At 33.2% G+C, this 288,358-nt stretch overlaps 5 protein-coding genes across 5 annotated transcripts in view; 1 reads left to right on the top strand and 4 right to left on the bottom strand.

The window, feature by feature from the left end:
* Positions 1–4,282: 4,282 nt before the first annotated feature.
* Positions 4,283–8,019, bottom strand: LOC128998956 (mucin-3A-like). Its single transcript, XM_054425311.1, has 3 exons — positions 7,931–8,019; positions 6,181–6,884; positions 4,283–5,955 (listed from the first exon to the last, which is right to left on the bottom strand). The coding sequence occupies exons 1-3, from the start codon at positions 8,017–8,019 to the stop codon at positions 4,283–4,285; spliced, it is 2,466 nt and encodes an 821-aa protein (XP_054281286.1).
* Positions 8,020–55,217: 47,198 nt separating this feature from the next.
* On the top strand, positions 55,218–144,089 carry LOC128998955 (acetylcholine receptor subunit alpha-like). The gene is made up of 12 exons (XM_054425310.1): positions 55,218–55,430; positions 58,892–58,936; positions 97,860–97,969; positions 100,956–101,136; positions 117,486–117,601; positions 121,965–122,133; positions 125,920–126,056; positions 129,506–129,652; positions 136,472–136,651; positions 138,489–138,585; positions 140,197–140,352; positions 141,990–144,089. The coding sequence occupies exons 1-12, from the start codon at positions 55,218–55,220 to the stop codon at positions 142,182–142,184; spliced, it is 1,746 nt and encodes a 581-aa protein (XP_054281285.1). The 3' UTR covers positions 142,185–144,089.
* An 8,130-nt stretch (positions 144,090–152,219) lies between these two features.
* On the bottom strand, positions 152,220–190,434 carry LOC128998678 (membrane alanyl aminopeptidase-like). The gene is made up of 16 exons (XM_054424911.1): positions 190,297–190,434; positions 173,502–173,796; positions 172,684–172,842; positions 169,032–169,355; positions 167,842–168,028; positions 166,513–166,672; positions 166,128–166,206; positions 165,338–165,533; positions 162,835–162,979; positions 160,357–160,613; positions 158,789–158,970; positions 157,612–157,779; positions 156,467–156,598; positions 154,474–154,681; positions 153,538–153,655; positions 152,220–153,319 (listed from the first exon to the last, which is right to left on the bottom strand). Exons 1-16 carry the CDS (start codon positions 190,373–190,375, stop codon positions 153,123–153,125), a joined length of 2,886 nt encoding a protein of 961 aa, XP_054280886.1. The 5' UTR covers positions 190,376–190,434; the 3' UTR covers positions 152,220–153,122.
* Positions 190,435–254,563: 64,129 nt separating this feature from the next.
* Positions 254,564–255,259, bottom strand: LOC128998953 (uncharacterized). Its single transcript, XM_054425309.1, has one exon. It carries the CDS (start codon positions 255,257–255,259, stop codon positions 254,564–254,566), a length of 696 nt encoding a protein of 231 aa, XP_054281284.1.
* Positions 255,260–269,842: 14,583 nt separating this feature from the next.
* LOC128998676 (uncharacterized) overlaps positions 269,843–288,358 on the bottom strand; it is a 19,244-nt gene continuing 728 nt past the window's right edge. The window contains exons 2-5 of the mRNA XM_054424909.1: positions 275,049–275,202; positions 274,224–274,341; positions 270,828–271,020; positions 269,843–270,326 (exon numbers count right to left, since the gene is read on the bottom strand). Coding sequence (XP_054280884.1) covers positions 270,215–270,326; positions 270,828–271,020; positions 274,224–274,341; positions 275,049–275,201 — 576 coding nt within the window. The 5' untranslated portion in view covers position 275,202 and the 3' untranslated portion in view covers positions 269,843–270,214. The remainder of the gene's footprint in view (positions 270,327–270,827; positions 271,021–274,223; positions 274,342–275,048; positions 275,203–288,358) is intronic.

Genomic DNA, 288,358 nt, shown 5'->3' with positions numbered 1-288,358 from the left:
TAAATTGTATTTTCTTACAGTGCTGACAAAGTGGGCTTCCTTGCACTGATTACGGTACAGGTAGTTGCTAATAGCTGCATTTACTTACTTTTGTTGCACTCCAGTATTCCAACCAAACAACAGAAAAACTGCGTGAGTTTATTAGGCACGTAATCCGCGTACGCTTGAAAATAAGTTAGCAGAACTAAAGGATACTACAACTACAGTACGATCAGCTGTTGGAGTGTTTCCCATTTCTTTCAACGCTTGGATTCATTGGAAAGTACAGTTTAATATGAACAAGACGTTTAAACCTCCATACACTGTAGTGTAATAGCCTGTTTCCATGTCTCATAAAAGAGGAAATTCAAACTTAAACAGTCATTGACCGGTGCCCTCACCCTAGATAGCACATTCAGGAACAAACTCAAAAAGCTATTAAAATAAGCCTTGCCTTCTACGTACAGTAAGCATTTCATAAGTTTTTATAGCTCTCATAGTATTATTTATTAGCTTTTGTTTTTATAAGTTTAATGGGGGGGGGGGGCTTATTCTGGAAAACAGTCACCGTATTGAACAAATCTAATCAATTAGGAATTATTAGTTTTTCATTATTAATCGAACAATTCTTTTTAGTGGTAAAACATACGTTTTCCATAAACATCGATCGCGGTTTATTTATCTTAATATGATTTAGGAGCGTAGAGGTAGCATGTGCGTATCCGGCATGTACGGATTATCGGATTTATGTCCACTTACTCGTTAAACCGACACTTTGACAACGACACGTCAAATTTTATACTGAAACCAGTCTGCACTTGACACTGTTGAGGGATTTGAAAAACCTACGAACCGTAGGAGAGTTAAGCTAAAAATTTACCCTTTCATAGCTGGTGTCGATGTGTACATGTTTTAGTTTCTAACCTCAATGCCACTGCCAGTGATGCAACGAATCATTGTATCAAAACATAATTGCACCACTCATCAACAATTAAATTGGTCTAAGCAGCTGATAAGTTAACATTCGAAGCGTACATTTTTACTTCTTCTCTCTCAATCCTTGAACCTCATTTGTCTGTTACCCGTGTTGTTGTGAAAGTAAACAATGCTGTTATGAAAGAAACAAAACAACAACACAATGCTGTTATGAGAAACCTTTCAATTCTAAGAACTGAACTGATACGGCTACTCTAAAAATCGGTCGTAGGTAAACTTTATTTCAACACTAAATTTGTATCCAATGAATCATAACGATGGGTTCAAATCAATTATCTTGTGCTGTTATTTGTTTTGTTTGTTTGTTATTGTGATATAACAAACATAGCGCACTATTTTACCTATTGTTTAGAACTTGTAAATTTTTGTTTGGCATCCAAACGTAGCTTATTCATTTACCTTAGCGAATTCCTTATATATAAAATACGCTATCGCCATATTTCTCATGGTAAGACCTTGCCCTGGACGGATAAACGTTTTCGTTTTCATGCCCCTGGAGGCCAAAATAACTACCTTATTACCTCATTCTATGCTTAAGACCAGATTTATACTGGATTAGCTGCGTCATTACAATAAACATATAGGCTATTTACATATATACAAAACTTCCATGAGGGAAAAGTTTACTTGTGTCCCACAAGTGGGTTGGACAATGGTCTTGGGACACAGAAATCGTCCTACAAAAATTCGCCTAGCTTGTAGTAAGGCTTTTCTTTCACGAGGCTCTTCAGGTTCAAGGCAAACTTATTGCCATCGAGAAGTTACTATATGTTCAAATATATTTACATGTGGTCTGTTAGCACGATAACTTGAGTAAAATTCATCAGATCTTTCATCTTTATGAAACTTAGTACAAAGTGTAAACATACAATTGTTCTAACGATTCGCGAATTAGCATAATAGCCTGTTGGAACAGGGTTTCATAAAGGGTTTAATGGGGAAAACAAGTTTTTTTTTAAAGAGGTTGGCGGCCTCTTTTAACCTTGCATTTGCCCGTTCACATAGACTACAGATCTGTCCGTGGAACGTATCCAGCAAAGCAAGGGGTGAGCCGGTACAGTACAAAGGTGAACTGTCCTGATAAAAGTTTGTGGCAGTGATCAGGATCCGAACCCACGACACTACTGCCTTGGGCCCGAAGCCCGCGACGCTACCAACTGAGTCACCGACTCACCAATCCGCCAATTAGATAAGTTTTTCCTATTTACGCCTAATGGTTACGTAGAAAATTCCATAAAACTGTAAATTTTAAATTCCAATGTAAACTAATGATAAGTAAAATATTCTGATAAAAAAATGCAAATTTATTTATTTTATACTAAATTATTATCATGTCACTAAAAACGCACCTTATTACCTTCCCTGTAGGAACAAAAATCAATACTCGTTTAATGTAATGTTATTGAAACCAGGAAAGATTCTAACATTAAAAAAATATGTTAAAATCAGGAAAATGGGAATTCCCTCACTGGAGGTTTGCTGCGGCGGGGGTATTTTTATTGTACTTCCTCTGTTGTTCTGATACATAGTGATATCCTAAGTTTACCCTAATATGCTGCTGTTGGTATCTATTGATTATGTTTTTATTGAACATGTAGTACTCGAATACTGTATTTAGGTACTCAACTTTCAGATATACGTATCCACCGGATGCTAAATGAAGGAAAACCTACGGTAGTTGCATGACAGCTGCCACAGCAAATAAAACGATCCTATAGAACTCTTCCATAGAAATACACGACGTTTGTTGATAATACCTCTCATATTTTGCTGTAGATTCAACGCTACAAGAAAAAATCTCGACATATTTCCGTTTTCCAACGGTTTTTAATAACCATTACATCGATTTTTAATAAATAGTCTAACATTTTCTCACCTTTTCAGCTGTTTCAGGAAAATGACTAATAAATAATTACCAGTGAGTTCAGCACTTAATTTTAAAGATGACTTGATTCCCCGTTTTATAGAAGGTAGAAAACACGCCCATATTAATAATTTTTTCATAAATTTATTGTTAAAATAATATTTCTTAGATTTTAAGTAGCAGTTTTTGTTTCTGGGACGTAACATATATTAGTTTCTAGTTTTAAATAGAAAGTTCCTAATAAGTTTCAAAAAAATAAACTATATTCTGGTAATCTGCGAAGTAACATAAATAATGTTGAGAAAGCTTTTCAAAATAGGAAACATTTGCTTAGGTTATGCAATGCATACATCTGCTTGAATATCTTAATAGCTCGCTTCATTTTTGTGGAGAGTTTTGACTGGGATATTTCAGCTACGGTTGGACTGCGTATTGTAATTGTGGTATTGTCATCAAGTAATTACTGGATCAGATTACATATGTAAAAAAAGTTGTGAAAACAAGGTATTTTACTGGTGTTAATATGAGATACGCATAACAATTTATTAAAGAACTTAAACTCTGCATTGCCTTTTGGATTCCAAACAAAAAGTCTTCCTAGACCATTAATCAAAATTGAATTCTACCAACCAAACTGGGGAAATCGGTTGGCAACAATTTCATCTATATAATCAGTTGGATACATAATATAAAATTTATCGACAAAGCCATACAATTCCACTTTCATCCGTGGGTTCATCTAGTTACCGCCTAAATGCATGTTAAAACTCATACTGTACATCCAAAAGGGGGTTAAATGTTATTGAATGCTAAACATTAATAGTTAACTTAAAAGTTTCTTACTATTTAGGCCTAAATAGTAGGCCAGTCCTTAAGTCAACGAGGTATGCTCTGGTCACATCGCTACAAAACCTGTTTTAAATTAAAGCAGGGAAAATCGCACTAAATTTTCAATTAAATTATTTAACCTAACATACAGTAGGCGTAGTTTCGATTTGCGAGAACTCGAAGTATATATTCAGGACAACTAGTTGGTGCCAGGATGTCAATTTACCTTCTAAAGGAAGAGAAGTTGTTATCAACATGTATTCGTCTATAATGTGTTGGAAGGTTCACCAAACTTTGCATACGGGCACGACTCACAGAATTACTTCGCATACAACTTTGCTAACGATGTCTACTAGCTGGGTGGTGAGTTCTTTGTATATTGAAAAAAATCCCATACAGTAAGTTAGATTAACAGAACCTAACTACTGGTGAACCTAAATATGATTTGTTTGAAATCATAGGTTACTCTACGAACACTAGACAAGTACATAATATCTTACCGAAGGTAGCTAATTTGTGTTTTGCAGGTCAAAGAAATAATTGTATTAAAAATAAAATACGGCGAGTATATGGATCAGTTGGTATCACAACGGTGAGTCGGTGGATCAGCTGGTATCACGACAGTGAGTCGGTACCGTGATGGTGAGTCGGTAACGTGATGGTAAGTCGGTAACGTGATGGTGAGTCGGTAACGTGATGGTGAGTTGGTAGCGTGATGGTGAGTCGGTAACGTGATGGTGAGTCGGTAGCGTGATGGTGAGTCGGTAACATGATGGTAAGTCGGTAGCGTGATGGTGACTCGGTAACGTGATGGTAAGTCGGTAACGTGATGGTGAGTCGGTAACGTGATGGTAAGTCGGTAACGTGATGGTAAGTCGGTAACGTGATGGTGACTCGGTAACGTGATGGTAAGTCGGTAACGTGATGGTAAGTCGGTAACGTGATGGTGAGTCGGTAACGTGATGGTAAGTCGGTAACGTGATGGTGAGTCGGTAACGTGATGGTAAGTCGGTAACGTGATGGTGAGTCGGTAACGTGATGGTGAGTCGGTAACGTGATGGTGACTCGGTAACGTGATGGTAAGTCGGTAGCGTGATGGTGAGTCGGTAGCGTGATGGTAAGTCGGTAACGTGATGGTAAGTCGGTAACGTGATGGTAAGTCGGTAACGTGATGGTGACTCGGTAACGTGATGGTAAGTCGGTAACGTGATGGTAAGTCGGTAACGTGATGGTGACTCGGTAACGTGATGGTAAGTCGGTAACGTGATGGTGACTCGGTAACGTGATGGTGAGTCGGTAACGTGATGGTAAGTCGGTAACGTGATGGTAAGTCGGTAACGTGATGGTAAGTCGGTAACGTGATGGTAAGTCGGTAACGTGATGGTGACTCGGTAACGTGATGGTAAGTCGGTAACGTGATGGTAAGTCGGTAGCGTGATGGTGAGTCGGTAACGTGATGGTAAGTCGGTAGCGTGATGGTGAGTCGGTAACGTGATGGTGAGTCGGTAGCGTGATGGTGAGTCGGTAACGTGATGGTAAGTCGGTAACGTGATGGTAAGTCGGTAACGTGATGGTAAGTCGGTAACGTGATGGTGACTCGGTAACGTGATGGTAAGTCGGTAAGTCGGTAACGTGATGGTGACTCGGTAACGTGATGGTAAGTCGGTAACGTGATGGTAAGTCGGTAACGTGATGGTAAGTCGGTAACGTGATGGTAAGTCGGTAACGTGATGGTGACTCGGTAACGTGATGGTAAGTCGGTAACGTGATGGTAAGTCGGTAACGTGATGGTAAGTCGGTAGCGTGATGGTGACTCGGTAACGTGATGGTAAGTCGGTAACGTGATGGTGAGTCGGTAGCGTGATGGTGAGTCGGTAACGTGATGGTGAGTCGGTAGCGTGATGGTGAGTCGGTAACGTGATGGTAAGTCGGTAGCGTGATGGTGAGTCGGTAACGTGATGGTGAGTCAGTAGCGTGATGGTGAGTCGGTAACGTGATGGTAAGTCGGTAGCGTGATGGTGAGTCGGTAACGTGATGGTGAGTCGGTAACGTGATGGTAAGTCGGTAGCGTGATGGTGACTCGGTAACGTGATGGTAAGTCGGTAACGTGATGGTGAGTCGGTAGCGTGATGGTGAGTCGGTAACGTGATGGTGAGTCGGTAGCGTGATGGTGAGTCGGTAACGTGATGGTAAGTCGGTAGCGTGATGGTGAGTCGGTAACGTGATGGTAAGTCGGTAGCGTGATGGTGAGTCGGTAACGTGATGGTAAGTCAGTAGCGTGATGGTGACTCGGTAACGTGATGGTAAGTCGGTAACGTGATGGTGAGTCGGTAATGTGATGGTGAGTCGGTAGCGTGATGGTGAGTCGGTACCGTGATGGTGAGTTGGTAGCGTGATGGTGAGTCGGTAGTGTGATGGTGCGGTAGCGTGATGGTGAGTCGGTTCAGTGTTGGTGAGTCAGGGGATCAGTTGGTAGTGTGATAGTAAGTGGGTGGATCAGTTGGTAGCGTGACGATAAATCGGAACCGTGATGGCGAGTCGGTGGCGTGATGGTGAGTCGGTAGTGTGATGGTGAGTCGGTAGCGTGATGGTAAGTCGGAACCGTGATGGCGAGTCGGTGGCGTGATGGTGAGTCGGTAGTGTGATGGTGAGTCGGTAGCGTGATGATAAGTCGGAACCGTGATGGTGAGTCGGTAGCGTGATGGTGAGTCGGTAACGTACAGTGAGTTGGTAGCGTGATGGTGAGTCGGTAACGTACAGTGAGTTGGTAGCGTGATGGTGAGTCGGTAGCGTGATGGTAAGTCGGAACCGTGATGGTGAGTCGGTAACGTGATGGTAAGTCGGAACCGTGATGGTGAGTCGGTAGCGTGATGGTAAGTCGGAACCGTGATGGTGAGTCGGTAGCGTGATGATAAGTCGGAACCGTGATGGTGAGTCGGTAACGTGATGGTGAGTCGGTAACGTACAGTGAGTTGGTAGCGTGATGGTGAGTCGGTAACGTACAGTGAGTTGGTAGCGTGATGGTGAGTCGGTAGCGTGATGGTGAGTCGGTAACGTACAGTGAGTTGGTAGCGTGATGGTGAGTCGGTAGCGTATTAGTGAGTCGGTAGTGTGTTGGTGAGTCAGGGGATCAGTTGTAGCGCAACGGAGAGTCGGTGGATCAGTTGGTAGCGCGACGGAGAGTCGCTGGATCAGTTGGTGGCGCGACGGAGAGTCGCTGGATCAGTTGGTAGTGCGACGGAGAGTCGGTGGATCAGTTGGTAGCGCGAAGGAGAGTCGCTGGATCAGTTGGTAGTGCGACGGAGAGTCGCTGGATCAGTTGGCAGAGTGACGTTGAAGCGCTTTATATATTTAATTTAGTTGAAAGCTTTTTTTCGAGATAGGGGGTTCCGAAACACCACCATATGGATTTACTTTACTTTACATGATACTCAAAAACCAAAATTTTGGTTTACTAAATTTGTATACAACCCATGTGGTATACATGCTAATTAAAGACTGTTATTAACATATTTCTAACAATATACTTAAACAATAAAACTATCAAATACTGCAAAATATTTCAACTCCTTTATTCCTATCAAAATTCACTGGCAGTACTCAATAAAACCCAGCCTAAAATAAAACTTCACATTTTCATTGCAGTCACACAAACGCCGTTAACACAAACATGCTTTTATAGTCGTAAGAGACTTTTAGCGGACCATAAAATTGTTATCTCTTCCAGACAAGGTTATCCAAATTGGAAATGTGAGATGAACATTTTTCTACACTTTTCGTACAAACAAACTTCCTTTATTATTGAATTCAATAGTTGTAGTGCTACACATTTTGTTAATTGCGTTAATTTAACTTAAAAATATGTTTTGGGTTAAGTTTCTTGGTTATACATTTCTAGTATTAATTGGATTGTTTTTCGTGCTTAGAAACGTGACTAGCACGGATTCTTTGTCCTAGTCCGCTAGGCTTCAGCTTGTAAGAGCGTTCACATTATTTCAGGCTAGATCTAGGGGTTGCGTCATTATCACTTAAAATACATTTGCGCTTTGGCGGGATTCGAACCCGGGTCCTCAGGTACCGAAGTCCCGAGATATACCACTAGACCAGCTTGATCCCTTAACAAGTAGGATTAACTCCCGCATACTCAAACAATCGTTAACACTTTGGCCCCCAAATATTTAGGTGCAGAACCCATAACTAGCACTTACGGTAGAGCACAATTCTGGACCAATCAATACTCGTAACTTCCGAAGCTAAACTTACAGTCGGATAGAGATAACACTAGTATACATAGCATCATAGCTTGAGCTGTCGATAATGTCTGAAACCTCACAGAACGTGACTTGAGGCATAAGTCTTGGACTCTGAGAGTTGACATTTCATCGTCAAAATCTAAAGTTACATCCTAAATCCTCTACTATGGCCATTGTTCAATGAAAGGGGCAAATAATATTTTAGGCATATCCCAATATACTCTATACTTGTTGTCCCAAAAGTAAACAACGAACAACAAATGTGGTTGAACAAGCCCAAGCTAGTAGCTAGGTTGCACGTCATTTTGCAACTAAAAATCAAAATATTTAAGCTATTCATTTAAGCTATTATTTCATTCGACTGCCTTCAATTAGTGCAGTTTGATAGCAACATTTTAAATGCTATATAGATGAGTTTTGGAATTTATTTATGAAATCTGTAATATTTTTATTTCATTTATTGAAATCAAATGGCCACTAGTTTGGAATTTTGAATTGAACCAAGTCAATTCTTTCATAACATAGGTATCTTTTGCCATAACATACATGCCAAGTTTCATAACGATCTGTTAGAACAATCCAAAGATAAAAATATTTATGTAAAAAATACAAACGTCAGATATCTGGTTAACGAAGCGATTTTGGGAAAACCATAATCCATTTTTTCTTGTTTTTCACTAATAGAACCATTTCCTGGCTGTACTTTTGGGACACTCTGTATATACAGCTATTCCCTACTATTTTAGTCACTCAAAGATTAAAAAATTAATTTCATGATATCCTTTCTGGCATACTTTCCTGAACTTCTTCTAATTTTGATAATACGCTTTTTAAAATCTAGTTTAAACCTTTAGACTAGGGATGGACGAGATTGGATTTTTAGTTCGAGACGAGACGAGACGAGATTTTTTATTTCTCATAAAATTTCGAGACGAGATCGAGACGAGATTTCTCTTCTCATACACAACGGGAAATGCACGTTCAAAATTTTTACCTGATTTTGTAACATTGTTAGATGACTGTTTAAATACTAAAATAATGATAATAGGCAAGAATATTTACAATCTTTCATTAAATAACATCAGCATAACATTTTTTTATTAATCACGCCTAACTTATTAAAAATGCCTACGATTAGGAAACATGGTGATATCAGTTAGGATAGAGTTCAACTTATCCTAAAATAAAATAAATCATAAAATAAAAGCAATATTAATTTTTATAAAATAGTTACTTGTTTTGACTTTTTTTATAGTAATAAAACATTCCTCACACTGCTTACACTTAACAAAACTTCTCAAATGTTATTAAAGTAATATTATTAAAATAATGAAAGTAATATTTACATTAAAAGAGTTAATTAAATAAGAACGCCTTCGAAAAGGAAACGCAACTACAACACGCTCCTGTATTGCGGGTATTGCATTGACTTTCTGCAGGCGTTTTTAATTTTTTTTTTTTTTTTTTTTTTTTTTTTTTTTTTTAATTCTCGTCTCGGTTAAAATCTCGGCCAAAAAGTAATCTCGTCTCGTGTAACGAGATTGAAAATTTCCCGAAAATTTCCCGAAATTTCGAGACTTGACCATCCCTACTTTAGACATTTTTTAAAAGTATGGCGTCACTTTTAAATAAAATAGTAAAGAGCTTTTGGAGGATTCTATTTATTTTACTTCGTGTATTTCACGGCATTAACACTTTGAGCTTTTTTTGTAAGGAAACGGTCTAGATTCTGATCATGTTTTTATCTAAATTGACTTTTTCACTTTTAGGAAAGGCCTGTGGCCACTGTGATGTTCCGTTTCAGCCTTCTTGAAGAAAAAAAAACCCCCTTTGGTTTCAATTGTTGCAGTATATGTTTATCTTATCGATCCTACCATTTAAATGGAAGAGAATGATGATGGGGTTAATTTTTGTTGCTAACATAAAATGCTACCATAAGTAGTTTTTCCACCATTTTATAATTAGCATAAAATCACAAAACATTTGTATAGTATTTTTCTGCCCAAATTGATTTTCCAGGTAGTGCAAGAGCTGAATAAAAAATGCTAAAACATGCTTCCTTAGAACTATTGGAATAAAAACCAACAATAAAGTCACTTAGCAGCTTTCTCTAACATGAAGTAATTTAATAGTTCATATTTTTGTATTTCTACAGAATATTGTGACTATTGATTCAGCATGAATGCATTTGTGAAATATATAAAAGTGATTTAACAATGAAATGTCAAACTATACTTACAACTAGACTAACTTCACCCTGCTTGGAAAAAATAATTTGCCAAATAGTTTATACAAAAAGAAAACTATTTTAGACAGAGGAAGTTGGATATGAACAGCATTGAATATTCTATAAGCAATCATTTTATTACCAAACAAAATACACTATTACACTTTTACCATTTTGTAATATTTCGAAATGCGAGGGTTGGGAGCTGAACTGACAGGTAAAGACATATTGGTTTGAATTATTTATTTGAATTACTTTTTCATGTAGCTGAAAACCCATAGCTTTTGGTTTTTCTGCCTGCCTGATATTGTTGATTTTCTGTGCCACAACTATGGATTACTGACCTAATTTGAAGCTTATCATGTGATAACGAGGACATACGTGGCAACTAGTTTATCTTCTTAAAAGATTTTTACTTCACCAGAATAAAGAAACCTCTATATTCCCACGACACATGCATATCAAGGTTTAGTATTTTATGTTACTTGCAAGTGAACAAGCTTCTTCGTGTATTTCTTTTGACGATTCACTTAAAATAATGTGACGTTTTGATATTTCTCGATTTAGGTGTCTGAATGCGCTGCTTTAATCACGGTTTTCTACATGGGTATTGAAAAAATTGGTAACTTCTTCAAACGATTCTTCATTCATACAGACAAATAAATACATACAGAAAAAATAAAAATTAAACCCAAAATAAATTCTGTTATGATTTTGGGTTTATACATAGCCTGTTCTCTCGGCCGCCTTTACAAGTTTGTGAATGGAAGATTTATTAGGTACATTTAGATAATATAAATTAAGAGTCCAAGGGGAAAACGGGTTAACCCTCAACAAATGCAAAAACTAGTTATGGATGGTTTTGAAATCCATTTACAAAATACATTTTTAAATCTAAACACTTTGCCAAATTGAAAATTGACAAAAACGGGCTCTTTATACGAGTAAATTACTTTTGAAAAAACGCAACCAGGGGAAGAACGGAACAACTCACAATGAGCGGAGGCAAGAACGGGACAACCTCCGTTCAAGTTTTAAACCAATGGGCTGGCAATTAGTTCCTGAAAAACCTTTTTTTGGCTCTCCTGAACAATTTACTTTCGCGGGGTTAGCCCGTTTTTTCTTGGACTCTTCAATCCTTTGGTTTACCAGGTAAAGTCTCGTTAAACGGAACGTAAAAACTGCACTCATTTTACGATAAAAACTCCGTAAATTAACTACCGTTAATGATTCTTCTAAGTCCTATCATAGACGGCCCCAAGACAGATTTTCAAGGGGGGCATTTTCTCTTACTCTATGAGTGATGGGTTCTTGATTAGCCACTGCTTTGAGGTGTTTTTAAAATTTTCCAACGAGATCAGTCGTCCAAGAAGCAACCCATTTAGCCCCAAAAATTTAACACATTTAACCTTAAAAGAGTTTTCTGTTTCGTCCAATCTGAGTGATGGATATTAAACTTATCCTTATATCTAGAATTCATTTATGAAAATGAAATCTGTAGGATGTAATTTTGTATAAATAACCATGGCAAATGTATAGATTACTTTAATGATTTGGATTCGTATAAATATGGTTGAATATGGTGATCTGTTTCGCACGTTCCATATATATATATCCCTTGAAATTAAAGTTTAATTTCTAACGAAACTAACATTATTTACAGCACAAATGTGCTCCCACAGATAAATTTCATTACAAAGATGGGATAAAAAACAAATTAGAGTGTTTTTAAATACTCGAACGAATTTTCTAAGCTTATACATCACAAAAGACGCCTTAAACTCCTTACAAATATTATTTATATGATCATCGCTAACATATCTACAATCAAATGAAATCCAAAGAGCTGTACAGATTTAGAGTCACCTCTGCCTTTATTTACTACTCATTTACTCGTATGTACTTAAGTAGTTATTTAGTACTAGTTTACTACTTTCATCCTATCACTCTGAAAAGATAATGCATTCATAACAATATAAGGATATAACAATATGAAACACAGTATAAAATCGATAAAAAAATTTTTAAGGGGAATATGACTTGCTGTCAAGGTTTACTTATTATGGTGGTTTGCAATAATATGTGATAGAGTAAAATAAATTCCAGCGGATTTGAAAACAACACTTATCTTGTTATTGAGGTAACACTGTATATATTTCAAAGTGATTGAATATAATATAATAAGATATTAGAACAACTACAACTCGACTGTGACCACTATATATTCATTTACATTAATATACACTTATATAACTTGTAAACTAATAAACTAAAATCTCACTAGACAGACATGCTATTCACTGAGATCTTCTGGGAGGTAAAATAAAATATGATCCCCAAACACTACTTGCTCTAAGTGATTACCCCCGAGCCCATGCTGCTGGTTGCTACATCCCTATTCCAGAAATATTCTAGCTGTATTAACACACATTACTTAAGTCTTTGATGGCCTGAGAAAATTTTAACGTATATCGCATGCCCTCTTCAAGTCGCCTTGATAATTCAAGCTTTAAAATCATTCTATATAATTCACCCATCCTACTTAAAAAGATGTTAAAGTTTTTTTGTCATTTAAAAGGGTATCAACGGATTGACGATTTTTAGCATTTTGAATTCTCTGTCAAACGATACCAAGATCAACAAGATCAGACGAAAAATAACTGAAATATAAAGTTTTTGGTGTAAAAATAAGGCAAAGTTAGTCGGATAGTCCGAGTGCACTACATTTGCTTGATCTTACAAATAAACAAACGACTTTATATTTCAGTTATTTGTTGTCCGATCATTGTGATCTGCAATAATTTTATAGTCTTATCGTTGGATAGGAAATTAAAGATTATAAAAATAAATGTACTTGAAATTTTTTTATAAAGTTATCCATTTTTGAGTTATTTAAGTAACAAAAATTAAAACGGCCGCATCTTTGAAATTCCTAATCGGACCAACTTTATTATTTTTTATTTGATAGTTATTTTAAACCTTAATATGCTTACCAAGTTTTATAATCATCGGTTAAAAACTTAACAGATAAAAATATTATTGTTTACAAAACAAAATGGTGGATATCTGGGTATATATGCATTTACGATACCTTCACATATACTTTTTTCTTCCTTTTAGTATGAAGATTCATTTCCCAAGGTCCTTAAACGATTTTGTGGACACCCTGCATATTGTATATTAAAAGTTAACCAATTATTTAATGTCAAGAAAATATTTAAATTAAGTTTCTAGCTGTGATTTTAGTACCTAAAAATAAACTATTCATCAAACTGTTCATGAAAATTATTAGAATCCGGAACTGTAGAAAAAAAACGTAGACCTACAATACATATTCTACATGAGCTTGCGAAAAAAAACCATGTTGAGTCTAATTTACAATAAATTACCAAAAACAACCTCATAGATAGTTATGCAACAATGCACATTAGCTGATCGGCAATGATGTAAAGAAAACAGGGATACCAACATAAAAGCTAGTGTCGAGTTTAAAAGCGTCTCACTGTTGTTGTATTTACTTGGGTTGCATTAAAAAAAAAAAAAAAAAAAAAAAAAAAACACACGCTGTAAAAGGTTAGTATTGCATTGACTTTGTTTTGCCTCGGAACATGTTTTCTACCCTATTAAAATGCATAATTTGCACACGAGTTCCCTAGTTTATCTTTAATAATAATATGCATAGAATAAAGACAACAAGCAATATCCCCCATTAGAGTGGCAAGTCTAAGGTACTAAGTCATTGAGGACTAGCTTCACTAAGAAGAAAATCCTCTAGGGAGCTCCCTCAAATTGCAAACATTGACTATATAATTTATTGCATCAATAATCTAAACGTCGGGGAATTTTCATTGGTTCCATGTTCCAAGCAAATAAAAGTGAGCATGTACACAGTAAAACACGTTTTAAATACAGTCAATATAACTCCTTTTATTAACTCGACCGTTGAGTTTGAAAGAAAAAACAAAAAAACAAAAAAAATTATAAAACTGAAATGTAGCGATGCAATGGAACAAATTGCGATGGAATGTAGCGGAACAAAAATTATTTTAATCTCTTGCTAAATTAATTAACTCTGTTATATACAGCTGATTAGTACCTAATCTAATGACACGTTTAGCATAACCATCAATGTTTTAATTTCACTACCCGTATACGTTTGCGACATGTTTTTAAGTGTGATACAATGCTAGTATTCCCACTCAGTGCGGCAAATTAAACATTTGAGATCAGCAGTACTTAATTGAACTAAACATCGTTGTGTATGAAATTAAATGGAATGAAAAATTTCTTTATTTAAGAGGTGAAGTTAGGACTAGCAAGTCCTCTCCACAACTTAACCTCTAACACATAAATAAAACTATCCACTTTGTAAATAAAATAAAATAATCAAATGTACCATATTATAAACGTGATAAAATTAAATTTACTTATCCTAAAAAGTCCATTCCACAAGCCGCCAGCAACCCCTCACACCAGCGCCAGAGACTCACTCATGCCTGCTGCTCAAAATAATATATTGTATCTCAGCCCCAAACCTCGCACGGTTTCTCAATGGATTTTATTTGGCCAGGAAGAAAATTCCACATTCGAATTGCAGATACTAAGAAAGATTTATTAAAAACTGTTGACCGGTGAATTGGTGTAGATAAAAGAAGAGAGCCTCTACGAGTGGAACGTGTGCTGATGTCAGAAATAAATTGGAAGTTATCTGATAAATACTGAGTAATTTTACTATTGATAATGGCGTTTAGAAGACGGAGGGTGTGAAATTCCCGAAGTTTATTTAGCCTCATTAATGAAAGCAGGTTGAAATAGGGAGTGTCATGGTGATATCGTCTACGGCCAAATATGAATCTGATACAGGAATTCTGCATCCTATACAGGAATTGTGTATCTGAATTGATTAAAAAAGTAAATAAATCAGAAATAATCGAGTTGGTAGATAAATTATTTAAAGTAAAGACACTTCTTACTTTAACTTTGAGAGTAGTACAGCTACTTAGAGTTAGCGTTAGGGGCGGGGAATTTATTGATAAGATTAAAGGAAACAGAAAAGTCCGAACTCTCCAATGGTTAATGGGCAATCATTGTACTAAATGTGGACCATTTTCTATCGTTCCTAAGAGAACTACAGATTTATGTCCGTGACCTAAGTTTTAGATCAAGGGTTCTGGTGATCAATACGATGATCAGATATATTAAAATATTATCAAACATATCGTGATCAAATATACGATGATTTTTCTTCGTGAATATTGGGCGACCTTATTTAATGTACAGACACATGATGTCTACAACTAAACATTGTCCCTTAAGTAAATCGCCAAACCTTAGGAAATGGTTCTATAGGTTGAAATAAAGAGAAAGCCTTGTATGATAAATTCGTCATAAAGACCAAATGGTGAATATACGATTACCAAAGCATTTTTGTAAAGTATTTCATTCTCGATTTTCTATTTATTTTGACTCACAGTACCATTTTCCGGAGTTTTGATGTTTAAGGGTTCTGCATAAACTTTTAGTAAAATACCTTATAAAGTTCGAGATTAACTGCATCTAGAAACTTGGTTAAAAAATTTTTAACGTATAATTGTACTTTGTCGTAACTTTACCTACGTTGAAATATTGCATGAGAAAAACATCAATTTAAAAGTACACGACATCAAAATAACTATTAATGTATTACAAAAAAACATTTGATTAATTTGAAAAATTTTCACCATTGAAATTTTGTTATCAGGTTACTATCCCTTCTATATAAAGCAACTGCAGCGTATTATGATTTCAATCAAAGTTGAAAGAGCTATTCATAGAGAGAGCTACTGCTACAATGATATTTTTCCATTGATTTATATACAATGACAGTTTTTGTGATATAAACAAACATATTATTTGCATTATGAACTAACTGGATACAACTAAAATGGGAATGGAATTCTAGTTATAACATTTAGTTAAGTACAGGGTGTTTTTTAACGCGTAAATTAAAAGTACTGTGAGACAGACATTGACAAAACAACGTTATATGTTGGTATACGTGTTTTCTTTATATAACGCACTTTTATCTCATAAGGAAGAGTTTACGAAAGCCAAGCTGTGAAAACCCCTTTACAACGTACTTGCGTAACATATCTTAAAATAAAATCGATATCAGCAATCTGACACACACTTTCTTCCATTAGCTTGTCAACAACCCTTATCCTGGGTACGTGGTGGGAACTTTATTATTTTGTGGGGGAAATAACACATTTTCAATAACATTTGAACCGTAATTTCTATTGCAATGGGAGTTGTACGATTTTATTTAGAGTTAAAAGGACTATAACATATTAAAACCTAATCAAAATCGTTGTTACGTTTTATTTTTGTTAGATGCTTTAGTTTTTATTGGTTACATGGGGAAATCACCCTTAAATATAAAAATGTTAAAATAAAAATACCTCTGGAGATACTATGTGTTAGTATCCTGGTATCGCTTACAAAACCTTTCTTATGTTCAAGGGGTCCCAAAACGGATATTTCAAACTCGAAAATTTTGACGAAAACAATCTTTCTCCATCTACTAAAAGAATGTAGTCTGTATGTCCATCCTATATATGTATAGGGGAAGAAAGTAAAAAGTGGATTTCAAAAGTCTACCTGATAGAAGTTAATAATTACTATCGCTTTGGCCTTGACACAATTCACTATTCCAGTATTCCAGTCGGTAAATTTCACCCGTAGGAGCTAGCGAACGCTTGACACAAACATTGATTCTGGAATATTTCCAATGAGGTTTCGCCTTTTTATTTGTTTCCCTGTTGGACTGTATCGTATGATATTTAAACTACTGTTAGCTGCAAAACAAGGTTAACACTAGCAAAATATGCTGTGACAAAACTTGTTTGTTTGTTGCTTTTTGGAATCCACATGTTTTTACTTTGACAACGAAGGATGAATAATAATTATATGATTATGATATCCTAAATTAGTAATACCATTAAAATTACAATTATAAATACATGTCAAGATGCTTTTGAGAGAACCTCATTGAAGGGAAAAGTTTAACCTTTTGTTTTTATTATTGCTGTACATCCGAAACGGTTAGGTGTATCAACAAAATGACAAGAGTAAAAATGTCTGTAACACGTTGTTTTTAATTGTAGATAAATCACCATATATTTTTAGCCTCCAGAAACTACAGCTGAGTAGATAATTCCTGGCAGGAATCAGAGGGTAGCCGGTTCGATCCTGAGAACAGCCAGAAGCTTCTTGACTAAAGAATGAGGCCAATAAAAGCTATCATCTCACTCAGAATTAAAAAAAAATTCTATTGTTCATTTTCTTTGCTGATCCCACCACGGTGGTGGTTTGTTTGAAGTAAAAAAGTTAACATGACCAATGCAACAGCTTTATACAGTGAAAGTTGCATATAAATACAAATTATACACTAAAACACATCTATAAAAAGCTTTCCATTAAATCTTTTACTCTTAAAAAACCCGGTAACTGTTACTATAAAATAAACCTTATTTCTTTTATCAAATATCCCTATTATATGAAATTATATATATGGAAGTAGCTATTACCGTAGGTGGCACGGTAAGACCTAGGCACGGGACCGATTTACTTTTGCATTTTGATGTCTCCAGAGGCAAAAATCAACATTCGTTCAAATTTTTATATATGTGTCCACAAACATGATAACTCGAGTAATTTTTGTCCGAGTTTCATGATATTTGGTATGTAGGTCTAGGGCGGAATAAACTTGAATGAGTTCGCAAACCAGCATGATCGGACCATGGGAACGGGGTTTTATGAAGTAAATATTTGGTTTTTCTAATTTTTGACCCTCAAAACATAAAATTTCCCAATTTATCTCTTGACATTCTTAAAGAGTTTAAAAAATAAACAATTCAGTATATCAAAGTGTTTTTGTACGGTTATTGGTTACGGAGAAAACACAAAAAATTTTAAATTTATAATTCCCATGTTATTGTTACGGAGAATATTGTAAAACGCTGCAATTTGCTTCTTTATGGATATAATTTGATCAAACTTGGCAAATTTATTGTTTTATGCTAAGCTATAATTATTTTACTTAAAACACACTTTATTAGTTTCCTTGTAGCAGCAAACCTAGGTACTCATTAAACCTAACGTTATTTAAATAGATTAATTGAAAATAATTTCAGGGAAATGGAAATTTGCTTAGACGGCAGGCTTGCTGCGGCAAGGGTATTTCAATTTTACATAGTTTTAAAGCTCACAAAATTACACACAGTGTGACAACTATAATGAAATACAAATTTTAATACTCACTGATAAGGACTAAAACTGTTTAACTACTAGATCGATTACGCTTCATCACTATCCATTAAAACACATTTTCTATGATGTGCGAAGGTTAAGGACATTATTGCGAATGCTTTTGATCATCATAAGTAAAAGGCTTTGAAATTCATGCAATAATCCCTAGTAGTGGTGACCTGGTGGAAACGCGCGTAACAGCTGTCGGGCAGATGTTAGCAGATGTTACAAAGTTAATTAGTTTAAAGGGTATTCGGAGGAAATTACGTAAGAGCAGGTGGTTTTGATCGTACGTCACTTGTGACGTATGTGGGTACTGTTTTAATTGTTTAATGAGTAAAACACAGTTTATACAATTAAATGATGGATTTAGTTAAATTCATAGTCAACAGTACTGTGTAGTATTCTAGTAAGGTCAGCGGGGCGCGGCGCGGTGTGGCATGGGTGACTCACTGGTCGCCGCGGAATTGGGTTAGTTGGACGGAGGAAAGTTTGGTCAGGGTCGCGGCCATGTCCGACCTTGTTACTCAACCTTCGCGGAGCTGTACCCAGATTTGGATAGTATCCACACAGTTCGCGTTTGGACATAGCGGCGGAGTGTTGTACGGTCCTGGGTCTATCGTTTTGCAGTGATGCCATCGTAATACTACACCTCGATTGACTCAACAACACAAGGTATTGTAAAAACCAATTTTAATTTATATCTTATGTTAGATAGTCGCAGGTTAGCTGTTTGTGGTTAAAAAATGTTTATACAGAAATATGTTCCTAATAGTAGATATATTTTCCCCCTGTTAGAAAATATTTGTTGGTCTTAAAAAAACACATCAGTAGTGTTGTATTAGGGGTACTGGAGACCGTGACGTAAAAAATAAAGTAAAATTAAACATCGTTTATATTTTGTTAAATAGTTTGACAGATTAGACTTTGTGGTTCAAATATGTTTATATAATGGAGTCTTTAGAAAGACTGATTTTTTTAAGTGAATTATACCCAATTCCATGTGTCCTGACTTGTGTGAATCAAATAAATTAGTTTGCCATCTTCAACGTCAGGAGGCTTTGGCACATTTAATCGTGTCGGAAAGCAAACCTCTAAAAACTTGTTGTCATAAAAGAAAATAAATGTTTTACCATTTTCATTTTGTCTTTGTTCTACTAATTGATAATGTTTGTTTTGTAACAGATATTTAAATGTTACTTTTTCTGTTTCTATTGGACTTACTAGTTGAGGAAGCTTCATTTCTTGACATATGGCTTCAGGTGATAATTGATTAGAATAATTTGATCCTGATGCATTCCAATGTAGTGGTAATTTAATTTGCTTCTGAAACTTTAGACGTAGTGACATTGACTTGCGAAAATTGCTAGTTTTAGTAGTAGTAGATTTCTTTAAATCTTCTTTTATTCTCTTTAGTTTATCTTGTGTGATTGTACTTGGCTTATCCATAGTTAACATCAGAACAGAGCTAGCATATGTGAACAGTCTCCGTTGAAGGTTCAACACTGAATGATGTGATGTTGGAGACTTCCTTACTTAGTAGGTAGAATTACCCGACAGTAGGGAAATTTACCCGCGAAGCAGGGTAAACCTCCCAACCGACCCCCTCCCAACTGGCTCGCGGATAAAAGTAGCGGCAGCGAACGGACTGTAGTCAGTCTCACCCAACTGGCACAGCTGACTGGTTGAGTGTAGACTGACTGACTTTTGATTAAAACCTTTCGTTAGATTTGGCCAATCTAACTTAATGTTTTAGTCAATAGCATGTGCTGCATGTTGTTTTTTTAGCTTGTATCTTAGATGGTTTTACTTTATGGAGTGCATCGTGTCTTTAGTACTTGAATTGCGCAGAGTGTTGTATTTTTCTAATCATGTGATATTTCGGCTAACAAAGGATAAAGAAGTCCCCCATTAAAATGAACAATCTTTTGTGACTGTAAATATTCTATATTTAAAATTTAAGTTGACCATATTGTAATTAGTTGAGAGGTCCAACGGCCTGCATACTATTCTGCATTTGGTTAAATTAAATTTTAAACTTTTCGTTGTCATTGGTAGTTTACTTATGTCAGCTAACAATGAACACTTTCTTGTGACTGTAAATATTCTATATTTTAAAATTTAAGTTGACCATTTTGTAATTAGTTGAGAGGTCCAACGGCCTGCATACTATTCTGCATTTGGTTAAATTAAATTTTAAACTTTTCGTTGTCATTGGTAGTTTACTTATGTCAGCTAACAATGAACACTTTCTTGTGACTGTAAATATTCTATATTTTAAAATTTAAGTTGACCATTTTGTAATTAGTTGAGAGGTCCAACGGCCTGCATACTATTCTGCATTTGGTTAAATTAAATTTTAAACCTTTGTTGTCATTGGTAGTTTACTTATGTCAGCTAACAATGGACACTTTCTTGTGACTGTAAATATTCTATATTTTAAAATTTAAGTTGACCATTTTGTAATTAGTTGAGAGGTCCAACGGCCTGCATACTATTCTGCATTTGGTTAAATTAAATTTTAAACTTTTCGTTGTCATTGGTAGTTTACTTATGTCAGCTAACAATGAACACTTTCTTGTGACTGTAAATATTCTATATTTTAAAATTTATGTTGACCATTTTGTAATTAGTTGAGAGGTCCAACGGCCTGCATACTATTCTGCATTTGGTTAAATTAAATTTTAAACTTTTCGTTGTCATTGGTAGTTTACTTATGTCAGCTAACAATGAAAACTTTCTTGTGACAGTAAATATTCTATATTTAAAATTTAAGTTGACCACTTTGTAATTAGTTGAGAGGTCCAACGGCCTGCATACTATTCTGCATTTGGTTAAATTAAATTTTAAACTTTTCGTTGTCATTGGTAGTTTACTTATGTCAGCTAACAATGAAAACTTTCTTGTGACAGTAAATATTCTATATTTAAAATTTAAGTTGACCACTTTGTAATTAGTTGAGAGGTCCAACGGCCTGTATACTATTCTGCATTTGGTTAAATTAAATTTTAAACTTTTCGTTGTCATTGGTAGTTAACTTATGTCAGCTAACAATGAACACTTTCTTGTGACTGTAAATATTCTATATTTTAAAATTTAAGTTGACCATTTTGTAATTAGTTGAGAGGTCCAATGGCCTGCATACTATTCTGCATTTGGTTAAATTAAATTTTAAGCTTTTGTTGTTATACCTAAACACAGACTCTTTCCTCACTACAACAGAAGGAGAGATAGAGCATGTTTGCTCCATCTCTTCTTTTGGTATTATTTTAAATGACCTTGACCTACTTACAGGACTTTGAAAATATCTTGGAAAAAATATAAAAACGGTAGTAATGGATCTTTGAATGAAGCCTTGTATATGTTTGAATCCGACCGGGCACATATTCTAGCTAGGGACCTACTATCGCTAGTTAATTTACATAAGCAGGTGCAGCGTTGTTCTACCCCCACCACTCAACCCGAGCGTATAAAAGGGCTGCGAGCAGACGGATGATTGTCAGTCTTGCACAACCGGTGAAGCTGACCGGATGGGCAAACTGGCTAAAGACGAGACCCTTAGTTTAGAGTTGGTACCACTCTAACCTAAGGTTCTTGTCACTTAGTAGTTATATTAGAAGCATGTTGATTGTAGTATTTGTTGGCTTGTAGTTAGAGGGTGTTTTGCGTATTTGTATCTTTGGTAAGGGTGTTGTATTTCTTAATTATGTGTTGTTCTATTTCAGGTATCAAAATAATAAAGTCCCTATTAGTAATTTTATTTTCAATTTGAGTTGATCATTGTATGTTACAAAGTTCTAAGTGACATTAGTAAGTTGAAAACGTTCACACAAAACAAAAACATGAAACCAATAGTAAATTCATGACATAGAGTTCTCTTTGACATACACACATTTTTATGGGGACAGTTCGTTGACTGCGCTGCTCCGGCTATTGCTAATGAGTCTTTGATCAATACCATGAGGACAGTCCTTTGGCTGCGCTGCCTCTGATCAAAAAGACTGATACATTGGTCTTTAGCCAATTCAGACTTACACACAAACATGAAAATAAAACAAACACTAAGTTCCCCCACTACAACAAAATGAGATAGATGACATTCACACATTTTTATGGGGACAGTTCGTTGACTGCGCTGCTCCGGCTATTGCTAATGAGTCTTTGATCAATACCATGAGGACAGTCCTTTGGCTGCGCTGCCTCTGATCAAAAAGACTGATACATTGGTCTTTAGCCAATTCAGACTTACACACAAACACGAAAATAAAACAAACACTAAGTTCCCCCACTACAACAAAAGGAGAGATGGAGCTTATTTTTGCTCCATCTCTCCTTTTGGCATTATTTTGAAATGACCTTGACCTACTTACAGGACTTAGAAAGCTTCCCTTAAAATACATAACAAACACTAAGTTCCCCTATTACAACAAAAGGAGAGATGGAGCCAATTTTTGCTCCATCTCTCCTTTTGGCAATATTTTTAAATGACCTTGACCTACTTACAGGACTTAGAAAGCTTCCTTACAGTACATTATTGGGAACCGAGAACAGTTCTTTTAAGTTAACACCAACGGACACAACATTTCCCCCTCCACCCACAAGCTTCCCCCCTCCACTTGAGTTTTGCTATAAAAGGAGGTTTGCTTCGCAGGCAATCATCATTCAATGGTCTGAAGTAGTCCTAGCTAGCTGAGTCAGCTCCAGTTACTATTCACTGTTTCATTTGCTATCATGGCTTACCTTAGAATTCCCACTAGACCCTCGAAAGTAGTTTCTTCATCTTCAAAGTCTCTTCCTCGATCTATTTTAATTTCATCACATGCGTCAGATCCAAAATCGGTTCTTCGAGAAATACTGCAGTCAGAAGGTGCAAGTCCTGGAGCAGAAGAACAATACACCTTCCGAGCCATTGGTGATCAATCTCCTCCACTGATTGAAATATTGTCTTCATCTTCATCTTCACAATCAAGTTCGTCTTGTTCATCTTCTTCGGAGTTAACCTCATCTGATTCGTCTACAAGCTCTTCCTCGTCCTCTGACTGCACTGTTGCTGATATTCTATCAACACCTACTGCTACTAGAACTGCATCTCCACCTCCAACTTCTACACCATGTATTTCTCCCTCGACAACTCCACCTTTACAATTCACTATTCCACCACCCATCATATCTCCTCTAAAAGACTCCCTACCAGCCACTTCCAAATCCTTTGACCACCTTCACACTTCTCCTTCAGATAAGTGTAAACAATTAATTGCTGACAGGAGAAGAAAATTTGCACACACCCTCTCTAAGTGTCGATATGTTTTTAAAAAGGGTGCTAGTAAGGGGGAACACTGTGAAAAGGTTTGTGTTTTGAATAGTGATATGTGCTCCATTCATTCAAAACACAATAAAACCACAGAGTCTTCCAATAAAATTAAAGAACTTCCCAAAGCAATCCGGGTAAGAAGGATGAAAAGGTGTACGAAATATTTCTTTGTCAGATGTGTATGGTTTAATAACATCATTATAAAACGTAACGATACAGGAGAGCATTTTTCAATTAGATTACCAAGAGATGTTGTAAACCCTGAACATCCGAAAAGAACTGACTACCTTATCCGGGATGCTAAAGGAAGATTGTCTTGGAAATCTTCAATTTCCAAGATCAAGAAGACACGGTAATTTTTTTTCTTTTAACATTTTACATTACCAAAGATAACACAGTAAATTCAATTTTTCCAAATTCTTAAAAAAAAAATGTGTGAGCAATTTGTTTAATTCTGATACATCATGTGTAAAAACATGCTGAAGAATTAAATGAATTGTTCACACATTTTTTTTATTATCTTGCAATGACCTTGACCCACTTCTTAAACTTAGAAATTTCTGCAAAATTTTAAAATAATGATAATATCAATTTCTACCACTACTAAAATTAAGGTGGTTTGTTTAATTCCACCCCCTTTACCCCCACCAGTACATAAAGGTATAAAAGACGCTTGATATTGCACATGATTCATTCTTAGATTGGAGCTAGCAGAGGCAAGTTTAACTATGAATTCCCCAGCTACAATAATAATTAAAAGAAACTTAAAAAACCTTCAAGAAGCATTTGCATTCAGGGGAAGTTTAGAAAAATATTTAAATCATAGTGTGACATGTCATTTTACTTTGTGGAAGGAAGAGAGAAACATCTGGAACTCAGAAGCAAACGGGTTGAAACTAGAATTAACTGATGTACGATTTAATAAAATAATTCGAAGGCTAGTGGAAATGTTAGAAAAAGGGTATATTGTGACTGCCACATTCTACATAAAACCAGACCGCAATAACTAAAAACAAAATGGAGTAAAGGTTAAGGGTGGGGGTAAAGGTAAATGGTGGGGGTTTGTCTATATAACATGTTTGCTGAGGTACAATCAGTTACTTCAGATTTACCACTCTTGTACATTATGTCTCCTGTGGACAATATTTTCCCGACAACTTCTTTTTTAAAAACCTTATTGGAAAACATTGTTTTTGAAGCTGGTTCAGAGGAAGAAGACATAGACTTGGAGGAAGAATCTTTATCCGAAGAAGAGTTGGAATCGGATGGTGACGAAAATTTGGAAGTATTGACTGATGAAGAGTTAGATGAAGAAGATAGAAGTTTTCTACTTGTTGAAGATTCATCATCTACTGAAGAGATGGTATGCTCGGAGAAACTTGTTGAGCTAAGGGAAACACCTACAACAAGTCATATAATGTTTAGTGCAATGTTTAGAAGTAGAAGACGATTGTTTGACTCTGACTCTGACTCCGATAGTGATTAATGTACAAAAAATAAAATGAGTGGGAAAAATGGGTGGGATGGGGGTTTGTTTTGCAAATCATAAATTTCCACAACAATAACAGTAAATTTTCTATTTCTAAATTTTTAATCTCTGAAATATTTAATTTATTTTAAATCCTGATAATCATAAAATCATAAAATACACAGTAAATCGGCTTTTTCAAAATTTTGAAAAAAATGTCTGAGCAATTTGTTTAATTCTGGTATATCATGTTTAAGAAAACATGTTACTGGGTTAAATAAATTGTTCACACATTTTTTTATTATTTTACAATGACCTTGACCTACTTAAAGGATTTAAATAAATTCCATGGTTCAACAATAAGGAAAAATGTTACCCATTTCCCCTACTACTATAAAGTAAAGTGGGGAGTGGTCTACCCCCACCACTATATGGAGGTATAAAAGAGATTTGACATCCTGCATTAAACATTCTTATTTCTGGAACTCGCAAACGCAAGTTTAGTCAAGATGGATAAAAAAAAGATTAGACATAATGAAAGAGAAAGAAGGAGGGTGATGAAGCTAAATGAAACATTTGAGGTATTGAGAACTATACTCAAAGCTAAAAAAGGAACGTCTAAACTCCAAATTATAAATTTATCAATTGAAAGAATAAGGTTTTTAGAAAAGGAAGTTGAAGAAGCAAGAATGAGGACTGTGGGAGAAATGAAAGAAGCTAGTGCTATAATTGATAACCACGTTGAAAAATTAAAAGAAGATGATGATGAAAAAATGCTGTCGGACATGATACAATTAATGAATGGTGAAATGGAAGAGCGAATTCTGTCGGAAATGATGGATTTATTGGATAGTGAAATTGATGAAGAGTACTAACAAATAAAAAAATGGGACGTGGGTAGGTTGGGTTTGTCTTGGAAATCTTCAATTTCCAAGACTATAACACAGTAAATTGGGGCTTTTCCAAGTTTTGAACAGTAAATAACTTTTTTCCAAATTTTGAATAAAAAAATGTCTGACCAATTTATTTAGTTCTGGTATAACATGTGTAAAAACGTGTTTCAGAACTAAACGAATTGTTCACACATTTTTTTATTATCCTGCAATGACCTTGACCTACTAAACCAGAATAGTTAGTAAAAAATAAAATACCTTGTTTTTCTATAAATATGTTTGAAAGTTGAAGAATAGCCTGTATTTACGTTAGATTATAAAGCAATTGGGAAATGGGGTGATGTCATTAATTTAATAGTAGTAGTAGAGGGGAGAGAGGGGAGGGAATGGTATAAATAGGGGTGGATGTTCACACCTTTCATCAGTATGTTGCTGCTTCTTGAATAGAGAACATCTACAACATGCTACGCTGCGCCATTTGTCAAGCCGAATTCGAGGATGAAATAGATCTTGTACTACATGAAATAGTCGATCATCCTACAAATGCAGAGGAATTGGAAGGATATCAAGACTTGATTCAAGAATTGTATAAAATAGGACAAAAAGAAGAAGAAGAACCCAAACCATCTACTTCAAGAGATCGAGGAGAAGAAGAACCAAAACCATCTACTTCCATGCTACGCTGCGCCATTTGTCAAGCCACATTCGAGGATGAAATAGATCTTCTACTTCATGAAATAGTCGATCATCCTACAAATGAAGAGGAATTGGAAGGATATCAAGACTTGATTGAAGAATTAAATCAAATAGGACAAGGAGAAGAGGAAGAACCCAAACCATCAACTTCAAGACCAAGTGTTATTCATTATGCACCCAAACGCCCAACTTCACCTTCAACTGATGCATCTCCAACAAACGTGGAACTACACGCTCATGCTCTACCGGGTAAAGTGGTAACACATTTTAAAATTGACAATGCTACATTAAAACTGGAAGAATTTATGTTTAGTGCAAAAGGACTAGTAATTGAAACGCTACAAAATGAATTACAAAGATTAAATTTTATAAAGTTTGGACTATTGCTGGACACTATGTTTACCAACATGCAAAATGAAACATCGCCTAGAGGGTTTTTAACAAAAAACAGAACTATCATGTTTGGCTCAGATATTGAATTAATTGTAGATGAATGTTTTGAAGAACTTTTGACAAAATTGCAAGAACATGAAGGCAGGGGATCAGGATGGACTGTATTGAGCATATCAGGTTTGGATATAAGAGTGCATAAACATGGATATGGAATGAGAGGAAGTAGCTATATTCCTCTACCCAAGAAAATTGCTAATACTCTATCTTGCATAAATGTACAAAATGATGATACAGAATGTTTTAAATATTCAATGTTAGTAAAACATATCAAAAACAATCACCCGGAAAAGGTAGGAAGAGAATATAAAGAAGTGCAGCACAATTATAATTTTCAAGGAATGAGCTACCCTGTAAAAATCAAAGACATCACCAAGTTTGAAAAACAGAACCCAACTGCTTCTGTAAATATATATGGTTTAGATTCATCAAACAATGTATATCCTCTACGTATAAGTGCACACGAACTAAATAATCACACTGACTTGTTATTAATTACGAAAGGTGAAATATCGCACTATGTATATATTAAGAACTTTAACAAACTCGTTACTTCCCAGATTTCAAAGCATGGGGGATGTAAAACAATTTGTAAAAGATGTTTCTGTCATGTGAACAAATCTATGAGAAATGGAGGGTCTGAATGGTTGTTAGAACATAAAAGGTTATGCAATGGAAATGAAGAAGTTAAGATTAACCTACCACCAGCTGATAGAGCATTTGTACAGTTTAATAATGTAGTTCATCAATATAGAATTCCTATTGTCGTGTATGCTGATTTTGAATCTACTCTACTACCATTAGAACATCAAGAGGAGGACACATCAAGAAGAAACAAGTACCAACTACATTCACCCAACAGTTTTTGTCTACTCATCAAGTCAACACTTTCCAAAGAATATTTACAAGATTATGGACTGACAGCTGAACCAAAAGTGTATCGTGGTGAAGATGCAGCTAAACACTTTGTCGACGAGCTGTACAATATAGCTGAAAAAGTAGAGGCAATTTATACACAGGTAAAACCTATGACACCTATGTCACCCGATGAAGTTCAAGAATACGATTTATCAACATCATGTTATTTGTGCAAGAAAACATTTACAGAAGATAATCATAAAGTGCATGACCACGACCATCTGACTGGAAGCTACAGAGGTGCTGCGTGTAACGCTTGCAACTTAAACTATAAAATTCCTAACTATATTCCAATTGTAATGCACAACTTAAGCGGCTATGATGGACATTTTATAATACCTGAATTAGGAAGGGACAATGGTAAAATTGATGTATTAGCCGTAACGATGGAAAGGTTTATTAGTTTTTCAAAAAAGGTTGGTAAAATGAAACTCAGATTTCTTGACTCCTACAGATTTATGCCTTCTAGTCTTATGAAACTATCAGAAAATTTGACAAGAGAAAATTTAATAGAAACAAGTAAAATAGTAGACAACAACAAATTGGATTTAGTTCTTCGAAAAGGAGTCTTCCCCTATGATTACATCGATGGATTGCACAGATTTGACGAGACATCACTTCCTCCACCAGAAGCCTTTACCAACAAGCTGAACAATTCAGAAATATCACCAGAAGATTACCAACATGCATGCAGAGTTTGGAACGAACTTGATATGGAAACATTAGGGGATTATTCAGATTTTTATGTTAAACTCGATGTAACTCTGCTTGGTGATGTGATGGAAGAATTCAGAAACACCTGTTTGGGAGCATACGGATTAGACCCTCTTCATTCTTACACCTCTCCAGGATTAGCTTGGCAGGCGATGTTAAAAGAAACCAATTGCAAACTTCAACTTTTAACAGATATTGATATGGTGCTGATGGTTGAGTCCGGTGTCAGAGGAGGATTGACTCAAAGCGTTGTAAGACATGTTAAAGCCAACAATAAAGATCTGCCAAACTACAACCAGCAAGAGCCATCAGTTTATCTTGGGTATTTTGATGCAAACAATTTGTATGGATGGGCAATGTCCAACCCCCTTCCATACGATAACTTTAAATGGATCGACCCAGAGTCAATTGGAGATATAGTTCAAATTCCAAAACATGGTGACACAGGATATATATTAGACTGCGATTTCGAATACCCAGAACATCTACACGACCTTCACTACGATCTTCCTCTTTTACCAAAAACAGAAATTTCACCAACTGGAAAACATCCTAAATTAATGATGAATTTAAATAACAAGCAAAGATATGTAGCGCACTTTTGGACTGTACAACAAGCACTTGAATTAGGACTTCGTCTAACCAAAGTACACAGAGTTTTGGAATTTTCTCAATCTTGCTGGCTGAAACCCTACATCGATTCCAACACTACAAGAAGAGCAGCAGCAACGACAGCCTTCCAGAAGGACTTTTTTAAATTAATGAACAATGCGATATTCGGTAAAACTCTGGAAAATAAAAGGAAACACAAAAATGTAAAACTTGTAACAGATGCTAGGAAATTGGAGAAACTTGTACAGACACCTAACTTTGGATCATCAGTAATCATTAATGAAAACCTTGTTGCCGTATCAATGAAGAAAACCAGTATAAAAATGGATCGACCTTTGTATATAGGAATGTCAATATTAGATATATCGAAAACGCACATGTATGATTTTCACTACAACAAGATGGTTGCACATTATGGAAGAGAGAACATAGTTATAACTTAAATGGATACAGATGCATTTATTTACAAGATAATTACTCAAGATATGTATAAAGATCTTCGCACATTTGTATATAAAGATGAATTTGATTTTTCTGACTATCCTAAAGATCATCCGAACTACGATCAAGACAGAAACAAGAAAGTATTAGGGAAATTTAAAGATGAGGCTAACGGAGTGTTACTTGAAGAAATCGTAGCACTTATATCAAAATTGTATGCTGTGAAACTACATGATGACAACATTATAAAAAAGGCAAAAGGTGTAAAGAATTTGTATTTGAAGAAAAATGTACTTTTTGAAGACTACAAGCAAGTGTTGTATGAAGATAAAGTTATAACTGCACACTTCAACACAATCAGGAGTTATAATCATCAACTGTACAGCGTGACAGAAGTTAAGAAGGCGCTCTCCTGCAACGATGACAAACGACACATCCTACCAGACCGGATCCACACACTTCCATTTGGTCACTATTCCCTTAACCCTATCGACTAATTACCTTTTCATCGTCCTACACCACTTATCCTTTCTCCTTTCCGTAAAATTGGGGGAACACAGCATTGTCCGCTGTGTTCCCCCTTTTTTACACAAGGTTTGAATGACCTTGACCTATATAAGGAGATGCAAGAAAAAATGAAAATCATTACTTTGCCAACATTGACAGTGAAAACAACATAATGGCTTTTAAAGAAAACGTTGTAAATGAGCTACACAAACCTGCAAGAGTAAACTTTCCAAGAAGAAATACAACTGTAAAAGGAATAAATGATTTGTATCAAGCAGATTTGATTGAAATGCGGCCATATAGTAAAATAAATAAAGGACATAATTATATACTTACAGTGATTAACTGTTTTACCAAAGTTGCAGATGCATTACCATTAAAGGATAAAACTGGTAAAAGCGTAACACAAGCCATGGAAATCGCTATAAAGAGAGATAAAAACAAAATGAAACATTTACAAACTGATGATGGCAAAGAATACTTTAATAAAAGTTTTTCAGAGTTAATGGAAAAATACAACATAAACCACTACTCAACCAAATCTGAAAAAAAAGCGGCTATAATTGAAAGATTTAATAGAACGTTAAAAGGAGCGATGTATAAAATGTTTTCAAACAGAGGAACCTACTTATGGATTGATATTTTACCAATGTTAATAAGTGATTACAACAACAGGTTTCACAGAACTATTGGGATGACGCCAAATGAAGTAAACAAGAAAAATGCTAAACTTGTATTAAAAAGAATAAAGCACAATACAAAACCTAAAGTTGAAATAAAGAAGCCTAGAAAATTCAATGTAAATGATAAAGTTCGAATAAGTAAGTATAAAACGATATTTACTAAAAAATATCTACCTAATTGGACAAATGAAGTATTTACCATATACAAAGTGCAACCAACTATACCAGAAACATACATATTAAAGGATAATAAAGGCAATTTGTTACAAGGTGCGTTCTACGGACATGAATTATTGAAATCTACAGTAGGTGATGTATATCTTGTTGAAAAAGTGTTACAAAGGAAAAAAGACCAAGTTAAAGTACGATGGCTAGGTTTTAACAAAACAGAAGATTCTTGGATACCTATAAAAGACCTAATTTAACGGGAACAGCTCATTGTACCATTGGATTTCGAATAAGATGGAGATTGTTCATCATAAAGATCAATTCAACATTAGTAATATTGATGATTACACTGTTGATAACGACACAATCAACACTGGCAAACATGGTAGTTTACTTCCAAACACAGTCAGATGTATTATAAGTGGTCCTTCAAACTGTGGAAAAACTAATGTCGTATTTAATTTGATTACAAATCCTAAAGGATTGAGGTTTAATAACTTATACATATTTTCAAAGTCACTACATCAGCCAAAGTATCAATTGTTGGAGAAAATCATATCGAAGGTGTCAGGTGTTAACTTTTATAAATTTAACGCCAGTGATAAAGTTTTGCAACCAAACCAAGCTAAACCATATTCAGTATTTCTATTTGATGACGTTTCATGTGAAAATCATGATACTATTAGGAACTATTTCGCCATGGGAAGACATAATAATATCGACAGCATATATATAGGACAAACATACAGTAAAATTCCAAAGCAGCTTATCAGAGATAATGCAAATGTTATAATTTTGTTCAAACAAGATGAAACCAACCTGAAACACGTATATAACGATCATGTAAATGCTGATATGTCATTTGATAAGTTTAAACAAATTTGTGGAAAAGCATGGGCAGAAAAGTATGGATTTTTGGTCATTATGAAAGAACAAGCCATAAAAGACGGACGATATAGAATAGGGTTTGATAAATACGTTCTGCTTCACTAAATATCACTATTTCAAATCAACACTTCGTACTGTAAACATGGCAAGTCAAGAAAAGCTCTTAAAAGAAATAAAATCACTTAGTGATTCTATTAGACATAAAAACAGAGCTCTGAAGTTAGGTATAAGCGAAAGAGAAAAGTTTATAGAATCAACGTTTAAACCCGTTACTGATCCTTTAAACAGATTAGTTAAGAATATTGAAAAACCTTTCGAAGGAGATGCTATTCTACCGATTTCTAAGTATGAAAAAGAATCAAGAGATTATGAACAATACAAACAATTTCAATCAACTGAAGAAAGTGGTGAAAGCGAAGAAAGTGAAGAAACAGAAGAAACAGGAGAAACAGAAGAAACTGAAGATTCAAGAGAAAAGGAAGGATTTTCCGCAGGTCAAGAAGAAGGATCTACTAATCCTACAAATTTAAGTACATTAAGCACAAACATAGCATTCAAAGGGAATTTGGGCAGAAAATATTTATTAAACATGTTACATTCAACACAGGCTAATCGAAGATATCACATTTATGGAGCTAGACTAGAAGACAATGGTATTATGATTGGAGACAGTAATTTGGATATTGATGAAAACGATAACATCCTTATTGGTAACCAAAAATATAAAGGTACAACAGGACTGTTTGAACTTATTTTTAAAAACAAACCTGGTAAATATACCAAAAAAGACCTATCAGTGTTTAAAAATATACTAAATGATACAAATGCACATAAAAAGCAGTATTCCAAAGATTTGCCCATTTATCGAAATCGATCAATAAAATACACAAGTGTCATAGCTGATCTTTTTCCAACACAAGTGAAAAAATCTCAACTTAAAAGAAGAGCTATATCTACAGCTGAATTAAATGTGTTACACAAAAGACCAAGAACCAACGAACCTACATCTTCAGGGAAAGGATTATTAAAAAGTCTATACAATACCAACATAATATATTATAATGATGTCAATAAGCTGGTTGATCGAATGAGATTATTACATGAAGCCATGGAAGCCGGTCATACCGGATTGGACAATGAATGGGTAGCTTTAATCGATGAACTACGAAATCGAAGGATTATTGCTTAATCATCGCATATAAAAGGAGGACAAGAATCGAGGGAACTCAGTTGAATCATGAGCGTGGACAAGTTTGGAAGGTATTCCAATTTTGGAGAAAAACCAAAATCCAATGGTAAAAGATATAGTTTACCATTAACAGCTGAAGGAGATTATAACATAAGCAGCAAACGATTGAAGTTTGTAAAAGATCCAGAAGATGATAATGATGCAATAAATTTGAAAACTTTAAAAAGTGAAAAATTGTTGAACCTACAACTTCAAAACGACTCTTATGATGCTAAGTCTCATAGAATAACAAATGTTGGTGAACCAATAGAAAACACCGATTCCGTCACCAAAGATTATTTACTTTCAAAACTGTCAAATACTTTACAAGTTAATAATGAAGTTTACGATGTTAAAAACAGAAGAGTTACAAACTTAGCTGATCCTGTCGATAGTCAAGATTCAGTCAATAAAGGATATTTACATTCTATAATCCCTGAAAGAAAAGAAGATAGATTCTCTTTTTATAACTTTGTTATAAATGATATAGGATACCCTAAAGAAGATTCGGATGCAGTTAACCTCAAATATGTTAAAGATAATTGTATTATTCACGATAATGAACAAATTGATTGCAAAGGTAAAATATTACATAAGGTTAAAGAAGGATTAAAACCAACAGATGCTGCCACTGTAAGTCAAATCATGTTACAAAAGAATGGAAATTGGCATGCTGAGAACAAAAAGATAACTAATGTAAAAGGTGGAGTAAATCCTGAAGATGTGGTAGTTTTTAAACAAGTTCCTGTAATAACCGATGAATATAAACATAATAATATAAAGACTACCACTTTTGATTGTAAAAACTTACCATTAGCAAATGTTCATAATGCAGTTTTACCTCACGAAGCGGTAACTTTGGATCAGATGAAAGATCATATAAAAAGCCAGTGTATAATAAAAGATGAACAAAATGAAGAAATATACACATGTAATAATAAAAGAATTACAAATCTTGAAGATCCGCAACAAATGGATAATGCTGTCAATGTAAACTATCTTGCTAGACTTTTGGGTACTGTAATGTTTGATTTTCACAATATGATACCAGCACATCCAGGACATAACAAAGTGCATCCAGATAATAGAGATCAATGGATTGATAGGGTCATTATGAAGCAATATTTTATGTCTAGCAAAACAAAGATGCTTAGAACTAAACCTGTAGAAAGATTTCACCATTAGAAAAATGTTTACAATGCAGTTTTACCTCACGAAGCGGTGACTTTGGATTAGATGAAAGATAATATAAAAAAGCAAGTGTTAATAAAAGATGAACAAAATGAAGAAGTACACACATGTAATGATACAACATATTCAAAATATAACAAAGAAGATGAAAATACAAAAAATATAATATGGATGGATAAAGGTACATAATAAGAAATCAATTCGTAAATGAAACATTCATTGTCAAACACTTGAGGAGTGAAGCCGATGTGGGTACATTCCCCTATAAATAGAGATGTCAAAGGTTAAGCACATCAGTCGTGATATAGAGAGCTTGAAGAGAGGAAGAGGATTGACATCATCAGCAGTTTCTCTATTATCTAAACCAATTGGAGCAATTGTTAACAAAACAATAGATTTACTACCAGTAGAACTGCATTTGCCTGGAGGATATCAATACTGTGGACCTGGAACAAAATTGAAAAAACGTCTGGAAAGAGGAGATTCTGGAATAAATAAACTAGATCAAGCTTGCAAACAGCACGATATAGCATATTCAAAGTTTGCAGATACAAAAAATAGATCCATAGCGGATAGAGCGCTTGCTGAAAAGGCTTGGCAAAGAGTAAAATCTAGTGACGCAAGTTTTGGTGAAAAAGCAGCAGCTTTGGCAGTAACAGCAGCAATGAAGACAAAAACTACGTTTGGAGGAGGAAAGAGGAGGAAAGGCCGAAAACGAACGGTTAAAAAGCAAGGAGGTAGTATTAAAAAGAAAAGAAGGAATAATCAAAATAAAAAAAACAAGAAACCAACAATATGGTCAATGATAAAAAAAGGAGGAGGATTATACTTAAGACCATACCGTGTGTATTAAACAAGAAAAAACAAATACTAATTCCAAACAAAGAGTTGACAAATAAAGAATTAATTATATACGCTTCTTGTATGAAAATACCATTTTTTAGAGGAGTGTTTATGAAAGATGCATTGCCCGGTAAAATATGGAAAAATGAGACTGGAATAGTTAATTTAGAAAACAGTGAAGGTCCTGGCACTCATTGGATATGTTATAAAAAACTTGATCAAATTATTTATTATTTCGATAGTTACGGTAATATGCCACCACCTAAAGAGCTTCAACGTTACTTTCGCACAGCAAAAGAAGTATTTTACAACTATAACAGAGAACAACCTGACGATACAACAATTTGCGGACACTTATGTTTAGATTTTTTAGCTAGAAGCGTTAGTCAACTTTAAGATGTCTTCCTATACGGTCTCATTGACCGGCACTTCATCAACTCTGCGCAGTATTCTATTTCCAGCTCTACGATTGCAAAAAGGAAGATTATGGGAAGCTGCATTATTGGATTTAACAACATACAATTCTATTCCAAATATTTCTGAAGGAGTCAATAACAAATTACACTATTACAAAAGCAAAAATAATTTGGGAGAATTAACACCAATGAAAGAAATTAGTTTACCGACAGGATCTTACGAAATAGACCATATTAACGAATTTATACAAAAACAAATGAAAAACGAAGAACTTAACGAACTTGTTCAAAAGGAATCAGAAAAAGAATATATAACAATAAGAGGAAATAACAATACCATGAAAGCTGAAATAACTTCTTCCTATTATATTGATTTTACTCAAAAACATTCAATTGGAGGATTATTGGGATTTTCTGAAACAACTCCAATACTAGAACCTAAAAAGACCTATTCTGGTGATAAAACTGTAACAATACTGAAAGTTAATACGATAGACATTACATGTAACATTATACAAGGATCATACAGAGATGGAGAGAATAGTCATATATTGCACACATTCTATCCGACAGTCGCCCCAGGTTTTAAGATTGTGGAAAAGCCACAAAACTTGGTGTACCTTCCCTTAAACACCAGTGTGGTTTCAGACATCGTGTTGAACATACTAGATCAAGACGGAAACCTCATAGACTTCAGAGAAGAACGTATTACGATCAGGATTCACATAAAAGCATCAACCTAAACCATGGGATTGTCATTCAAGAAGAGAGAGTTGTCGGGTAAACACCTAACTAGCTCATCATCTGCAAAAGGATTAACTACTGAAAACATTCGGTTTTTACAGGATATTGGATTAAAACTCATTGAAAATGGAAATACTGGATATAGCACAAGGACCGACATTCGACGAGACTTTATGGGAAAAGGAGTATCACACGCACAACCCCTACGCTTCGTCAAAATTGAATAATAATGATGAAATTAGAATTCCTATACAACAACAGGATATTTACACTCTTCCGTGCGAAAGTTATCTATATATTGAAGGAAGAGTAACAAAAAAAGATGGAACAGCTGGAACCACCGTTCCTTTTATCAATAATCCAATGGCATTTTTATTTGATGAAATTAGATATGAAATATCTGGAGTAACTGTGGATTCTACAAAGAAAGTAGGTTTAACAAGCACATTAAAAGGATTAGCATCTTTGACACAAAACGAGAAGAATTTGTTAAGAATTGGAGGATGGGTTGCACCCGATAACGACACAATCACCCCTGATTCTGCAGGGAACTTTGATTTCTACATACCATTGAAATTATTTCTAGGCTTTGCTGAAGATTACAGAAGAGTAATAATAAATGTGAAACAGGAATTAGTGTTATTAAGATCATCAAATGATAAGGATACTATTTGCGCAGCAACTGGAACCACTGATGCAAATTTAGACTGGAATTTAACTTTGGACAAAATCGTTTGGAGAGTACCACATGTGCGATTAAATGACGAACATAGAATAACACTGTTGAGACAACTGAAATCAGATAGAGATATTGTAATACCATTCAGAAGTTGGGAATTTCATGAATATCCAGTTTTACCTAAAACACAAAGACATACATGGACTGTAAAAACATCTACTCATTTGGAAAAAGCAAGATATGTAATATTTGCACTACAAACAAAAAAAAGGAATAATATACTAGCTAATGCCGGTCATTTCGATCATTGCAAACTAACAAATTGTAAAGTGTTTCTTAATTCACAATTTTTCCCTTACGACAACTTTAATATTTCTTTCACTAAGAAGAGGTACACTGTTTTGTATGATATGTACGCTAGATTCCAAAGTTCATACTACGGGAAAACAAACACCCCGATACTGTCTCCCGAGCAGTACGAATCAAAAGCTCCAATAATTGTAATAGATTGTTCAAAACAAAACGAATCTGTAAAGTCATCAAGTGTGGATATAAAAATAGAAATGGAGTTTGAAGAGAACGTTCCTGATGCAACATCTGCATATTGTTTAATTTTGCATGATAAAATTGTAACGTACACACCATTGACGGGATTAGTCAAAACAGTGTTGTAAATGAGTTTCACCACAACCACCAGTCGGCTATAAAAGGAGGAGCTTCGCACACCACCAATCAGTCTTTGCTCGTTCGTTGAATGGGTAACATCCTACACTACATCATGAGTAAAATGAGTTCTCCATCAGTCGTACAAAAGGATGCAGAGGAAGCAGCATTATTGGATCAAGAAAACCATCAAGAAATCGTCAATGAAATAGAAGAGTTTTTAAAGTTTCGAAAACAAGAAGACAAGGAGGACAAGGAAGAAAAAGAAGAAAAAACTAAAAAAAATGGCACTAAAAGGAAGCGGAAAGATGAAGATACAATCCCAATTAATATTTTGAAAGAAGTTTTCCTACGCATTTACTATCCTATCTCACTATGTTTGGGTAAAAGTGTAACAGCTGGACTAATGAAATCTTCGGAATATACACCTACGGTAATCTTGCAGCATGGTACAAAAATGGTTATATTTTCTGAAACGGCATGGGAATCTTTTCTAAAACATTTAAATCTAATTGAATGTTACTTAAATACTAATGTTTGCGGAAGGAAAACTAATATTCGACTTTTGGATTCTGACAATGAAATTGACATAGTAAAGAATCGTGGAACACTACAAGTACGATTTAGAGATTTAACTCAACATGAAAGTAAAATTTTACTCTCACGTGAAGAATTCTACATTTTAATGCATGCAACGTCTCCTATCTCTAGATATATGAAACAACTTGTATTCTCAAGTTCAATCATCAAAGAGTATTTAATTGATACACTGGAAAAACAACCGGAAAGCACCATATTATACGGACACGTGGATACATCTATTTTTAATAGATTGCCTCATGAAGTTGGTATGTGGAGACAGTTAAGGAACTTCGAATCAATTGATGAAGAAGCGATAGAAGCGATAGAAGCTGTTGAAGAATATGAAACTATAAACCAAGAAGAACCAGCAACCCAAGAAGTGTAATTAAAGAAAAACAGTATAAAAGAGTGACCAAGGCGCGGTGTGAATTCAGTTGAACACTATACGTGGTGGTGTGTAGATAGGGTTAAACATTATGGATATAAAACCCTGTGTAATAGAATTTCAAGCATTTCGTGATAACAAAGATGAATTTGTGATAAAAGAATTAGTGATTTTAGATTTGATTACACATGTCGTATACCCGTTTATATTTGAAGCTCCATTTTCAGTAAACCAATTGAATGACAAAGCAAGAAGAACAAACAAATGGATAACCAAACATTTTCACCATATTCAGTGGAACGAAGGATTGATAAGCTATAAGCACTTGAACAATATCATGTATCATTTTTCTAACAAGTTTTCCCATATTTATACAAGAGGATCGGAAAAAAGACAATGGATACAACAATATACATATCACGATGTTTTCGACATAAGAATGGACAAGGATCATCAAATTAATTATGGACCTATTTGTACTTTAACAGATCACTCTTATCGCACAGTAACACAATGTGCACTACAAAACGCATACCGATTAGCTAATTTTCTAGTTCTTCACTATTGGGACAAAAATAAATTCAAACAGCAACAGTGGAAGTATTACGAAGGAAATAGCAGTGGAGGGGGGGAACGTGTGCTATAAATACAGTGGACAGTCTCAGGATCCTCATCAGTATTACTCCAGACATCGCAGAGGCAACATCTCACAGGGTAGTCCTAATCAAGAAAATGGCTTCACAACAGTTTCTCCAGTCTTTGGTGGATCAGTTCAACACCCAGTCCAAATCCAGCATTCTAAGTACTAAGAAATGTCACGAATTGAAGGAACACAAACACTACATCGTTCACGAGCTGAAGAAGACAGAAACTTCACATGGAGACGCAATTTTAGCATCACTGAGCGAGGCACCGTTTTCACCAGGTGATGAACCGAAATTTCAAGTTTATCTTCCAAGACGATTTGTACAGCAACTACAAAACGAAGACCTGCGAGGTATTCAACCAGGATCCCTCTATTTGGTATCACACGGAGTTTGCGGAAACAATTCCACTGAACTATCTCTACACATCACCCATCAATGTTAGTTTTAAGTTTTTTTCTGTAAATAACCATCTATGTACATATGTTTGTTAAATGTTTTTGTCATTAAAAAAAATAAATAAAAAAATTAAAAGAGGAAACAACATATCAGCATATAATTAATTCTATATGCTGATATGTTGTTTCTTTTTTTAAAATTCAAACAAATGACCTTGAACTTTTTTACTATAAATAACAGGTCTTACACGCAGTTGCTCTCAGTCTTGTTTTAACAATTCACCGAGCATCATGTCACAGCGTAAATACAATTTACCTTTTGTTTACAAATCCAAATACGATTTGGATAACTATTGTTGTAATTTAAAATGTTTTAGAAAGCCTGAAAGTAAAGTTGATGGAAAAGCTTGTAAAAAATGTGAGTCTGTTGGCTATTGCAAATGTAGGTGTAAAACATATCAAGACAAGCATCAAAATTACATACACGATCTAACACAAATGGTTAACCTACTATGGAAAAATGTAGACTAACTTGTGAGAGCTGCTGACTCTTGCACTATAAATAGAAGCTCACAACACATTGCTTCTCATTCTTGTTTTAGAATTCAGTCGAGCAACATGTCACAGTGTAATTCCAATTCATCTTTTGATCACAAATCGGAATACGATTTAAAATACTATTGTTGTAATCTTAAGTGTTTCAAAACACCTGAATGTCAAGTAGATGGAATGGCTTGTAAAAAATGTGAATCTTTCTCCTATTGTCAATGTAATTGTAAAACGTATCAAGAAAAACTGAAACATCACTCACAAGACAAGGGACGTAGAATCAAAATACTTTTAAAACGGATGGAATGATGCCCTCATGTTGCTCTCCCCCACCTCTACTACTTTCCCCCACCCCTACTGCTTTAGCTCCGCCCACTTCGTCAGGGACCTGCACTTCTTTACTCGCAACAGTCACTTCGCATCCAGCTCTTCACCAGTCAACTCAACCTCTCTCGTTTACTTTGCACAAGATGGCCAACCAACAACAACGACAACAACAACAGTGGAAAAGCGATATTGAAGACTCTGACCTACACCAAGCATGCATCGAGGCAGAAGAGCAGGAGCGAAAACGAAAGGAAGAAAAACTACTTCAACTGCTAGAGGAGGAGAAAGAGATTCGACGCAAATTTGATCGTGTTTGGTGCGCTCAGCCTCGAGACGACATCGAATGGGCCGAGCACAATGCAGACATGGCAAGATGGAAAGAGCTCCATAATACAATAGAGGAGTTGAAGAAGTAAACATCCAAATACACAAGCGTCGCCGAGCTACACAAAACGGCCTTTATAAAGGCCACCAATAAACTCATTCGTTTTACACTTTAGCAGACGCTCACTCTAGATACGTACGTTCGCACATGTTTTCCTTATTAATTGTAATAGTATGTAAGTTATTGTCATTCCTCATGTTTTATACAAATAAACAATAAACAAAACAAGGAAGCTATCCTACACTATAAGTGTTGTAGGGTAGCTTCCTTTTTTAAAACACAAACAAATGACCTTGAACATCATATGATCATCCATCGTGACGTCAGCTCAAATCGAACGCCATTTCCGGATTTTTACGTCATTTCCGCCTTATGCCCTTTAAACTAATTAACTTTGTAACATCTGCTAACATCTGCCCGACAGCTGTTACGCGCGTTTCCACCAGGTCACCACTACTATCCCTCAAGAACACACTTACCATCATTACAAAATTAAAGTCCAACAATATTTTCTTATCAACCACATTGTTGTAATAGTCGTAACTGTACTGAGAGAATACATTTATGGAACATACCAAACATTTGCATAGAGCAACATTGATGTGGACCTGAATATCGGAATGTATCTCGGAATCGGGAAACTCCCAACCCATGCTAATATACCCGTGAATGGGTACATTGAGGGAGAGTTGAAATGAGAAAGAGCTCAATATTTAACCGTGCGGAACTTTATGATTTGTGTCCAAGGGTGGGGTAAACTATGATATCATTCAATAACCTACTTTTAGCGAATAGCTATGGCCTATGGTAGCTATTACTGTAGGTGGGCACTGTAAGACCTAGACTCGGGAAGGATGTAATTTTTCATTTGATGTTCCCAGAAGAAAAAATACACTATATGTATATATATATATATGTGTGTCTCCGTGAACGTGATGGCTCAAGCAATCTTGGTGAGATTTTTATGAAATTTTTCATAAACTTGTAGACATGTGATCTATGACCTTAGACCTTAGATGAGTTCGTGAACCAGAAAGATAAGGTCATATGAACGGTCTGCTATAGGGCTTTTCCACAAAAAGATTTCGTATTTTTACCCTTAATACATAAAAATTACCATAAAAATGATCGTGTAGAGCTTTAAAAATAAATAATTTCGTACATTGAAGCGTTGTTGTACGATCGCAGGATATGAAAAAAATCCCAAAAAACTGTACATTTAAAATCCCCATGTAATCATAAAAAAGAGTGGTATTTTGCTTGTTTATGGATACATTTTAATTAAACTTGCCTAATTTTCTGATTTCATACCGTACCATTACAATTTACGTGGGGGAGCGAGCTGGTCTAGTGGCTAGAGCGCGGGACTCCGGGTCCTGGGGCCCCGGGTTCAAATCCTGCCAAACCACCAATGGATTTTATCTAAGTGATAATGCCGTAACCCTCAGATCTAGCCTGAAGTAATGTGAAAAACAATTCCAGGCTTGTGCCTAACGTCCTAGAAAAAAATACAATTTACGTAAAAAAACACGTTTTCCTTTTGCTATAGCAACATAAGTACTCGTTAAATATAATGTTATTCAAATAGGGAAATGGAATACTCTGACAATAAAAAAAATATTCCAGTCAAAATCAACTCAGACAAATGGGAATTCACTAATCCTACAGGCTTGCTGTGACGTATCTGGGACATTTGTAGGATCAATTTAGTATCTATTGTATTAGGAAAAATAGCAAACTTCTGAAAGAAACTAAAAATATTTATTATATAAGGTTAAAGCCTATTCAAGTGGACAAAGGATTTTACAACTCGCTTATCCGGCAAAGAATACTTGTCAGAGATGTACTGGAACAGTTGGATATATTTCTATTCTATGGTGTAATATAAACTCAGTTTGGTCTGCCATACTACTAGACATTCATTACACAACCAAATTATTAGAAAATGTTCTTTGTTACAAAGAGGAATAACATGTAACACACAATAAATCTCACGGAACCATGTACAATGTGTTTCAATAAAATATCATTACTATATTTGTCTCACAAAATTTGTCAGAGGAAGGTTAATAAAATACCACCCCACCCTCATCGGGTGAATTTTGCAGTATTCATGCATCTAAACCAAAAATGTACAGTAGTTTCACAAATTACGAATACAATACGAAACGAATTACAAATTAACAAAGTTTTACACTTTAATGCTTAAGTACATTATAACGTAGTTATAACAGAAATTATAAAACCAAGAAAAGCATTCTTAAGCTGCTTTGTAGGTCAGACTGAATATACAGAAGCGATGTGACTGAATGTAGACTACGGCAGAGGGTGGCCACGTTTACTCACGTTTACAAGTTATTGTCCAACGAACATATTTCCTCCTTTCTCGGTGCAACAGACACGCACCTTCGTATTTTTAGATCTTTTACAGAGATAATTGAAAAAAATACCTGTAATGCTTACTATAATTTGTGTGATATTTGCTACTATACTTCCAGCGCTGTATTGCTATGGAAATAGGTTTAAACTTTATTTGAAATAAAGTTAACATGACTGTGTTATAGTAAAAATATATCACATAATTTTTCCTATTTAAATGCAGGTTATATATTTTGTTAGTGAAAAAGATTAGGTTAAGAGCTCATATCATAGAAATATATTGTTAGATACACGAAATTCTTAAACTGCATAGGGACAGTGTAGTTATCATTTTATCGTTTAAGAATTTGCATTTGTTCTGACAGTTTTATTTGAACCTCCCTGCTGATTGTATGGTTATGATTCCATATACAAAGAGGTCTTCTCATCAATATACAGTTCTATGAATAGATAATTATAGAGTTTCTCCGTGGAATTGTCCCTGATCATGTTTGTAGAAAAAGAATTATCTATATTGACTTGAACAATTATTACAAGATTTCAGATAAAATTCTGCGGGCCTTTTTATTGAGGGGAGAACGGCTTTTTTCATTTTATCTTAAACTCAGGCGTAATCAAGAATTGAGTTTATGTATTTCCAAATTTTTGTATCCTAAATTCTATAAATCTAGTTTATAATATTGTCACATATAAGGTCAATTCCAGGTAATGTAAAAAGTAGTAGAGAATAGTAAAGTATGCATAATTCTGAGGGAATATAGTAGGATTGCAACCTTCGATTTGAGGCGTTTTGATAATAATATAAATTATATTTTACTGAACAATTTGGGTCAAATCACACCTACAGCCATTTGAGTGTTTTAGATGGATTCACGAGTTTTTCACTTTTCTAAATTAATATAAAAGATTCCGACTCACATCACATAATACCCCCCCCCGCAGCAAACCTGCAGACTAAGCTAATTTCAAATTATCTGATTACATTTTTACTAAAATATTTCCATAAATAAGACATATTTATTCCCTATTAAAATAACATTAGATTTAACGAGTGCTTAGGTTTGCTGCTACAGGGGAAGGTAAAACATGTTTTTTGACCATACGTTAATAGTATAGGGTGAAATAAATAAATTTGCCAAATTTTATAAATATATATCCATAAACAAGTAAACTACAAAAAGTTTCATTTTCTCCATAAGAATAACATGGGAATTTTAAATTACACTATTTTTGAACTTTCTCCATGATCGCTAGGCATAAAACAGCGCTTTAATATACTAAATTATTTCTTTTTTTAAACTCTACAAAACGGTTTAAAAAGAAATTGCAAAATGTTTCGTTTTTAGGGTAAAAAATGGGAAAACCCCATTTTTACCCCATAAACCCCCCTAAACCCCCTTCTCCATGGTCCAATTATGCTGGATCGTGAAATTGTTCGAAGAAAAGTAGGTTTACACGTTTGTACCAAATTTCATCAAAATCGGATCATTTTTGCTCGAGTTATCGCGCTAAATATAGCCTATATATATATATATATTATATGTGAATATGAACGGATGGTGTTTTTGGCCTCTAGGGACTTCAAAATGAAAAAGTAAATCGGTCCTGGGTCCAGGTCTTACCATAAGTACTACGGTAATAGCTTATTCCCTATATGGGAAATTCGCTAAAAAGATATTTTCATTATCTAAAAATTGCTTTACAAAATGTTTGTTGGAGTTCCGAATAAAAACCATACAATGACAGTTCATGAATAGACAAATTCCACTAATTATTAAGAGTCATCAAACAATCCAAGAACATATTAATTAAAGGTTATTACGCGCAAAAGATTATTTCAAAGTCTTTAAATTGTAACCAAACGATAGGAACGAGCAAGCAGAGTATTTAATTACATCACAGTATATGTAGTAGGTCTAATTGAAGCGGGTTTACAGTTTTGTAAACCACATTATCCTTTAAATAGAAGTGAAAACATGAGTTACTTAAAAAAAGCTCGGTAGTCTGTGTTTAAATATTTAAAACTATTGATGAAAAATAAAACTAAACGGAATTTTGGTTTACAATTAAAATAATTGAGATTCAATTAGTAAAGCTACTGCTCTCTTTGTAGTAATAAAATAATACTTCCGCTGATTGTCTTTCTCGCTCCTTATCTCCCTATCCCAAACACCTGAAAGCGGCGCACATCAATGCCCAGTCTTTGCGTGCTCACATTGATGAGGTTAGAGAAATATTTTGTCCCGGTAATTTTGATTTAATTTGCATTTCTGAATCCTGGCTGAAGCCGAGTATTCATTCAAATGTGGTGTCCCTCCCTGGATATGTGCTGCAACGTAATGACAGGATTGGTAAACAGGGCGGTGGCGTTGCGGTGTATATCAGGGAGGATTTAAAGTTTAAAACAGTCTTTTCTTCACCATCGGAGTACTCGGCTGGGCCAGAATTCCTATTTATTGAGATCAGTTTGCCTGGAGCAGATGCGCTGTTACTAGGAGTGTGCTACCGCCCACCAAGATCGGGGCATCTGCTTGATTTTGAAAATGCTCTGCTTAACGAGATGTTCAAATACAGTCATGTTTTGATCATGGGTGATTTTAACACTGACTTACTATCGTTGACTCATAACTTTGAACACAGACAGCTGACTACCATGTTTGAATCGTGCAACTTAACTGTACTACCACTCGATCCCACACATCATGTTGCCAATTCTGACACCCTCTTAGATTTAATAGTTGTGTCCAATGACCACGATATCATTCATCATGGGCAGCTTCCAATCCCTGCAATATCTAAACATGACCTCATTTTCTGTGTGTACTCAATCAAATCTCCCAAGCCCAAAGCAAAGTTTATTAAATATCGGGATTTTAAAAATATGAATGTCGCTCAGTTCATGTTAGACGTTCAACAAACTCCGTGGCACTTCATTGAAAATTTAAATTCTGTCGATGAAATGGTTCATGAGCTAAATTCATCCATATTGAATCTCTTTGACAAGCATGCTCCCATCGTTTCAAAACGTGTGACAAAACGAAGACCTGTTCCGTGGATGACCCCTGAAATTAAAAGTCTGATGGCTCAACGTGATAGCTTATTTAGAAAGGCTAGACGCTCCAGCAATTTAGAACTAAAACAACAATATCGGAATCATCGTAATCGAGTTAAACAGCTTCTACGAAATTCAAAACTCAGATACATTCAGAAACTTTTTGAAAATCAAAAGCAACCATCAAATGTTTTATGGCGCAAGGTTAAAAGTCTTGGGCTAGGGAAACAATTTGATTCTCAACCGGTACACATTCCTCTAAATGAATTAAACGTTTACTTTTCTTCTTGCAGTCAAAATACCAACCAGCATCAAGTTGACAGTTACTTAAATGAACTAGTTAACTCTCCAACCCCACACCTGAGATATCCTGAGTTTAATTTTAAACCAGTTATTCAGTCCGATGTTTTGATGGCTATTCGCAGAATCCGAAGCAATGCTGTCGGTTCTGATGGTATCCCTATTCGTTTCATCAAAGACATCCTCTATGCCATCCTTCCAACTATCACGTTCATTTTTAATGCATCTTTAAGACACCATTCTTTCCCTTCTTCTTGGAAGTCTGCCATTATCCGTCCCCTAAAAAAGATCTCAGCCCCAACCTTGGTTGGGGATTTCAGGCCGATAAGTATTTTGCCCGCTCTATCTAAAGGCCTAGAAAGAATCGTTCACTGTCAAATCACTGAATTCATCACAGAAAACAACATTTTATCTGACTATCAATCTGGTTTTAGGACAGCACACAGTACAGAGACAGCACTCCTTCGAGTGACTGAAGACATAAAACTTGCTATGGAGCGTCGACAAGGAACGATTCTAACTCTATTTGATTTTTCTAAAGCATTTGACTGTGTTAATCATGACCTGCTGGTTCAGAAATTACGGGCCATAGGGTTTTCCCAGAATTCTCTTAAATGGCTGAGATCTTATCTGTCAGATAGGCAGCAATGTGTGGAGATTGGTGACACGAGATCAGACTGGGTGACTGTTACATGCGGTGTGCCTCAAGGGTCAATCCTTGGGCCTCTGCTCTTCGTACTGTACGTCAATGACATAAACTCGACCTTGGTCAACTGTAAACACCACATGTACGCTGACGACTTACAAATCTATGACCATTTTACTGCAAACAACGAAAACGACTGTGTCAGAAGGATCAATGAAGATGTCAACCGAATTGTTACTTGGACTGAGAATCATGGACTGAGACTAAATCACGAAAAGACGAAACCGATTGTCATTACCCATTCTCGACTTCGACCTTCAATTGACTTAGACTCCATAAACCCAATCACAGTTAATGGCAAAGCACTTCCATACTACGACAATGTCAAGAATCTTGGTATATCTTTCAACTCTTCACTTACTTGGGACATAGCAGTTACGGACACACGAAAAAAGGTTTTTGCCTCCATACATTCATTGAAAAGATTACAGAATTTTTTACCACAACACACTAAACTACATTTGATCAAATCACTTGTACTACCCCACTTCAGTTACTGCAACTCATTGATCAATGACTTGACTGTGACTCAGGCGGGTATGCTCCAGCGGTCACAGAATTATTGTTTGAGATTTGTCTATGGTCTGCGACGTATGGAGCATATCACGCCATACTACCTTGAGGCACACATCCTGAAATTAAATGATCAAAGATTCATTAAAATTTTGTCATTGGTTTTTTCAATTTTGAAAACAGGCTCCCCAAAATATTTCAAATCCGATTTTAAATTTGTGTCTCAGGGTAGTTCACGAATGTCTCGTTATTCTTCGATTACATTGCGTATACCTCATCATGTGACCACAGCTTATGGCAGGGCTTTTGTTGTTACCGCTTGTCGTCTGTGGAACGGCCTACCCCTACACATTAAGACCCTTGAAAAACGTTCCCAGTTTGTGGCGGCACTGAAAAAGCTCTATTTTGAGAAGATGGTCTCGGCTGGCGTGTCCTAGGGCTACTGTTACCTTGCGCGTTTGCTGATGCGTGTATGCGAGAGTGTGTGAATGTGTTTTTCTATTTGTTAAATTTTTATGTTTTTTTTAGATATGTAGGTACTTGAATTGTTAAATATTTTATGTTTAATTAGATTAAGTTATCCCTATGTTACATTATTTATGTTATATTTTTAATGTCAGGTTAAGTGTAAGAAAGGGCCATGTTGCCCTAACTTTGCCTGAAAAAATAAAGGATTTTTCATTTCATTTCATTTCATTTCATTTCATTTCATTTCATTACTTCGATATAAGTGGAATTCTGAAAATGATTGACTTAAACATTATATTTGAAACTGATCCCTATATATATTTTAAATGTTTTATTTTTATTTTTAGATTTGTAATATTTTGTTTGTGTTTTGTAATTTTGTTTAATTTTTTGGGAAATCTACCCAAATAAAAAAAAAACTTTTATACAAATTGTTATTGAAATGAAACTTTCACCGTGCATTATTTTGTCAAGTTATTTGATGGATGAGCACATTTTAAACTCCGTTCCAACACAAACAAGCATACAGTACTTTAAGGAGTTTCAGGTTTTACTTTCTACTAGCCATATAATCGTAGCTATATACTGCTGATTTAAGTGAAATAACAATATATTTTATATCACTAACTTACTTTGGGTCATCTTTATTTTTACAAAAGACAAACTCTTAGACCAATTGACATTAAATTGAATAACTAATTTTCAAAATAGATAAATCAGGTATTCGCTTGAAGCTTCGAAAGAATTAAAAAAAGTAAAATCAATTTTATAGATAACTCAATTTGCAAAGAGACAAAAGATATGTAATTAAAATAATTTTAATTATTATTATTAAAATGCATGGTTAAAATTCGAACTATGGTTTAAATTATAATCAAGTTTTAATCTAGTTATAGCTGAATAACATGTTACATGATTAAATCTCCGTCCATTAAAAGTTAAATTAATGGTTTTCACTCAGATGAGTAATAAGGTGTCTCATTTGAATATTTCTGATTAGATTCGTTGCTAAGCGACATAACGTTTATCATTAAACTCATGATCACAAACCTGCCATTTGCAGTCACATATAATTTAATTTGCATCCAAACTCATACCCCATAATGGGAGAATTGTACACAAACACTCTAAATATATTTGTGTTTTAAACATACCTGCCTGGTTTAGCAATTTAACTTTATTTATCTGAAAATATAGCAAGAAAAGATAGTTTAGACAATCACAACAACACAAAAATCTCGGTTAGAAATTAATTTTGTGGCCTTGGAGTAAGACCTTAGAGTTTAAAAATTGTATTATTTTCCCTTGAGAGATTTAATTAGTGGCCAGGAATATTTTGTTAAAGTTGACAATGTAAACGTTTTCATTTAACCTCCAACCTATGCCAGGTTTTAGTTTGACAATAAATTGGCCTTTACAATCATTTTCCAATTCAGATAAATCTAATTATTGTGGATCTGTAACAAAATTAACAACAAATAAAAAAACAAAAAAAAAATATTAAAGTGTTCAAAAATACACTTAAACAAGAAAAAAAAATGTTTGGGTGTTTATGCACATTTTAATATTTTTGCAAAGGGTGTAAATATAAAATACTTTCCTACCAAGTTAAAATGCGCGAATCCAGGCAGAAACGATGCGAGATTTACACTTTATTACACCACAGATTACGGAAATAATTTTTTTGTGGAACTGTACTAAAAATAGTAGTTGTAGGTTAAAGACAGTTCAAGATCCAGAAATAGCATGGATTGAAGATACTCCCTAAGTAGATTTGGCATCTTTATGGATCAACTGAAGACAATTTTACTGTCACTTCCGTCCGGTGTAGATAGAATCGTGTTTTCTTTACAATTTGGTTTTTGTTATTTCAGTTATTTAAAACGTCGTTTTATCAAATGAAACGAACAAATAATAAACAAGTTATTGTTTATATTTTTTTTATTATTGATTAGTTATATAACTAATCAGTAAAGCACAAATCATAAAATTAGCCCTAAAATAGTAAAAACAAAATTTTGTTAACAGTAGAGCACATTGCCACCAACATGATCTAATACATGAACAACAAGCTTAAGATTTTACAATGGGATGAGAAATATACTTGTGTTGTTAATCTATGGCACAGCGTAATGGATTTACTTGAATTTAAATCATAAATAGTTTGAGGCAAGATTTGTGTATGAAGTTTGACCATAAAACAATAACAAAAACTTGCTTTATAATTTTAAAGTTCAGAACGATACCAATAAAATATTTCTTTAGAGAAGTGTTAAAGTCAAAGTACTTTAATCAGCCAGATCAACAACCATTTTGCCTTGACCAAGTCTCAACTAATAAAATTACATTTATTTTTCAATTAATTTATATTGGAAGGCGTATGTTATTACATAGTAGACCCTCCATAACAAGTCACCATTTATTAAAAAAATCATTTTTAAATCCCCTTTAGTTAGTTTGACCCCGAATCACATGTTATTGCAAACCTCGACAGGAAGTCAACCTAGATAACAAGTCTTATTAATAATGAACATGAGAGTCTTGTTATCGAGGTTCTTCTGTATTCTTATAGTAGCACAAACTAAGATTAATAGTTAATAGAAGGGGTTATCAAATAAACAGCTCTCATCATAGTAAACATTTAAAATGAAGGAGGTTGAGGATAACCGTATGTACTTTGTAAATCCTTAATAATTCGCCCTCATGGAAGCACAGGAAGGAGGTCCTCACGTATCTGCCTAACTGCCTTCAACACTTTTGTGTTTTATACATGACCTTCTAAGACATTCGCATTTCTTATTACACTTTTTTGTGTGTCGTAAAATTTCAACATTTTATAAGAAAGCATTCTGTGCTAATAATTCAAATACTGAAATAGAATGTTAAATATATTTTACTTTTCTTTGACCATGTTAACAACTGTGGAAATGCTTAACGTTTTTTGTAATTAAACAACACTAATTATAAAAGTGTAAATGTGAATTACAATTTAACAGCTGATTGCTCAGTTGAATATTTGACCAAGGTCTGAATGTAAATTGATACAAAAAATTTCATGAAAATTTATTTTAAATTGGCCATTATTTTTGTAATTGCAGCCTAATTTAAGTAGGTAGACTACTCTTTATGGTGTGGATCTAGAATCAACAAATTTAATGTATTGTAAATTAGTAGTTTTATTCAGCTTATGACTGCCTTTAGTAAACCACATAATCTTAAAAAAGGGGTATTGCATCGTTTTGCGTCAGAAATTAGTTTTGAAAACAATTAAAATGCGCGATTCGCTCACGGATCCCCCTCGTTATTCTAAATTCCCGTGGATAAGACGGATTGAACATTTTTTTGAGTATTATTGTCCTTTGAAAATTGGATTTATGTGTAGGTAGATTGACTTTGCAGCCTCCCACATTATACTCATTATGAACTCAAACCCACTAACCTCTCAGTATTGCCTGATTCTGCAGAAATTCTATTTGTAGGTCGCATCTTTATCCGTTCCAGCGACTCAATTATGCAAAATAAACAAAAAACATAAAGCACATACACTAAATTGGTATTTAAATAGTATTAGTTTAACGATTACTTAGGTTTGCTGCAATGGGGAGGGTAAAAAGGTGTTTTTGTAAAATGTTAATAGTTTAGTATGAAATGAATGCATTTTCGAAATTTGATCAAAATGTGCTCATAATCAAGCAAACTACAACATTTTACAATTTTCTCTATAAGAATAACATAAGAATTTTAAACTAAAAAGTTTTTGGAATTTTTTCCGTAGCCATTAGGCGCATAGGCCTAATAACGCTTCAATATACTAAATTATTTGTTTTTTAAGCTCTACAAAATGGTGTGAAAGAAGTTGCTAAATTTTATGTTTTTAGGGGGGAAAATGGGAAAACAAATGTTTACCGCATAAACCCCTTTTTCCATAGTCCGATCATGTTGGTTCACGAACTCGTTGGAATAAACAATAGTACTACCATGAGTACTACGGTAATAGCTTATTACCTATATGTGAAATTCACTAATACCAAATTTAAATTTGTGGAAAATGATATACAATATTATATTTAATTGCAATCTTCTGATGCCAATGCCTTGTTAAGTTTGTTTAAAATTACTGATGAAATATTTGTTGTACCGTATAGGAAATACGAAAAATCAATGGCCAGCTTAATAACACATAATAGGTAATAGGCAAACGATGCTGAATAACTACAACTACTTTAAACATAATCATCAACATGAAAATGATTCAGTCTTGCCTAGGAAGAAATGCCCCAAGGCTATTGAACTCTTTCTCAATTAAAAAGTTTCAAACAGCTTTAATACAAACAGGTGGCTTTCACAATTTCTTTTTGTTTCCTGGGGCAGTTGGCGGGAATAAAACTCAAATCAAAGAGACTTTTGCGACGATCTACTCAAATACAGAGACGACCTAGATTATTATAGATCAAGTGATATGCTATTATAGGCCTAATGACTATATCGATTTATAGAGAATACGTTCTTGGTGCCGGTTAAAATTAGGAATGACTTACAAGTGAATAAACACATGTCAGCTAAACATGGATTGATGAGTGTCTATAGATATAACATGAGAACTATTAACTTTAGTCCTTACGGGTTTCATAAGTAGGCTATATTTTCGGTAATGTGTATAAGGATGTTATTATTGTGCGTAATATATACGTAATATAAGTAATATATGCATAATACACCCTTCTTGTAACTATTGAGCGATTGAGCTACACAGTTTTAGCAAGTTGCAAATAATGTCGAGAAGAAATTAATGCAAACAAGTATTTGTTGTATTATTCCAAAAATCCTTATTGATAAAAGTTGACATTTATATAATCATGGAACGTCAACAAGATAAATACAAATTTGGAATCCTCTCAAGTTTAAGAAAATGTATTGATTAAAATAAACTAAAAATTTTGCTTGGTAGATCTGAGATAGAAATTACTTTAAAATCTTTAATTTTGATAGTTTTTTTTATATAGCTGAATGTGATAATCAAACTTTTAAAACCTAAAACACAGGAGTTTAGTGTACGACTTACTCAACTTTTCTCTGAATATCTCTATAAAACTGTTTCCACGTATGAAGTCGTTTGATTAAATTAAACATACGGTACCAAAGTAAATGTTTGATTAACAGCGAAATCACACAGGTATGGAAACGCGTAAAGGATTTTCAGAATTAGAACCTACATAAGAACTTTTATACGTCATTTCACTTAACTTGCAGAATGTTTTACAATTCAGCGTCGCATTTACTTTGGTTAAAGCATGTTGATACGTGTTGTATTGGACCGTACTAACGAGAACGTTTGATTCCGACTGACAAAGCGACACAAATATGCGACGTTGCAAATTGCCAATCAAACTGGTTGAAGGGAATACCAAAACAAACACCCAACAAAGCGCACATGTTGACTTTTAGGTGTGGTATGGTATGGTGGTATGTTGGCTGGTTGTTTGTAACATTAAGAAAGACAACAATAGCATCTGCAAAGGAATTTTTACCGTAGACCACTTAACAAGTTGTTGATCAACAGAATAGTGATCAATATTTAAATAAATAAGCTTGGTTTTTCAAATGTCTTTGCATCAGTGCTAATGCCCTTATCTTCTACTTATTTTTAATTCGGGACTGATTAACCCCGACTTTTATGATAAACTTAGGATATAGTATGAGAACATTGACTTTTATTGTTAGAATTTAACGTTTTTTTAATTCTAGCTAGAATAGAATGTTATTTCTGCTAGTTTGTTTTTATATCCATTTGAAGGGAAACACTTATAGAGCATAGAGCTTTATTGGAACCACTTTCCAGCTTCCTAGTTCATCTCGTTTGTCGTAAAACGACACACAGGATCTGTTAGCGTTGTTGGGAGCTCAACGTTCTGGTAGCACGTTATGGGAGCAGTGAGTAATTTTTTTCTTTTATGTTTATCTGTTCTAACCGTAAGTCAAAGGATTACCTACACTGTAGAATACGTGAAAGACAATAGTCTGCGCTACACACTTCAGAGTTATAGCTTGACTTGTGTTGCAGGATGGGTTGTGGGGCCCCATTGCCGGGGAGACACTGCACGCATGGCTGTTGTCTGCCCTGGTCGTACACAGCACAGTTATATATGACTTGACATGTGTTGCAGGATGGGTTGTGGGGGCCCCAGTGCCGGGGAGACACGGCGCGCATGGCTGTTGTCTGCGCTGGTCGTACATGGCACAGTTATATATAGTTAGACATGTGTTGCAGGATGGGTTGTGGGGCCCCAGTGCCGGGGAGACACTGCGCGCATGGCTGTTGTCTGCGCCAGTCTTACATGGCACAGTTATATATAGTTTGACTTGTGTTGCAGGATGGGTTGTGGGGGCCCCAGTGCCGGGGAGACACTGCGCGCATGGCTGTTGTCTGCGCTGGTCGTACATGGCACAGTTATATATAGTTTGACATGTTTTGCAGGATGGGTTGTGGGGGCCCCAGTGCCGGGGAGACACTGCACGCATGGCTGTTGTCTGTGCTGGTCGTACATGGCGCAGTTATATATAGTTTGACATGTGTTACAGGATGGGTTGTGGGGGCCCCAGTGCCGGGGAGACACTGCGCGCATGGCTGTTGTCTGCGCTGGTCGTACATGGCGCAGTTGCAGGCAATCCTGACGCCAAGCGGCTCTATGATGACCTTCTCTCCAACTACAACAAGCTAGTTAGGCCTGTGGTGAACACGACAGACGTCTTGCGCGTCTGCATCAAGCTCAAATTATCTCAGCTCATTGATGTGGTTAGTATTTTATTTTTAAAGCAGTCAGAAACATCATCAACTTTAGATACTTAAGTTTACTGACCAGCTCTAACCAAGTTTATTTTAAAGTAAACATAGTGAAACACTTACACATATACATTGATGGGGTCTATGGGGAACAAGCTATACCCTTGTGTCTCCAAAACATAGGGAAAGGTCATTAAATGGTGTCATTGATCCATCTCGTGTTAATAAGTATTGTAAGATTATGTTCACCCACTAATAAAGAAAGATAATTATACGAATCCATCCATGACCGCAAATATACCAAACCATAATAGAACATAGAGACACTGTAAATACAAGGGATAGGGATGTTCAAGTAATATGTTTAAAAATTAAAATTGAATCGACAACAACATGAACTAGTTTGAATAACTTATTCACAGGCAAAGACTTGATAATGTAGTGTTTCTTCGTTTCTAGTTGTCTGGTTTTAGAAAGGTGTTTCTTGCACAGCATTTTTATTAATTTCCTATACCATGAAAAAAACTATTAGTACCATTTAAAATAAGGGTTTGTTCCAAAGGCTTTTGTGTGATCAAATTGTAATAAAATTTGTTGAAACACACATGAAAAGTTTCAAGATCTAAACTGTCGTTCGTTTGTTGCTCTAAATTCAGAATTTATGAACCTTAAAGATATCATAGATTCATGTCTTTATTCAATTATCTATAATCACGATTTATTACGTATATTAGTTGTTAATCCAGAGCAAGTAATTGGTTGAAGGTAATCAACAAAAACTCATTAACCTCATTTCGTATTTAGGTAATTATACTATTTGTGTTTTGTGTATTTTGCATTTTTTGATTTAATTTTGTTTATTTATGGAACCCCATTACAGGTTATTGTGCACATATACGGTTTTTATAATTATAAAAATAGTAAAAATATTCAAACAGAACTATATAGTGCTAGAAATAAAGTGTATAACATCACATCTTTTACACCCTTTATCAGCTTAGAGCGTAACTTATAACATCAATTTTGTGTAAACTCTACAATATTATACATTTCTATGTATTTTAAGGTTAATTACAAAGTAGTCTTCTATTACTATTCAGTGTTTTAAACCGACAAGGTAGATTTAAACAAAATGGTAAAAATATATAAAATGTGTTTTATTGCGATCATTTTACATTACGACATAGACTAACCGACACAAGTAGACTTGTCATCCCATTGTAAATTTTGGAGCACCTTTTTCGTGTCTAGTTCATGACGGTGACACTGGGCGCTAGTGTTGACGAAATTTTGTTTCCAATATTTTAGGGTTAATTTCTTTATTTGTACTTTACTGTTTGGTTATATAACTAGGGAACAAGTTATTATTGATGATTAGATCGTATTATTTGGTTAAACAAGGTTGACTGTAATAATGGGAAACAAATTGTATACAAAACACGACCTGTACATAAACCGTACAGAACTAACAATAAAATTGTCTTCAGCTGTTCCATAAGGGTGAGAAATCTACTTAGGGAGTATGTTTTATCTATGATTACGATTAGTAAAATGCTAATTTTGTACGACGTTTCGGGATCTGATATCTGATCTCGTCCTCAGGTAATAAGAAGAAAGTCCCTAAAACATAACAAGATTAGTACATTAACCCAGCAAAGTTTGGAAAATGACAAATAAAATCAAATGCGGAACTCTAAAGAAGTAAAATATTTAAATAGACGCAAAAGCCCTTAATATAGAATAAAATCACAGCCTGTGCAGACGATTTTATTGTGTTCTTTCTAGATAATTTAACACAAAGGATTCCGTGTTTGGTAAAAATTTACTAAACAACATAAACCCACCATTGCCAAAAATTAATTTTTAAACAAAGAATAAAAGTTATTATTAATTTTGATCACTGATTTTGAGTCACTTTAGTTATCATCAGGCCAATGGAGCTCCTTAAGAATTTACATAACCGGTGTAAATGTATCGAATACGTATTTCGTTTTATTTGTATGTTAGATCCACCTCGCGCAATGCTAATTCACAAACTGTTCATACATAATTATATTCCTCACTTGTAAGAAACATTCACTGCAAAACCATTTAAAAGTCCATTCGGAAGAAATCGATTAAATTGACCAATAACACAACCAAAATTAAAACATTCTGTGTAGAGTAATTTTATTTAGAGCTAAATTATATTTTTAGCGAATTTCCCATTTGGTAATGAGATATTACCACAGGTCTAAAGTTAAGACATAGACCCGGGACCAATTAAATTTTTTGTTTTGATATTCCCACAGGCAATAAACACCATCCGTTCAAATTCAAATATGTCCGTTAATAGGATAACTTGAGCAAAAATCGTTAGATTTTAATGAAATTCTGAAGTAACATGCATATCCACATTTATTCGAATGAGTTCGTGACTCAGTATGATCAAACTGTGGGAAAAGGGTTTTACGGGGTAAAATTGGTTTTACCATTTTTTACACGTAAAAAAATAGGGCTTATAAAATATTTATGTTAAAGCGTTGTTGTACCGGTAATGGTTAGGGAAAAAGTTTTAATTTCAAATATTTAAATTTCTATCTTATTCTTATGGAGAAAAAATAAATCGTTATCATTTGCTTATTAAGGGAAACATTTTGAACAAATTTGTCAAATAGGACCTATTTAATACTAAGCTATAACATTTGAATAAAGAACACACTTTACAACCTTCCCTGTAGCAGCATACCTAAGTACTTATTTAAATTAATGTTTTTTAAATAGTAAATAAATTTGACAATATTAAGGGAATATTTAAGTAGAAATCCAGCTAGGTAAATGGAAATTTGGTTAGTCTGCAGGTTTGTGATGGAGGTATTAAATTGTTTTGGAATCATTTAAAAAGAACTGTTCTCACTAAGTGAAGGGATAATATTTTATCTTCACGGCTTTTACCAGTGTCTCAGGTAATCGAGAACCACTAAATCAAAGGCATCAAGAATCCATTGCACTGACTGAACCGAGTTTGCCAATCTGTTATTTCATACACTAGCTTTGTTCCTATAAGAGGAATATATTTTGATACAATTAACAGCTTTGCTTGACGTAATACTTATGGAAATGTACACATAGTTAATACCACACGAATACTTACGTTAGGTCAAACGAGTCTATTTAATAAATTGTTAGTGTAATCTGATTTAAAATAATGAATACAGTTTTGTATATTGGACAACTTAACTATTTTCATGGCTTATAATTAGAACCAGTATTAATATTTATGTATGTGTCTATATGTAGCCTCTACTATACTTGGTTGGGATTATCTTTACATCTTTTTAAACGCGTGTACTGGCGTAATCATGATAAAAACACTGTTTAAACATTTTGTATAAGGTTATATAATTAAAACGGTTAATGTTCAATATTGAATAAAAGAATATACATTGTGGTTGAAACCCTGGTAACCAGAAATCTTTTTTTTTCCTTTTCAGAATCTCAAGAACCAAATAATGACCACGAACCTGTGGGTTGAACAGGTAAGTTGAAGGTTTCAAGTCAAATAAGTCTGAATGTTAAATCTTTGTGTTTTACATTCTGAATAATATAGCAAGGTAATATAGCAAATATACGTCACTTTGGGAACTTTTCCCCATAAGAATAACATGGTGAGCTTTTTAGCCACCTTTTTTAAAAGTCCTGCTCACTGCCTATACATTCATATACAAATGTCGAAATGTCCTATACTACTGTCCAGCCCCATAAATATTTACATTCCCCATCCCCCATGTATATTTTCAAAAACCAACCCTTTTATTTACTGACTTGGAAATTGCCCTATGCTGGTATAGGCTATTCGTAAACACCATCTATAATTAGTCCACACTTTAGGGAATAACATAGGCCACTAAAAAAATTACGGTGGGCTTTTTGCCACTTTAAAAAATCCTGCCCTCTGCGTATACATCCCTATACAAATTTCCTATACACTGTCCAGCCCCTTACTATACCCATTTCCAATCCCCATAAATATAAATATTTCCAATCTCCATTCAGCCCCTAAATATTTTTAAAATAATTTTCAAAATCAGGCTAAAAAACCGACTCTTTTATTTACTGCCTAATAATCAGTAAATAAAAGAGTTGTACAGTCAAAAAATTAGTACAGTCAAATAAAAAAGAAATACTTGCTAACTGAGAAAGAGTCCCGACTTTCGAGAATAAAATAGGCCACTAAAAATACCACTCTTGAACATACTTGCACCCTTGCCCTTTCAATATGCACAACTAAAGGGTGAATGTCAAATTAAGAGAGAACCTACTTCGCTACTTCGTTTTGATACTGTAGTATTTAAAATTGTATATTAATACAACATTTATATATATTTCCCACCAGTTACCTGACAAAGCAGGCTTCCTTCCACTAATAATAACATGCAAAGTAGCGAATTACTGCATTTACTTTATTTTACCGAACTCATTTTACTTTGCCGCACTCCAGTATTTCGACCAAACAAAACAAAACAGTGTGCTTTTATAAGGCAGGAAATACGTGTACTCTTAAGATGATTTTGCAACACTTAAAGATACTACAACTACGACCAGCGTTTCACAGCCTTTGAGTATTGATACTATAACTTAACATTTTGTTTCGTGCTAACGTTCTACTTTTTGTTCAACGCTTGGATTCAACCTATCCTAAAACATGACTAATTATCTATACGTTTTTTTTAGTAGCTATAGGAAAAATATAATGTGTAACGCGAGCACAAAGTTCCTTTGCTGCACTCGAAAGACTTTTCACACTCGCCTCCCACAAATAATTATTTCATTTCCAATCCCAGTTTCAAGAACTTGAATAATATTAGATTACCATTGTTGTTGTAGCCTGTAGTTCATGAATAGGTACGATGTGTGTGTCATCCTATGCATTTCACTAGTTTGTGTGGCATCTTCAGAGGTCTTCTTAAATTATCTTCTTACCACTAACACTCTAGTTTAAAATCTGTTTACAAAATTATTCACACACGCGCGGTCACTAGTATCGCGGACGGTACCTGAATATGGCCAAATAGGGTCACACAAAAGTCTTACCTACTTAAGAACTACAAGCTACATCAACAAAGCTAATCTAATAGGCTATGCTATTATTAACGTAAATCTTATTTTAATCGTAACGAAGTCAGTTCGACTTCAACGTATAGTTTTGTGAGCAGTAAAACAATTCCACACTTGTTTATACTTAAAGGCAATTCAAAGTTGATAACTATTTTAACCCGTCCAACATAGCCAAGATGTCAAAGCTCACTAAATGACCTACTTTAATATAAAGGACAAAGCTTTAGACTGGCTCAAACACTATCTAACTGACAGACTTCAATTTGTTGTAGTTGAACAAATGAAGAACAACACAATATTAAAGACCAGTTCTTCCTTAAAACAGTCCACGAAAGGAGTTCCCCAGGGCTCGATACTGGGGCCCCTCGTCTTCCTGCTTTTTATTAACAGTTTCTCAGAACAACTCGCAAATCAACAAAAATGCATACAATTCGCAGAACACACAACAAACTTGATCCCCCCACATACATCCTCTCAACAAGAACACCATAGTAAATTCAACCCTGGAAAACGCAACATCAATCTGTCAATCAATAGACCTCAAGATTTAAAAAAATAAAACAACACACATAAACTTCACTCCGTCTAACAAAATTCGACAGGAAGACGACAATAACTGAAAAGATCTGGAAGTACCCACAACTAACCCCCAAAAATTCTTGGAATAATTTTAGACAAACGCCTGAATTGGCAAGAAAGAACATATTGAACTCCTATGTAAAAAATTAAATTCCGCACTACATGTCTTAAGAGTAAGAACACTGACGGACGAAGAAACGGCATTCATAGCATATTACTCAATCTATGCATCACACATTATATACGGAATAACCACATGGGGAGCAGTAACAGTAAACAACATTAACAAAATTCTCGTCTTACATAAGGAGGCATTAAGATCAATACTGATACTGGAGGACCCCTTGGAACACTGCAAGCCATATTTTCAAAGCACCATATCCTCACCATAGTCTCAACCTATATCCTCGAAACAGTTATCCTAGCAAAAAATTCCTCACCACTTCTCCGCCAAAATCAACATACTCATTTCACCAGACATAGATCCGACACAGACCTACCGCAACACCGTCTTAATAAATCCAGTAACACTCCACTACATACAGGGTCACGTTTCTTTAACCTACTTCCAGACTACCTAAAATCCTTGAACTACAACAGTAAATTTGCCCGTAAATTTAAACAGTACCTACTTGACCGACCATATTACATCATCTCTGAATTCATAGAAGAACACACCTTTCAACATCAAGGAACTTACATAGCCTATGCACAAAACCTACAACAAACAAAACAAAAATCACTCTACAGACAAGAAACTTGAAGAAGAGACGAAGAAGATGACGACTCCCCTTTCCTTGGATAGTGGCGAGGACTTCGGATGGTAAATGGTACATGGCTCTTGTAGCCAAGTCTAGGTATTTTGCCCCTTCCACTACCCTCTGCAAATTTACAGTGCTAAAGCAACAACTCTTTGTCAAGTCAAACTTTGCTGAGCCAATCGTACCTCGACTGAAATCCTCTTCCTCTTCGTTTAAGTGGTACATGATAACAGAACCTATCTCTTAAGTTGCCCTGTAAAGGACAATCTTGATTTTGTTTGGCAACCTATATAGCTTGAGTGAGATAGTCCAACAGCCGAAAGTCGTCTAGCATGGAACAAAAGTATCTTTAGACCGGCCAAGAAAATATATAATACTACACAACTTCTGATTTACATACCTGTTTCCAAGAAAATATTGCAGTAGTTACTATACTCATTTTTTATACCTTCCAATTGGCGTTCCTAAATAAATTACATAAAACATAATCATTTATTAGAATTCATTTCCTACGAACGTCAAATATTAATAAATATTGATGTTTCTTCCGGCGTTCCAGTTCACTGTAGTTTGCAACGTGTTTCGTCAACACAGTGACTTCATCAGGCATCCTCTAAGCTTCGTCCTGAATATTAAAATAAAACATTTATACACAGTAATTTACACAAAAAATACATTTGTCTCAAACTTCAGCGATTTGGAACACCAAAGGCTAAAAAAAATATAAATAACATAAATAATTATTAATAATTTTGTCATGTATGTAGTCAATGTATTATATCAGACAAATGCATGTAGAAACGTCGTTTGGATGGAAAATAAACAGTAAAAGAATAATATAAATCCAATACGAATCCGTTTATAGGCCTAATAAGAATTTGATATTTTTGTAATTTATTTATTATGGAATTCTCAACTACAAGTATTTGAATATATTCATGATTCTTTTGCGTCAGCCTCTTTTGTTACTTCAATTCTGCGTTGGTACTGATTACATTAAAATTTATAAGTCTGCAATCGTCGTCGTTGTATGTATTGACAAGAAGCTACAAAAAATCGTGCTGTATTATATAAAATGTCTAAACTAACGCAATGTAAATTTACACTTGCCAGATCTGATAATTTTGAAATTTGAAATTTGGTAGTGTTAGTTATATAGTGTGCTATATTTTTTTGTCTGAAATCCATGACTTGGGTGGATAAAAAGTCATCTACAGTATCCTTAGTTTCTTTATACGAATATCTTAACAGTTGGAAAGGTAATACCTAGACCCGCGATCGATATAGCTTTTCATTTTTATGTCCCCAGAGGGCAAAAACACGATATACATGTGCCGTGAACGCAATAATGTAAGTCATTTTTGTCCGAAATGTAACTTGAAGGCATTGTAATGAAGGTAGCAACAAACCTATACTAGTTAAAGCTAGTGTTATTTAAACTGGTAATAAATAATACAAATCGTATTTGCTTGGTCTACAGGTGGTATAAACCCGAATGAGTTCGCGAATCAGCAAGATCTGGTCATAGAAACGGGATTTTGAAGTTTTTAAAAATTGTTTTTTCTAATTTTTACCCTTAAACATAGAAATGCCCAAATTTCCTTGCAGCCATCGTGTAGCGCTTAAACAAACCACATATTTTTTTTATAATTAAGTGTTGAATAATTAAAGGCCAGGGAGAGTATTTTCTAAAGTTTTTATTTTATTTCCAATGATATTCTTATGGTGGATAGGAAAACTGACGTATTTTGCTTGTTTTAAAATATATATATTTAAATCAAATTTGGCAAATTTATTTATTTCATCCTATATTAACACTTGGTAAAAAATCTCTTATTACCTTCCCTATGGCAACAAACGTATTCTAATTAAAGCTAATGTTATTAAAACTGGGAATAAATATGTCTTTTTATAGAAATATTTTAGTAGAAAATCCGATCATACAAATTGTATTTGCTTGGTGTACAGGTTTGCTGTGGCGGGGGTAGGCCGGTGCTTTTGCAGAATAATTTTGTCTTTTTTAGATAACATAAATCTCTGGCATTTTTACTGTCCATCATCAGACTTTTGAAACAAATTTGATCGCTCAAGATTTACTACCAACCTTTAGATTTGAATCAGAAACATGTAAAAGCTACCATAATAAAGTTGTCAACACAGTCACATCCAAAATGAAGGCAACACATGACACGTTCAAAACTTACATCATGCATAGCCAATGCAAGCATACATTTGAGTTAAGTTACAAGTCCATAAACCAATCCCTACCGCAGTATCAGTTTGTTGGAAAATGGTCTGATTTCATGATCAAAAATAAAATAACTTCTTGATCAGCATTGTACGTGTCATTAAATTTACGGAAAGTAAATAAAAGAAACGTCTTATAACACTTAAAACATATACAGTATTTACGCTTATACCGTTACTCACAAGTAAATATACATAAAAGATGGTAAGTGGTGATCGATTTCGATTGGACACTCCAATCATCATCACCCAATAATATTTTAATATATTTTATAATATTTTAAAAAGCCGCAATTTCATGCCCGCTTTTAAAATTTGTATTCATATTTTGGACAAACATAGGTAAATCATGTTATAACGTGGTCAATAAAAAACCTTTACATAATTTCAACGCTGTAGCTCAAACAGTTAGAAGTTAAGAATATTTTTGTAAAAATCACATACAGACAGATAGACCGAAATCTGAACGAGATATGACACCATGTTATGCTACATTTTTCTTTCTTTTAACATGCTGAATAACGTGACAAAGTTTGTTCATATGGTTGCAAGACACCCAGTATAATAGTACATTTCGTACCTAGGGCCGAAAATTAGGGTTTGCCGGCTCGAGATAGTTTTTAAGTTCGAAACGAAATCGAGAACTTAAAACCATCGAGAGCTGCAAACCATTTCGGTCCGTGGTACGAACGATATTTTTCATCACGCTATACCCTATTGCCACTATTCACAACAATAATAATGCACACTGATAGTCAACACAGCTACAACTTTAAGGTTATGTGAAGAAATAATTTGAGAAATCAGGAAAAAAATAATAATAGTTGCTAGGCAGCGGAGACAATAATTGCTTTGGATACTGATTGTGTATTTAATATTCATTCATGTTTTAAGAAAGTAAGCGGGCAGCTGATTTTGCGGCCTTAGGGATGTAAAAACCTGCTCGGTCCCCAAATTTACGATGACAGCTGGCATGGCCAGCAAAACGTAACTTTCAGCCACCAGTATATTTACTTATGTAAAACAACTAAAAACATCGTAGTGTGTTGAAAATATAGTTGTGTATTAATGAACATGCTATATAAAAACCAGTTTTAATCAACGGAGCATAAAATATCCTTCTAAAATTAAACTTTTAGAATGTATACTCCGTCAGTGTATTCTTTGATACAGATACTGTGAAATGTACTTAAAGTGACATAATAGGTAATTGTGTGAAAATTGACGCCAAAAGTGAGCAGCGAGAAATGTATTACACACAGCATTCCCATTTCCGCCGCTCAAGTAAAGTGACATTTCAAGAAACTGGCAGCTTTTAAACATCTTGTCAACACTTATACGTCAAAGCAAATTTAAAATACATGTCATGATACAATCACAGATTTTTTTAAATATTTGATTTTGTTTTATTCAAAAGTCTAACAACCATACACCACCATCATGGTAGCCTAGTGGTTGACATATCTCATTTCGGTGCTGGAAGGATGGGTTTGAATCCTGGTACATCCATAAAACTTAAATGGGATTGGACCTATTAAAAGAGGAACAATGTTATAATATTGGTGGGGATTTAGAGGTTTGGGTTAGAGTGAAATAGTGATTTATGAGTCACCAGCTAAATCTAAATTCGTAATAAAGTGGTTAAGGTTTCAAGATTTTACCTTTCTCATAGGTTTTAAGCTTTTCCCTTAAACCAGTGATATTTTTAATTGAGTCAATGTTAGTTTTAGACACTTTTAAGGGAAAGCGGTCCAAACCCCCTTAAGTTTTGTGGGTACGCCGGGAATTGAACTCGACCCTCCAGCACTGATGTCCGAGAAGCTAATCACTACTAGTAGGCTTTATGAGTTCTATGAGTTTGTTTTGAGTTCTTAGGAGAATCAGATGGGAAACTTAGGACTTGGAGGCCTACTAATGGTTGGGTGATTTACGACAGATTCGCTAATAGTAGTTAAAAGAATTGAAGGAGGTTTTGGTTTAAGTCATCAATACAAAAAGAGGCCATACAAATTGGTTCTGGACAACTCATTCCATACACTAATGATGATGCGTACCCGTACCCATAGACATGCAGGTCGTACAGTCGATGTAACAAGTGTCATGGCAGATGTACGATGGCAGATGTCTTAATCCTCACTCTTGTATGTATGCTCTGTGACTTAAGAATGGCATAAACTAACTTACTCCTATATACCAGTATGAGATTCGGGCGGCTTGACGAAATTACTTTATGTTTTTGATCCATACCACTCCTGTCCTAATACCGGTGGTGCAGTATTTTTTTTTCTTTGCATGATACGTTTCTTCTGAGTCCTGAAGAACGGTCAAAATCATGGTACAAGGAGACCTTTGGTTTTAAAAATTAATAAAATGTTGTAACAGGAAGACATCAAGCAGATTTAGCATGGTCATCAAGAAATAACTATTGACATTTTAACCTAACATAATAAAGTTGTGAAAAATCAGAATTAGAAAGTAAACTAACATACTTTCTGGTGGTATCAAATCTCGAAAATGCCTATCTAAAGTAACGGATACATTTAACATGCACAACCAATATTGATTACAAATATTGATTCACACATAAACTATTACTATAAACCCAAACTATGGTTTGTATTGGAAAATTTAGCCGTGCCATACAAATTGATATAACAATTATCAATTCAGGTCACTAACTATCAATAACCATTAAATACGTCACCGAACATGTCATCTAGAAACGGCTGAAATTTATGATAAACATCAAAGGCCCAAAGTGAAGTTTTAGCAAGATAAATAAAAGTCTCCACTTAACTTTGCTTCTGTGCTATGCCTTTGTGTGCACCAGAAGTGCTTCTGAAGGAATCTTTGAACTAAATATTCGAGATACGTTGTGCAAGGTACCTAACGTCTCGTCGAGTTTTAATGTTTACCATACTACACTCAGCCCGCGATCTTGTAGGGTATTTTAAATTTAATTATTTGTTACTCTGCTGCAAAACAGCTGTTTAAATTAAATAAAACAGGGTTGTACAACCAATGCTAATTGTGAGCCCCCACGTGTGTTGTGGGACTAGATATGTAATTTTACTCCTGTTAAAGATCAATTCTACTGTCCATGAAAATACTGTTTAGATGTATTTGAATTTGGACCAGATGGTATTGTTTAAATATGTTTAATAGTGATTGTTCAAATGTTGTAAATATTTGGTTTCAGTCTCCCATTTTGTAAGTAAAATAAAATCAATATCCAAGCCAAGGTTTCCCAGTCCATCCCTTCTTTTGTAGAGTGTAACAACTCCCTATGGAGAAAAAGAATCAGCTCAAGTCAGAATATTAGTCCATTGTCTAACTTTAAATAGGTACGCTGACTTTACAGAAGAAAATAAGTTAGTCCTGACTGATAAAACAATAATTTCATCGTTATCGAAATGTGCTGAGTTCATTGTGCCATTTCGTATGTTACTTTTATCAAACTTAAGACAAATTTAAAGAATTGTATTATTGTCTTTTCGGGGTAATACGTGATACTTCTATGTAATGGTAACAGCTGTTAATTTACAATAGCAAAACATGGCTTAAATAAATTGGGGCTAATTTATAAAAATAATATTCTAAATTATTATTTTGAGATTTAGCTAGCTCAATGGAACAGTTTAACGAAAACACGAGTTTTTTCGACCCTCTCACATGATATAGTCTCCCCTTCACCTCGGCAGTTTAACTTAAGCCCGTGTCAAAAGGAGCCAATTTATGCCACAGAGATGCAATATACTGTTTCATTTTCAAAGCCAATTGCAACGTTGTTATTGGGTCGAATTTAGGTCGTAATATAAGAACAAATGTCATTGAGTTGCCATCAGCATGAACAAGTTGAAACAACACCTCTCTTAGACAAAATAAATAGTAAATTCTAAATAACTCAATTTTCAAAATAAGCCAATAGTAAATTCTACGGTTTTCTCGCAGATAAAAATTACACTTAATTCCTGTCATTTGTAAAAAGTGTGATCCGATTTGTCTGATGTGATGTGATGTGATGTGATGAATGTAATAATATTGCTCTTTGATCTATAAAGAGCTCTGAAGATTATATCATACCGAATATAGATACAAATTATCAGAAATGTCGCTTTATTTTAATTTAAATCTTTTTGCCGACATACAAAATCATTTTTGAATTATGGATATGCGTTAAATTTTAGTTGGATTTACTAGATCCACTGCTATCAACGACCAAATAATAAATAAATCTCTTAACAAGGCTCAATATATTAATTTCCTGAGCGCTAAGCTTATAAAAACTGTCTGTTGTAGTTAAATATAACGGGTTTGAAGTTCAAATTGCAGGCAGCTCGTCAATGCATGCTGTGTACACGAGGCTTCGTCCAATCTCACCCCTAAGTAATCTACATGTGAAGAGCTTTCTAAAATATCCTCTTCCAGAACAATCAGAGGAAGTTCCAAGCCACCCCTCAAAAGCGTACTTTTCTTATCAGTAACATAAATGAACATGTAGTAATTCTTTTCTTAAATTAGTTTGAAATAAAATCATAAAAATGTTAGAATCTGATAAAAATTTTAAATTTTTTAAAGTAAAAAGTCTAAAGAGTAAATTTTAAAATTAATTTAGGAACTATTGTATTGAACGGCTATGTTATTTTGTCTTATTAACTTTTTTTTTTTCAATAGTTTCCATTTTGTCTGTATTATTTTACAAATATAAGCTGAAAAACTGTTTGTTCTAAGTCCACGAATTTATAAATATATAAGATGGTGGTCCCCAATGATCCTTTCCATTTTATTCGAGTTTTACAAGTACATAACTTCAACAAGGGCATTCAAGAGAGTTCGATTGAATACTATCTCTCCATTACTGCTTTTAAATATCTTTTCCACTGGACAGGCTAAATCTTTTTCTTATTTGTATTGTTAATTATTGTTTGCACTAGAAAACTTTGTTAACATTTTTGTATATTAATTTGTTTACAGTTTGTTATTTATTCGTAGGTTTATTAACGGTTTTCATATTTTTTGCTAATTGTATTTTTTTACTCTTTTAGAAACAGTAGTAATTATTTGTACATGTTTGATTACAATTTTTTATTATCTCATTTATTTGGAAAATTATATTTCCATAAAGTGAGAGAAAAACATTCTGTCATCTTAGGTAAAAACAGTTGGAATTTTATTAGAAGTAAAGCAGTCAATGTATGTCACACAATATTTAAAGATATCTACACAAATTCTATAAGGATATTATTTTATTTTTAAAGCTGAAATTAATTAATAAATTAATACATTTTTGTTTTAATTAGCTCAAGTGTCGATGGAAATGAATTTAAATCGTTAAAATGTTAACTTTATGATAAAAAAAATAAGATTAATTACAAGAATTTATGAACAGTATTATAATTCAAGGTACTTGTATTGCCGAGATTCAGCATAACATGTTATAAGGACGAATCTTGAGACTATTCTCATTTCTGTGCTGTGTTAAGGGTGTATAATTACCCTTTCCAGATAACTAGAGCAGTGAAGTTGGTCTTTATGCAGATAATGAATTAGAAATGTATTCTTAATTTATTTAGAAACAAATATTGCTCTGGGATTCAAACACACTAAACACAACTTTCCATATGTTATTTTAAAATATCAATTAGGAGATTATTACTGATCAAGATATACTTAAGTGGTACATTATCTTGTGATTAATAATAATTAAGTTAGTTAAGATGTATTGGAACATTGTTCTGTAGCTGTAACATATTCTTCAAAAAATAAATAAATAAAATCCTCTATGAATCTTAAATATTGCCAATGTAGGCACAAAGATTACCTTTGCAATATACTTTGTTTATTAAATTTATATACGAAAATAAAACTTAACACACCTTTCGTTCCTTTGAGGCACTTTTAAAATGGTTTTGAAAACTCCAAGAGAAATATTATACCTCATCATCGTGTATTTAAATCTATACATTTACCATTAAAGTTTGTACTTAACTTTTGTAAACTTCATTAGCGTCTGTGTAATAACCTGTCTGTGTAATGTTCATTAGGTCTGTTTAATGTATATGTTTAGAAAAAAAAACCTCTGAGTTGGACCTTTTAATGGAGTGAATTCATTCTATGAATGTCGAAATATTGCACTTATTAAATTTTTGTAAACGCAAAGATATAATTCAGGTTTTCGTAATAAGTGTTTGAGAGATCTTTGCACTAGACGGGGAAGCTATCTTTGATCAACAGATGTAATGATCAGCATGATAAAAAAGGTTTGCCCCGAGATTCCCCTAAGGGTAGTTTTACTCCCGCAAAGTCTGTGATAATAATTGTTCAAATATAATAAATAATTGATTTGAGAATACCTAAATGTAATAAGATTATAATATCACACTCTGTTAGACATGAAATTCTGTAGTTTGAACATAGTTATTAAGGCTATAATGTTTTTACCAATTAGAATAGGGTTTTATTGTTTTAACTCAATTTTCCAAAAGCATATTCGTAGATATTTTCTATGTAATAGACAGTCTCAAATTTTGGTTTTAGCAAATTTCCCAATAGGGAAGTAGCTATTACCGTAGGTGACATGGTAAGACATAGACACGGGACCGATATAATTTTTTATTTGGATGTCCATAGACGACAAAAACACAATTCATTCAAATTAGTATATATTTTATAAAAAAATATCTAGGCTATACGTCCGTGAACGCGATAACTTGTGTGACTTTTGTCCGATTTTGAAATTTGGCTTAAAGATGTAGTGTGGGACCAACTTATGAGCTCGCAAACCAGGATGGTTGGACCATAGGAACATGGCTTTACGGTGTAAAGAATTGGTTTTCTCATTTTTGGCCCTCAAAACACAACATTCCTCAATTTCTTTTCAAACTATTTGAAGATATTAAAAACCAAATAATTTAGTATATCGAGTGTTTTAGTACGGTTATTGGTTATGGAGAAAATAAAAAAAATATTTTTAATCGAAAATTCATTTGTTATACTTAATTTTAATAAGTAAACTGTTGTAGTTTGATTTTAATGAATACTTTATATATTGATTATCTTGGCAAATTTATTTATTTTATACTAAGTTTTTTATTTTACTAATATTTACATTTTATTACCCTCCCTGTAGCAGTAAACATGGGTACTTTTAAACCTAATGTTATTTAAATACATTTAATTGAAAATCCAATCAGGCATATGGAAATTTGCTTGGTATATAAGTTTGCTGCTGCATGGTTCAATTTGGATTAGTATCTGAACAGTTTCAAGTAGACGTTTTGCAAGAAGTAATTTATATTATGTACGCTTGTTTATTAACGTGCCTGCTACAAGTAAAATATAAGTAAAGTAACATACTCATTGGTTTCGTTGAATGTATACTACATTTCTGAAAAAAATATAGAATTCTTCCTTAATAGCTTTAGTCTCAACAATCTTACTTTTTCATACAAATAATAAATATTCCTCATGGGAAAATGGTAAAAGATTATTAAATCTTTATAATGACGTTGGAAGAGTTTTAAGTATAAGTTTACATAATATTTCCCTCTAATGTCTGCTTCATCCTAATATTAACTAATTATCATGCAATTGTAGTTTTGTCTATTTATTTTTTTTTTTTGTGAAAGGGGGAACAGATGAATAAATAAAACACCATAATTTATCTCAACACAAAATGTACGATTACTCATAATCACTTATCATAAACGATCTTGAATAATAAAATGAGCTAAAAATGCAGAAGTAATCAAATACACAACTATCAATGATAACTTTACAACCAAAGAGGTATTCCAGTTTTAATAAAACATAAAAACCAATGCGCAAAATGGTCCCGGTTTATGCCAGTAGGTTTATGGTGAAATATGTGTGAATGGGCCACACAATATAACAACCGCTGATCCCACAACACAGGTTTATTGCAAGATACAACCGCAGGGTTGTGCCGAACAGTATATTAGGGTATTGGTTGAGTGCAGTAAAAGAATACTGTTCTTTGAGAGTCACATTTTATTTAACTACAAAAAAAATTTATTTTCCATCTTTTCTATTTACAGTTAATCAATTCCCAATCATAAAAACTTTGATGTTGCACTAAAGCAAGGTTGGAATGTAAATACCAATATCTATTCCAGTATATAAGATTAAGTATAAAAAGTCTTAGTAATAGATTATTCCAGTTTATAAGATTAAGTGTAAAAATAGTGGTTGAATTTTACAGTTGTACTTATTGTTCGAAATAAGCATAATTTTCGGAATTTTGTGTGCAATGAGCTAACCAAACACAATTAAGGCCTAAGGTTCGAAAAAATAAATATATTTGTTTATATTTTGTCTGCTTTCTATTACGATAAACGAACAATCCTATCTATCTACCCAAACTAGTACTTATATACACATATTGGAAACTAATGAAATAAAGTAAAATACAAATATTTCTTCATCAAGGAGGAAATTAATTGTCTAATAAATGTTTTCGTACAGTTTAACCCCTAAACAATACTTTAACATATCTTTAACAAAATTTAAAAAAAAAGTGGACTTCTACTATACTAATTTTTAGGTAATGAATATAAAAATAACATAGCTACTCTTTTCACTGACATTGAGTCTCTAACACAATCTTTTACTGCCTTAACTAGTTTTAACGCACGCCATCTCATTATTGTTAAGGAAATGTTCTTTCAGTGCAACCATTTTATTCCGTCGATGAGACGTCGGATTTAACAAGATAAAGCTCCCCTTATACCACCAATATTGTTGTATAATAATATTTAAAGTGCATGGATTATATTAAATGCGAAAAACTGATTGAGCATTATATGGATTTAATTAAATATATCTAGAAATGTGTTGCACAATTTTCTAAATATTGTTTTAGTTATGGGTAGTGTTGCGCAATATGCTGTCAGTCTTCCAGTTCTCTGGCCATGTGCTTATGAAAGGGGGGTGTTTGATATGTTTGGTGTGTAAACAATTTTTGCTTCTTATATTGTGTTAGAATGTTCGCATTTTACTCTACTGTACTTACGAAAATCTTAAAGACGTTTGAAAAAAAAATCGAAAATCTCAAAGTTATTTGAAGATAATTCAGCAGCCTATCATAAGTAAATCGTGTTTACAATCACACCATTTCTTCATCCTTATCAACTTTCTCTTCTTCGGCTTTGTTAGCACTTGCAACATTAATTTCACCGATCACATGATGATTAGTATTGAAAACACTATATGTCCTATTACTCAAACCATTAGGGTGAAAAAATATTTGTACTTTCACTTAAACCAACGTATGGCCAAGCACCAAGGGATGTGAAAATTTATTGAACTGTGTATGGCCGCTCGTGAAATATCATTATATGGTACTATGATATTGACGTCTATGGAACACTTAAGGTAAGGAGTTCCATATGTGGCATACTGTTCCTAAAATGTATTCGTTATACAAAGCTATCATGTAGAGGAATGGGAAGCATGGACAAACAGAGGTAGTATTCATTGCCCCTCTTTCATGCAAAATTTAAATTGATTCGCATTATAATTTGGAGTTTGAGGATCGATGGCCGACCGAAAGAGAGAAAAAAAGGGAAACTCCAAATCCCTCCAATTTCTAAGCTCATCACATCTTAAAATTCTAATAATTGAATAATTTGCTGTGCGGCATTTTGTTGACCAAGCCACATTTATGTTGTTAGCCAAAGAGCAGAAGTTGAAATGTTGAAACACGAGTGATTGGGTCGGTAAGAGTTTAATGCGATAACTTTTTCTTTCGTTGCATTTTCATCGTGAGAACGGTGGTAAAATATTTGTTCAATGTGGTGTTTGTTGTCGAGCTAAACATTTTAGCTTAGTGTTGATGTTGAAGAAATTTGCACTATCTATATACTGTAGTGACAAATAAAAAAAGGATTAAACAAACGATATGAGTTACTGTTTTAATAAAATAATCATATAATTCACTATAGAAAATAACAAGATTGGTATTTTTGCTAAACTTTTTTTGCATGGAAATATAATTGGTTATTTTTAGTGGTGGCAAGAGATTACAAAAATACTATAAATAAATGTAAATAAAGTACAAAAATACTCAAACTAGACTGAAGTTGTAAACGTATGTCTTTTTGTTCTCAAAAGGGGATTTAAACATAAAAAAAACAACATAAAAACTCTGTGATCTGTCAACTCTAATTTTTTTCATCACGATTTGAACATTTAATTACAAACTATAGATTTGAATTCAATAATATAGTTAGTTTTTTTTTTTTTTTTTTTTTTTTTGAAAAATCATAAGATTTTTTTTAATGAGGTTAATATAATTCTAACTACAATATCTACACCAATATTACAAGTATTTACATGATTTGAACACTTAATTACAAACTATAGATTTGAATTCAATAATATAGTTAGATTTTTTTTTTTAAAGAAAAGTCATAAGATTTTTTGTAATGAGGTTAATATAATTCTAACTACAATATCTACACCAATATTACAAGTATTTACATTCCTCAAACATATTGCCGTGCTGATCTCAACTTAAAAAAAGCATCGTTAGAAGACCTTAAGAGTACAGTAAAAAATTTAAATGATATATTACCTTTGATGCCTAAATGTAATCAAACCATCTTTTAAATTAATTAGCTTTGAAAACTGTTATTGGGAAACTAGACTATAAATACAGTTGTAGTTAACACCATCTGTGAAAGTATAAAAATGCCAGTATTCCTGAATAAACCAGCATATTATATTGGTAAAAAAATATCAGTATACCCAAATAAAAAAACATATAGTGGTCACAAAAATATCAGTAGACCTATACAAAATTAGCCCGGCATAGTCGAGTGAAAAATATCGCTGCACCCAAATATCACTGCATATATAGTTGTCACAAAAAATATCAGTGGGCCTATACCTAAATAGCCTAGCATATTCGACCAGTAAAAAAATATCAGTATACTCAACACAGCATATAGTTACAAAAAATATAGAAATAATCAGTATACCTAAACAGCCATAGTCAGTTGGACATGGGATTTTGATGAGGGGAATGTGTTTCGAGTAGATTGCAACATAAAGAGTGTTTGAGGGTTTTGGGACGGGATAATAGCCCGATATCAGAAACAACAGCAATACAAACATTTTCACAACGAATGAATAGAGCGATTCCGATTAGGCCCGATTATTGAGGTGGTTTTTCTGGACATGTTCAGTTTCATCATAATGGCTGGGGTTGTGTCATCGCATGCGAGTTTCTCTCAACCCCAGTTCATCGCCACGGATTGAATAATGTAATACAGTGGCAATACTTTCGTTTGAACTAAATGATTAAATTTTGTATAACTAGTTTCCTAAAAATAACAGTGAAAAACAAAGATACATTTGAATAGCTAAAATCGGGTTATTTGTTTATTTCTCGGAAACGAGTGCTTAGTAAAATGTACTTTATTTCAAGAATCTTCCTGTAAAGAACTTTATTACCATGTTTAATAAAAAATCACCAGCCTTAGTAACTTTTAGCTTAAGTTATACGAAGACACATTGACATTTATGAGTCCATAATATATTAATGTAATCAAAGATACTGTACTCGTTTTTTAAATATTTTAACAATTGCTCAGGCTTAAACTCTACTAAACATTGTTGTACAAATGGTTGTATCTATTTGCTGTATAAGCTATTTATTATTAAGACTATTGATATTCGTTTTAATGATATATACAGAGTGTTCTGGAACTATCTATACAGTTTTTGTGGATTTGTTTCTCCCATCCAGACAAGATTATGCCAAACTATAAACGTAGGCTGAATGAATCTGCATTGTTATCTGTCTGTATGGGATTTTTACTAAAACGTTAAACCTCCATGAATCTACTGATATCTTAAGATCCATTTTAGCTATAAACTCGAAACCATAGTTACTAGGTATTTTAGGTATATGTACAAAGGAAATTTTCACTTATATCTTTTTATGATTCAAATTGGCTGTTTTATGAAAAATTTTAACTAGAATATTTAGATCTGGGTAAACTGTCCAAATATAATTTCTTAACCTGAAAATCATTAAAAGTGAAACTTGCTACGAAAATTTTCTTTAAAATACTTAGTAACCGTGTCAATTTTCAAGTTTGAAGCTTCAATGAAATTTCAGTTACATAGGATTTATTAAAATCACAATGACACAAACAGAAAAACACTTACAGCTCTTGTTTATGTTGTTGAGTATGTTTGTTTGGATGCAAGGGTCCACAAAAGGGGAATAGGGAGTGTGGGGATTTTGGGAAATTTAGGGAATAGAGTATCGAAATTGTGGCAAATAAGATCTAGTTAAAAATTGTAATTGCTAAATTTATTTCATCATAGCACCTAGTTCTACTACATTGGTTTAGACAAAATTACTTATACTTGTAGATGTCTTTTACAGTAGGTTTCATATTACAACGTATTACGTTTTTTTATATTACAATGTCCCTTGACTCATCCTCTTCTTCTGATTCCTACCTAAGCAAAACATCCAACCCATTCCACTTTGCGCATTTGTTTGGCTGTCTACCTCATAAGAGGCCAAACCCTTGCTCACTTCACCTCCCTTTTAACGTGAAAAGGATTGCCACCTTTCAGTTTTATAGAATCAAGAGGAGCTGAAAAAGCGTTCTCCAGTTTGAGAGCGAATCAATGGGGAAACGTTCAGCAGAAACTGCCAACTAGGGACGCATTGATCCTGTAGCATCCCCCACCCTTCCTTTCGTCGCTCTTTCTCTCTCTTACACAAACCTTCCTAACATAACTCCCCCTCCCTACTGGGAGCGCGAGATTTTCCCCTGGATTAAAATCATCACCTCCTACCATCACCTGTGGCTTACTCTTCTTTGATTTATCAAGGAGTTGCATCACTTCCTGCATACCAAAGGCACCCTAAGGCTTAGAAAACCTTCGCACTTCGAAGTTGGGACATTTTAATACATTTTTAAGATTTAGTAAAGGAAGTATTCGTTTAATATAGTAACAAGACCAGGGTTTGGACCATTTGCTTTCAAAACATAAAAACAATTTCACTGTCGTAGAAAAAAACACAAAATAAAATTAAAATAAAAACACTTATCATGAAAGACGACATACACTGTCTCAGAAGTAAAAAAATTGTCAAAGTAAAATAAATACTCTAAATACCAGTTTGGTGATTAAATGACTTAAAAATCGCAGCTTATTTGCGGCTTATTAGGGATAACAATTTTATTTTACAGCGAAATAGATTCTTGTAAATTAAAATGCTTGGTCACAGATCGACGCCTCATACTTTTTACCTAACCTAATTGTATCGTTATTCTTAGCCAGTCTATATTTATGAGGATTAATATTATAAAAAGTTCTTGATGTATACAAACAGTCAGTATAAGCCTTGAATTGGCTTTGGTGGTGTAAATTAGACATTATTAAAACACACAAAAAATAACCTCAATAACCTCAGACGAGGTATGTGCGATGGTCTTAAGGACAGTGAAGTAGCGATGCGGTTTAAGTCACTTGGACAAACCATTGGGAATGCTATGAAGGGGCGTGTGGTCGTTCTCAGGCTAACAATGTCTAGTTTATAAGTCAAATGTTTATTGTTTTGAAATGCCAAAATTAATGCTGTTAAATTCATATATTTTCCAGATGGGAATCCTTTTAAATGAACACTTTTTTTGCATTGATTTATATGTAGAGTATAAATTTCATGTGAATTGATTGACCTAAATATACGCTCTTCATTAAGAATATCCTAATGATTACATTTTTTAGAGCGAGAACTAGCGGAATGAAACAAAACACAATGTTTTTATAACCTAGAAATTATAATGTCAATAAAACCCTGACTTTTCCATGAATAGCTTGGCTGACGTCGGGAATTCTACTCTATTCAATACTGAAGCACTCAACAATTCTCTTAATGGAAACTTTCAACCTTTAAAACTATATAAGTTATGTCACTTTTGTAACTCAAACTCGTTAAGTTTTGAGTCCCTGAACCTAATTTTTTTAAACTAAATTATCATATAAAGTATTAAAAATATGCATTCACTGAAAGTCTAAAGTTAATTGAAAATTGTACTTCCACTATATGGTTATTAATAAATCATTTATTGTTAGATTTGCATTTTTTTTATTAGTATAGTATTGGGATTGGTGTGTTTATGTGTTTTAATACGGGTTTTTTCATTTTCATCGTATTTATATTTTACTCTGCAATCATGCAAGGCCCCACTAGAAAAACAGGCCATGCTGCAGGATCCATGACGTCACACTAGTGGATAGATTTCATTGGTAAATTCATTGCCATAGCCATTCCCATATGTTTTGGGTAAATAAACAAGCTGGCTGTTTGTAAGATTTTAATGGTAAGAGTTTAGTACAACTATCCACCACTGTGACGTAGTGTTGCGCTGCCCATGCGGCAGCATGGCCTGTTTTTCTAGTGGGGACTGAGTCATGCTTGAAAAAAGGTTAAGATGGATTTAAAGCTAACCGACAGTTCTAAATGTATTTAAATATTTTTTTTTGCTGTGTAAAATTAATTTAAACCTATTCCACATTTGTGAATTATGTAATGTGAATTGAAATAAGTATGGTTCAAATTATGTTGATTACATTTAATTACCGTATGAAAATCTAGAAAAATGTCCTCGTTTTAACAAACCTGCACACCAAGAAAATTTCTCTTGGACTTATTGAGTTTTATTAAAACATTATGCTTTTACCATAGAAACGAGTTCACGATCACTCACATTGAAAAAATCGAAAAAAATGAAAAAGTTATTAAATACGAGTTCGTTTAAGTAGAAATGAGCATTTTGGGTTGCTGCCATGAGAAAAACACAAGTCTATAAATTCTTTTAGTGAAATATGGACTTTTGCTAAACACTACGTAGATATATAGATATGTATGGCAAGTAAAATAATCTAGATATACAAACTATCAATTTTATACGACAATGCCCTACGTGAGCAGTTTTATATTCTCGGTAACCAAGAGGTGTGCAATAAAAACAGCTTTTAATGATAACTAAATAACCAAGACATAAAACACGTTATGCATATCCTTTAAATTTCACACTTTAACGTTGAGGTCTCAAGCAAATTTAAGCTTGAGAACTCAAGCGACAGACAGTTGACCTTGCCTTCGAGAAGACTACGTTGAAGACCTTAAATATAGTTCAAGAGGCAACACCTTTTGACTTTGTCTGAGGACAGTCAGCCACTGAGCCTATGTCATGTCTACGAATGTTAAGTAGAATATCGAATAAGTAACGGTGAACGATAGCTGAGACAAAGACTTCTTTTAAATTATTACAAAGGTGTCTGGGGCCTCTGTTATTCATAAACCTTCTATTTTAGTTTATATAAAGTTGATCAATCTGCAATATAAATGTTTATTTTATTTTAGTCCTAGGACACTAGGCTTTAGCCCAGGATCGGGTTTCACAAGCAGGCTAGGCCTAGGGGTTGTGACATTATCACATGAATAAAAACCATTGGTAATTTGGCAGGATTTGAACCCGAGACCTCAGGTACCGAATTCCCACGCTCTACTACTAGACCAGCTCGCTCCTTTTATCATGTAGGGTGGCAACTAACCCCTTTTCTCTCGTCTATGATTGTAAATTAGAGAGTTTATTTTACTCATATTGGTGGAAAAAAGGACTCTCGTTCTGTTTTCCTACTCCCTTTATCGGTCGTTATAACCTTGGTACTATCTTGTAATACGTTCAACGTCAAGACAAGTCACCGATTAAACAGCAAAATAAATAGTGTTGACTTCACCGACAACAATCGGGCTGTATTAAACTGATTTTGCTCTGACTTTTGATTCGTGTAAATCCTGGATACGGTTGCGGGCCTTTGAGCTAAGACTCAGGCCTTACGACATGTAGCTAACCCAGAATCAAGTTAAGGATTTTATACAGAGCCTTTATTTTATTGCCTATATTCTGACCGGAAATACAAGCTAGTCCCCAAAAAGTACATGAAGTATAGTGAACTTGGATTTAAAAACTGGACAAGCTTTGTGTGGATAGGACCAGCGCTGAAAACGTTTTAGATTTTATATTATTTAGAATGTTTGACACAGGCCCCTCTGATGGATACCATGCGCTGGATAAATAATAAATCAGAACGGTTCACAAACTCATTCAATAGATGTTTGTTTGCACTCCTCATCCAAATTTCATCAACGCGGAGAGTCATAGTTATTCCGAGTATTTACGAGAGTTATAATGCCTATTCGGACATTGCTTAATAGTAGTTTACGCAACAGTCACGAAAATACTATTTAAGAGAGCTGCACACACTACTTTACCTACGACCGTTTTTTAATTACGTACAATCACTACTCATAACTAGAGAGGTTATGTTTTTCGTTTATTAACCTCTCATTGCCACTGAAAGTGTTGCAACGACTCATTAATAATTAAATTACTCTTAACAGCTGATAAGTTGAATTTCGAAGCAATACAATTTTACTTCTTTTCTCTCAATCCTTGTACCTCATTGGTCCATTACTAGTGTTGTAAAGTAAAAAAAAATTCTGTAAAGTAAGTTAATAACGCTGTTAAGTGAATATTTTTTCAATTATAAGAACTGAACTGAAAAGGCATTAGTAGATTAATTTTAGAGTATTACTACAAATAGGTAGCTTTTGATGTAGTGTAAGGACTTAGTCTAGTACCACTTAACCCTAGTGAATGAATCCTCAGAAGCCAAACAACCAATAGTGCAAATTGACAGATATTTAAACAGACCAGTTTACGAAGAATCACGATAACTACATAGTTCTTCTACATATGAGCAATGAGGATGTACATACAAATATAAATCCAGAGAGGCTTTAGTATTGAGTTAGGGATTGAACAAATACTTGGTATATCATGTGTTGGCTTGAATAAAGCTATATTGATAATTTAAGGGCGGTCAATGTGTTTTAAAATAAATTACGTTGAAAAATATTTACATAATACAAATATGTGGCAACAACGTATTTTTTCTATTTTTTCGTTTCACTCTATAATGTTCGAACTCGCCTTATGTAAATAAAAATCTATATTATTAATACGCTACATGAAACTTTGTAAACAATAAGACTTTTTTATTTTAAGATTTAACCCCACATATTATAACCAAAATGTTCTGAAGAACATATTTGTTTTCATTATAATCAGCTGGATAATTTAATTGCTGTTAATATTTTAGTTGGAATTTAAGAAATCGTGTGCTTCAAAAATTTACTGACTTGGTTGGAATGAAATATTTTCTATTTGAATTTGGATTGGCGTAAGTAAATATTACAATGGAAAAAGTGAGAAAGCCTGGATAATTTGATATACTAAAAAAACTGAATTAACACTATGCTGCATTTCTTGAGCAATCATTGAAAGAGCCGATTTGGATTTTTTTTTTTTTTTGCGATTTGCGATTTGCGATTTGCTAACTATGGAAACATAGAAAGAATCATAGAACACCACCAAGTAGAAGAAATAGAAATAATGTTTTTTATATAATGTATCGTTATTATACATCATTAATTATACATCGTAATTTTACAACTTAATGTGGCTATAAGAGGGAAACATTCGTAGAATACACTAAAAAACAAGATCAGCTTTTGAAAAATTATTAGATATTTATAAGAAATGTTGATTATATCTAACTGTTATGTACATCGTGAGTATTTCCATAATCTCTGAGTCGACTCTTTTCAAGTTATCGGAACTGCTATTCGTTTCAAAATAACGCATGTAATAATTCGCAATTGCTCGAATTCGAGCAACAGGTACACTAGTAATTGTAATTTTGAGTACACAACCTTTTAGCATTGTGGGAAAGGTGAGTATTATGAATAATTTTGTTAACATCTGTTATTTTCCTGCCTCTGTATAAAAAGCGTTTAAACATTTCACAGCTTTCCCGTAAATGTTAGGCGAAGGGTTTGCATATTTGATACGCTGGGGTTTGCTTTAAGGCCCCCTCTTGTCATTCGTTTAAGAATAAAATTTATGACTGACTCTGTTATATGTTTGCAGTTAAATCAAGTGTGAATATTATTGTGGCTCATAAAAATATGGAAAGGTGTTTGGTTAAAATAAAACAATGAAATGGTCTTAGAGATTAATCTGATTGTATCTCTTTATTAGTCAACTTTTAACAAAACTTTTTTTAACCACTAGTAAAAAATGGACAATATTTTTAGAAGATGAAAAAAAAAAATACTTTTGTAATTCCTTTATTTACGGGATACACTATTGCGTCACAAATAAGAGGTTAACGTATCAGTTTGGCGGTAGTAAAATTGTTTAAGTACAGTTGCAGTTTATATATGTATCGTTTACATCGTCCACTCGTATATTTAAAAACACCTAAACACAAAAGTCTTCAGTTCAATAAAATACAGAAAAATACCCTCCCATTCCTTAGATACATTAAGGGCATAACATACGTTCAATTTTGTCAGTTTTGAGAGTTTCGGAAAACAAAATTTTTAATTTATTTTACACACACACATAAAAAATACTAAAACTTCTTAATATTTGCTAAAAATACCAAATGCTATTATTTACTAAATTAGTTAGGATTTATCATCTTTTTATATTTATTGTAAATTGGCTCTTGAACTTTGAAAGTAAAATTCTTAAAATATTTATTATTAACTTGTGTATTTTTTTATTATTTCAAACACCGCAATCCTATAAATGTTACAAGCTTTACAAATCTAAATGATTATTATAAACTATTACATAGTCTGTTTTCACAGAACTACTAAAGTTACAATCGCAAATTGTTCGACATTATGCATGGTACTCCCTAGGAGGGTTTGGATGCTGAGGAAAACACTGTCAGAAGAAAATTGAAGGCCTTATTTCACAGTTGAGAGTGAAGACAGTGTTGGTTTTATCCGTCATTTGAGATTGACATGCCACTCCCCATTTCCGACCTTAAGTACTGCTTTAGTCCCCTAGGGGCCTCGACTTAACTTTTTATAAGATAAACTCGCGCCTTACTTTTTCAAATGCTAAGTAATTTTCAAACGTACCATTTCATAATTTTGGTACTGTGATCAGGGCTATTTATTATCTGCTACACTTGATTTGCTGAATGAGATCCTTAATATAAAATAAGAAAAAAATATCAAAGATTTTAAAAAATTTCTATTTAATATCATACAGTTATTCGTTAAATTATTATTAAAGTTTATAAAGACATTTTTCACGCTAAAAATACAACTTTAGTTCAATAAATAGGTAAACTTTGGATATCGCAATTAATTGTAAGCTAAAGAGTCACATGCTTATGAAAATTAAATATTTGACAAGGTGTGTAATTTTTTCTCAATGAGGTTTATTCTAAAAACAGAAGACCTTTTGAATCATATTCGAACCATAACAGTTCAGTATTTAGGATAATAGGCTACTTGTTTACATTGATCATTTTACAGTTTTTAAAAATGTTAAGATTTTTAGAAAGTTTGTAATTTAATTTACGAATGGAATATAAATATTGCTTAAAATAACTTTTACTTTTTTACATTTATAAATTCGCAGATACACAATTGAAAAAATATAGCGGTTTAATTTTATTATTTTACTTTTTACTGATCTACTTTTTTCACACACATACTTGTGTTTTATTATTTTTGGAGTCATACAAGTTTGTTGTTGCATCATAAGTTCTCAAACATAAACCATAATTTTAAAACGTGTTCCTGTAAAGAAAATAATTTTAAATATAATATATTGTAATGCTGTTCTGATACCATGTATAATTCCAAATTATACCATGTATAATTTATATAAGTACCATGTATAATATTCAGATCTTTTAAAAAATTAACGAGTTATAACCTTATGTTATAAATCTTACAACTTCGAACATACCTTTAATCTCCAGGGAGCTTTGTGGGCTGGAGTAGCGGATTTTTATCCCGCTGGGCAAACGTGACGCCACAAACCAGGGGGTAGAATTGCGGCCGCGAACTTTTTAGTTTCGTGACATCAGTTCGATGGATTAAACGCGGACTTAAACTTATATTTTCACGGTTGTGAATTTAATCAGAACACATCAAATTATAAAAACCTAGAGTGTACGGGCCGGAATTTTACCCCCGGACTTTTGCCCACTTCATGAGGTCAGCTCAAAATGTACGGCCCGGTTTTTAACCCCGGAATTTTACCCTTCGGATTTTTATACCCCGGAATTTTACCCCCTGGCCAGATATATAAATTATTGAGAATGGTTAATTCTCCTCATTCCGTTTTAATTTAATAGTAAACATTTTATTAATAACTAGCCTATCTTAATTGTAACATCAACTAATCGAACAGCTTTTTTTTTAATTTTAATTTCGAGATTCAAGTATCAGGATTCAATCATTGTAGCCAACTGTTGGTTAATATGATGAAATTTAAACAGCGAATTCTGTTTACTTAGTTGAGATTACAAAATAAATAAATAAATATTATTAATATTTAATAATATAATATAATATATATAATATAATATATAATATAATAAATATTATTACTAAAAAGTTATTAGTGTAAAAACCTTTGTAAGATTACTTATCATACAGTGTAATATATTATACTTTACATTGATGATAGTGTATTGAAAACTGTGCTATGTATTGTTGTAACTGTAATTTTTCAGAAATAAAAAAAACATTCATTCATTCATTCATTCATTCAAATATAGGCTACTTAACAATACAATGTTTACAATTAAATAAAAATAGAAATACGAAAATCAATCATTCTTAATAATTTTCATATGTGGCCAGGGGGTAAAATTCCGGGGGTTAAAAATTACGGGGGTGAAATTCCGAAGGGTAAAAATCCGGGGTTAAAATTCCGGGGGTAAAAATCCGGCCCGTACATATTCAGTTGTCTAAACGCTAGTTATATGAACAGGGAGTAAAATTCCGGGTTTTATTGCTAATCTTATTAATCACACTCTGTCTATTTTCATTAGACTTCCAAATCCGCGGGGGTAAAATTACGCCCGCGAACAAACTTTTGAGCGCTCAGGTTACTAAGTCATAGTGACGTCAGCTTTGACCAGGGGGTAAAATTCCAGGGGATAAAATTCCGGCGACCCAGCTTATGGTAGAGCATGGCACTTCGGTCCACGAGGTCCTGGGTTCAAATCCTTCCAATCACCAATTGATTTTATTGAAGTGATAATGTCACAACCCCTACGTCTAGCTTACTGTAATGAAACCCCCCTCCCTTTCCTGCAAATCCCTTACCCGTCCCTTACCTAGAGCATGTTAAAAAAATATCCTTAATCTTACGGATTAGAATAAGATACACCGTTTGCTATATTTCCTGTAGATTCTGCTGTTAGGGTGTTAAAAGTAAAGTTCTTCTTTGCTAAAAAGTGTATTTACAGTTTAGTTAAGTTTTAATTGTTAAGTATAATTCCGGTAATGCGCTACTACGTTACACGATCTGGTGATTACATGCTCGTACATCGCGTGGCCGTACAGCGCAGCAGAAAATGGTTGAGTAGTCGCAGTTAGTCTGGGCACGCGGACCCCTGTGTACTAGCCGTGCTGAGAGTAACGGCTCGCTCACCCCCACAGCCCTGCTGAACAACCCCAGAGAGCCGTGTGGGCCAGATGTTTTTGGAAATGAGCAATAAACACTCCCCTATACACCCCCCGCCTCGCGCGCCCAGACTAACTGCGACTGCGAGTGTACAGCGCAGTCTAAAGACCTGCTCTGTACTTCAATTAACTAGCGGTCCTGGATTTGGGCTATCTCATAATTTATGAATGGCCGTATAAGCCCTGATAACCCCAGCACAAAAATCGTAGTTTAAGGATCCAGTTGTATGCTTGATGTTCAAGGCCGCTTGTGAGAGTCAATTATACGTGTCGCATTGCTCAACCATAGACTAACCAACACAAGGGAGTCTGTTTTATCTATGCTTCAACATTTTTCTGCATTTTTCGCTTCGGAGTTGGAGGTGTTAAAACTACCTTTTATGTGGTCTTGTCAAATTCGTGAAGTATGCTGGAGTAGTGGAGACCGCTTGAAATTAATTCACAAACCACAAATGAACAACGAATATATTTTGTACTAACATGGACTTTGAACCTTGTAAAGAAGCTATTAATTCTAAGTGACTGTAAGTGCTCCGACTCCTTTGCCACTCTCCTGCAAGTATTTGGGGTTGGGATATTTGGACTTCAATATATGTACTATAGGACATCAGCACTTCAAAATTACCGCAGGTTATTCTAGGGGCTGCATTTGTACGGGTGAGTGCTGAATCCTTCCTGGAAGTTAGACGGGTGAGTGCTAGGTCCTTCCTGGAAATAGGGACCCCAAGATAACTGCGCTGTACGAGCACAAATCAAAGACTCTCAGCGCTGTGCTTGATTCCGACCATGCCAACACGCTTCTCAGGGACCTTAAGCAATGAATACAGAACCTTATAAAAAGCAAAACGGTTTCGCTTCTTATAAGGTTCTGTATTCACTGCCTTAAGGAAGACTGAGAGTGTTGTGCAGTTTCAGAAGTTTGCTGTCAAATGCTGATGATCATGTCACTTGTTTTATTAGTGTTTACACACTGTCTAGCCTATGTAAACAGTGCTACTCGAAAATACTTTGTGTACACAATATGCAATTTTTTGTTATATAATTTAATTTTGATCTCTTCTTCGCATGATAGAAAAACTGCATATTTTCGAAGTGATTACGTGCTGTAGCCTACGGTGTATAAAATTATATTTTAGAGTCCTTATATCTTTGGTTAGGTTATACATTATACAACCCTGAACGAAAATAAAATCCAAGCAAACTTTTGAGTTGTGTCAATAATTTAACATTTCATTCTGTTATTGAAGAATCACTATCAGAAACAAAAAGTTAACGATTCATTTGTCACAAAAATAGAGTTACTTTATTTAAACTTACATCATATGTTTTACAGGAGGGATAAAAATACGATCAAAATATGATGGAACAAAAGGGAAGAAATAATTGTCGATGTGGGTTTACAGACAGAGGAACGCGACAGCAATGATTAATGTAGAAATACATTCATTGATTTCCCTTCCCTATCCAGCATCCGGTATCCCTCCCCGCCACTATACACTCTACATTACCAAACAATTTTCTATACGCTAACCATTGTGTTGATTGATTGCTCCACATTTTAGCTAAAGTCTCTTAAACACAACTGATAAGAGTAAATTAACATACACTGGGAATATGTTAAATTTAAGTTTCTTTGTATCACAACGTCTTTAATTATGTCATTTTATAAACACGACATTATTGTAATATATGCTGTATTCAGTATACTTTAAATTTTTAAAATTCACTAGACCTAAGATAATTCATAAAGGGATTAAAACTATTATAACTATTTAATTTAGTATATTGAGTATTAAGTACAATGGATTAATCATGAGTGATACTCGTCCACACCAGAGTTTAATGTATGTAAAACCCAATTAAATTTTAATATCGAAATCAAAACGAAGGTTTGACACTAGAAAAGTGTTAGTGTTTTGGATATTTAAGATTGTTTTAGTTTGCCCCACCTTCACTTCCTAGGACGCTAGGTTGTAGCCTGAGTTTGCAGACTACTGTTCTTACACATTAATTCAAGCTATTGTTAAGGATCGCAACGTTATCACATGAATATAATCTATTGGTGTTTGGTGTAGTTTGAACCCGGGACATCAGGCTCCAAAGCCCCGCGCTTTACAATTAACAGACCAGCTCGATCCCCAAACCAATAGTCAAGTTATATGTAAATCGTATATACATTAGATATTTCAATTCGCCAAATTAACATTTCTGATTAATAATTTAATTTTTATTTGTTAGTTATTATTGATTTTCAATTGAAAGTTTATATACAAAAAGGAAAAAAAATATTGAAAAAGTATTGATTGTCATCAGTGTCTGTGAGCATCAGTGTAAATCCGTACCTCTTAAACTACACGACTCAATAAAAAATACGAAGCCTGGACTATTTCATTTGATATTATTCCTGCCAAACACTCTATGTTAGATGTTGCAACATCACTTAAAATGTATATATCTACGCCTCAAAATAATCTTAAATCTATTATAAAAATATCTGTAATCTAAAATAAAAAATTAAAATTAAAAACCTATAGTATATTTTGTCCTAGGAACAACTATTTTGTTCCACTTCTTCATTATACAAACAATGTTAATTTGTTTAAATAAAATTACAATATTATTACTTTCATACAGTTTAAATGTCGATCTAACAGTCAAATTAAATTTTATTTTAAAGATTTAAAATATCATTACTACATAATACAAATACGAAAATGCCAATGATATACTCTTAATACTAAATGATTATAGATAAAGAAAGATAATCCATTATGTAAATGATGAGGAATAAGCTTTGGTGTAGTTTAACAGCGAAGGAAGTGTATTATAGTCCATAATAACGAGATTTCCTCTCGAACATTGTTGTGCAGTTTAACGAGCATTCACCGCTATCGTACCATGAAAGGTACCATTGAGAGGTACAATATACAGTATACAAATAACATTGTTTTAACAACACTTCTAAAAACTCAGAACACTTATAAATATAGTTGAATGGCAATGCCTAACACAAATATGACCTTAAGATGCTCAAAACTGTAGTTGTTGGAATGAAAAAGTGTATTTATAGAAATGTAATGACATTTTACAAGTGTAGTCAATCACAATAATTTGGACTGAATAAATAATATAATATAACACTGTAATAATTAATCTTAAAAGAATTTCATTTGAAGCACAAAGGTATATCTTCATAATGAATTTGTGATATTGGATTGAATAAACTTTAGAATACACGATTCACATAAAAAAATATTGAAAAAATTAAAAATTGTTAAAGTGTTTATTGAAAACAAAACAAATGTAAATATTAGAAAATCTTTGCTAAGCTATAACTTTTTTTAAATATTAAAAATAATGTCGTTGCTTATAAATGTTAAATAAATATTTATTGAAATATATTTTTTCCTAAAAGATAATTTTCCCAAAACTAATTATCCCCAAAAACGTCAATCCATTTAATTGTTTTCTTCTTTTTGGTAATAAAAACCTATTAAATCGTTGATCATATTGGTTTCAATTTTTTGTTTATTGTTATTCAATTTTGTTACTTTGTATTATCTTCATGTTTACTGTTTTATTTTATATAATAAGACAATTTAACTCAGGCAATACACCTATTCTGTATGTACCTGTAAAGAACATTATGTGCATTTTTTTTAATAAACAACACGATGAAAACATAATGTCTGTGCTTTAATATACCCAATATAAATTATAACATCTTGACACTAATAAATAAATGTTTTAAAAAATATTAGAATATATAAATATCTAAATATGGATAGGTCTGGTTAGGAGTTATTATACTAGTGAGTAGGTGGATGAGTTAATAGCGGATTGAAGCAAGGCAGCGATGTCTTGGGTTCGTATCCTGCTATTACTTCTGAAAATTTATCAGTACAGCCCATTCTTATACTGGACGTACGGCCACCCCTAGATCTCGCTGTCACCAATACGATTGTAAATTTAATAAAAATCCAACAACCCCGGTTTAGTATAAAAAAATATGAAAAAGATAGCATTTTTATAAAATGGTAACAAGCCCTTCCTATTCTTTAAAGTTTTAATTACTGCTTTATATATTTATTACACAATTATGCTGCATTGAATTTTTTTATTAGCGTGAACAAAATGCTAGGCCTAAGTAGAGTAAGATATGGATCTAAACCCTACCTTTACAAATAAAACAAGCAACTAAAATTTCGACTCAAACCACAACAACCTTTATAGAGTACTCGCGGGTTTTTGTGGTCTCTGTTTTGTTAAAAGGCCTTGAAGTCTCCGAGGAAGAAACTGTGTTGGAATAATCTCTGGAGTAAACAATGCTGTTAGCTGTGTTAATACCAATATATAAATTTATATGGCCACCCATTTTGAAATTTTAAATTGAACCAGCTTAATTCTCCCCCCCCCCCTCTCTCTAACATTGGTCTCTATATAATATACATACACAGTTTCATAAAGATCGGTTGAAAACTTCAAAGATAAAAATGTTTATGTATAAAAAACAAGATGGTGGATATCTGGGTAAACATGCATTTTGGACATATCTTCACATAAACCCTTTTCTTAATTTTCGTATGCGGAATCATATCCCAAAGTACTTAAACGTTTTTTTATGGACAGCCTGTATATTTACAGGCTGAATATAGTCTAACCACTACGATAGAGGATATCCACAGCATAATGGGTTTTATTTTAAAATGACAAAAACATCTTCAATATTAAATTAGATACAGAAGCTTAATTTCAAATTCTGCTTCAAGCTTGCATTCAAACACTGCACCATGTGTATTTAAAATTACATTGTAAAGCCTTCTAGTACACCAAAACAGTATTTATATGTTTTGGTGGGTTGATCATTGATATATTAATTTTCACTTTCTTCGTTTTCTCACAATCACAATCTTGAAACAATGATCAATACAATTATTTGATGAACTACTTTTGACAAGACCCGTAATACAGTAATGGAAGTACGATGAAGATGTACTTTCGTCACACCCTATATATTAACATTAGTTATGTTGTACAGGGGTCTAGTACAAGACCATTACCGGCCTATTCTCCTTTGGGATCCCTCGATCTGAATAATCCCTTACTTGACATCTCACTCTATCAGTGATTATATTGTAGTACTGCCTGTAGTATTACAATACGAGGGTGATTTAGCAGGGAATAAATTAGTTAAACATCGGGATTAATGTGTTACATATTGAAACATATGTGTTTCCTGTAATAGGCAAAGTAAATACATTACCAGTTAATGAGACTTCTGAATTGTTGACAGCCTTTTGTGTTTTTTATTTTTAACCTCATTGTTTTAATTTAAATTGGTTATAGCTTAACTAAAAATTATTTCTCTAGCTAAATGGATGGTTTGACACGTAATAAATGTACCATTAAATATTAGTATGTAACAGGTCATTTTGAAATGATTCAAAATTATTTAGTCAGTTTTGGCTAAGTGACAAAATCATTATAATCGAGCGAATTTCCCATTTAGGGAATAAGCTATTACCTTAGGTATAATTGTATGACCTGGTCCCGGGATCGATTTACTTGATCGTTATTCGAACGAGTTCACGGACCAAGGGAACGGGTTTTTATCGGGATTTTATTTTTTTATACTTAATAATTTTTTATATTGAAGCGTTTTTGTGCACCTAATAGTTAAGAAGAAAAATTTAAAAAGTGGTAATTTAACATTTTCATGCTTTCTTAAGGAGAATAAATAAACTAAGGAGAATAAAATTGGCTAGTTTTGTCATACAATCCATCGTTTTAGCGAATTTCCCATATAGGGAATAAGCTATTACCGTAGGTCTCATGGTAAGACCTGGACTTGGGACCGATTTACTTTTTCATTTTGATGTCCCCAGAGGCCAAAAACACCATCCGTTCAAATTCATATATATATATGTGTGTGTGCCCGTCAGCATGATAACTCGAACAAAAATTATCCGATTTTGATGAAATTTGGTATAAACGTGTTAACCTACATTTATTTGAACGAGTTCGCGAACCAGCATGATCGGACCATGGGAACAGGGGTTTATGGGGGGTTTTATGGGGTAAAAATGGGTTTTTCCATTTTTGACCCTTAAAACATAAAATTTTGGAATTTTTTTCCCAACCATTTTGTAGAGCTTAAAAAAGTAAATAATTTAGTATATTGAAGCATTGTTGTATGCCTAATGGTTACGGAGAAAACTCAAAGAAGTGCAAATTTAAAATTCCTATGTTATTCTTATGGAGAAAATGAAAACTGTTGTGGTTTACTTGTTTATGGATATATATTGATAAAATTTGGCAAATTTATTTATTTCATCCTATACTATTGACTTATGGTCGAAAAACGCTTTTTACCTTCCCTGTAGCAGCAAACCTAAGCACTCGTTAAATCTAATGTTATTTAAAAATGTAATCAGACAAGTTGAAATTCGCTTAGTCTGCAGGTTTGCTGCGGCGGGGGTATTATCTTATACAACATTTCTAAGCTATCAACATTTCAATAAAAAAAAAAAAAAAAATAAAACACTAAATTACATTCACTGTAGCAGCAAACCTAAGGACTCATTAAAGATTATGCAATTTAAATATAAAAAAATAAAAAAATAAGGGAATTTAAGTGAAACTCCAACCAAAACTAAATAAATGGAAAATTGCTTAGTCGGAAGGGAATTTCATTCGTTTAAAATATATATTATTTGCAATAACTCAATGTTGAAAGCTGACTCTGTTCTAACCAATAACCATATGTCCATGTGTCCACTTTCCTATCCAATATCCAAAAACAATTCTTGCATTAAAAGGGAAGTCTTGTTTTGACGCAAGATATAAGGTGATGAACCAAACCTAGGTGGAGATTAAAATACACTTTTGAGGTTTTGCGCAATATGTAAGGCTTTATAATAATTGATATTCTGAAAAAGTTGTTAATCGATTTTGATAATTTCGGTTATAATTTAAAGAGCATAGTCCAAAATTCTAATTTAGATGGATTCCAACACTTTTTTGTGGTTACATATTTAATAAATGTTTTAACGTAAAGATTTAAAAAATGTTTGTTATAAACTATAATAAACTTAGTGACCTAAATATTTGCTTAATGTAGTCTAAAAAAATTTAATGGTGTACCTTGAATAGTTGTCAAAATCAATAAATATAATTATTTCTTGAAAATAATGGAATTCTAGTGTTGTTTAAAACAGCTTTTGAATTTGAGTGGGTACCGTAGTCATGGAAATAAGGATAATACAAAAACATAATATAGCTAAACACCTTATATATTGTTACAATAGCTTATCTACTGAATTTTAAATAATGGTTATGCCTACTGCACAATATAATTCAAATAGGGTGCGGCAAAAACCCTATCTATTTTCTGCAGCGCACGGTTCAGCGCCAGATCGTCTGAGGGTTGTGGGGGTTGGAAAGCCTACACGATTCCATTATCTGTAGTCATAGAACAGAGGTCACCTGGGTAACTCACGTTTGTTATCGAGTCGTTTAATAAAAAGTAATGATTCAGTTATTTCAACTCAGCGGCATTTCCATGCATTCTTTAAATTAGGGCTACATGGAGAGGTTCCGTCGTAATTAGGTTCCCATTGGATAATTAACAAAATTAAACAGATAAATACAAATTAATATATAGGGATAAGAATTAAGATCGAACCTCAAAATCAGTGTAACCGAGTGGTCAGACATGTTCAAAGCAGATGCTTGTTTTCGGGTGGGCATACGAGGACTATTTTCCAAAGTAGCACGAACTCTATCGAATGTTAGTTTTCTGGCGTCCGATCTGTTTTTTACGGCTTGTCAGCTTTTTTTTTTAACGCAGAAGCCGTTGTTGTAAAGTTGGTAACCCGCCACATGATTGTGCTACTTGACGGAATCCACGTCACATTAATTAATAGAATGCACGGAACTGCCACTGCGTTGCAATGACTCAATCATTATTTTTTAATTCGACTCGATAACAAACGCACGATGTTTAGTGGACCACTTTTCTCTGACCACAGAAAATGGCGTCGTGTGGACTTTTCAAAGAGCCTAACCCCACCACTCTCAGACGACCTGTCGTTGAACAGTGCGCTGCATGAAATAGATAGGATTTTTTCCGGCACCCTGTATTAACTTAGAATATCATGAGAAGGAAGTAACACAGAAAAAATAAATTTTTTATGAAAATAATATGCAGTCATAACTTGGAAAATATTTTTTTTTTAACCCAATTACAGAGAAACCCTAAGAAAATATTTTACCTTTTTAAACAGGTTAACCCATTTTTATTGGCGGATCCCATTTGACAAAACATAGACGATCATTGTGTTCGTATTTATCAGTCGAAAATTAAGTATGTGGAATGAAGTGAGATTATCTGGATCAGCTGTTTTGAGTATGGGCCAATTAAAAGTCCAGTGACCAAGGACAGATGTGCGCAGTTTCAAACCACCAAAAGCTACTGACTTTTCTCATTATTAAACCGTAACTTTTATTTTTAGGTGATGAATATAAGCGTTCTAGCTACCCAACTATTGATCAAATATACCGAAAAGTTAAGTGAAACAGTATTTATTTAGTGAATTCCTTTTAAGTTATGAAAAGCCACACATGAGTTAAGCGTGACTATTAATAGTCTACAAAATAACTAAAATCACACTAATACAAATAGTTCTCTCGAAAATATTATTATCACGTAATCATATAAAATTTTTTTTGGGTCAAATTTACTTCGCAAAATTGACTTAAAAGTTTCAGCAGAATAAACTCAGAAGATGAGTTTATCCAACAAAGCTCATATTAAATTACTGTTTACCTCTAAACTTTGGTTTATATTCTGTTTTCCAAATATCCTGCTAAACACGTTAATTTGATTGATAAAGGTTTAACTTAACCTGTTTATCACACAAATAAATCTAATGTTACATACACTGACTGGCGCAAAATTAATAATTAAAACTGCAATTTAAATTTCGTAGGCCTACGGGTGTCTCCAAAGCAAGAACACTATTTTCTTTTTTGCTAAGTAACAAACATAATTTATATTTTCCTAATAAAAATATATCTATTTCCTACCACTGCATAGAAATGACAACATTGCCACATCTGTAAACAGTACGCAAAATAGCTCATTCCCGCTCTAGAGCGGGAATGGATAATATTTGCGTGCTAATCATCTGATTTCACTGTTGACGTTTCTGCGCCAACCACAGCCGCGGATCCGTTACAACCGGTAAGCAAATAACATAATCTAAAAAAAAAACGCAAACATAACCTAAATGACATTTTATATACATTAAAAAAGTTATGACAAGTTAATTATGGTGGTAGAAAACTCTAGTGTGTATTACCAGCACAAACAGTCATTGCCAATGACGTACTTTGCGCTCCTAATACAAAATATTTTATTTAAATGTTTTAGACGTATTTTGATTTACTTTCCGTAACAATTGTAATTGACAGGTTAGTGAATTTGGGCACCCCTGACTGGAGTTCATAATCCTTGGAAGATTGCTCAGCTACGATGGAACTCCTCCGAACATTGTTGTAGGTTTGATACTTAGGAAGTCCTAAAGGGAGTCCCACACCGGTCCAGTTGGCTCTAGCGTAAATCAATTCCACTGCGCAAACAATTTGAGCAGTAAGCATAACTGATTCGTCCTCTTTCTTACAATCCATGCATAATAATCAATAAAACTATTTCACAGAGCTAATATTTAGATTCACCTTTATCTAAGTAATCTTTTATCATTGGGCAATTTTGTTTTAGAACAATCAGTTGCAGCCTAGTTTTAATGGAAAGATAAATATATGGTACAACTTTCATGAGATAATAAGGAAAAAAAATAAATAAGTGTGTCTTTCAGATTTTGTTATTTTATAAGTAGAAACAATAAAACTGTTGCAATACAACAAGAACATTTCTTTTAAAGCTTATTGTTTGCCATTTTGGTGCTCTTTGCCTCTTCGTTTATATTAAATCCAAAGTAAACGCTCATGTTAGCTTTTTAATTGTTGTATGAATCAGCTTAGCTCGTCATGCCCCTGATGTATTTATTTGCCATCTACAGTTGTTATCTTTTGTGATTCTTCTTCCCAAGCTAATGTTTTTTGACTTAAATGTTAACTTGTTCAATACCTTTCCTTAAATGTATTTAAATGATTGAACACTTTAGGCTATCGTGTAGCTCATCGTACAAACATGCTTCTTTTTGAGTGTAGCTTTTTTGTGTGTTTTGGAATAAAAGTTCATTTAAATCTTCTAGATATCTGCGTGGTTATAGTGCTCACATTCTAATCTAAAGACTACTAGTTCGATTCCAAGCAATGTTTGTTATTGGGCTATTAATTAATATCTAACATATCTAACAAAGGGTTGGGTTTATATGGTTAAAATACAATTATTTGTAACATTCTTCAACATATAACTTTTTTCTCAACAAATGGAAATGACGTGAGAAAACCAATCATAAAATATAATCATATTATTTTTTTCGAATAAAAATAAAATAATATGTCTGTATATAACTCAGCTGGATCATAAAATGATTGTTACAAACATGAGACGACTTCAAGATCTTTTACTACAAAACATGTAACAAAAGACTATCGCTCGCCACTTCATGAACAAAAGACGACAGCTGCGGAGTGAAGAGGGAAATAAAATAGTTTGTTTCGAACAGAATATAAATGATAGGATAGTTTTCTATTCGTTCACATTAAAATGTCGAAACGGTTTTTCATATATTTGAAACATGGTTTTTTTTACATAAAATTCTGTTATTTTGTACATAATACCTTAATATCGCATTTATCAAACCAAACAAGCGTACGAAATCTTTTAAGTCTTTGACAGATGAATAATTAACCTTTTTGGTACATCAAACTATCATGCGTTTATTTTTGAAAATACAAACAACGTGTTAACTTTTTTTAAATATTATATCATACAGACAGAGGGAAACGCCTATTTTCATCAAAAAAAGTCCAAGAGCTGCAAAATGGGCTGTTGAACCAAAGTGCTTGCTGCTAAGAATGATTATAGTAACTATAAACAGTTCTGAAACCTATAATGGTTGGAGTAAAGACGGAGGTAAAAAAGTATATTTTTATTTTTAAACAGTCACCGAGATGTTTGATATGCAAGAAACCTTCTCGCTCTTTACATGCGATATTGCATATACACATGGCAGCGTAGCTTTAATAAAACCCCGATCTTTAACTTTATATTAAGTTAGTTATGAGTTGGATGGCTGTTAAATGAGATGACCAGATTAAACCCAAAATACTGAACCTTTTATTGTTCCAAAGTAATTAACTATTCTTATTGACGCGCAAACCCACCAACGAATGGCTAATTGAAAACGTCCTGGAAGCAGCTAGCACTCTGAATATAATATTCCCAAAAATGAGTCTACTCGAACGTACTGTATTACCAATCAAATATCTAAACCAATTGAAATCCCGTTATTAAAATTCACAAATCACACAACTCCCTCTTTATTTCTAAATCTCCATTCAAATAGAACTTCCGCTTTCAAAACTCCCGGCTAAAGAGCCTATTCCTAAGATAGAAGTAACCAGTACTCACCCAACACTTCTCGGCACCCTGCCCTGGCCGATTGACCCCTTTCCCTACCACATGTGGCCTATTTATTGAACCCAATAGCTACTGAGTGTAAAGCCCTCAATGTTTACTTAAAAATTTCCAGACGCTTCCTGGCTAGCAAGGTCGGACCACAGGTCATCAACCCAGCGCTTTCAGTTCTAGTATGTTGTGCGGGAATACTATATTTGTTAGAGCCCAAGCGGAGAGCACTGTGCGGAAATTCCTACCACACAGGGCACAGGGTCTTCCTCCACCGTGCGCGTTGTAGTACATGAGAGTGACGGGGTGTTGTTGGACTTTTACCCTAGACACCAGCACTAGTGCTAGACACCATTGAATGTTTCATCTGCACCCAAGTTCTCTGTGAAAGGACTACAAAATGGACTGTTAAACAAAAGCGGTTGGTGATGATATTAAATTATAGTAATCATTGGATAACCTATAAACAGTTTTGAGTCTAAGTAATACCAACGATTCAATCCAACACAATGTATCTTGTATTGTTTCAGTCGTGGTACGACTATAAGCTGCGTTGGGAACCCAAAGAATACGGGGGAGTCCAGATGCTTCATGTGCCTTCAGATCACATCTGGCGCCCCGACATAGTGCTTTACAACAAGTGAGTTATAATTTATCAATCGATTATATTTAAACTATAGTACTACTATTCAGTAATTAAATTATGTTGGAGTAATGGACTTGTTTTTATTATGCTAAATGTAATGAAAAAGTAAAAAATTATTTTTGCCAATAATTATTTAAAATAGTGTGAGTTTTTCTGTGAAGAAACATCCACTTACTTAGTGTACTTAACACAATGAGAATGGACCATTTACTGCTAACACAGTTACTCAAGAGAAAGTTAAGCTTCGTAGCATTATAAAGCCAACAAATCCTGATGGTTATAGTTTTTTAACTAATACATCCTGACCTATCAACAACAGAGAAACTTAAGCCTAGCACAGAAAACAAAATAACGATTAATAAGTTAAAAAACAGTCGTTGGATACATTCTCAAAAACTTCCATTTTTACCCAAATAAAAAAGACGTAAAATTTGAGTTTGTATGATGTTTTATACTTATGCTATAAAGTAATAAAAAAAGTTAAGTGATTTTATGAGTGTGTCAAGCAATTATTTGCTTTTGAACTTTATATTTACTATCACCAAGTATACATTTTTATCAATCAAACTGGGTAAGAAAGTGTGTCAACAATGATTTTACGCAATACTCACTTGTTAAAACTGCAATTTTAGGGACGATATTTGGAATACCTCTATGAATTGAATATTGAACCCGATCTTTCAGAGACGCTATAAGATCAATAAGAGTACTTTGATTTTATTCTCATGCAGAAAATCCTAGTGCCTCAGAGTACTTATGACAGTTTTAAGCTAAACACTCCAACCCATAGACCAAGAAATATTTTTCTTACAAACTACATGACATTCGTGTGCAAGAAGCATAACCAATATGCAGCTTAATACCATTCATTTATATGAAAGAATCACAGCAGTAGGATACTGAACGGTCTATTTATAAGACAGCATTGTGAAGAAGATCCGGCATATAACTGAATGTAGCATAGTATCAACATTTGAAAGATTAGCTCCTTTATTCTTGAGCATTGAAAGGGGCTGTCATTTCGGACCAATCACCAAGAACTTTGACAATTCTTATACAACAAGATGGTCTCCCCTGAAAACCCTCTCGTTTGTTGTAAGTGGTATCAAATGATTCAATCCACCGACAATAATGTAGTTTTTAAAATGTCCCCCTTTAAAAAAATTGCATTACCTTCTTAAATGTGGTTATAAAAGCTGGTTGTTTCAGAAAACCTTTAGGTACCGAAATGAGATTAGACCAATTATGTCTCTTTTTAAAACGAAGCTTGTCAGACGCAACCAAGAGCCATGCACTCTCTCATCCGCGTTCATAATCCCCGGTCATATTTTTTGGGCTTCTGCCTGGGTCACCTTTAACACCCGCTCTAAACACCACAAGACAAAAAAAATTAAACTGCTCACTTTCACATACGTTAAAAATCCTTTATCAAACTAAGTTGTCTGTACTGAAGGCATTCATCTAACAACGTTCAAGCAGCATGATACGTTCCTCTTACCACTAGCATACCCAGCATGCATTCATTTATCCTTTATAAAGGGTCCAATAACTTCCCTATATGTAGCTGTGGTTGGTCAATGCACTAAAATTTTTTGATTAATCGATCATTCAGAAATAAAATTTTAACAAATTTTGGTTTTTTTTTCAACCTAATGCAGAAGGACGAGGTGTACCTAATGAAAACTAACGTTTTAAATTCAGCGGTTTTAAATATAGCGGCAAATCTGGAAGAAATCAGCAGCAAAGAAACATTCACAATAAGTTAAAAAAAAAGTTTGGCACATCAGAGAGACGTCACGTCACGATGATTGAAACAGTCCTTTTACTTTTACCAGCAACGTTTTTGAGGTCGAAAACTGATCCTCCACTATTTGACGCGTGGCCTGAAAAGGTGCATTCCGGGACTTCAGAGAGCTACCTTAAGTTGATAAGAAGCCCTGCAAGATAAAATTCTTGAGCACTTAACATTTTTCTAAATTGTCTTATTCGTGCTTTTTCAAGTTTGGTCTCAGAAGGTGATCGTAACACCTATTGGTGACAGCTCACATGGGTTCTTCTAGACCATTCTCTTCGGACTTCTCAGAAGAAGAAATATGACTTAGCACTGGGAGTTGGAGGAAAGGTGTAGGAATTAGGGAACAATATAAATAACACAAGATGTTGTGAACAAGGTGATGTTCTCTTTGCCATTTAAGCTGTATCATCAACACTATTGGTGCGCCTATTGTTAACACTCCCCTGTTAAGTACAGAAGGTCAAGTACCAGGTTGATGTACTTAGAACAGCGTTGGTTTTTCTAGAACAACTAGCTAGGTGTAATTATATATTTTAGGGAATGAATAACTGTTTCTTTTAGATGGGAAATCTTTTGGTAGATTCAGCCTTCGTTTAAACCATGAGTTACTAACTCAACTTTATAGCTTATCATGTAGATGGACGTCATTGTGTAGTAATTTTCCTTTATTAGTTCAACCTTAATTGGCATGTATCAACAAAGTAATATGCTGTAACGTAAAATTCTGATTGAATCATGTATAAAGCGTTAGTTTTAACGGTGGAATTATACTTTACTGAAAAACTCTCCTTTTTCTCAGTAGAACGCATGATTACTCAGGAATTATTAAAAATCCCTTCGCTTAAATTTCTGCATGCCTTGAACACATTAAAGATATCATTTAAGCAATTTTCCTATAGAACGACAATATATTCAACAATGTAAACAATAACGTAAATATATATATGTAAGCCATCATGAGATTACAAGACCACGCCTGTTGGACAATATTTGGGGTTGAACGTTATTAAAATTATAAGAATTTTGACAAATTTTTATCGATGTGATTAACTTGTGTAAAGTTATGCCGTAAATCACGTATGTAATTTTTGTTACAAGGAATACTCTGTTCATAGTAAATAGTATGACTTGATCCCTTCCCTGAATTCCTCTCCCAACACCCCAATAACAACTCGCATGTTACAGCGCGGACGGCAACTTTGAAGTAACCCTTGCTACCAAGGCGACAATATACTACCAAGGCCTTGTGGAATGGAAGCCACCCGCCATTTACAAATCGTCTTGTGAGATTGACGTAGAGTATTTTCCATTTGATGAACAGACATGTGTTCTCAAATTTGGTAGCTGGACGTACGACGGTTTCAAGGTAAGTTGGCCTCGAAAAAGAGGACCGAGTAGAACGAGAAAACAAGGGTTGCCGTCTCAGCAAACGAGTAAAAGTAGCTAAAGTAAGAGCAGTACGCGTAAAGAGTTTAAACGAGTACATACAAGCTCTTTGTTTGGACACAGACATCGTAGTTTCCCCACCCTTGTTTCTTGTTCTACGATTGTGTTAAGTTTGTATTTTAAGGATTTTCTTCCTAAGCTTGCTCTTCCCAAGCACATTATAAGGACGAGGAAAACGTTTTATTTATATTTTTTATAAATAATCCAAAATATACTGTATTTAATAACATATTATATTTTTAAATGAAACAACAAGCTTTCGTTATTTTATGCGTAGACCCTGTGAATAGGCAAGGTGGTATGAATATGTATCAAGTACAAACTTTGAAATCTAATTTTCGTGTTTACACATTAAAGCGGGAAGAAAGTTTTTATTATGCATATGAACGAATAATTTTGTAAATTTACATGTTATGTTGTGCCATCATTAAATAAAACATAAAAGGAAAATATTGTACGATTATTTAATCTAAGATTTTGTATTTATTTTTATAATACAACACTTTTATACTTAAAATAATAATAGTAAAGTTATAAAAACGTCTTGTATTTAGTACCAAATTAATCATAGTTTACATATTTTGGAAATCAGTAAATTGAAGAGTTTACAAAGTATGTAGACCTACGATTAATATGTTCTTTTCCGTAAACAGCGTATGAAAACAAACATCACGAGGGAACGCGTTTCTTGAGGTTATGTACGAAAAAACATTATTATTTCATTTTATACGGATTATTTTCAACTGTTAAAATTTATAATAAACGAAAAATACGATTAATCTAATGCAACAAACACAAACAAGTATTCTTTTACTAAAATAAATTAAGTAAACAAGAGGAAAACACAAATTTATAAATACTGGCAAAATTCATTTATACCCTAAATCAAGACAATATCAATTCAACAATGCTGGTTTGTGAAAATAAGGTTCCCCAGGATGTTAAGAATGTTACTTGCAACTGTTCACACCACCGGCTTTTCAATCATCCTTGGAAGTGCTGGGACGAGCAACTGATCGGAGAGGGTTAAATGTTATTTGGTGTCACAGTTAAATTGCAGTGTATGTTCACAGTGCAGACGGAAACTACGAAGTTACTCTGATGACCAAGGCAACAGTCTACTACACAGGGCTGGTCGTTTGGCAGCCCCCAGCCGTCTATAAGTCTTCCTGTGCAATCGACGTGGAATACTTTCCATATGACGTTCAGACCTGTGTATTGAAACTAGGGAGTTGGACTTATGACGGGTTTAAGGTGAAATGCTGCGACAGTTTCCCCCTCCTCTCCTCACCTTGGTCAAACGATCACCCGATCACGTAACGATCACCCGAACACCGATCACCGCACCTCCTGTAACTATCATACAGTAGGATGTTCTGTGCCAGCTATTATCAGTTAAATGTAAGGTTATGACTTGGGGAAACTCGGAACGGTTTAAATGGTTGAGTTTACTCTTCTTTGCAAACTGCGGTATTGAGCTATATACAGGATGTCCCACGAAGGGGTTTAATCGTTTGATTCAATATTACTACGTTATATGTATTCAATTCAATTCAATTAATTTATTCAGACAAAATAAACATTACATATACTTTTTACATGAAATAATCTCAAATCATTAATAGATTTAAAGATATTATGGGAGAATTTCACCTCCCTAACCATTTTTAAAAACAAAATGGTGGTATATTAAAAATGATACTTTAAACACATTATAAATAGTGTTTTTGGTTATGTAAAATATTTGTATTATCACATCCTAGGAAAAGACTTTATCATTAGGAAATAAATTAAATACCTTAAAGTAGAGCCTAAAATTCTTCAAACCTTGATCCATCACTAGTTAATAATAAATAAACTAGTTTAATATAATTATTTAATAAAAAACAATCCATATGCCACCACTTCGTTTCTACGAGGGGAGCTGAAATGTTCCCAGAATATTTTTAAAACATACTTTATACATTGTTTAAAGTTTCAAAATATTCGGTCTATAAATGGGCAAAAAATATAAAATCAAACGTTTAAACCTCTTCGTGGGACACCCTGTATATTTTTATAGTATCTATCAGCAACAGTTGGTTAGCTTTGTTGTGGGTTTTTACATAAGGAAAATATGTTTTACATATGGCATGTACAAGTTTATTACTGTTATTGCTATAGGGCTATCACGAGAAAATACCAAGTTACCATATGAACAGCAACTGACTGCTCGTTCGTTGGACAATATATGTTCTTGCGCGTGGCTTCTCTTAACCATATCGTGTGTAAAATGTATAAAATGTGTAAACAAACCATTACCGAAGCTACTCAAGTGGATTTAGAATTCTTTCAGGACTGAGATGTTTGAAAATGTCATTCTGCCAAAACATTTAACGCTCTAAATGATACGATTAGAACTGCTGAAGGTTTGGTAAATTACTTTACACCGTATATAACTATTAAATATATACACGCGGTTGATTGTATTATCAAATCCAAGGAAATTCTTCTGACTGTATACAGATGTTTCTACAACTATGATAATTCATGTAGATCTTCCGGTTTGAAATTATTAAATAGCTTCTTTATTCCACCTTTCTAACTATGTTAGTAAATTAGACGATGAATTGTAAAAATCAGCCAAGAAACTTAAATTATCTTTATTAAAGATATACACCAACAAAATGTAGGTTTGCATATTAATTAATGAGATCGTTTCTCTAAGAATTCGCACCCTAACTTCACATAGGTTGTGCCCTAAATACAGGCTTTTACTTATTTTAGACAGTTTATTTTATTATTTTATTTCTGGTGTAACACATTAAGGAAAATATTTAAAGGCGACTTGTTCATTAAAAAGATTGCAAAACTATCCTCAAAAAACTAAGACCTAATTTAAGAGTTTGAACCACAATAACAATGGAATGTCGTAAAATAATGAATTCATAATACTGTAAATCCATCTTTGGTTAATTTATAGTAATATTGTAACAATTGCAAAGGTTTATGGGATGCAAGGGTTGATGATCTTTAGAAGGGTCTAAAGACCAGTAAACAAAGTTCCATACAATACAGATGAACGAAAATTGTTTTATTGCAAAGAATAAGCAATAAGCAATGGAAACAGGGCAGCAAATGTAATTGTCACTTTGTGAAATGCCGCAGTAGCAGGGGTGGTGCATCCCGGGAACCAGATACTGTAGAGCAGGGGTCCATTTGTCCAGAAATCACTTAATTTCGTCCAGTGCAGCGCCAGACATCAACTAAATTATGATCCGTTCCACTTAAACTCACAAAATATTCTACTCTTGAAAAAATTAAAGATGGGAGGTTTTCCTTGTGTTTCTAAATAATTCACTGATAAAACAAAACAGTTTAGAGGTTTTAAAAACTACACTCTTAGAAATTGAAATAAAATGCAGCATAAGAAAATATAAGAAAGAAATTAAAGAAAATTTGGATTTAAGAATATGAAGCCGTAGATATATTTATTTTTTAATATGCTTACAGAACAGTCTGCTTTCCAGTACTGTTTTCAAATTGATACAATTAAGATCTAAATTAGTAAAATTTTATGTATCCTAGTTTCTGAGCGTGAACAACTATAGTACATTTTTAATACAATCAATCGTGAAGACGTTATCAAAAATAATGAGGCATATAACAAATTGTAGGGCTACTTTACCAGACTCGTGTGTCAATTTCGTATCTGAGAACGTATTGTTCTCGTTATCTGAAAACGTATTGTTCTCGTATATGAAAACGTATTGTTTTCGTATCTGAGAACGTATTGTTTTCGTTATCTGAGAACGTATTGTTCTCGTATTTGAGAACGTATTGTTCTCGTATATGAGAACGTATTGTTTTCGTATATGAGAACGTATTGTTCTCGTTATCTGAGAACGTATTGTTCTCGTATTTGAGAACGTATTGTTCTCGTATATGAGAACGTATTGTTTTCGTATATGAGAACGTATTGTTCTCGTTATCTGAGAACGTATTGTTCTCGTATATGAGAACGTATTGTTTTCGTATATGAGAACGTATTGTTCTCGTTATCTGAGAACGTATTGTTCTCGTATTTGAGAACGTATTGTTCTCGTATATGAGAACGTATTGTTTTCGTATCTGAGAACGTATTGTTTTCGTATCTTAGAACGTATTGTTCTCGTATCTGAGAACGTATTGTTCTCGTATCTGTTTTCGTATTGAGAAAAAACGGGTTGTCTTGCGACGAGGTGCCGTTGTCATAATAAATTTTTATGTAGATGTTATTGAAAGTTATTAAATACTGGTCTATACATATTGAGAAGAGTATTTTATACTTGACTCGCTCGCATCTTAAGGGATGCTCAAGTGATCTTATTGCAAACGTCACAGGAAACATCAAGTTTCACCTAAAATACGTTGAGATGTTATAGGAACTGAAGGTACATCAAATAGACAAATGGCTTAAGGAGAAATTATTGTAAATGCACCAATAGATAATGTGCTATTTAAATATTTGGTTGAATCTCACAAGATATCAGATAACCCGAGTACATATTAATTACTTATTTATTCATTTTTATTTTTTTTTTACTTAAACGAGTATTAGTGAAACACAGAATTAATTTGGATATGAAATAAATTAAGTTGCACACTATCTTTCACAATTTTTGCTATTAATGTGCTGTGTTTAAGGTTTTACAGTAATTAACATTACACAAAGTGTTTTGTTACACGTGACAGTTAACGTGAATTTTAAATCTTGTTACAATTACTGAAAAAGATTAAGTGCTTTAGCCAATCATGTCGTTAACGATTACATATAATTCCCGAATTGTTTGGGATTAATTACCACTTTCAAGCTATTTAATTGGCCATATGAAAACATCACATTATATTCCTTACAATGATGATTACAGTCATAAATTCCTTCTAGTCTTTCAACAGGGTCTTTCAGCGCTGTTTTGGGACAAAAATATGAATAATTTGGCATCACTGTAATTGTAAAAATACATTAAAAGTAAAAATTTGGTTTTATGGAAAGAAAGGTTTGAAATTACGTTTCCAGGTGTGATTCGAGGATAAAATAAATCAACTATTTAAAGTCTTGTTGAAAATTCAAGAAAACAGGATTTGTAGAAAAACTAAGGCTCCATATTATACATCCGGACAATACATACTTTTTGACCTTGCAAAAAACCATGTTGAGACTTATTCACAATAAATTCACTATTACACCTAACCGTTTAGGAAAACAGTAAAAAATGCATATCACCTGATTGGCAATGAAGTAAAGGATTCAAGGCTACCAAAATATGAGCCTATTTTGTCCTTAAACAATGTCTTGTAGTAATTAATTTAGGTTGTGTTTGAAAAAAAAAACGCTCTGTACATTCACACAAGATCGTACCTTAAGATCACACACACTTAAATGATGATAAACGCGTTTGTAAGTTTATTTTTTTAAGATATCGTGATTGCTCCAGGGTAAAGGTTCTATTACCAATCACAAATAAATTTCCATTATAAAATAGCCTCATTATTATTAAAATATACATTTTTGTTTTACAGGTAAATATGCACAACTCAGACAAATAGAATTTAACACAATCATGACGTGAGTCTGACACCAACTTTGAGGTATTTATTATGTAAAATTAGCGTCATGAAACGGATCTAAATCGGGCCACTGAGTTGTCAATGGTAACATCATCCGACTCATTTCCTCTTTTGACGTCCGATTTGAGGCAATAGAGCCTGTTGACAAACGCCTTTAAAACTATGCAAATTTGAACCCGACTCGCAAACAGCTTTTCCAGAATTTATTCGTTACTATTATCTATAGTAATATTAAACCCTATAAATATAAACACAAACATGGAACAACGGGTATTGGATTTTAAGCATGAAGTGCGATTGTTTTATAATTAATTCATTCTGTTCCATGCACACGGGTTTTTAAGGTATAAACGTAGACAGGGTAGTTTAATGAATTTGATTGGGTTATTCATAAAATTAACATATTTATTTAGTAAAAGAAACTCTGATAAGGAATCCATTTAATTAAAATCATGCCGTACATTTTAAATATATTAATAGTTATTCTGGATAAGTAATTTATTTATTCATTATATATATATATTTGAATTTCAGTTGTATATTGTTGCTCTTCTTTCGCTTAAAACGTGTTGAAAGTCGATTTACGAACTAGTATTGCTCAGTTTATTTAAAATTCATATTATCAACCTCATTTATTTCTAAAGAGTACGATTTGAGTGTGATCCGAATATGTTTATGAGGATAATTGTATAGAAAAAACTATTCCATAAAGGGTTTGCCGCACAGGAGTTCTTTTGACACAGTACTGGATTAACAAAATAAATCCGAGATTGATGCATTCAAGATACATTATCTTTATAACAGATTCTTAAAAAATATAATTATGATTGATTCAGTTCTCTGTAACTAATAACTAGTCACTTCACATATTCGCCCTATTGAATATTTTCTTCCATATTTTTGGCTATATAAATTAACCTTATGTGGTCCTATTAATAAGTAATCAATAAAATGGACCACAGCTACATTACACCATAAAGTATTCTCCAAGTATTGTTATTGTAATAACAAACCTTATAAGATTATGATTTATAATCAGAACAATAGGATGACCTATCCTGTTTGATGGGTCGCTATATAATTCTAACAAGGAACATCTATGTTGATTGGATGTTCCATGTTGATCATCCAACATAGATTATTCAACAGAGCTTATCATTGATGAAATATCGTTGTTGAATATTACCATACTGATATAAAACAATTTTGGATGGATAAAACCTCTATAAATTGAGGTTAAGTATTATAAAAACATGTGGTTTGAGGATGATTCTAAAAACAACGTCACACCATTCATTATAAGCGCAAATAACTTCACTTCATCAAGGATGAACTTGAACGATACTTATCATACAGTTTGATTTCATATTGTAAAAGACGTCCAATTTCGGGCTTCAGGAGACGATTGGCATTGTTAAAATGACTCAAATGATCACCGACGTTTCGAATGTGTTTAAGAAATCCATCTTCAGGGCTACATACAATTCAACGACTTTCACCCAACTACCCAAAATGTCTACCAATATTTTTGCCAGCTGAATGACGTTGACTTCTTCCACAGAACAAGATTTGAAAGACTGTTATATACAAGCTGTTACCCCTGTAAAAGTCTAGGTTTCATAAATTGCGGCACATTTATCAATGCCGAATTTAAAAACAGTAAAATATATATTTTAGTTTAATCTTAAAATGACACAGACTAGGTTGCTATGTGACAAGACTTTTGGATATATTATTAAATAGTCTGCTACATACAAGTTTTAAAGTGTTTATTTTTCTTTAAATAAATCTGGCAAAAGTATTGCTAATGTACTCTTTCAGGGGGGTATGTTCAATGGACATGGCTTGATGGTATGTTAGGGGGAAATAAATTTGGGACGTTACTCCACTAGTCTTCGCCTACCATTGTTAGGGGATAAAGCCGTTCGTTGTTCTTATTTATGGTTCCTACGTTTCTGTTAGCTTAAAGCTATGGATGCAATTGTAGGGCTTATTTATTAGTTCATTATCTATCTCGATCAGTCTATTATGGGAGCTGTTAATTATTGAAGAAATAAAAATAAGCTTTTCAATCGATAACAAATTTACTGAAATCCCCTATTATTAGGCAAAAACATAATTCAATAAATACAAAGCAAAACGGTTCAAAGTTGTCAGAAGATATTAAAAACATGATTTTTGCAAGACACCACACTATTTTGCAGCTACTCCAGCTTCAGAGTATTTACACTCTTTGAGATGTGGGAATGTTTTAAAAATATTTTTATGGCTTTTAAAATACTTGAAGTTCTACAACCTGTCCAACAACCAGTTTTAATTGTATTACCTACTTATCCCCCACGCTGGTTTTGGTTTAAACTCCAGGGATATTGCGATGCAAAAAGTATTATTTTAGTATGCTAGCCATGGTTATCTAATGGAATTCTGAATTTTTAGCAGTTGTAATTTCTTCGACTTTTAAGACTATAGGTGAACCTGTTCAGAAGAGTTTCATCTTTTTATTTCTTATCTACAAACTGAGATACGTAAGGAGACCCAAATTTTGTTTGTGAGATTATACACACTCGTAGACTATTTAGCTTATGCCATATACCATGACGAAAACCTTAAGTGTCATAAGTAAAACTTAATATTATCATCATGCGTTATTTTATGTGATTTTTTAAATATTCTACTATATCATCTCTAGAACTATCCTACAAGGTATGTTTTCTCTTTGTTCTGAGAATCTTTTATCTTATTTGGAATTCAAACAGGCATAGTTCTTGGTAAAAAATGGCAAATCCAAATATATTATTTTTTATTTATCTTTATGGAATTTTTTTCTTAGGACGCTAGGCACGAGCCCGGGATTGCTTTTCACATAGCTTCAGAGGTGCGGCACTATCACTTGATAAAATCCTTTAGTGATTTGGATGGATTTGAACCCGGGACCTCAGGGACCGAAGTCTCGCGCTCTAACCACCAGACCAGCTCACTCCCCATCCCTTTATCGTATAGCTCATAATTGACTGAAATAAAAAGAAAATTCAATTGGGGAATATACTTGTTCTAAAAGGTAACTAGAAATATGTTTTCAAGCCTCTGCATACGATTATTAATCTAGGGTTTGTGTTGTACATTTATAACAAAGTATGTATATTTATATATTCCAAAGGTAAGCACGCGATTTACGAAAATACTATTTGTACAAGTTAGTGAGATAATTTACATAAGAGTGTCAAAACTTATATACTAAACTTTTATATACAAGCTAATGATCAATTCATGCCGAGCATGACATATAAATTAGATAGACATTAATAGATAAAACACATTAAAACACATGTTTAAATATTGTATACACGAATCAAAATATATTATCTCTATAGATGTAACTGTCCATATAACTCAGTTCGCATTTGCCTTATCTTCTTATTTCTTTGGCACTGAATGCAGAAATATATTTTAACCTTTTGTACCTCAAATGAATAAACAATTTAAAGTGCAATAAACCTACCTTTGCTAGGTACTAAGTTTAACATCAAGTAGTAATCACTCAAGTAAACATTAGTAGAAAACTAAGTAACTGCTATGAATTAAAAATAAAACTCTTTGTTTTAAAGACGTAAACGTTACAGGTATTTTAAACTAATTGATATCTAAGGTCTAACTAAATGTTTTTTGATTCAGCACAACGTAGAATTACATTAAGAGTACCTAATAAACGCTATTCAGGTCATAAATTGAAAAAAAAAACATTATTAACATAGTCACACAATTAACTCTAAGAATATTAATTATTCTTATTACTATAAAATGTTTGTATCCTTGGCTGGTAAAAATTAAATTTTTTACTGTTTTCCTCTTTAGAATCTCGTTTGACTTCCATTATATTTCAAACACCCAAGAAATGCACAGCTCTTCAAAATGTTTTTCATCACATAGGGTGGATAGTAAAACCAAAAATTTAACCAACAACCTTGTTATTAAATTCAATGAGCTATATCACAGTAGATCTTCAAATGTCAACGATTACGAAGAGTATACGAGCAACCTCAGTGCAGCAAACTGCCATAAAATACACGTCTATTGCTCGTAAACAATATGAAAGCCAAACGTGAGTGAAGTTGCTTTCACAACCCTTATCTTGCTTTACTCTGATATTTTCATTTTAAAAATTATACTGTTTTATAACAGAACCCCGAAGACCAAGATTGTATATATATACTGTTGTATGTCCCACCTTCACATCCTAGGACGCTACGTTAGAACCCGAAGGCTAGAGCTCGGAACTTTTTTACATATAACTTCAGGATAGTCCTAGAGGGTCAAGGTATTATCACTTATATCCATTGGTGATTAGCGGTATTTGAACCCGGGACCTTGGTCTCCGAAGCCCCGAGGTCTACCACTATACCAGCTCGCTCCCCAAAAGTGATACTGTAGTAAATAGTTATATCATTAAACCAGCTTGGAACTTAATTGCTTTGAAAAAAAACATAAAGTTTCATCATCTCCGATTTATAGAATGACTAGCTAGAATTTTTCAAGAGAAAGTTATTACTAGTTTTGTCTAACGTCGTCTTTAGACTTGGTGGGGTAAGGTGACGGGGTTTGTGACTCTACTCGGGGGTTTGTCATTCTACTCGGGGGTTTTTGATTCTACTCGGGGGTTTTTGATTCTACTCGGGGGTTTGTGATTCTACTCGGGGGTTTGTGATTCTACTCGGGGGTTTTTGATTCTACTCGGGGGTTTGTGATTCTACTCGGGGGTTTTTGATTCTACTCGGGGGTTTGTGATTCTACTCGGGGGTTTGTGATTCTACTCGGGGGTTTGTGATTCTACTCGGGGGTTTGTGATCGGTCGTTTGACTAAGGTATCCTTTCTCTGACTAGGGATGCAGTTTTGAGCGTAGAATGCAGTGGTGCTGTGTCGTGCATCTGTGTTCGCTGTGGGCAACGGTCAGTGGACCGATGTTAGAGTAGAACATGTAGCTGTTCCCTACATGAAAACAAAGATAAACACACTAAACACCTAAACACAACATCTAAACACCAAAAACTATCAAAACATTGGCAGGGGAGAATTGAAAATAAATTTGAAAACAATTATTAAATTATTGTTTACATTATTACCAATCATTTTGAAGTAATACATGTGTTAAAAGTTAAAAATAGGTTGTTAAATAAAATTAAACCTTCTAAAATTTATCAAACGATAATGTTTTTGTTTGTAAAAGTATCTTTGGATATAGAGTTTTTTTTTTATTTAATTTGTAACTGAATGAGACGCTAGTATTTTCAAAGTTTGGCATTAAATTGAAAATTATTATGTAACTAAAATGAAGACTATTGTATGAAATTAATTTTCATGCAAAAATGGAAGTTAGATTTGTTACTAAAAACCACTTGATTCAGATAAAAGTTTAAAAACTGTCGTAGCTACAGATACCATTGATTTCTAACTCTTTAAACCAGCCACATATAAACAGCTGTTATTTACATTAATCATCTAACAAGAACTTACAAAAACACTAAACAGACACATATGTTGAATGTCGTTTCTGTGTACTTGCTCGTAATTTCGCAATATTTCATAAATCTTTCAAACATTTAACGGATTATTCGTTATGTCCCATTAAATGTTTTACGAATGAGATAATAAAACTCGAGCAGATTTTTATTCGTAATATAAACCTTAAAACTGTCATTTGCGTAGGAATAAATAATAAATCAAAGGAGAGAAGAGGTCCAGGAATAAAATGGTAAGGTGCAAAAGTAGCTTAAACTTTAATTTTGTAAATAATTTAACAATAAATGGTTGGATAAACTGTATAATAATGGCACGCAGTCCTTAATAGTTTACGCTTTTCATTTTATTTTTTGGCAACTGGTTAGTTTAAACCAGCAAACCCTTGCATGTTTAACAAACTAATCCAAACAAACAAATCTTAAACCTTAGGTTTTGTCACACAAAGTAGACTCATCACATCTGCGCTTAGATATAGAGTCACATCTTAGACTTAAAGTAGACATCACATCTTAGATGCTTGCACTAACAAACGACTAAATTCCACCCCCTTTTGTAAATATTTTTCTAATATATGCATTTAATATAATATCGCACGGGTTTGGAGGTTTCATATTTCAATAAAGTTGGTTACTTCAATTGTAAAACGTTTTCAGGTATTGTGTTTAGCAAAGTTAAATTCACCAGCGAAGAAGGTAGTTAGTTCATAGTATACATTCTTCAAAACGGCTTTTAAATAATTAACATAAAAAGTGGCAGTTAATGGGGGCAAAGGTTTGTTTCTTGGAATTTTGGATTTAAGTTTTTTATGGATATTTTCCATAGTCAACAAACGACTAATTGGTGGTTTCTATGGACAGTAATAAATACAACTCTTTGTTAACAAACGTTTATTTCCAAAGTAAATAAATATTGGTAGTTGGTATATTGGTAAATTAATAATACTGGTAGAAAAATAAGTAAAAAACGAGCTCAATTACTGTAATTATCAAGGTTTGAAAATAACTTTATAACACGGTAATAACTTTAGTACTTATAGAATTTCTTTTAACATCAATGTTAATATAATTTTTTTCAAAATAAGATAACTTTTCAAAAGTGTATAAAACCTTACCTATGTTAACCTTGTATATAATTAAACATTTTAAACTAGGTTTCATAATTTGAAACTATTTATTTTTAAGTACATTGGTTCCTAATGATTTTAAATTATATGCCTCATGTGCATGTAACGACTGCTTTAAAAACATACTTTTCTTAGTCTTCACCTTAGTAATGTTAAATATATTTTGTCCATACTGAATTTCCACAACAAATAACACAAACAATTTAATTTCATTACATAAACATTTTAATGTTTAAGTGAATTATTTTGTTTCAACAATAATTATAATTTTACATACCCATTTAAGAGTCAAACTGAAATTCGCTTTTACATAGTTCAACTTTCTTATAGAATGTGTACAACGTAGCCTAGATAGTTAGATATGTAACCATGAGTGATTAATTATCCTGCACTAAAAAGTAAAAAATATATAACCACTTGTTCTATAATACATAATAATGAATAAATAACAAAAATATAATATCGTATGAATAAAACACATAAATTATGTAAGACACACACAAACACACACGCTAGGGAGGTAAGTAGTGTATAGTGTATCGTGTATAATGTATAGCTCCCTCGTGCAAGAATGTGTATGTTAGTGTATGTGTATATGTATGTAAATGTTATGTCAGAGCATGTAAACTATACACTGCATGTTGTATGTGAATGGTATACTAGATGCATTTTGTTAATATAAGATAGCTAACACTCTTTGTAAATTGACGCTTCTCTCGACTTTTGATCACTCTATTTTATGTGATCACAATTTATCGAAATATTAGTGCAGACGAAACGTGTGCTAATAAATAAATAGTTAATCTAAATTATCAGATATAAATATAAATAGATTTGATAAATTAAAAATTGTGATCATATAGCAGTGTTTTACGTGCTAATATGTAAATATTTTCTGTAAATAAGCTGTTTTGTTTGCTGATTACCTTTCCCATAAAGTAAAAAACCTAATCTAATCTAACTCAACAACCGTATGTGAAGGTAAGTAAATAAATAAGTAGAATTTTTATCGGTCGCAACGATAATATTTAAATGATAATACGTTTTCATCTGTAGTCACGTTACACTGTCATTTGGCTGCTACGACTAGATCGTCCTTAAATATTAAGTATAATGATTATACAAAGACATTATGATCCAAACCAGGTGTAATATTCATTTGACTTGCATATAATTTAACCCCGACAAATATTAATACAAAATGTATTGGTTTTGCACAAACTAAGTAAATTAGATACTTTCAATTAATGTATAAAATTTAGAAGAAACTTAGCATCTGGCAACAATAGTCTTGATGATAATAAAAAAAAATTAAAATGGCCATTTAATATACAGGGTGTTCAAAAAAGGAGCGGACAAAATTTACGTAGCGAATCCTTGGGTCAAAATAAATAGAAAATTTAACAATAACATTTTCTCCAAAATTGCTTTGTTATCCAGATATCCGCCATTTTGTATTTTTTACATAAACATTTTTATCTTTGAGTTTTTTTAACCGATCTTTATGACACTTGGTATGTATGTTAAAGTAGAAGAGGCCCATTGTAGAAAAGAAAATTCATCTTGATTCAACTAGAAATTTCAAAATGGTGGCCATTTTAATCTTTTGAACTTAAATTACAAAAAAAAGGTAGATTTGATGAAAAGATGCTACGTACTTATTTAGCATTTAAAATTCCCTATCAAACGATACCAAGGTTAAAAAGATCAAATAAGAAATAGGTTAAATATAACGAGTTGTAAAATGGGGCAAACCTGACTAGTTCAACTTTATTCTACCCCATAAATCTATCTATACATAAATTATGTCCCCACCCATTTTGAACATCCTTTATGCATATTATATTTAGTTAATTTGGTGTATAAATAACGAGAAGAGCCTGATGATGCCACCAAAAGCGAAAAAATACGCAAAAAACTTAACCTATAAATCAAGAACCGAGGCAATCATTAATAATAGAATTTTTAATAGTTTTGAATCTAAATTCTTCTAAGATGAAATAGGCTATGTTATCGCGCAAAAACAATTCAAAGCTTTTGATTACTTGTATTAGATAAGCAAGAAATGTGCATAATAGGATATATGCTTTATATAAATGAACAATAACTGCTTTAAATTATACTTAATTTTGTAAGTATTTGGTATACCTTTTCTTTTATTGTAGTTTCTAATGAAAAGAAGATTTATAATAATTTTAGTTAAGAGATTAACTGAACATGAACACCGAAACGTATGCTATTTTATTTTGAGTACCATATTAAATTTGATAGCCTTAATAAACCAAGAAAATAACCGGAAACGTTCTAAAACCGTCAAATAATCTTAAATCATAAATACAATCAAATAATAAATGGTGATACAAAACAAATCATCCTTCATTTCGTTTATAAAAACACAAATAAACTAAATTAAACTAATTATAATATTTCTCACAGCTTACCGAATCTATGTTATCTTCTTGAAACTGAAATCATCTGGTTCAGTGGAAATAAACATGTTTGGTACAAACCTACATACAATCAGATTAGTAATCTATTTAATTAATTCATTTCAATGACAAACAATAGTAATAGCCTTCCTAAATATCAACATAACACGATTAAATTGACCAATGATTTTTCTTAACGTGATATAGCTGTTTCATTAATCATGTTATAAAAGTTGTTGATAAAATAATAATATTGTGACTACCATTTTGGATATTCACTAATAGTTTTACTCGTTCCCAGTTTTTGTAGGAAACATTTATTGTTAGTTTAGAGTTTGATACTGACTTATAAAACACTACATTTTAGCGTTACATTATCCCTTAATTTTATACATTGAAATTTAATTGTAAACAAACTCCCGTTACTAAAATGTACAAAAGGGCCAACATATTCAACAATGCAGCGAAACCAACAATAACTCGCTTAACATTCCGCTGAACAATTCATTTATTTAATCAAGCCCAGATTAAATACATTTTCAATGAACTAATCGCTCTTTGTTTGTAAAGCTTGCTCATATTACATACTTCAACCCAGCAGAGCAACTATTTTATTGTGAACACCGATGATTTACCAGCAAAGCATTGAATTAGTGGGCTTAAAAACCAGATGGAATATGGAAATTACTTTTATACGGTGATAAAAGACAGTATATTACTTAGTTCAATTTGGTATGATAGTGTAAAATAAAATTACAATAAATATCTTTAGTCAAGTAAAGATCTTTATTTGAATGAAAATGCACATTAAATATGTTCTTCTGAAATCTTAGAATAGATTAAACACTTACTTGTAGAAATGTATGTTAATAGCTTGTAATAGCTTGTTGTTACCAGAGACAGCTAAAGACGAATTTCAGGTTTAGTTCAGTTGATGTAATAGGCTTCTTTTGTGTTTCTAAAACAAATTTTGACCACGGTATTTCAATTGTTTGTAATATATTTGTATAATGTTGTCTATCCCTTGGTATTATATAGAAAGAGTAAAGTAAATATCGCAAATCCATCTGGAAATAAGAGAGACAGATTTAGTCTAGCGCACGCAAACGTCACCAATGTGAAACGCAAATCAGGGCAGGCATGATCATACAATAGGCTGTCTATCTTCATAGACTTGCACTATTCACAATCAACGGAGAAATCCAAACTAAACTTAAGCGCTTTACTTACCTACTGGTTTACTTAATTTTTCGTTCACAAAATTGTCCTGCCTCAAAAGTACCAAAATAGTCTAAGCAGCAATCAATGACAGTGGAACTGAAGGCCCGAGAATAACACGAGAAGCTAAACAGCTTTTTAAACCTAAACCCTACCTAAAATCTACCTAAGTATCGTAATTCCCGCGTAAGACATCGGTTAAGACGCATAAGCAACTAAAGAAACGATATTCAACATTTAAAACACAAAGGAAACATAACAAATAAACATAAACCATCTCTAATTAAACGATTTGGCGTTTCCAGACAGGGGAGCCGAGGACAAAGAGTAGTCGGCTACAGAGAAAGACTGTGAGTTTGCTAGTCTAGGGTAGCAATGTGTGTGTGTGTTTATAGGTAGACCTGCGACATATGGATGAAAAACAGGGCTCCAACATAGTGGAGGTCGGAGTTGACCTGTCGGAGTTTTACATGTCTGTGGAGTGGGACATACTGGAGGTTCCAGCAGTGAGGTTTGTTATTTATTTTTATTCATTGTGTATATACAAATAATTAAGTAACGTAGAAATACAGTTTAATACAGCTGCGGGACTATAGTTATTTGTGTAACTAGTGTGCGAAGTGGCACTTTGTTGCACATGTGGAAGCAACAAAAGGTTTAAATTACCTCCGTCAAGTGATCCTAGATTGTAGTTGGTCGACTACAGCTGTTTCGTGTTCACTAACACATCTTTAGGTCAAATGTTACATTGATTTATTTCACGGAATGGTCGTCATGAGGTTAAAAGTTCACAAATAAAACTTACACGTACACGAAACATTAAACATTAATTAATTGGCCAAAGCACAAATGTAAAGAACGTGAAGTTTACAAAAGACGGACACGTGCGGCGCTAGTATAAGATAGGCGACCTACCTTCTGTAGTCAACCAACTACAATCTAGGATCATTTGACTGATACAGGTAATTTAACCCTTTTGTAGTAAAACTCAGTGATCCAGAGGCTATACCATAAAAATAATAAGGACATGTGGAAGGTTTCTCGAGTGCAGTAAAGGCACTTTACACTCGTGTTACACATTATAGTTTTCCTACAGTTACTATAACGCATAGAAATAATTAGTCTTTCAAACACTAAACACGTTTTAGATTAGGTTAAATCCAAACATTAAACGAAATAGGAAACACTCCACCAGCTGATCGTAGTCGAAGTTTTAGTGTTACCAACTTATTTTCAAGAGTAGCCTACACGTATTAAGTGCCTAATAAAAGCACACTTTTTGTTGTTAGGTTGGGATACTTGAGTGTGCCTAAAGTAAGCAAATGCAGCTACTTTGCGTGCTATAATCAGTGCAAGGAAGCCCACTTTGTCAGGAAACTGTATCAATAAGTAGTTTTTCCATCTAGGGTAAAAAGAATCACTTATTGTCAAGGTACATTTTTCTCAATTTTATAAGTTCATCGCTGATTATGTAGAAGTACTGTATGTAGAAGTACAACTCATTGATAAATATACTATCTTATACATTAAGGCTGAATGGTTGTAGTACTCAAAGACAATCTGAGAAAAGTCAGAAGCTTTTTGATTGTTTGAAACTTGACCCAGCTGTCCTTGTGCATTGGGCTTTTAAAAAGAAACAGCTAGTTTTAGTTAGTGACAAAGCTAAATGGATAATTTTACTTTATTGTACACCAAATTTAAACTCATATTTAGCTAGAAACACATTTACAGAGTACGCCATTCTCAAAGTGAATTATTTAAGTTTGTATGTTTATCATCGTGTCCCACAGTATGTTGTAACTAAGAAATACCCCAACTAGTTTTAAATGTAAAATCAGTAATTAGATTTTATTTTAGTGTAAGTCGAGTAATGACTGTTGAATACTCAAGTGAACACTCAATCTATATGAACCACTCTGTCGCATTTTTTTTTACTAAAAAGAACATGGTTGAGTGAGCCAGTCACAGATTGCACTAGTGTATATTATTATATCTACCTTATTTGTTGTCACTGAGATATATTACTTGATTTAGAAGATGCTTAGTAAGTTGTCTTATCAGTTTTACTTGGTAAAAAACCGCATATTCGACAGAAATCAGTAATTTAAATCAGCTCAATCTGGCAGTGTCTCACATCAACTAAGTCAATTTGATTTAAAAACTGGTTATATCTTTCACATGGGAAAGTAACGTCTCTATAGTCAAAGGTAATACACATTGAAACTAGGTGACGATAACAACATTTTGTTCACAATGGAAAAACAAGCTGCATGCTTATAGACTTTTTCCAGCGTTTATATTAACCAATAATTGACGCATTCTGGCATTTGTTGTCTATTTTAAGCTAATATGAACATGCTAGTGAAAATGGAGTGAGATGATTTCATTATCTTTGTTACTGGCTAAAATCAGTGTTTTTGCCCAGTACCATTTGTTTCACGTTTAACGTTATCGGGATAATTGAGTCCAATCAACAAGATTATAAGACGAGCACTTTATCTAAATTTTTTATATTTAATTACACTATATTACCTGCTTTGGTTAAATTCTTCTTCCTCTCCTGCCGTTCATCGTATAGCTCACGAGAAATAGTAAATGTATTTACAATTCTTAGCCACTGGTCATCAACTAACTAAATTATTTGTACAGCCACAATTCTTTCACTAAATTATTTCTAATTTGAGGACGGTTGTTTGTACTAAATTAGGTGAGAAGTTGAATAACGCTATTACCTATTGTGAGAAAAAATATTATTTTGTATCACGTTTGTTAAAAACAACGGTTATTTAGACTTTTTGACTAAAATAACATAAACACTACATAGGTAAACCAACTACTGTTGCAAAGTTCAATTTAGAGACTTTGCTTAAAATTCTAACGAAACAAAATTTAAGAAAATTGGTTCATACATGAGAGAAAAAACTAATTTGTTTAATACTGCGTAGGCCTACATCGATATTTATGCTTATTAGGTAATTACCAATTAAACAGCTGATTGTTTAAGCTAACCGGCAATGATGATACCGCAGACTGCAGATATTTTTTGATACGAGGTATTAAAAGTATATAGTTTTTTCAACACAACATTATATTCAGCCAAATTATTATAACCACACTCGTTTCCCGAATTTCTACATGAAGTTCTGTTTTACTCTGAATTAAATGTTACAATTCAACACTTAACACGGATAACACGTTTTTAAGTGTTTATAGACATGAAATATATTTACAACATTATATTAATTGGATGGTTGTTAACAAAATTATAATTTATGAATGAAGTTTTTAGTAGCGAGTTTCTGTTTGTCATAGGCCTACTTATTAGTCTACCGGAGAGTTAAAATAATACAGATATTTTGTAGAGAGAAGAAAGATTCATAACAATCTAAAATGAAAATTTTGCTTGAACGTTCGTATTGAAAGTATTGAAAGCTCAATAAAAATAGCATTCGATCAAGTATCTATACAATTGATCCGCGTTTTTGATTGAAGGGTGTATTCTAGATGTTCTTCGAATCGTTATAAAACCACTTAGAGCTTGGAAATCCAACATCACAAAAGTCGGGTTCCTGAGCCAAAACAAAGGATTTTTTAGCTTTTCACTTCATTGTGAATGATTTGTGAGATTTAATTTTTAAAATATTAGTTACAACAACCACTTCTTTAATAACCTATATATTTTTAACTTATAATATCTAATAATTATTATTGTAGCCAAAGTTATCGATGAATTTTCCATTTCTTACATAATTAATAAATTTGATATTGAGTATTGATATAATCTCTTTACTTAATGCGAAGGCTTTTATTACAATATTATCTATATTAAACATCTTATAATTTTTACTTAACTCGAACCGCTGATATGGTTAAATTACGAGATACAAACAGTTAATTTTATCTAATCAGCAGTTTGCTCAATCTTTTCGAAAACATGTTAAGGTTAATATGGATACTTTTGTGATATTACAAAGTATAACAAGATAAAGTAGCTATGCAGCAAAATAGTATATTTCATCACTAGGGCCTAAAGTGACTCTTTTTGACACGAGGTCAAGTGTTACAATCGAGGCGAAGCCGAGGTCGGAAAATGATCGAGGGTTAAAAGGTAACTTTTTGCCCATGTGGTGAACTATAGTTTTCTTCATATTGCATCATTAATTAACAAAAACAAAGCTGGAAACCCAAATAATGTTTATGTAAAGAAACCTCTCAAAACGACTTCCAGCTTGTTTTCTCTACTAATGCAAATAAGCAGCTGTTTGATAAGTGATTCAATTATTTCGTCTATTACGATTGTGTTGAGCAATCAAGAACAATAGGCTAAAACCTTACCTTATAAATCAATCGATAAATAATTTCGATCGATACGATTGCCACAATTGAAATTTACAACTGATTACAACAGCAGATTTTTACTCCCTAGGGACTAAAAATAATTTTTACTCCCTAGAGAGTACAAATACTACTTACCTACGACGCATGCATTAAAAACGGATGTTTTTGCCGCAGTATGACGACAAATTGTTAGTAGGGAGGTTTTGTTAGTATGGTAACACCAATACCATCAAACAACAATACAAACAGCTGATGGCAAAAAGTACCGTTTTACAATAAATTGTCATGCACTTGTTCATTTCAATCGGATTTCCACACAAATCAAATAAACCCTTATACTGCTTCCGTATATGGTATCTACACACTTGGCAATATTCAGTATACAGGAACGACAACTAATTGCAAACATTTAAGGCGTGATTTATTAGCTGGTCTTAAATACTGAAGAATATCGTCCTAATAATATTCAACTCTGTATGAAGACTGAGTGAGTAAAGTTATAATTAGTTTTGAGCACTAATCACAACTGTGTGCAGGAACGAGAGGTTTTACACATGCTGTGATGAACCATACCTCGACATCACCTTCAACATCACCATGCGAAGGAAAACTCTATTCTACACTGTAAACATCATCATCCCTTGCATGGGAATCTCATTTCTCACAGTGCTAACTTTCTATCTGCCCTCCGACAGTGGTGAGAAGGTAAGTTAAAAGATGTTGGTATTTTACAAATGATCTTGGTAGCGATATTTCAATTGTTGAAATTAAATAGTAGTTCTTCTTAATTGGACCAACTTAGGAGCTCATGGTCCTTTCTTAAAGTTTATCTCTTCTTTAGAAATTCTTGTTTAGTAGTTTATGACAAAACAGCAAAAAATGGAGGTTAAACCAATTTCTAGATCGTTGGTCTTCGGGATATTATTCATATTCCTAATTGTTATTGAGTCGGCGAAGACAGTTTTAGACGATTTGGATGCTTATCAATACGTCTTCGGGACAAACTACAATTCAACTGACATTGTTAAACTGAGTACATTATTATGAAATCGTAGTTACTTCACAATTCCGTATAAATAATTATGTTGATATTTCACGTAAGATGTTATAAAATCTATGTAAGGTTACGAATAAACAACTTCGTAGTTCTTGGCGTGAATTAGATTCAATTTACTTGGGCTATTCTAAGTAATTGTAGACCTTTTTGGTATTTTAAAAGCCCCACCATGTAAAAAAAAAGTAATCCCTGGGAAATTTGCTAAAAGTAGAATACATTACATGGCATATTTCCTGATGAAATATAATTTAAAATCTGTAACCTCTTGAACCAAAATCGGTTATTCGGGATAAACAAAGAATAATATAGAAATTCCTTAGTAATTCCCACTTAGTCTATGTTTCATAAAGTATATTTGTCGCTTACATGTCAAGATATGAAGTATTTGTTTTTCGATAGCAACAGAAGATTTCTGATGTTTCTTACATGGGGTGCAATTCCAACCCCATACGTAGATAGATGTAGGCAGGGCTACGATTTCAGTGGGGTACATATCTCTTTTCAATTTCTAATATAATCATCCATGTTCACTTTTATCATTCCTACATTCAATAAACTAGATTATGTTACAGGCCAACTGCAGCAATTGTACACATAATCTATGTAACCCCCTGTGTATGACGTCAAAATGACGTCGATGCTCGGCAGGGGGTGCGATTCCATGGGGGTGCAATTCTGGTGACCCGAATAATGTCATTCGACACACGGACAAGTTTCGACCCCTGCTTCTTTTTATTTGTAAAACTTGAGCTCGTATAGAAAAGATTTACTGAAGTTTCTAGTGATGAAATATAATTTCATAATTCTATCTATCCTGTGTATTACGTTTTTTGACCAGTCTGTATAAAGATACAAAGATGTTTTTTCCTGTACAAAGATGCATCTTGTGGTAAATTCATCATTTCGTACTTTTTCTAATTTTCAATCAGCTGGTTTAGTTTTAGTTTGTTTCAATATAATAATATAATTCAAACAAAAATAGCGATGGAAACGTTTGAAGCTGACAAATTCATGCATATTCTTTCCTTACGCTTAAAAGTTGCGTAGCATTTTTAAATTAAAATATTTTTTTTCGAGTTATGAGCTCAATACATCTAGTTGACAGTAAACAAGTTGTGCCTTGTCAAGTTACATTCCAACTGAGTATCAATTGATTGAACCTGACAACTGACACCAGCTAAAGGGGTATTTTTAGAGCCTCAACTCGTTAAGTTTTCTTTTAAAAATACAGTTATTAAATTATTAGAAGTTATTTTAAAAATTTTTTAAAACTTAAATATTTAAATTAGGAAATTTATAAGTTTATGAATATTTTTTTAGATAATGTCTATTTAGAGAAGCAACCAATAACGTGGTACAAATATATGTGTATAAATAAATAACTTCGTTATTGTGCAGCTACACGAATAAATTAAAATACATTTTACAACACTATTCGATGTATTAAAATGTATAATGCAACAATTTACAAGAAGGTAAAACTGTGTAAAAATCGTCATGAGACTCGCAATCAGTCTTCGTGCATATTTACCGTCTAGCTAAAGATAACAACTGTATTCTATACTGAATAAATACGTATTATTTTAGGATACGTCTTTTCGATGTATATGAAATGAAGATTGCGGTGTAATACAAATTCTATTTCAAAGTTTACAAACTATACCCATACTTAAACAAGTGATCTTTAACTTTGTACTAATCAGATATACATCTTAACCTGAAGAACAATATTTTACAGCAAACAATTTAGTATCTCAAAATCTCACATTGATGTTTGTAATTTTTGGTTACTGAATTGTTAGCTTTAAACATCGTACGTTTTATCTCATGTTTTCCTCGTTAAGAATAAAGTTATTATAAACTGTTTATGAATATATCTGCACTATATTTTGCCAATGTTGTATAATTTCCTTGTGTACCCAAAAACTAAGTATTCGTTGGGTATGATCAAATATTTTTAAATCATAATGGTTAAGAACCTTTTTTGGGTAAAAATTCAATGAACATACTGAAAATTGGCTTGTTACTCAGGTTTGGCACAAGAAATACATTTTGAATTACATAAGGGTAAAAACATGATACTTATTTATTTAATCTAACGGACATCTCCATTTCTTTCATGTAAAAAACGAAAGGGGTCCAAAAACTCATGATGACTAATTGTAAACATTTACAAGAACAAAAACAGTTGAATAGAACAAGTACATAAGAACATAAGTACGCGGGCAAATGAAAAGTGATGACTTGGCTTATTAACGGTAACTATAACAATGCATGGTACAACAAATTAACAAATTATTCACCCTATAAAGCTTATGCAGGTCAAAAAGAATGACCAGAACAAATAGTTAATAAACGAATTAATGATGACAAATTTGTTAAGGGTACTCATAAACTAATATAAATCCAATTTGATATGACAAGACAACAACAAAAAACCTAAGAGCTAAATAAAAACTGACAAAATATAGGCAATAACCTTCCTTGGTTTAATGTGTTTTATGGAAATTTTGCTATGAAAGACACAAATACTTCATACCTTAACATGTAAGCGAAAGATAATTTGTTTAAAACTTAGACTAAGTGAGGACTTATTAAAGATTTTCCGAATTATTGTTTTATCTTAAATAAACGATTTTGATTTTAGAAGTTTCAGATAGTCTTTGGAATTTAAGTTATATTTCATTAAGCCGTAAGCTAACCCATATGATATTATAATCTAAATTATATATCTCATGTTAACCGTAATCCAACTAACAATGTATTCTACTTTCTTTAACATTTTGGGACTTTTTAATACCAAAGAGGACTACAATGGCCATTAGAATAGCACAAGTACATTGAATCTAAAAATCACGCCAAGAAGTATTTGTTCTTTATATTGTTCATAGTTTGGAATACATTTTACGTGAAATATCAATATAATTTAAATGAGTGTAGAGGATGCATTTAATAATTTCATTCTATATTTTTGTATTTTACCAAATTTAAGCGAAGTGGGTTGATGTTTTCCTGTCATAAAACAGTTCCAAATATGGTAATTTTAAAGAATATAAATTTGTTCCAAATATGAAAATTCTACCAATCGTTTTGTTCCGGATATAAAGATCCTACTCACCATAAATTAGTTCCACATATGAAGATTTTATAGACCACCAATTAGTTCCAAATACGAATTTTCTACCAAACATAATTTTAGTCCCGTAACAGAGAAATTATTTTTACATCCGCCCTTCAAGCTATTGCCAAAACCTCAGTAAAAACTGTGAGACTAAAGTTTCTTAGTGATGAGAAAATACTTGTTTGTTACCAGGATTGTAACTTCTGGCATGCCATGCATTTTTCACAATGGAATTTGTACAAAAAATATTAAGAAATATAATATTCATGTTTTACTTTAGTATCAGGACTTTAAATTGATTCTTTTCTTTCAGGTTACACTCTCAATTTCAATTCTTATTAGTCTCCACGTGTTCTTCCTGCTAGTAGTGGAGATCATCCCCCCGACATCGCTGGTCGTCCCCCTTTTAGGAAAATACCTCATATTTGCCATGATACTTGTATCTATAAGGTAAGTAAATAGAAACAAAATTATTCATGGGAGTTCAAAACAAATGCATTAAGTTAACTCAATATACACATGACAAGAAGGTTAATTGGAAAAGAATAATGGAACACTAACGAAATGCTAATTTCCGGAAAAGAAAACAATGGAATATAAGATAACGTTGTTGCACTTGCTCAATTTTGGTTCTCGTGGAGGATTTTAAATTCACTGTATTTCCTATTTCACATTTAAGTAAACGTTTTAAGACCTCATTAGCCAAAGAGATGCTAATTGCAACAACCTAACAACAACAACAACAACAACAACAAACATAAATTGCACGAATCGAGTAACAGTAGTTATCCGTTAAACAGCCCATTCATTACATCTTAATTCACATCATATTTCTATGGGTTACGGGTAATATTCTACATACAAAAATAATAAGTAGATGCTTTGAATTTATATAAAAAAAATTTAATTTCAATATATGGAAGGAAAAAAGTAACACGAAACTGAATTGACTTAAAAAAACTGTGGTAACCAACATCAGAACAATGGTTTAAAACTTTAAAAATCCAATAAATGTTTTAGTTTATCACAAACCTAGCTGTATGTTGTTGACACCAGAGATTACTTTACAGAAAATAAATCACGGAGTTCGGCATTTATAAAAAAAAGTCCCTAAAAGGTCCTTTCTCCGTAAAATAGCACAAGAAATGTAATAACATAAATATATTTAGGCAGCATCATAGGCTACAACTAGTTGAATAAATAGTGTTATTGTATGAAACATTCAAAAGATGCAATATAAAACTATACTGTAATAGTATTACCACTATTACCATACTATATATACCATACTATACACCATAGTATATTAATAGTATATTACCTTACTAGTCCTGAAAATATGTGTTAACTGGACGAGTGGGATTACCATACGAGTCCGGTAAACACATTTTGGACGAGTGACGTAAGATATTTTATGCTGTACTACTCTAAGCTAACTTGACAATAAAAATCCTTATATATACCCACCAACTAAAGGACTAACAATCACTACTTATAACCTCTAACGGATGTTATGTTTTTGTTTATAACCACTCATTGCCAAATATAATCCGGTGTCCGGTAAAAACTAATTACAGTACAGTAGTAAGTAATGAACCCCATTTGATTAAGCTGGCGGCAAACATATGTTTTCTGGACCGAATCCTTGCGTGGGAAGTTCGTTTAAAACATTGTAGTGGGGCGTAAAATGCTTTTATTTATTTATACTTTGACATAAATAGTAATTTAAAATGCATTAAGACATTGGTTCTGAAATGTGACTATTATTATTTGGAATTTTCCAACATTTCTTGAGTTTAAAACTACACAAAGTTTCTGGAGGTGGATCAAGAAAGGTTGGAAAAGTTAAAATGATAGTAGTATGTAACATGGTTAGTAATTTATCAAAATCAAGAAAGGATCACGAAAGTTTGGAAAAGTTAAAATAATAGTAGTATGTAAAATGGTTAGTAATATATCCAATTATGACTTCGACTTCATAACAATTTTATGTTAGTAGAATTTTTTACAACAAAACAATATAAATGTTATGCTTGAATAACATCAATTTGCCACGGCAAAAAGTTTCAAAGAAATTGTTAATCCTCATTAATGCTATTTGAAATAAACAAGGGAACTCTATTCGTCATTTTGACACTCTCCCGTGAGATGGCATCCCAGTTTTTAAAATCAAATTATGAACGCCAACATTCATGCACAGTGTCACACAATTCACTGAAAAAGAAGCATTTAAATGTTAAATGCCATAACAATGATTTCTAATGATCGTCATATCAGTTGGGAGCTAACATTTGTGGTTTTCATCTTAATCTCATTTTGTAAATAAAACAGTTAGCCTACTTATAATAACTATACAAGCCGGTATAATGGTTTTAGAGTATAGGTGTCTCAAGACTTAACGTAAATTTTAAGGGTTAGTAAATGTTTCATATTATTTAACTTTTAGCCTTATGAAAAGTTTTATGAAGTCCCACCTTCACATCCTAGGACGCAAGTATATAGCCTAGAACCAAACTATTTTTGCACATTACTCCAGGGTAGGTCTATATCGTGGCGTAAACACAAAGATCATTGGTGATTGGCGGGATTTTAACCCGGGACCTCGCCTTGCTCTCTACCACCAGAACATAATACTTAAGAATACTGTCAGTCTGCAACTTAAACATGGAGTTTGTTTACACCAAATACGATAGCCAGCGTATTTCCCAATGCAATTAGGAATGATTTCGCTAACTCGTACTCAAAGAGTTTGATGCGGAGGCAATAGGCCTATCCATTCTCTTTACTAGATGCCAAAGCACAGGTCCAACACCACGCGGGCTTGCGTTACAAGTAAAACATATCGTTAACTTAATTGCCCACCAAACCAAACCAAAACATCCGAAGATTATGCCCATGTCTTACTTTCTTGAAAGACTGGAGAACAACGGGTTGGCCATACCCAAGGTACATCCTTACGGAGTAGAAAGTAAAAGCTGAAAGATTACAAATAAACTCTCCATAGTAATTTGTAAGACCTAAATAAGCCTTCAACTCTTCATTGCAAGTTGACCTGTGTGCGTTCCAAATCGCCTCTAATATATTCCAGCTTACTGACCCCTTAGGAAGACACGTGATAGCCAAGAATTGTGCTTAAGGCTGTATGCATTTGCATTTAGAATTTTTTGCCTTATCTCTATAACTGTCCCAATAGGAGCATGGTGTATGTATTTTTTACCACGGGAAATAATATTGTTCATCAGCTGACTTTAAATCAATTGTAAAATAACTATGCTATAACAACCTTATAGAAAAATACTTAACTGTAGAACATTATTTTATGTAAAAAATATTATATTGGCCTTTTTTACCTTAAAGTTTATCATTACATTAAATCATTTTATTGTTTAGAACCAAGAGGTTTTGTGTGGTTATTTGCATCCTGATGAAAGACAACGTCCACTACTTGGCACGAAAGATCCATTCCGGGACTCGTTAGTCGTTAGACTCGGTCGTAAACCTGCTACAGTTTGATATTACCTTGGATTTTGTTACTGTAATAGTAAATGTGACATAAAATATTCTTAAGGTATAATAATACAGTTATCGATGTAAAAAATGTTTTTACACTTTATTATTTAAGTAAGAATAGAACATGCTAACGAACAAAGCTCCTACGGAAACCGGAAAAAGTCCTTAAAACTGGCCTAAGGAGATCCATGTGGACTAGAAAAAGGAAAAAAGTAGCATGTTTAGCTATTATAAAACAAAGAAATAAAATGGAATAGTGTGTAACTGTTTTTATTGGGAGAATCATATTATTTTCTTCTGTGTCCTCTCATCCCCCCCCCCCCAGAAGCCACTACCTCATATTAAATACTGTGTCGAAATATTATTTAACTATGTGTGTGTTTTTCCAGTATATGTGTGACTGTAGTAGTTCTCAACGTCCACTTCAGATCGCCCCAGACGCACAGAATGGCGCCTTGGGTAAAACGAGTGTTCATACACATTCTTCCACGCCTACTGGTCATGCGCAGACCTCAATACCAGTTCGAGCCTAACAAGTAAGTCAACAGTTGAAACTATTGTAACTCTGGAATCTTGGTCTTTGGAAGATAGTCCCGTCAATGAGTTAAACACGGCTGATGGAGGTTAAGAATGCAATCCATATTCGGGGAAGGTTACAATTCTACTGATTCAGATGAAAACGCATTCGAAGTTTCCTCTTATTTCCCAAAGACAGGTTACCATGTAAACATACCTTCTAGTTTTGCACGGTACTTGTTATCCGATGATAAAAATCGTATTTTTTCACCGGCCCCAATACAAGTTAAAATTTGAAATCATTCTGAAGTTGAAACATCTTTTGAATGCACATCAGTAAACTCAGTACAGTAGACTTTCGACAACACTCCCAACAACAATACTTAAATAAACCTATAAGATTATGACACATAATTTCTACCAAGCAGCAATGTTCATTTTATTAAAAACAAGACCTGATTCGGTTGATCAATACAGTGTTCAAATATACAATGTTGACCTCAATATCGTTAAAAACTTATCTTCTAGATGTAATACTTACCTGAATAACTAAGGTTTATACAAAAAAAAACTACCACGGATATTAACTCACTAATGAACAACTATTAAAGGGACGTTACTGTTCTACGCATTATTCTTTAATGATCAACGAATTTGTCTACCTTGGAATGGAAACAGAGACCAGACAAACGTAACACTCGTTTTACAGGGTGAATAATTCTCCTGTACTGTACAGAAATTGGCCAATGGCCTTTAAACAGTTTAGTTACCAATTAACGTTTAGATACCAAGTGTGTTGGACAATTACGTGTCAGGAGTTGGTAGTGCTAACTGTAAAGCCTTAAAAATTACCTAAATAATCGTATATAGTTTGACCTACAATACTGGCTAACCTTTCAGAAGGTTACCAACCGGTCCAATAAAAAATATTACTTTAATTCCATGCATTGCAACTAAGAATGATTGACATAATAATAATATTATTCATAGATTAGAACATAATTTCTCTTGAAACTCATCCATGGCAATAAAAGATGTCTAAAAACTTATATTTCATTTACGAAAAATTGAGTCAGAATACAAAATTAGTAAAGAGATTAATTTAAACTGCTGTTATCTATCTGTTTCACCCAAGTCTGATTTTCAAAACTTTGCATCACTCAAATTCTATTTAGAATTTAAGACATTTGGGAACAAAGATTTTCACAATTAAATTGCTCAAATTCAATCAGATTTAACTAGAGCTGACTTTTTCGAACTCATTATGGCCCTTTGAGAACAGATCATCGGACGCCAAAGGCGTTTAGTCTAAATTTGATTTGGTTCCTGTTTAATAGTATGTTTACACCTCCACAATCTGTTGAAGCTTTTTGATCCAATCTGTGACGATAAATGATCAAAGGCCACACAATACGTGCTGTGGACAGTAGTTATCTTCATCTCTAGTTACATAGCAATTGATTTGACTGCCTTGTACTTGTGAACGTTCTATCTGCAGTACATGGCTACTTAGACTACGGGTTACAAACCCTCTAATGATTGTCTAACGTCATCATAATTATACCAAGTGTCAATAGAAACAGAGAGTATCATTCTAAAATTATTAAATACCCCCGCTACAGCAAACCTACAGTCCAAGAAAATTTCCATTTGCCTGATTGGTGTTTAACTAATAGTTTCCATCGTGTCAGATTTATTCCCTATTTAAATAACATAAGGTTTGACGAGTTTTGGCGAGGTTTGCTGCGAAAGGGGTGTGTTTTTTCCAGGATTGAGTTTTTTAGTGAAATGTTGATAGCTTAGTATGAAATAAATTTGCTAAATTTAATCCAACTATATCCATAAACAGACTACAAAAATTAAGGCCAGTAAAGTAAATTTTAATGGTGAAGACTATACTAAATCGTCTTATAATACAACTCAAATATTTTTGATATATTTTTTTACCGTACGTTAAGTGTTCCAGTAGGCCCAATGTTTTAAGTAATGAGCGTACAATACAAATTCAATAAAAGTTCGTTTTTTGCAGGGATAATTACTTTATGTCTCTAAGGTATGTCGATTTGATTTGATTTATGTGAATTCCATATTTAACCTGAAAAATTGTTTAAGAACTCTGCATAAAGAAGGAAAATTACAAAAGATATAAGAAAGATACAGTACAAATAAATTTACACACTAAAATATGACTATTCCTTGAAGTGTATATCATCTTCAATTCATAAATGAATAGAATATTTGTATTTGTGTATACTGTAATAATTTATTGTTAGACAATAGTGGTGATTTGTTTGAACGAGAGAATATTATGAACTATTAGTTGATCATTTATACACTTGTATCGCCTTTATTTGAGGCTTGTGTGTCATGGCAATGAAAACCTCGACTAAAATCCTTCTGAGAATAATACGTCAGGATTTAATCTCTCATACAGCTTAACATGCAAAATAGAATGGATTAATCTCCATTTACATAACTTAAATGCCATCTTGCTTATAATATTGATTGTTAATGTGCATTAAAACCTGTTGTAAGGTGTTATACTTTTTTTGTTGTCCTAAGACGCTAGGCAAAAGCCCGGGATTATTTTTCACATTACTTCAGGCTAGACCTAGGGGTTGCGGCGGATAAAATCCATTAGTGATTTGGCGGGATTTGAACCCGGGACCTCAGGGACTGAAATCCCGCGCTCTAACCACTAGATCAGCTCCCCAAGGTGTTATACTTTAAACACTGTCTAATATTAATTCAATCCAAATCTTTCTGTGATCAACTCTATGATATATACTTTTTACCAATCATTATTCTAAGGCTTACATCACTTTAATGATTTTTTAACTTATTCTGATTATTTGTATTTGTATAAAATCCAAAATTAAGTGGCTCAAAATGTATTTATCTTGTTACTTAGTTTGTAAGCTTGGTAATATTTATGACAATGTTTGCTTTATTGAAAAAAATGTGAAATATTGTATTGGATATTTTATTTGTTCAAATTGTTTGATCAATGCATAGCTGAAACCAGTGATTCGCAACGAAGCTAAAACATAAACTAAAACTAATCCTGCCACTGTACATTTTAATGTAAAATTTACAAGGCTTTATTCCAACAAGGACAGTTTCATGTATAAAAGTTTGTTTGAAATCATAGTCAATCGTGGAATAGAAAGGTTTAACCCTATTTCCTTCGATACTTTGTATTTAAAACATGTTGCATCAATTCCAATTTTAACGACTTAATAAAATTCTTCAGAATAGATATATCTGGGATAAGCAATTGAGTCGAAGAAGATGTCGACTGCAAGGAAAGGATCCTTCTTGATCACTGGAAGTCATCAATCGTATCAGCTTACGTCTTTTCAATCACCTGTTGTAGCTTCTTCTACACCTGACAATTATTTATATTCACAAAAAACAGACCAACTCGAAATACGATATCTTAAAATGTGTTATCATAAATTTAGTATTAGTTTATTATGACATCTAGTGACGATAGCTCCCACATTTATTAACAGCGTTTAAAAATGTCTTATGATTTAATGAATTAGTGTAATTTCCCCGTTTTTCTTAAAATAACTACATTAACTTTTGGGACTGGACGAAACACAATGTTTGAAATAAAAAAAGAAAGCCAATTTTGAATTATTTTGAAATGTCTTGGTTTTAAGCCACTTTCAATTTTTAAGTACTTTAAATAATTTTAGAATTGGTTGGCCTAATTTACACCCAAATGAAAAAATCTTCACGTAAAAATGCAATGTTCAATTAACTTTTATAGCCTCGTCTTATTACAATACTAACTGTTTCACAGGACTTCTAAAATAAGCGAGTCAGTGCCTCTATTAATCCGTATTAAAAGCGCAAATGCTATACAGCTTCTCTGTTAGCTATTTACGTTACAAGTGTAGTAAGAGCGTTTTTACATCACGCAGGTTCACCTAAGTGATGTAAAAACGCTGTTACTTAACGTGTAACGTACCTTTTACCTGAACCTGACCCGACAATATACAGGGGGTAACGTACAATATTTTTCATGTCCCCGCAATATACAGGACGGGGTGTAAATAAGTTAATCTACAATATATAAACTAGTTTGTTTTTAAGTGAACTGTTTTTATTGATTACAATAAAATACAGGATATTTTTACTTACAAATACAACATTTAAAACACAACATAAACCTTTCACTCATCTTCCAACAGTTACATTCTTTTTCAAACAAAAGCTAGGTTAGGAAAATACTTCAAAGCATAACACTAACATTCAAGTGCACAGCTGATTTCTAGCGTTGAACGTCGTTGGCTCCATAGAGGTTTATTTTATTAGGTTGAGCACTCAATGTTATTTGAATGGGTTTCATTACTTCACCGAGTGAAGTAAAGAAGTTGTTTACATCACGTTTTGGATAGGGAAGTTTAACATGGCGGGTTGCGTAAAAAAATTAAATGCTATTGATTGCCTTATGGGTACTCAAACAACTCATTTCCACTTCATGCTAATAAAACAATAATTATCGTGCTTCATGTATGAGCTATTTAGGTAATGTAATTTGTGCGTGAAAAATATGAACATTTTATAGTAAACTGTTTGAATAAAAACTTAATAAAACAACAGTAGGTTTTATTTTTCGGAAGGTTTGCTGCAGTAGAAGTATTTTCGTTTAACATCAGATTGTTTGAGACATTTCTTAATCGACTAAACATGAATATATTTTTAAGCTCTGATGTTAGCGATGGTCATGTAAGTTCGGAAAACACTCTTTATTGCATTCAGTCTTTTACAGCAAACTCTACTTTAGCTTTGTACTTTGAACGACCATAAAATCGAAAACCGGAGTATTTAGTGCTTTGTGGAACTTTACAAGATGGGGAACAATGATTGAGAGCTTTACAAGATCCTATTGGACATTTTATTTGCTCCTTTATTTAAAAGCCTTGTGTTTAAGACCAAGACTTAAACTTTTTAAGACTAGGTTTTTATTATATGGTTGGTGAAAAACATTGTGGCTTTGCATGTGTGTGTTTTGCTGTTATTTCCAAACGAAATGAACACAGAAGCTACCATTGATTAACAGACTTCTCTTATCATGTATTCGATCTTAACTTCTATGCATCCACATTTGTCTCTAATGTCTTATAAGTGAGAGGGCACTGCCGATCAAGGAACAGGAATTTCTTTTTGTGTTTTGTAAAAACTAATACGATATTGTATATTAAAGCGTTGTCTTATGCCTAACGGTTACGAGGAAAATTCCAAAAAAGTCTAATTTACAAATTCTCATGTTATTATTTTGGAGAATGATATACAGTAATTGTTGAAGTTGTCTTGTTTATGAGTATATTCTGATCAAATTAGACAAATTGGTTTAATTCATCCTAAGCTTTTAAAAATCACAAAATAACACTTATTATTACCTCCCCCTGTAGCAGCAAACCTAAGAAGTCGTTAATCATAAAGTTATTTAAATAGGAAATGAATCTGAGGTATTTAAGAAATTATATCAAAATCTAATCAGACATTTACTTACTAGGGTGTTCATTTGAAAACTTTCCATATCTGTTGTGTGCAAAGGTAAGGCTTTTAACACTTGTTTGTTCTAATTCTCCCCTAATTTGGACATGCCAAATCCAATAAAATTATTTTCAATTTTAAAGAAATGCCCAAAAGGGCCCAACCCCTACCCCCCAAAGGGGTGCTTTTTGAGAAATTTTCAAATGTAAACATGGGTTGTGTGATACATAAATTTAAAGGTCTAACCACCCCGATCATTTTGGTGCAAACAAATTTAATTATCTTTAACCGTATTTACAGGGTGTGTCAAAACGTTTTAAAAAAGGACTTTGAAGTTAACTACCGTATTACCCTAACTACTGAACGGAACAGCGCCAAATTTCTTTCCAAGCTTATTCTTGAGCTACTCTTTAAAATAACTTGTAGTAAGGACATTTTCCATGTTATATTCTAATTTAAAAAAATATCAAATTTAAAGAATAAAAGAAAGCTTATAACTCAAAATTCTTAAATAGTGAGGTATAACAAATTTCATATCATGTGAAAGGTAATTTTAAATAAACATTTTACGTATTTAAGTTTTCTTTCTATGTCTTACTGTTTAAACATTGCAGTAGAAAAATAGAATTTCCATGGTAAAATTGTAACTAGTTTTCTAATAAAACACATTGCACTTTGCTCAACGATGTAGTAGGATTCATTACAAATTGATCAACTACTTTTACTTGTGTCAATTCATCTTGGACCATTCATCCTGTTCTTTTCTCATTGGTAACTGAGCCAGTGTCAGAAAACTTCCTAATTAAATCATTTACAGCTATATGACTCAAGGTCTTACCTGGATATTTATTGTTAAACACTTTGCTGTTATTCTGGAACATTATTGTCCTGCCCAATAAGTAAAAATAAAGTCTATTTTTTTAAGTGTACGCCATATTCGATTAGGTACTTCAGAAAATAGTACTTTTGAAATTAGTACTACCATTGACTAGTCAAAGGTACTACAGAAAGCGGCCCATGTTTGGGTTTTTGTCATCAGCTATAAGATTTGTTTTTCAACAAGTATTCGTAATAACTTGTTTGTCTATCTGTCTATCAATAATTATGAATTGTTTCCTTCAGTTAATGCAATATTAAATGAGTCTAGAGACGAATATTGGCTGTTTTATTAGAAAACTAGTTACAATTTTACCATAGAAAATTATGTTATCAGACGTCGGATACAGTTTTTTACAAAGGTATTCGTACAATACTAAGTTCAACAGTTAAGTTAACATAGAGATAAACCTGTGGTAAAATATCCTGCATCATTCTGTGGTTGTCGACAGGTTCAACTCAGGTCAAGTACTGATGGCCAGTAGGGTTAGGGGTGGTAAGGAGCTGCAGGGAGGATTTTACCCTTACCACACCACAACTGTAGGTACCAGCGACGACGAGACCTCCAGGACAAAACACGCAGAGACTCCAAGGTCGAGAGCAACCTCCAAGGAGGACCTCTCCCCAGGGACGTAAGTAAACAGTGGAACCTCGATAAGAAGACCCTCAATAACAAGAGCTCTTAATTTTTATTGCCCTTAATTATATGTTATTAAAACTCGTTATAAGGAGTCAACCTGATAACAAGTCATGTTTGATCATCCCCAAGACTTGTTATCAAGGTTCTATTGCTTTTACCATTTTTAATTGAGGACGTAAGGTCCTCAATTTTTATGTTGAATTTCAACCAATTAACATATAAACGTCGACAGCGTTGTTATAAGATATTGAGAGGAGGTGTGAAGCAAAATGGCGTTCTTTGGATATTACATGCATCTGATAGTTCCAAAGGGATTTTTGTTAGATATGTATATATTTAATATAAGCAAATCGCAAATTTGGAATCATTGTTTTTACATAGCAAGTGGTATAATTTATTTTTGACGCCTTATTTTTTTGTTGATCAAATTTGCATCTTTCGTCGTAAAAGACGATAGTTTAATGCTAAAGCAACTGAAACCAATATATATCAGTCAAGCATGTCACAGAATACAGATCGAAGAAATCAGTCAACCTGAAGAGGGGTGATGAAGTTGAAAGATAGGGCAGCCCCAAGCGATTTACCCCTTCTTCAAACTGCACCCCCCTCCGCAAATCCAATTCCAGAATGCATCGTTGCACCAGCTTGCAGTAAGACTTCCTTTAAGTAGATTTCCTTTAGGAATAAAACGATAAAGGTCTTTTAGTAGGCTTAAGTAGTAACCATGTATTGTTTACATCTTGCCCTCATATCTCGTTATTTAAATCTATGTTCTTTACTCACGCGTTTGGAATTTTTTACGTTTTTTGTACGGGGATACTCCGAAAATTCCCTTCAAATCGTGCACTGACAGATTTATAGTTTGCAGTGAAAGACAAATAAAGACAATTTTCAACATAAATACAGGTGTAAAACAACAGATGCAACAGATACAGATTTGTTTCAATGGTAAAAGAGTAGTCACAAACTCATTTTTCCCATAATTTTTATGATTTGTTTGTTTTGTCTAGGTTATCACTCATAGCTATACATCAAGACAACATATTCCAATCACAACTATTGGTAGTTAACCGTACCTTTGTTATAATATTCTAGTTAGTATACTGCAGATACCAAAAATATACTCTCATAAGACACATGTGATTGTGGAACAGCAGCATTTAAACGGAGAAAACTTCGTAAACTTATTAGTTTGACGTTACCAGGCCAGCTTAAATACATATGTATAATGCAACGGTTCTCACACCCACTGCGGCAAACTTAACCAGTTCGTTTATTGAACGAAACAAGATACCTTTGTACGTCCCGTTTCGCTGTAATCACTTCTAGTCACGAGGTTTTGCTACCTCATTAGAGGTGATTGCAAAAATTAATACTCTCAAGAAAAAATTAAAAGTAATGCTTTATTTCGTGGACATGAATAATTAAAAATAGGTCAATGAACTAAGACTAACTGACTGAAATAATTCTATTCATTTTCAGTACATAAAAATTGACGACTATGTCATTATGTCCATTCTCATTAATTAAACTGCACCGCCATTTTACAAAGTCCTTTGACACTGTTTTAAGTCCCCTAGATTATAAAGTCTTTTAAAGTTCTTAGCTAGTGCAATGTATTTTTGTTTAGTTAGCTTTTAAGACTCACTGCGAAAAAAATAGTTTGACGCTACTAAACTGCTACGAAAAAAATTATAAAATACAGATCACTACGCAATGCAGTTATCTCCGATCACTTCTTTGTAGCTAACAAAAGTCTTGTTCTTCAATGTAGCTCTAAGTGTAGAGTATCAATTTTTTAAATGTTTTAACCTGGCTGATGTTTTTAGTCTCATAGACGGAGGTCCTTTTGGCGGAAGTTGTCAGATCCACGGTCCCGCCAGCCACGCCACGGTGGGCTCTCTTCTCAGCGGGGAGAGTGAAGAGGTAAAATTATCTTAAATATTTTAAATTATGTGTGTATGATTACGAAATTATATAAAATAACCTTTCCACCATGCTGTGGAAAAAACTACTGTTTTCAATTTATGCGTTGCGAGACTAAAATCGCTTTTTCTCTCTCTCATACAAAAAAGAAACAGCTTGGAGTCTAGAACTAACAACTGTTATCCATTTTTGCATATTTTTAAGCTTCGCTCGCTGAATTTCCCAAAGAAAAAACCCCAATTTAAAAAAAATATTGAAAGTACAGTTGGAATCAAGTTGGAATCAAGTACATTGGAATCAATAAAATACTACTATTTTAAGTGCCCTAATTGCTTGGATTGTTTTTGGACGATAAGGTAAAATGTTACCATCTTATTGACCACGTAAAAAAGTTACATGAATTTTTGCTATCTTCACCCTTAAGTCGATGAAATCTGATTTATTTTCCATCTATTTCGGTCGTATATCCCACATCCCGTCTACATCTTGACAATATCGGGTTGTAAGAATGAATGGACTTATTATATCTATTCCGTTTGTAGAAAAAAGAAATCAGATTACTGTAATACTTTCTAAAAAATCTAAAAGCTTGCAAACCTGTTTTTGAGCGTCAAACGATTCAAAGTTACCATCCCTTTAGTACGAAACATAGCGTTCCCTAAAACAACACCGTCGAGTTCAATATTGCCTATAACCATTATTACATAGTTTCTAATAATCTTCCTCTTCCCGTTCGTTATAACGGGGGTTTTTCACAAAAATCTCCATTGCAATGCAGTAAATATTTTCAACAAATCTTCCAATGCATCTTTAAGCAGAGTCAGACCACCTGAAACTCAAAAGTGATTTTTAATAATTTCTTTAAAATAAATGCTATTACATAGCCATTATTATGTCTCTCTGTGTTTTAGTTTATTACGTACGCATATTGGTTTTGTATTTTTGACGTAATATGTGAATATTTATGACAAATAAATGAGTTATTGAGTTATTATAGTTTCGTTATTAGCATTTATTTATATATGCCATCGTGTTATTTCACGTCAATATAGACCCTTTTATCTGCATTTAGACAAATTTAACTATACATTTTCTGTAGTTTAATACAAATTTATTAACAAAAATAGCTTCTAAATAACAGTAACATTTGAAAGGCTGCTAAGTAGTAGCAAAACAAGAAGAAATCATATTGGTAGGTAATTTCCAAAGGTAAACAATGTACAAAATTTGTATTTTGCTAATTATTTAGCATAAAGAATGTCGCGGTATGAGAAATTATATAGTTCATAGCCTGGACCGAAAGTGCACGTTTCGCCTTTGATCATTTTCCTACTTTGGTGTCACCCCTGTCATTAAACTCGAGCTCTTGGTAAAATGAATTACTCAAGGCCTTAATGGTGAAGTATACAAATTTCATTCCTACAATAAAATTAAAATACAATATTAACAGGGCACATTACATACCTGATCGTGCTGGGGTGAACACAGATTTTATTGTAAACTGAAAAAACGTGCCTTTCCCTTGAATGTATAGTTCGAAGATGAGTTTTTAATTCACCCCTAGCTTATACGATGGTTGTACGTATATTTAAAGTTTTTTAAATGTTTCAGGTGACGTTGTCCGCGCTCACGGACGAGTGCAAGAGTCCTGTAATTCTTCGGAACCCCGCGTTTTCTCACACGTCCTGTCCCCCAGCCATGCACAAATCATGCTTCTGCGTCCGCTTCATCGCAGAGCACACGAAGATGCAGGAGGACTCGACCAAGGTAATGAACATAACGCAGTCTTTATATCTGTGATACATTAACATTTCATTGTTGAAATAGGTCCTTCGGGATCGATGGCCTTGTTTACAAGGCTGATTTGTTGATTTGTAGGTATTGGTTTGTTGTGGTAGTATCTCTGGCAACCACAATAAACTTGAGTGGTTTCTAGCACTAGGGCTGGTGTCTAAAGCAAAGTCCAACAACACCCCGTCACTCTCATGTACTACAACGCTCACGGTGGAGGAAGACCCTTTGTCCTGTGCGGTAAGAACTTTAGCATAGTGCTCGCCGCTTGGACTCTTTCTTACTAGTTACAAGTACAGGGTGGGCTAGGGAAGTACTCCTATCTTTGAAGGTACATTAAAAGACAACCGAAAATATTAGATCCAAACTTCAAGGCATCTAGGGTATTCTCGTGAACTACACTAGGCAGCATCACTCCAATAGAGCATATTCTGCTTATTTACCACTCCAGAAATATGGAAGTGCGTCTCGTCACTAAACAAAACCCGAGCAACATGAAGCAGTCCCACAAAAGATTTCACATGCTTGCATTCGTTGTCGCCAGTCCCGTTGTGTGAGTTCATGTACAACTACAAGCTTGTATGGATGGAGGTGTAAACGTTTTCAAGTTTTCGTTACCAAGGTAAACGTTTTCAGGAGTTCGGACGGTTCTTTGAGCTCCAAGTATCCTTCGCAATACACCAACACATAAACTGAAGTCCTTCGCCCACACCAAAATGTAACAGCTTTGCGGCAGGCCATCCGATAACAAGTTCGTAGCGCGCGCTAGCTGCACAGCAACAAAAGACTGATTTTTGAACAAATGCATCTGGAGTGCAAAAGCACATTGCTTACTCGAACAAACCATGTCTACTACTGAAAATGATATTCTTAGAAAATCCCAAAGCAACAGCGTCATTTGAGCCTAACTCCATTCCTATAGCACACCCCCACTACTCACAGTGCCATCTTAAAAGTAGGGATATTTCCCTGCCCCACCCTATATATTTCCATTACAACATACCAGAGCTGAATGAGCGCGGTAGTCCCATAAGCGTGTTTCCGGTGTACCTTACTTTTCTGTGACAGAACTTTGTAGAAAGCTTTGAATCCCTCAAGATTTTAACAGTTCCATCAATCACAAGTATGTACAACAGTAATGTACACAAGCTTGCTACATTTTCCTTCCTAGGATCCTAAATCCTTTTCCACGACCACCATACACCCCATTAGAGGAGCTAGAGACCTCAGCATTCCCCTCCACTACATCACAAGATACAGTTAGAAACCATCTTATAATGGCTGCAACACTTTTTATTCTCTCCCACTGCGCATAAAAACCCTAATTGAGAGAAAAATTAAATTAAAAAAATTGCTTGGAACTAGCTCTAAAATCAACGAGTGTACTCCATGGAGGAATTTTTGACCAAGAAGATAATAGAAAACCAAAGAATCCAAATAATTACGGTATATCTAGAACAAATATCTATTCGATGTATTTTGACGGTAATGAATTTCTTCAAAAAATAACAATTGAAGGTTTTGGCCTATTGTCTATTGATTAAGGCTAAAAATTCCTCGGACAATGTTCCAGGGAGGTGTTTAGAAGTGCTCATGTTAATGTTTGTGTACAGGTGAAGGAAGACTGGAAGTACGTAGCCATGGTCCTAGACCGTCTGTTCCTATGGATCTTCACCCTCGCAGTCCTTGTAGGCACGGCAGGTATCATCCTCCAAGCTCCTACACTCTACGACGATCGGATACCTATCGACAAGAAGTTCTCAGAATTCGCAGCGGCAACGGTGGTGCGTTGTCCACCTCCCCAGTAGTCGCATTACCCCTTTCTAAAACCATCTTTTACGGCCTTCTTATATTTTACCAAATTATCATTATAGGACCTGTTATAATTATTTTAGGTCATTCTGAAATTCTGCAGTTGTTTTACTGATATATAATCTACAATAAGGGGTTGTGTAACCTTTTGGATTGCTAAGTGATTGGTTTGAAGTTAAACTACCACGGTTTCGAAGATCTTGGATTCATTTCCAAGTTTACATGGACATTAAGCGTGTTCAATCCTCTTCAAACGCACAAAAACATTTAAAAAACTTGGACTTCGCATGCATGGAGCCGGCGGACAGTAATATGGCCACACATCTGCCTACTCTACGCACGCGTTGTCCAGAACGTTTTTAATTATGGCCACGCTGTTTTCCCATTTAAAAACCTTTGACGTTAAGAACCACTGTAGTTTATCTACTTTGAACGGATCATTTGGTAATACACGAGGTAGTGTAACCTATTTATCATAGGAGTCAGAAGATATGCCTCATAATAATAAATGATCCGATAGGAAAGGATTTGGATGTATACAATTCTACGATTATTTCCCTCAGGTCGAAAAATCATTTGGATTTTTCTCTTTAAACTTACTATTGTTTATGAACCACAAAACGAGAAAAATGTACCACAAGCCAAATTTTTAGGTGTACCACTCTGTAACTCCTAAACGTATAGCTTTAGAAAAATAATGTCAAGAATAAAAACGATTTTTAGTTGCATTTAAATTCTAAAACAATCATAAAATACAGGGTTTTCCATAAGAAATAACAACGTTTTTGGCCATATTGGAAAATGGTGGACATATTTTTAAGATTAGAAACCATCCCAAAAATCATCTTTAATAAAAGAGAGTACCCCATAAAAAGTTAACTCACAAGTATCAAAAATACTATCGCAATGTAAAATATCTCAATCAACGAATAGGTAAATTGGAGCAAAGAGTTGAATCATAAAAATATTTTACTTTCAAATGGTACCTACCACTGAACGATATTGTTGGAAGATTTTTGAATCCAACTAAAGGATTATTTAATAATTTTCCGAGTTTACTTAAAAATTTTTTTGTGTGATATAAATTATTTTGTAGGTCAGTTTCCTCAATAAGTTTAATTTAACGAAATCTGTCTCAACCATGTATTTACGTATAGAGGCTGTGAAAGATGATATCCGTACCCATTAACTATAGATATTGTCAATCGTTAAAATAATACAGTTATAAAGCAAAGGGCTGCAACTTATTTTTAAGATGGTTGTGTAGTACGTGTTGGTAAAATAAAATACACTTTAAACTTTAATAAACATATATTTCATAGTAGTAACCGATGTTTTGTACTTATATTAAAGAAATAACTTTATTCTACAGTAAGGCGAACAATAGATTTTTGTTTTATCTGAGACAAAATAAACTGTAATGGAAGTGTGTCAATTGAAAAATGTTAAATTGAACGTTTGTGTTTTAAACTAGTAAAATCTCATAAATGATAATGATAAATATATATTAATTAAATCAAATAACAATATTAAGGTGTAACATCTTAAAATGAAATACTAAAAAACGGAATAAAGTAACGGTTAAACGCCTAAACAACGGCTTGGCGTGCCTTCATGTTGTTTTGTCTGGGAACACGATTCTTGTTATTAAAATGTTAAAACGAATGTTGTATTATAAAATATCTAACATAAACAGTTTAAAGTTGTTATTTAATTTTACGATAGTGTTTTGTTGGGTTATTGTTGCGTGCTAAATATCACGTATTGAAGAAAGTTTATGTATTTACATGACGAAGTGTATTTACACCAAATACAAAATGTAGTTGAATCATTCATCATTGTTAACTATTTTACCAATATTATCATTGATTATGGTAAAATTGTTTTCTACTACACCCATTTTTCTTATTTACATTAATGGAACTCATCTAGAAATTATGTTGAATTTTACATGTGTTTACAACAAAAGTGTTTACTACGGATGCAAAAAATTTAAATTTAACTCCAAATTGTAAAATATAATATATTTGAGTTTTGAACCCGTATTAATGCAGTAAAAAACTTAACTTAAGGTTAATGAACTGTTTAAAAGTAATCTTATACTAAGGTAACTTACTGTTTTAGGTTTAAGTGTAACAGTGGTTCCCAGAAAATGGATTGTTTAAATATATTTTATTTATATCGTTGCAAAGTGGGTATGCAACAAAATGACAGGTATACATCATACCATTCAGTATGCCAGGCCATATTCAATGATACCCGAACTAAAAGATGAAGTGGGACGGGAATTCATATTGTGTTTTATACACTAAAAATATTTTTACGTAAGATATACTTTCACAAGAGCCGAAGTCTTTTTAAACTGTATTGCCAAGCAATGTATAAATTTCGTCAAATTGACTCATAATTAAATTATTTATATACATTAGTCGTAAAAATATAATATTTATTGCATGGTAATTACTACCAATATACCATAGTACGAAGTTTTTGTTAATAGTTGTGTACAAAGGTTTGAGGAAATGTCAAAATACAAAAGCTAGGTTTGCATTAGGTTTACAATGAGGATTTTACATGAAACTTATTTATAATACTTTAAATTGGTATTTAAATCAGGCGATGTTAATGCGCTATTGGTGATAGGATGATTTTTGCTATCAAACAAATATTAAAAATTGTAAAAGAAAATATTTCAACTTTGTTTTAAGATAAATATCTGAATCAGGTGTTTAATATGTCCTATTCAAAATCAAATATAAAAATACGGGCAGGGAATTGCTACAATTAATAAAGCAATTGAAACTTGCAAAACCCACGTTTATTTTAAGGGTAAATTCATGGACAAAATCCATGTGACTTAAATAAATTTCTTTGGATAATTTTATACCAAATAGTTTATGAGAATAGGACACTTTGGGGACCTTTTCTCCAGTTATCTTTGCAACAATCGAATATGCTTGATTTAATTGGCGTATATTTTTAAACTTTTACAGAACAACTCTATGAAACAAAAAGTGATTTAAAGAATATTTAAATAAATGACTATGTAATATTAAATCCTGATATCTTAGATACCACCACTGAAATAACAATTTTGTAAATATGACCGTAATAATAATTTATACTCGAAAATTTCAAGCCAGCTTATTCAATAGTTAAGTAAATAACAAAAAATCATCCGAACAACCCAAATGCAAATCTTTGTTAATAATACCTTATAGAAATCCGAAAAAGAATAAACCAGCTTTGGTTGATCGAATAGGGGAACCAAATATTATAGATTGAATACATTAGACTAATTATTGTTCATTGTGAATCCGTTCTATATGATGTAGCATAAACTACATTACTTAGACACAAGCGATGAGGATTTGAAGACTTGTTGTTCATTGATTATTTGTTTTAAAGTTGGTCATTGTTAAGGCGATGGTTGGGTAATATTAGTTATATTTTTTAACCTAATTTCCATTGAGAAATAAAAATAAATAATTTAAAAGTTGTCTTTTGTGATTACGTGTCACAATTTAACACTGAATGTAATGATGATATAACAAGTATTCCTTACACTGAAACAGTTATGAACATCGAATTTAAACAGGGATCGAAAATATGTTATTTATTGTAAAGTTTAAAGTAAATTTATATAGGTAATGTAAAACAACGTTAGCAAAAAATGTCCAATTTTATAAATACCCCAAGCAACTTAGTAACCCAGAGTGTATGATTAAAATATTTTGAATATGAAATTACAATTGTTTTAATTGTTTTTATGTCATAGTTTTAATGGTTATATATAATTTGAAAAAAGGATGTTACGAGATTTTAAAACCTGAGTGTATTAGTAAACAAATTTTTAACTTTTTACCAAAAGTTGTTAATATTATTTAATTTAGTACATTTTCTTGTGTATTATTGATATAACATTACAGGGAACAGCTACTTAAAGCTCTTTCATTTCTTTAAAATATAAAGGTACTTGAAACATAGGTCTATACTTTACATTGATATTATACTGTTTCGTCATGAAATAACACTATTGTATTCATTTAAGTTTGAAGTTTAGTTAAAACTTGTTAAATGGTGCAACAAGTTTTAGGATATTTTGTGGTTGTTAGAACATCATTAAACAAAATATTACTGGCTATTTCAAATCAGTGAACAAAATTCGTCATAAAAAAATTTAAAATATTATATATAATTCCTTTGCTTATTCTTTTTTATCAGTATAAAATGGAAATACAGTTAAATAGTGATGGATAAAAATACTTCAGCCAATGGAAAATATTGTACTGAAAAAAACAGAATTTTTTAGACATGCTTAAGTTATCTGTGACAATTAAGTCAGTGTTAAATAAATGTAAAAGGTAAGTTAAATGTTGTTACGTTGTTAAAACTAAACTAATAAAATGTATATTAAATAACCATATAAATTAAATGTTGTAGTGTCATAGTACAGTATGTAAATAATAAATGGTTAAAGAGTCCTGCGACTGTGAATGTTAAGTGAATCTCGTGTATAATAGTTTTAGTTACGATTAAGATCGGTCATAAATATAACTACTGCTCATAACTAATTAAAAATTGTAGAAAACTCTTATCTGTTATTAATCAACTAAACATTTACAGTGGAAAATTTGATTTCTTATAAAATGCTAAAAGACAACTTTATTCATAAAAATCGCTCTTTCTCTGGAGCCAATGTCAATAAACTGTTGAATTAATCTAGCTCTGTCAGAAAATGTTGTTTAAAAAAAAACACCTTAAAACTTACAAAATTGCCAGAATAATTTTGAAAGAAAATCTGGTTTAATTCGATTGTAATTGGACTTTGTATATTATTATCAGTTAAATAGTATCAGTAAAAAATATCTATTCAAAGAATACAACATGTTTATCAAGACGATAATATTTCACAGATATGTAAACATTCTAAACACATTAACATAAAATGGTATAGTTTACAACAAGCAAAGTGCATCACCGATGGCGATCTAGTAGAATCAAACCAATATCGTGCATCAAATGACATATTTAAAGTAAAACCAATTTTACATTATTATTGATTTATAACAAATCTGAAAAGAGTATTTTTACCTCTAAAACTTAATCCTCTTTAAGAACCTTTTATCATCTGTGTTTGCATACAAATCCTTATATCCTATTTGCCTGTTTTGGAGTAGGAACACTTATAAATCTAATTCTGTAAAATGCAAAAATGTAAAAGTAAATGTAAAAATGTGTAAAATGTACAATGCATTTCCAAATTGGCGTTTTAAAACTTGTATACGTTATGTCTGTAAACCCCGATAAAATGTTAAATCTTTGCAACGAGCTTAATTTATATTTAACCAAATTATGAATATGATAACTGGGTTACATACCTTATAAATCCGACAAACAGCTCATTTTTTATTGAAGGTCATCAACATGTTTCGGCTTGTATCGGCCATTGTCAAAACGTCGCAGTTGGATGGTGAAATCCTTGTCATTGTTTGATTGTCAGTATGCATCCTGACCTTGACAACGGTGTGCGGCCCGCGTATTTTACGTAATAGGTATATTCAAAGTTTTATTCGTTTTCGTAATGTCTTCTTCCCGTCCATGTATGTGTGTTTGTGTATGTACTTTTAGTAGGAAACAATGACAAGGATTTCACCATCCAACTGCGACGTTTTGACAATGGCCGATACAAACCGAAACATGTAGACGACCTAAGAGCTGTTTGTCGGATTTATAAGGTATGTAACCTATTTATCATATTGAATATTACAGCTCAGGAGCTAGAATGGAAATGAATTCAAATTATGAACTGTATTTTGTATATTGTTTACCTTCACAAGTTAACTCCCAAAGTATCTTCCATCTTGATTTGTTTTTATAAACGATCAGTTGTTACTGAAGAGTCTACGATTGCGTTTTCCATGTCACTTAATTTTCAAAGTTTAAAGTGGTTCAACTACCATTGGTCGTTAATAAATTACAATTGTTAAACTAGTCCTGCTCTCAACACACTCGATTGTTCAAAACAAAAGTTTACAAACGATAAAACTTCGTCTCCTGCAAATTCGTATTTACACAGGGATAACAATAATTACTTCTCTTGTAACGCATGTATTAAAAACCTACGTTTTAACTGAATTAAGACAAAATATAGATTGTTTAGAATAAACCCGTAACTATATAACACACCAAATAAAAATGTATGAGCAAATAGATTTTGCTCTTCTGATAGCACCACTCTCTGTTGTGGTAAAGAAATATTCTTCTTTTAAGTAGATGTTATTTGAAAAATACCTTAATGTCCCAACGAAAAATTACGCTTTTCCGGCTTTTCCAGTTCCCCGTCCATGTGAATTGTAAATACCCTTTTTGCTGATATTTGAACAAAAGTTGATAATTAATAAACCTTTACATATAACTGATAATGTATACAGACAACACTTGGTATACAATCTTTTAGCGAAAACCCTTTTATTAATAAAATAAACAGTTACCTTGTTCAGTATCCTTTGGTGCTATTAGATGGTCATCTAATAGCACCAAAGGATATTGAACAAGGTAACTGTTTATATTATTAAAATTTTCAATATCCAGTAGTAGGAAAATGAACTCTGAACCCTTTTATATTGGTGTCCTGACTATTAAGGCTTGTGGTTTAAATTAGTAAGGCTCACTACATACTTATTGCTAAGGAACATCTCACCTAAAAATGTGATGAAGGGATTCTATTGTAAACATTCTATTCTATGCTAAAAGACGCAAATAAAACTCACCAGCTGTGAAACAATTGGTATGAAAAGATTAACAATATTTCTGGCTAGCTTCCTTCAAGAGGCTTTTTTTGCTGAAAAAGTTGAAGCAAGAAAAATAACTCTAAATGTTTGTAAGGTTTACATATTATCTCAGTTATATTTGGATAAAAACATATTTGAAAATAAACCGTTTAAACAAATAAGTCTTGATTAACAAAGCAAACTTACTATATCAAACTTAAAAATACCTTTAGAAATACAATCGCATATATTACCTTAAAAAAAGACTTTAATTACATGAATAATATTACAATAAACTATTGTATCCTACCATAATGTTATTAGTATAGTTAATAATTTATAATACTAGTATATCTGGCAGTAACACATTGACACTTCTGGGACATTGGATTTTTAGTTTTTGAATTACACATCATAATACATTCATTCTTGCATTACATACATTGTACTGGATAAATAGTCCCTTTTCCAATGTAGTAGGTTTTATATTTTTAGTGTATTTGTTGTCTATGCAAAAGAAGTTCGGCTCAAATGTTCATCAGTTCACATACAAGTGTTTTCATAGAGCTAGTAAAATAAAATAAGGTGACACTACTGTAAATATAACTAGTTAAAGATGATTTTACAATATGTACTAAGTTTAGTTTATCGTTATGCTGATTTGACTTTTGGTGTATAATAATTTTGTATACTTAATTTCATGTATATTTAATAATTTTTGTATTTATATACTTGAGGTATTAAGCTAATAAACTCAACCAATTATTTCTTAATCACTTGCTCTTTAAAAATGCTAAATATGAAAAGAGTAATGCATTTAAGTAGGGTTAAAATGTGTTAATATTTTATATACTATGATGAAAAGATGTAAACTGTAAATAACGCATCTGTTAATATGGGTATTATTGTCTATTTTTGTAGCTAGCGGTTTATGTACAGGCAGCCTTTCGTATACATATATATACATATATATTATGTGTATGTATATATATAATATATATGCTTGATACACGATAACTATTATATTAGCCATTTGGAAGGGCAGTACAAATAATACATAAAGTTTGTACCCAAATTTTATACTTGTCGAAGTAAAAAAATACAGATAAATAAGTAAGGCCACTTCCACATTCTCTGTGATGTTTAGAAGTTATAATAAAGGTTGGTATCGTTGGAGTTTTGTCAGTTATTTTTCCTCTTACCAAATCATATTTAATAACTATCAATAATGACATCGACAAAATGGACAATAGCATTAAAAGATCTGTAAATAAAAATATTGTGCATTACTAATTTTAATGATAATATTAATTATTCAGCCCTATCAAACAAGATACCACATGGATTAATAGAATCAAAAAACAATCTGTAATATCAAAATTAGTACAGTACAAATTCAATTATTGATCCAGGTAATTTTGAAATGCAAATCATCCGGATTGATGAAAGACTGGAATAAATTAAATAATATTAATATGAAGAATGTCTGGTGCTATTTTGGGGTACATTTTATGTACAGTAATTAAACACCTTTTAAGGGAAAACATGTAAAATAGTGTAGTTTAAACGTTACATAAAAAATAGTGGTTTGGTAATAACACTATTTTTTTTTTCATTACACTGTCCCAAAATCAGCTGTTTTACGGATCGTTTTGAGTCCCTGAAGATAGCTTTTAGATAGCTCCGTAAATTTTACGACTCGAATCATATGGTTATGTCAAAGCTTATCTCAAAATCAAATCAGCTGTTCTGATCCTTTAAAATACTTCAACAATATATAAAAAAACTTTGTTTGTTTCTTACATAACCTAATTCCTTTTTAAAAAAACGTTTTTGGCTATATTTTGTATTTTCTGCTATAATATATGACAATGTAATGAAAAATATTGTTCGTAACTCGTCCTAAAAAGCTTCTTTGTGACTTAATCGAACTTCCGGACTTGGCTCCAAAAAAAACCTACTTTAGGGACTATTAACGACTAAAGGGGACTACTAACGAAAACTATTATTTAATATCATATACATCAAAATTACAAGTACCAAGATATACTGCCTAAGGACAAAATTAGCTCATAATTTTGGTATCCTGTTTCATTTATTTCATTGCCAAACAGCTGATATGCAGTGTGTTGAGTTGTTGTCTACAAAGTTTAGTCGTATTACGAATTAATTGTGAATAAGACTCAACTTGGTGTTTTTGTAAGCTCAAAGAGTGTGCATTGTGGAATACAGTAATACGTTAAAAGTAAATCATTGATTTGTATGACAAAAAAAATTGAAATTATGTTTCCAATACCGGTACCCTATTACATGGATCAGATATTTATATTTTTTTAAACATTTAAGGAAATCTGATATGTAGCAAAAACCCTATTCATGTTTCTACAATGCATACATACAGGGTAAGCAAAAACACCATGTTGAGTCTTATTTGCGATGAATTCCCTATAACACTAAACCTCATAGATAACTATGCAACAATGCATATCAGCAGATTGGAGTTGAAGTAAAGAAAACAGGCATACCAACATATTAAACAGAGTCTCAAAGTACTTGTAATTTTGGTTCCATTAAAAACACCCTGTATTAAATGATATTTATCATCGATCTTTTGGGTATAAAATCTAAGCTAATTTTAAAACAAAAATCTAAAATAAATTATATATTCATAGAGTTGTTAAACGTTTAAGGGAACCAGATCTGAATGAAAAAAAACCCTAGGCCTTTGCCTTCAAAGTATACTCATTGAGCAAGCAAAAACACCATGTTTGTCTTGTAGAAAATAAATTCCCAGGAACTTTGTATGTGCAAGAAACAATGCAACAATGCATATCAGCTGATTGCCAATGAAGTAAAAAATACAGGGCTACAAACTAACTCATGAGCTTCTTTAATGTATCTTGGCACTGATTGGGTTTGATTAAAAAACACCATGTACAATTATTTTCTCATGTTTGCCAATACTATGTGACGGCACTTCAATCCTGTATCTATATAACCTCACATGCACTCATCACATTCTCAGTAAAGATTTTGTGCTATTATTTGCAACAACAATGCATACTTTACAGTAGGGTGTTCCAAATTTAGCTGTATGAAATATTTTATAAACTGCTTTAGAATTGCTGTAAATATTTAGCAAAGTCTGTATTAATGGGGTATGGATTTTTAAGGGGGTTACATAATGAATAATCTGGATAAATAATAAAAAGAACACATAAATATTAAAATAATTTTATTTACAGAAAAATAGTTTAATTTATCACTCATTTTCATTCAGACTCTTATGTATAATATAATACACAGATAGTATACATATATAAGTATTTTAAATCTAGTAACACTTTTAAGTATCCACATATAGTACGGTACTGTAGGTTTTACAAAATAAATACCTTTACAGAAAAGCTTTAGATGTGAACATTACTTTGGTAAAAATTAGTTTAGAAAATAAATATCAAGAACAAAATGTACTACCACTACACACATGAGTTAAAATTACAATACTATGAACAAGTAGTTTTCACATTTATTCTGTGTTATTTTTACACCTGCCTATCATTTCAACTTAAATCCGGAAGTTAAGTAGAACATTTTTATTTAATGAACAAATTACATTGATGCTATGTATATGGCTTTAAAATTGATAGCATTTTTTATATGCTCCAAGTACTAAGCTAGGGCTATAATTTATATGGTATATGATACATGTATAAATATTGTAAAAGTAATAACACTCAAAATAAGAACAGTACTGGAAAAAACAGAATTTTTCAGCCATTTGTTCCTAGGAATAACACTTTGGCTAAAAATTAAGCTGAAGTAGTGTAGCACAAAAGTCACATTTACCCCTCAATCTGTGTAAATGCGAAGATAATAAAACAAAGTAGATATAAGTAATGAATGACTAGTACAAACAAAATCGTTTCATTAGTGGCTAATATGTTTAATTATTAGCAAACGGAAGAAAATTTACTAAGTAGGAATACATCAATCTAGTTACCGACTATTAGAAAAATGCAGCTGTAAAGTTAAAAAAAAATGTTAGGATGTAAAAGAAATACTGATCTTCTTACACAGACCGAGCTTTGAGGAACACCTGTAATATCCTCAAAAGGTAATGTCTACAGCTAAATTTAACTGACTGAATAATACTTTTGTTTAAAATATTTGTTGATAACTATAGGAAATCATCAGCAGGGAGGTAAAGTAGAAGGCCCCAGATGTCGACTGTGAGGCACCCCCAGTTCCAGGGGAGGGTGTGGTCTGAGGGGGTTGGGAGGAGGAAGACGAGGGTCTAGTGGAACCTCCAGAAGTAGTGGACTGAGCTTCCGCCTCGAGCCATGTTGTTAACTTGCCTGTGAAGAAATATGTTTTATGAGTTTTTTACAGGTGTGGCAATACGATAATTTCTATGCAGGGATGGGAAAAATATTTTTGTTCCACTGATTAGGGAAATCAACTATCTCTAGTAGTTTACTATTGATAAGTGCTTTTCTATATTGAATATCCTAAACACAAGTTTTGACAATACTAATTAAATCATATAAAAAAAAAAAATTGATTAGCGTATTACCGTTTAGACTCATGACTTGCTCAGCTTGCATGTAGATTTTCTGTGTCGCACTCCTCATTGTGGTAAGTGTAGCATCGGACAGTCCTGTCTTGTTTCCCAAGGAAAGGAAAGAGTCCAACTGAAAAATTCATTTTCAAATAATAAAGAAGTTTTAAAGTGTAGTTAATTTTCCTAAATTTTGATCAATCGTGACAATTTCAACTAACACATACTACTTGTGCTAATAATGCACAAAAGACTTTTAATCAGGAACAAAACTTTTTTTATCAAACTTCATTAGGCAAACTTCATTGGGCTTGTAAAACATACGAGAAATGTATATGAATTTTTTAAATATTTGTTTTGGTATTTGTTTAAGGTATAGAATTCGCGACAATGTGTTAGGGAGGCCATGTACCAGCTTGGGTATAAGTGGCCATGGCAGTAATCAGTAAGCAGTAATATAAGGTATAGAGAAAATATTCAATGTTACAGTTAAGTGGTGACTAGCACTAGTACAGGTGTCTAGGGAAAAGGAGGGGGGTAGGGTGTCCAACACCGTCTGTCACCTTCATGTACTATAACGCTCATGGTGGAGGAAGACCCTGTGTCCTGGGTAATAGGAATTTCCGCATAGTGCTCGCCGCTCGGGCCATTCCTTGTTTGTCTCAAATATATTTCCGGCACAACGTACTAGAGATGAAAGCGTAAGGGTGTTCCATAAGCAGCAAGTTTTCTCTGTACCTTACTTCTCTGTGGTCCGATATATCAGCTGACAGAGCTCAATGAGTTTATAACATATACCTGGAGGGTATACCTAGATTATATTTAAGGGGGGGGGGAGTATACCTAGATTGCAATATAACTATTACAAAAGAGGAAAAGGCATTTTTACCCTTAGGCTTTTGAAAACTTACATTGATCCATTTTAAATTCATACACTTATTTTGACCACACCTTTGTTCCATCTTCCAAAGAAGTCAACATGGGTAGTATAAGATGAAGGATTGTTGTAATCTCGGACTCTGGCAGGATATCATTGGTCACTACGGAGGAGTTGACTCCATCCTCCTCTCGGCCAGATAGATCGACGCCGGAACTGTTTGATCCCGGAGTAGTGACAGGTGCTTGTGTGGAAGTTTCTTCAGATCCGTTTGATTGTGCTCTGGATCACGTGATTATTATATTAGTGCTATTCATTGATAAAGTTTGTAAAAAATATATAGTTTAAGTTTATTTTAAATGATATGGACATAGTAAAATATATCTTTTAACACTGTTCTATCATTCTATTTATTGACACATACAATGTGCATTTTTACAAAAGTGAGTAAACATTTATAGTGAGAACATTTATATAGATAACTAATGATCTAAAAAAAACAGAGTTTTTGTTTTTCTTAGGAAAACAACATTGATCTCAGACCTAGGTTATAGTATGAGAAATTTATATTAATTTAAATACTGTCATTGGATCATAAAAGTAACTGGACTTTGTTAACTTTATAGTACTAACAACTTATATCCAAAACTAAACAAAATAACTTTTAGAATCAGATTCTTCAAATGTTCATTTGAATGTTTCAATCAGTCTTTACAATCTGTTTGATTTATTTTCTTTTAGCGAATTTCCCATATAGGGGATAAGCTATTACCGTAGGTCTCATGGTAAGACCTAAACCTGGGACCGATTGATTTTTTTGTTTTGAGGTCCCCAGAGGCCAAAAACACCATCACCTCTCAACCTAAACGATCAAATAAATTTATATATGTGCTTAGCACGATAACTCGAGCGAAAAAGATCCATTTTTGATGAAATTTGGTTTAAACCTACATTTATTCGAACGAGTTCGGGAACCACCATGATTGGACTATGGGAACGGGGGTTTACGGGGGGTTTTATGTGGTAAAAATGGGGTTTTCCCATGTTTGACCCTAAAAACATAACATTTTACAATGTTTTCCAAACCATTATAATATAGAGCTTAAAAAAGAAATAATTTAGTATATTGAAGCGCTGTTTTATGTCTAACGGTTACAGAGAACATTTAAAAAAGTGTACATTTAAAATTCACATGTTATTTAATGGAGAAATGAAAACTGTTGTAGTTTACTTTTTTATGGATATATGTTAATCAAATTTAGCAAATTTATTTATTTCATCATATGCTATTAATGTTTGGTAAAAAAACACTTTTCACCTTCCCCGTAGCAGCAAACCTAAGCACTCATTAATCTAATGTTTTTGAAATTGGGAATAAATATATGTCTTATTTATGGAAACTTTATAACTTTACTTTTATTTATGAAAATGTTAGTAAAAATGTAATCAGACAAGTTGAAATTTGCTTAGTCTGCAGGTTTGCTGCGGCTGGGTTATTTTTATTACTGGTATTATCAAGTTTTCCACTGGAACCGAGTTAAACTTATTGAAAATGTACTGAGATGGTGTTTGAAACCGTGTCAATCTATTGGCTAGTAAGCTTATTTAAGTTCTTGTGTCAAGTGTAGTTAATATGGTGAAGTTAATAAATACTGAAAATAGTGTTTTTAGCTTATACTGATCATAAAATGTAAAAAAAACTTTAAACTCCTGGTTTATTGTTTTACATCAACTTATTCAAGGTACTTTGGCTGCACTTTATTATGGTAATAGCTACTTCCTAAAAAAATTTCTATATTGAAGATATGACTTATTGTACTTATCAGCCAAGTAGTTGTAAATTTCCCAGTGCGGGAACGCACATCATTGTTGCGGAAAAATTAGGGTAGCTTACCAATTTATAGGTTCTATGGTAAAAACAGAGTGGGGAACGCTTATCCCACAGGTTACTGCCCCACTACACTTCTCCTTATCAGTTAACAATTAATAATAAAAAATTAGCAATTGACAGAGGAGCTGAAGATTTAATACTATATAAAACCTAATATGGATGGTTATAAAACTTACTGTAATCTGTGGACCAGCCAATCAAGAAGAGTATGAGCCCCAAAAGGTTTAGAACTCAGTGTTTGTAGAAGAGTCCTCTTATCCTTGTTACTCACAACAGGGTCTTTTGTAGAGGTTATGTTGTTCAAAAATCTGCAGAACATAACCAAAAGTTATTCTTTAGAAAAAAGTGACATGTTCTTTTAGGTTTTGCAATTTAGTTGAAAATTGAATTGATTTCAAAATACAGAAATAGATTAATAAAAAATACCAACTACAGCAAAAAGTCTTATGTTGGCAGGACTGATTCAGACGTTTTAAACAGTGCTAATTTTTAAGCTTTCATCCTATTATTTCCTATTTAAGTATCCTCCTTGGAAGGGGAAATAAGTCTAATTGTGTGATAACTTTGTGTATGCTTTCAACTGACTTGTGCTGAATAATATTACTGAATATAGTTCAGTATTACTGTAGGCCTATATATTATGTTGTTATTGGCCTGTTGTTATTGTGTTGTAGGTGAGATGTTTGTGTCACCCTATGTGTTTATCCTTCTTGTTTAGCATCTTCAGGAGTCTTCTTAAATTTATCCTCTTATCACTAACACTACAGTCTATATTTACAAAAATATTTACACACGCTTACAGTCACTAGTATTCCAGTTGGGTCGTTTAGATAATGCGATGACGGACACATGACCGTGATACTAGTGACCGTGTGTGTAAATATTTTTGTAAATATAGACTATAGTGATAGTGATAAGAAGATGAAATCAAGAAGACCCCTGAAGATGGAGAACAAGAAATAGAAATGCATAGGGTGACACAAACATCTTACCTACAAAAAACTACAACAAAGGTAAATCTTATATTTCAGTAATACAAGTGCTTGAAACTGGGATGACAAAAAATATATCAGTATTATATACACTGTTTGATACTCCCAATCATTTACGCTTCAGAGTACATTTTAAAATAAGAATATGATTCAAAAATTTTTTTTACAAATACATTTGGAGCGATACTGTTCTTGGTAAAGCTAAACAAATTGGACACTTTTCCTGAAAATAACTTGTTTTATGGCAGACCTGATATATATTTATGTTCTCCGTTCTGGAGATTTATATATATTTAAAAACATAAGCGGTTTTACAAACACAAACTTACTCATAAAGAAGATCTGTGTCAGTAGTGCAAGTAAGGGATTCCAGGAGAGCCAGACGAACACTCGGGAAAATTGAATACTCATACATAGACCAGACATTGTACCACACTTCTGAGGAACTATTGGCCACACCAGCACACAGCAGAGCAGAACTTAGGTCAGGGTCATAGCTGCAACACACAAACTGTATCATCAGAGGAACTGTTGGCCACACCAGCACACAGCAGAGCAGAACTTAGGTCAGGGTCATAGCTGCAACACACAAACTGTATCATCAGAGGAATTGTTGGCCACACCAGCACGCAGCAGGGCAGAACTTAGGTCAGGGTCATAGCTGCAACACACAAACTGTATTATCAGAGGAACTGTTGGCCACACCAGCACACAGCAGAGCAGAACTTAGGTCAGGGTCATAGCTGCAACACACAAACTGTATCATCAGAGGAACTGTTGGTCACACCAGCACACAGCAGGGCAGAACTTAGGTCAGGGTCATATAGCTGCAACACAGAAAGTCCCATCATAATTAAATTCTTCTGGCTGAGCAATTTGACAATCTATAGTGGTTATAGTTTCAAAGTAGTTTCTTAAAGTAAGGAAACCTAGGAAATCCATATACAGAGTGAGGAAATGAATGTGTCCCAGTTTATAAAAAGTAAAAATTGAATACTATTTCTCTAATATGCAGGTTATATTCAAGATTTGGCTGCAATAACGGAAAACGATGACAATGTTTCCATGACCGAGGGAGACGATGAAAAATCGTTCGGGAGAGTTTTTGGATTATGCCAGAATCATGGCTTTTACTGAAATAAAGGAATAAAACGTAAGTGGTGATGTTTTGGGGGGGGGGGGGGGGTGCTATCTACATGTACTGCGTGGGACGCGGCTCGATGTACTTACACCATTGCATGTTGACCAAGGTGGAATGTGGTCCAAACAATCTCTGGGTGTTTGAACAAGAATCACCATTTTTTAAATAGGTTTCTACAGCTAAATCACAGTGTTAATAGCACAATATTTACAAAAAAAAAATTCATAGTTTAATTGATAAGCACAGCTATACATCAATTGCCACCCTGTATTTCAACTAAGATTTCATTTTTCTTTATTGTATTTTTTATAATTACAAAAATGTTTCACAGATGTTATCATAATTTTTTTTTTCCATTTACTTACTATGTTTGTGCCATCCAAGTTCTTAGATTAACCACTGCCTTTTGAATACAGCTTTTATGTCCGAATTGGCAAGCTTTCTCCAGGATCAATGAACGCTTGAGTTTGTCCACATGAGTGTCTTGAAGATTTGATGAGAACCCAACCTCAGCAATCACTCCATTCATCAGGTCTAGAACGTAGTCCTGTAACAGTAATAAAGGACCAAAGTCAATCGGGTAAGTCTAGACTCACCTACTATCTCTATAACTAAATTTTAAATAATTAGATAATAATGATAGAAAGTAGTTTCTATATTTTCAATAGCGTATAAACTGGTAGTATTTTTTAAATTTGTTTGCTGGAGAGCTAAAGTCTTAAAAGCATATGCATCAGAGTCTTCGGCTGGTACCGTACTGTGTATCTTACTAGAGAGGATGTCAATAAAAAAAAAAATAAATAGACAAAATACCTTAAATACATACTGATGATATCTGTGAAAACCAATTTCAAGCAAGAGAGTTCATTTATAAGAAAACAGATGTGTACCATATCAGTCTTTTAGTTTTAATCCCTAATTTATGTAAAAATCTGAATATTATTAAGGTTAACTTTATTGATACTGAAAATTAGGTAATGAAAACATCTGTAAATACAAGGAGGTTAAAACTTTTATACAGTTTAGTCGCAAGTTTTTTTTATTACATTTTATCTAATGTTCAGCCCAATCCAAGAGTTTGCATCCTCCTTCAATATCCAGTGTATATGCAATTCAATTCCAGTGGATTCATCAATACAATTTTCACTACGCAATATGGAAAGCCCATAAGCTAGGTATTTTAAATTGCAGTTTTAGCAATCCTAGCCTTCATAAAAACATTGTGAATCTTAAAAAAAACCTTTACTTAACCTACTACTTTACAGTTTACTTACTTTATTTTTACTACACTAATTTGGACCATTTTAGTTAGGTACAATATCAGAATAACTTAATGGTATAACTATACAGAAATTAGTAATGTACTTCACAAGGATTGGGAGGAAATTTCATGCACTGGAATTTAATGACTGAAGTCATGACAATATTATCAGTACTGCAATAGCTCAGCATTGTCCCATAAGACCTGAAGTGCACTGTGAGCAGAATAGAAAAATAATTGATTAGGTACTTCACTCTTAAAGTAAAGAAGTGGACACATTCAATCTATGTTCATATGTCTATATGTCTTTTTTTAAGTTTGATGTCTAAAAGACCTCTACTTTTTAAAATTGCTCTTAAGAATAAAATAAGAACAGTGCTGGACTTCGGCCACAAGCAGAACCTTTTCTTACAGCTACAGCAATTTGTAAGAAAATAACACGTAAACATTTAAAAAAATATATATGAATTTTATTTTCTAAACTTTATAATTTTTATGATTAAAGGTGAGGATCATGATATTCCTGTGACAGTGAAGGTGTTGACGGTTTTGCTACAATCTCATGGAAGTTCCACCTAAGGGTTAGTTTGGCCTAGTAGGCCTACCCTAGAGGTTGCAAGTACCCTGAAACCAGCTCTAAATGAGATTGAAAATTCTGGCGGCTGTTTGTACCTGGAGTAACTGGTAAGACGAGTGACCAGCCATGGAATATATCAGGTTTTGGTAATGGCGTAGAGCCGTTTTCCAAGCGTAGTAATCCGTCTCTGCCCTGAGGAAGCCAGTGAACTCTAGAGCCATGTTAGGGTCAAAGGAGAAGACATCATCAATTAGCTGAGCTCTGCTAAGTCTGGGCAGCTGGGTCAGATCTGAGGAAAGCTGAGCGGACAGAGCTTGCCACAAGCCTGACGTGTAGTTGACTCTGTAGAAACCTGAACAATAAACATACATTAATGTACATATCTAATGCATGATACAAGGATTACAAGAGTCTAGTAAATTTAGATTAGATTTTTAGATTTAGATTTTTAATCTAGTAAATTTTTTATTGGGTTACTCTATTTCTAAGCTCCCTGTCAGCTGTCACACTTCTCTGCATGCCTATTCTACTACACCAAGGAGTGAATGAGATGCTCAACTTTCCTATCAATTCACACCGGCGTCACCAAACTTCTTTCAACGTCTTTGGTGTATTAATACAGCATGATCACACCGCTTGCCACGTCTGGCTACATGCTGGCAAGCCACCGCCGCTATTTTCCCCTCCACAGTTCCACCAGCCCCTCATTTCAACTGCTCACAGATCAAGATCATACCTCTCGTCCATAGTAGACCCTGGAATGGCGTCGTATGCCATGGTGGGATCCTTCATTTACTCTACCTTGGATGGGTATAGGTCACCATGTAAATACCGGCGGAGAGAAGACGGGGTGGGGTAAGGGATGGTGACAGTGACAGCCCGGTGGCGGTGCATAGCGGTGCAGCAACGACTCTCGTTTTATTACGGAGTGAACATGGTCATTATTTAGATAAAAATAATATTAAGAGCTATATCATAGACGTCTTCCAAAGACGTGGTAAGTCATCTGCCGACACACCGAGATACACATTTTAAGGCAATGATGAGTGAAGTATGAGTTTTGAAAGAAAGATATGACAGCTTTATTCCCAACAACGATCAGCTGATAGTACAGTATACCCAACGCATTATTTTAAAGCGCAATCAAGGGCAGGTGGGTCCAGCTTTGAATCATCAAAAAGCTTTTTACTTTTTTCAGAATTAAGCTGGGGACAATTATGGGGCAGGTTCTATACCCACTCATCTATTTATTTTAATTGACTACCATTTCAGGGAAAGAGATGAAAAATATAACAATAGTAATAAAATTAACTTAGTTAACCCAAGCAGTCCCTGCCCCCTAGGTGCTTCTCTGAGATAGCGGCAAAATCATGAACATCTCGGGGACATCATCGTTCTCACCCGTGATCATAGAATTGGTAAGGACATCAAAATTCAAATTTTTTTCTTGAAACTTTCAAATTGCTGGGGCCTTGCACTGCTTGCGACCAAGTGGTAATTCTGGCACTGTTCTTAATTCTTTTTTTAATGAAGACCAGAGGTCAATTTTGTATGAAAATGATTCTGATTTAGAATAATGTTTTTTTATTTATTGTGGGCCCTAATATTTGTTGGGATATTAATTAATAATCCTGGTAAATTCAACCATGTAGTGAAATATCAACATTTCACTTAAAGACACCAGTTTTATTTATTTTTGTGTAAGTTGGAGATATACAATTGCTGTAGCCTTCCAATATTACTTTCCAAAATTATAGCAGCTATCCTATTATGAAATTCGATTACATGAGTAGTCAAATCTTAATAACCTAAATCTATGTGTACACCATTAAGTCTCAATTATCAGACCTTATGTGTCCGGCCCTCTCTATGGACAATCGAGTATCATGATAGTTATTTTCATTTGGCAAAACTGGACTTATGATATATGTAGTGTGTTGAGACATCTCATTTTGCAGGTACTGTATGTAGAAGGTAAACACCAGGATTCAGGTGCCTCCAGTTACTTCCCTTGCTTTCCTGGTGCTTCCCTTCATGTATAATGATACTTTCCTTTACCTGGTGCATTTAAGTATGTTGAGTCCTCATACCTTCGTACCTCAACTGCTACCCCCCATAATTATGTAGAACAGCAGGAGCTAGACTCACCACCAAAGTTTTACTTTTTGAGAGATTTGGTGGCGAGAAGATGAAATAAACCAGCAAACATAAGGTAATCAAAAAATTTTACCCAAGCTTAGGAATTGTTTTTATTTTAATGTACTTATTATGATTATGTAATATGGAAATGCCAAACAAGTTATCCCAGTTTCAAGAACTTGATACATTTACCTTTGTTTTTGTTGCCTGTTTTCTTGTAGATAAGAGGGTGACTCAAACACCTTATCTAAAACTACTCAGGAAACAAAAAACAAGTAATATTATGCAAGTTTTCTCAATGCATAATGTTTTCCAATTTTTACAATGGTTTTTATTATGTACTGTTTTATCCAACCTTGCTGACCCGGTCTAGTCCTGAAAGTCGAGACTACTGCATTTATAGTTAATTAAACCAATAAAAATTTACAATTTACCTGTTTGGTTCAAATTTAGCAAAATCCAGTTGGAAGAAGATTTTCGGACACTAAAATTACCACTGGGCTCTAACCAGACTCTGTTCACGTTTGGAGAACCTTGGAGGGAATATGTCACTGGGACCCACCATAGACTGCTGTTGGACTGCAAGCAAATTTTACATTTATTATACATATTTTAAGTACCTGTTTTTTGTTTATTTTATGCTATCAAACTTTATCATTTCTTTCTTATCACTACATAATACGACTCACTCCCACGCAAGGGTTATACCATGTGAGATTAATTTCGTTTATTTTGTAGCTATACATCTAAAAACCTTATTTCTATTGTATACATTATATTTTGAAAAAAATGTCTATTTAATACAAAATAAAGGAAATTTTGATTTGATTTGATTTGATATTCATCTATCCTTAACTCAGCAAAGATCAAACTGAATTGAAAACTTGAAGAGACACTCACAGTATTTATAACTGGGTATAAGAAAAGTTAGGAAAACCGATTGTTAAGTGTACAAATTTTTATATAAATTAGCTAATTAAATAATGAAAAATAAGTATATTTAAGTAGGTTGGGCAATCACAAAACAAAAATGAAATCCTTGTTAAAATCCCAGGATCCAAAAAATCATCCTAGTTACTTATATGCCCCTAGGTTGTCTAAAAATGTGAGTTTCGGTTCTTATTACCTCCGACCCCCATCCGACTAGGGAGTATTCCATCCCCCCCTGCCCACTGTACAACCTCTCACTTTGGGTGATTGTAGTTATGCCTATGCTCAATACAAATGGGAAGAAAGCTGGTTTAGTGGTTAGAGCACGGGACTTCGGTCCTCGAGGTCCCGGGTTCAAATCCCGCCAAATTGTAAATGGACTTTATCTCAGTGATAATGCCGTAACCCCTAAGAATAGCCTGAACTTGTGTGAAAAATAATCCCAGGCTCATGCCTAGTGTCCTAGGACAAAAAAAATCTTGTGATAAATACCTTTGAGTGTCTAAAACATTTGTCAAACATTGGACAAAACGACTATAGTCGGGGCCACATAAGTTTGCAGTTGGTGGCAGCCAATCACAAGACAAGGCCAATGCGACGTTGTTACATCGCCAATGACAACACAAATTAAAATATACAAAGTAATATTTTCAAATCAGCTGGTATTATTAGATTTGGCAACACCGCACTTTTCTCATTGGTTCATTCAAAACCATATGGTAAATAGGCTCCTCCCTCAACTGCAAACTTATGTGGTCCCGACGTAACTGCTTTAGTGAATAAACAAAATGATAAACTTACAGGGAGTGCATGATAAATAAACTTTGATATTCACAATCATTAATTTTAGCTCTTGGTTTGTATGCAGAGTAGTTGGCCTTAGACACATGCGAAAAGTGCGACTGTCCAGGGGGCCCCGCGCTTTAGTGCAAAATACCTAAAACTTGTAAAAAGTCCTTGAATTTTACGTAAATATTGAAGTAGAAAAAAGGGGGTGCATAAATTAAATATAAATATTATACCTTCAGATTTTTTTAAAGTTACTATTGTGGGTATACTAAATTTTTGATAATAAGGGGCAGCTTAATGTTTGGACTGGTCCCCGCACCACATGTACGAATATGTTTACATGTTTGTAGAAACTTAAATACATGCATCACATCTTTCAAGAACACTTTCTGAACTGATTGTTTAAGGATAAGAATAATTTTGTCAATATTTATTATATGCCCAAGGAATATTTATCTTGAATCAATAACAATGTTATCAGTAAATATTGACCTTTGCAATACCAAACCAATATTTATCTGCAAATATAACCATATAATCATGTTTTTTGCTACATTTTCATCTGTCAATTTGTATCAACACTTTGACACATTTGCTGTGGCCCGTCAATGGCAGGCGTAGCCCCGTTGCGGCGCAGCGTCGAACGAACCCGATTGCTGGGCGATTGGCATTCAAATATTTCGGTCTGACGAATAGGAAATAACGTGCTGCGTTACAACAAGAGCCGACGTAGTTTGCTAAAACACCCACAGATAGCAGCACTGCTTGGAACGTAGCCGGTCCCATTGTATTGCCATTTGAAGGGAGAGATCGGGTCAAAAAGTTTATTTCTAAGCCTGCCAGACGGGGATTTTTTGGGGAAATTTACTACCAACCTACACCACAATTATAGACTAGTGTTAGAGACATAATACTAACGCGTACCAACCGTCCTCGGCTAGATACTGAGCCTAACTGGGCAAACAATGCACTGCCCGCTGTGTCCCCGGTGAAGTAGCCGCTCGCACCACGGTCTACGGCACGCCATGCGTCACCGGGGACGCAGCTGCAGCGAATGTGTTAAAACCCAAACTCAAATTTAGCTTGGGGCATAGGTGAATTATTGACTCTCAGTTGGCTAAAGCGTTACACTGCCGAGTAGTTTTAGGGCTTAACATCTGGCATTTTCCATCTAACGAGAGTAGAGAAATAATAAAGTAGAAAGAAAACTTAAATTACCTGTGAAATAGTGAAGTGAGAGGAGTTTGAAGTGATAGATAGCACAGGGTATCCAGGGGTAGATGTCCACTCTTCCATGATGTCCTCCAGAGACTTTTCAGCTAGGTCGATGTTTTTGTCAGTGGCTACTCCGTAGAGCAAGTTCCAAAAGTTTGTTGGTGATGTTGGGTTCGGGAAGGTTGGAGAAGAAGACATGCTGAAATCAAACAACTATAGTATTATGGATCTATAGCCTTGATATCTGAATAAGAATAATTTCCTTGAGTATCAGTTCAATATAACAACAGACTTTTTGAAAAAGATTTTATTGAATGGATCAACTTGGATGAAATCCCATGTGACACATAAAGCAAGATGTAACTATAAATTTATAAAAAGAAGATTTGTCACTATAACCTCGTGAATATGAGTTTAAGGGACATCGCTAGAAAATTTTCTCTTAAAATTTATTAATAAATAAGTTACATTTTCTAACCTCACCAATAAGAAATTATAGTGTTATTAGCAGATTTTTTTAAGAGGTTGACAGTCCCTTGCTGTTTCATTGATTTGCAATTCAGTGGATCATCAGTTAAAGTGAATAAGAAGACTTCTGATTGCTAACTGTGAAGCTTAGTGAACTTAAGTAACTAATAGCATCTAATAAAAAAGAACTAAACTTAAATATTTTACTGCAAGAGGCAGTACTAGTCGTCACAATTATTCTTAGCAAATTATATACCATTTGAGAAGGTTGATGAGACACCTTTAAATTTACTTTACTTTATATTAAATATTGTAAAAAGCTTACCTGGCAGAAATAAACATGCTTATTGCTTCATGAAATGATGTTCCAAATATATCTTTCAGCATCCGGATTAAGGCACCACCTGCAAAATTTAAGGAATTTAACAGTTTAGTCTTTATGGTTTGATCCTCAGCCAATGGTTTGATAGATATGATTTTTTGTAACCTAAAAAATTCAAGACAAGTAAAAGTTTTTATGTTAATATTTCAAAACTTTATATTAGGGAATCTTTTAAGATTCAGTATCCGTTTTGAGATTCAAAATTTCTGGTTTCGACAATCTGTCTATTCATGTTCAAAGTTAGTACCCAATATTTGTCTTGTTCTCATAAGTATTCCTGATCCATATCTTATAGCTTATTTATCAAGAGGTGCGTCACTATTGGTACCTTTATACTTGGTAAGACTGTCAGAAACGGTTGTGACCAGTTCAGTTTCATCTTCACTGTGGAAGGTGAGAGTGTGTGCGTTGGGGTCGTCTAGTTCAAGCCCCTTCTGGGTCAGCTCCACAACTACCTGCTCCTCTAACTCCCAGTCTGACATTTCTGACTGAAAATAATACACTTTTATTCCATCTGCTTTCCTTGTGAATTAGCTATGTATAAGAAAGTTGAATATAAATGCATGATTTCAAGGCATTGATTGTGAGGCATTACGGCAGACGTAAATATTCCATCTTTAGGGTAAAACTGCATCATGTAAAAGCTAACTTTAGGATAACTTTTTGGCCTAACTACAGAAACTACAGAACCATCTGATGTCCAAAGTATAATTACCGGTAAACTTAATGTTCAATGACGATTGAAAAATGTATTCTTTAAGCTTGTACTTTATAGGAAGAAGCGAACTAAAAACAAATATAAATTATTGGATTCAGATCAGGCCTTAGGCACGTGCGAAAGGTGCGGCTGCAAAGGGCACCAAACCTTTAAAGTGCCCCGCGCTTGGGACAAAAACACAAAAAAATATTAAAGTCTTGGCAAATATTGTTTCTGAATAATCCCCAATAATCGCCATTTATTTGTGCTCTATTTGCGTTGTCGTATAAGGTAAAAATTCACGATCGCTTAACGTCATCATCAAGATGTTGCCCAACTCACGGGGATTGCTGTGATTGTAAACAAAATCATGGATGTTGTTGCGATCATGAGAGATGATGACGGTTGTTGCCGCCATAGCAGGAATTTATTACAGTTACGACCGCAGAAAATTATCATGAATGTTGCTGAAATCGTAGGAAACCATCATCGATGTTAATTGTGATAGAGCGAGTTGCTCACATTGATTTCAGTATGGCGATAATAGTTTTGAAAGTCAGTTTTGAATTCAGAACTGTTCAAAATAAAGTAAATAACAGTGTGAACAGATTGGTATGGTTCGTATTTTTGTGTTTTATACAATTTTTAATTCAATTCGAAGTTTGGGAATATTGATAACGTTTTTACTCATTAAGTAAAAACTTTACATCAATAAAGTTCTCAAAGTCTACCCATGGCATAAGAATATAAAACATACAAAATATACCATATAAAAACTGTATTGTGATTTGGGAAGAGTAATTTTTAGTAGTAGCCAAGGAGCTCCACTCTGAATGTTTGCACAAGGCCTTCCACTTAAAGTGGCATCTGAGTTGATTGATTTGATCAGGCTCCTTGATTATAATAAAACATAATATTATTTGGAAATCCCTGATCCATACCTAGAGCACTACTACTTACGAGTGACCCAGCTATGACATATTGCAAGTATTCGTCGATTCCCTTCATCATCCACAAGTTGTCCCATGAATCGACGGAGACGACATCACCGAACCACTGCCTCACCACCCCTCTGGACAGTGTAAGTGCTACATCTTGTATGTATCTAGTAGAAGACTTGTTTGGAGATACCAGGATCATTTCTTCCCTGTAAGTCATATGTTCCATAAATGCCAACATTTGGATCTTCAATGACAGTTTTGAGAGGATTTTTGATGTGCACCTCTGGTACCAAACAGGTTAGGACTGACAGATATAAATTAAAGTAAATAAAAATACTTTTAATAACACTTGAAACATATTTAAACTTATACTGTTGAGTCACAACACAGTAAATATAGAAAAGATAGTATAAACAAGTAAATTTTTACTCCAGCTGCAGACACTTCTTGGCCGGTACTTTGGTAGCCAATAGGATAACAGTAGGGGTGCCATCGAGGTTCTGGTCATTTGCCTATTGGGTCTGATGATGATTGGAATGTAAAAATCGAAATCCTTCACCACTTCCTTCTGTTAACTTATAACAATATAAGTGTAGATATAAGTTTCAAGTGTTATAAGATATTTTTAATTTACTTTTCGTTTCCATAATGTTGGGAATGCTTGTGGATTGAAAATTATTACCAATCTTACAAGAAGTAATGGAAACTAGAAGAAAAATCTTCTGTATCATATTCCTAGGTCAACATTTAACCATTTGTATTTTTTTTGTGGGTAGCATCCTGGTTATAGTAAGGCGAAGACTCAGACATACATTTAACAGAAATCTTCCAAGATCTTCATCTCTCTTAAAAGAAATATATAGCAAGCTTTAAACTATTCCTTAAGAGAATCATTTAAAAAATGTTAACTCTCCTTATTTTTTTACTATATATTTTTGTCCTAAGCGTGCATTGTTTTTTTGTACATTGTATTTTTGAGAGTAATAAATGAGCTGATAAAATCAGAAAGGATATAAAACATTAGAAGGAGGGGTTGTAGCTCTCAGTAGATTTTGGATTTAGTTTCAAATATAAATCTAACTTCAGGTTAAATATATTCAAATTCAGAGTTAAGATCTTACTTAGGTTGAGCAAAATAAGAATAATTTCCTCATGAGAGGATCTACTTTTCTCAAATCCTAATTAAAAATTTAATATGAAAAATCTTACGAGAAACTTGTAAATCCAAAGCTTTCCGAAGTTCCAGAGAAGAATTCTGGAAGCACAATTTGTTCGATTTTGCTGGAAGCCTGTTTGGAAGTCTGGTTGAATGGTATCTTTGTGTAGTTTCCCACTGCTTGAAGTAATCGTGCGGACAGTTGATTGGCCCATGCAGTCTGGTTCATATAGAGGTAGGGGGCTCGTGTATGGACTATTGTTGAGGTGGAGTTGTCTTCTCGGAGGCCGTACGAGGTATGATCAACTACTGCCCAGGCCAGCTGGTTGACTGGCATGTCAGGGTAGTCGTGAAATAAAAATACTCTGGTCGTTTCCCTAGAAATATACATAAATATAGTTGAGTGATGCACAGTAAACAAATTAATATTCAGGTTGGAAAAAATGTAGGCTATTCAAAAAGTTAAGTTTGTTATTATCGTAATCTAACAATAAACTTCTCAATGAAGTTCTTGCCTCTTGGCTAACAATCTGAAGGTTCCTAATTCGCTGATAAAAGTCAAAGTCAGTAGTAATTTTTGATTGGTCGAAACTGGACCCAGCAAAAATTGATCATTCAATGTTTACTAAATCGTTCTGACTAAAGAAACAGCTGCTCTAATTCAGTAACAAAACCACATAAAATCACAGAGAATTAAAGGACAGAGGAAAATTGCTTATGGGACAATTGTGTGCTTTTGGCTCTAGCGGAAATATACTTGTGATGAGAAAGGAAGAGCTTGTGTGGCGAGCACTGTGGAAATTTCTATTGCACAGGGTCTTCCTCCACCATGAGGGCTGTAGTACATGAGGATGAGGGGGCAGTGTTGGACTTTGCCCTAGACACCAGTGACTAGTGATAGACACCAGTTAAGTGTACCACTGAATGATTCCTGTGTACCTTACTTCTGTCTTCTGATAACATTTATAACTCACCCCACACTCATTTTACATTCATATTTAAGTTTAAATACAACTTTGTAGCATACCCATCTCAAAATAAATAAATTGATTGATTTATTTTAATAAATTGATATAGGTAAGGTACCTACCTATATTGAACTGCGTTAACAGTTAACTTTGACTTTGACTCCAACAAATAATGACTAAATAGTTTGTTGTTTTTTTCCTCCTGATAATAAATTTAAATAATCTAGAGGTTAAAATACCTTTAATCTGTCAGTGTGATCATAAGTCACTGATGAACGGCGACCGGTTTCAACCCAGCAATGGGACCATCTTCAGGCGATGAAAGAACATAAATTCACCCCAAAGAGGTCATCAAAAAGTCTATAAATATATCACGAGGAACAACACTTAAATACATTTTTAACAAAAACACGTGTGGCCACAAATCGACTGTGCGGTGGACGGTAGGCGTACATTGAGTTGCTGGTCTAGAGTCTAGGAGGCATACCGTCCACTGCACAGTCAATTTGTGGCCACACGTGTTTTTGTTAAAAATGTATGTGTTGTTCCTCGTGATATATTTATAGACTTTTTGATGACCTCTTCGGGGTGAATTTATGTTTTTTCATCGCCTGAAGATGGCCCCATTGCTGGGTTGAAACCGGTCGCCGTTCATCGGTGACGTATGATCACATAGATGGATTGATGGTATTTTAACGTCTAGATTAATTTAAAAAGTTTGGTTGGTTTCTGTGATTACATGACCCCTCAAAAGTAATCTGGTAGAGTTCCGCTATTCCGAACCCTGCTTCCAAAAATCCTCCAATTTCAAACTAAAGGTCAGAAATTATTATTATGTTTTTAACACGTTTATACGAATCTAATGTGAGATTAAGACAGTTTTCTCCAGTCTTCGAGGAAACAAGAACATATCTTCTTTGGCCACGGTGAAATCATGAACATCTTCTGGTCACAGACACATCATCAGTGTCTCCAATGATTGCAGCAAAACCGTAAACATTCCACCCAATTGCAGTGAAATTTTTGATGGCATATCTTCGCAGACGCATTAAAAAAGGGTTTTCTCGGGAAAATTATGTTGAGTTTATCCATTTATTAAGCGTGTATCCATCCCTTGCCTAACCCGTCTTTAACATTAAGCTTAAATGGTTTTGTGGGATCTCGAAAATAGTTACCGGTACTTTAGGAACTAGTGCCCTAAGTGGTACTTTTGCAAACGAGAGAAAAAGTTGTATATAAAAATTATTTAAACATAATACCACTTATTTCCTCTTAATTACTATTCAATTAAAATAAACTAAGCCAAAATTTTCTTTTGTTAAGTCTCATCCAGCGTGAGGAAAAGTATAGTGGGCAAAGTAAAACATTGAAAAATCTGTTATTTTTCCCAACTAATTCAAGTGACAAAAAGCCACTTTGTATGAAAACTGTTGTAAAATATATCTGATTGCTATTTACTACTTAGACTACTTAAACAGTACTTGAGGCACTAGTCCTCAATACCTGTTAATTGAAGAGCTTTCACAAGTGTCATATGAAGTGATAACTAATTGTAAAAGTTTTATCAGAGAGTACCACTTAAGTGTGTCTGTATTTAAACAGCATTTAAACAAACTGTTACAATTATTTTTTGTTTAATTTTAAAAGTTCCTGGTAAGTGATATAGTAAGTTATATTGTATTAAGCTAATTGTTGGCTTATAACTAAAATGAACTCAGTCTGACCCAGCATGATGTGAAGAATACTGTTGGAGAGTTGAAACTTGAAAATAAGTCACCTAATTGTCAAAATAATTGAGACCTAATGATTTGTTATATTTACGTAGCCTATATGTTTGACTGTTAACCACTTAAACCAGTTATTTTTTTATATATACATAGTCACCAACAATAATTTACTTCTTTATTTATATTTACCAACCATTTTATCAACCCACTTGGTAGCGCTCAGATGTTTTACATTATAATGAGAATTTTTGCATGACATCAATAATGTTACAGCTGGGTAAAATACCCTTAACTTGAATAATGACTTGATACATTCCAGGTTCTTTGAAAAAAGAGGTTGAGAAAAATAAATAACGGGGGTAGTATTAAGATCCTGTCCCTATAACAAATGAATACATTTTATAAATTAAAACTCTCCTTAAGAGGTTTATAATTGAACAGTCCATAAGAGACTTGTGATATTTTTTTTACAACTACCGGAAAAAGGAGTAAATATGGGAGTGAATATGAGAGTGAATATGACTCTTTGCATTCGATCTACACCAAGAGCAAATTAAATTGCCTTAGTGACAATAATTATAAGAAGAATGTTTTATGGTCGAAATGGAAATTATTATACTGTACATTTTATCTGTGGAACCTTTTAAGAATAGGCCATGTACAATTTTCTGTCCATACTTAGGTATTTCCACAGAACCAAATCAGGAACTAGGTTTAAAATGTACAGCTTTACAATATTTTAATTTAAACTATTCAAGATCCTTATATAATGAGATATTTAGGTAAACATGCTGCTTTAATCCACAACACAATCTAATAAATTATTTGATGATACAACCAAATAAAAATAGTGAATATGTACCACTATCAGTTTCAAATAAAAATTCATCAGTTAAACTGTTGTAAAATAATGATAAAAAATATATAATAATTATTGGGATTGCAAAGTGTATTTGAAATATAGCTGGGAATATTCCACGATTGTTTTCAAAAATGTGTTTAAAACTTACGTATGATTGTGTACTGAAGACGGTCGTACATTGCTGATAGCAATGTGTGGTCGGCTTACTATGATCTCCAGAGAAAATTGTGTCTTGTACCCCGGCTCGTCGAAGCACGGGAACACCTTCCGAGCATTGGTAGGATCTAAGGCAGTTACTGCTAGGTACCTGGAGTAAAAGAGGAGCAAAACTCAGGATCCAGCAAACTATAAAAAATACTTCATCCTATTAAAAAAAATCTTCTTAAACTTTATTCTTGAAACTTGTTGCAAAATTATAAAAAAAATTTGAATAAATTGGTTAGTTAACCATTTAACCACCTCCCCACCAAGGAGGGTAAGATCTTATGATAGGTGCTCAAACATGTAATTTGGGGTGATTTTAGAGTAAAATAGATCCAAATCAAATACTACTTTATTGTTACAAAACAACATCTCACTATGGAATCTAATTAACATCTAATATCCTACAGCTGTAGTATATTCTTCACTACCAGAGATTCAAATTATGAGATGGTATGTGATGATTAGTTCTCCAGCTGGAAGAGTAAGTATACATAAGGATCTAACTATTTATACTATACTTATTTATTTATATGCAGTCCCTGACAGATTCTTTAAATAAGGAAGGTTGGATAAAATCCCAGCCCTCCAACCTTCCTCCAAATTTCCTCAGATGAAAATGTTAAAACTTTATCAACTTAAAGAAATCAAGCACTCTTGAATTATAAGAGATTTTATATCATATCTAATACAAATTTGTCTCACAATAACTGCTTCAACCCTCATAAAAAGATAAAAACACTAATAAATACTGAATCAACATACTTTTGTTCATTTTTGAAGAGGTAACCGACTTTGGCAAAGCCTGCCATGGAGCTCTGGTAGTAGCCTGTGTATTCAACGTAGAGAGAGTAGACTCCATTGGCAGCAGGTGGAGAGAAAGACACATTGAGATAGGTCTGGTTGACACTCCATCCACTGATCTTCTGGGGATCCCATCTGGGGTATGCAAAATGTTGCTTCATAATAACTAACGAACTCTCATTCAGCGTCAAGTTCTCGGCATGTATTTGCAGAGAGGACACGCTACTTGGAAGAGTCATGTTTACCAACACCGCACCTGGAAGCATAAAACAATGGCATCTCCAAAATAAGCGGTATCAGCAATGTGATACAAATCATACTTTCTCCTATTAGCTTGTCAACAACCAATCATTGGTAAGCGGTGGGAGTAACTATGATATGTTATGGGAAAATCACAAAATTGTAACTTTTAAGGCGCAATTTTTACAGCAAAGTGGTTTGTACCATTTTGTTTTGAGTTTAAAGGACCATAACATGTTAAATTTTAATCAAATACGTTTGGGCTGTTTTTAATCAGATTTTTCCGTTATTTAGTAAGGAAATCACCATTAGAGATTAAAATTTAATAAAAATGAAAAATTTCATGGATATACACCATGGATAGCCTATTTGAGATACCTACATACCCAATTTCATCAAAATCGGACCACACCGGTGTAGTCTGCAGCTTTGTACACACACACAGATATCACTTTGGAATGAAGGCATAATTTTGTCCCCACCTTATGTACAATGGTCAGCAAATTTTAGATTACACAAAAAGGTAGCTGTAAAATCAATCAGACACTAAAAACACATTTTCGTCTGGAAAATATGAGCAGAATAATATTTTGGATCATTATAAACTAATTATCAAACATGTAATTTGGGGTGATTTTAGAGTAAAATAGATCCAAATCAAATACTACTTTATTGTTACAATAAAATATACCCCCGCCGCAGCAAACCTGCAGACTAAGTGAATTTAAACTTGTCTGATTACATTTTTACAAAAGTATTTCCATAAATAAGACATATTTATTCCCTATTTAAATAACATTAGATTTAACGAGTGCTTAGGTTTGCTGCTACGGGGAGGTTAAAAAGTCTTTTTTGACCATACGTCAATAGTATTGGATGAAATAAATAAATTTGCCAGATTTTATCAATATATATCCATAAACAAGTAAACAACAACAATTTCCATTTTCTCCATAAGAATAATATGGGAATTTTAAATTATACAATTTTTGAATTTTCTCCGTGACCGTTAGGCATACAACAACGCTTCAATATACTAAATTATTTCTTTTTTTAAGCTCTACAAAACGGTTTAAGAAGAAATTGAAATTTTTTTGTTTTTAGGGTCAAAAATGGGAAAACCCCATTTTTACCCCATGAAACCCCTCATAAACCCCCGTTCCCACGGTCGAATAAACGTAGGTTTACACGTTTGTACCAAATTTCATCAAAATCGGATCATTTTTGCTCGAGTTATCGCGCTAACGGACACACATATATATATATATGAATTTGAACGGATGGTGTTTTTGGCCTCTAGGGACCTCAAAATGAAAAATTAAATCGGTCCCGGGTCCAGGTCTTACCATGAGTACTACGGTAATAGCTTATTCCCTATATGGGAAATTCGCTAAAAACTAAAATTATCTCAAGATGGATTTTAAAAAAATCACTGAACATTTTTAAGAGTAATGAATCCCTTTAATGAAGTGTTTGATATGTTTTAAAAAAAATGTGGACAAACAGAAAGACCGATAATTTAGAGAGAAACAACAATTTTAATGTGTGATGGGTTAGGTAACTTTACGGTAATTTTTAGGTATTATCATATACAATGTCCTCATTTAGGCAATCACTATATCTTATCTGACAACACATATGGGCTTGGCTTGTTGTAAATGTAAACTGTTTCAGACATCTTTGTATCCGCAATGATATAGATGAAGGTGAATCATCAGACAAAAGGGGCGTGGATGGTCTAGAAGTTAGATTGCAGGATCACAAAATGGTGTTTAGCCATGTGATGCCGTGGACTGGAGGTTTAAAGCCTTACCTTAGGCTGTAGATTAACACTGATCTACAAAATTAGAAAGGTGAGGTTTCACGAGGAAAAGTATCTCTGAATTGGGAAATATTCTCCACTAAAAACCTTACAATAATTTATTTGAAAGCACAAAAAAATATTCAAATAACACTTGTAATAATATATTTACACTTATACTGTTTACTCACAAGACAGTAAATACATATAAAAGTAAATACAGTCGCCTATTACTAGTAGGTCTGATGATGATTGGAGTGTCCGATCGAAATCGATCACCATTTACCATATTTTATACGTATTTACCGTCTTGTGAGTAAAAGTATGAGTGTAAATATATTATTACAAGTGTTGCTTGACGTATTTTTTGTGCTTTCAAGTAATTTAATAACACATACGATGCCGATTAAGAAGTTATTTAATAAATGATTACCAATTAGACATGAAATAGTATATACCTGTGATTTAGTTGAGTTATATGTTGAAATAAGTTGAGTTTATTATTTGTTTTACCAGGATGAAATTTTTTTGCCTAAAACTCCTGCAGTTATTTCCCAAATTTGAAAACATGTATTGAAAATACAGCACAACTTGGAATTGGTTTTGTCCATTGAGAGGATAAAAGCTTTGAAGAACGTTCTGTAGCTATTCTTAAAAGGTAAAGGGCCTACAATAAATAAATATTCAGTCTTGTATGTGGATATTGTCTTTGATGTTCACCACGATTTAAAATTTGCAAAAAATTATAACTTTCACGACGTGGAACTCATCTCATGTTAAACAACTTCTATAACACATAAAATTTACTGTTCATTACTTTAAAGTTTATTTCTAAGTAGGCCTAATTGGTCGATTTAATCACAAAAATAAAGGACAACTATAATGTCAGCAATACATTTTTGAACACCCAATACCCCCATTATTTCTATCTATTAATGATCCTGATTGCACAGCTTTTAGCGGGTGTTTTTGTTAGAAAGTTCTTCACACAAAGGACAAAAAATTGTTTTATTCTTATATAAGGGCTGCAAAATGTATTTGGACTGGGAACCACCAAAACGACATAGTTAGTTATTATTAAAATAAATGTATTTAAATATTGTATGGTCACTATTGTGTTTGATATATTCCATTATTAAGCATATAATGTTATCCATAAAAAGTGAAGAGGATAGCCGAATTCAGAAATGAAGCTACCGTTTATTTATTGTCAAAAGCATCCTGTTTAGATTTAAATATCTCGCATAAATATTTTTTTAAACGCATAAATACTACGATTAATGTTAGTCACAACCTTATTTTTATTTTTAATGTTTCTTACGTTTCGCAAGAAGCAAACGATTTTACTTTTTATTTATATACAGGGTGTTTCCAAATTGTCTATATTTTGTGGACTTGTTCTTTGGGCTAAGACAAACATAAATTGATATATAAGCATGGGTCTAGAATGCCTTGATTTCTGTTTGTCGGCCTGTATGTAATTTTTAAGAATTATTTTATATCTTGTAAATGTTTAAATATAGAAGGTTCAAAATTATTATTAATGTGTAGTTTACAAGGTAAAAAGAGATAAAAAAATCGTTCCAATAAGTTAAGCCGTTTCAAGACGGCCGGCGGCCATTTAAAATCTTTAATGCCAAATTTAATGAAAAACGTAAATATTAAGGAAATTGTTTTAGAGAATGTAAATCCAAATCAAATGAGACCTTGTTTTTTAACATCGGATGACAATAACAAACAACCGAGCTATCAGTTTATTTCTACATTCGGTTTTACAATTTAATAGGACTACCATAACTGCTCTTAAGTTAGGTTTATTATCGCTATTTTACAGAGCAGTATCATGGTAGTCCTATTAAATTGCATAACCGAAGGTAGAAATAAACTGATTATTCGGTTGTTTGTTATTGTCATCCGATTTTAACAAACAAGGTCTCATTTGATTTGGATTTTAAATTCTCTATCTATTTAATCCTAAAACAGTTTTCTTAATATTTACGCTTTTCACGAAATTTAGCTTTTTATAAGGATTTAAATGAGTGCCATATCGAAACGGCTAACCCATACTCTATAGCATTTTATGTTTTTCTTAGCTCAAGGAACAAGTCCACAAGAAATGTCCAGACAATATTTGTAACACACTGTATATACATTTCCAAGACATTTTTGTACTGTAAATGATTATTTTTAATTAATATTTTCAACTAATAAACTAAACGTATGAAAACCATTAAAGAGTGAAGAAAGCAATCAAGAATTATCTTTATGGTAGTTTTATATTGCGTGCAATCAAGTGCTTGAATGTCGGTAACATCAATTGAATTTCAAAACATTAACTTTTGAGCTATCACCATTTGAATCCAGCTACGACTTCTATTTTCAGTATAGTTGAATGATAAATTAATCGAAATTGCGGATTAATAAATTATGTTGTGTTAAATGAAACATTATTAGCAAACACTAAATGAAACCCATCAGTATGCAACATTATAGCTGCCGATATAGAGTATTAAACATTAGGTTTACAGATTTACAGCCCTTATTTTAAAATTTATGACATAACCTAGATTTTTTAGTTCTGAGATTATCTTTTTTAGTATCGTTATTTATAAAAATATAACTTCTTCCTCCTAGCACACGATATTTCTATGTGGTGAGTACATTTCCTGAAGAAGATTACGTTTATATGTATGGATATTTTTGGGAAATAATCTATTTTCATTTGAATTTACTTCGTGTCGCCAAAGACGAGAGGTACTTGGTAGCGGTCTGGGCCATGCATGGTCTCACGAAAATGTAATATCCAAGTGGTTTTCGAACTGATTTTTACAATTAAGGTATCGTTGGGTTAGTCATAAGACTATCTGGCAGAAAATGAACTCTTTCATGACAGTTTACATTCCTATAGTTTTTAAGATAACCACTCATTTAAATGGTTGCCATTTGAAATTGGTAGAGCTTAGCAACCTAAACAAAGATTGGTCCTACCAGTAACTACTTATTTACTAAGTTTGAAGTCAATCGCTCAATTGGTTCAAAAGTTATCGGTACATTTGTGAAAATCACATACAGACAGAAAACTAGGCATTTTAGACCCATGAACAATTGTTTTGCTCTAAGGACCAAACATACAAAAGCGTCCCAGAGAGTTTGTTTGCCCTACATATGCATAGATTCAAGAATATATTTTGAAATATAGGCTTGAAGTCAAAGATGATTAAATTGAATACGTACCTATATTTCATCTAGTGTTAAATTAATAGGGAATGAATCAGACATATTTGTAGGAAATTGGGGAAAATACAATAAGGCAAATTAAAATCTGCTCATTCTGTAGCTTTTCTGCAATGGGGATATTTTCTTGTTTGGTGGTAGTTATTAAATAAGTTCAACTTTTTTGTAACTAAAAATTAAGATTATGTACGATTATTTACTGCGGTTTTTTTTTAGTTTTCGCAACAAAGATTTTAAATTTGGTATCAAACGCCTGACGCCAGAGCGCTATTGTAAGTAGCAAACAGCCGAGATTTTAAGTTTACCTTGAGTCTTATCAGGCAATAAATGTCTTAAACTGCTTATCACAAGAGTCGTGTGAGATCACACGGAACTGGTAGTGCGATCTCATTTGTTAATAGATATTTCTGATTATTTATGTGCTATCGACAAGTTTCAAGTAAAATATCAACTTAGGTTTGCCAAATATATCGGTATTGCGATGAAGATGTTCCATCGTTCCGTTTTCAGAAATACTATTATAAAATTATAAAATTATTCTATAGTTATTTGTGTAACTAGTGGGCGAGGTGGCACTTTGCTGCACACGAGAGAAATGTTTACGGGCTCGTGCGTAAACATTTCTCTAGTGTGGAAGGTTTCTCGAGTGCAGCAAAGGCAGTTTGCACTCGCGTTACCCGTTATAATTTGCCTACGGTTACTATAAAGCATATAAATATAGCCATTCAAACACTGTACAACACGTTTTTAGATTAGGTTAAATCCAAACATTGAACGAAAAGGGAAACGCTGCACCAGCTGATCGTATTCATAATATCTTTAAGGGTTGCCAATTTATTTTCAAGCGTACACGTATTACGTGCCTAATAAAAGCTCGCTGTTTTGTGTTTGGTTGGAATACTGGTTTACGTCAAAAAAAACTGTGTGGCAAAAGTAAAAAAGTGTGTGGTAAAAGTAAGAAGATGCAGCAATTAGCAACTTTCTGTGCCATAATAAGTGCAAGGAAGGCTACTTTGTCAGGTGACTGTAGGAAAAGACAGTCTATTTTTACAAATAGTAATTTAATCAGTAAAACTAATAATACTCTTTTATATGGAACTCAAGAATAACTGAAAGATCCATTAACTGTATTTTTCGTCATGACTCACCACTCTTTAGCTAACTAAATATTTTTTTTTGTTTATAATCCATACCTTTATAAATAGGTCCCGAAAGGGCTTCCATCTTGAGTTGTTTTTATAAATGAACAGCTGATACTGAGGTATGCTACTATAACGTTGTCTTTGTGTATAGTAATCAAATTATAATCCAACTTACAGCAAAAATTAACAACAACCAAATATAAAATCTACATCCCCATCCCCTTGACACATTCAAATATAGGATTTGCCTAAATGAATGGTGCGGTTTTAATGTAAGCAATAAGAGAACCATAAAAGGTATCTTAAAGATATTTATTTTTATTGAAATCCCCATTAAAAAGCTGTAGAAAAAATCACATTGAGTTAAATCTGGACTTCTAGTGCTAGACTGTCTTAAGTTTCAAATGTTACCTCTGATACAGGTGTCCAAGAAGTCTACAGTTGTTTTGTACTGATCCGTTTCTACGAAGTGTTTACTCTAACGTTTGAGGCTATTTTATGAGGAACAGCTTTGATTTAGGAAAATCCTGCACTTATGGACGAAGTTTATAAGTGAGAAAAACACATTTTCCGTGTCAAGAGGCAATACAAAAAATAATTATGTAATTTTATTTTAAATTCACAAAATTGCGGCCATTTAAAAACTTAAATTACTCAAATATAATGATTTTTTAGATATAAATTGTTTTGAAAAAAATACAAAATGGTTGCTAGTAGCTAAACGAAATCTTTTCAACCTATGTTTATACGAACTTATTTGTTCAGATTGATTAGTAGTATTAGCCCCTGAAGTTTGTGACACCCCTTTATGAATTGTATAACTGTTTGTGACAGTATTTTCTTTTTCTGTACATAATAATATCCCATGGATGTGATCCACCATTCGAGAAGAAGACAAAGAAACCTGCCAAACAATAACAGAGCCAGTTTGACAATTAGATAAACACGTGGTCGATTTGAACTGGTGTCGATTTATCAATGTGACAATCAAATTAGGAAACAAATATCGTTATCTCTTATCACTCAGTCTGGTCTTAGTCACTCCGGAAGTTGACAATGGCTGGAGTCTATAAACCGTCCGAGAAGGCCTCTTTGTACAGGTTCAATACCAATGAATAGTACCGTTGATTATACACAGAATAGACTTACCATGTAATGTAAAAATTTGAAGCCAAAAAACGTGGTGCAATCTGTGGGATAGTCACCAACTAATGACAATATTCTGGGTTAAGTGATAAATCAATCAGCTGTTTGCTAAGATACTGAATTGGTTTGAATTAATATTCAACTCAATAAACTAGTAAACTCAGGTGAGATGGTCCTGAACTTCGTCTATTATCTTGGCTTCAAACTTTTATATCACATGGGAAGTCTATTCTGTGCATAGTCAATGATAGTACTGTCCTCGCAGTTTGAATCTTCTTCTTGTGTTGATTTAAATTGTTGATTTGCTGATATTATTTTTTACAGTCAGTGCCATTTACACAATATAAGCCTTGAAACAATAAACTGTATCAGCAATCTGACACATACTTTCTCCGCTTTTAACAAACCTTATGGGCAAGGGGTGGGAGTAACTACTCTTTTATCGGGAAAGCACAAAATTTGCAGTAACTTTGGACCATAATTTTTACAGAAATTGGTGTTATAGTTATTGTTTCTAAACTAAAGCAAGCCACAAATATACATCGAGGACTATTTGTTATTTATAATTCATCCTCAAAATGCAGTAAGTTATAAAGATTGAACCAATCGTCACGGCGGTGTCCCATTTTAATGCGCAGCCGCGTCCCTAGTTATAATTCAAAGCACATCTGACATATAGGCAATAGGCATAACGGAGTCACATGACATAACGGCACTGCCTACTGGCACATAAGTACACTTCTATAGCCAAATACAGACTGTTGAGTACTGGATAATGTGGCAACGTAGTTCCAAGAAAATGTATTATTTTGTATTAATTTGTTTTGAAGGAATACACTAACTATTTCATTATTTACTTTCATATGGATGTATAATATTTTTAATCAAGCAGGATATAAATGCATGCTATGTAAGTTTTTATTCCTTTACAAACTATTTATGAAAAAACTTCGCCCATTTAATTTAAACCGTGAAAAATATGATGCAACAAATATGGGGCTGTTTGTAATTTGATAGATTAGCGAACCCTTCTCTTCATTAGCAAAGAGAGGGGGGAGTTTTGAGGGGGATGAGAGTGGATTGAAAATAACTTTAAGAATATTATGCAAATGTGGGAGCTCTCAACGGACAGCGCATAAATAGGTTACATGCCAGATATCATGTCTACACGCATTTTCTGGAGTTGTGTCAAAATATATCAAACAACCTATTGACTTTCTTATTTTTTCACTTTCTACCCCTTACACATAGTATCAGAAAGTATTGTTTTTTTTAAGGTTGTTTTTTTTTATATTTCCACTGTCATGTAGTCAGTGATTTCTGTCTTGTTAGATTACTAGAAGGTCACATTGTTTTAGTTAGTAGAGTTTTTTTATATTTTATCTTTTGTATATTTCATTATAAACTTGACTATTTCAATGCAATGTAATTTTGTAATTCTGGAATAAAGAACTTATGACTTATGACTTATGACTTATAAGGGTTGTTTGCGAGCTAATAGGAGAATGTACATGTCAGAATGCTGATAATGTTTATTTAGTAACTGTACAATTAGGGTGCAAAATCTGCTTAGGTGTATTACAGATTTTCTGTACATCATATAATACAAATGTCTTATAGATATTATGTTTTTCTTTGAATCGTCACTTGAAGGTTTAATGGACAAATTAATACTGTGAACTCCCAAAAAAATTACATAAAATAAAACAAATCACGTCCTAAATTCTTTTAGCCTATTTGTATCGTTCTACAAAATTGTGGGTTAATAACGAATTCATTATTTTAAATGTAGAGACATTACAGCACAGTGATAAATTAATATGAATCCCGTAAATATCAGGTTCAATAATTGCGTGAAAACTTAATATATATTGTTCGAAATTCCTTTATCCAAAAAAAGTTGTATTGCATCATCTAGCGACTTGTCAACCAATTATTTTACACAAAACTCACCCATTTCAATATTTACACCAAAGAGCAAACGTTCTTGAAACTTAACTAAAATGGAAATGTTAATGTTTTGTTTATTCAACGGCACGGGCATTATTAGCATTATTTGGGAGGTAAGTTTTCAGCACACCATACACAGTATTGATTGGCAGAGGCAGAACAGAGAAAACAGCTGTTTCTACAAACGGCAAAACTGTTTAGGAATGTAGACACAGTCAACAAAATGTTAACAGTTTCGCTTTGAACTTAAACCTAATTGCTTTTCTACGCACTTATCGGCAGATTAGGCAAGGTATATGCTAGTAAAATGATCCGTTAAAGGACAAGAGGGAATTGTATACTTAAGTATGAGCTAACTACTAACCAGGCCCTCCTTTTGGCTATTGGAGTTAAAAGTAAATTATTTTTAGAATTATTCAAACTATCTCTTTTTGTCTTATTAAATAAATTAGTTAAAATTTTCTCTGGGACAAAGCTAACAAAAGATTTTTTTATCTACGCATAAAACTAGAGATCGCCCAGTAGTTTAAATTTGACTAAAAGTTCATCAAGGCACATTTTTAGTTTGTTATTCTCGAACATCTTGGGCTAGCATTTTCTGCAGTATTTTTTTGTAAAACATGTATATAAATATTTGTATTTATGAAATTATATAAAATAAAGTAATGCTAAAATAAATAACAAAATAAAATATATATTGCCCATTAAAATAAAAGATACTAGAGAACTAGAGGTTAAATGCTTGGTAAAAAGTTGTAGAGTGAGTGAAGTTTAAGCTTTATTCTTAAAAGTTTACTTTACTGCTTTCAATTTAATACAATGGAAAACTGCAAAATAAATATAATCTTTTGCATAGCTAATAAAATCTACTTATCCTATTATTTATGTCTACGTGGATTTAATAATACTTATACATTGCCAGTGTACAACAAATCTTGTGTGCAATCAATATAATATTGTGAAATAAAATTTCACCGGTTTCGATAGTTAGTTTAACTTGAAATTAAATATCAGGTTTTACCTTTTATGTTTCTTGGAAATTAGATTCTATTTGGCAAAAGGCTTTTAAATATCTAAATACAGTTTATATTGAATTATCATTCTTTATTCTACTGAAAAACTACATCGGTCTTCATAGAAAGGCCTTCCGTCCTTATAAGCTATCAATCAACCATGTGCATGTGCCTTGACACCTCTACAATGTCTAAGGTCAAATCACGGACCTCGACATCGAAAAGTCACCGCGGGAGACTCCAAGAGTCAAGCAGTGAACCGAAGTCGCATAATAAATATTCCAGTTTAGAGTGTCACATAAAATTTTACATCTTAAAAATAAATAAATCAATTACAATTTGATGTAATTGCTCAAGAGTTATCTCAGCTTCAAGCAGGGGGTGGGGGTGTAAAACATTTTCATGAAAGTACCTTACATTATTACATTAAAAAATCATACAAAATGTGAAAATGAAGCATGAAAGCTGCTAATTTAAAGACAAGTTAAAGTACCATATCTTAAGTGTTTTAACACTATTACTTTCTTATATTAACAAAATCTCAGATAACTTGAAATACCCGATTCAACAAAGTTTTTAAATGTCAAAATTTAAACCAAACATAGTCTACATTCACCCGGTCGTGACGCATCATCCTCAAGTTACCATTAATTAGTATTATTATCGTTGTAAATGTACCTTTTTTATGTGACTATGTTCGTGTTCGTGTGCGTGTTTGCGTGTGAATGTACCATGTGTGAATCGACGACCTTCTGATGAAGTGATTATTTTGACATCCAACTGGACGCCTGAGGATGACTTCTGTATGAAGTCGAAACTAGTTGCGTGACAGAAATTGCGACTATTGGATTACTAGAAGCAGGTATTTAAACCAATTTATATATTCAACGTAATCCGGAGGCTAACATCAAAAATAAAAAAAATAAAACATAGTCCATTGTCTATCACGTTTCTGGTCTCTTGATGACAATTTTAAGATGTTTCAATCCAGCTTAAGTACTAGGGTTTCTTTGTTTATCATTTGTACATGCAAAAGAAATCTGTGTTTTATTCGTATGAGCTATTTGTTTCTTATTACTTAACCAACTAAACAACTATTTCAACCAAATACAAAACTCTGACTGTGCGGCACTGCTTTTCTGATGGAAACTAAAGAGAATGCAAAACAGTAAAATCCACCTTAAAATAAAAGATAAATATTTTATGGACATCGGTGCAGTCAAAAATTGCCAACATGAATCACATTGAAACACGTTTTAGGGCTTACAATTGAATGGAGGTCTACTTTGCCATATCCATTATGAGGCCTTTAAAAGTGAATTAAATTCATTCCTTTAAAATATACGAAGTAAATAATCGATAAGTAATTAGAAACTTATCAATCCCACACTCATACTTCTCCAAAAATTCAATCATGTGAGGGAAAGTCTTAATCCATTAGAATTCAGAACATTATGCATTCTTTGTCACTAACACAATGGCAAAACCTTTTTGATCATCATTACATGGAGTAGTTTAGTGAAATGGACCATCCCTTTGAGTGGTTTGCAATGATAATCAGATAAATGTCATGCGCGATTGTAACAGTAACGGAAAACCCCAGGACCCCTCTTAAGTAAGAATAATGGCCTCTAATCGGGAGGGTGAAGGGTTCAAAACCAGCTGTTAGGGTGTGTTGTCAAACGTCAAACCCGATCCGGGCGACGCGTGTGGCCAGTGATCCTTAAACAAATACTGTACATTGATTAATCACAATCATTGACGTCAAAGAAATGTTGTATTTGTGGGTTCCACTCATACGGACTGGGCAATTCTCTGTGGAACCTAAAAAATCCTAAATTATTGAACCTTTAAAAGTGTTACCATGAAACCCCTATATGAAAACCAAGTCATGGCTAGTCTTTTTGCGATCGATTATATTTTATGTATTTGAAATTATTGTGAGATTGTGTAGCCTATTAGGAAGCTAAGTTCAACTTTACTTTACTAACCTTACTCAGTACAAAATTTCTTTTTAGTATTTTCTAGCTATTTTCTAGTAACGAGAAAATATTACTTTCTTTATTTTCCAACCAATTGAGTTTTCAATTGTTAAACGTAGGGGTTTATCCCGAAATCTTATAGTGAATCTTAGCGTTTATTAACGAAAATCACCCTAATGGTAATTCTGAGCCAAGTATGGGTCAACTTCAAATTTTCTCATATTACCGTTGATTGTTCTTTTGGTTAGTATTTACTGAAAAATGCAAGAATTTTTGCCGGAAAGCAAGTATTCGGAGCAGGTGACTATTTGAAGGTCAAAGGCCGTTCCACGTTGTTATTCAATATCAGCCGCTACAAATCAGTTAGGTTAGGTTAGGTTTGGTTTGGTTAGATTAGGTTGTAATGATTTATTGCCTGTCATGGTCTTTCTGAATAATTAGTTGATACCTACAACATATGTTTTATTCTTTATTTAAAATATTGTAAATATTGTCTTTGTTCCCTTTGTTAAATACAGATCAGTTTATTAATTGTCTTTTAAGTCTCTTGTCTTTGATATTTTAACATTTAGCAGTATTTAAAAAACAAATCTTTTTGCCAGAAACATGAAATAACTGACTAAACTAACCTAACCTCCGAATACTTGCCTTCCGGAAAAAAAGTCTTGCATTTTCTAGTAACTTCTTACCAACCGAACATTCAACGGTAATATGAGAAAAATTGAAGTTGACCCATACTTTGCTCAGAATTACCAACCTAATGAGTTTATATCATAGTCATGGTATCGTTGTTCTTCGGTCTACTGATTCCTTTCTCTGTAAAAGACAGTGTTTAATTATCAGTCCAACCACGTTAAACTTGTAGACTTTTAAACTTATATGTAACTGCACTGACAAAGTAAACTTTTGAGTGAAAATTAATCTCACCTATTTGGAGATCCCTTTGAAAAATTACTGATTGCACTTTTTTAACGTATTTTATTGACACGAACTTTGAAGTCATAATAGTCTGTTGTGCAATCAAGCTCCATAGACCATTCTAAAATTCAGAGCTATAACACGGATTCATATAAAATAAGAAAATCCCCGATATCTGGATTTAAAATACAGAAAATTTAATTCAACCAGAGTAAGTATTTTAAGAGGGTTGGAATGGATTTTGAAACATTTAGCATCAAACAGATCTGATTTTCATCGCAAATTGATTTTTATTCCAATATTTGATGGGCTAGATCACCATGACGATCGAGCAGTCACTCATTAAAACACAATGAAACTATTAAACTGCTGTTAACAACTACGGTTTAATTTACTGATAGGCCGACAACTACCATTTCCAATAGGAAGGTTTCATTTTAAATCATTAGTACATTCCTCCATTGTGAGTAAAGCATTGAATAATATAACACTATTTCCTGACAATTGTCAGATTTATTCCCTATTTAAATAAAATTAGATTGGTACTTTCGTATTATACGGAGGCCACTTGTTTTACAGCGCGCCGCGGCGGTTAGATTAGGTTGGGTTATTATAAATATGTTTGTAGGACTTTCCTCGTTTCTTTATGAATCGAACTATACCAGATGAGTCATAAAAAATTATGATAACCAAGCCTAACCTAACCGCCGCAGCGCGCTGTATATGGGTAGCCTCCGTATACGAAAGTACCATTAGATTTAACGAGTACGTAGGTTTGCTGCTCAGGGAAGGAAAACGTGTTTTCAGTACGATACATATATCAAATCTTTGTCGAATAGTGGTTTTGACCTCTGGGGACATCAAAATAAAAATTAAATTTGTGCCGGGCCTAAGTCTTACCGTAGTAGCAACTGCCCCATCGAAAAATTCGCTAAATATCTTAAATGACTGCCGTAGTTTCCGATTAGCCTGTTGCAGCGACAAAACTTTCGCCAATTCAGGGGTAAAATCCAAGATGATGTTTTGCATACGATGTTCAATTACTTCTTTGGAATTGTATTGTACCTCTATCCTCAATGTAAACAACTTTTAACCGTCCCTGAATCTATTCCAACACACTAGACGCTTGTCAACTTTTGATTTGATCTAATAGCTATTTAAATTAAACCCAAATTTGTTCGCTTTTACATTTCGGAACTTGTCACTACACTTATTTGATTTAAACCCACCTATGCAGACTGATACTATATGTCTCATTTATGGATGTTAAAAGTAAAAAAAAAAATATTTAAATATTTAAAAAATATTAATAAAAAATGTGATCATTCCATGAGAGTAGATTTAGTTTGTTAAAGGAAAATAGATTAAATTATGTAACTCCTATATGATATTAAAATTACATCAAATAATTTTGTGTTTATTCAAAATGAAAGGCAGGATAGGACGTATATTAATAGTCTAGCTGTTAAAATCTGAATATGTGAATGTAGGTAACACAGCAACATTAGCAATATAAAATATGTTAAGAAACGTGATCAAGATATTTGTTTAAATTGGAGATACTCGTAAAGTATATGCAAACATTTTAATTGAGTCAGTTATGCTTTTACAGTCTATTGTTTGCGCTTGAAACAAACACTACTGTATTTTATTTGTAACCATGACGATAATTAATGACCAGAACAATTTCAAACAATTTAGTAGTTTTGTTTACGAACGACATTTAAGGTGATTAGTATTAAAATGTTAATTAAAAATATATTTGTTTATAGCTAAAATAATATTATGCAGAGAAATACCCTTAAACATTAATCAAACTAGCTAATTTCAAATTTAAATATTCCATTCTAATTTAAATATGCTGAATGCAAACTATATCCTTAATAATTGTTTTAACGATTGAAATTAAATGAATAATCCAACGATAAATCAATAATCGAATGTAGTTTGTAGTAAATGTAGAAGAAAATATATCGAAATGTATTCTCAACGTTTACGCGGAAATGCTTTTTTTCTATTTACACAAATAACAAAAACCAAAACTGAACTCTTGTATTCTTATCGTTTCGAAAGATGCATTTGTATCAACTGGTCAGCAGTGTGACCACTGATTAAGTAAATAATTGATAAAGAAAACACAATTATACTAGGTTAACCAAGCACAATTAAAAGTAGTTGCTTTATACTAAATAGTAAGAGTTTCGTTATTTCATCGACTTTCTTGCATTATTTAATAAGACAATTTTAAACCCTTTATTAACATCAAGTATAGGCCTAATTCACTAAAAGTTGCAAAATAATTTTAACTTGAGTATGGATTTGTTAATCACCTTGTTGACATTTTATAATTCTTTTTAAGAGCAGAAGTTTCGTCTGTTTAGATCTATTTAGTACTAGAATGTGCAGTTCTGTCTTGCATTGTATCATTATTTATTCTGTGTGTGTTTTTAATTGAATTACATTGTTCTCTTTACTGTATGTTTGCAACGTATAGGCCTAATAGTAAACGATGTTGGGGGAGTGAGCTGGTCTAGTGAGCACGGGACTTCAGTCCAATAGGTCCCGGGTTCGAATCCAGACAAATCACCAATGTATCTAAGTGATAATGCCGCAACCCCTAGGTCTAGCCTGAAGTAATATGAAAAACAATCCCGGGCTCGTGTCTAGCGACCTATGACAAAAAAGTAGATGTTTTGATTAAAATGCTTTGAAGTTTTGTCAGCTGTTAAACTAGTATTTCTTTTTTGAATGAAATTGAAGATAAATAATTAAATTCCGTAATAGATTTACAGTAACAACAACAATTTAAAAACTCGTGGTCAAGTGTCATATAATGAAATTTTTGAAAGGTGGTACACTTGAATAAATGGGTACAAATTTCATTAACAATTAACAATTTGAAAAATATTGTGTTTTTTTACTTTTAATGTGGCAAGTAGTCTTCTTATCTTAGAGTAAAATCTAAAGCCTTTTTGGCGTGAGTTAAGTATACGGGGAGTTAAGTATACGAGTGTGATGATACCCAGTTTTAGTTTAACGCTGTTTCCTCGTTTATTAGGGTGTATTATTTCAGAGTGTGTTTTACTCTTTAATCACACAGTATATACCAGGGATTATAAAAAAAAATTGTTTAATTTCTTCAAAACCATGTTAATTTAGTAAAATAGCCTATAAGGAAATTCATCAATGCTCTCTAACGTTACCGGTCAAAACATGCGTTAAAATTATTTTTACCTAATAAGGATGGTTAATCCTTAAGGCAGTATGTTTACCCTATAAATATTTTTATAACGTAGGTACTGTAATAGTAGTACTAAAATATACATTTACCAGTGAAATTGTCGGAAGAATCCAAATGGGAGGCATCGATCTTCAGATGGTAGGCAGTCGGTGTGGACTCTCCAGACATCAATTGGGAGCGAAGGGATTGAACCGTGAGCGCGAGGACCAAGAACCACCCGGACGACCGCATGGTAGACGACTGACTGACTGACTGAGCTCTCACTCTGTTAGTTTGGAGGTGGCGGAGCCCCCATGACTCACCACACTGGCGCTCCACACAATAGAGTCCACTATCATCCCTATCTTACACAATTATGCTGCATAGAGCGATATTTGATCTACTCGTTTGGGTTCACATTCCAAAATATTTGGAAATCGAGAAGCTCTTATCCGAATACGCGGTGATTGTGGATAATGATAATGAGTGGAGGTAATTTGAGTAAAGCATTAATCCGAATAGCATCAATACGTCACTTGCTTAACGGCTTTTCAGTAGACGATATTGACAATTACAAAAACTGATTTAGAAATGCGCTTTGAATATTTTGCATAATTTACTTTTCTTCATTTTACCTTTTGTGAAATTCAGAATGAGTATAAGCTTCAAGAGGTACCTAAACTGTCTTCCTTTTTAGGATTTTTATCTTATTAAAATTTTTTTCCTCCGGACTTTCATTTATCATCCATTGACTTTGACCACAGATTTTTCCGGTTTAATAATATATTTAAATTCTCGTCTTATGTTTACTTTACTTACTGCAGAAGTACCTAATAAGTAACTATATTGTATATTAGAAGGTTAATAGCCCGGTGAGTCTACATTTGTATAAAAGCTGTCTACAACCCACACAGCACAGGATATTCCCAGGCCATCCTGACCAGTTCCCAAATATCCCACAGAATATCTCTAGGATCACTCAAGGATATTGCACATATCCCACTCAAACAAATGCATTTTGGGGATTTCCTTAGGACTTCCTATGGATATTCTCGGTAGGCTACATTAAATCATATTTTATAGTATTGGATGTATTTTTTCAGTGCTTGAGAAACGTAATTTAAAAGGATTTCAGTCTTATTTCGAATTAACATTACTAATGATTTATAAAAATGAATCAAGTTTTCCGATTATATCCATAGGACATCCTTTGGAGATCTGTAGGAATTTCCCGTGGGGCAGAGCTCCTCAGAATAACTATCCAACTCAGAATTTTCACCTTTTTATAATAATAATACACCTGCTTATGATAATTATAATAATAATGAAAATATTTTTTAAAATTAAAATTCTTTAACTTTTATGAGAAAATTGTATTAGTTGAACAATTTAAGGGGAAACATTAATTAATGATACAACAATTATACTAACATTATTAATGGTAATTAATTATCTATATTCGAATACCAGTATCCTCTCCAACTCCCAGAAAAGCAGTTCAACAACTTGATGCATAAACAGAATCATAGTGTAAAAAAAATATTTCATTATTATTTTGACCATTGCAGCTGTCGGCTCCTCTTTAACTGCTTGAAAACTTAACATTTCAACAATCACATATAGCTCAGAGGTAAGATAAGAGGTCCATAAGTTGAAGGCGTCCGGTTCAAAACCCATCTGGTGAACAAAAATATAGTTTTTTTTTTTTTAATTGGTATAATATGAACTATTTATCAACAAAATACTAAACTCATAAATGTGCTTTTCAGACTAAATCTTTATTATTTTGTGTTTTGATGTATGATATCTTGACGGGATATCCCAGGGATCCGGATTTAGGCGGACATAGGGATATCCCAGGGAGAGTTCCCCAGGAAACTCTGAGGACATTGAGGGATATACAGAGGATATCCCCCATATCCCACTGCGATATCCCCAAGACATTCCAAGGATCTTTTTGTGTTGTGTGGGAAATTATTATGAAAACTCAACCAAATCTTCAATACATCAATGCATGCATCAGTTTAACCTCAAATAGGTATTTCCATGTCCCACGTAAAATGCCTTAAGGCTTTTAAGCCATCAAACGATATGGAATTGCAACAATGGCCTAAAAACAAAAATATGCAAGTTCATAATTCAGTCAACTGTACAAAAATTTTATAAATATATTGCTAAAACTTTTACTCCACACTACACTATTTTGACGAACTTTCCGCGCAAGGATTTAGTCCCGAAAACAGCGGTTTGCTGCCAGCTTATTAATCAAATGGGGTTTTATTACGTACTACTGTACTGTAATGAGTTTTACCGGACACCAATCAGCTGATTATACTGTGCTGTATTTGGGTGTCAATGAGTGGCTATAAACGAAAACATAACCTCTCTTAAGAGGTTATGATTGGTGATTTTTAGTCCTTTAGTTGGTGGTAATATATAAGGATCTGTACAGATTTAGTAGTATGGCGTAAACTATCGTACGAAACCCCTCCAAAATGTGTTTACCGGACTCGTATGGTAATCCCGTACTCGACTTTGTCTCGCACGGGAACGACCACACTCGTCCGGTAAACACATGTTTTCAGGACTGGTAACATTTACTATTTCGTTCGAGTAACAAAAATCTACTTTTTACTTTTACTTTTTGAACAATACACCTATTTTTTTTTAAGGGAAATTGTCAGGCAATGGCTGTGTAAAAAATGTTTATCTACAAAATTGTAACATCTGCCACGAAACAGGTCACAACTGCATATGAATCATAGACGACCTTTGATTTACACTCTTATGAGTCACCTCCGGACGGACTAAAACTTCGGAGTCAAACAATGTTGAGTTTCCTTATTGAAAAGGTTCCTAGAAGAACAATTAGTAAACTATTTGTACTCTAATTTAGACCTTTAGAACTTTTATCGAAGCACTTTTTTCCGCTAGTTTATCGCGTCTATATCATTTGCACCATTGAAGTTTTAAGGGATGTCCTGGTTTCCACCCTAAGAAAACCTAATCCAATTCGACCTAAAATAACCTAATAACCTAATCCTAAACAGGATTTTTGAATAATTATATCATTACAACCTGAAAACCATAGTGGTAATGAATTAACGGAAAATGTCCTTATCGAATCAATTAAGGAAACTTTGACGCATTCTTGCATTACCAATCTGGCCCTAATTAAAATTACAATTTTAAAAATTCTCTAAATTCCGAAAAAACATAAACTAAATTTGTTTAATTTTTATCGCAAGACATGGGGCCTGAAATCTACAATAAACTGACTCATAAAAGATTGACTCTTTAACAACATCTAGAACTTATTAAATATAGCTATTGGTGGAGACATTTAACTGTAGATTTTTTAAAAACACAATAACCTATTTCAAAAGAGAATTTTACTATTATAATTTGTATTTTGATAATGATTAATGCTATGGCTTTTACTTGATATAAAGTTTAAGATATTTTGACTCCAAGATGTATAACCTATCAACTTATAAATTTTATTGATGTTTTAAATTGTATAACAATATAAGAGATTTTCTTCCCTGTTATGTACCATGCTTACTTAGTACAGTACAAAGAGTGGGGGATTTTCGTTTTTTAATCCATGCGCAATCAATTATGATATGTACTATTAAGTAGGGTACTGTCAATCGTTAAAGATCGAGGCTGTATTATTTTGCCATCAGTTTTTCCATGTTTTAAATTTTTTGACTGTAAATGTAATGAGTAACAGATTAAATAGAACGAACAAATTAAATAATTGAACATCCCCCAATCATTGAAATTATAGTTATAGTTGCCCTTTATATAAAATAATATTATGTAAGTATGAGTTACAAGTGCGTATGCTTTAAACAAATACCCCGCCGCAGCAAACCTGCAGACTAAGCGAATTTCCATTCGCCTGATTGAATTTACACTAAAATGTCTACTTTAAAATATAACATTTTATTCCCTACTTAAATAGAATTAGTTTAACAAGTACTTAGGTTTGCTGCATCTGGGAGCGTAAGTGTTTTTTTTTTTTTTTTTGTAAAATGTTAACAGTTAGTAAGAAATAAAAACATTTTCCAAATTTGATCAAAATATGTTCATAAACAAGCAAACTACAACAGTTTACTTTTTCTCCATAAGAATAATATGGTAATTTAAACCCCCGTTCCCATAGTCCGATCATGCTGGTTCGCGAACTCGTTCGAATAAATGTAGGTTTACACGTTTGCACCAAATTTCATCAAAATCTGATCATTTTTGCTCGAGTTATCGTGCTAACGGACACATATATATGAATTTGAACGGATGGTGTTTTTGGCCTCTAGGGACCTCAAAACGAAAAAAATCAGTCCCGCATCCAGGTCTTACCATTAGTACTACGATAAAAATACAACTTATAGATAAAATTAAAATACAATCGCCTTTTAACAATTCTTATTTATCTGATTCCTGCTTTTCTATCCTACTTTATTTGTGGGTGTTTCATGTTAGTGAATGATAACATTGATAAGTGTGATGTTATCGACTATATGGTTTTTTATATTGTTTTAATTACTAAACATTTACGCAAACGATTTAATAACCAAAATACGAAATTGCAAAACATTAGTTGTTTACCTTGCAGAAGAAAACTATGATGCCAAATAATCTTTAACTGGATTAATGATTTATTTTGTTAATTTACTTTTATTGAGTTGATGAAAATAATTTAATAGGCAACGCAGGCCAAGAGATTTTCTGATTTGTACTTAATGTCGAATTTATTGCACTCTGTCTAAACTGTTTGAAAATAGAAATGTTATTTGTTTCAACTTTGATGGTTATATCATATTAAAACTTATCTTTACTTTTATTTTATTGACCGTTACAACTTATAAGCTACCTTTTTACTGCTTTGTGTGTATATTTAAATAAAAAATTAGGCAATGTGTTTATTACATGTATTTAAGCAACTAATAAAAAATTTTTATAAATAAAAATTCTGTTTTACCTATGGTATAAATTTTAAACTAAATAAACAATAACATTCCAAACACCCTTTCTTTCCAAAGAAAAACACCCTTAACCAGTTTTACTTACAAGAGCTTACAAGTCGTACAAAACTTGTAAGGGATTTACAAGGCGTACAAGGTAAGTGGCTTATCATGATACATAATCTCTTAATTTTCAAAGAAAAGAAAATGTATCTAAAGATTGCAAAAGTAAACGTAAAGGTAACGTAAAAGTATCTTTCTACCACTGCATGGAAATTATCACATTGCCATACCTTTAAACAGTTCGCAAAATAGCTCATTGCCACTCTAGAGCGGGAAAGGATAGTTCCCGCTCAATAAATCAGCTGATTTCAAATTTGTCGTTTTTACACCAGTCTCAGCAGCGGAACAGGTACGTTAGTTAACAACCGGTAAGCAAATTATATAACCTTAAAAGCAAACATAACCTAAATTGCATTTTATATACATCTAAAAAGTTAATCTTTGTGTATTATTATAAGTTAATTATGGTGGTAAAAAAATAGTGTTTGGTTTGCGAGCACAAACAGTCATTGCCTCTCTCGAAATGTATGGCCACTTAAGTGGCAAAGACGTACTTTGCGCACTTATACACAAATAGCCATTTAAATATACATAGCAACAAGATGTCAACACAATTCTTGTTTATTTGTTGAGCCCAAACAAATCTTTAGCAAAATTGTGTCGTGTGTAGCCACAGACAAGTAAGATACAGATTAATTCTCTGTGGTGTTAATAAAATACAGCTAATAATATGAAATAACAAGTTGACCTCCAGTCCTGAAATATCTAAAAAAAATTATATAAAACTCGATCATATTAACTCATTGCAGCATAGTGTTACAAAAGCTGCGACAATGGATGAGCGCATTTTTCTGCATAGAGTTAGGGCCTACATTTTGTGTAATACCATATTTTTGTTCTGCCACCTAAACTACTGCATAGTGCCACTAGACATGTTATCAGTTACTCAAATACTATAATAAATACTATAATATGTGCACTTTTTTAAGTTACGTGTAAGATTTCAAAACTTGAAATAGTTTTGTGTAGCAAAGAGTATAGGTTTTATCAATGTACATTGTTTGGTAACATTTTTCATTTTTAACAATTCTCTGGTCTAATAGTACCAGAGACAATTGTAACAATTGTAATGAATTCTAGGTCTGGATTCTGGATTAACTCTGAATCGGTCCGTGGTGATAGTTTTGAACGTTGCCGCCAGAGTCTGTTCATACCACGGTTAAGTCGGTATAGTAGATCGTTTGGCAAACCAATACCATTGACTATATAACACTATACGATATACGATATACTGACAGTTGAAATCATCGACTTTTAATAGAAGTAGATATCGACGTAGTTCAACTGAACAACCAACAGAATGCACTGATGTGAGTTAGTGACTTTTATCAAATATGCAAACTTCAAGCCACATTGAAAGGATACTTTTTAGCATCTTTTAAAATCAACTATCATAGTGCCCAAGGATGAGGAAGAAAATGGAATTTCGATGGCAGCATACTCTGTGATTGGCTGATTGAACTATTTTTTTTTTTTAACAAATTTAACTGCAAAAGATCGATATGGACAATACAGTATGATTGAAAAGTCCCGGAATGGTGTAATATATTTTATACTATTCCCTATAGATAATGGAATGAAACTTAAAAAATCAATTATAGCTATAAATGTCGTCACTTTTAAGCTATTATTACTGTTTCTTCAATAAAGGGGAACAGGCATACTCCTCATGGGCCGTACCCCTTAAGAGGTAAAAAGTAATAATAGCTTGAAAGAGTACATATTATTGATTATTATTGATACGCCAAATTTTATTGCTTTATCTATAATGGAAAAAATATATCTTACACAGTTTTGGGACTTTTTAAACCACACTGTATGTCTATTTCAGTATCAAAATGCAATGATTTGTATGTCGTTTGGAGATTCTTTGTCAGAACAAAGAACACTTTGAATTACTAGGAGTATATAATTTAGAAAAAGTACTATTTTTAACAAATTATTATTGGGAATTTGTATCAAGTACAGTAAGTACTTTACGCACATTGTGGAATGTTTCACCAATTTACAAATGAACACGTTTTACTGTAAGATGATGGTTTTTTGTTTTACCCATATAATATATCACTATTCACTAAGCTTTGGGGAAATTGAACATATACGGTAATAATACCGTACAGGGAAACAGCGCTGAAACTTGTAAGGAACAAAACAATTTATGGACTCCCATTAAATAGCACGGTAACCATAAACATCTTGTTGTTTGATTGATAAGTTACAACGAATGAATAGATTCATAAAAATATCTATGAAATTAAGATTTTCTAGTGAAGAGGGTCTTCGAATTTTCACGGAAAATAAGAGCATCAACCCACCTTTGCTGTATTTTGTACCACTTACATTTCTTAGAATTTCCTTGAGTTATGCTGGATAAACTTTGAATTACTCCGTTTTCTGGATCAGCTCCCACTTCAAGTTAGGAAGCCGAGTTTATCTAAGAAAGTTGAAACACTTTGAAATAGCAAGAGTTGTTCAATGGCTATAATTCTACTTTAAAAAATAAATAAAACATGTCTTTACCAAGGACGTATTTTTCATAATTAATTATGCTTTTCAAAACAACTCTTATCATTAATCTTAATAAACTATCCACAAAAACAAGCCATAAAACAAACAATCCATGCCAACAATATACTGTATTAAAACAATCTATAAAAAATCGAAAACAAACGTTATCTTAACATAACAATAATTTGCAATGCTACGACTATACCAAATAATTAACAATACAACATACATTTACTTTAAATACTAATTCATTTACCCCAAAATATTCTCTTAACTGTTATTAGATTTCGGAGTGTTCGTCCCTGTTGGGGAGAGTAATAGTGTTTAGTTCATCTGTTGTGTATCTTTATTTATGTTGTTAGAAGATAGTTACGTTATCCAAATTTCAAATATTGTCGAACATTTAGAGTTGTTTACGATCGCATCAACCACCTAACACCCATTCGTTCTGCTAAGGCAATAGTCGGCTTCCTAACAAAGCAGTTGAGATTGTCCTTCTGCGTAAGGAACAAGATACGGTCACATAAACCAACCCTTTCTATATGTCTTTAGAATTGTTATCCAGGACCGTGGGTAAGGGTGGTCTATGGGATCGATCAGTACTCATTGTCGTTTCGGTCGATGTTACGGGTGAGGTTCATAATGTCCAAATTTCACAAACCCCAACGTCTAAAATATTAAATAAACAGTGTGTTTCATAACCTCCAAACTTCATAAACTCCAAAACTATAACTTTCAAATAAGCACAGTTTCACAATGTCCAATTTTCACAAACTCCAACTTTTAAATATCAAATAAACAGAGCGGTTCATAACCTCCAAGTTTCATAAGCTCCAACGGTACAGTCTCTGCCATAAGTCAATCGAATTGGCGGGATACCGAGGCGGACGGGCCGAATGAACCTCTCTGTTTTACACAAACATACATTCACTCAACCTGCTCTGCTACACTTATTTGTTAACATACAAATTTCAAATTGATATATTATTTTTCTGGAAAAACCAGTGCTCATTACTATGTAGCTAGTTTTTACCTTAACATAATTTTTATAATTTATTTAGGCAAATTAAAACAGATGATTGTTTTTTAACACCATAAAAAACATGAAAAATGTAGTAAGCGAGGAACTTTTTTAATTTTTGGTCAGGAAAAAAATTCCTGCGGCAAAGTTTTAGATCAAAGTATGAATTTTATTTTTTATTTGAAGCTTTTTTTGATACGGAGCCTGCTTGTATCATTTTTAAGCGATTAAAAATAGGCATAAAATCGCTTGGCACGGCATTGGCGCTAGGAGTTTGGCCGGCTCAGCATCAGTTTACGGGATATAGAAACTGAGTTTCTAGCATTTAATTATCATGATATTAAATCAAATATGTCATTACATTACGAAGAATGGTAACTTAATTTTCAGGCGTATGTTTGTGCATTTTAATGCTTAACGGTAGTCTATAGTTAACAAAGTTCTTTGATATAAATGCTTCCCCGATTGTAATTTCGGAAATTGTCTTCGTGAAATATGAAAAGGCATATAAAGATGTGGAGATAATTTAAGTTCTTGGTAAAACCCACTGAATTAGCGACCTGGCCCAGTTATTGTTTCTACTTTTATTCTCCTTTCGTTAAGGTAAACTAAATTAGTGTAAATGCATCCCTTAGACTAAACTTTACCCTAGATTTGGTTCTGGTCAAAATAATATAAACAAAAATAGAAACTACTCTTATTCTAAGTTTATGTGGTGGAATTCCTGCTAAAAGTGCGATTGACTTTACATTCTATCGAAATAGGCCTATTTAAAACGTTCAGCGGGTTCATAGTTGAGACCATGGTTGAGACCACATTACAATACCTATTTATTTGCTTCTTCATCCTCTTTAGCCATTTAGTTGTTAGATAGTATTACATGTTATATTCAATGGATATATTATGATTTTATTTTAAAACATTTAACGAGTTTATATTCATCTATATTTGAAAAAGCTAATCAACGGCTCACGTCTAACATTTTTGCCACTGCAGTGCATGGTTAGGGTTTGATTACCCATTTGTCGAAACCAATCACGAAATTACGTTTCTCCAGCATTGACAAGCATATAAAGAAAAGGAAACTACCTCAAAATATTACTGTTATAGGTTTTCCCTGTACTTTATTCATACTATGCATGCTAGTCTATATGATTTTAACCCCTTTTCCTTTGAGAAACAGAATGTACCTAGTTAAAACCTTCTCCAAACAAAATTAATAAATCCCGCTCACTGGAACTTGTCATAGTAATTGCTTTAGTGAAAAAATATATTGTCTCTACGAACTTTTTTAGTTTAATTCTCAGGTTAGTTCCAGAGTAGCCGTTGAGGTCATTCCACTTTAAACAAAATATTGATGAAACACTAAAGTAAGCGTCAAATGTTTACAGAAACGTTTAGAATATATCATCTCATTATAATGTTTTTGAAATAAAAACAAAGCAGGAGTTTTCCATTTAATATTGAATCCATAATTAATTAGTGAAAGTAGTGATTTGTGTTAAAATTTTATTTGGCGTTTTCTGGTATCTTGGTTTTGTTGTTAAGGTTAGTGATGGTAAAATGCCTAATTGAGTTCGCAGTTTACATGCCGATTTTGCAGTTTTTTTTTTAAAGTCAGTAAAAGATCAATTAATTTTTATTTTGTCCTTAGGTAATTAAACATTAGTCCATACGGCACGCGTACGATTGTAGTTTCTTTCTACACGTTGCAAAATGCTAAATTGCCCTACCTGTTTAAGCAATCTACAGAAACATTGTTTGTAAAAAATTAAAAAATACAGGCTATTTTATGCATTAAACTATTGGCTACAACTTAGCCACAGGCAGAACCTCTCTGACCAAAACAAAAAATAGGCCTATATATTTTTTTGCAAAGTATGGTGTTTCCTCTTGACGATAGCTTCCCTCTTGACTGCAACGCCAGCAAGGCCGTGGTGCGAAGTTTTTGCTGGACTGTACTTTTTCTTATCCAACCTAAACCCCTAATCAATTCGAGCTAAGTGCTGCATACATTTTAATTTATATTCACTGAAAAATTGAGATTCAGACTAGTTAAAGTTAAACTGTGTAATGAAATGTAAGTGATAATTTAAGGTAACATATTATAAATAATATTACAGACACCCTTACAGTTAATAAAACACTATTCTACAAATTCTCTCCAGAAAGTAAATCTCATGAATAATTAACCACTACGGAAATCTATATATATAATACGCTAAGCCGATTTTTGTAAACAGACCTCCTCCCTCATTTTTGGACCAATTTCGATGATTAAAGTGTCAAAAGAATGGCCCTGATCTTTAGTTTTGCAAAGTCTTTTTCATTATTTGAAATCTTTATTAGTTTGGGCAGGATCTTCCATCAAAGTTGGATTTTCTTCCATAGGATTAACATGGAGGAATCTAAATATTTAATTGGAAACTTTGTCTCCGCTAATTTGAGAGAACGACTACTAGTAGTCGTAGAAACTTGGTAGAGGTGTAAAAAGAAAGGTCTTGGTCTCTAGATGAGTTACCAAAAGAAAAAACGAAGTGAATCCCGTTAGGGCTCTGCCCCAGAAGCCCTTAAAGATCCCTCCACAGATTTGTTTACATTTTCATGATGTGGATAATACTTTTGAATTAAACAGCTGTTAATTCTTAAATTGTATTTTAAACAACACACGTTTATTGGGAGTTATTGAACTGTCCAAAAGAAGTATTTGCAATACTATTTACTGATTTTAAAATATATTTTCTTCTGTATCATGCCATGTTTTGCAATATAACTTTCCATTATGAAATCAGTTGACAATCATTTTATAGTAACTCTTACAATTATTTCGTATCGGACTATATCTTATATCTATTGTACGGGTTGGTGTCTGCCTTTATTACCACTTTTGCCTATATTTTATCATATCTAGACAGATCCTCATAGGTTCATGAGATTATTGTCATAGTTGTTTTCAATCATTGAAAAAGTCTTACAAAATAATACAAATGCAGAAGGGCACGTTATCCATATGAGCCGTGTCCATATTTTGTTAAATGGCTATTAGTGTATAGCCACTTAATAAAACATTTTACAATATTTATGTAGAAAGATGTGCATGATAAAAAATTCATTACACTGGAAAACTGCAATTTACTGCAGACTTTTCAGAGAGGTTACTTCGACTATTCAATCCGCTTAGTAAAAACATAATAAGGGTATGTATACAAATAAGAACTTCAACTTTTGGAGAGCCTTGAATGTTATTAGACTAACCAAGAGGTTAACATTTCAAAACCAAACAAAACAGCTGGGATTTAATGTTTATAAAACTAATGTATTGACATCTGTTTCAGAATATAATGACATTCAAATCAATCACAATGTTATCCTTATGGAAGGAACTTTGAGGGCAGCCCACGCCCTTAAAAAGATATATTTCGAGAATCTAAAGCCAGTTTGCACATCTACACACCTAGACGAACATTTTGGTATATAGTATGTGGGGTTAAATCTTAAAACAAAAAAGCCTTATTGTTCACAAAGTTTCATGTCGCGTATTAAATATATAGATACGACAGTCAAAGACTCCACTGTTTGTGATTACGCATTTTTATTGGTAAATAAAAGGTATACAATGCTTAGCTCTCCACTGAAAAGGCAAATCAAAATATAAATTATCACCTTGTCAAAACTTTAACATTATTGAACTAGCCACATTAAGTTGCAAAGAGAAACGAGACTGCTGTCGAGTAAAAAAGTGTAAATACTCGAGTATGAGCTTTTATTGAAACGTGACCAGTATACCTACAATATGATGTATAAGTTAAATCCTACTTATAAAAATGTATTTCTGCGTTTATGTATGTTAGTTTCTACCTTTTTATGTAGTTTAAACTCATCCTTTTAGTGGGTAGAATGAATAAAGTACAAGGTTTTCGGCACTTTTTTAACAAAGGGCTATTTTTACACCTAACAAAATAAACAACTGATGTAATCATTATGAAATTTTAACAGCTATTAGAAAATATACTTATAAAACATATTTATATGTTTTAAAATTTTTCATCAAATAAAAAAATCTCTTACGATATTTGTAATGTAATAATTGGCTTTTTAATTGAGAGACGGAACAGTTAAGAAACTCAGCTGAAAGCTTGAATTAAAGGTATTAAAAATGTTAATTTGATATGCACATTGTGTGCTAACACATATTTGAGTCACACAGCTGAGTGTTCTTCAATCATAAAATGCACGTATAATCAGTAGTTGAGCGCTGGCGAACGGTGCCTGCTACCTGACTGTGGCAACCACTGTAGAGACTTCTGGCTCAGACTGTACCGATGGAGGTTATGAAATTTGGACATTATGAACCGCACTGTTTATTTGGTATCTTAACGTTGGAGTTTGTGAAATTTGGACATTGAGAAACAGTGATTATTTGAATGTTATAGATTTGGAGCTTATGAAAATTGGAGGTTATGAACCGCTCTGTTTATTTAATATTTTAAGCGTTGGAGTTTGTGAAATTTGGAGTTTATGAAACGCTCCCGATGTGACTCGACTCGATGTGTTCTCGTTCAGCTTCATAGAGAGGGTCGCCGGAATTTTATCCCCCTGGGCAAAGCTGACGTCACTATAACGTAGTAACCTGAGCGCTCTAAAGTTTGTTCGCGGGCGGAATTTTACCCCCGCGGATTTGGAAGTCTAACAAAAATAGACAGAGCTTGATACATTAGATTAGCAATAAAACCCGGAATTTAACCCCCTGTACATATAACTACCGTTTAGGCAACTGTGTATGTACGGCCCGGATTTTTACCCTCGGAATTTTACCCCAGATTATTACTCCCCGGAATTTTGCCCCCTGACCAGATATAGAAATTATTGAGAATGATTAATTTTCTTCTTTTTTAGTTTTAATTTAATGTTAAACATTATATTACTAAGTAGCCTATATTAATTTATTAGTAATCTCAACTAAGTAAACAGGTGCCTCTGTTTAATTTTAATATTCGGGATCTGGGTTTGGGGCAAACTGTTGGTTAATATGTATATATAATAAACTGAGTATCACGTTTAAATGATAATTGGGTGAACATTTTAGCGAATTTCCCATATAGGGAATAAGCTATTACCGTAGTACTCATGGTAAGACCTGGACCCGGGACCGATTTAATTTTTCGTTTTTAGGTCCCTAGAGGCCAAAAACACCATCCGTTCAAATTCATATATATATGAGTCAGTTAGCGCGATAACTCGAGCAAAAATGATCAGATTTTGATAAAATTTGGTACAAACGTGTAAACCTAAGTTTATTCAAACGAGTTCGCGAACCAGCATAATCGAACCATGGGAACCATCGGGGTTTATGGGGTAAAAATGGGGTTTTCCCATTTTTGACCCTAAAAAATTCAATTTCTTTCTAAACCGTTTTGTAGAGCTTAAAAAAAGAAATAATTTAGTATATTGAAGCGCTGTTGTATGCCTAACGGTAACGGAAAAAATTCAAAAATAGTGTATTTTAAAATTCCCATGTTATTCTTATGGAAAAAATTAAAACTGTTGTAGTTTACTTGTTTATGGATATATGTTGATAAAATTTGGCAAATTTATTTATTTCATCTTACACTATTGACTTGTAATCAAAAAACACTTTTTACCTTCCCCGTAGCAGCAAACCTAACCACTCATTAAATCTAATGTTATTCAAATTGGGAATAAATATGTCTTAATTATGGAAATATTTCAGTAAAAAAGTAATCAGACAAGTTGAAATTCGCTTAGTCTGCAGGTTTTCTGGGGCGGGGTAATTTAAATAATTTACCATACCACCGTGGAAAAAATTATATATTTCTTTGTTTTTATTATATTTGGTTACTTTTTTAGCGAATTTCCCTATAGGGAAGTAGCTATTACCGTAGGTGGCACGGTAAGACCTAGACCCGGGACCGATTTACTTTTTCATTTTGATGTCCCCTGAGGCCAAAACACCATTGGTTCAAATTTTTATATATGTATATATATATATATATAGATTTATATTTATATATAGATTTTTATATATATCTCTATATATAGATTTATATATATATATATATATATACGTCCGTGAACGCGATAACTTGAGTAATATTTGTCCGATTTTGATGAAATTTTGTTAAAATGTGTAAAGCGGGATAAACTTGAATGAGTTCGCGAACCAGCATGATCGGACCATGGGAACGGGGCTTTAAGGGGGGTTTATATGGGGTAAAAGTTGGTTTTTCTCACTTTTGACCCTCAAAACACAAAATTTTCCAATTTCCCTTTAGACCCTTTTAAAGAGCTTAAAAAAACAAATAATTTAGTATATGAATGTATTTTTGTTCGGTTATTAGTAACGGAGAAAATTAAAAAATTGTAAATTTAAAATTCCCATGTTATTCTTATGGAGAATATTGTCAAATGTTGTAGTTGGCTTGTTTATGGATATATTTTGATCAAACTTGGCAAATTTATTTATTTTGTACGAAGCTATCAATATTTTACTAATAAACCCACTTTATTAGTTTCCTTGCAGCAGCAAACCTAGGTACTCGTTAAACCTAATGTTATTAAAATATATATAATTGAAAATCAATTCAGACAAATGGAAATTCGCTTAGTCGGCAGGTTTGCTGTGGCGGGGGTATTATGGTATAGCCTATGGATCACTGATTTTTACAATAAAAGGTTTAAATTACCTGTATCCGTCAAGTGATCCTGGTTTGTAGTTGGTTGACTTCAGCTGTTTCATGTTAATATTAACACATCTTCAGGTCAAATTGTTACATTGATTTATTCCACAGAATGGTCGTCATAAACATCGGACATGTACGGCGCCGGTAGAAGGTAGGTCATGACTAACCTGTCAGGTCATGACTAACCTTGTCATGACCTACCTTCTCGAAATATCTGTTGTAAAATGTAGTTGTAGACTACTGCAAGGAAACCCAAATATTTGTATAATATACATATTGACCAACTATTAATAAGCTATATTAGGTACTTAACTACCTATTCATGTTATATTTTTCAATTGTTGATATGAAAGTCTTGAAAACCAAGATCAGTTGTCGGTGGCCGTCTAAAATTACCGCACAGTTCAGTAGCAAGCATATTAAGGATAATAAAATATTATAACATTCATCTCATAATTGTGTGTGTAAAATTTTGGCTTTTCATCAATTTTTTCATATTCTTATCTTAGTCGTCAAGAGTGCTAGACTCAGCAGTAAGTTGTTTACGATGTGGTCCCATGTAGAAAATATAAAGCAGTACATTTTTTCTCGGATACACGATTATCTTTGCAATATATAGAAAGTTACATTCTATCATTTAAAGTAAGAAAAAACAACAACAATATTTTCGTGTTTCGTTGTCATTACTTCATTAATGTTAATTTAACTGAGATAAAAGTGTAAATTTTCCTTCAAAATTAACATTTTCAAAAGTAAATAATAAAACTGCAAATTCTGTTCGTCTGCAGGTTTGCTGTTATCAAACTATATGTTTCGTGGCTTAATGTTATTAAATAATGTAAAATTCCATATTTTAGATTCTAGTTTGTCTCTTTACAAACGACAACTCCTTTATTTCCCCTCGGGTTTCATTTATTTTACTTTAAACCGGAGTTTATAAGTTATATAGTTATTAATAACAATTTTGGCCCCTTCACAAAATTTAGAATCATCCTCATAAATTATATTATCATTGATCAAATTGTTGATTTAAATAGACTAACACAAATCTGAAAGCAATTAGACTAACAACAGTACGTACAACTCTGCTGTTATACAACACTGACTATACAAATATTTAATAACAGACATTTTATAAAACCTCCAGTGGAATGGAATATCTAAGATATTCATGAAGCTGTTTTATTTAATATAATCTAAACGAATTATCAGTTGAAGGCAGCCTGTGTTTTAGGTTAAGTGTGTTTTTTCTTCAGGGCGGTGTGTGGCGTCCAGCCTGTTTTATGAATAATTTTTGTAGTATATTACCAAAATTATTGACTATATAACACTCGTTTTTAAAAGATTAAAGCAATTTAAATATCCAAAACAGAGCTACTTTAGCTCTAGTAATGTAAGTGTAGATCAGGATAATAGAATATTTTGTACTAGTCCTGAAAACAGGTGTCTACCGAGTGTGGTTGTTCCCGTGCGAGACGAAGTCGAGTACGGGATTACCATACGAGTCCGGTAAACACATTTTGGACGAGTGACGTACGATATTTTACGCCATACTACTAAATCTGTACAAATCCTTATATATTACCACCGACTAAAGGTCTAAGAGAGGTTATGTTTTTGTTTATAAACTAACCACTCTCACTCATTGCAAAATACAGTATATAATCAGCTGGTTGGTGTCCGGTAAAACTCATTACATTATAACATAATGAAACCCCATTTGATTAAGCTAGTCGCAAACAGCTGTTTTCCGGACTAAATCCTTGCGTGGGAAGTTCGTTAAAAACAGTGTAGTGTGGCGTAATAGTATATTACGTTACTAGTCCTGAAAATAAGTGTTTACCGGACGAGTGTGGTCGTCCCCGTGCGAGACGAAGTCGAGTACGGGATTACCATAAGAGTCCGGTATTCACATTTTGGACGAGTAACGTACGACGCCTTACTACTAGATCCGTACAAATCCTTATATATTTCCACCAACTAAAGGACTAAAAATCACTAGTGTTGAGAGGTTATGTTTTTGTTTATAACCACTCACTGCCACCTAAATACAGTATAATCAGCTGATTGGTGTCCGGTAATAGTATATTACGTTACTAGTCCTGAAAATAAGTGTTTACCGGACGAGTGTGGTCGTTCCCGTGCGAGACGAAGTCGAGTACGGGATTACCATACGAGTCCGGTACACATATTTTGGACGAGTTACGTACGACAGTTTACGCCATAATAATAAATCTGTACAAATCCTTTTATATTTCCACCAACTAAAGGACTAAAAATCACTGGTCATAACCTCTAAGAGAGGTTATGTTTTTGTTTATAACCATTCATTGCCACCTAAATACAGTATAATCAGCTGATTGGTGTCCGGTAAAACTCATTGCAGTACAGTAGTACGCAATGAAACCCCATTTGAATAAGCTGGCGGCAAACAGCTGTTTTCTGGACTAAATCCTTGCGTGGGAAGTTCGTCAAAATAATGTAGTGTGGCGTAAATATTTTTACCGGACACTAGCTGATTTTAATTGACAATAAGTCAACTAATCAATAAACGAGACCACAACCTCTGTTAGAAGTTATGAGTTGTGATTGTTAAGTCCTTTAGTCGGTGGAAACAAATAACGCTTTTTTGAGTTTATTTTTTATTTTAGGTTAGTTTAAAGTAGTATGGCGAAAAATATCGTACGTCACTCGTCCAACATGTTTTTACCCTACTCGTATGGTTCCCCTATTTTCCGGACTAGTAACGTAATATACTATACCATCTAGCTCCTTTCTGACAATCTGTATGCCCAGATTAGCAATAGCATTACGAGCGGTAAATCGGATGTGGCACTAACTGTAATATCCTGCACGTTCATATCACAGTAGATGTCTACAAACTAGTGGCACTCTATGTAACAGAAATTGTATTCACAGTCTCAAATTATGCCTGGAAGTTATTGATTAATTCATAAACTGTAATATTTATATTTACAATAAATCACGTTTGACTTTATTAGCAAATTTCCCCTTTAGGGAAGAAGCTATCAACGAAGGTATCAAGGTAAGATATAGACACGGGGCCGATTTACTTTTTAGTTTTGATGTTCCCAAAGTCAAAACATCATTCGTAAAAATGTATATAAATGCGAGCGCTTGCCCGTGAACACGATAAATCGAGTGGGTATGAGTCCAATAATTATTATCATTAAATTCGGCAAGAATATGAAGGAAAGAATGATCTTGAATTTCGCGAACCAGCAAGATCTACTCGAGGAAACGGGTTTTATAAGGTTTTTAAATTTTGAAATAATTTGTTTAAAAAATAATACCATTAACCATCTTAAATGTCCAACTTATGTAGAGCTTAAAAACAAATAATTCGGCATGTCGAGCTTTATTGTTCGCTTAAAAGTTATGGTGAAAATTAAGGATAAAAACATTTGAAATGTTTGTTATTCATTTTTATGGAGAAAAAGTAAACTGTTGTAGTTTGCTTGTTTATCAATATATCTTGATAACATTTGGCAAACGTCTTTATATCATCCTATACCGTTGACGTTTCCCAAAAATATCACTACTATCCTTTCCTGACTCAGTAAACATAAGGACTCTTAAAAATAATGTGTTTTAAATAACTAACAAATCCGACATTATTAAATAAATATTTCAGCTACAATATAATGGAAATTAGTTTATTCAGTTTCCAGACTGTATGATATGAGAATTCAGGGCGGAAATTCACTAATAATTGACACTTCCTGTGTGCCAACTGCTTAAGATTAAGGCTTTCTCCTAGCAACCATAATGTGTTTCTCATAATGTTGTGTGTTATCGCATTTTCTGTTTCCTGTCCTGGCTGTTCTCAACAACGGGTATTTCTAGGAGAGTACGCGAACTGAGGCTAGATAAGGTTATTGTATTTATTATATACAAACTGTGACCACCATTTTACAATTTTGATATATCCGGGAATTAGTGAACCTAATGACATTTTAGGACTCCCTATGGGACAAAATATAGAGTGAGGTAATGAAACCCGTCTGCTACCTGGTATGATTTTTACTTTCTCCCCCTATACATAGTATATGGAGAAAGTATTGTTTTCGTCAAAATTTTCAATTGAGTTTTGAGTGGATACATCCATTTTGGGTCCCCCTGAACCCATAAAAGTGGTTTTCGAAGTGATGTCCGTGTGTGTGTGGATGTATACAGAGCTACAGACCACACCTGTAGTCCGATTTTGATGAAATTTGGTATGTAGGTACTAATCCATTGTATCTCCAGGTACTTTTTTCATTTTTTTTAAATTTTGATTTTTAATGGGGATTTTCCTATAAAACCCCATAAAATAACGGAAAAATATGATTTTTTCGAAAATGGCCTAAACGATTTTGATAAAAGTTTAGTATGTTATAGTCCTTTAGATTCTGAACATAATGGTGCAAATTCAATTTCCGTAAAAATTGCGGTTCAAAAGCTATTGTAACTTATATTATTTTCCCATCAAAAATTCCATAAAATTATAAAATTTTGGATTTTGTAAAAAACCGGCTTTGATTAAAATTAAATTAATGTTTTTTTAGAGGTTGGCGGCCTCTTTTAACCTTGCATTTGCCCGTCCACATAGACTAACCGCCCGTGCGTGGAACGTTTACAGCAAAGCAACTGGAGTGAGCCGGTACAGTACAAAGGTGAACTGTACTGATAAATTTTAGTGGCAGTGACCAGAATCCGAACCCAAGACATCGCTGCGTTGAGCCCGAAGTCAGCGACGCTACCGACTGAGCCACCGACTCACTATTTTGTTGTGGTCCTTAACAAAATAATGCAACCCCCATTACTAACAATTACGGTTCATAAGTTATTGCAACTTTTGTGATTGTTTCCTATAAAATTATCATAGTTAGTTCCACCGCTTACCCATGATAAAAGTTTTTGACAAACTTATGGGAGAAAGTATGAGTCAAATTAATTGTTGATACCGTTTATTTTATTTCCTCCTAAATATCTTTGAGCGGTCATAAATAAAGATTTGAAATGCATCTCTCATCACAGTTCGATATGTACACTTATATTTAATCTTTGTTACAATAGCGATCGATTTTGACCAGTAACACCAGCAATCTTCACCCAGAATCGGAGACTGATATACCCCGCCGCAGCAAACCTGCAGACTAGCGAATTTCCATTTGCCTAATTGGAGTTTCCCTTAAATATTTCCTTACACCTGTCGTCGTATTTATCCCCTATTTAAACAACATTAGGTTTAACGAGTTAGGTTTGTTGCTACAAGGAAGGGGGTAATAAACATATTACCATAAGTTCCAGAGGAACCAAAGTTGAATTATTTGACTCAAGTCCGACATCCCGTGTCCGTGTTCCCTTGGGCGAATAATCTCAACTTTACCACAATGGACTTCAACTTAAGGGAAGGAGGGATTTTATGAGAACAATTATATTTGGCATATCAATATTAAATTTGTCCACTACCTTTATTTTGTATACGTAATTGTATATTACAAATATAAACAAACTTAAATTCCAATGAATATCGGATTTTTAGAATCATTCAGGCACCAATGGAACTTATGAAAATACACCACTTTTATTATCTTAGTCTTTGTCAGAGCCTTATGTAGACCAGTGTGACTAGTTGGAATTGACCTCAAAGATGTACAGTCTTGTTGTAAATAAAGCAAATAGTGTTTGAAGAAGTATTTTTTCCATATGGAGCATATGTATAATACCAATCAAGAGCTTTTAGCGAATTTCCCTATAGGGAAGTAGCTATACCCGTAGGTCTCATGGTAAGACTTGGACCTGGGACCGATTTACTTTTTCGTTTTGAGGTCCCCAGAGGCCAAATACACCTTCCGTTCCATTAGCACGATAACTCGAGGAAAAATTATCCGATTTTGTTGACATTTTTTATAAACGTGTAAACCTACCTACATATTTATTCGAACGAGTTCGCTAACAAGCAGGATCGGGCTATGGAAACAGGGGTTTATGGGGGATTTTATGAGGTAAAAATGGAATTTTCCCATTTTTCACCATAAAAAATAAATGTTTTTCAAGTTCTTTCCAAATTATTTTGTAGAGCTCATGAAAACAAATAATTTAGTATATTGAAGCGTTGTTGTATGCCTAACGGTAACGGAAAAAATTCCAAAAAAGTGTAAATTTTTAATTATTATTTAATTCTTTTGGAGAATAAATAAACTGTTATAACTTGCTTGTCTATGGACATATTTTAATTAAATTTGTAAAATGTTTTTACTTTATACTTAAGCTTTCAATATTTCAAAAAAAACCACACCTTATTGTCTTCCCTGTAACAGCAAATCTAAGTACTCTTTATAATTAATGATATTCAAATAGGAAATAAATCTGACAATTTCAAGGGAATAATTTTGTGGAATTCCTGCTAAGTAGATGGGAATTCGCTTAGTCTGCAGGTTTGCTGCGGCGGGGGTATTTTATTAACTACTACACCCCGTAAAATGAAATACAACTGTTAACGTAGATACAGATCTTTATTTATCCACTAGAAAGCCATTCCGGATCTTTGATTCAATGTATCTTTGAGTACCTATAACGAGTTAGAATACAAAAGAGTTGCAGCCATGACTACGCTGAAGTTATTGTGTTGAAGTATCCGATTTAAACTTAGAGTTGAAACACAAATGGCCATAGAGATTCGTAAAACTCAAATGATAAGATTGCATGCAATTCAGTTAAGTGGATGATTTTAATGAGCGGAATCTGGTCCGTGGATAATAGAGACCAAATATCGATACTGCATAATTTATATTAACAATCTATGGAAATAGCTTTTAGCGTAAATTATATACTGCTTTTTAAACAGCTATAAGTGCCTTCCAGATTTTCTTGAATTGTGTTTATGAATAAATTAAAATGTCAAAATATGCTTTTTTATTGTGTAAGTTGTTATTGTTACGCGACCTGGACCTAGACGATTTTAAGACGGCCCTACGTGACAGGCTGGTAAATAGGCCTCTTTACAGCCTTGAAGAGCTAGGCAACGAGCCACTTTTTGGCCATTGCCACAGTGTAAATAGTGTGTAAATAGTTTTCTTAGTATTAAGTAAATATGACGCAGTCATACCGATATTATCGGTCAACGACACAGACTTCAAGTATTCAAGTATTCAAGTAAGTAAGTAGGAAATATATATATTTTTTATTTCCTTTGTAATGGTACAAGAGGTTGGATACCAATATACAGGGTGTTTCAGTAAAGCGTAGCGGGCTATGCAGATTCAGATTCTACATGCAAAAATAAGTCGAAAATGAAGAATAACTTTTTTTCGATTTCGGCTTAGTTTGGCCGTAATCCGCCATTTTGTTTTTTTTTTTAAATAGTTAATTACTCAAAAACCCTTGGAGATATGTTTATGAAACTTGGTATAAACTTTAAGTCTACAGGTACAAACATTCTCTGAAAATATCTTTGATCAGGCTCATCAAATTTCAAAATGGCGGCCATTTAATTTTTTTTAAGTAAAACTCAATAAAAAGCGGCCATTACAAAAAAAATTTTAAATGGTCGCCATTTTGAAACTAGACGAGCCTGATCGAAGATATTTTTTGAGAATGTTTATACCTGTAGACTTAAAGTTTATACCAAGTTTCATAAAAATATCTCCAAAGGTTTTTGAGTAATTAATTATTTTCAAAAAAATACAAAATGGCGGATTACGACCAAACTAAGCCGAAATCAAAAAAAATTTATTCTTCATTTTCGACTTATTTTTGCATGTAGAATCTGAATCTGCATAGCCCGCTACGCTTTACTGAAACACCCTGTACAGGGTGATTGGTACTCAGTGTGACAAAATTTTTTTGGTGTAAGTACAAAGTAAATGAAGTGTGATGATGCATATCAAATGTTCCAAGTCTAAAAATTAGCTTCCCAAAAAATTATTTTATGTTTTTCAAAAATAACCATGCTTTTAAACTTAATACAGCGATTTTTCAATTACCTGTATATGGATTTGAGAAGATAATGTCATTTTCGTGTTCTACATTAAATTTTGAACAAGAATAATAGAGAAAAATGGAGGATCAGTTGTAAAAACTCCATTGGAAATAGATTCAAAGATAAGAATTGAGATGTTTGATAAAAATTTAAAAAACATTGGTCTATTGCATTTTTCACACCCTGTATACAATAAGGTGTCGGAATATGTTAAAAGCTGCGCCATTTTATAAGCTTTCCAACCATATGCTACACTATTGAGGTTTATGTCTGCCTATGTACGCTTTAATGGTTTGTATTAATTATTAATGATTGGAATTATTATTTTACATAATTATTATTATTATAATTATTTGTAATTGGAATGGCTTACAATTAACCATGTAAATTGTAGCTTATAAAATATATTCGAGTGTTCGAGTACTGTATAACTATGTGTCTACGGTGGATAACGCAATAACTCCTTTATTTGACCAAAAAAAGAAATACAAATTTCCTCGTCATGTCACAATAGTTTTATAACAAAAATTTAATAATTTTAAAATTGTACTCTCTCCATAATCTAGTACTGAAGTGAGTGCTGAAGACGGGGTCGTCTTGCTAAACCTTATCTTTCCAAAAATACAAAAGACCATTTCACTCTCAGAAATTGGCAATGAGTTTTATTGAATATTAACGCAAATGAATTTATTTCAATTTGTCATGTCCAAAAAAGTTTTGTTTGATATTTCACAATTTAAAATACATCCCCGCTCATTATTCCAAATGCAAAATAATCATTATTATTTTGCAAAAGCAACCGATGAACGAAAGATCGTTTACAATAAATTGCAAAATTAAACAGAATATAGATGTGTATATTCTATAGGTAGTTGTGTATACCTTAAATGATTCACGGTAGATTTCTATAAAACTACGAAATAATTGTTTCGCTTTCTGAGGATAACTACACCTACGGAAATACTGTCCAGGCATTATACTTAGTCAGATTAATGAATTTATCACTATACTACAATTTTATTATACTCATGAGCAAAGTTCTTTTACCCCGGAGAATACCTAACTACAATATCTTTTTGGGTGATACAAAAGCATGAATGCTTCTTACTATGCTTTGTATATTCAAGAGTTTCAAAGCTGTAAAAGTTTTAGGTGTAACAATGATGAATATAAGAGGTTTTTGCTTGATTTACAATCTTGAAGTTGCGGTGTTCAAACTTATTCACTCCACAAGTTGTTACTGTGAGGGTACTGAACTTGCTATCGAGTATTAATATCGTAGTTCTCGAGTCTTGTTATCGAATACGTCTTATACAAGTGATGTTAAAGATTCACGTTTGGTTTTTATTGTTGTTTTTTTTTAAGATATGCCATATCTTGGATATTAGAAGTTTTAATATAAACTGATTTAGTCGGAAAGTAAATAAAAATAAGTCCAATAACACTATTAAAACATAAATTTACTGTTAGCTTATAAGATGGTAAATATGTACAAAAATTTTAAGTTTCTTTTGCTACTAGGCCTACGGTAGCTTCTGTAAAACTTGGTCTAGCACAGAAATCATATATTTTAAGTTTGAGCAGTTTGTAAAATATTACATGAACAACTTAAGGAGAAATATTGCAAATAAAACACATGAAGTAAAAACCTATTACATACACTATGAGAATCTTATGTTATTGTGTTGGAAAATTATAATTGATTGGATAAATTTAAATCCCATACTTTGGATACAGTTAGAAAATTTTAAACCGGATCAAAAAATCGTATTTTTATTATCGTAGCCATATTCTATTTTTATATCATTTAAATGTAATATTTTTTAGTAATTTCTATAATTACTTTGAAAGGTTGTTTAATTTATCAAAGGATTAAATTTATTTAAAATGCTTCGAAAGGTAAGATAAGTATAACTTATTCATTTTATAAATTATCAACGTAAATTAATTTTGCAACGATATCATATGAAATACTCAATGCATGAGTGACTTCACGTTTATAGCATTATCCAACTAGAGGTGATAGGCGAGTGGTTTGTTCATAAATAGCTAATAATATTAAGTAGTTTGTCATACTTAAAGATACTTCAGTAATTTTGGCTTTCAGTATTTGAAAAATGAATTATTTCTATGCTACTTCACGTACATGTGCTCCACAGGGTTGTTTGTGTGAGTCAGTAAATTATTTATTTCATTATTTGTTTCTGTGTCCCTAGTGTACCACAAATGAGTAACACAAATGAGTTTTAAAAAAATTGAAAGCAAACAGCAAAGACAATACTTAAATGATCAAATAATATGGCTAAAAATATTGCAGTGCACCAATATAGTGTAGAGGAACTATTAGAATAGAGGATGTATTAGATAGGAATAAGCCCTAAAACGATTTATGGAATTAAAGTATATTAAATCAATACCACGCACATAAAAAACTTAAGAAACACACAGATGTTAGAACAGAAACGGTATGGATCATAAACATAAACAAATTACGTCACTGGCCCGAATTTATACTAATTACATAACCATATGTTTTGGACGTTTTTTGATAGTTTGATTTCAGGCCAGTGACGTAATTTGTTTACGTTTATGATTAATCCAATTTCTGTTCCAATATTCGTGATAAAACGTGTCCATAAACGCTAGAAATTAAGGTTCTCCTCCCCTATCTATATTGCCATCTGGATTATTGTCGTTGCTTGGTACAAACATCATATTGTTAACCTCAAACTTTAAATTGTACTATCCATGTTTTGTGTGTTGGGTTTTGGTGAACCAAAAGTTGATGTTTGCCGAAAACTGTATCTCATTTTAATTTTAAAACGTAAGAGTATATTTTATGGTGTAGTATTTTTTGCTACTAGCAAAAATATTTTGCGATTTCTCGATCATTTAAGCTCTTGACTATATTTTGAAATGAGGCCTTTATCTTGATCATGCAAACCTTTTTTTGGTCCTTCGAGTAACATTTCCTTTTACGATGCTGTGACTCAGAATGTAAGGAATTTCCTTCCACTTTCTTGTGGATAAAGTCTCTTTTCACTTAATTATGGTATTAAAATTTGTATTTTTGTATTAATTTTTTTTACAACCTTGTAATTCATACTCAACATTTACCGCTTTCAGAGAGACCCGGTTAATTTTTTCATTGTCTGGAGTTAAGTTCCAATGAGTAGGAAGAATAAATAACATTCATTATTGCTTAGTTGGGTCTAGTTAAATTTCCGGCATAGAATAGTGACAACATGTGTTTGAAGTAGTGGAAAAAAATCATACTGAGTAGCATCTTACATGTTACAGTCCAATCTAGTGTTGGTAACAAGGTCTTCATTTGTGATATTTGTACGAAATACTGATGTGGTTATCGATAATTTTAAAAATTTTTCTGACGCTCTTATTATTGGTTTATAATTACTCTGAACAAAGTTTACAGTATTAGCTGTTTCTTTGTAAATGTTCAACTGTTAATAACTCAAAGGCTACATCATTTTAATTGCTAGAATGATTCCTATTTTGTATTTTATTCGTTAGGCCTTACTAAACAAAAATATTATTAGGTTTAATTTAATTGCAGTATGCAACAAATAAAAAACAAACTCTACGCTTAGGATTAAATTCGAGTAAGCTCATGTATAATTTTTTTTTTCACTTTGTCTATAAATTAAACTTATACATATAACTGTCAAAATACGTTAATAATGTACACTGTTTTGTTAAACATACGTTCCCGCTAAAAATTATATTAATGGGTAAACAATGCAAGTCAAGAGTGGCTAATGACCAATTTATTCTTTTGGAAATTCTTCTAAATAAATAGGAAAGTGTAATACAAAATACAATAATATCAATATCCGAGCGAATACAATTTTTATATTAAGGTGGGATAGCTTCAGCTGACAGATAAGAAAAAGTTTAGAGCTCCCCTGAGAAATAATGTACCAAGGGAAATTCAATTTTACAAACTCTGGTTTTCAACAGCTGCTCCAACATTCTAGCAGGAAAACTCCTTTAGGAGTTTAACAAAACATTTAAATACATTTGGGGAGGAAACTTTGTTATAACGAATTTGAACTTTTTAATTCAACGTTGGTGGTTTTGTTTTTATCTTAAGTTGATTCCTTGTTTTGGAAGATTTTAGCGAATTTCCCATATAGGGAAAAAGCTATTACCATAGGTCTCATGGTAAGACCTAAACCCAGGACCGATTTATTTTGTCGTTTTGAGGCCAAAAACACCGTCTGATATACATATACATATGTGTCTGTTCGCACTATAACTCGAGCAAAAGTGATCCGATTTTGATTAAATTTGGTACAAACGTGTACACCTACTTTTATTCGAAAGAGTTAGCGAATCAGCATGATCCAACCATGGGAACGAGGGTTTATGGGTGGTTTTATGGGGTAAAAAAGGGGTTTTTTATATTTGACTCTAAAAACAAAAAAATATTGCAATTCTAACGGTTACGGAGAAAAAAAATGTAATTTAAAATTCCCATGTTATTCTTATGGAGAACATGAAAACAGTTGTAGTTTACTTGTTTATGGATATATGTTGGTAACATTTTTCAAATTTATTCATTTCATCCTTTACTATTGACGTATGGTCAAAAACACTTTTTACCTTCCCCTTTAGCAGCATACCTAAGCACTCGTTAAATCTAATGTTATTTAAATTGGGAATTAATATGTCTTATTTATTGAAATATTTTAGTAAAAATGAAATCAGACAAGTTGAAATTCGCTTAGTCTGCAGGTTTGCTGCGGCGGCGGTATTTTATATTTTTACGATGGAAGCGTAAAAACATTAACTGGCAAATTAATATACCGCATTAATATGTATGTGTATTAATATATATATTCGCTGGTTGTGTGGGTCTATGGAATGTAGCCCAGTCACACAGTACATTTTCCTAGCTCTTCTATGTGATGTTTTAGTGTTTGTGCAGCTGGGTTTTTGCTATCAAATTAGTACCTTTACTTATTATTCATCATTCAATAATGAAATGTCTGATTTCGGTCCTCGAGTGAGCTACAGCATATATCATAAACAACAATATCACTGTTCATTCGTATAGTTGTGATACTGTGCTTTGAAAAAAAACTGATATTAATTTGGCAACGATGATTCCAACGCATTTAATTCGTGGTCACAAAATCAACGAGAATATACTTCATATTATTCCAGTGTCGTCAAATTAATAATGGCTAAACGACAAACAATGTATATATCCACACATAATATTATATCTTCTGCTCCCTCGTCAAAGTGTTATAATCCAATATTAAATCATTTGCCGTTATTTTCATTGTGACTCTGAATCACTAGACCTACACAACAAAAAAATAGTATAACACTATCAGTTCCTTAAATTAATACTTAAATATACTAGGTTGGTCTGAAATGTATACTGAGTAGAGGATGGTTATTTATGAATTCTTGAAATTCATTGCTCTATAATATACACATGAAATGACCGTTTAGTAGTAAATAATGCTGTATGTAAAATGCTACTAAAACAGTTTAAGTGGTAAAAAATATTTAAGTGGTAAATCATGGAATGACAAAAATCTTTATTTTCAACATAATACAGTAGAAAGAATCAAAGTACTGGACAAAGAATACTGCAAGCCCAAGACGAACACATTACTGAATTATAATGATATTATTGCTTAACACATGCTATCAACGGTCAATATTTACCATCTGTTTGTTTGGCAACATAAATACATACTTTTCTCTTTAACATAATTAAATAAAACTGTTCAATAAAAAAAACCAAAAATAAAACATGTACAAATTTGTTTTTAATTAACTATTTTATTTGATTTTAAGTGTTAAAACATTAATTTAATAATAAAGCATTGGTATTGGTTTGATTTTAATCACTTCTATCATCATTATTAAATAAGAAAGTAGAATGGAGTGAGATACTTTTTTTTGTTTGTTTGGTGACTAAGATCAGCTGTATTTATAATTGGAACCATTTATGAGAACTCGATAGTGAAGAACAGCTGGGTCAAGTTTTGAACCATTTTGAAGAAGAATATGTTTTTCGATACATGTTAAAAGAAAATGTGGTATTCATTTTAAAACATCCGGTGTTTGAGTTACAGAAAACTATAAAGAAGGAAAAAATGATTTTACAAGACAAATTTAAAAGCCAACACTGGGTTCAAAACACCACTGTATTTTAGTTACCTAAAATTAAAAACAAAAGGTATATTTTCTCACTGTAAAAGTAATGAAAATATCGTTATTATTTCTTAAACCATTTTTATTTTTATATATTATTAAGAAAAGGTGGGTTTCCTCGATACTACAAGAAATGACATATCCGTGTTGAAACAACCCATATCTTTGGCAGATAATATTGTAAAGAAAAAAAGGGGTTTTCAGTACAAGAGGAAAGGAAACGTCAACTTGAGTGTTTTGAAAAGAATACAAGGGCTCAAGGTATGAGCTTAGGTGCACTCTTGCGAGATTAAAATGTATCTGCCAAGACAGGTTTCTCTTTTACTCTTAGTTAGACATGGCTTTACTTAAATTTCGCGTGAAAAATGTACTCCCCGCCAAAGCAAACCTGCAGACACAGCGAATCTCCATTTCTCTGATTTCATTTTCAATAAAATATATCCTTAAAATGTCAGATTTATTCTCTATTTAAACAAAATGAGTTTATCGAGTACATAGGTTTGCAGCAAATGGTGTTTGACCATACGTGTTTTGATCATTGAGTGTTTTTTTGGTAAAATATTTATAGCTCAGAATTAAATAAATAAAATTTAAAAATGTGATCAAAATGTATTCATAAACAAGCCAACTACAACAGTTTACTTATTTACCATAAGAATGGCATGAACATTTTAAATTTACAATTTCTTTTAAAATGTTTTCCTTAACCATGAGGTGAACAACGCTTCAATATACTAAATTATTTGCAATTTAAAATCTGCAAAATGGTTTCGAAAGAAATTATAAATGTTAAAGTTTTTTAGGGTGAAAATGGGGAAAACCCTTTTTAAACCATATAAAACCCCCCATAAACCCCTGTTTCTATAGTCCGATCATGCTTGTTCCTGATATCGTTCAAATAAACATAGGTTTGCACGTTTGCACCAAATTTCATTTAAAACCTGATCACTTTTTCTTGAGTTATTGCGCTAACGGACCTTTGGTAACAGATCATTCCATATATAGGAAATTCGCCAATATTGTACAAAAACTACAAATCTATTTGGTATAATATATCACAATAATTATTATTTATTACTGCGGAATACCACTCAACATACTTAAAATATAGAATTTGAGCCTGACAACGAAGCTTTTATTGTTCTGTTAAGTAGTTCGTCCTTGTTTTGGTGTTTGTTTAATTTAACAGGTTTACATTTTTTTTATACTTTACAGTAGGTTCATACATTAGTAGGAAATGTATTATTTAATCTGTATATTGATAAAAGTTATCATAATTGTAAAATCGCATTTCATGCGACATCACGCAAAAAATATGAGTTCCTCTCCTAACACCTTTTTGCAATTGATTTTGTTTAACCTTTTAAGTCTTTCGTTACGTTTGCATTAAATTAAAGGTTAAAATACCTATATTACTGCCAGGTGATCTGGACATTTCTTTTTAAAATCGGGGTTTTCATAAAGGTTAATTTTAAAGTCAACATTGTATTCAACTTTAAAACGTACCTTTAGGTCAGAAATCATTGGGTTGTAACAAAACAAGGATAGTCTGACAGTAGTACTACGGCTATTTTTAACATTGGTTGCGTTAATTTTTGGGTAATAAGGGTGATAATTTTAATTTTGCCTCCTGAAATAAGTACAGAAAAAAGAATATACTTTTAGTAACTAAAAAAATAGATTAAACCGATTATCATAACTACGCTGAAGAATTGAATCTACTTTTAGATTTTTTCATTAAAATCGATTTATTATTCGATCGATTTGTTTTTAATGTTAAATATTTTGTTTTGTGAACAATTTTTGGCTTATTAGCTATCTATCATGGAGTAACCCATGAAAAACCATCTATGCTTAGTACAAAGTAGCTTTGGTACATGCTTATGGTTTTTTTTTATTTTATTGTATTTTATTGGTTTTGGTAAATTATACACAGCAATCTTATAGTCTACATATTTACCAGTACATAGCCAAATCTCAATATAGGACACTCTAGTATTAATTTTTAACCAATATAATGTTGATAAATATATTTTCATTTAAAGATTTGAATAAATAGAAATTACATCATGGATCTATTTATGATTAAGTATATAGTTGATTAAGTACTCATTCGTACAAACATATATATTCGTACTGTTTGTTCATATATAAACAGTATATGAACATATATAGTACTCCATCATATGACTATAGACTCCAACACACAAAGGTGCCTATTTAGACGAAGATTATTGAAGGAGGATGAGTTTTTAATGCATGAGTTGGTAGCTGTTTTATTAAGATCAGCTATTCTATAGTCAGAATAATTCGTTAAAAGCCTATTGTACCGAGGTAAAGAATATAATAACAAGTTTTGAAATTGCTAAAATAAAATTATATTTAATCAATGCTAAGGAACACAACGAGTAAACAAGCAGAGTATTTTACCTTGTAGGTTGGTAGCACTAGTTGATAAGAGGTTTAAAGCAGGTTGTCAGTTACGCTTACTGAAAATTGAGACTTGAAACTAGTGGTTGCTGTAGAAATTGTAAATACATTTTAAATTGTTTTATAGGAAGATTTCAGAGTTTAATGTATGTAGAAGTCATCAGAGTTGGATTGTAAAGTAAAGTATAAATTTGTAATCATTTTTAAATTATTGTTTTAACAAGTGCAGTAAACATGTAAAGTTCTGACAAACCTGTTAATTTTTTTTCGTGATAAGTACTTTTTCACAAATGGTTGTAAGAATCTTCAATCCACATTTAATTATCATAACTTATCAAAAATAGTAACTATTGGATTTGTTTGGTGTTTTCAGACAAATATCAACCACCCCTAGTACACCTAGTACTTCTAGTTCCTATTGTCAATGCCAGAGTCCAGTTTAAGCCAGTACCGTAATTACGTAAGACCCATCTATTTTATTATTTTGGTATAGGATTTTATGAGTAATAAAATTGTCTTAATTATATTTTATTTGTGATTAAGAGGCATACGAATTGATTTTTGGTAACATTGGAAGAATATATACATTACCCAATTTTGTGTTATTCTTACAAGATTAATCGTCAAATTAAAGTGTATTCCCTGATTGGCAAACCTTGTAGGGGTACACTATTGAATAATATCGTCACATTAACAATATTACATTTGACTTTTCTCAGGATCAAACCGTTGTACACCTGAATAAGAAGTACTATAGCCACTGAACTACCCAGCTACAATGGAACTTTAATAACAAATTACTATTTACAACAAGTGTAATGTTTAATTCCCCGAGAATTTATTTCATCCCTAATCACATGTTATTTTAAACCTCTATAAGAAGTCAACCTTGATAACAAGTCTTGTTTAATCCCAATTAAAGTTTTGTTATCGAGGTTCTATGTTTTACTCAAGTTTCATAACCACAGAAACCGCTCGTAAAACCTTTAAAAATTGCATTTCTATACTTGATTTTCGTCCTGAAACAATTGAAAAGTAAACAATATTCTTTTGGATACTGCTTTTAAAATTAACTACTGTATTTAGAGTTCTCTATAAAAATGTCATGGACAGTTAAGTGTGACGATTTTAAAATGTTATAAAATGTTTCGCTTACTGCAACCTTTCCTAATATAATCGTTTATTGGGAAAATTGCCGTTCTGTAGATTGTTTGTAATATATCAAAATTTATAATAAATGAATTTCATTTAATTGCCAATTAGTGTTTTATTAAATAAAAATGTTTCGAAGTAAATAAATAATAATATATGAGTTTATTTACTGTATGAGAGGACGAGTAACATTGCAATTTAGAAGCATAAACAAATACAATCTGCATGCCATTTTAATTACTAATTCCAATTATTTACCTATACGAGTACTAATTATTACATTAACAGTATGAAGTGTATAATGAGGGACATTTCAAACATGTGCATTCTACCTTGAGTTTACAAATTTATAGTTTGAACATTTCGGTTAGAGTTTTAAATTAGTTAATTATATTATTTATTGAAGGTGAGTTGAAAGTATTCTCTTGGTAAGTGATATTAGTACAATATTACTACCTAAACACATAGTTTAGAATCTTGCCCAAGACATATAATGACAAGGCAAGAGTTGATCAAACTGCAGCTCTCTATTTTCTGGAATCCACAACTCTCAGTACATAAAAACCATGCTCGGGTTGTTCCGATCTCTTTAAAATTAATCAGTGTTAATCAGTTACAGTAACTATTGTAGTATTTAATGTTTTTTTTTTTAGATTAATATCTACGGTTTACTACTATTGTGATTATTTCCGAGTTGTTATCGTTTCATCAATTCAATCTAATGATAGCAATTCAATGTAAGATATATGTATATAAACTATTACATATATGTAATATGTATATGTTAGTAATGTATACATAATGAAATAACTTAGAATATAATTGAAACTAAAATTAATGCTGGAAGAATCGCGCTTTAGTTTCAATAGTCCTTTATAGGATTTGATTACATAAATAGATGTCCTCTCTAAACGAAAAGAGAGATGCAGTAATTAAAATAAGAGTTTTTTTCACATTTCATTGAGAGTCGTAAGTAAACGTTTATTTTTTTAAATCAACCGATGAAAACAAAAATAACGCATAACTGTTCAGTTTACACACCAATATTTGTATTAATTTAATTCGTACTTTTTAATCATTTTAACCACAGTTGTTAGAAGTGATTAACAATTCAAATAATTAAAAACAATACTACAGCAACATAGTTAAAACTATATTAAACAAAGTTGATATGATTTGTGTTACTTAAAATTAATCGCAAAACTTTTGTTATACAAATTTAAATAATACATATGATATGCGTTAACGGTAACAATCAATAGCTCGACATAGCATTATAATATGACGTCATGACAGTGGCTTCAAGCCAAAAGCATTAACTGTCATGAGTTTCACTAGCTTATAGGCCACTTCAAAAGTACTTAGTCGGCGAAACCAATTAATTAGCAGTTTAAGAGCCCCGTAGCAAGTGATATCAGGTAAACCCAAAAGCAGATTAACTTCGTTATACTGCAACAAACAAAGGCTTATTTCAATACAAGCTCCGTTGGACTAAAGTAGTAATTGTTCATCGTTTAATAGAAATCAGCTAGGTACAGCATACGCTGTAAATTGTGACTTATTCGTCCGATGAATTTACCGAATCAAATAGTCCCAACTGATGATAATTTTGTCGTGAGGTTAACAATACTTTTGCATTTACCATCCTGTAAAATGTTTTGCTTCACTACAGTAAACCCCTTATTATGGACTAGGCAAATTTAAATTTTAAGAAAAATATTCACTACTATGAATTTGAATTTATTGTTGTGTTGGTTGCGTAATACCATTGACTATTGGATACAGAAGAAGACATCCCGTCTGTATGGATCAGCTGTCGCCAATTTTTACTAAAAAAGAACGTAGTTGTGTGAGTCAGTCACAGATTTCGCTAGTGTCTAAAACTCTATTTTGTACAATATCTTTGTTACTGACATAGTTGCTGGGTCACAGCAGTTGCTATAGCTCATAATAGGTCATTCCATCAGTTTGACTTGGTAAAAACCATCGTGTAATCGGCAGAAATCAGTAATTTGGATCAGCGCAATCTGTAGGTGGCTCACATCAACTAAGACAATTTTGATTAAAAACCTGGCTACAACTTTAAAATGGGGATAGAATGTCTAGTAGGTAATACCTAATAAATCCAACGAACAGATAAATCTGTACTTTACGAATATAAAAAATAGAGAGAAACCGAACCACTTAAACAATGTAAGCAATTTTATGTTTTGAGTTAGTTAGCTTGCAATTCAGTTTGACGGAGAGGTTCATCGCATGATCCAAACTTACTTTCAACCGTAGCCCATTTTGTGACCTCTACGCCTCGGTCGTTAAACCTGGGTTCATGTCGAAAAGAGTCTCTTTAAGATCTAGTGATAAATTTTACTATTTAAGAGTAATGGTAATTTTATAGGTTATAAAAAGTTTTTGGTTATAATATATAGTGAAAAGATGCTTGATGCTACATGTAAACCAGATACATCAGGTGCTCGAAAATGTATTAATTAACCAGTATATAAATACTACAAATTCGCATAAGTTATCAACTGTTTTATAAAAAACAATGACTTAAGTATATTTTTTTTTTTTATTTCTTATTCATTTACTTTTTACTATACGATATGAGCAGGTAGTTTACTGTGAATTGCAAGACAACAAATAAGGGTCAGGAAATGGTTTTCCTATGAGACTAAATTAGACTAAAATTTAGATCTTGCTTGCCAAATCCCACAAACTATCTGTCATATAACACCCACACATACTGTGGCGAGTCGGAATGAAATTTACGAGACATGACCAATGGTTCATTTGTTTCAAAGCCACATTTGTTCATTGGTCGACTTTTTCATTCCAAGATATTGAGTTGGAATTAACGAATCTTACAAATTGTGACGTTTTGATACAATTGGAATTCTAATAACATGTGATATGTTAAAACAAATTCCTTTAGGTTTTGTGGAGGAAAAAATCTCAATAACTGTCAGTTTGTGTTAGAATGAACTATACATTCAGATTGTGACAATTTAGAATGAACAGATTTCACGAACTGTGATTTCGTTTTAAAAATGAACGCCTCTCACTAATTGTGGATTCATTTTAAAGCGATCGCCTCTCACGAATTGTGATTTCATTTGAAAGTGAACGCCTTTCACGAATTGTGATTTCATTTGAAAGTGAACGCCTCTCAAGAATTGTGACTTCATTTGAAAGTGAACAACTCTCATAAGCTGTGAATTCATTTTAGAATTGACCAAATTCACAAACTGTAGCGTTGTTTTAGAACGAACCACTCTTAAACTCTATTATTTTTAGGATTGAAACTCTTACAAACTAATTGACTTTGAGTAAACTCTTTCTAACCACTTATAAAAAATAAATGTAACCTTTATATTATTTTAGTAAGAACTCTTAAATGTTGGTGCTCTTACAGGCTTTGGCATTTTAATAGAAATTACAAATATCAATAATGTGATGAATAAAAGTTCTAATAGTCAGTTTACATTGGAACATCTTTTAACATATGTGTTATTATGTTAGAATTATAAACTATCACAATGTTATTTTAGGGTTAAATAAATCTCACAAACTGTAATGTATTTTGTGCTGGAATGTATTTTGGTGAACGTGACCAAGTATGCATTTGTTCGGAAGTCACTTTTGCTTCCACGTCACGTGTTTTGTGCCGTTGTTGGGAACTTATAGACATTGAGAAGTGTTCACGGGTACAATTCTAATTCACTCCAACCTTCTTAGTTCCACAATATAAACGAACATGAGATTTCATTTCTATCATATTTCTATAATTAATCTTCTATTTTTGGGATTTTAGGAAAATTCACGAATAAGTAAAAACAACGGCTAACAGAGGGCACAATTTTGGTAAAATTAGAACATCTCCACTTAATCAATCACCTCAATATATAAAGCTTATAAGGATGATTCATTTTTAAGAGCTGTGTATTTATTTTTTTCTATTTTGTACTCAAGCTATAGCACACTATAAAAACAATATAACAAATTTAGATGGGGACTCGACAGGGCGTATTTTAACCCAACATATGAATGGGGGATGGGTATAGCACGTGGAATGCCATGGGACACTTTGCTATCGACTAAGATGAACTTCTTGTGTAGTCAGTGTCATTGATAAGAAAATATTAACGCTTAAGGGGAGCCGGATCAAGTTTTGAATCATTGATATGTTTTTTTGAACATTGAATGTTCCCAGGAACGAACCGGTAACCTTCTGAATATCAAGCGAGCACTAAGCTCCCAAAAAACAGTCTCTCTCTCTTTTCTGTTATGAAGGTTTTAATAATGCATTGAATGTAGTGCAAATATACAACGATAAGGACCATTTCTATACCAACTATTACCAGACTTAACTGGTAAGTAATAAGTATTACAATAATGTTGGTAACGAGAAATTTCAGTAAAAAGATTCTGCTATTGCATAAAGTCATGGTTTAACTGTTAAATTTTCAAATAGTGGTGCGCTCGGCTCCAAAACATCCCAAACATGTTTGGTTTTCCTATATATTATTCTAAATACCTAATACCTGTTCAAATGTGGGGGCGAATCAGAACTTAGGTTAAAATATGCACAGCACTCAGTCATGAAATGATCTTACATGGAAATCCTTCCATATTACTTTAAGATTTCTTTTTTATAAAATAAATCAAATATTGATGAAAATGTGGTTTTCTTCATAGTGGTAGAATTATTTCAAAGAACAATAAAGCTTATTATTAAATGCCTCCAGTCGTGTTGTAGTGTAATGAACAGACAGAACTTCTTTGTTCTCTCAGTTACTTACTGACTTTGCTGGCAGGATTAAAATCTGGATTATGCCTTTCATTTTTGTTTCACATAGACATTGTAACCGAAATATCTCCAGACTTATAATTTTGAACGAAAGTAAAACACTAAAAAATGTATGTTTAACTTACTTCATTGGATGGAATCGAAACAATGAGCACATTTTTTTACAATCAAAATAAGTAAAGATCATTTTGTGATATTCTTCAAGTCAATTAATTGCCACGCAATTTGAATAACAAAATGAAACAAATTTGTCCTGTAAAACTATCACTGCCAGTAACACTTGCAAAGAGACTGGGAGGAGATATTTCATTTGCGAAGCTTACCGCTAAGTTCTCATTTAGAGTAGGACTTATAAAGCATCTGGAACTTCCAAAATCCCAATGATCAAGGTTGTACTCGCATTATACTGTGAGATATCAATCTATAAATAACGTGGAAATTAACTAAAAATAATTGTTTGATAGAAACAGTGTGGTTTAACTTTCATGTTTGCTGCTAATAAATAAATATCTATTTTAATGCATATTATTGGTTATTTTAAATCTTTTAATTACAATTAAGAATACAAAGTTATTATTTATCAACACCACGCATGTATTTAAAACAACCTATTTCACTGCAGTGAAAAAATGTTAAAAGTGCTCTTAAAATATGATATTAAACAATAAATATCTCTACAGCTTCAATCTTTCAATATTTACAACAATGTGTTCAATAAACTGACAAGTTTATCAGCTGTCAATTCTGTCAGCAGAGTGATACAATTGCGATACTTGATGGGATCATCATATCAATAAACAATCCAATTGTGACAATTAACTTATAAATGATTGCAGAAATGTTGACAGAATTGGATGACAGATTGTACACAAGTCATTCAAGTTGAGATTTATTTGCTATAGCGAGTAGTTTTTAAGAGATAATTGCAATTGTATAACACTTTGGAGTTGTTGAAACAGCACAATGTATGAAAATATTGAAAGTCATTAACAAGTCCGCACGACCAATTGTTTATTTATTCGTGTGTTGTTTAAAGTTTTATTGTTAACATTTTCCATTTCAATGGAAAAATTCAATACACAACGTCTCGGAATGAAATCTGATCCCGTCCTCAGGTGAAAAAACTTAACTAACACATTACAACTAACAATACACAAAACTCAAACAATGTCGGAGTAAAGTACAACTACACTTTTGTGTTTCTAGCTAAAATAATAATTCTAAATGCCCCCACCACAGCAAACCTACCAACTAAGCGAATTTGTCTTTGACTGATCAGATTTCCACTGAAATATTCCCTTAAACATGTTACATTTATTCCCCATTTAAATAATATCAGGGTGAGTACTTAGGTTTGCTGCTACAATGAATGGCATACAGTTTTTGTATGTTAAAATATTAATAGATTGGTAAGAAACACATTCATTTACCGTATTTGATTAAAATATATACATAAACAAAAATACTACAACATTTCACTTCCTTTCTATAAGATTAACCTGAGAATTTTAATTTGATAGTTTTTTTTTATTTTCTCATAACCATTAGACATACAACGACACTTCAATTTTGTTAATATTTTCCTTTTATGAGCTCCACACATTTTTAGAAATAAACTTAAAAAAATGTATATTTTGAGGTCCAAAAATGAGAAGAAACCAATTTGTTTCCTTATAAAACTCCATTGCCATTGTTCTTTCGTGTTGTTTTGCAAACTTGCCGGGTCTAGTCCCACTATGATATCTAAGGCTGTAACTTATTCCCTGTATGAGAAATTTTCTAAAAGGCATTAGAGTGATTATAAAAGATACATTCAATTGAAAGTTAGTTTTAGTATTGAACTCTAAGGATATACATTGCCTATTTATTACGACTATTTGCTGTATACATATTTTCGTTTTACAGGGTATTACTATAGGCTGTATAGTATTTAGGTTATTTTCCGTTTATACTTCATTACTTACCTTATAAAAACTCAATAGATACCTTATCTAAAATATTTACCGTATATTACTGTATTATTTACTCAAAATAGTAGCCTCAATATGTGCATTAATCTGGAAATAAACCAAAATGCCAATATTTTGCATGAGGGATGCTAAATGTGTTTGATAAGTAAACCCTAGCAAAACAACAAAGAATACCTACTAACTGGTTTCTAGTGGGCCTATAGTAATACATAATATAGTAGGCCTAAATTCAAGTGATTTCTTAGTTCTCATTCCAATAGCATACCCAAACAAGTAATTAATTATACTGTAGCAAACTATTAACATTAAAGGTGCATCTATTGTAATAAGGCAGTGACTATAAACTGATGGTTTTTCAAAGGGTGCTGCAAACTTTTAATAACGGAGGTTTGATGGTGATCATAAATCTGTTTAAGACGCCGAAACGGAACGGATTGCAAACAGCTGTTGTGTTTGTTATCAACGGTTCTATTTAAAGCATGTTTGTAAATGCTGGCATAGTCTGACGGATTTCAAAAGCTCAAAGAGTCAACCAGGCACGTCTGAAATTTGTCTTACTCTTAATGAAAGTTTTGAGTGTAAGTATAGAATGTAGAACCATACTCATATTACACTTAAATGATCGTAAACAATGAAAAGGGAAAAAGGCAATAGATTTCGGCTAGTCCTTATGGCAATATTTAATCTGTTGGTGTAGTGTTCCACGGTGGCTATATAGTCATATTAATTTATTCTCTCAATAGGTAGAATTTGTTACAAATATTCATCCCAGTCATCAATTATGAATAATACCATTTTATAAATAAGATACACAATGGCATATAAAACATGAAGTACAATCAGCAAGACATATATCATATGAAATTATACAGTTCTTTTTTTCTACAAGGTACGTATGTTTTCAAACATTTTTTAAAACTTTTACACTGGTTTGAAGACAGATAAACATTTTTACACATGCTGTAAAAGTTTCTTTTTCAGACAGGGAAAGGCAGATTTGTGGGAGAAGAAGATCTGAACCATGTCTGGTGGGATACCTGTGTCTATATCCAACAGCAGGAAGAGAGTGAAGGTTATGCATGATGAATTAAAAACATATAGAAAAGGAAGTGTGATAATATTAAGGTTTGGGAAAACCCCCCTACAAGAGTGCAAGGGTAAGGGACCAGATAAAATACGAACAGCTTGTTTCTGTTCCATAAATGCTATGTTTGCATTTGTGGAACCTCGCCAATTTTCTATAAGTCATAACAAGTCGAAAGAATCTGTGGTAAACATAGAGCAACTATTTTTAAAGAAGCAAAGAAACCAATGTTCTCAAGGCAAAACTCGCTTTGCCTCTAGGCCTATCTCAGGAAGAACCTAAAAAGGGTTGGGCAAAATTATTTGACGGGTTTCTTTACCTCCCAGTCGAGCGTGTGAGTGGCGGAGGGTAGTGGAAATAAGGGCGTTAGCCAAAGTGCATACATTTTTAGCAGCCATAGAGCTGTGAACAGCTGAGCACCATGTATTTGTAGGGGAAGTGTTTTTAAAGTGGCAATTCCTGTGTAGCTGTTCAGTAGATGATTCAATAATGGTAAAAGAAGAAAAGTCCCAACTCGAAACACCATTTTTCTGTGGGTGGGTAACTTTAGAGCTACTAGTTCAGCATTGAATCTAAAATCAAGAGGCCGTCGGTCAGCCCGGACGCCAAAGAACGTCAAGAGAGTGAGGAAGACTGTGTGATCTGGTTGAAAGTGCGATTCGTCGCTCATAATCACAATTGTGCCACGTGTAATCAAATAAATCACTTGTTCTGAAAATGAGATGTTGCAACTGATTTTGTATGGATGAAAGTGCAGTTCGTATCGTAATACTCTTCTACCGAGCGGCCAGACATGTACAGAGCTGCAGCTTATATACGTGCAGACCGCTGAGGACTAGCTTCCACAGCTTCTCTCACTCTCTCGACGTTCTTTGGCGTATGGCTGTCCTTGGACTTTGGCATGTTGACTTTTTTCAATGCTGAACTAGTAGCTCTGAAGTTACCCACCCACAGCAAAATGGTGTTTCAAGTTGGGACTATTCCCCTTGGACCCACATTCAAACTTCTACGGAACTACAGGTGAATAGCTACACAGGAATTTCCACTAAAAAACACACTTCTACTACAAATTCATGGTGTTCACCTGTCCACAGTTCCATGGCTAATAAAAATGCCCGAAATTAGGCTTTAGAACGCCCCTATTTCCACCAACACCCGCCACTCACTCGCTTGATAGGGCGGCAAAGAAAACCGTCATATAATTTTGCCGCTCCCTGCATATAGTTTTTACGCAATGTTAATCCGATATGGTGAAGTTTCAGAGACAACATTCTCTTACTTTACAGACAAGTGACTCTTACTTTACCATTAATTTTTATTGGAAAATGAGCTAGGGTTAAAAGTAACTTTTTGCCCGTGTGGTGAACTATATTTTTCGTCATATTGCACCATTAGGTAATTAACAATCAAAGCTAGAAAACGAAATAATTTTCATGTAAAGATAACCTCTCAAAACGAAATCCAGATTGTTTTCAATTCTGCTAATGCAAATAAGCTGCAGTTAAGTAAGTGATTCATTTATTTATTCTATTACGATTGTTTTATTTTATTTTATTTTATTTACATTATTTTTTTTGTGTTACATTATATCACAGACAAGGGAAACAAAGACACAAACAACTTGTATTCCCTTAGTCAATGATTATATTATACCATCGATATGTCAAGCAATCGACAATAATAGGCTAAAACCTTACCTAATAAATCAATCGTTAAACAATTTTGATAGATACGATTGCCACAATCGAAATTTACAACTGTTTAAAACCGCTGATTTTTACTCCCTAGAGAGTAAAAATGCTACTTTAGACGCATGCATTAAAAAACGGCTGTTTTTGCTGCAGTATGACGAAAAATGTTGAAAACATGTATTTACCTGATAAATAAGGCTGTTTAATCCTTGTATTTGACGACTCTTCACAACTCCAACGATAAAGAGGATTTTTTCAACCACTTGGTATATAACTTGAGAATGAACCATACCAGCTTTGAAACCTTGGTCACAGACTGAAAAAAAAACGGGTCACCGACGGTACAGCAAGTATTTAACCTTTTTAAATGTAAAACACGTGATCCTAAATATCTTTTAAAAGGCTCGTATATTACATTTTCTACTCGTGACGTTAACACTATTTACGCGAGTTGCGTACACTACTTTACCTACGACCGTGTTTGAATTACTAAAAATCACTACTCATCACTTCTAAGAGAGGTTAAGTTTTAGCGAATTTCCCATATAGGGAATAAGCTATTACCGTAGTACTCATGGTAAGACCTGGACCCGGGACCGATTTACTTTTTCGTTTTGAGGTCCCTAGAGGCCAAAAACACCATCCGTTCAAATTCATATATATATATATATATATATATATTTATATATGTGTCCGTTAGCGCGATAACTCGAGCAAAACTCATCCGATTTTGATGAAATTTGGTACAAACGTGTACACCTACGTTTAACGAGTTCGCGAACCAGCATGATCGGACTATGGGAACAGGTGTTAATGGGGGGTTTTATAGGGTAAAAATTGGGTTTTCCCATTTTTAACCCTAAAAACTTAAAATTTAACATTTTCTTTCCAAACCATTTTGTAGAACTTAAAAAACAAATAATTTAGTATATTGAAGCGTTATTATGCGCCTAATGGTTACGGAGAAAATTCAAAAAAACTGTAAATTTTAAATCCTCATGTTATATTCTTATGGAGAATAAGTAAACTGTTGTAGTTTGCTTGTTTATGAACATATTTTGATCAAATTTGGAAAATGCATTCATTTCATTCTAAACTATTAACGTTTTACAAAAAAAAAAAACACATTTTTACCCTCCCTGTTGCAGCAAACTTAAGTACTCGTTAAATTAATGTTATTTAAATAAGTAATAAATGTGATATTTTTAACGAGACATTTTTGTGTAAATCCAATCAAGCAAATGAAAATTCGCTTAGTCTGCAGGTTTGCTGCGGCGGGGGTATTTGTTTATAACCTCTCATTGCCAAACGAAACATTGTACCAAACACTATTATTGCACCACTCAAAAATTAAATTTGCCTGAACAGCTGATTAGTTGAAGTTCGAATCATTACAATTTTACTTCTTCTCTCTCAATCCTTAAACCTCATTGGTTTTTTACCCGTGTTATTATGAGTAAAACTGTGCTGTTAAAAAAGTAAAAAAAGGTTTTATGTGAAACTCTTAGAGCTGAACTGAAACAGCTACTTTAAAAAACGGTTGTAGGTAAAGATATTTTCGTCCGTAATATTCCATGACATTTTATCTATTTACTGAACAGTTTAAAATTCATCAATGTGCAAAACTCAATTATCTAGTCATATTTGTTTGATTTATCAACTGCGCAATATAGTTGTACATTCTCTTTTTTATTCCGATAAACAAGTGATGACAACCATCGACACATAAAATTCAATATCAGAGTCGTTCTAATAAAGCCGTGGTGAAGTTATGTTTAATTGAATTCTGAATTCTAAACCAACGAGGACGAGAAGTGGCCATATACAAACATTTGTCGTGTTTTGATCGATGGATGGAATAATAAGCGCTATAAACAGTGCTGAAATTTACGATTACCAATACATCAGGTCGTTTGACACCTACCAAGCCTGATTATAAGTTATTAAATCCCAACATAAACAATTAAGGTAATAAAAAGATGTTTTAAGTCTATCTGCAATAAAACTATTTATTTTTATGACTTAAACATTCGTTTAACTTTATGGCATGAGTAGAATGTTATTCATGTTGTTAAACTGCAGAACCACACAACAACTTGGGTAATCTATCCTATATTCTAATACAAGCAATGTCTGTCCATCTGTCTGTCTGTCTATCTGTCTGTCTGTCTGTCTGTACTACTGTATATATCCCGAAATCCAGTGGAAAGATTTTTACTAAATTTTGGAATTAGGCACTTATAGCAAAAAAACGTGATTGGTGACAGCCAATACCTCAGGAAAATTCGTATTTCGCTTTACAACTCGTTTTAAAATGTAAAAATTTAACATTGGCCTAATGGGTTGCCAAGTGACTATGTAGGTTGATTTTATAAGTAAAAATTAAACAAATGACTTAAAACATGTGTTTATAACAAGCCATCCACAATATTCTAACAAATTATAAAATAAAGTACAAAGTGATCAGTTTCCATTTCATCAGTTGATGTAAGTAATGAGCAAAGTTTAGATTGAAGATTACTCGATATAGGGTAAAATAGAGTAAGTCAGTGTTGATTAGTGATGATGTGTTTCGTGTTGATGCCGTTTGAGTGCTCTGGCACCAAACTCAATGGGTGAATAAAAGCTAGTACATACTAGTACATAGTAGTTCTAGCACTTGCTTAGATCGATGTGTATAAGAATTAGCTTGAACAAGATAGTAAGTACAGGCTCGTGGCGATAATCTGTTTGTCATTTCTAATTCTCAGTCGTGTTGAGCGAGTAGTACGAAGAAAGGCAAGCCCAATCATATAAAGCCTATTCCTGATTCTCTTTTTCCTAAGCCAACAAACAAGACCGAAGTAGAAAAGATAATAAAAGATATGAAAAATAAACGGTCGGCTGGAACAGATGAATTGTCACCAAACCTGTTAAGAGAAGTTGCAGACCTCGTATCTAACCCTTTAGCTAATTTAATCAATGCCTCCTTTGAAATTAGTTTTTTTTGAAAGAAGTATGATTGGCATAGTTTTATTGAAGCACCATTGTTTATTGTTTTTTTTATTTTAGTTCTAAGCTATTAATTGACTTGACCAATGCAAACTTTGTATGTTATTTTGGTTCAATAAATGAGTTATGAGAGTTATGAGTTATGAGTAGGCCTAGTATTTGGTTAACTGCGCTTGACGACGATTTTGATGGCATTGATCGAGAAGTCTTGCAAGGTGCCCCCTTAGGATTTTTATTTTTTACTACCCCAACAGAGAACCAAAAATTATATCAATGACAAGACATAATTTGCGTGTTCATGTTTTGTAGTAAGGGTGGTTGGGGCTTTAGTAGTGAAGCTGCAAAAAAAAAACAATTCTATTACTCTGAGAAATCGAAAATTCCGAGCGTGGTGAAGGGGAAAACAGTGTGAGGTTGAAAATTTTAGATGATTACAACAAAACTCTTAAGGATTTTAACTTAAAATTAAACACATTTTTTTACAAAATAAAGTTATTTAACTCAAAAAATTAGTAAATAACATGAAAACTTGGCGAGGAAAAAAATAGATAGGAATGTTACGGGAAATAAACCGACCAAGCAAAGAGAAGAATTTGAGATCTGATAGGAGGAAAGGGGAAGGAATGGCTAGAAAACACGTGTTGGTGAAAAATCAACACTATCATTCTCAAATCACAGTAATTGCTTACAGTTACCAACATTTCTTCATTTAAGGTATGTTTTCCTGTTATGGACTTGTATAAACATCGCCATCTTCGCAAACGACCAAACTGGAGCATGCCCTTGAGCGTACTACATAAAAATGAAGTAACTACTACGCCGACTGGTTTTTATTCACCGAAAAAGCCTAGTTGATACTACTTTCCCTAACTGACGAAGTAGTAACTAAAACTAACTGTACTAGGGGTAGTACGAACTAGCATTTTATTCACCAGCAAGTCGTAGTTTGTACTAGGGGCTAGCATCAACTAGCATATTTATTCACCGAAAACCGAGTAAATACTTCGAAAGGAAGTATGCACTACCAAACACTACCTTTTATTCACCTCACCCAATGTTTTAAGTGTAGATTTATTAATTGGTATGCGCTCTTTTTTATATTTTACATAACTTGGATAGCTGTATTCATAACAAATTGAAATTCCACTGGAACTTAAATAATAAAAGCCAAAATTAGTTGTAAAAACTTAAGTTTCCGTTATGTTTATTTTACAATCGACATAAACTATACCGAGCCATAGATCGGTCCCCCGGTACTACCATTGACTATATTTACCTACAGGTACTACTTAATTATATAAGGTAACTCCTTTTGACTGTATGTTTGTACCGTGTTAAAAACGAACATTTGTTATGCACGTCCGTTACAAATTGAATGACCTTTTAGTTTGGTGATTGGCTTAGTATTTTTTTACTGTATAAACATAGTGTCCTCCACTTGAAAAATTGAGCTTAAACAGCTTGATGAATAAAAAGTCATAGATGCAGATTCAAGATTTGAACAACATGAAAATATGAGGATTCGGAACTGTATTACATCAATAACCAAAATGTAAAAAGTTTATTTATTTATTTACGGCAAAATCGCAATTTTACAATCAATTACATGAAAAAAAGACATTAACAAAGGAGTAGAATGCGAAAGTCAATGCAAGCGATGGTTTCATCCCGATTGTATAAGAATGTCGGCCACTGAGTATAAAAAAATAGCTGATGGCATCATAAAAAATTGGATTTGTGACCGAATCGATTGTACCCTAACAAAACCCGATCCTATTGCTGAATTAAGCAACAAAGTGTCTTTGTTGTTGGATAAGTTCTCTAACCTGGCCACCAAGGATGAATTCAACAAACTTAACGAAGGAGTAAATTTAATTCAGCGTGACCTAAAAAATATCTCCGAGAAGATTGAGCTAATTGAGCCTAGACTAGATATTGCTGAAGAGAAAATAGCACAAGTGGAGAGATCCATCGAGAATCTGAAAACAAACCCCAATACTAATATAACTGAAGATATCATTAGCGAACTCAACGACCGCAACAATAGAGCTCGAAACGTAATTTTTCATTTGGTACCAGAAGGAAGGGGCTCGGATCCAGAACTATTGAAAGAACACGACAAAAATTATCTGATTAAGAAATTCAATGCACTGAATTTTAAACCTTCGGTGTTTTCTTTTTTCCGGCTAGGGAAGAAATCCGGGACACGTACACGCCCTCTACTTACACGCTTGGAATCTCAACCTGAAGCCATAGCGTTACTTAAATCCTTCAACCAAAATAAAGTTGCAGAAATTGACCAGTCCTTATCAGATGTCTCAATATCTAGAGACAGAACTCCTGCTGAGAGGAAACTTCTTGAAGATCTCCGATCTGAGCTCAAGGTGCGCACGGAAGGTGGAGAAAAGAACTTAACAATCAAATACGTCAACAACACACCTAAGATTGTAACCCAAAAAAACTAGTAGGCCCCAACGGACATTCCTCTCTTCAATGCATGTACCAAAATGTTAATGGCTTACGTAGTAAACTAACAGACCTGAAAATTGCACTTGCATCCTGCACAAATGACATTATAATACTAACTGAAACAAATCATGTCAGACCAGCAGTAAAACTAGCGGAGGGGTGTGCTAATTGCAGTTCATAGGAAACTCTCTCTTTATCTCAGATTCCTGCCCCTGTAGGATCAGTAGAATGTATATTTGTCTCTGTTACGCCTAAACATCACCCAAAAATATTGCTGAGTGGTGCATACATACCACCAAACCAACCTGCACGGATTTACAGTGAGTTCTGTAAAACTCTGGAAGAAGTTATGCTCACCCCAAAAGCTGTGACTACAGTTATCACTGGAGATTTTAACCTGCCAAAGGTAAACTGGATTGTGCCAAATACAAGAAATACCCATGGAGTATCATTAAGTCCCTTGGCAGAATTTACATCAGCATTTGGTCTCGGACAATACAATGAAATACCAAACGGAAATATGGTGATACTGGATCTAGTATTCTTATATCTGCTTATATATTTCTTATATATTATCTAGTATATCTGCTCTACCTCTGACATTGAAGTGACACACGAAGTGGACCCCCTGCTTCCAGAGGAAACTCACCACCCTGCGCTGAGCATTACACTGCAGCTAGACACAATTGGTAATAATAGCAACCCAACCCTCATCCCTAACTTCAAGAAGTGCAATCTAATCGCTATTTACAACGACATACTCACAACTGAACTCTTCGGCAGTGGATTGATTGAAGATCTTGACTCCACTTTCAGTAGCTTCACAGATATTCTCCAATCAATAATCTTAAAACATACCCCAAAAAGGAGGATTGGTCAGTCAAAATTCCCAGCATGGTTCAGCAGAGAACTTAAACAACAAGTCATCCTTAAAAAACTTGCTCACAAGAAATACAAGTCAACACTCAGTACTTCAGACTACAATGAATTCTCTCAAATCAGAGAGCGCCGTAAGCAACTATTGTCAACAATTAATCTTTAGTTAATGATTGTGTCTTGAGTTATTTTTATGTGATATTGTATGTTTTTGCATGAGAATACTCAGTGAATTAACGCAGTTCTTTTGAGCTATTATTTATTGAAATCTGACGTTTTTGGGGCGAGTTATAAGCTTAAACGTAGAATAAAAGTTGTTTTTTCTTAACTTTCTTCTGTATTTAAAGACATATTTCTCAGCTGCTATGTATACTATGTTTTTAGTTCTGGTCTAAAAACACTATGTCAACTTAAAACTTTTATTTGAGACAATTTTCATTTAAATATATAAAGTCTAAGGTGAGTTGTAGAACTCTAACTAGCATTAGGTTTTCAATTTTTAAGGACTGTCTTTGATTTAAGATATATAACTCAAGCTTTAAATGAGCTGTGTTATTCATTTTGGTGAAGAAAATCTCAGTAAACTATGGGTAAACTCAGATATGAACCTAATCTGGTTTATTCCTATCAAGTTGTTTTATGCGTTTATACCAGTGAACAGAATAAAAAATATGTAGTTGCGTGAGCTCAGGCTTACCTTACACAGTATTTTGCCATTGTGGGTATAATACCTGTTTAAATGGAAAAAGACAAACTCAAGACGACAGTGAAGACTACGACAATGTAGAATAATGAGTTAATAGCCCCGCTGCAGCAAACCTGCCGACTACATTTTCCATTTGCCTGGATAGATTTTCAAATAATTTATTAAATTAACATTTATGTTTAACGAGTACCTAGGTTTGATGCTACAGGGAAACTAGTCAAGTGTGTTTTTATTAAAATATTTATAGCTTAGTATGAAATAAATAAATCTCCCAAGTTTGATAAAAATTTATCCAAAAACAAGCCAACTACAACATTTTGCAATATTCTCCATAAAAACAACATGGAAATTTTAAAGGAACTATTTGTTAAATTTTCTCCGTAATAACCGTACAAAAACACTTGGTATAAAGGTCTAGAGAAAAATTTATACATTTTGTATTTTATGGGTAAACAATTAGAAAACCCCATTTTTACCCCCATCAACCCCCCCCCCCCAAGCCCCGTTCCCTGGGTCCGATCATGCTGGTTCGCGGAATCATTCAATTTTATCCCATCTTACACCTTCAAACCAAATGTTATCAAAATCGGACAAGTTATCGTCCGATAATCGTAACCGGTAATCGTATAATTACTCAAGTTATCGTCTTCACGGACATCATGGCCTCTGGGGTATCAAAATGAAAAAAGTTAATCATTCCCGGGCCTAGTTCTTACCATGAGACCTACGGTAATAGTTACGTTTCTATAGAGAAATTCGCTAATAGGCACTAAGGTTACTGAAACGTTATTAACAAGTTTTTACATATAGGCCTATAATGTAAGTTACAATTTTACGTGAATTAAATATTTATGTTACAATACAAAATAATAAAAGTCAACTATGTTGAAATAGATTTTTTTTTACGTATTGTCTTTTTCAATTTAACGCAAATACTAACAAGCATAGCCACAAGTGCAACGGGAATTCAGCTAACTTAAAACTTAAGTATTATTATTACATACCATAACAATAATGTAAAGAATGTGTCTTGCTAGTAACTTAAAGAAGGTAACACTAAAACAAGGTCGTATACCAATTTCTTTTCAATTGGACAAAACATGCAATTTTTAAGATAAAAACCACGTTTTCCGCCGACATTTTGAAAAATCTTGACTGATCTGGTAAACTTATGAGTAACATTATGACGAGGTTTCATACTAAATTTCATGATATTCGAACTAAAAATGCGTAGTTTATAGCTTAATTACCATGTTTTAAAATTGAATTATTTTTTAATATAGACAATTATTATCTCAAATTCTAGAAGTTTCCCAAAGGTACTTTGTAAGTACCCGCTATTTTATGCATCTAAATGCTATCAAAATTAAATATCAACAGTAAAAAAGCGTAATAGAACAAAACAAGGTCCAAGGAAAATTCCCTGTTTGGCTGCCGGACTATTCCCAATTTACAAATCAACAAATTACCTACAAAAAACTTATTGTTTATTGATTGATGATCTATAGGCTACCTCAAACTTTTTGAAATCCAAATGTGTATCAATATATTTCATGAAAGCCAGTACGTTACTGACTGTTTTTATATGAAAACATAAAACATAACATAATACTGTAACCACTAAAGATATAGGGCTTTGATGAGACTTTTTTATAACTAAAATTACTCTTTTTATTTGGGGGGGGGGGGGGGTCCATAACTAGCTTATAAAACATCCTAAGATTTGAGCGTAAATGAAAGCCGTTTGTTTATCGAGCATTTTGATACCAAAAAACCGTAGAAAAGAACTACAGAATAGTATTAGGAAGAATTATATAAATTATTCTCATTTATTAGATAACCCTCTTTATAATAAAAAAAAATTAATAAAAATTATTTTTTACGCTTTGTTGTGACGTTATCCTTGATCCAACAAAGATCCCTATCGGTGCATTAGATGCACAATTTCAATATCTACAACTTTTGTAACATGTATCATGGCCTTTTTTAAGAGACTTTGGCACAAAGTTGAAACAAGTGAGGATAGAACATATTTTTTATCTAAATTATTAACTTTAAAAAGAAATACTGGCTTTTAAACACACAATATATAATTAAAATATGATATTTTCCTGCATGAAATTTCACTGTGAGTATTTTAAAAGCGTTCGCACTGCTGTAGATAGCATGGTATTTTCATAACATAGTTTTAAGTAAAAGCTTACACTGTAAATTACGTTTTCCGCCATTTTCCAAGATGGCGGCTATTGCCCAAGGGTACCAAAAAAGTACCCAGTGATTTTATGGTCTACATACCCTATATAACTCAAATCAAGAATAAAATAAACTTAATAGAACAAAACCAGGTTAGGGACAAAATCCTCATTTGGCTGCCGGACTATCCAGTAATAATTCCAGCCATAAGCCCCTCCCAGCATGGCTTTGTCCCGGGGAAGTCAACCATAACTAACCTTGTCACATTTGAATCCTACGTAATGGTGGCTTTCAAGGAGGGTTTTCAGGTCGATGCCCTGTACCTGGACTTTTCAAAGGCTTTTGACAAGGTTAGCCACAATCATCTCCTGGTGAAACTAGAGTCTTACGGTATCCATGGATCGCTGCTGCAATGGTTCGGGAGCTATCTGAGGAATAGAAAGCTGATTGTAAGATTCACCTCCTCACAATCTTCAGCGATTGATGCTACTTCGGGAGTCCCACAGGGATCACACTTGGGTCCAGTACTTTTTATTGCCTTCGTTAACGATATTGTCAAGGGCCTTGGAGTCAATCAGCTATTGTTTGCTGATGATATGAAATTGTTTACCAAGATTGAGAACAAAGCTGACGAGAGCTCCCTTCAGGATGCCCTAGATGCTTTAGAAGAGTGGTGTGTCAAAAATTGCATGGTGCTTAATAAGGATAAATGTTTTTACCTGTCCTACCATAGAACTCGTTCAAGACTTAATACAAGTTACACTCTCAGTGGTTGTAGTCTTCAGAGAAAGGACGAAGCCAAGGACCTTGGGGTTTTGATGCACTCCTCTTTAAGTTTTACAAATCACATCAATAGCATCTCATCCAGAGCTAGCAGGAACTTAGGTCTAATATATAGATCCTCACACTACCTCACAAATCCGTCCACACTTAAGCTGCTCTACTGTGCTTATGTGCGACCCATACTTGAATACGCATCTGTTGTATGGTCCCCACACCAGGTAACGGCAGTGTCCACATTGCAGGCAGTACAGAACAGACTAATACGCCTGGTCGGCCTGAGACTTGGATTTACTTACAGATCAGTGCCAATGGATGAAATATCTTGTCTGCTGAAGCTGGATACACTGGAAACCCGAAGGAAACTCCAGGATATAATCATTCTATTCAAACTTGCCAACGGAGTAATAGACTGTCCTGAGATACTGGAGGGAATTCATTTTCGCTTTCCTAGTGGCACAAGGTCTACGGAACTCTTTGGTAGAGCCCACCAGTCCACCAATTATGAGAAGAACAGTACGTTGCCCAGAATACAACGCCTCGGCAACATCGTTTCCTCCAGCGTTGACTTCTTCAACAGCAACCAGGCGAGTTTTAGAAGAGCGGTTAAGCAACGCCTCATCGAACAACGACAGCCCAGATGATAAGTGGAGGCAGCGAGTTGTGCGGTTGTGTTTGGCGATGCCTTTAAAGGGTTGCATACGGAATTTGTGGGTGAAGTGTGTGTTTGTGTTAGGTGGCGCCTTTAAAGGGCCACGCCTTAGAAGGCAGACAGTGCGTGAGTGTTCTGCTTACAGTATTATTATTATTTATTATTTTTGTTGCTTCAATCCTTGATGGTAAAATCCTATTACTTACAAAATGTTTTTTTTTCTCTCGTGTCTTTTTAAATCATTTTTATTACACTGCATGCTCCTTGTAAATATTAAACCAAGTCTTCATAATTGCTCTAGTCAGAACCTGTTACTTATTTAAGCTAATATCTATTTTGTTGTTTATTTTGTTGTATTTATTTTGTATTAGCTGTTTTCCTTGTTATTTATTATTATTTATAGTTTTTTATGGTTAGTATATAGGGCGATCATCATTGTTATTGTTTAAGCTATTGGTTTTGTTGTTAGTTACTATATTATTGTTATTTGTTTCTGTTGCCTATGTCTAAGTGCCAAATGAATAGTTGTTATTTAATTAGCCATCTTAAACTGTACATTGCAATATTATATTGATAAAGATAAGTTTGTAAACAAATAGCACCACATCGAACAAAATGGAATGTCCGTTGGAATAAAATAAAAAATAACAATTTGTGGATTAATTGTTACTATTAACATGCTGTAAGTTTTACATCTTGCTTTTTGGTCATGCTTTATGAATACATGCTAACACTAATGATTCGCAACTGAGTAATGAAATATGAAAAACAAATATATATATACTATGAACATGCAACATCGGCAAACAAAAAAAAAGGGGGGAAAAACATACAATATGGTCTTGAAATTGAACTAACATTGACAGCCTGCTTTGATAAATACAGGATCGAAAAGGAAAACATAAAAAATTTGAAGATTTAACAGTGCAATACAATATAAAAACTTAACAATAACAAGTAAGTTCTACAGTTGTCTTAGAACGTGCCTAACATTTCCTAAAATGTGTGACAAATTTAAAATACCATGTGCAATCCGTGATGTGCAATACTGGTTAGGTAAAAATATCAATTATTGTCTATAGTCTTGAGAAGTTCACAGAAAATCAAAAATAATATGCGAATACTTCTAAAGTGCTACAAGATAGAATGACCGAAGTGTCTAATCCTTTAATCTATGCCACATGATAGATAAAGCCGGCATGTTTAGATATAACTGTAACGGTAAGCATCCTTAGTATTTCGATGTACAACTTACTATGGTGATTACAACAGTAAGTGTCATGTAAGTGCTTAATTCTCTTCCCTAGCTTCCAGTGTTAATCCATATATCTCCTCGTAGGTTCCATCACGAAGAGGCATTAGTAGGATAGCAAAAACGAATCTTGTCTGCTTACTGACTTATCCGTCTTTCAGAACTGAACCTCACATTAGAATGAAATCAGAATGTGTATCTTGTGAGACACTTTAAGTGTTTATCAGTTATGTGGAGTTTATATTATGATTGGCATAATTTTGGGGTCGAGCTACTGGAATAAAATCTATATTCAGGTAACAAAAACGGATTATTCGTATTATTACTAATTATCATCCACTCAGTTTTAGTAAGAAACATTTTCAAAATTTACAATTCAGACTTTAACGGGATTGTATATCCTAGAATTATTAAAATACATACGTTCAGTTAGAAATGAGCTGACAGAATAAATAAATTTCAACCACAGGTATGAAACTTGCAATGAAAATATTTTTTGACTCCCCAGACAATATTTGACTCTATGGTAAAGTCCATTACAAGCTGGACTGAGATTGTACAATTTTATTCCCAGAAAGTAAATAAAAGAAACGTCTTATGTCTTATGGGAGGAAATGAATATTCACTCCCTTTTTGTACATGATCTTTAAATCACGTTCCCATAGCACATAGTAAATTTTTATTTAATTTTAACACTTTTTCTTGAATTGCAAATTAGCTCAAAAAATATAATTGTTAACAACTCGAGTCTACGCACAGACCACTGAGGTCTATGTAGACTCCTTTCCATTATTACATTAGTTATTATTCTAGCCGGAGCAAACATATTTCAACTACTATTTAAGTTTATACTATTAATAACTTTGTAAATTTAATTTTACGTAAACAATGAACTGTATAATGTTTCAAGACTATATATATTCGTATTTTATTTTTTTTAATTGTAAATTTTGTATATATTGTGGAATAAAACTGATTTGATTTGATTTATAACACTTAAAACATATTTACGCTTATACGCTTATAGGCTGTGGGATTTTTTCAGGACAAATAATATCATATCCGAAAACCAGCATGGATTTACAAAGGGCAAATCTACCACTTCAGCGATGTTTAAATTAATAAACAAGGTGGTTTGTGAATTAGATGCTGCAAACTATTCTGCTGGTTTATTTTTTGACTTAAGCAAAGCCTTTGACATGGTGGACCATGACTTATTGCTCAAAAGAATGAGCAATGTGGGCGTGAGAGGATTGGCTTTGGATTGGGTCAGGTAATTTCTTTTGTGACAGGAGTCAATATGTAGAGATAAGGGCAGTAGATGAGGCTGGGTGTGTTAGATCCTACCCTTCTGCTGAGAATTCTGTTGCAAGGGGGTTCCTCAAGGCTCCGTCCTGGGACCAGTCCTTTTTCTAATTTTTATTAACAACCTTTCTTCCTGCACAACATCCTCAAATCTATCATTGTTCGCCGACGACACCTCTCTTTCGATTTCTAGCTCTGATTTTCTCAATTTATAACAAATTAGTTTTTTGGAAGCAAACAGTATAATCCAATGGTTTGACGACAGCTCATTGAAAATTAACACAGAAAAAACAAAACTCATTAACTTCCGCTTATCAAATCGCTCAAATGGATTCAGTCTCCTTCTCGACGAAACCGAAGTTCATCCAACACCAAATGTCAAGTTTCTTGGATTGATCTTGGACGAGAGACTTAGTTTTCATGGCCATATGAAACACATTGCAAAGAAACATAGCTCTGGTATTTTCGTTTTGCGTAACCTCAAGAACAATGAAAATCTGGAGGTACTGCTGACTGCATACTATGGGCTCATTTATCCCCACTTAGCATACGCCGTTCCTATTTGGGGATGTGAGTGCCAGCAGACCAACATTTTGTTTAAACTTCAAAAAATGGCTATGAGGACTATTTTCTCTTTGCAAAAGCGTAAATCATGCCGTTAATATTTTGCTCATTCAAAAATTTTGACATTTCCATCCATTTATATTCTTGAATCCTTAACATTTGTAAAACAAGAACTTGCTCAATTTAACGTTTCTGTCAAAAACCACTACACTTTGCGAAACTCACACACATTACCAATCCCTAAACATTCTACGACATTTTTCAAAAGACGGTACAATGGAATAAAACTTTTCAATTCTCTTCCACTTTCTCTTAAGCTAGAACCAAACCTTCCAAAATTTAAAAAACGATTAAAATCTCTTTTGATAAATTTTACCTCTTACAACGTCCAGGAATTCATAACTCATATCAGCTCTAGGAATGCGATTGTAAATGTTGATTTATAAGTCTTTGATGTAATTTGTAGTATAATGTAAGCCATTTTGTAAATACCTGTATATATTGTAGATCTATGTAAGGCATCTTTTAAAAATAATGTGACTTAGCTAATGCAACTTGTTTTGTTAAAATTTTGGCTAAATAAATGATTTGATTTGATTTGATTTGATACTGTTACTCACAAGACGGGAAATATACATACAATCATACTGTACAATACATACAGTACATACAAAGGACTGCCAAGACATTCAAGAAATACAGAGTTTCAATTGCCTTAAGGACTCATAACACCATGAGTAAAATACTGCATCCTAAAATAGAAGATTATAAAAAATTCGACGCTTAGGGCATATACAAAATCAGTTGTAACGATTGTGATAGCTTCTACATTGGACAGACTGTGAACTTCGTTAACCGCTTCAAACACCACATATCTGCGTGGAGCAACAAGAAATTGAAAATATCAAATGTTGCACAACACCTGTTACAAAAGGCCCATTCGATAGGAAAAATGGAGGATAGTCTATGCATTTTAAATAATTGTAAAAAGGATGTGTAATGAATGCTTGGGAAGAATTATATATTTATAAGTAAAAATGTAAAAATATAAATAAGCTAAATAATGAACAAGCAAATTTCCACTCTAGTTGTACTTGTACTGTATTGGCCGGTACTTCCGGCAGCCAATAGGATATAAGTAGGGACGCCATTCAAGATTCTTGTCATTCGCCTATTGGGTCTAAATATGATGATTGGAGTGTCCAATTGAAATCGATCACCACTTACCATCTTTTATGTATATATACCGTCTTGTGAATAACAGTATAACCATAAATATATGCTTTAAGTGTTATAAGACGTTTCTTTTATTTACTTTCCGTAAATTTAATAACACGTACAATGCTGATCAAGAAGTTATTTAATTTGATTGCTTCATGTGACAAGTCATTGAGCAAAGTAAAATTTAGGGAACAATAACTAATTTACTCATTGGAAAAGTTATTTGTTCTGAAAACTTGTACACTACTTTAATTTATAATATTTTTCTGTTTGATTGTAATTTTTTTATTTTTCAAGTTTTCCTAATTTTTTGCCAATTTGACAATTCACCTATTCCCAATGTTATTACACCTATTGAACGGTGTGGGCAATTAACCATGTCTATGTCTAAATAGACACAAGCCTATGGGTGGAAGATATATTAGATTCCGTGTCTGCCATATGCACAAGTATTTGACACGTGTGTTTGAAATCCAACCCTGTAAAAGGCAAAAGCCCATCATAGAGATTTATCATTGTTAGTCTACATTTGCTCAGGTTTTAGTTTGTTGTTCTTGTTGTCAAGATTTTTCTGTTAAGTAGTAATCATAGGTCCCATTGCATGTTTGGCTAGGCCCTTAGATATAGTAACATTGAATATGTATTGAAAACATAATTGTAAATTGGTTTGTTTGGACCGTTGGAAGCAAAAATAAATAAATAAAATAAATAAATAATAATAGAGCAGCATTTCTTAGAAATTTACAGAAGCGACAATATCCTGTGTATAAAACTCGTGCTACGCTTGTTCAAATCTATGTCAAGTTTTAGAACATTCCCTAGTACTTTACTTTAATTTATTACGTGTGCTTTATGCCTTAGTTAAGATAATTAAAAAAAAAATTATTTAATATTTAAAATCTGGCCTTTTCAACTAAAATGTATCTAAATGTTACATAAAAAAAGCCAATATTACGGTCAATAAAATTGAAAAACTCCTTCCCCACCCTAAGTCAGTTAAAGCTATTAAAAGGTAGTTTTCCAATTATATACAATATATATTAAATACCCCCGCCACAGCAAACCTGCCGACTAAGCGAATTTCCATTTCTCTGAATTTCATTTTCAGTTAAATATATGTTAATAACATTGGGCTTAACGAGTACCTAGGTTTGCTGCTACAAGGAAACTAATAAAGTGTGTTTTTGAGTAAAATATTGATAGCTTAGTACAAAATAAATAAATTTGCCAAGTTTGATCAAAACATATCCATAAAAAAGCAAACTACAACATTTGACAATATTCTCCATAAGAATAACATGGGAATTTTAAATTTACAATTTTTTTATTTTCTCTGTTACTAATAATCGAACAAAAATACTTTAATATACTAAATTCTTTTTTTTAAGCTCTTTATAAAGGTCTAAAGAGAAATCGGGAGATTTTGTGTTTTGAGGGTCAAAAGTGAGAAAAACCAATTTTTACCCCATAAAACCCCCCGTAAAGCCCCGTTCCCATGGTCCGATCGTGCTGGTTCGCGAACTCATTCAAGTTTATCCCCCTTTACACCTTTAAACCAAATTTCATCAAAATCGGACAAAAATTACTCAAGTTATCGCGTTCACGGACGTATATATATATATACATATACATTTATAAAAATTTGAACGAATGGTGTTTTTGGCCTCTGGGGCATCAAAATGAAAAAGTAAATCGGTCCCGGGTCTAGGTCTTACCGCGCCACCTACGGTAATAGCTACTTCTCTATAGGGAAATTCGCTAAAAGATAAAGAGATTTTTTGCCAGAGATTGTGAATCACTGATGGATTTTCATGATTTTGAAAAGGAGTAGTTGAAGCCATACTTTTCTTTTTGTGTTTCAATTATCACAACAATTTTAATTTTAGTCTTAAAAGTGTAGAAGCCTATGCTAACATTCTACACAGGTTTTCCTTTATATTGTCATTTATTTTGATTCATCAGCTGCAAAGGTTTAGCATATGTGACACAAATGCACAAATTCAGCATTTAATTAACGATGGAGTGTTCATTTTTCTACACTATGTGTATTTCTATAGTAAATGGTATGGGTACTCGTTCAGTAAGAGCGTTACCCTTGATATATATTAATAAAATCAAAGAATTGCTATTTTATCTTAAAAATGTAGAAGGTATATCTGCCGACTCTAACATTTGCAGCTTGTTTTAGAGCAATATGAATTGTTTTGGCTGAAATTTGGTTTTACATTCAGAGAGAGATACATAAAAGGGTATATGAGGTTGTTGAGTGCTGACATTCAAACCGTTAACACTGTATAATTTATAAGTAACAATATTTTGATTGCAGACAAACCATTTGTGTTATATGCACTTTTGTAAACTATGTCATGGAGATGATTGAATTAAATAAATTGTTTAAATGATACCATTATTTTAACGTTCATATTTCATATGACAATTAATCAGAATACCCTTTAATGAGAAACCAAAATTTCACTCTTTACTTTCCTATTTACTGTTTGCAAGATGATTTTACCTACTACGTTAGCAGATTTTAACTACTGTTATATTCACACGACCAGCGCTTTACTAACCTATTTAATGTTTGTAAAATGATTCTACCTACTACGTAAGTAGTTTTGAACTACTGGTATATCCACAATAACACAAGCAGCTCTTTACTACCCTATTTACTGTTTGTATGATGATTCTACCTACTACGTTAGTAGTTTTGAACTACTGGTATATCCACAATAACACAAGCAGCTCTTTACTAACCTATTTACTGCTTGTAAGATGATACTACCTACTACGTAAGTAGTTTTGAACTACTGGTATATTCACAATGACACGAGCAGCTCTTTACTACCCAGTTTACTGCTTGTACGATGATTTTACCTACTACGTAAGTAGTTTTGAACTACTAGCATATCCACAATAACACGAGCAGCTCTTTACTGCCCAGTTTACTGCTTTTAAGATGATTTTACCTACTACGTAAGTAGTTTTGAACTACTGGTATATTCACAATAACACGAGCAGCTCTTTACTACCCAGTTTACTGCTTGTAAGATGATTTTACCTACTAGCCTACGTAAGTAGTTTTGAACTACTGGCATATCCACAATAACACGAGCAGCTCTTTACTACCCAGTTTACTGCTTGTAAGATGATTTTACCTACTACGTAAGTAGTTTTGAACTACTGGCATATCCACAATAACACGAGCAGCTCTTTACTACCCAGTTTACTGCTTGTAAGATGATTTTACCTACTACGTAAGTAGTTTTGAACTACTGGCATATCCACAATAACACGAGCAGCTCTTTACTACCCAGTTTACTGCTTGTAAGATGATTTTACCTACTACGTAAGTAGTTTTGAACTACTGGCATATCCACAATAACACGAGCAGCTCTTTACTACCCAGTTTACTGCTTGTAAGATGATTTTACCTACTACGTAAGTAGTTTTGAACTACTGGCATATCCACAATAACACAAGCAGCTCTTTACTACCCAGTTTACTGCTTGTAAGATGATTTTACCTACTACGTAAGTAGTTTTGAACTACTGGCATATCCACAATAACACGAGCAGCTCTTTACTACCCAGTTTACTGCTTGTAAGATGATTTTACCTACTACGTAAGTAGTTTTGAACTACTGGCATATCCACAATAACACAAGCAGCTCTTTACTACCCAGTTTACTGCTTGTAAGATTATTTTACCTACTACGTAAGTAGTTTTGAACTACTGGCATATCCACAATAACACGAGCAGCTCTTTACTACCCAGTTTACTGCTTGTAAGATGATTTTACCTACTACGTAAGTAGTTTTGAACTACTGGCATATCCACAATAACACGAGCAGCTCTTTACTACCCAGTTTACTGCTTGTAAGATGATTTTACCTACTACGTAAGTAGTTTTGAACTACTGGCATATCCACAATAACACGAGCAGCTCTTTACTACCCAGTTTACTGCTTGTAAGATGATTTTACCTACTACGTAAGTAGTTTTGAACTACTGGCATATCCACAATAACACGAGCAGCTCTTTACTACCCAGTTTACTGCTTGTAAGATGATTTTACCTACTACGTAAGTAGTTTTGAACTACTGGCATATCCACAATAACACGAGCAGCTCTTTACTACCCAGTTTACTGCTTGTAAGATGATTTTACCTACTACGTAAGTAGTTTTGAACTACTGGCATATCCACAATAACACGAGCAAGTCGTAAAATGACAGTCAACGTTGGCTGCGTGCCACTGCTATGACGTCGTATTCTGGTGCTACACGGAGTTTATCATTTGATGAATGCATTGCGCTGTTCTATGTTCAACATCTGGGTACTGGTACATAACATTCTGCATATGTTTGTTCATGAGTTATACATCATATATCTAAATCCGAATTATAATAACCCAATTAGCTGGTGTAAACCTCCAGTTTCAAATGGTTTCGTGCAACGCTATTTAACTAAAAATACCCCCGCCACTGCAAATTTGCAGACCAAACGAATGTATTTATGTCTAATTAAGTTTTTACTAAAATATTTCAATAAATGATACATATTTATTTCCAATTAAATAGCAATAGATTTACCAAGTGCTACGGCTATGTTGCTAAGGGGAAGGCAATGAGTGTTTTTTAATAGTACAAGATAAAATGGATACCTTTGCCAAATGTCATTAACGTTTATCCATAAAAAAGTAAATTATAGCAGTTTTCTATTTAACCAAAAGGATAACAAGGTAATTTTAAATGTACACTTTCTTTAATTTTCCCCTTGACCTTTAATTGTTTTACAACGCTTCAATATACAAAGTCATTTGTTTTTTAAGTTTTACACGATGGTGGTAATGGAAATTAAGCATTTCCATGTTTTAAGGGTAAAAATATAAACAATTTTTTTCGAAATTTGACAACCCCATAGCACCCCGTTCCTATGACCCAATCATGCTTGTTCGCAAGCTCATTCAAGCCTTTACCGCTTTACAACCTTCATACCAAATTTCATTAAAATAGGACCAAAATTTCAAGTTATATCGGTGTTTTTGGCCTCTGGGGAGATCAAAATGAAAAAGTAAATCTGTCCTGGGTCTAAGTCTTACCGTGCCACCTCGGGTAATTGCTACTTCCCTAAAGGGATATTCACTAAAAGCAATACAGTATATACAACTGCAACTATAATACTAATGTCATAATCTTTACGTCAATTAATAATTGAAATAGTTTAGTATTCTTTACGATTTAGACATAACTAGCCGGTCTGATACTAAAGTTAACCTGACTATCAACGCACTACTATCACTATGATGTTCAACGTACCTTGGCATAACGTAGACTGAGACTTCATCGTCGTTCGTCTCCTCTGTGGGGTTGGACTTTGTACTATTTGTACTTTGACCTTAGGCCCTATTGTATTTAACTAAAACTGGCTTCTTTATACATACATACCAACGACAGAGCCATTTGAAAATGAGCGAAAAACAGTTTCCAGCTTAAACACAAAATCAATAAGACAATCGATAGAAAAATCAACAATAAATAACAATAAAAATAAATAACAATATAAATAAATAATAATATAATATATAACAATATAAATAAATAACAATCCCGTTATATTACAAATTATTATATTACAAGATTAATATTCGAGAAGATAATCAATCAACAATAGAAATAACACAAATAATTGAAAGGAATATATCATTAAATACCCCCGCCGCAGCAAACCTGCCATCTAAGCGAATTTCCATTTGGCTGAATTGATTTTCAATCGATCTATTTAAATAACATTAGGTTTAACGAGTACCTAGGTTTGCTGCCACAAGGAAACTAAAAAAGTGTGTGTTTTAAGTAAAATTATTATTGCTTAGTAGAAAATGAATATATTTGCCAAGTTTGATCAAAAGATATCCATAAACAAGCAAACTACAACATTTTACAATATTCTCCATAAGAATAACATGGGAATTTTAAATTTACAATTTTTTTAGTTTTCTCCGTAACCAATAACCGTACAAAAACACTTTGATATACTGAATTGTTTGTTTTTTTAAGCTCTTTAGGAAGGTTAAGGTAAAAATTGGGAAATTTTGTGTTTTGAGGGTCAAAAGTGAGAAAAACCAATTTTTACCCCATAAAACCCCCCATAAAACCCTGTTCCCATAGTCCGATCATGCTGGATCGCGAACTCATTCAAGTTTATCCCGCCTTACACCTTCAAACCAAATTTCATCAAAATCGGATAAAAATTACTCAAGTTATCGTGTTCACGGACACATATATATATATATAAATCTATATATATATATATATATACATATATAAAAATTTGAACGAATGGTGTTTTTGGCCTCTGGGGACATCAAAATGAAAAAGTAAATCGGTCCCGGGCCTAAGTCTTACCATGAGACCTATGGTAATAGCTACTTCCCTATAGGGAAATTCGCTAAAACTATAGAAAACAACAACAAGGAGTAACAACAATAAATTGATAAAGATTTAAAAAAATTTAACAGGGATTAAAATATTAAGAATGAAAACGATACAGTGATAAATCTCAGACAAAAAGAAAAACTTGAATTGACAGAATAATATTGCTTGGCAGTTGGCACTTCCTCTCACTGATTGTGTGGCCCTTTAGAGGCACCACCAAAAACACACTCACTTCACTGCACATGTGGCACTTGAAGTGTGGCCCTCTAGAGGCACCACCAAAAGCACAAAGACTAAAGCTGGATCTGGTCAGCAGCCCACTTAAACACTACTCTCCTAAAGAGTGGCAAGGAAGGCCCGAAGAACTCAAGTTGAGCTGCATTTCCCAGACGAAGTAAACGGGGAACTGTGCTATGGTAAGCGTAGGCAGTTGGCTGGTGATGCTTGGAGAAGGGTCGAGATCTCCGGGTGGAGACTGGGACATAAAAGTTAATCAGTTCAAGAAGTTCAGGACTGTCCACCTGACCATTGATGATCTTGAAGAGTAGTAGAAGATCAAAAGCGGCTCTTCGTGATGTAAGTGAAAGCACACCGTGGTCTACTGCAATCAAGTGGACGTTCACGTCGAGGTAGTTAATGCCATCTCTTACACCAAGGAGCCGGAGAAAGCGCCTCTGGACCATGTTCAGGGAGTTACAGTGGCCAACCTGATAAGGAGACCACACAGGAGAAGCATACTCCAAGATGGGACGGACAAGAGAGTTGTACAAGACCTTCACTGATGCTGTAGATAGAGAACCTCTAGAAGACCGGGCTATCAACCCAAGAACAGAATTTACTTTGGAACAGATTTTCGCAATGTGAAGTCCAGGATCCAAGCAAGGTGTGAGATAAACTCCAAGATCCTTAATCGATAGGGTCCTATCCAGTTGCGCACCGTGAAGATAGTAGTTGAAGGACAGCAGCGTTTTGGTTCTTCCAAAAGTCATCACCTGACATTTTTTTTGCATTCAGTTGCATGGAATTATCCAAACACCAATTTTCAATTTTCCTCAGATCTTGTTGAAGCTCAATTTGTTGTTGGGTGGATGTGACCTCGGTGAAAACTTTAACATCGTCACCAAAAACAGGAACTTGCATGCAAGAGGCTTCGCAATATCGTTAATAAATATACAGAACAAGAAAGGTCCTAATAAGGAACCCTGAGGCACACCCGATGTCACTTGTACCGTAGACCTAGAGCAATATGAAGCAAATTTCACACGTAAGGTTCTTCCCGTAAGGTAGCTCCGAATCCAAGCAAGAAGAGGGCCAGCGATACCGAGAGCTTCGAGCTTGGCAATGAGGTGAAGATGGCTAACTCGATCGAACGCCTTAGCAAAATCCAGGTAAAGACAGTCGACCTGATGCAGACGTGTGAAGGCAGATGTCACGAAGTTCGAGAAGACACACAGGTTTGTAATTGTGGACCTTCCAGGACGAAACCCGTGTTGCTCAGATATTAAGTAACTCTTGAAAGTGAAGGAGAGTACATCAAGGACCAGACTTTCTCTTGATGATTGTAATAATGAAACTAAAATATTCTTTACTTTATAACGATAATGTATACATGTAATTTTAAAACCAAAACAGCTGTTTTCAGTTAAGGCTTTTAGGCTATTTTAAACTCTTTGGGTTATATACTGCACAGATACGTCTCTATGTATACTGTGAGTTTTATAATTGACTTTTGTAAATTAAAGTAGACATCAATCTATTGGACCAGCCATCACCATTTTTTTTTTTTTATTCATAACGGACATAGTTCTTTTTGCCAGTCACATATTGCGCTGGGAATTTATATTTTCTGCCTTATATTTTGTTACTTAGATAGCAGATGTTACATAACAGGTACAGTTTACAATAAGTGGCCCTATAAGTTTGACTTGATTAAAGATTTGCTAGACAAAAATCAGTAATTTATAACGATGCAATCTGGCTCACTTAAACAACGTACATTTTCACTTAACTGACAACATTTACATGGGTAATGTCTAGTTATATCTATAGTCAAAGTGTTATACGAGTTCATCAAAGCGGGTTTGTTTTTGAAATTTCCCGCTAATTGCCTGATTTAATCGTGGTGGTAATTGAAATAGAGTTGATCAATTAGTTAATGTAATTGTGTGGTTTATTGGTATTGACCGGGCAGCAGTATGGCTATTGAGTTCCCCTAGTACGCAATCAATAGGTTCATTGGAGAGAAAGATAAGTAGTTTTTTAGGGTCCAAAACTGAGCTCAAATACCCTTAGTTACTGTTATAAATGCTCCTGGGAAAAATTAGTTGGTTTTCCATTTTACACTAATTTGTATTCATAATTGGTCTGATATGCACCTATTTATGTTCCCAATTTTATTGGTAATAGGGCCAATGAGGATAATAGTAATATAGGTATGTAATGAAGATAATAAGTAATAGTAATTAAAACAACAGATAACTGTACTAATCTGACTAAACCTGACCCAACCTGTATTTAGGGGCAGCAAACTTATTAGATAACCGCTTTGGCCAATTTTTTCTGGAGAATATTTCACGCATTAGGTTGGTCAAATCTTCGTTTATAAAATTGTCTATGTATAAAACATTTACTACAATGTATGTATTTAATTAATTTGGGGTACTGGGGTATGCCTAAAGAAATCTGCAATATGTTGTAATGTTAATTGCAACATACAAATCAAACAAAATATATCCTACAATTTTATAATACACACGAACATTTTCTGTACATACCCAACACCATATCCTACCTTTATAATTTAAGGTGCAAAAGTCAAATCGAATCAAATAAGATGGATTTCCACAACAGTATTGACAAAACAAAACTTAATACGTTAAAATACAATACAGTGAATATAATTCGGATAAATTCAGTTGTATTCGGTGGTTTTATGATTTATATAAATATATAACCTTTTTTAAAATAATTTTCAATGATGTCAAACATGTTAGAATTTATAACAACATGCTAGTAACAAATTTACTTTTGTAATTAATACAAGTTCTCCATTGAATAAAAACGGAGATTCCTTAAGCAAACAAATTATATTTATATAAAAATACAATATAGTCTATTTAAAAGAGTTTTTAGTGGCAAATTAATCATAATTCAAAAGTGTTCCTATGATTTTCTAGTATACATCATTGTGGGAGCAATAACCTGGCTCTGATCATGCACGAACCAACCTGCACTCATTAAAATCATTCACTCGACTGATTCTCGTGCAACTTTACCATTGGAACTCGCTGATTCACCTGGGCCAGAATGTTATGTTTAATAACTATATCCTTTTCCGGTGAAGAAACTATAGTATAATGAGTATATAACTAATGTTTTCATTGAAAGTCTATGAATATAACAGTCATAAGCATCGGTAATACTTAAAATCCGGTTTCAAGTTACTTATTTAAATTTATATTAATTTAAAAAGCATACTTCAGACTAATCCAATAATGTTCACACTAATAATGTTAGGTTTTGGTGATTTAATGATTTTTTTTATTAATTTCTAACATTTTTTGCCACAATGTTTTTTCAAATACTTATCACCTATGTTCAACGGTATTGCTGTACTGGGGTAGTTTCTCGTGTTATGCATTCAATTTTCTAACTAAAAATAAATATACTGTAATTAGTAAATTAGTTAAGGTATCCCGCAGATTTTCTCAATTCCAAGGTGTGTAGTAATTATAATTATCACAACAAATCCTTAAAGGCAGTCGAAAAATGTATGTTTCAAAAACTATTAATTTAAAACAATGTATGTTTATCTTTAAGTTTTGTCATACGAAATTCATTTATTAACTTTAAACACCTTTTGTGGATCAACACATTTAAATTTTTACTCCATCAACATGAAATTTATCACAATAACTCTTCAAAGTAGATTTCCCATAGCTCTCCATGGAATTCTCCCCAGATACGCTGGAAAACAAAAGGCGTTTTAGTCGAGATTCGAGTGGATTTTATGGGTCAGATTGTTGTTATCGAGGCGTATAACCTATCTGACAAAATGTTCAATGTGGTATTTATATGTTGGATTGCTTATTGTTTCATTAAGAACATGTTCCATTAGTTTATACTAATAATTTAGGTATATTTAATGATACTCAAAAGTGTAAAGGTTTTAGGATACAAACTAAATAGATTCCAGTGAGATTTTTTCAGAATTACTGTGATTAGTGATTTTGCTTTTAATGACTTGAGCACGACAGTATACGAATACTAGATAATACTAGATTACTGGATATAACATACTATTCTACTACTACAATTAATTGAATACTATATTTTATGATTCCTTTACTCAGTTGGCTATGTGCTGCCACTAATTATCAAGAAAGTGACTCTTGTGCACTGTGCAGTACTCGACTAGCTCACCCCTTGCTTTGCCTGATAATTTCCACGCTCGTGCTTGAGGCTCATACTATCGACAACATGTTATAACAGGTTAATAATAAATAACTTTATATCAAATGCAAAAGGTGTGGGCTTATGCAGTAGATTTGACATTAGAGCCCAAAGAAACTGGAAAGACTTGGGCTTTTCTGGCGAATCTATACTTATAACAGGCAAAGCCCTCACTGACTCACTCATGACTAATTCTCCTACTCATTTACCTAAAGACTAACATTTGGTACACTGATTATTTAGGCATTAAATAGGAAAACTAAGTAGTTTTTGTTCTGATCTGACCTTCGGGCTCCGCCCCAGTGGCTCAGGGATTTTCCCATGTTATAAATTATGATTTTTCATATTTAAAAGGAATTAATTAATAGGTTCTATGATGTTAAATAGCATCATAATCATATAAAGTTACAAGGTTTACCATCAGGGGTGCAACACTATCAACTTCTTGTTTGAATTTATAACAGCTAATTTGAATATAGCAGCAACAAAAAGAACAGAATTATAACTGTCAAATACTAAATTGTAGTGGTATTGTGCGAATAGGATAATTTTGTTTTTAAGTACATAATTCATCAACTTATTGATTTCATTTTTTTTCCAAATTATAAAAAAAGTTCCGTGTTTGTTTTCCCAAAAAAAGATTTCTGGGAGACGGAGTAGCGTGTTAATTATGTTAGTGCATTTCTGATCAAGTCAAAGACTTGGATGGAAGGAGCTAATATTACAGATATGAATGTTTGCCAATAACGTGAAAACTACTTGACCAATTGAGCTGACTGTTTCCATGATTAGAGCTAATATAACCACAAGCCTAATGGAGATAGTCATATTTTATTTTAATAATCTCCTAGGGCTCTGTCCTGAGAGCTTATTAAGTCCAATGTTATTGTTCGAGGTAACCATGAAAAGCCACTCAACATGCCACCCAACCTGGTACGTTGGTAGTTTTATTAATACTTATGAAGTCAAACGGTAACTGCTAGGCTATTGACCAATAAATAAATTAAGTAGATGTTTATCTAGGTTTTCACGTCCTTGAACCTCGGCACTGTTAAGGCTGTGCGTTCAAAATATAAATAATTTTTTAAATATATTTTTGCACTGAAACCCGTTTATTGGGTCCTTAGAAGAAACTACACGTTAAAAAAAAAATTTTGTTTAGGATTTCACATAATTGGTGCTCAAAGTCAGCTTTTTCCCAGATTTTGGTACATGAATAGGCAAGAACCAAATGGTTTTAAAAAATTTTAAAAATACTACACGTCCTCCTACGTCTATCTTAAAAAACTAAACCAATTTTTATATCAAAAAATCGAAATATCGTTTTTCACAAGACCAAAGAAACCTACATTTGGGTTTTAAATGCATGTGCCACGTTTCAGAAGGTGATGAACTTATTAAAAATGATAAGTCACAATTATAAGGATCGATTTAAAAGTATTGCAAAATGTAAGTATTCGAAGCTTCTGTAACCAATAAAATATAAATTCGGAAACAAAAGTCTACAACAAATTACATTAAGCTCACATATTTTTAGGGCCTGTCAGACTTCTCTAGCGAAAATTGTCAATTAAGTTAACAATACAAATTTAAAAAGATATCATCCTGTGCCGTAAACATTTAGTGGAAAATCAAAACGCAGAGGAATAAAATCTCTCTTTTCCGAAAAGGAGGAAGGAAGACCGGAAATTGTGAGCCCGAACGTTTCTTAAAGAAAAAACAAGGCACGCAGCTTCTAGGCTCTAACTGATTAATTGCATAGGGCTCTGGTAAGTCTTTGATCGATAGGTAAATTATCCTTAAGTAAACACGAAAGGCCTATACTATCCAACCAGTAATAGTGAAACTATTAAGAGTAAAAACAGATTTTATATTATACTCTGTATCTTGAATATTTCTCTATAGCTTGAATATTTAAAAATATCCATATCATCCTCTCAGAGTATAAAATGCAAAGTTATTTTTCGTTCTCATTTCTATGTGGTTAAATAATATATTTTAAAAAATATATGTAATTTGTCCTAGGACGCTAGGCACGAGCCTGGGATTGTTTTTCACATTACTGCAGGGTAGACCTATGGGTTGCGGCATTATCACTTAGATAAAATCCATTGGTGATTTGGCGGGATTTGAACCCGGGACTTTGGGAAACAAAGTCCCGCACGCTAACCACTAGACCAGCTCGCTCTTCATTAAAATATATTAGGGTCGTATGAATATATATATACATATAATATATACATAAATTTAATATATATACATATTTAATATATATTCTGGTCAAGCTATAGCTTGACCAGACACCCCTGCACTCAATGAATCATGAACCAACCTTACAAAACCTTGGTCACAGTTACAACTGTTAAACTGGAATGAAAATAAAGGTAAATACGCCCAGCTGTTTCCCAACTGAATCCCAACTTTTGTTCAGTTTTATTCCAAATAAAATAGCATACCTTTTCAAACGTGTGTCAGGGTAGTTTTTTTTATATTAAAAATTTTACATGACTAATTTTATAATTAAAAACAAATGTTATCTCCATGCTAAGATTAATAGCTATATAAGGTTTCAAAAGAAATTACAGACTAATTTAAAGATTATATTGTTTTGTAAAAGAACAAAACATTGGATTTCTGTGTATTTACACCTTTCATTTGACAATGCCACCTGTTCCTCTGGCTGCGCTAGAGACTTGGAATGTATTCTCGTGTATGTGACAATAAAGTAATATTTATTTATTTATTTAATGACATACCTTAAAACCCGTTTTACTATTTTGACCCTTATATTATGACCTTTAATTACAGACTTCACAGATACTCTGTATAAATATTTTTTTATTATAGTATTTCTAAAAGTTTTCACCAATTTATTCTATTGTTGTTACGTTGGTCGCCATCTATGACCAAATTACAAATTAATCTCCTACCCATCAAGTACAGTAAGAAATTGCAAGGCTGCTTTAATCAGTGACCACCGAGCCTAACGTTCGAGTCACCTTGATTAAAATTTAAATGAATTTTGGTCAATTTAGTCTCTTTACCTTAGATAAAACGGAAATAAATTATAAATATTAAGTTATATAAATCTTTAAATTTGAAATTACGTGGTTCTTTTGATTTCCGGTGTAAATTATTTGATTTATTTTCTATTTGCTTATTTTGTATCAGGATTTCATTTCTGAAAAAAATATTCATCTATTTGCCACATTGCATTTAATTCTGTTAAAAAGTAAACTAATTTTAATTATAAATAAAACCACAAAAAAGTCAGCCTATGTGTATTTCATCCGTATTGCAGTTTGGCTCACACAATAAAACACTTGTTATTTCAGTCATGTCAAGCACAAAGCCCACAAAAACGCGACACTGTTGCAAATTCGATTTTAAAAGAGAAGACCGCTGTTTCAAAAATATTGTTTCCATCTAGTCACAAACGTGAATATGAAACTGGAAAATCGAAGAACAAAAGTTAAGAGAAAATTTTATGGTTTAGTTATTTGATAAGTACTTAGGGACTGAGCATTTTTTGGGGTTAGGGACTGAGCATTTTTTGGGGTAATATCAATAGCTTACTCTAAAAGTATTAATTTCTTTATAATGTTCCCAATTATGGTAACAGCTGTGTTTAAGTCAGTGTTTTTTTTGTGTTTTTTTACGGCAGGGAAATGCTTCTTAGGTGTTCTAAGGTGTATTTGACCACATCAGACTAAATATCTGTCGGTCAGTTAGAATGCTTAATCTATACTATTATATAAAAATCTAATGGTGTCTGTCTGTATGTGTGTTACTAATAGGTGCAAAAACTACTGAACCAACTGGGCTTAAATTTTACAAAAATATAGCTACTATACCAAGGACCATTATAGGACTATTCACATTTCTATACTGACCGTAGGCTTTGCCCCTTTGGCTTTAAAAGTTCTGAGGTGAACATTTTAAAAGTGAATATTGATTGGTCTCCATGGCTGCGATGAGAACACTAACAATGTTTGTTTACATTTGCTTTGACATTTAAATGTAAACAAGAAGAACTGCTAAACTGCATATTTCACAATTTCAGACAGCCGATACAAAGAAATTAAATATAATATTTTCCATAAGTATGAGGTAGGTTTATTTTAATCTAACCTTTTATCATGGATTATTTATAATGATTATAGAAAAAAAGATTCTTTAACCGTTGCTGTATCAACTCCGGCTCTGCTTTAGATTTTTTAAAGCATAAGTTATGAAAATATTGTTATTGATATGTTTTCATGGAAACAGTATGAAAATTACAATGTATATATGTTTTGTATGAATTTGGATGCTACTTTAAGTAAATTCTAACCGCTTAACATATGTTGGATTAACTTAACATATCTTGCACATTACTTTGTTTTTTATATGTATATTTAGGTAAATAAAGGTATTGTGTTTTGCTAAACCTATGCTAATATTAAACTAAAGAATATCATCAATAACTAAATTGTAGTCGTTGATGTTTGTTTTCTAAAATATGTTGTGTATGTGTAACTATTTTTAATTATCAAATGGTAATACAAAATACTCTTATTTTATCTTAACATAGCTTTCAGTTCACATTTACTTTATTTGATACATTTATTAATTGTGTTTTGCCACACCACTGATTAAATTAAACCAAGGAAAATATCATAAAACTAAGCAGTAAACAGTGTTCTTTTGTTTCTAAAATCAATGAAATATCTGTTACTATGTTTACTTAATGGTAAGTGTGAAAATGTAAAGGTAATGGACGATGGAACTGATTAAAAGAACTGGTTTGTATATTAAGTTGTTTGTTGATATTTTTATAGAGTAGAATCAGAGATGCAATGAAACATATTCTGTATTTACTCTTACATTTTTTAGTCCTTGATGATTTGATAATCATATTAGTTTTGTCAGCTGTCTTTAATGCTAAATTATTTGATTAAAACTGTTTATAGTGCCTATAGATATAGTTTCTTTAATATTTCAAAAGACTGTGTTGATAAGGCACAGCAATATTTCTAAAGTTTATAACAGCTGAATTAATTTTGCTAATGATATATTGTGAGTGAAGAAACTGAAGATGGAAGGATTTGTGATTTAATATAAAGAAGAGTGAAATTAAAAAAAAATCATTTAAATTTAATAATTAGTATTTTCACAACTTCAAAATTGAAATTTAAAATGTCAATAATAAATTGAAAGATATGTAATTAAGGGAGATGAAGATAAATCATGTATGTCAAAGTATTATTCAAAGATTTGGTCAGTTTGTCTCATATAAGCCTACACATGATTTAAAATTAATCAAAACCAAAACAGTGGTATCCACTACTTGACAGATGTAATAGCTATTTACATTACAAGTGTAGTAAGAGCGTTTTTACATCACGCAGGTGAATGTTGTGCAACGAGCGGAAGCGAGTTGCATAATTCACCTAAGAGATGTAAACACGCTCTTGTGCAACGTGTATCGTACAAGATTTTACCTGACCCGACAATATACATGGGTTTACGTACAATATTTTTCATTATCCATTTCACTCATCGTCTAACAGTAACGTTCTTTTACAAACAAAAGCTAGGTTAGAAAAATACTTTAAAGCATAACAATAACATTCAAGCGCACAGCTGATTTCTAGCGTTGAACGTCGATGCCTCCATAGAGGTATATTTTTTTAAGTTAAGCACTCAATGTTATTTAAATGGGTTTCATTACATCACCGAGTGAGTTTTTTTCAACTTTACATCACTCGAGAAGTAAGGAAGTTGTATACATCACGCTTGGGATAGGGAAGTTTAACATGGCGGGTTAGGTAAAAGTCATAACTTAAACATTTATATTAAGGCCATAAAAGTTGAATTTTGTTTCTGAAATATGTAATGATTAAAATGTTTCTATTTTGTTTCCTCTTCCCGTTGCAAAGCATGGGTACAACAGCTAGTATAGTGATAATTTATCTGTAATATTGTGGGCTTTGTTGCATCATGTAGTTGGTTTGTTAACCTGTTCGTGTAAGCAGGAGCTATATTACCCTATATTATAGGCTTACATAAATTGTACATTATAATAACTTACAGTAAAAAATATACATCCAAAGATAATTCGGTTCTTATGTCTATGTGAAACAAAAATGGAAAGGCATAATCCAGATTTTAATCCTGCCAGCAAAGTGAGTAAGTAACTGAGAGAACAAAGAGGTTCTGTCTGTTCATTACACTACAACACGACTGGAGGCATTTAATAATACGCTTTATTGTTCTTTGAAATAATTATACCACTATGAAACATAAATAGTTCAACTTATTATCAATCTTTGATAAATTAGCGAATTTTCCATATATGGAATACATTTTTACCGTAGGCCTCATGGTAAGATATAGCCTAGGGACCAATTTACCTTTTCGTTTTGAGGTCCGCAGAGACCAAAAATTATACCGATTTAAATGTTTATATATATATACATGTGTGTGTGTGTGTGTGTGTGTGTGTCCATTGCTGTAGCACGATAACTCGAGTAAAAAATGATCGTAGAAATGATTACGTTTATTGGAATGAGTTCGTGAACCACGATCGAGCTATGAAAACGAGGTTTTCCCATTTTTGCCCTCAGAACATGAATACAATATTTTCTTAAACCATTTTGTAAAGCTTAAAATACAACTAATTTAGTACATTGAAGCGTTGTTTTACGCTAAATGGTTACGGAGAACATTTCATGGATTTTAAATTTGAAATTCCCATGTTATTCATATAGATGAATAAGTAGACCGTAGTAGTTTGTCTGTTTATGGATATATGTTGATCAAATGTTGAATTTTTTTATATTCCTTACTAATTTATTGACATTTTACTAAAAACACCCTTTATTTCATATAGCAGTGAGTTTACTTAAGAATGTGAGTCACTTGCGCAAGAGTTGTGAGAGTAATCTATTAAATCAGATCACTTAATGGGTAGGCCTACTTTCATTAATCCTTAAGTGACTCTTTTTTATAGGAGCTGGAGTTTATTGAGCGAGACGAAGCCGACGTCGGGCACCGAGCGAGCGTTGATAATACACTTTAACGAGAAAAATGAAAGAGGGTGTAAAAGACACTTTGGGTCCAAATTATGAACTACAGGGCGTTTTTCCTTTTTACCCAACACAATTTAAAAGTACCGAAAGACATTGTTTAAGAACAAACCCAGCTCATAATTTGGCACCCATGGTTTCTTTACTTCATTGCCCATCAGCTTGATATGCATCGTTGCATTGTTTCCTAAACGGTTTAGTGTTATTTGGAATAAATTCAATCAATAGACAATGATACCTCCGATATTAATTCCATAATTTTCCTGTTGAAAGAGTATAAAAATGTTACAGAAATATATCTTAATTGTAAGATATAAAATAATAAATGAACGCTAAATTACCCATTACAAGATAGGTTAATTGTGTAAACAGTCTTATACTGTAGTTTATTTAGCTTAATCTTTTGGTGAATTTTTTATATAGGGACTGAGCTATTACCTAAGTCAAATGTATATACCTGGACCCGGGGCCGATTGTATTTTTCTTAGTGATGTCCCCAGAGGCCAAAACACTAATATATGTATGTATATACACGTCCGTTAGCACGATAATTTGAGTAAAAATTATCCGATTTTAATAAGATTCTGTACAAACGTGGGAAACTACGTTTGTTTTAATTTTTAACCATACAGATAGTGAGCTAAAGGTAGATCTTACAAACTAATAAAGGGAATGTTAGTTAATTAATTTTGGCTGACATTCGACAATAATGAGTGAAGTTTTAAATCTTTCTGGCGACTCGAAACTTCTGAACCGTACATTATCACTTGAAAATAAGGTCAGTAGCTTTTAAGAAAATTATCACTACATTAAATAGAGTAAACATGTTTATGTGTTTATTAGTCGTAGACTCGTAAAATAATAAGGTTGGTATAGGTTCATTCGCTTTTCAAATTGACAACGAAATATTGATTACCAAAGTCAGTTTTTAGAAGAATAATAAAGTCAGTTTTTAGAAGAATTACGAAGGTTTTTTTCTAATACATAATTAGAAATAAAATTTAATACGAATCCGAAATTAATTATTGTACGTAGTAGAGTACAGTCAACGAATTGTCGAGAATTAAATCTTTTTTAAGCTCTGCTTTTGGTATAAAATAATGTTAGAACATTTTTTTTATTAACCATTTTGTTAAATTAGTTTTCTTCATTGCCTCTCTGGTTGAAGTTTGAAGATGTTACCTTAAGATGGTGATATAAATCAAGGTGTTTTAATTAAAGTACCCCTCGGTTTCGAGGTTTGAAAAACGGTGTATAAATCCAAGATAAAATACATTCTTTGCAGGGTAACGACGCAACTAATGATAACTTTGAGAATATTCAAGACCCCAACAATGATAACTTTGCTTTTGTGCGGCTTTGTATTTCACAAAGTCACGTTTAAACGTTTAAACCTTCGATATTTGTCTTGGTAGTGAAAAAGCTCTAAACTTCATCTCTCAACTTTCATAGAATTATTTTATATTTTTTTTACACATCTGCAACGAATTGCATTATGAGGAAATTCTAAAATCTGCAAATAATGCTCTGTGGCAAATCTTTATTTAATAGTTAAGTATTTACTAAGATGGTCCCAAATTATGCCATGATTATGTAGATAGTGGTAAAAAGCAAAATTTATTGCAAACTCTGAATGGAAAATGTTGGTGATGTGAAAAAGAAATGAGGTCTTATCTTCCATTCATATATTACTAGACCAGCTTTAATAGAATTTTTATTCTTGAACTGGTGAAGTTCTTTTGTTTGTTAATTTAGTGACAACTCTACGTATTTGGAGGTAATTTGCTCATTGCTCAATTATTATTCTTTTAGCAAATCTTCCTGAAATTTTGCTCGAATGTTTAGGTTGGGGTAAAATTGAGTTCGCCAACCAGATACTTCTAAACGAGCTAAAAATGTTGTTTTCACAGGAATACGTAGAATAAAATAAAGGGAATTTACATATATTCCGTGTTTTTCTAAGTAGTTTGGTTACTTTTCTGTAGAGCTCCAAACTCGAGTGTCCAAACTTTTTCCCCGACAGCAGCTCCGAACGAACTAGTTCCCATGACGAACTAACTCTCCCCGAACGAACTAGTTCTCATAACCTTATGTTCATGGGAATGGGGTGTTGAAATTTTTCTATAATTGATCATCTTTTATTTTTCACCCTTAAAATATAAAAATGCCTAATTTGTATTGCAGTCACTGTGTATAGCTTATTAAATTTGCTTAGTTTGCAGGTTTCCTGCATCGGAGGTATTTACTCTTCAAAAGGCCCAGGACAAGGACACAGCAATTCCTTCTCCTTTCCAGGATGGTAGGATCTAGTCCTTTTGTGCAGATATATTTTCCCAACACCAAAACATAGCCCCAGTAGTTAACACATGGAATATCCTTCTATTTATTCAAGCCAGATTTTACATTATTGTCATTGTGGTTGGTTAATTCACTCACAATCCTGAATACATTAACATAGAGGGTGTGCTTTTAGACGCGAACCTTTATTGATGTGCCGAAAGCCCATTCACACACTCACGATTGGGGACGCCATGACAATATTGTTTAAATTTTTGGATATACATATTATTTACCGGTTGTAAAATACTGCACACACAAAGACTCCTCGGTTCTTTAAGAGCCAAACAATTAACAATCGCACTATGTCACCTGTTGACACAAAATTACGGAATGAAAAATTAACCTCTGTGAGCTCAAATATACCACTACTAAATAAATAGAGTTTGGAAACTAACAGATTTAAGATAAAGGAATTAAAAAGGAATATAAGTTGGGGAAAATCTAAGGAATCTCCTAGACTGCAATCGTACTTTATAAGACTTGATTCGTTGGTTTTTTCCATGTCAATCACCTGTATGGTATCTAAATTGGAATTGCAGTTTCAATTGTTTTTTTGTGTGCTTATCTTTAACTTTTTGAAAATGTTTTTGGCAGTTTAAAACGAAGATTCAGACCTTTTTCTTGAGTTCGCATGCGAAGTATAGCATATTTTAATTAATAAAGCACAGGGATCATTTTTGTTTTATAATTACACCATTAGAATTCAATTTAAGAAAATTAATTTTTCAAACATCTGCCAACAACCTTTTTGTAGACGTAATAAATTTGTTCTAGCAAATTCATTCTGTCATTTTATTTCATATGTACGTGAATAGACAAATTCGCTCATGCAATCATATTTTGCTGTTCTTGCTGAAATTAACTGAATGCGATTGTTCTACTTGTTAAGAGAAAGTCAACTTAGTTTTTCATGATGACGTGGAAACGGAGATTAGTCAAATAATCAACATTCTTCTTTCCATCAAGTAAAGATGTTGTCAAAAAGGTCCTCTAACTTAGAAAACTACATGGATAGGAATTACTAAGATTGACGAGACAATAATAAATCATACTTTAATAATCTGTAATTATAAAAATATATAATTATGTAAATGTATATCAATATATTTAAAAGCTTATGATGTAATATGATTGATATATAAGAGATTTCTAAATTAAATACATGTTTTGAAGTTAACATTTCTTTAAATATACATATTTTAGATATACATATTTTAATAATAGTTATTTACTCATAACTTGATTTATTTAACTGTTAAACGAAACTACAAAACGACCTTTAGTGGGTTTTCCAAGGTAGAATGGTGACGGTCAACGGTCCAAGCACAAAACAACAAAACCTGACGTTTACGGTACAAATTTTAAAATTTGTCAACACTTACAACATTTTTAACTTTCTGCTTATACAATTTAACATATAACATATAATACACCATCTAAATACATTCTTCAGAGATAAGAATCGTATTAGTAAAAAAGATCCATTTAACAGAATATAATACTAATTTTAGTATTATGTTATGTAAAGAACGGAGTCTCTCCCTCAAAACAGCCTATGGACTCCCATCCCGTTGGCTCATGTAGCACAAACAAAAGTGTTGTTTTCGACGTTGAAAATAGTACGGTACGATTTTTTTTAAGGATATATGTTTTATGCAATAGGTTCGTAAAATTAGCTTAGTTCAAAGACATAAAAGCCCTCGGGGGAGGAGCCACGAAGGTAATGCTTCCTCCTTCCGAAAAACTAAATTTTAAATCTAACCAAGATTTGACAAGGTAAAGACTTATTAACACTTAAGCATCTGAAAATGAACACAAGATTTTATATTCCAGTGCAACTGATGAGATATACAATACAACATATGTTTTTGTTTCGGTACAGTATTTACAATTTCAAGCAACTGAACATGTGACTCAGAATGTCTTGTAAGAAAATGTTAGTCAAGGTAGTAGAAGCTATCAGGTGTCTGTAGCTCTTTCACTGCTGCTCGAGGCTACCGGAACCAAACTGACACCTGTAGTAGAGGCTCCAGTGTCTTGGCCTCCTGTGGCACTGGCTCCTCCACACCTCATGGCCTCCGGTCAGTCAGGGTCATAGCAACAGTCTATCCTTACCACCCACAAAACAGCAATCAGGGTAGTCACTGACAGTATCATCTCTACGACCGCTACCAGGATACTTGTCTGGGTCGTCCTGTAAACATAACCTCTGGTCAGTCATAGCAGCAGACTATCCTCACCACCTGTAATACAGCAATCAGGGTAGTCACTGACAGTATCATCTCTACCACCTCTACCAGGATACTTATCTGGGTCGTCCTGTAACCATAACCTCTGGTCACTCAGGGTCATAGCAGCAGACTATACTGACCACACATTTAGCAGTTTTTGTATACTACTAAGTTAAAGGTTCTGTTATTAGTCTTGTTTTCTTACAATAGACCGTCTAATTATGGTACCCAAACCTATTCCTGAAATAATTATGCTATTAGTTGTCAATATAATCCTAGTTTATTTACTATTTGTCACGTATTTAACTTTCTTTGACGACAAAATAGGTTTGAAAGTAATCCCCAAAGTGATACAATGATGGTCTGTTTGGTGAACATACAACGGGCAACTAAATACATACATGAGGAAATGTTTAAGATATTTTAACGATATTAAGTCTTTACACGGTAACGAAAAAATATACCTTGAGTTGTCTGTGTTCTGCAGTTGGAACAACGCCTGGAAGATTAGAGCTACATGAAGGGAGCAAGCTGCCAGCCAGAGAAGAGTAAGGGACGTCGCTGCAGCAGGACTTGGACCCAGAAACCTGAGGGAAGTATAGGGGCAAGAACCTGGACGATACCCTCCAAACCCACGACTACTGTGTATGCTGCCACCTGGATATAAATAATGTGACGTTATGAAATTATTCAAAATGTTCATAAACGCAGTACAAAATAAGCTAATTGTGTGAATTTTATTTAGGAGAAAAATACCTAAATCCAATAAACGTAATACCTAATAAAGTACAAACAATTTTGGAACGAATTCATGGGTCAAAATAACACAAAAATCAATAATCACATTTTATTCAAAAACACATGGTTAACATTCGTCATTTAGGTTTTTTGTTGCATAAACTGTAATTTTTAAAACCATTTAAGATTCGTTTATGAAGATTGTTATTTTTTGTTGTTTGTCCTAGGACGCTAGGCACGGGCCTGGGATTGTTTTTCGCATTACTTAAGGCTAGACCTAGAGGTTGCGGCATTATCACTTAGATAAAATCCATTGGTGATTTGGCGGGATTTGAAACCGGGACCTCAGGAACGGAAGTCCCGCTCTCTAACCACTAGACCAGCTCGCTCTTCAATGAAATTCGGTATACGATTGTAAAAAATCATAAGCTATTTGAAAAAATAATTGTAAAAAATAGTTTTATATTATAAATTACTTTAAAGATTTGAATTTAAGAAACAAAACAAATTGGAAGATATTATATATTTTTGATTTTAGTTGTATTTAGAACGATTGAATCTATTTCTAAATGTTTTGTATTCATGGGACACCCTGTATATCAGAAGGGAACGCCTTAATAGTCTTTGACAGGCTCCATGTTTTCTCGAATGCGATACATTTTTCAAAAGAGTAAAACATCAAAGATTTGAAAGAAAGCATTGTCTTATTGAACCACTCTCAAATTTTTATAGTAATGAAAAAAGTTAGAAACCTTTAATCGATAAAGAAGTTTCTGAAAGTAATATTTAAGAAATGTTATGTGTAAAAAGTGATTATTTGTATTCTGAGAGATTTTGCCATTTTACCTGCTATGTTATTGTAATTCCTTTTATCATTATATTAATTCAAAGAACAGAAAGTAAATAAAATACGTTTAATAATACTTGAAACACATATTGACACTTAAATTGTTGACTCACAAGACGGTAAATCCATATAAAAGATGTTAAGGGTGATCGATTCCAACTGTCATTCGCTTATTGGGTCTGATGATGATTGGAGTGTCCAATCGAAATAAACTACCACTTAACATCTTTTATACGTGTTTACCGTCTTGTAAGTCAACAGTAAAAGCGTGTTATTAGACGTATGATGATAAATGATGAATTAATAACAATATTTGAATGTAAAAAATATGAACATACAACAAACAATCCCATGAATTATATCCAGATATAAAAGTAGTAAGTTAAATACTATCAATTTAGCAACACATTGTGAGAAAATAACATCAGTAAAAAAATAGAATTTATGAAAAACATGAAATGCAATAACAACTGGAGCGTACTCGATCAAAATTAAACTAAATTAATCTTTATACAAATAAATTGTTTGGAATACAAATGAATAATTACAATGCGTCTTCTTGTAACGAGAGAAAAACAACAACAGATGATTAGACAAAGAAGTGACAAACAATGTACAGTACTTACTGTATTATCCATTTATATCTCATTAAAGATGTCTTTCTTCTGTAGTAAACATTAAAAATATATTAAATGACTCTTCTTTTTTCGTCGTACGGTTACATGGCTCTACTTTGAGCGTAGGTTTTCGCAGACTGCCACAGAATCCATCCATGTTTTCTGTGTCTATTGCACCACGTCCTCAGGCAAAATTCACTGCAGACGTGTCTTTATTTCAAGTGCAGTGAATTTCGTCTGGCTCCTTTAATTTGAAAGATCAATATAATTGCTTAGCCATTTTTGTTAGTAAAATTACTTGAATTCAGGCAATTCAGAACAATAAATTAGAAATGATTTACTCGCCTCTAAATTTTGAAAGTTGAGAAATTTATTCCAAAGCCTTCAGTTATAGATGGACTTATGTGAGTATATCAACAGTCATCGAGAGAGTAGTTAACGCAACGATCGCTTAAGGACTATTTACAAGAGTTGCGTACACTACTTCACCTACAATCAATACTCATAACTTAGAGAGGTTATGTTTTCGTTTATAGCATCTCATCGCCACTGATAGTTATGCAACGACTCATTGTACCAACCACTAATTGAACCACTCATTAACAATTAAATTGGTCTTAATAGCTGATAAGTTGACATTTGAAGCATTACAATTTTACTTCTTTTCTCTTAATTCTTAAACATCATTGTCCGTTGACCGTTACCAGTGCTGTAAATTAAAAAAACATTGTGGTAAAGTGAATCTTTTCAATTCTAAGAACTGAATTGAAAGGGCTAGCTAGTTTAAAAACGGTCGTGGGTAAACATAATTTACAGGTTGGTTTGTAAGCAGGGACATCGAATTACAACGATTTTTGTTAGAATCCACCGAAGATAATATTGTTCTCCCAATCTGTATATGAAAAGCTTCTAAATACAGTGTTTCCTGTAACTGTGTAAATAGTATTATTTTAGGACCAATAAAATTCAACCAACATGACACTTGTCTGCAGGCATACACCGGCCTGTCTCAGCATTTGTCGTTTAATTAAAACGAAAGAGTCCATTAGACCCTACGATTAGCGATTTCATTTCCATTTTTAAGCATTCCAACCTTATTCTTGTAAAAGCTTTTAACACAAACCTTATTGACTTTTGTTTCAATTTGAATAATAATTACTTGTAATTAGTTGCTGACATTTAAAAGGCAGTAATGTATTTTAGTTATAGTGTATACTTAACATAAAAGAAGACCGTGATTCTTTAGAAAGACACGTTGAACTCTATTTAGGAATATTTTAACTAATGGAACTTTGACTAATTAGATATTATCTAGTTATATTCAGTATCATTGAATACATTTGGTGTGATAAAGCAACATCACATTAGACTTTTGTAGAAATATTAAGTATATATATTTTTTTTTCTGGGACGCTAGGACAAAAAAAGGTTTGTCGCTACACAAATAATATAAGGTAGCTTTATAAGAGTTTTAAAAGCTTCAAAACTCAAAATTGTCAATGACCATTTTCGTCTATAATATGATGCCAGCAAGAATACGAAAACTAAGCCTGGTAATTTTAGATGTGTTCTTGGACTTACCAGCAGCTAGAACTGTGAAGATGACAGTAGGAACACAAAAGCTTAGTCTAGTCATTTAGATTCGTACTTGGACTTACCAGCAGCTATAACTGTGAAGACCCCAGCAGGAATACCAAGGCCTAGTCTGGTGATGGAGGTGCGATCCTCAATGCAGGACACTGAGCCCATTAGAAGAATACATATTCCACAAACTATCTGTAAATTAATTTTGGTATTAGATTTCTTAACAATTCGTTTAGGTAATACGAAAACTCAGGGTACATATCTTTATCATTCTTCCAGTACTTTCGTTAATAGAGGAACTAATCAACTAGTAAAATACAAAATGTTAAAGGAACGAGACATTGTTCAATGCGTAAGCCTCAGTTGCTGATGAAGAATGAAAAGCGATTGGTGGATTCCAGTAATAATTATTTATTTTTATGAGGTTGATTAATTGACCTGGTAAATTTGATCGGGACCTGAACGACAGGAAATAAATCATATGTACGAAGAAGGCATGAGACAAGAAAGCCCTACAAAATGTCGAAAGACTTGGAAGCAGCAATACTTAAAACAAAGAAACGCTATGTTGAAATATGACAGCGCAGTCCGACAACAAGGTTCTCTTATGAATGTGTGTTGAGTTCAAACACATACCGGTATGGCTGCAAGCACGTTGTTACATGAAACCTGTTTTAACAATCAATTACTGACCCAAGCATATTAAATATGGGTCAACATTGTGTTTTTGTGAAGAATCTAGTGTATGGAATGTCCTGATAGGATAAGAGAATGTTCTTGTTTTCGAACAGGGTGTTCTGGAAACTGCAGTATTGCTGCTCTTACAGAATTCTTTAAATATATATTTGTACTGTACATACATGCTCAATATCTAATACTGGCAATATTAGTCAATATACCTGCAACACTCTTAACCTAAGGACTTGAGAGAATGGATAGAGAGAATCAGTTGGGGCCCAAAGTGAAGTAATTTGAAGTTTGGTTACAATCGATGGAAGGCCTTCTGTAGTTCTGGTGACGTCACTGACCACGGAAGCCTTGCGGTAGTTCATCCTGTCACAGAAAGTAAAGAAGAGTTAGGCAAAAAATATTGTTGGAGATCCTTGGTAGTTCTAGGGATGCCACTGGCCATGGAAGCCTTCCGGTAGTTCATCCTGTCACAGAAAGTAAAGTAGAGTTAGGCTTGATAATATTGTTGGAGATCCTGGTGGTTCTAGTGACGTCACAGATCACAGAAGGCTTCCGGTAGTTCATCCTGTCACAGATCAAAGAGTTAGGCTTAGTAATATTGTTTGAGATCCTTGGTAGCTCTGCTGACATCACTTCTGTTGGTTTATCCTACTACCACGCAATCCTGTACATGTTGATAAGATTTTTAGTCTTTGGAGACTGTTGTAAACTTCTTTCAAGTTTTAACTCAAAATATGCATTTCTCGAACGATCTAATATGTCAGTTAAATGAATGTTCCTTCCAGATATTTAGGAGAGGTAGTGTGGCAATAAAATGTGATGCTGCAACTATTCATGATATTGATGCACATTACATTACATTACATTACATTACATTACATTACATTACATTATTTGTCATGAGAGCCGAAGCCCCCTGACTACGTACCCGGTACCTGTCGTGAGACTTACCCGGGCCCCATGATGTAGGCCGAAGCTTACGCATCAACCTTTAGCACATCATGGGCGGATGACTTAAGGTCATCAGGCTCGCCGGCTGCCGAAGCAGACCCTTCGGAAAGAGGGTTGCCCCTCAATCCTAACCAGGGATTCCGGCTGCTTGTTTAAGCGTCACTCCATCTGGGTTCCACTAGGTCGGGACCTAGAGGACCATAATGAAGCGCCCCGACGCATTTAGTGCAAGCAACACTCGGGACCTATCTAATCCCTGACAGGTAAACCCGCCATCAATAGCCAGAAGGAAGGGGACCGTCAGCACGCTGACGGGGGGAACCCCAACCTCCCATTTACACCACTACCCGATCGAGGCCTTACCCAGTTGCTGGGAAACCAAAGATAACCAGAGCGATAGATCCCCAGATACCCCTGGCGGGCTCGGACCCAGCACCCGATCTACTTCGTTTGCCCGTCAGACCCAACATCACTGCCAGGCCATCAGGGTTTCCCAAAAGGAGGCAGGTATAGAAGTGGGACCCACCCGGATGAACCTATCCACCAGAGGTGGCGACACCCTTGACTCAATTGAGGTTCCGGGAAGAACCCCCCACACTCAAGATAACCATACCGTCCGTGCTCAGAGACAGGGATTGGTTTGCATAAGTGCCTACAAACCGTTGCCCTCACACTGCGGAAAGTTACGTTGCCCTTGAGTGTCCCCGTGAGCTACGGGTACTTGCCCGTTTTCACCTCCAGGAAAGGTTACTTCTAAAGTCGAGGATTTGCCACACTAAATGCTGGTCGCACACAACAAGCAGGCCGAAGCCCAAAGAACCACAGACACAGGTAGGTTAGAGAATATGATGCACTTCCATCTCTCCTAGAGCTAAACACCCCTCCATCCTGGATAAAGGAATGTCACTGGGACCCAATGCCCAGTCGTCCATGTCTGTGGCCTACTTGAAAATGCCGATACCAACACCGAGCATTTACCTCCCCTTTGGGGGCTAGGTATTTCACCTCCCAGGACGAGGCTACTTCCAAAGTCGAGGATATGCCTCACAAAATGTCAGTCGAACACAACAGGTAGGACGAGCCCGAAGAACTCAGTCACAACCACAAGCTACAGGCAGGTGAAAGATCTATGAACTTAATCAACACTAGCAGAGCTGAACACCCCACCACCCTGAATGGAGGGAATGTCACTGGGTACTCTCACTTTGGGTAAATATTTATGCACAGTATAATAAAGAAAACATACGATTATTTTCTCCATGTTTTGTGATTCATAAAATAACCGCTTCGTTGGCTGGCAAAACTACACTGGCCAACGTTTCGGTTGGATTGCTGCAACGCATCCGAGACGTCAGTATTTTCGTCATTTCGTCGGTAATCTGCCAAAGATCAAGATAATACAGTCTGCATTGACGTTGTGTTTACATTAAAATTAAAATATATTTATTCATAATATTGAATTTGTTTGGCCTCACCAAGTTTACAAAACTTGTCGGAGAGGTCCAATTAATGCAAAAGCAACAAATTTTACATTATTTTTTTTTTTTACAAAAATTTATAATTTTACTACTAGTCCAGGCAACGAAGACAAAAAAATACGAAATAGAGGAACAAAATTATGTTCAAGCCACAGGTGTCCAGGCATTTGGTGCATTTTTAAGGGAAGGGTCCCCTAACAACATACCTACCCTAACTGACAACTTTAATTTTAAAAAAATATTACAAATATTACTGTTCTTGTGAGCTCACCAACGCCTTAATTTTGGACCTTATTTTGTATGATTAAAGTGTCAAATTGCTGGAAATGTTTTCAAGATAACGAGAATATCGGTTATATTGACCTTAGATGGATAGGCTTTGCCACTTTTAGCATTTATTTTTCATACAAATTTACATGTATTTCTTCTGTAAGAAATATTTGAATAAGATATTTGTTATATCTTGTAAATGGTTGAATCGAAATAGTTACATCACATACTTTAATTTTAGGAAATTTAATCTTCTTCAATTTGCTAATTTAGTATTGTATACAAAAATTTGATAGTTTTAAAGCTATTTACTAAAGCCCTAAAAAAGGGACCTTTAGCTAGGCTCTCTTAGCTCCACTCCAACCGGTCAGTACTTTTAGGATGTTGTTTAGGGACCCTTCCCGTCCAACGGTACCAAATTTGGCGTATACATGACTTTTTTCCACCACAATTTCTTCGTTGCATGGACTATGGCAGACACGGCACTATGGCAGTTGACGGTGGTTTATGGCAGACACTTCATAAAACATAGAAAACGTCACAAGTGAACAAGAACACCAACTTGTCCGTCCACTCACTTAGCAATAAGATTTTATCACCTACAGGTCTATTATATATGGAGCATACGAAATTGCACTAAATTATGGCAATACGAGAAAACGGTAAAAACAAAAAGAATAAACCAGTTTCGTTAAGAACCACAAACGAGGCAAATATTAGACGTAGCATTGTGATTTTAGAAAATACACTGAATATAATATTTTTAACGGATAATATAGTGCACACTCAGAGACACTTATGGTTTTATCGGAGTTTGATAAAATCGTAAATAAATAAATATAATAACTCACTTTAAAATTGCATATTCAACTGTAATAACGATCCCTTTAAATCAAACTTGCATTTCTTTGGTAATATTAACCGTCTAGTACAAAGAAATTAAAGAAAAGTCGTAACTTTATCTGATTACACACGCTGAAAAGCAGTTTTAAAATTCAGGACGCGTATTGCGCTTGAAGGAATTTCAATTTCATTGAGTAATTAGATTTTATTGCTTGTCAGACATGAAAACGTGACAATCGTATCTTTTCGGTTCCATAACTTTAATTTTAAAGGTTGGTACTCGTGTTTGAATGTAGACTCGTTATTTAAATACCAATATTAATTTGAAGGGTTTGTACTTTTTAAATAAATATTTCAAAATGTTATAATAATTTGTATCTAAAAGAACCTCCACGAGAAATTTGCAAACTATGCGAATTCCTAGTTGCATAACCGGACTAAACAGTTTCATAATAAAAATGTAAATTTAGAGTGCTATGCCCAGTGCTTGGTCTAAATAAAATCGCTTAGTAAGTACTCATGTTTGTGGCTACGAGGAATATATTTTTAAAATCAAATTTCGAAACATCTAATTAAATATACAAATTTCCTACGGATTAATGAATAAAAAATCTAAAGAAAATTATTTTCTCTCATTTGTGTTGGTAACATGAAAGTCAAGTACTAAAATAAAATATAAAATAATTAGGATGAATAAATAAATAAATGCAAAACCTTATTTAATAGACTATTTCACAATTAATCTCGAAATTCCAAACTATCTAGTACAGTTGTCGTTTCTTTATCTAAAGAGGTACAAGACTCTGGCTTACCTTAAGTAGATAATACTTTACAAGTTCAACTTAAAACGCCCGTTGGTTGTAGTAGATTTTATAAGTAAGATTGTGCCTTCTTTGGAACTCCCTACTCCAACAAAATCATGCATTTGGATTCACGTTGACGATGGCAGCCTGCTGGTAGGCACAGAGGACTGCGATTTAACGAAGTTAACCTGTATAATTCGTGTACCTAATGAAATATATTGAAAAGTTAGACAAATTTATTGTTATGTCTATTTGAAATAGGTTAGTCGGTGGCTCAGTCGGTAGCGTAACGGTCTTCGGGTCCAAGGTAGCGATGTCGTGGGTTCAGATCCTGGTTACTGCCACAAACATTTTATCAGTACAGTTCATTTTCGTGGTGTACCGGCTCACCCCTTGTTTTGCTGGATACGTTACACGCACGGGCAGTTAGTATATGTGGATGGGCAAATGCAAGGTTAAACGAAGCTGCCAACCTCTTAAAAAAGAAAATTATTTACACTGCTTACTTTTTTTGTAAGTGTCTGTCTCCCGTTTGACTGGAACTAGATAGGAAACTGTATTGGTTAAAAATGAAGATTTATTGAAATCAAGAATTTGAATTTGAGGCAGTTAAGTCGCCGTAGTGGGATATAGTTGGAATGTCCATTTTAAATATAGTTGTTGTTGGTGAGCATGTGCAAGGGCAGGGTTTGCTAAGTGGCTATGCCCCCCCCCTGGAAAAACCTTTTTTTTATAACTTTGTATCCCGTTACTGACCTCTGAAGGGTGCCTCCCCAAGAGGTGGATTAGGGAGAGCTTCCCAGAATATGATGGGTAACAGAGAAATAAAACAACCGGTGTGGACCAAAATCAGTGCTGGGAAGAAGTGGGAGCTTCAGTGGCCAAGGGGGCAGCCCCAACAGAAAACCGATGTCTGGAGGAGAGAGCCAGACTGGAGGTGCAGATAACCAATTTATCTCGAATGCTCTTAAGAGTCTTATCAGTGGTAGCCATATTGGATTTTAGTCCCATAAGAGCAACGTTAACTTTGTAGCAGAATTTCTAAAAAAAAACTGTTGTGATAAAATAATGATTGAGGTGTTAAAATTAAGGTTTAGTGGTCCTCTAGGGAATAAGGTTTTTACTTTTGCCATTTTCCCTCCACTTAATAAGTTAATGATCACTAACTAAGCCTTTAATTAAATACTTTAAGAAAAGACAAGAAGAAATATTTGAAATATTATTTTCCTACAGTTACCTAACAATGTACATGTTCTCTCACTGATTTTAGAAAGCAAAGTGGCCAATTCGCTCATCAGTGAGACAATTTTAACATTGTCTCACTCTAACTACTTTGTCTCATTCCAGATTTGCAACGTGAAGGCACGAAATAGTGAGCGCGTAACATTCAGGCAACATCGTATGCGCGCGAAATACGTTGGCAGCACTGGCTGTAAATCAGCTGGCCAGCTGTTGTACTGTTGTATTTGTCACTTCACATTAAATGTCATATTAAAAGTTCACTTCTGTGTAAAAATAGGTTATGTTTCTTCACCAATTTATTTGTTGTATGGTAACTGTAGGAAAAGTATAATGTGCAACTCGAGTTCAAAGTTCAATTGCCTCACTCGAGAAACCATCCCTCACTCGCCTACGGCTCGTGAGTAAGGATTTCTCTCAAGTGAGTCAATTGCTCACTTTTCTCACTAGTTGCACAAATAACTATTCCTTATTCCCTAGTACTCAATGCTATAAACCTAATTATACATTTTAAAAACTATATCTTTATAAATAACACCGGCATGCTGCTTCAAATTATGGTATGTTCTCTGAAATTTAACATTGCTCTTATGGGACTAAAATCCAATGTGGCTACCACTGATGAAGACTCTTAACGCTGTCTAACGGGGACCTTGCCCTGGCTTGCAGTGGATCTCGGAATCTAACCACCCTAACCCTTAAGGAACAAGTTGATGAAAATGTGACACCTAACTGGCCAATGCAAAGCTCAGCTCAATCAACAACAAGGTTGTGGTTTTTAGCTGACTAACAGCGAAGAGACTGAGACTAAGGGGGCGAGCTTGGGGGAGCGAGCAAAGGCCACACTAGATAATATATAGCAAGCTCGTCTAGTGGTAGAGCGCGGGACTTCGGTCCCTGAGGTCCCAGTATCAAATCCCGCCAAATCAGCAATGGATTATATCGGAGTGATATTGCTGCAACCCCTAGGTCTAGCCTGAAGTTATCTGAAAAATGATCCCGGGCTTGTGCCTATCGTCCTTGGACAGAAAATACACACTTTAGAAAAGGAGAAAGGAAAACCCTGGGAAATGGTCAAGAGAGACACAGCCAATAGACTCAAATAAAGCAAGAGGAACAGTCAACCTTTGTAGTGTATATATGAACTTAAATAAGTATCCTACTTGAAGACAGTACATGAAAATATTAAAGTTAATAAAACATGAACCTCAATAAAAAGTTCTGTTGGACTCAGTTAGTTACAGCCAGTTCTTCTTGTGTTACTGGGTTAGTAAAAATTTGGCAAACATTTGCTTAGTTTCTAATCCCACAAAATCATTAATTATTCCACAACATTGAGCATTATGCACATCCAACCCCATCATTAATCATTAGCAGCTTCATCCTTCGTTCTTGTAATCGGTTTTGAATATTGTATAGAGTACTGCAATGTAGGCTTAAAGCATATGTACACGTGTGTCGTACTATAGAAAAATCCTTAATCTATCTTTTTACAGGGTCTTTAAAAAATCACTACTGGTTATTTTAGGGTATAGTTTTGTCTAAAACATTCATGAGGCTAGAAATGTGATAAAATCTTGAAGTTTATTTCTTAAAGGGTGTTTAGAAAAGTACTATATTTTGGGGGCAGCTTGTAGGAGTTAAACCATTAAGCTTACCAGCATTTAGTCAGTACAAAAATGTACTGAAATACTTTTAGATTTAATCCTTTCATTAGGTTGGTCTAATATGGATTTAGCTGGTGATTAGAAATGAATCCAACCCAAATTGAAATTCTATTTACATCAGAATTGAATTATTGAGCTAGTTAAGCCTGAGGGTTTAATTAGCTCTTGTAGTAATGTTCGCAAGAAACGTAATTCTTTCTTACGATTCCCCGAAAGTAAAACTAATTGATATGCCTCTTCAATGATGAATAGCATATAAATGTGGTCATGATATGGCATATACGCCTCATATGGCATATATGTAATTGAGCATATACAGGCTTTGCGATTATAGGTAATTCTTTTAAAATTAATTTTATCAAGTTTTATACTAAGCTGCTTGAACTTCTCCTTGAAGCAACTATTTCTATTTTTAAGTCAAAAGTTTACTCATGGCTGTTAGAAAATCCATTTTACACTCTTAATGAATTATTGGATTCAACTATTCTAATCTAACCATTAGATTAAGCTTATTTAGCTACTATTACTTTCACCTTTTTATTTTTCTTACTCTATGATTTTTTTTATGTTAGACCTATATAAAGATCTAGTTCTAATTTGACTATGCCTATTTAAATAAATGATGGATCAATGGCAATAAAGAATCTGATTCTGATTGTATTCTGTGTATGTTTCAGACAAACGACGCCATTTTACTAATAAAGAGAACAAATTTTCCAAATCTAGTTCTGCATCATTTTTTGAATCCATATTTTACATTTTTAACTGAAACATAAAACATATTCTAAACATTTTGTAAAAAAATATGTTTGTGAAATGGTAAAACCTCTAAAAAAAATTAAGCAGTAAATTCGTATTTAATTACCTTGCGCTATATTTTTTTCATCTAGTCTAGATAAATTCTCATTATTTATAGGACTTGAGGTTTCAAAAGAGTGCGTTAATACTTGGGAAGAACGTAAATAAAATAATTTAATGCCTAATAACCGTATTGATAATCAATCGAACTACCTAAAGCAGGTGTTCATATAATAAAAAATAATGGTAACAATCTCTCTATTATTTGAATTTAAATGCGATTTTGACATTTTTGCACACAAAGTCACGACTCTGGTGGCCATAAGTAATAGATATTTTATGAAGTAACTAAGAATGAGTCTTTGATCAAAAAAATAAATACCATGGAAAATCAAGCTGGCAAACATAATTCAATCGGCTTTTCAAGCTTTTTTTAATGATTTTTTTCATGTGAATTGAATGTCAATAACAACAAAGAGGCACAAACAAAAGATTTAAAAAATAAGTTAATTCCTCCTTGGAACAACCAAAATCTTTATTTGAGTTAGTTTTCGGTTAATAATTACCAATCATAAAGTACTTATACCAGCAATATACGGGTACTATGAGGATATATTAAATTTATAATTTAATTGGTCATTTTAATTAGTATATTATCAACGTACTAAACCAAACAGCTCTTGTGATTCTTTTTTTCATTTTCGTTGGGTTTTTGGTCTATTGGTTATTGGTTATTTTTCTCCAATATAAAATTGAAGTGTACTATATTTAACGATTCATTAAATACAAAAATAAGATAGCACAAAGTGCCATCACTTCACTACAAGTTAAAAACAAATTTAATGAACTCGAGTTTATATCAACATGATGATATTCGTCTCCAAACATATTCCGATGTATCTACTCTTGCACTGTAAACATTTTCAAGACGGTAATTGCATGATAAATAGTAGGCTACAATTTCAAGCAGTAACACCTGTCACTATCAGGTTCAGACGGGGACTCTCAATGTCAGCATTTAAAAGTGTGTGAAGACATATTTTATCGTTTAAAAGCACCAAGACTTAAAATGCTATTCGATAAAAATCAATAAGTATTTTATTTACAATTGAAAATTTGATTAGGGTGTTTAATGCGTAGCGTGCTGTCAATCAATGCGGGCCTCAGCAAATTGCAGACGAAGAGAATTTCATTTTTTCTGATTAAATTTGAACCAAAATATTTCGTTAAACTTGTTAGATTAAGATATTTTACGAGTACTTAGGTTTGGTGCTACAGGGAAGGAAAAAGTGTCTTTTTGGTAAAAAAAATAATAGTATGGCATGAATTAAATAAATATTCCAAAATTTTGACAAAAATGTATCCATAAAGAAGCAAACTAAAACAGTTTACTTTTTCTACATAAGACTTTGTTTGATTTTACATGAGAATTTTAGAAGACTGTTTTATTCTACTTGATCATTTTATACTTACAGTTTTTATTGAAATTTTCTCCGTAATCTTCAAAATCCTACAAAAACGCTTAACTATACAAAATTGTTTTTTAGCTCTACAAGATCGTTTTAATTAAAATTTGGCATTTTTGTGTTTTAAGTAGGCCTATTGCTTCAAAATGTTTCTTGATTTGATTTGAAAAGCTTGTTGATAATATGTTACAGTAAATCAACCATAATTCCTGAGCTCTTAAACTTTTCCTAAATATTCTTTTGATTTTAATTTTAATTTTATGAGAAGTTTTTTTAGTTTAGTTATTGTAAAAAGTTTAAACATTTGTATGATGTAGCAACTTTAGTTAAATAAAGCATTCAATTCATTCATTCATTAAATAATTTGTCGTTTTACAACAATTGAGTCATCAACCAAAAGACATCAGTGAAATACATAGAGAGATTGTGAACTATTGGCAAAGGAATTGTAAAGGGAAATGAATTGTGAGATGATCAGATATCAAAGGCACATTTCTGGTTTTCCGAGACTTCTGGCCAGTGATATGTGATAATCCACTTTATAGCTACATAGCCAACATGGCACGCCTGCTAAGGATTACAGATAATCCTCTGTACTTTATGATACCTCATCGTCCTCACAAACCAAGTTATCTTTTTTTTATCAAAAAAATGTTTCCTTATATTTAAAAAGATAAATCAGTAGCCTAAGTAGTTGTGAGAAAAATAAAACACGACAGCGAATTTTAAGTATGGAACAAATTTATAATATCGTGCCTATGGTTTAGTATGTAGTATTTAGATTTGGTAAATTAACATTAATTAACTTTAGGTTACAACAATAAAAAGTAAAGTTTTATATCTCCCTGGGGAGGTTTGTGAACCATAAATACGAACATGTAAATAAGATCCGCTTCAAGAAATTTATGAAATCTCTGCATTTAATAAATAAGTGAACGAGTTTGTGGTTATATGTTCATTCGTTTTAAATTCATGGACTAACAGGTGTGTAGGGTAATCAAAAGAAAATACACCAACAAATTGAGCTATAAATAACATTTTAATAAGGTTTCAACAACCAACTAGTTATTATAAATAAACAATGCTCGTATTCGAAGTTTAAAAGGCTAATACTTGTCTAAAAAATATATTCGAAACCTGTTAGAAAATATATTAAAACTATTACACATAATCTAATAAAGAGCCGCTAAGTTAGACTTGGCGAATATCTAATTGCCTAATTGAATTTTTAATAAATGGAAATTTACACTCAGTGCTACGCTTAGTGGCCAGTTTAAATAAAATTGCTTTAGGTTTGCTTCTAAAAGCAACAAAAATACAAATTTGTTCCCATGTGGTATCGAAATGTTAACAGCATCTGTTATAGATAAATACAATTTAGTCAATCAATTTAAAATATGAACTTACTTGAATTCAAAATTTGATCTGAATGAAGTAAGTTTTTGTGAGACACAAGTTTGTTCAGTAATCAAATTACAATCAAGGAATGATTTAGTTGCGAGAATTGCTGACAGTTAGGGCTGCATGGAACGCTCGAGCTATGCTAATATGCTTTTACAAACCTCAGTTGAAAACTATTAACTTTTAGTTCATTTGGTTAAGCTGATTTTCTCATTTTGGTGCTTGTATTTTCATCCATCGTGTAATATAAAAATTTGGTTTAAAATTAAGGATCTAATTTTACTTTAAAATTTGAGAGTCTCAAACTGGTTTAAATTTACCACATACAGATACAATGTAACCTTGATAACAAGAACCTCGATAGCAAATAGTGCTTGATAACAAGTGTAGCCTATTTAACAATCTTTGGTTTAAAAAAATGCGACTGGATTAATTATTTTTTTAGAGAGAATTTGTACTGATTTGTTGTCAAAAGCGTTGTTATATACAAGTCTTCACTCTTATAGTATATATTTTAAAAAAAGGTCTTTTTAAATTGCTTTTTTCTAAAAATTTAATATTCACCATTTTGGAACATCAAAATTGTTAGAATTGTTTTAGTCCTAAAACTACTAAAATTTATTTAAATTTTTCCCGAAAAACTCATAATTTAAAAATCCCTTACACAACAGCTGTTGTCGAGTAAATAAGACGAGCAAAAACAAATAAATCTAGGTTCGTTTTCCACTATGTACATGTAGAATCAAATTACGAATACCCTTTACAATTGTAGAATCCTCTATACTATCGCTTTATAAATTTTGAGAAAGGAACAGATCACAATTCATACTTAGCTTAAAAATCTTTCAATATTACAATTTCAACGAAATTCCCATATGGGGAATAAGCTATTACTGTAGGTCTCATGGTAAGACATGGTCCCGGGCCCAATTTACTCTTTTCGTGAGGTTCCCAGAGGTCAAAAAACCATCCATTCAAATTAATTTATACATATAAATGTCCATTAGCACGATACCTCGAGGAAAAATGGTTCAATTTTGATTAAATTCTGTGCAAATGTGTAAACCTACGTTTATTCGAACGAGTTCGCAAACCAGCAAGATTGGACCATGGGAATGAGGGTTTAATTATGGGGGTTTTTTAATGGGGGAAAACATTTCAACGTGTCTTTCTAAACCATTTTGTAGAGTTTGGAAAAATAAACCATTTAGTATATAGAAGCGTTATTATATGCCTAACGGTCACGGAGACATAAAAATGTTATTAAGAATGCCTATGTCATTCTTAAGGAGAGTAAATAAACTGTTAGATTTTGCTTGTTCATTGATATAATTTAACCAAACTTCCCAAATTTCCCCTGTATCAGCAAGCCTAAGTACTATTTAAAATTTATGTTATTTAAACAGGAAATAAAACGATAATTTTAAGGAAATATTATTGTGGAAATCTAGCCAGGTAAATGTAAATTCACTTGGTTGCATGTTTGCTGTCCCGGGGGTATTCTACTCATACAGTGGTTTACGAACCACCTCAACATCCCTTGAGGTGATTTGGTTACCATGGTTCCATTACTCTTGTTATGGTGAACATGTTATATAATATATAAAAATTATACATATCATGTTCGGTGAACATCGTCAAGTTACTAAGACGTTGTTAATTGCACTGCTAACTAATTGTGGCATAATTGGGTTGAAACCATGTAAATCGATGAGTTAGATACACGAATTACTGTAACTCATAATCCTAACTAAAGATAAAGCGTTCATTTAAGCCGTTTCAATACATAAGGCTATCATCCTGACTTTATAGTACCTGCCTTTGCACGTCGTAAACCTTAAATACCTCCACCACAGCAAACCTGCAGACTTGGCGAATTTGCATTTACCTGGTTGGATTTTCACAAACATATTCCACTGGAATTGATATATAGTCAGATTTAATTCATATTTAAATAACATTAATTTTAATGAGTACTTAAGTTTGCTGCTACAGGGAAGGTAATAAGGTATGTTTTTAAGAATTTTTTATAGTTTAGTAAGAAATAAACAAATTTACCAAATTGTTTCCATAAAGCAAACTACAAAAAATATTTATTATCCATAAGAATGATATAGGAATTATAAATTTACATTTTTTTGGAATTTTCTTCATAGCTGTACAACAACGCATAAACTAAATTATTTGTTTTTCTTAAGCTCTACAAAATGGTTTGGAAACAAATTGCTAAGTTGATGTTTAAGGGTCATATATTGGAAAACTTAATTTTTAACCAATAATACTCATTCGAATAAAAGTAGATTTACACGTTTGTACCAAATTCCATCCAAATCGGATGACTTTTACTCGAGTTATCGTGCTAACAGACATACACATGAATTTGAACGAATGGTGTTTTTGGCCTCTGGGGGCATCAAAACCAAAAGTAAATCAGTCCCTGGTCTAAGTCTTACCATGAGAACTACGGCAATACCCTTTTCTCTAAGGGAAATTCTCTAAACAATTTTATTTGGGAAAACCTCAATGTAAACATGGATTAACTCACAATGGATAAAGAATAAATTGTGCGTTTTATCATATGCGTCTCTATTACAGCGTATGCA

The sequence above is a fragment of the Macrosteles quadrilineatus genome, unplaced genomic scaffold (assembly GCF_028750875.1).
Source record: "Macrosteles quadrilineatus isolate MER2022 unplaced genomic scaffold, UCM_ALF_1.0 Scaffold_7__1_contigs__length_78375512, whole genome shotgun sequence".
In the NCBI taxonomy this organism is placed as follows: Eukaryota; Metazoa; Arthropoda; class Insecta; order Hemiptera; family Cicadellidae; genus Macrosteles; species Macrosteles quadrilineatus.
This window is presented reverse-complemented; position numbering and strand designations above follow the sequence as displayed.

What these genes read in the sequence shown, in the direction of transcription:
- LOC128998956 (XM_054425311.1), bottom strand. Translation starts at nt 8,019, where the DNA reads ATGCCTCAAGTCACGTTCTGTGAGGTTTCAGACATTATCGACAGCTCA. An exon ending in AGTGTTATCTCTATCCGACT is followed by an intron (nt 6,885 to 7,930) that starts GTAAGTTTAGCT and finishes CAACTGATCCAG; the next exon opens with CGACTCTCCGTCGCGCCACC. An exon ending in CATCACGGTTCCGATTTATC is followed by an intron (nt 5,956 to 6,180) that starts GTCACGCTACCA and finishes CACGTTACCGAG; the next exon opens with TCACCATCACGCTACTGACT.
- LOC128998955 (XM_054425310.1), top strand. Translation starts at nt 55,218, where the DNA reads ATGGGTTGTGGGGGCCCCAGTGCCGGGGAGACACTGCGCGCATGGCTG. An exon ending in TACCAGTTCGAGCCTAACAA is followed by an intron (nt 129,653 to 136,471) that starts GTAAGTCAACAG and finishes GGTTGTCGACAG; the next exon opens with GTTCAACTCAGGTCAAGTAC. An exon ending in GAGGACCTCTCCCCAGGGAC is followed by an intron (nt 136,652 to 138,488) that starts GTAAGTAAACAG and finishes TGATGTTTTTAG; the next exon opens with TCTCATAGACGGAGGTCCTT.
- LOC128998678 (XM_054424911.1), bottom strand. Translation starts at nt 190,375, where the DNA reads ATGTCTGGAGAGTCCACACCGACTGCCTACCATCTGAAGATCGATGCC. An exon ending in TCTTCAGTACACAATCATAC is followed by an intron (nt 169,356 to 172,683) that starts GTAAGTTTTAAA and finishes GTATATTTCTAG; the next exon opens with GGAAACGACCAGAGTATTTT. An exon ending in CTTTGGAAGATGGAACAAAG is followed by an intron (nt 153,656 to 154,473) that starts GTGTGGTCAAAA and finishes TGAATTTTTCAG; the next exon opens with TTGGACTCTTTCCTTTCCTT.
- LOC128998953 (XM_054425309.1), bottom strand. Translation starts at nt 255,259, where the DNA reads ATGACTTTTGGAAGAACCAAAACGCTGCTGTCCTTCAACTACTATCTT.